Genomic DNA, 261,508 nt, shown 5'->3' with positions numbered 1-261,508 from the left:
TTTTAAACTATTGCAAAAAATATAAATGGTACAATCAAATTTAAGTTCTTCGTAAGATAGGTCAAGGGTCAATTTCAAGGTCACAGTTAATTGCCAGTATATGACTTCCTATTCAAGTTCAAGAGTAACTATGGACCTATCTCTGCCAGTTTTGGAGATAAAAGGAAAGCAAAATTTGCAAAGTTCAGTTCATGGTGAAAAGTAGGTCAAAGGTCAATTTTAAGGTCACATTTAGATTGCCAGTATATGACTTCCTATTCAAGTTCAATAGTAACTATGGACCTATCTCTGCCAGTTTTGGAGATAAAAGGGAAGAAAAATTTGCAAAGTACAGTTTATGGTGAAAAGTAGGTCAAAGGTCAATTTTAAGGTCACATTTAGATTGCCAGTATATGACTTCCTATTCAAGTTCAATAGTAACTATGGACCTATCTCAGCCAGTTTTGGAGATAAAAGGAAAGCAAAATTTGCAAAATTCAGTTCATGGTGTAAAGTAGGTCAAAGGTCAATTTTAAGGTCACATTTAGATTGCCAGTATATGACTTCCTATTCAAGTTCAATAGTAACTATGGACCTATCCCTGCCAGTTTTGGAGATAAAAGGGAAGAAAAATTTGCAAAGTTCAGTTCATGGTGAAAAGTAGGTCAAAGGTCAATTTCAAGGTCACATATAGATTGCCAGTATATGACTTCCTATTCAAGTTCAGTAGTAACTACGGACCTATCTCTGCCAGTTTTGGAGATAAAAGGAAAGCAAAATTTGCAAACTTCAATTCATGGTGAAAAGTAGGTCAAAGGTCAATTTCAAGGTCACATTTAGATTGCCAGTATATGACTTCCTATTCAAGTTCAATAGTAACTATGGACCTATCTCAGCCAGTTTTGGAGATAAAAGGGAAGCAAAATTTGCAAAGTTCAGTTCATGGTGAAAAGTAGGTCAAAGGTCAATTTTAAGATCACATTTAGATTGCCAGTATATGACTTCCTATTCAAGTTCAATAGTAACTATGGACCTATCTCTGCCAGTTTTGGAGATAAAAGGGAAGCAAAATTTGCAAAGTTCAGTTCATGGTGAAAAGTAGGTCAAAGGTCAATTTCAAGGTCACAGTAAGATCGCCAGTATATGACTTCCTATTCAACTTCAATAGTAACTATGGACCTATCTCTGCCAGTTTTGGAGATATAAGGGACTAAATGTTATAATTTTGGAGTTACCATAATGTGCCTTAAATTTCGTACAGAAAAAATTAATTAAAATAAAGAAAATGTCATTTTGGTCAAAATTCTTGAAATAGGAGGTGCTCTGAAGTTTCAGAAGTTCAAATTTGATGAAATAATGTCATTTTTGAACACAAGTTGTCTGCTTTGCCAAGCCTTATGTTTTATTTTTCCAGAGTTCAAAATTTATTATCCATTACCGTACTGCACATTTTGCTTTTACCACCAATATGTACTTTTTGATACAGCGTAACTCGAAAACCGTATGGAATACAAAAAAACCGAGACCACCTCAGTGTTGGGCTTTACATGCTCTACAAAATGCAAAAAAGAATGGGTCTCTAGCATTAACGGTTCCCGAATTAGAGACAGTTTTCAGTTTCAGTATCTTATGGCCGCTTCTCCCGTGAAAATGCACCGATTGACCCCAAATTCATGGAGATGAAAGATGACCTGAAGGGTAACACTTTCCAATAATATTATTGGTTAAGTCTGTGTAGTGTCTGAAAAACAGGGCAAAAAAATTTTTTTTCGTAAAAAATTTCATTTTTTTGAAAATTTTGGCCCATTTGACCTTGAAGTAAAGGTCAAAGGTCAAATCCAAGGGTATATTTGAAATCTACACATATGACTTTTGGAAAGCCGTCTATAGAAATTTTTCCCATAACTCCTTCCGTAGGGTAGATAATTAGCATTTAATTTTGCCATTTTTAGACAAGGGTGCATTGTAATGAGTGCCACACCCAGACCCCAATACCGACAAAGCCCAAATTTTACGTGGAACGAGTTGAGATTATAGGTGACCTAAATCCATGAGATGGGTACGGGGGCCCTTACCGTCTAGGAGGAGAAGCGGTAACGGTAGCCGTCCGGCGGAGCTGGCGGAGCCGGCGGAACGATCCGGACGGGACCGAAACCATGTGTACCGCCAGCGCTAACGCTGGTGGTACAATTATTACTTCATTTTTTATAAATACCTTGTTCAGAAGTAAAATATGAGGCCTTATCATAAGTGTTTGTCCAAACACTTTGTTCCTCCCAGAAAAGGGTATCTTAAATTAGTCAAGATAAGTTACAAGTTTACATAATTTCATCAATTACTCTCAGTCAGTGACAAATCAAAAAAGTATGTGTGTGATAGAAAAACAAAAAGCATAAACATCATGTTGTATTCACACCATTTTTAATATAAATCATACAATAAACAAAGGATACTCTTGCATCATGAACTTCAATAATACAATCTGCATCCTTCACCCTTCCTTGAAGTGCTTTAAGTCCTGAAAAATATTATACAGCAACCATTTACAATTTCTTGTTCAAAACTGTAGAGAAACCATATTATAATACTCACTGCAATCGCAAAAACATAAGCAAAATGAAACAAATAAGCACTGTTACAGCCCATTTCCAACATTAAATTACATAAAAACCTTTCCCAACTCAACTGTTTTTAACATGATTGCAGACAAAAAAGGGTCTACAGATGGAGAGTTAATATCTTGTCAATTTGGGATTCCCCACTGCATGTGCTACTAGTAGCTACATGCAACAATTTGCAAAGGTCATATAGCTCATATATGTTCAAGTACAAATCTATGTCTTTAATAGCTAAGCTACTAACCTTTTGCCATATGGCCTGGAAACCAGTTTTTCACATCTTTTAAGGCAAAGTCAAAAGAATGCCGGAATACTTTTGCATGTTTTGCCATCAGATCGCCTCGAGGTGTCAGAATCTATGTGTAATAGTTGTGCTGAAAATATCAAAATGAGAGAAAGTTGAGGCAAAATTAAACCGACAATGTGCAATATCGCTGGTAAACAAAATTTTTAAGGTCAGAACATTCGGTATCTATCATCTTAAACAAGGTTTTTATGCCATTTGTTAGCACTATGTGACATGTTGATACCACCAAACCTGTCCAACTGAAGTTGAGGTCATGTTTGCTGACGACTTTCTCTGCATTAAATTTTTATAAGACATAAATGAAAAAAAATAATAAAAGGTCAAATTCTGTGAGCCTCATAGGTAAACTGTGAGGGTACACCCCCCCCCCTCTCCCATCACAGCTCAAGGTCCTTATTGAAAACTAAGAATCTTGAATTTTTTTCCACAAAAAAAGAAATTACATGATATTTACAATTAAAAGATTGTATTCTCATCTGTGATATTTTCTGTGGAGAAACTGCTTTACGGTTACCTGCATACCTAAATTTTCCCCTTTATTTTACAGAATGAGATGGATGGAATTATGTCATTACACCAACTTCGACCAGGAAATATCACCAATCAAGATGCTTTTGACATTCTGAACTATGTTCAAAATAAGAAAAAAAAACAGTTTCCTGGAAGGATGTGATTGCAGTGATGTCTCAACATCACAATCCTTTGACCACTAAAATGGATAAAAGTGTTAATTTGCACGAAATTTCTTTGAGGTGAAAGAGCAGAGAAAGAAGCTTACAAAAAGTTCTAAGGACAGTGAAAAATGCAAATGCTTTCTGAATCAGAACTTTTCATTTAAGTACACAGCTCCGAGTGTCTGAAACTCAGTGAAATGGACACTTTCTTGTGCCGGGATGGATAATGACTGCACCCCAAGGTGCCCCAAGCTAATGGAAGAAGTTTTACCAGCTGAAAAAGATGGTTTCACCAAAGAAATCAAGAATCTTACATGCCAAGTCAGGGCCGTAGCCTCCGGGGGGGCAGGGGGGGCAGTTGCCCCCCCTGGAAATGGAATTTTCCACACCGTGGTAGGAGGACACCCCCTCCCCCCTCGGGGGCTTCGCCCCCTCGTATCTGCTTACTGCCCCCCCCTGGCATTTTGCTCAGGCTACGGCCCTGCAAGTCAAACAACTTAAAGGAATGAACCAAAGACTTAATAAGGAAAATGCAATCCTGAAGAAGAAAGTCATGTTATACAACCCCAAAAGAATCAACCAAGCTCTCAAAAGAAAGAATAACACCATTAAAAAGGTGAAAGAAAAAAGAGGCAACAAGTGAAAAAAATCAGAGCAGCAAAATTCTAATATGATCAAACAGCTACAAAGCACCAGACAAAAAAATAAAGAGATTCCAGAAATCACAGAGTACTCGTAGGTTTGAAAAGAAAGCCAAGGAAATCAAGACAGAATCAAAGAAAAACACTTCAGATCAATTAATGCAACTAAAGAAAGAATTTAGTGTGCGCCTTGCTGAAAACAAAAAACTGAAACATCAAGCTATGTTATTTGCTAAGAGAGAGGTGTACTTGTACTACGTATCTAACTTGGATAGACTGGAGGGTAGGAAAGAGATAGAAACAAAGAACAGCCAAATACCCCCCCCCCCTCCGAATCAGAGAAGGCTTGCATGTCATTACAAGTGGCCAGTGTATCACAAGCAAATGTATCTCAAGTTTTGAAGGCTGTCATTCATACTGTCATAGACTGTGAATATACAGGAGGCCTCCCAAGCTATGGCACACCACACCAACTTGGTCATGAGATGAAAGTGTTAGCTAGGCAGCAGGTTAAAGAGGCTCGATCTGTAAGTAAAAAATGTGATGGCACGACAAAAACCCTAGGCCACATGGTGGAGACAGAGGTATCAAAGAAAGACCAATCCTTATGCCTTGGTATCAGATGGCAGGTTGGAGGAAGGACAACAAACTATCTGGATAGTATTGGTGACTCTGTCAAAGCGGGTGTGGCATGTACCACTCGGAGCGTGAACCATCCATTCTGCTCATGTGCACAAAGCGCAGGCAAATCTGAGAGACTTCCGGCATGTACAGTCCGTCTCTATCGAGTCATCAATACATTCTTAGCCTTTAATAAACATGCACTGTTCAGAACATACTGCAAATTCAAACATAATCTTTAGAAGTATTCATATCTTATAGATGTTCACCTCTACTGCGATTTCCCTCAGGTGGCCATATCAACACACTAGCCTAGTAAAATCAATACAAAAATAGTAGGCCAACAGCTGAATAAGGACGTCCCGTCCACGGTAGGTTCATCCATGCGTCGAACTGTAATTTGACGCTGATTCTCTATCAAAATTATCAATTAACACATGAATTTTACCTAGAGATATCCCCATCATAGTAAATGTATAATGAGGTAGGAAATGAACTAGCCAATTATAACAGAACAGGTGAATGATAATGGATCATTCATGGAACAGCTCTGCAGCTCTGCTGCGTGTACAATCGGTCAGGACGGATGGTTCACGCAGAACGGACCGTACACGTGACACCAGCCTGGCCAGAGTGCAACGTGCTACCATTGAACATCCAGAAGCCAAGGTCATGTTCAAGGTCAACAAGATAGCCTCATGGTTAAAGTCTCTTAGTGACGGGGAGAAAGCCATTGGGACAAAGCTAGACTAGCAGCCGGCTCGCAAGGTACTGGAAGAGAAGGAAAACCGTCTCGCATTGGCAAACAAAATTAAGCAGAGACTTCTTGAAAGTAGCAACCAAATCCTGGCAAAGGAATACAAGGACAGAGAAAAGTCTGAACAGTGGATAAAAACAGTTTATGGAAGACTGGGAAAATGAATCTAACAATTATTTACATTTACATCATGTCTGTGTATTTCATTGTCTTGCATTTATACACCCATATTTCTTAATAATAAGAATAATAAACCTGTTTATACCAAGAGAGAAAATATCCACACACGACTTTTTACTTTGTTTTCACATATTAACAGTGCACTACACCAGAAATGTTCCCCTCTTCACATTGTGGTCATGTTGTCACAGGGCGCTGCCATGTTGAACTTCCCCGGATGAAGGCTGAGGCCACGGTAAGTGGTCCATAAACAAAGACACAAAAATGCTAGCTTCAATTAACAATCTACTCGAAAAAGCAAAATAAAATAGCCATGTTGTTTATTCATGAACTTTATTTAATTATGATAGAAAACGATCAATATCCTCAACCTTACTTTTCCTCCTAGATTTAAATAGAAACAAAGACTTCTGTTTTTTGTAAGTTTACATTGAAAACTTACCCAATGTGAGGAGGAGGAACACAAGATGCGGAAGTGAAGTTGCAGTTTGATAAGTAAAGTATACAAGAGCGATAAGACTGGTTTGTTTTATGATATAACAACAGATAATTATGACAGAAAAACTCGTGCAATCTGGGCGAAAGAGGGACGGGTTGTTGGTGGACTTTGATACCTCTCCCAGCATTGGAGTAGGAGATACTAGTACTGATGTCGCTTATGAGACGGGTGGCAAAAACTTGAAGAAGGCAGCCGCAGGCCCTGCCCAGAGAAAAGGCAAAGGAATGGATACACGATTCATGGAAGATATCAAAGAAGTGGCGCCTTGTTGACGATAAACTGTGTGGTTTTTTAAATAAGGGATCACGGGGACCTGGCAAAGGTCACAAAACGCGTTGGTTTGTTTACAGTGAAGATGCATGTAAACTTTATTACTATCGCACCCCGCAGGACATTCTTCCGTTAGGAGAGATAGATGTCTCTGCTGCATCTTTCTCGATGAACGCAGATCCTCAAAAGCCTGCAGTGTTTCAGATTAGGTAAACATGTTTTGTTTGTGTACAAGACATTCTAGCTTTGCCTTTTTCTTCTGTTGATATATGCATTTTTCACTTTTACTCATTTCAAACCATATTAATGAGCAAGGTTGGGCAGCTCATCTTATTGTTGAAACCACAAAGCAATTTAAGGCTATCTGGTGTTATGGATATGGGGGCGTCTCAATAGTCCGAAGGTTCATTGGTCAGAAGGTTCATTGGTCCGAAAAGTGGTAACATTTTCATCGATTTTTTAATCAAGGGTTCATTGGTCCGAAGATTTTATAGTGAAAATTCGGACCAATGAACCTTCGGACTATTGAACCTTGGGACTATCGCTACGGCCCCATGGATATCATATTTTTTTATTTTACCAACTGTTTATGTGATCAAATATGTGCAAATCAAGACCAATACCTGGCTATCTTTTCTGTCACATAGGGCAAAGTCATCTTGGAAGCAAGTCAACATGGCTTGAACTACACACACACACACACACACACACACACACACACACACACACACACACACACACACACACACACACACACACACACACACACACACACCCTGCTACTCAGTACAATGATAATAACGAATACTGTATTGTATAATTAAGGCTTCCTTTTGGTCCACTTATAACCCATGTTGTAAGGTCATTATTCTTGTCACACAGGCCTACAACAGTATTAGCATCTTTCTTATCACAGGTAAGTGGCTAGAGGCTGTCTGTCCATGGCTATCTACTTTAAGTGTTGTCTATCAGACCAGTGTGCACACCCCAATACAGTCACAACTAACAAGCTACAACTCATAGTCCAGCTAGGTCATCTGAGCAGTAGTTCAGTAGGGTCATCTGAGTAGTAATCTAACATTTCAGGTACCTCTTAGTTTATTTAGAAAGTCTTGTTTAAGTCATGTGATTTCCACTATGGTTACATTATTTGACTTAATATCTCTAAATGACAGAACTACAACTTGCGGTTTGTCATGAGACTGCATATTATAACTGAGGATATGACTTGCCATTGCTAAGCAATGGGGCTTGTGTCATCACATCCAGTGTATATAACCAAGAAGTTATAACTTCTTGATATAACAGACACCCACAGAGCTGAAAACTTGACAGGGGAAGAAATTCAAAGGTGAAGGAAAATTTGTGTGCTAAAACATTTTGATAGTAGCTTGGAGGGGACATGAACCCTGTGTCATCTTGAGAAACAACTTATTATCATGATAGTACTTTTGGCCTGACCACCATTAACTAGCAGTAGGTATAATATAATCTAGCAGTCAGCACAACGACAAGAGTATGAACAAGATCATTTACTAGGATTGATATATGCTAAGACAGCATATAATATGCACTGTTTCTGTTTAGAGGTCCTCTTAGTATATAATATTCACATATAGCTTGATCAAGTCTTTTGGTTTTTATACCTTGTATTAGTCTTTTTTACTCTGAAAAGAGCATTCCACGGTAATTTTTTCTCCTCTCTGTAAATTCAAGTGTCATGAAGTTTTTCTTAGGAGAGAGGGTGTTACTGAGAGGGGAAATCATGTGAATGACACAATAGGAGGCAAAGTTCACAGTCAGAATTAAAGGGATGTAGGACTCGGGCGTTTTGTATTTTTGTTCTAACTTTGTGACAAAATGTCTTTTATTGACTGCTAGTTCTGTTATATGATGAAGAAAATGACTGTTAAAGTGAACTGCCCATTGTTATATTTTAATTGTACCACCAGCGTTAGCGCTGGCGGTACACATGGTTTCGGTCCCGTCCGGATCGTTCCGCCAGCTCCGCCGGCTCCGCCGGCTCCGCCGGACGGCTACCGTTACCGCTTCTCCTCCTAGACGGTAAGGGCCCCCGTACCCATCTCATGGATTTAGGTCACCTATAATCTCAACTCGTTCCACGTAAAATTTGGGCTTTGTCGGTATTGGGGTCTGGGTGTGGCACTCATTACAATGCACCCTTGTCTAAAAATGGCAAAATTAAATGCTAATTATCTACCCTATGGAAGGAGTTATGGGAAAAATTTCTATAGACGGCTTTCCAAAAGTCATATGTGTAGATTTCAAATATACCCTTGGATTTGACCTTTGACCTTTACTTCAAGGTCAAATGGGCCAAAATTTTCAAAAAAATGAAATTTTTTATGAAAAAAAATTTTTTTGCCCTGTTATTCAGACACTACACAGACTTAACCAATAATATTATTGGAAAGTGTTACCCTTCAGGTCATCTTTCATCTCCATGAATTTGGGGTCAATCGGTGCATTTTCACGGGAGTAGCGGCCATAAGATACCGAAACTGAAAACTGTCTCTAATTCGGGAACTGTTAATGCTAGAGACCCATTCTTTTTTGCATTTTGTAGTGCATGTAAAGCCCAACACTGAAGGTGGTCTCGGTTTTTTTGTATTCCATACGGTTTTTGAGTTACGCTGTATCAAAAAGTACATATTGGTGGTAAAAGCAAAATGTGCAGTACGGTAATGGATAATAAATTTTGAACTCTGGAAAAATAAAACATAAGGCTTGGCAAAGCAGACAACTTGTGTTCAAAAATGACATTATTTCATCAAATTTGAACTTCTGAAACTTCAGAGCACCTCCTATTTCAAGAATTTTGACCAAAATGACATTTTCTCTATTTTAATTAATTTTTTCTGTACGAAATTTAAGGCACATTATGGTAACTCCAAAATTATAACATTTAGTCCCTTATATCTCCAAAACTGGCAGAGATAGGTCCATAGTTACTATTGAAGTTGAATAGGAAGTCATATACTGGCTATCTTACTGTGACCTTGAAATTGACCTTTGACCTACTTTTCACCATGAACTGAACTTTGCAAATTTTGCTTCCCTTTTATCTCCAAAACTGGCAGAGATAGGTCCATAGTTACTATTGAACTTGAATAGGAAGTCATATACTGGCAATCTAAATGTGATCTTAAAATTGACCTTTGACCTACTTTTCACCATGAACTGAACTTTGCAAATTTTGCTTCCCTTTTATCTCCAAAACTGGCTGAGATAGGTCCATAGTTACTCTTGAACTTGAATAGAAAGTCATATACTGGCAATCTAAATGTGACCTTGAAATTGACCTTTGACCTACTTTTCACCATGAATTGAACTTTGCAAATATTGCTTTCCTTTTATCTCCAAAACTGGCAGAGATAGGTCCATAGTTACTATTGAACTTGAATAGGAAGTCATATACTGGCAATCTATATGTGACCTTAAAATTGACCTTTGACCTACTTTTCACCATGAATTGAACTTTGCAAATTTTGCTTTCCTTTTATCTCCAAAACTGGCAGAGATAGCTCCATAGTTACTATTGAACTTGAATAGGAAGTCATATACTGGCAATCTAAATGTGATCTTAAAATTGACCTTTGACCTACTTTTCACCATGAACTGAACTTTGCAAATTTTGCTTCCCTTTTATCTCCAAAACTGGCTGAGATAGGTCCATAGTTACTCTTGAACTTGAATAGAAAGTCATATACTGGCAATCTAAATGTGACCTTGAAATTGACCTTTGACCTACTTTTCACCATGAATTGAACTTTGCAAATATTGCTTTCCTTTTATCTCCAAAACTGGCAGAGATAGGTCCATAGTTACTATTGAACTTGAATAGGAAGTCATATACTGGCAATCTATATGTGACCTTAAAATTGACCTTTGACCTACTTTTCACCATGAATTGAACTTTGCAAATTTTGCTCTCCTTTTATCTCCAAAACTGGCAGAGATAGCTCCATAGTTACTATTGAACTTGAATAGGAAGTCATATACTGGCAATCTAAATGTGACCTTAAAATTGACCTTTGACCTACTTTACACCATGAACTGAACTTTGCAAATTTTGCTTTTCTTTTATCTCCAAAACTGGCTGAGATAGGTCCGTAGTTACTATTGAACTTGAATAGAAAGTCATATACTGGCAATCTAAATGTGACCTTGAAATTGACCTTTGACCTACCTTTCACCATGAATTGAACTTTGCAAATTTTGCTTTCCTTTTATCTCCAAAACTGGCAGAGATAGGTCCGTAGTTACTATTGAACTTGAATAGGAAGTCATATACTGGCAATCTATATGTGACCTTAAAATTGACTTTTGACCTACTTTTCACCATGAATTGAACTTTGCAAATTTTGCTTTCCTTTTATCTCCAAAACTGGCAGAGATAGGTCCGTAGTTACTATTGAACTTGAATAGGAAGTCATATACTGGCAATCTAAATGTGACCTTAAAATTGACCTTTGACCTACTTTTCACCACGAATTGAACTTTGCAAATTTTGCTTTCCTTTTATCTCCAAAACTGGCAGAGATAGGTCCGTAGTTACTATTGAACTTGAATAGGAAGTCATATACTGGCAATCTAAATGTGATCTTAAAATTGACCTTTGACCTACTTTTCACCATGAACTGAACTTTGCAAATTTTTCTTTCCTTTTATCTCCAAAACTGGCAGAGATAGGTCCGTAGTTACTATTGAACTTGAATAGGAAGTCATATACTGGCAATCTAAATGTGACCTTAAAATTGACCTTTGACCTACTTTACACCATGAACTGAATTTTGCAAATTTTGCTTTTCTTTTATCTCCAAAACTGGCAGAGATAGGTCCGTAGTTACTATTGAACTTGAATGGGAAGTCATATACTGGCAATCTAAATGTGATCTTAAAATTGACCTTTGACCTACTTTTCACCATGAACTGAACTTTGCAAATTTTTCTTCCCTTTTATCTCCAAAACTGGCAGAGTTAGGTCCATAGTTACTATTGAACTTGAATAGGAAGTCATATACTGGCAATCTAAATGTGACCTTAAAATTGACCTTTGACCTACTTTACACCATGAACTGAATTTTGCAAATTTTGCTTTTCTTTTATCTCCAAAACTGGCTGAGATAGGTCCGTAGTTACTATTGAACTTGAATAGAAAGTCATATACTGGCAATCTAAATGTGACCTTAAAATTGACCTTTGACCTACTTTTCACCATGAACTGAACTTTGCAAATTTTGCTTTCCTTTTGTCTCCAAAACTGGCAGAGATAGGTCCATAGTTACTCTTGAACTTGAATAGGAAGTCATATACGTGCAATTTACTGTGACCTTGAAATTGACCCTTGACCTATCTTACGAAGAACTTAAATTTGATTGTACCATATATATTTTTTTGCAAAAGTTTAAAAATTCTTGTTGATTACATTTTAACAGCTTGTCAAGCACAAAACTGGTGGCTGTGTCCCTTATTTTGTGTATGTGGGGGTCTATACGAATGCGCTTGCTCCAGCTGGTGGTACAATATTCGGAGGCGGTATCGCCTCTCTGATCCTCTAGTTTTAAAAGTCTTTACCACTTAAATATGCTTTATGCTATGTGGGAAGTCATGACATGTTATCCGTTCAACTGTCCCTCTGACTAATCTGCAATGCTAAATGAACTGGAGATTTTGCATCAAGAAGTTACAACTTCTTGCTCAGATGTCACAATCTGTTTGGATAATTGTAAAAATTAGAAGTTAATAGATTATCTTAAGATCAGTTGCAAATGACAATCTCTTTTTTCCCCCAGTATATCTGCTAGTACTGAAAATGTTTTAAAGATTGTTTCATCAAAATTTGTCTAAGGTTAATTATTAATTATCCCATGGCCAATTTAAAATCTGAGAGATTTCAATGAGAATGATAAGGCAAGCTTGCATTGTGATATAGACAATACACACATTTATTTCATTCAATTGCCATAAATATTGTATGACTGAATTGTAAGTCATGTTAACCATACAAAATCTTCATTTCCATTTATCCTTACACTAATTTACAGTGCATATAAACAAGTATATCATTTCTATTCACATTTATTTTTTTTATCATTATTTATGTATTTGCTTATATTGGAATTATTATATTTGTTTATGTATTTCTTATTTTATTATTATATTTGTTCATTTATTTATTTTGCAGCACACCACATAAAACATATGACATAGGAGCCCAAGACAAACAGACAATGCTCTATTGGTTACAGGAACTCCAGAAAAAGAGAAGGGAGTTTAGCAAGAAAAAGTCACTTCAAATTCATAAGGTATGAAGAATAACTTAGATGTTTGTCCTTTAAAACTCTTAGTCATTGTCAGTATAGTCATAAATGAAAAAGCGTGTTATTTTTTTTACTTGGCTCCTAAATGAGCTAATAATACATGCTCATGCTACCTCAAACAAGTAAAAGTGATGTGGTCATATTGTTTTCTCTTTTACCCTCTTGAAAAAAAGGGACAAAACTGACATCATTTTTGTATTTTTATAGTTACTGTGTAGATAGAACAAACAAATGTATTAAGTCTTTTTTGTCTTTTACATTGCTTTGAAAACCTCAAAAGTTCACCCTGAGCTTCAGAGATAACTTGACACTAACCTCTTCACAATAGCCTATCTTCATCGTGTCAAGTTACCTCTGACCACATTCGATTGCCCCCGCCGCCCGCCAATCAAATTTAAAGCCCGCACTCAATGACTCATTGAACAATCTAGCCAATGAACGCGAACGAGTCAAAGCGCGCTTTGTTCAAATCCAGACCAATCAAAGATAAGGCTGAATATCAGGGACTTGCCCTAACCTGTGGGCAGCACGCAAAATACATCATCCCTCAGTAGATAATGATGCAGGGCCTCAAAATGCTCTGGTTTCAATTCCGATACTCATATTTTGCAAAGAATCAAGAGATAACACGTTATTTTATGTAGTCACTCGTAGGAGACGCCATGCTTTCTTTGTGTACGGTTATGCACTCGGAACTACTCGGATGTCTCCGCACTCGACAAATAACTTTGTTGTTAGTATGGAGCTTGCGGAATCAGCCGAGGATTACCGATTGACAGTCAACCAATCAGCGTTTTCACCAAACTTTGGTCAAAAATTTTGAAACTTGGATTCGATTGGCTTATATAAACTAGGTCAAACTATTTTCGTCAGAGGTAACTTGACACGATGAAGATAGGCTATTGTGAAGAGGTTAGTGTCAAGTTATCTCTGAAGCTCAGGGTGCAAAAGTTGGGTCTTATGATATATTTTTTAATTTGATGTGTTAAGCCAACCCCAGAAACCATGTATGTGTACTAAACTCATCAAGCTCTCTATCAGTGTATTGAGAGAGAAAGAGGGAGAGTGTTGAAAAAATTATTAGAAACATATGATGAAGTTCATTTATTTATCATTTTTCAGTCCAATCGCAGTCAGACCAGTGAGGCTGGAGAAGACCAGGATGTGCCTGCCATACTAAGCCCAGTAGACATTCCTGTTGGGAAGGTTGGTGAGCACAGTTACATGGGTGGTGATTCCAACACTGGCTTCACAAACTGGTCGATCAGGAATCTCAAGACAGAAATTATGAACAGTATGGCATCTCTGAAGACTCGAAGGCTTTCAAATATGCAAGGTTTGTTTGTTAGTAGTGGCTGTGAACTTCAAATAATATGGTAAAATGTCAAAATTTTATGTACTGTTTGATTATCTTGAAAACAAAAAGGTTTTCAAATATGCAAGTTTTGTCCTTAGTGTTTGTGTGATTTTAATAATATTATCAAATAAACTTTCAAGAATTTATTGAATGTTGTTATTATTATTATTATTATTATTATTATTATTATTATTATTATTATTATTATTATAAAGAGGGGATTTTTATGGCAAGGTGAAACAAGTCAAGTTTGAAATTGATATAATAAATATTGCATTTTTAAATGTGCTAAAATGTAGTGGAAATACAAAATAAACATCTACAATGCTGATCTGTAGAATACATTTAAAAACAATATTTTGAATGATATAATTCTTTGAACTTCAAATTGGGCATGGAGGGAAAGGTGGAGAAAAATCCAAATTCATTTCATGGAGTATTTCTCAATATGGCCCATGGCTGTATCTTTGGCATGCATGTCAATTCATAATTTTTGCCTGTCTTATTAAAGTTATTGACAAGGACTGATGAAGTTTTTTTCTTCAGTTTGGTTTTATAAGAAAAAGAAAGCTATCTCGTGGTTTAGAAGTGATACGCTGTAAATAAACCTCATAAATTTTCTCATAACAATGCTCCCTGTTATGCAGAGACTATGTATCAAACTTACCAGTCTGAGACTGACGTTATGTGTATGATTTCTAACACTTCTCTTTTTACTTGAATCTTCACATACAGATGTGCAATAAATGTACTTCTCTATATATATATGTAATACTATGTTATACTATATTATGTGTACTAGTACTAGTGCTATTCTATTCCAAGCTCATCAATACAAGTGCAGTATTATTATTGTATTCCAGACTCGGGCACAAGCCCCATGCATTCCCCTAGCACAGAACAATCAGCAGTGGCCATAGGGGATGAAGCTGCTGCTTCACAGCTAAAACCACCTCAACAAAAGATGAATAAAAGTGCAAGCTTGAAGAGAATGTTTGCACCCCGTCCAACTAGTAAATTTTGGACAAATGCCACTGATGATGTTGTATGTGGAGAAATTTCTGAACCTAAGATTGTGAGTCAAGAAGTCACTTGCCAAAAATGCAAGCAGGTGAGCATTCTACATAAATAATTGCATTATATTATATGTTTTTGCATAAAAGACCAGAAGCATATATGTTACTGAAGTGCAGTAAAGTTTACATAATATACATCATAACTGCTTTTAGTAATTTTGGAATTTATTTTCTCTGTTTTTATTTTCTCTTTTAATTTTAGTCTCATGCAGACATACTTTTTCAAATGACTTTATTTCTCTATTTTCCACACTTTCTTTTTTTATTTGTATTTCACATTTTAAACAAAAGCTTCAACAGTATGTTGTCCACCTGAAAGATGAAGTTCAGACTGTGGAAGAGGAACTTGTAGCAAACAGAGAACTTGTTAAACTTATGCAAAAACAAATGGTCTCCCTTACAAAAAGTGAAGCCTCAAGGTACTTTTTGGTATTCTCCGTCTTGCTAGATACCGGTAGATATGGCACTCTCTAGCTTATGGGTTTTGTTTTTGAGAAATGAGTGTTACGTAATAAGTGAGTTTTAATGGGTTTTGACAGAGTTTTGCCCTTGACATAAAAGTTGTGAGAAAGCTAAGTTTTTTCTTCTTAGTTTGTACATAGTTCATACATAGATACACAGATAAATACAGAGATGGAGATATATGCTCTTCATTTCAGAGAGGCTGTCATGATAGCCAAGACAGATGCAGATATGTTTAACATCATTAAAGAAAAGGATAAACAACTTGTAGACCTAGAATACTTACTTGAAGCAACTCATGAAGAGAAAGCATTAACAACAGACCGAATGAGGTATTTTTGGCAATTTGTTTAATGGTTTCCTGTGGGGTTATTACATAAACTGTTATGTGTACTGGGGGTGCTTTCTGTTGGGATATTTCAGTATTTTATATCAATTTTCTTGATTGAACAAAGGAATCATGCATTGAAATGAAATGTGGCTACATGGCAAATATACTTTGGTTTCAGGTCTCTGGTTTGTGAAGTCCAAAGCCTAAAAGATAAAATAACAGTTTGTGAAGAAATGATAATGGCCAAAGACCAAGTTGTGATGGCCCTCACTGATCAGATTTATGAGCTGGAAGGTCAGTTACAGAAGAATACAAAACCTCCTGCAACAAATAGCAGCACCAATACAACTCTGCAGAGAATGCCTCATGCTCAGGAGTTGGATGAGCTTAAGGTATACTTGTTTTAGTACTGATGAATGTTGTGATGTGCCACACTTTTAGCTATAAATATATGCACATTTCTGTCTTACTTGCAATTTTAAATCTAGTATAATATGGACTATGAGTAGCCGTTCTAACCTGGATATCTCCCAGTATATTAACATTTAAATATTTGGTACAACTTTCAAGGAGCATGATATTTTCAAACTAGCAAGATTGTCTTACAGATATTAAATAACTGGTAACTAATTGTTATTGCAAATTTATTCTTATCTATTCTGATAACTAAGTCTAATTTCCTTCACATTTTAGGACAAATGTGCAGCTTTTGAAATCCAGAATAGATTTCTTAATAAAGAAATCCTAGAGCTCAACCAATTGAGGAAAGACGTCAATGAGAGAGAGAACTCTTGGAATGCGTAAGGTTTATTTTTGCATAAGCGTAGCATGGTGAAGTGAAGTTTGTATGACTTTTTAGAAATGATGTAAAAATTACATTAGGGCATTTAAAAAATAACTGCAATTGAATATTTAAAACCAGATCAATGTGTTTATTTATTTATTTATTTATTTATTTATTTTTAAATAGGAAATGCACAGAACTGGAGGCTAAATACTTTCAACTGGAAAGCAAATTTTTCATTCTCCTCAATGAAATGAAAGGACCAAGGAAAGGTATAATTAAATATAACACACAGGCATGTATGCGCGCACGCGCACACACACACACACACACACAGAGAGAGAGAGAGAGAGAGAGAGAGAGAGAGTAAATAATTTTAAACAGTGCCTTCATTTTTTAAATCGATTCATGCAGTTTGTCTTGTGCCCTAATAACGTATGTCATTTACATGTACCAAGGATCCAAGCTTCATGGAAAGCTTATGTCATAATTTGACATATTTCAGATGAAGATCAGAGTCAAGAACTAGTAAATAGACTACTGGAGGATGCCATGGAGTCAGAAGTGGTGGAGCGAGTAGAGAGATCTTATACTGCATCAGGAAAGTATGTACAGCAAAAAGTTCAGGTGCAGCTGCATGTGGTGAATATGCAAAAACTCATTTCAAGTTAATTTTTATTTTCAATTAAGTATTTGAGAAAAATCTTTTTTCTGCTATTTACTGCTAACACCTACCTTACAAAAAGGAGGAATTATGACTGACAAATAATAGTCTTCATTTTCATTATTATCATAGCTACCATTCAGACTGTGATAGATTTGGTTTCTACAAACAGCCACTGTCTCTGGTAGATGAGGAAGACTTTTTGGTCAGTCATGCCAAACTGTTACAACAGAAATCAGACCAGCTGGCTGACAAGGCAAAGGCAAGTATGAGTCTTATAAGATGAAAATGGGACAGTTTGGTTTTTACATTGAATTCATTGTAGCCTTGGAATATTTTATTTTTATTTTTTTCATGAGGAAAATGTAAGTTTTGCGAGATGCAAAAATTTTGATATTGGAAAGCAGTATTGGACATTTTTATTATTGAAATACACATCTTGGATGGTATATATTTGATGCATTATAATCTTTTTATTCTTTGCATATTGATATGTTGTTAATTGTGTCATAACATGGTTCTCTTGGGGGATTTAGATTAAACATAATTTGCCTTTTAGGAAGAAGAAAATCACATCTCCAAGAATGTAAAATGGGAGAACTTTGTGGTTGCTTTAGAGAAATCCAGAGACCCTCGTCGTGCCTCAGAACTGAAGTCATTGGTTAGAGGAGGAATACCACCACAGTTCAGAGAGAAAGTTTGGAGAATGTAAGGATTTTGGAAAATTTTATGTGGACATGGGTAGTGTTTTATACCATTGGAATTAAAAGTACTGGAAATAATATAGATTATTTGATGAAGATTATTGACTTAAACAGATATTCTTTTAAAAGTTTAAATTCATGTGATTTGTTTGCCAATAATTTTATATTTCCCATCAACAGTCATTAGAGATTCCACTACAGTTCTTCAAATATAATTCTCTGAATATCAGTTTCCAGATAGGTAACCATCATTTGTGATTCTTTCATGTTTTTCTAATAAGTTATTTACTTTCTCATTTCAGCTGCATAGGTTTTAGAATCAGCAAACTGAGAGACAGACTGGGCTGTGGATACTACCAAAATCTTCTCTCTTCTAAAGTGAAAACTAGTAACAATAGGGCAAATCCTGCTGCTAAACAGGTAATTAAAATTCCAATGTGTTTGTATATTTCATCAAAACTGAATTTTGATTTTCATTATAGTGTAAATTATCTAGTAAAATTCTGCTAAAAGGATGCTAATTCTGTAATTTCACTTTACTTAGACCCGTTCCCATACCTAGGTGAATCTAGCAGGATCTACCCATCTTAAGGTTTTTTTGGTAAATTGCATTCAGCTTAAGCAGCTCTGATGTCTGTCAAGCCTACTGAAGCTGTTAGAGGGTAATTAAATATCATTTAGAAGCTTCAGTAGGCATGCCAGACATCCAAGTCACTTAAGCTGAAGGCAATTTAGGGACAATTCTCTCGGAGATGTTTTGATCCCTGCTAGATGAATCTAGGTATGGGAATGGGAATGGGGTCTAAGACTTATTTTAGTAATATAAAATAACTAACTGTAAATAACTGGAACTGTGTTCACTTAAGATGTCTTCATTTGTTGTAGATATATAAATTCATATGACATTGTGTGTGTAACAACTGTTTGTTGTATTACAAAAACTAAAACAGACAGATGTTTTTTTTTATATCTTTACTTTAGATTGAATTAGATCTCCTCAGAACATTACCAAACAACAAGCATTATGAGAGCCTAAATTCTGACGGCATTCCCAAGCTACGTCGCGTACTTCTTGCTTACAGTAGACACAACCCATGTGTTGGATATTGCCAGGTTAGTATGCATTTGTTTTGTGGGTTCGGATTTTCAGGTGTATGTCCTTTTATATTAATATATGATTTATAAAAGATTCAGGGACAATATATGGGAGTTTCATTGTCCTAAATTATCCCCTTTTCTTTAGAGATATTCTGATACCCAAAGCATGTTACCTACTAGTTACCTACTACCTAGCAAATTCATGTGTATCCTGAGTTTCAGTGATTGCTTGAAACTAGTCTCGAATTTCAGCTTGCCAAACCCATTTATTTACAGCATGTAAAGTGAAAATGCAAGTCATATTTGTAACCCTTCAACTGAACCTCGCCAGATGAAATTTTGGATATTTTGAGTTTTGAACTCATACTGATCTTTCTATTTACAGGGTATGAACAGACTGGCAGCATGGGCCATGCTCTTTCTTCCAGAGGAGGAGGCATTTTGGTGTTTAGTTGGGATTATGGATTATATCATGCCTCCAGATTATTTTGGAAAAACTATGATGGCAGCACAGGCTGATCAAGTAAGAATTCCAAATTGAACAATCTATAACAATAAATAAACTACTATTTTAATTTTTCACTATGATATGATATTGGTAGCAGGTTGCATTTTGACAGTTTTAATGATTATGTTATTTTCTTTATGTCATTTGATAGTTCATAACCTAATAACTGTGTCTTGAATACTCAGTTTAGCAGATTAATTTTCTTTTTCAAGTGTATGCTATTATTTTTTGTTTTTCTTTCAGAGGGTTGTTAAGGATTTGATAGCAGAAAAACTCCCCAGAATCAATGCACACTTTGAAAAAAATGAGCTTGACATTTCCTTATTCACATTTAATTGGTTTTTGACCCTTTTTGTTGACAATGTTCCCCCAGAAACCACCCTGAGGATATGGGACAGTTTTCTATTAGAGGGAAACAAGGTTTGTATTTTAAAAGAAACGTAACCATGTTGTACAGTATATTTTGATATCTATGCTAAGATAATGATTTTAATTCAGCAGCAGTTAGCATGTTTTTCTTTGTAATGGACATGTTGCAACGTGATTCTTTGTTTCTCCGTTGTTATGTTCTATTGTGTTTAAAATCTAATTATATCAATTTTATTTTGCTTTAGGTGCTGTTCCGCTTCTGTCTGGCTTTTCTCAAGTTTAAAGAAGAAGACATTTTGAAGCAAAGGGATATGATTTCTTTAAATAATTATTTGAGGACTTTGGGTGAAAAAATTTTTGACGTTGGGAGATTATCCCAGGTAAGGATATTCTGATATACTGGATGGATTGATGAGACTAAAACTTCCAAGAATATATGTAATGTTCATTACTATTTTTTTTTTTTTTTAATTTGGAATATTTACCGTATTCAACTGTATATTGAATAAATGTAACTTTCAATCTGGTAGTTTTTGTCCTTTGCAGATAGCATTCACAGAATTGAATCCATTCCCTATGAAATTTGTCAAGCAAAGAAGAGCTTTCCATCTTCCACAAGTTCAGGTCAGTTAGTTTGAAAATTTTGAATATCATGTAATGATTCATATTAACATAACCAACATTCCATTTTAGATCTAAAAAATATTGTATCTCATTGAAAGAAATTTTATATACATCGAGTCTGGAAACGTATAAGGAAGCAGGCCCAAATATTCTGTAAAATGGTGACATATTTATAACATTTTCTCTTTAATGACTGCATAGATTGAAATACTTTATTTGGCCTGTTTCAATGAGCACAAAAAAGTAATTTCAGTCAGCTATTATCCTTTCTCATTCTAGCTTGAACTTGAGGAACTGGATGCCTTGAGAGGTGAAATTCGTGAAAAGAAAGATCAAACAGATCTTATGGAGTTCTCAAGTGATGATGATCTGTAGTGGACAGTCTTCAACATGAGATGGAAAAAAATTACACAACATAATCACAAGAATTTAGTGTATTGACAATTTACAATCAACATGGGGAACAGCAGTCATTTTATGTGGCTAAGGACTATAGTTAATGATAAAACAATGCAATCACAGCTGCACAGACTTCAAGCAAACTAGAACAATCAAACTAAAGTGATAGCATTGATTTCCAAATATCGGTCTGATCTGATATTCATTTATGTGTCCTAATAATACCCACGGCCTTCTCAATAGGACTATATTTCACACCAAAGTGACAATCTTATTAAAGTGCTCCTCCCAGATACTGAAAAAGAATGCACTAGGGAACACTATCATTAAACTGCTGTAAATCGGCCACAAATAAACAGACAACAATTTTCAAACCTGAACTTTGAATACATGGTTGGGAGTTGTTAAGAGAAAATGGTAACAGATATGGTCTTTCAAAGTGCCAATTTTTCATTACTCAGTAAGAAGTTCTGTTGTAACAGTATGAAGTTGTGATTTAACATATCATCATGTGCATACCAGAACACCTGTTTGTGCCTGCAGCAGCATTTTCAAGCTTTTTAAGTTTTAAAAAAGGAAATGTACACAAGGCTTCATAAATATAATTAACTTTTTTTATTTAGAAACCTCAAGTATAACAACAAATAATAAAACAAAAATAATATTTGGCTTTGTTTATTATCATTATGCATGAAGAACATTCTATCAGTACTCATGTCATAAAGATGGGCCTGTTATATAGATTTTTTTAGACTGATGAATCATCGATAAATGACAACTGTAGTAAAGACTGCTTCAAATACCTTAAATAGTGACCATGTTTCAAGTCATTAGTGTGTTTACTAATATTAGTCGGAAGCTAGTGTTGAGCACTTATTGGACATCATTTCAAAAAGTTAACAGCAATAGCCAAATAGGCAATGGCATTATCATCCTTAATTTTTTCCAGATTCTTGTTCCGAGGGCATTTTAAATGGCTTATCATACTGCATCAGATGCATAAAAGCCTTTTGATCATCAAATGCATCATTTTCTAAGATAATAAAATAGTTTTTATCCTTAATTTTGACTGTAGAAAAAGGTCCAGGTACATCTGGAATTGCCATTTCTTCTGCCTTAAACTGAGTTTTCTTTTCTCTCATGAAAAATGACTTGTGAACTGCTGTAAAAAGTTTTTTATCCTCATTAAAATGCAGTTTAAAAATATATCCTTTGGTTGCCCAGTGAATTAAAACTGGTGTCAAAAAGAACAATGCTGCAAAAACTTCCCCACCAACAAGCAATGAAACTGGCAATTCACTTGCTCTCATGAGAATAAATGGTTGAAGTGAAAGAGTGATACAGCTGGTGCTTAGGGAGAACACTTTAACACCCCTAACAAATGCATTGAGGTTGCCTTCATAAACAACAGGTCCCTGCAACGAGTCCTTGTTTGCTGGTTGAGACGAACAGAAATGGTTGCATTGCTGGGCATTTGTCCGGTCCTTCGGCACAGTTGTTAAAGTTCTTGAGAACAGTTGCCGATTTGGGCACAACAAGGCTCTTGATTGGAAATCAATACCAAAATTTGTGGAATGTCTCTCAAGTAACCTGCCATACCTTGTAGGGGTGTTCACAAATCTGCACTGTAACGCCACTGAACTAAAATATCCAACTTTACTAGTGAAAGTTTTCAGCATCTTATTAAAACTGAAATGAGAAAACAAACTATCAACCTTTTAAGGCTTTTATACATTTTGTAAATTTTACTTGAAAATATGCAAATTGGTCGGCACTTTTGCAGTATACCCCCCCACCACCACCACTATATAGCTTAGTGATATTCAATATCTTCTCTTCTGTGGTGACTTTGAAAAATTAATAAATTAGTTTGGCAGTTCATCAACTAATTTAAAATGTTTTTTACATAAAACTTTATGCCTACCAAATATTAGGAGAGTTGAGGTTATCGCTGGGGTAAAAATTTGTTTAATCTCATTGGTGATATAACTTGAAGGTTTTTTTAAAAAAAAAGATGAGAAAATAAGTTAGTAAATTTTCAAACTACTTAATTTGAATAACAGACACACTGATCATAGTCACCACATAATTTAGCTTTGATAAGAATTAAAAACTTGAATTTTTAAAATAAAAATTACAGGGTGGCCCGTGGGGGGATATTTCAAAAGTACCATATGGTCAACAGAGTGGTTACCTTGTCTTCATCATCAAGCTAAAATATAACAATTATTGTCAAGCAAAATGAACTTTGCGTAATGATCTGATAAATTACTTCTGTACTGGTGACACCAAAGAATGAAATGACTCAAAATGACAACTCAGTGTTGCTTTTAACATTAAAATAACTTGCTATTTGGATTCTGCACCCCAAATACATTTATCTTGAACTCAATAAATGTTTTTCTGTAGGGGGTAAATATTTTTGCAGCTCTTGAGTTACGACAGACGTGGGTGTTCATTTTGGAAAATGATTGAGAATATATGATTGGGAAAGCCATGGATTATAATAGCGGATGCTAGTCTGTGACCTCCATGGGCAAGTTGTGCCTGTCCCCTGCAGCGCACATGAACAGTGAATGATCTATTTAACCTGGGTCTTTTGTTTTGGACATCTGACTACTCATCATCAAAGTGCATGTACTGTCCTGGGTATATCACAATGCACCAGGGGTGCCACAGTACCCACTGTCCAACTACAGTGCTGGCAAAGCTTTGACCAACCTGTTCTCAGGTCGTGTATGACATCCCTTTCAAATATCTCTTTCAGCACCGTGTAATTTAAATATCTAATGGAAAAAACCTATGAAAATTGAATGATGCGAAGTATAGTTAATTTGATGCACTGGTCAGTGGTCACAGGTTTTTGCCTGTAAAGAGAGGACACTTTGGGTGAAATATAGCAGTTGCTTGTAGGAATATTTTAAAAAGAATTGCAATCTGTTTTGCATTACCTTTCAGGACAGGGGCAGATTTAGGCCGTATCCTGGGTCTTCTGGAAGACAGTCAGAATTTCAAGTTTACATTGACAGGTACAGGTATCTATTTTTTGTCAGAAGACGGTCAAAAATAGAGGATCAACGAAGATAATTGGGAAGACTGTCAGAAAATATCTCTGGATCTGCCCCTGCAGGAGATATAATTTTATATTTTTCTGATCAGTCTGAATTTTTTTCTGATATGCATAATTAGGGAGATGACATTTATTCTTATAGTTTCATTAGTAATGTTCCCACAATACACGTTTTTTTTTATGTACATTCCCTTCAAACTTCCATGGCTTCGGCGTAGAACAATGGCTGTTTCTCACCCCTGGTCACAGTTGCAAAAATATTTCTACCGTACAGACCTTGAGCCGTAGAGAAACATTGTGTTGGGTTCAAGCAGGGAATTATGTCGGAGATAATTTCCTGGTTCAAGGCAACTATAATTTTGGTTGCAAATTTTTAAAAGAGTTATTTTGATGCCTAGAATAACATAGGGGTGTCTTCTCAATTTTGTAATTTTGTATCATGCCATTTCGGTATTCTACTCAGTTCTACTCGAGAAAAAAAAACTGTTATTTTTAAGTGAAGTAGCGTGTAAAGACACTGAGCATTACTCCTCACCTTAAGAACAGAACAAAGAAACTTTTACACGCCTACGGTCGTACGTTAGCCTCTAAATCCAAACTCGCAAAAACGTGCCTTCCGGAAGTGGCTTATTTTGCAATAGGAAAGTTCGGAGAGTGTTCATAATTCATTCTTAATAAAAATGGAGAATACTTTACTTAATATGAATATTTGCATAATATAATTAAAAAGTATTTATTTCATTTGGCGGGGACAGATATGTTAAGTATCAGACGACGTATGCACATACGAAAAATGTCATTGAACCAATATATTCGCGCGTATGCATTGTTTACTAGAAAGTGGAAGTGGAAATCCACGTGTTGGTTAAGTTGAAGGACCTGTTCTGTGGCAATCCGTGTTTGAATGAGTTGACTTCAGAGTTGAAGTGCACATTGGTCATATGGTAAGGAAGACATTTTGTAGGTTTGATTGTGAAGCCAATAGATTTATTCCATGCCAATTTATTTAAAAAACGTTTTCCCTTTTAAAGCCTCACGCAAGTACATGTAGCACTAAAATTCATGCACTGCCAACACTTATCAGAATCGTCAATAGAAGTGCTAACGCATGAATTTTCGTGCTTAAGTACATGTAGCTGCTATATTTGTGCTACAAGAACTAATATATATCTGTTGTACGTGTGTACAGTAAGTTTTGTAATGACAGTTCTGAATTAACTTTGATCGTTCAGAAATGCCTCTGAGTCACTGCCACTTATATTGATAGAATCATTTGGATATTTCACAGAGCTCTTCTTCGGTAGTGGCGATTTTACCATTACAATGTACCGGGGAACGTATTAGGTAGGAGGAGGGGGACTGACCAAAACTTAAATGACACTGATCAAGCTAACGTACAATTGAAAGTGTATGTAACACAAAAAGGGACATTTGCATGTATTTCTTGACTGTCACATGTTATATATATATTTTTTAATTTTCAGTGTTTTTATTGCCTTTTGAAATACATGTAACAATGCAATCTGAAGAGAAAACAAGTGAAATGAATGACGAAACAAGAAATCAGTTGATAAAAAAACTAGACCAAGATATGGATGAATACATAGAAAAAATGAAGAAGGAGTCTGCAGATAAATTAGCTCGAGGAGAGACATCTGATGCTGAGCTGTCTGTTGAGGTAATATGATAATGGACTGATATAGATTTCATTATTAGTACCACTAGTGTGAGTGCTGGCAGTAATCATGGTTTTAGTCCCAATCCGTCTCGTCCACCAGCTTCGCATCATGTCGGTGGATACCAGTGACAGTGCTTGTTGTCTTCCTAGGCTACAAATAGGCCTATGTCTTCATCTCTTGGAATCGGGTCACATATAATTTCAATTTGAACCTCCTTGATTTTGGGCTCTGTCAGTACATTTGCCTAGGTGTGATGCTAGTCACAATGCACCCTTGTCAAATATTTTGAAGATTAAATGATAAATATCTAGCAAACTGAAAGAATTATGAGAAAAGTGACAATATATACAGTGCACTCGGTAGGATTTTTCTAAGGGAGTACCGTACCCCTTGCCCAAAAAAAGAAGGGGTAATTTTCAAAATGAAGGGGTAAAATTAAAAAATGCTCATCAAGGTGTAATTTTGTGTATTAATAATCATGCAATCACACAGTTCACTTTCATAACAATAACCCACTATCCTTTTATCCAAAATCTTTTATTATTGCAATTTAACAAAAAGAAAACAAAAACAAAATGGACAGGTCACACATAGGTCACGACTAGATACTGTGTTTCTTTGACTAGAGTAAAAGTAACTGGTGCTACCTAGTAAATGTAACAAAAGGAAAACATTCCTCTTTTGGCTTGAAAACAAAAATCTCAAAATAAATATAATAATAACAATCTCAAAATAAAAGATCTCAAGATAAAAAACCAAAATACAAGAATATTATTTCACAGTTTGTTGAAAGATAATTTTTATTTATGTTTGTTAGCGCAGCAGTTCAAGTTCAACTGTTTTCTAAGCTGGCCAAATCTGGAGCTAGCCGGTTGCTGCAAACCACTTTGTTTCCAACCGGCAAATGACTGCCAATAATAAACGATCTATTTTGTCTGTGATAATAAATTTTACACTTCAAATTTTCCGGGTAAGTGAACAGCCGAAAGTCACTTGCGTTTCCGGGCAACTACCAGCTAAATTTTAGTTGCCCGGCTGATAAAACTAGTTGCGAAACGCAACCATCGCAAGTAGGTATGTCGGACTCTGAAATCTATAGTAAATAACTTTGCCTACCTTGCATGACAAAACCTTTTAATTGACTGTTGTTTTTTTCCTTTGCTTTTCCTTTTTCTCGTCATTTTGTCATCACTGGTAATCAGCAGAGCTAGAAATTTCCGGTCGCCCGCTCGTCAAATGCGACTAAAAATTTATTCTGACGACTAAAACTACAAAAGTCACAAGGGTTACTGGCCTAAAGTATTTGGTCTGGGCGAGTGATTTAAATTGGTCCTAAACGTATGGTTGCTCAATTAAAATGTTGAACAATTATGTGAATAAAAAAACGATCATTTCATCGTTGTTCATACCTTGTTTATACTAAAGAGAGGCACACGTGCTTTGACCTAAAACTTGCATATTATAACCAATCAGAGAAAGAAGAAGCATGTTTTAGTCGGGTAATTCAAATATCTTAAGAAAAAAATGAGACACTTGGGAATCAATTATGACATTTTCAACATGAGTCTGACCCTCAACAGTCAAGGACTGGTCAACTTCGCCGATCTTCAAAGCCAAAGGTGTGCGTATTCGTACGCGCTGGGGCTCCAGCCAATGCGTAAAAACAGCAAAACAACGCGTAATTACGCACTCTCATACGCTAACGAGTTTACTGTATATAGAGAATGTATTGTAACACCAGCAAGATCAAGTAATGGTTGATCTCCACTGTATATTTTTTAATATAAAAGCTCAGATATAATGATAGCAATTATCTTATTGAACTGATACAACAAACTTTTAAATTATGGGAATATTAAATGTTTTCTGATTTGAATTTTTCCATTTAAGGAGTTAATGCAGCATCCAGCCTTTTTGAAAGAGATTGATTACAGTAAGCCACTGTCTCCAGAACTGCAGGGCTTGATATCATTGAGATATGAGGACAATGATGATATAAGAGGTAACATTTCAGGCATTTTGTCTTTTTCATGACAATCTGACAGGTGTTGCAGTCAGGTGTTCTGTTACTAAGATATTCTCTAAGCTGTTTGCCATCAACACCCAATTAGTATAATACTTTTCAATCCAGACACCTCCAACAGGAAAAAAACGAAATCTGAACACAATGACAGCTATACCTGTTAGCACTATTTTGATCAGTATATCACCTAAGTTTATACCAGTTAAGTCATATGTTTACCAATAACATCACCTAAATAAATAGAATCATGGATTTTATGCATTATTTGCACTTCAGTGCAAACTCCTCTTTATTTCATGGTATATATCCTTAAGCTCAGCTAAACGATTCAATAGATTTTTGATGATATTGATAAAATGTATGATTTTGAAAAATTTGCTTTCAGATAAGGCAGAGGCATATAAGGAGGATGGAAACCATAATTTCAAATACAAGAAGTACCGCTTTGCCATGGCTAACTACACAGAAGCCATAAAATGTGGCTGTCCAGACAAAAATTTCAATGCTATTCTGTATGCAAACAGGGCTGCTGCACACTTTCATTTGGGTCAGTAGATTTATTAAAAAGCACATTTTTTGGTAGATAATGGATTAGCAGATTGATATTGAATTTACACTGTGACTTGCAATTTTAATTAAGGCAAGCCACTATCGAAATTATTTTAAAAATAAAGGCACTAAGAAAAATTATGTTGATCTAGTATAGAATAGATTTTTAGATGGTCAAATATCTGTGGCAAACAAATTGGCTGATACATAATGATTAAGCGTGTCTTCAAATTATTTGAGAACCTATGATGCTTACAAATATGAATAAAATATGTAAAAATCACCTCTGTTGCTCTGTATTTGGACACTATATGCTAATTCTATTTTTATTTAGGAAATTACAGATCTGCATTTAATGACTGTGTCATTTCCAGAAAGTTCAAGCCTGATCACATGAAAGCAATTGTAAGAGGTAAATAATTAATAATGAATTTTGATGAGTAAAGTGCAGATATATTTGGTAGATAACTGGGCTGGTTGAAAGTGATATATTTAGCAGTGACATGAACAACTTTTCAAGCTAAGGAAATAAAGCTTTGTACTAACTGCTGTGTATATTACCCTTGGCAGAAATGCAAATAAATTTTTCAGTGAAACTTTTCTGTGACAAGATGTTTTTAATTTTGATGAAAGATTAATAACCAAACACCAAGGACAAATAAAAGAAGTCAAGATCCATGCTTCATGAAACCTCTGTTTGTCCAGTCATTGGTCTACTCATAGGTGTGCAGTCATAGGTGTGCATTGAGACTTTCAAATTATTGTGATTAGGTAAACATTAGCTGATATCAACCAAATGTCATGTTTCAGGGGCACACTGTTGTTTGAATATGAAGAGATTTGAAGATTCCATGAAGTGGTGTGACAGTGGTTTGTTGGTATCCTTTTACACTGTTCTTAATTGAAAAAAAAAATGTAATGTTATATTCACCAACTGTAATTTTTATATATCTATGGCAGTTTGTGTACTAAAACATCAATTTAATAAAACTTTACAACAGCTAATGTTCTTGTGTGGTTTGTAATGTGTGATGATGAGTTATTACATTTTGCACTGAATAGTTGTCAGTTCTGCAGTTTCAGAATTCAATACATAATGACAGAATGAGTAATAAATCTTTAACAGTGTTTTTACTTAAATTATTTTGAGGATGGGGAAATAGTAGCAGCTCATTTGTAAATAATAATTGTGAGTTAATTATTGCTTTGAATATTGCTTTGAATACTATTCTACTTCTATGATCAGTTTGTTATATTTGATTGAATTACTTAGAATATTCTCTTTTAATTTGTTAACACTGCAATATAGTTTTCATTTGCACACTACCTTAACTGAATAAGGTAGAACAGACAAATGCAAAGCTCCTGGAAATGAGAGCTGAAGCTGAGCAGAAAAAGGTAAAAAAATTGTCAGCTACAAAATTTTATTCTTATACTCAGTAGATTTAGCACTGGGGTTTGATATTGCTTCATCAAGTAGTGTATTGTTTCTTGTAACTGTTATTTTGAAAAACAATTTACATCATAGATGGGTATGTGTGCATAATTCACAAGCATTAATGCGATTTTATAACTTCTGTTTTATGTAAAAGATTAGCATGCAAAATATATCCTATTAAAATGTGCTTTTACTCTATAGAAATCACAAGATCGAGACAAACGAAAAGCAGAAATGAAGGAAAGAAAAGAAGCCGAGAAGGAACAGAAGCTTATTAGTGCAATTAAGGTGAATTCTTTACGTAATTAACACACTGAAAAGTTACCTGTGTAATTTACTTTGAGATTGATTATTTTAGTAATGTGTTTGTGCATATATATGTTGAGCATTGTTTAAGTCCAAGGGTTACAAATGGGAAAGTACACTTGTTCTCTCTTTGGGTGCATTCAAAACACATTAATTGTATTAGCTATTGAGCACTAACTCCACCAGGATTTTTGTTGAATGCAATAACATTAACAGAGTGCACCCTTTGATTCTGATTAAAGATAATTGTTGCATAACAGTCTCAATGGATTGTCCTTAAAACATTGGGGTTTTCAGTGTTAGTCAACTTCAATGAGTAAAATGCATATTACAAAATTTAAAAGCATGGTATCTTCTTGAAAGTTAGTATATATTCTTTACCTCTTTTCTTCAGAGTCGAGGTGTAACTATATACAGGTCAAGTAAAAAGGGGGATATTTCTTTGAGTCTCAGTGATCTTGAGTCACACCATCCAGCTGGTGTTAAGGTCAACTTAGATGGGTCTGGTGTGCTTCATTGGCCAGTTCTATTCCTGTATCCAGAGTATGGAGAGACAGATTTTTTACAGTCAGTGTCAGAAAACTCGAGGTGTGTATACAATTTTATCTCTGAATTTAATTACCAAATGCTGTAAGTTTGCATGCCCATTTACAATATCTGTCATTGATCATTGTCCTTTTGATGACTCATGAACTTAAAAAAAAAACACTTTTGTGCTTTTCGTCCTTTTCTTAATATCTTATCTTGGAACACATAAGTCCAGAAAGTCTCTGTTATACAGTTTTTTTTTTTTTTTTTTTTTTTTTTTTTTTTTTTTTTTTTAATGAGAAACTGTGGATTCTATTCTTTCTGGTAATAGATTTTTAAATTATATATTAGTGAAGATAGTTGAATTTTTTTCTTTCTTTCGTCAGTTATATTTTAAGAAAATTGTCATTCATTTATTATGTACCATAAAATATCATTTGAATTAAGTGATCCTAATAGTACATTATTTATTAATGTGATTGTCGTTTATTCTTGTGGTTGTCTTTTTTTTTTTTTTTTTTTTACTGAGCATTGGTTTTTGCGAATGACTTATGTTTGCTAGAACCAGAAATCATGGTGGCAATTATAATCAGAACTAATCAAAGTCATCACCTTGCCCAAAAGGGTTAGAATGATAACCTAAGTTAATAAGAGTGATAAGTGGGGAACTAACTTGATACATCTTATTTCCTTTGTTGATACAAATTCTTGGTTAAAAAGAAAGGCAAAGTACCAATTTTATTGAATAAAATTCAATATGCAGCCATTATTAATGTACTCTAAAAATGAACTCTAAAAAAGAAGAAATGTAATCTTACTGATTAATTTACTGGGCTGTGAAATCAATTTTTGCTACAAGTTTTATTCCTCATGGAGAATATTTCCCATCTAAATGTTATGCATCTGATTCATTTGTGTTGGTAGGTGATTTTTGACCATCTGGCCTAATGATTGGATATAATTTGTGAGGTTCCAATGAGCTGGTGGAACTCTTGCAACCTATAATTAGAATAATGTTCAATCTTTAAATCAAAGAATTATGATCCTATTGATCACACAGAGGCCTATAAATTGAGTGAAGTGCTGCTGTGAGAGAAACCTATGCCACATAAAGTAACATCACTTGTCTGTTTGATTGGTTTAGTGAGGTAAAAAGTCACAAAATGGAAATAGCCTAACCTGGTGGGATTTTTGATGATTTAATCTCAATGAATTCTATTACTGCTCCAGTTTTACTAAATGTGACGTCTCCTGAGTGTGTTCTCAGGATTCTCTGGTACCATATTATGCACATTGATATCTAAAGGGAAGCAGATATATGTACATGTGATTATATTAGGGCATGCTTTTCAGATTGTTTTCACAATTTAGATTTTCACAAAATCTGATCAATATCTGATGGTTGAAATCAGTGATTTCTTTATTTTCCCAAAGTCTGTTGGGTTATGCTTATTTTAGAGTGAATTAATAAATTGGCTACTTTCTTCGAATCAATCCTATGATTATGAATTATTCTCGTGACAACATTGAACAGTTATTATCAAAACATTCTTTTCAAACAATTATTGTCAGTTATAATTATTTTTTTCCAGGTTGTGTGACCACATTGAACATATGTTTGGCAGTGATACAGAACCTCCCTCATGGGATTTAGAAAAGAAATATACACCTGCTAGAATTCAGGTACTGTTTCTGTTTCTGTATGGGCAAATCAGAAAAAGACCAGAAATGGCAACATGTTGCAAACTTTTGAATGCAGTTAATTTAACTTGCAAGTGATAATTTCCTTAATTGATATTACTTTTTGCCTTTATGTTTTTGATCATTTGCTGTTGCTTTAGTAATTGATGTATCAGAAAAAAATCATTACAAAGGAACAAAATTAATTACATAATGGGGCCTAATGCATGTAACAAATAGCTTCTGATATTAAATGGTATAGTTTTGATTCACTGCTTCTGCTGTGTCAAAAATGCAACTGTTATTGGTATGAAATAAATGATTTCATTTCTGACCTGCTATTATCTGCTAGTTATCCAGCTGTGTTTTGTAGTATTAATGAAAATGTATGTAACAAACATACGAGTCAAACCATAATAGCTCACTTATTCAGTTTTATTGTAAGATGACCACAAATAAAATTTTGTGAAATGGATGTTGCTTTATTGGGCTTGTCAAGTCAGCATTTTTGTAAAATGATATGTCAGAAGTGTAACACTAGACTTCTTCATGACCCATGTTTATTTGTGCAATAAATATGTAGAAAAACACAGGTTATACTGGTAAGAGAGTGGTTGCAGAGAATTTAGAACTTGCATCAAATTGATATGAGTGATACCTCACTGTAGATATCTGTCATAATTTCAGGTTTATTTTGAAGAAAAAGAAAAAGAATGCTTACACAAAGTAGATACAAGCGATACATTGGCTGGTATACTAAAAGATAAAAGGTATGTTCTTGTTAACTATGGCAGCACAAGGAAGCATTTGCTTGGAAAGTCGGTAAATGTTCTTGTTAAGTATGTGGTCTTTCCAAGAATTTGCATGTCAGATAGCAAAACACAGCTAACAAAAAAAATCAATTCTCAGGACAAATTTATGATAATATATAATATGATTACCTTGACAAGAACAAGTCATTTATTCAGAACATGCAGACAGATTAACAACTGTTTGTCATTAAGGTCACACTGATTAATTTTATGGATAACATTTGTGCAGGCATTAATTTTTGCCAGTTCACCAAAAAAAAAAAAAATCACCTACTGGTCACTCCAGAATTGACTGCTGTCACCATCTGTGTTCATTCAAAATGCTGGTAAAGCTTGGGTTGTCACAAAAAAAGCGTTTATCTTCTCCTGCAAGAACTGCTGAATTTGTCATGAAATGAACCTTCTACACATGCATATTGCCCCCAAAAGTGGGTGGTGGCCGTGTTGTCATCAGTTCTCTAGGATTACCCCTGTCATTATCAAAATACAGTGAGAAAAAGCAAATGATTGCTGGCTCTTTATTTTTTAGTGTTCTCAGCACAAATAAAAAGGTGTAGTTTGTTTGATATACTGTGTTCTGTAGTTCAATTTGTATTTCTAGCTGGGTATTCCTTCACTTTAGAAGCATTTTTTTCTCGTCCTCTGGCATTAGTTTTGGGGTCTCCAGATGATGTCTTCCATAAAATTAAATCAGCATGGCCTAATATAAATTCATATAGATAAGAAATTGCAGATTTCTGAAGCTAAATTTCTTTAGGGAGTTACATGTAAGTTTCTTAATGTGGGCAATTGTATTTATATCTGGTATTCTGAGGATTACAATATGGTCATGCAAGAACACCATCTAGCTGTACCATCAAAGTTACAGAATTACACAGATCCATAGGCGACTCTCATTTCAATAGATTACTCTTTAAAGGTCTTTGCCATTTGCTTGGGGTCACAGTATAATTGTAATTGGTTCTCATGGTATACAGAATATTTCATAACTTCTCATTGTGAACTATTTCTATCAAGGAAAAATCAATTAGAGATACTCAAGTTGATATTTGATGTAAGTCCTTTCATTTTGATTTTAATTTCTTTTATGTCTGGCATGTTGGCAGATGTACTAGTACATTTATAGTACATATTGTCTGTATGTAAGGCTGCATCCAACTTGGCATTTACCTAATGGCTAACAGATAGGCTGACAAACAAAAAATGCACATTTAACATGTCATTACACTGTTAAGTTAGCCTAACCTCCTAGTAAAGTTACTCTGGTATTGTATTTTCAGATATGTGGTACAAGCAGGGACACCTTCCTTTATACTACTGGCTGCTGAATCTGAATTTGAAACACACTTTTTGACAAAATATGGATACAGAAAATGAAACCAGCATCTATCTGCTATTGAATAAGGGAAATGTTTCTGTTTAACTTAAAAGAATATGTTTATCACAATACATGCCACATTGTATAACATTAAACACTTTAGGAACACAGTTCAAGTCTGCAGTCACCATATTAAAATAGTCTTCTACTTAGAAATGAAAAATCTGCACATGAACTGATAGAAGACCTTAATGAAACTGGGCACCATAAAATGGATGCATGGGATGTGGTAGTTTATTAGGAGTGTCAGTGTTAGAGATACATGTATGTGGTAACAACAGTATTTGGTCAGATCCATCTTTATTCATTGGATATTTGATGTTGGTAAACAAATTTCCAATAGATACTTCTTAAAAAATAACCAAAGGATTGATGCCCCAAATTTTGATACATATACCTTTGGAGGATGCTCAGTTTTAAGAAAACCATTTTATTATAAAAGAAGATTTATCTAAGAAAACATTTTATTACAAAAGATCTTAAACAGTGTATACAGAGGGTATGTATCCATCAGTGGTATGGGTGGCTTTTCCTGATAAAATAATAATTATATATGAAGTTCAGCATCTACAGGTAAATTGAGAACAGCAATATACATTGTAGCAGGAAATGCATATTGTTCTACTCTTTACTGGAAAAAATAAACAATTGTGAAGATGATATCTTTTCACCATGACCAGCTTATCAACTGACTGTTAAGATCACTTCAATAAATAAAGTAATGAAAACAAAACTCGTTATTGTAGCCATGTTTGTCAAAAAATAATTGTTTGTAAATTACCTAATTTCATAGTGGTTTTTGACCATGTTTGCAAACACAATGTTTTTTTGTTTTTTTTTTTTAAGGAAAAACCTACTATGCATTTAGGGCCCAGTATACCGAGCCCTTTGGGTTCATGTCACAAAAAAATGCCATTTTTGGTGGTTTATATCTGGCATACAGAGACATGCTGCTTACATTGCACTCCACCAAAAAGATATAGAAGACTGCTTATCTGGTGTTTTTATTCTTTCAAGCAACTCCCTTGAGTAAATTGTTATTGCCTTGACTATGGATTTTATGCGGTCCCATATACTTGTATACTCTGATCAGTGTGTCTGTCTGTGCCGTTGCCGTCCAAACCATCAGCTCCTATCTATAACTGCCAAACCGTATTTTTTTGTTACATAAATGACAAAAGTTAATGATTTTTTGTCTGTTTGTTTCATGCTTTTAGTGACATTTGCCCCATAAGTGCTGTGCAACCATATTTTCATTTAATATTCGCTGAATGGCTTAGCTGGCAGAAAGGCAGATTCCTTTATCAAATAAGTATGATCAGATTATTTGTTACAAATTTACGTAAGTGTTTATTATTATTTTTATCCATTACTACTTTTAATATTGTTACAGATATTTTTTCTGTTTGGTGTCTGTATATTTGTAAGCTTTGCTGTCTATTTGCTATCAGCCTAATACAAATATTTTATGTCTGTCACTTCTGAAAACTTTTTCTTCTTTTGTGTGTGGGTGGGTTGGGGGGTAGGGGGCGAACGAATTGCCCTTTTGGGCTGATGAGAAAAGGTCCGGTCTTAATCAAATTGAACGCTTTTGCGTAGTAGATATACCCTTGTTCAAGGGCATATTGAAAGGGGCCCTTCATAAAGATTTATTCATTTTAAATTTGCATGACTTCTTTTTAAATAGCTAATACTTGTGTATTAAGCAGATGGTCTTCTAGTTCTACTTGTTTACACCATATTTTAAATACTGCTCATTTTGAATTTACTTGCTTTACTTATTAAAAAACTGGTATTCGAAGTGAATGCTGTAAAATTCGAGGATCTCTTAACCATGACACCAAGCGTACAGTTTTGAAACGCTAAAATGATATGGGGATGTGTCATTTTTTTTCTGGTTGCGATATGGCCTAAGAGCAAATAAATGTTAAACCCACACGTAGCACTTACAAAGTACAAAGCATTGATCACAGAAAGTGATTCTTGACAAGATAATACGCTATGCAAATTATTATCTATTGCATTCTGCAGTCAAGGTTACTACAAGGCAAGCAAACACGGACAAACACTTTGCCGGAGTGATCTATAGACCAGAGGACATAATGTAGGGAAATCTGTCTGCTGTCAAACAGATTATAAAAGCAATAACTATCTTCAGTATTAATACTCAAATGATTGCGTCGACTGTCAGCCAAGGATTTTATTTTTATTTAGCAGGCACATGAGATATACGTTAATGGTAACCAAACTGACAACGCGTTTCCCCTCTAGTTGAGTTAGACTATGGCTTGTAAGCATTTTCCATAACGCCATCTCTACATATATGTGTTGACTTCTTAAACGCGTGCGCGTGTTGAATTGTTTTTAGAATATTTAAAAGTTAATTGGCGTTCAAATTCCTCGAATGTCGAATCTTTGCGAGACAAATGAATTAGTAAAAATGATATAATTAAAATATCCTTTGAATTAACCTGTATTTACATCCGGATGCAAATGTGACCTCGCTAAAAGAGATTATAATTAATAAATGTGCTTTGGAAGGAGATTACTACAGTCTGGGATTACTAATCATTGGATTTTATGCAACTGATATGAACTGATATCTTCCACTTTGTGATGTATAAAAAATTACTATGAATATGAAGGTTTGTTTCACATAGTAGAAAACAGGCTTGTGCATAATTAATATCTAAATCTTAGTCATGTATACAATACTTGAAGTGTGTCATGATGCTAGCGTATGATCAGTGCTGTAAGCAGTTGACTCGGCATTAAGACCGCACCTACATGTAGCTTATGATTATGAAATACTGAATATGTATGTATAATAATGGTACATTTCTATATATGTAATTTTGATGATATTCAACTATGTATTTTATTATTATCATCATTATTATTGTACATATTACCAGCTCAGTCTGGTGCAGAAAGTATGAATAAAGCATATATATATATATATATATATGAAAACATCAACAGATGTTTTGCCCGACTTTGTCAATAATTTGCACACGCTATTTGATGATTTGAAGCATATCGAGATAAAGAATTATGACTAGCTTGTGAAACATACATCTTTTAGCTTATTCAATTGATTTCCCATCCGCTTACGTTTTCTGCATTAAAGATGGCAATCGTTCGTAAGATCAGTTCGAATTTTTTTGAGCAATTGGAGGAAGTGTTGCCAAACTAATATGAGTAGTTTGAAGTTTTGGATTAATGAAGTTATGAATTTCACTAAAGCAATATGAAACGTTTTCAGGTTTTTTTCGTCGGTAACAATAACGAAGTAACTTCCTGCAAACCCAGCGATCAGCTGTCCGCGTGTTGCGTCAGGATGTGCAGCCAAAGGAAGTAGGAGGTATACCCTTCTCCCAAACGAGACAAAGTCAAAACTATTTCCCTTTGCTAAATATATCTATATAATACAGTAAGACTTTCTCTGTCTGCTATTTTATATTTGAAGAGCGAAGCGAGTCAAAAATCCCTATCCTTGCGCCCCGCTTCCCGCTCCCCTCTCCTCCGTAAAACAAAAACATAGATACGCCAGTGTAAAACCAGTGTGGTATATACAAATATATATAAAGCTTATTTACTTGATATGTAACGTTATATATCGTAATTATAATTTACATGTTGATTGGTCCTTTTTATTATAGAAACAATGACATATCGTTTATAAAACTCCATGTATCTTTCGTAATGTATTTGCGTGCTACCTCATTTAACAGATAGGTTCATTTTGTGTTTCACTTAAACTTGTTGATTATTTTCTATTTCTTTGTAATTTCACTTCATTTTCTTATTGGTGTAATTTATATGTTTTATGTGAATTATGATCATGCCTATACTAAAGCATCTTATTTAGCTTTCCATATACATAAGAAAATTTCATCAGCTGTGTTATGTTATAAGAATAGGGTAATTTTTTTCTTCAATCAACAGTTTAATATTAAAGTAATTAACCTCCAATATTTCGATGTCTGACAGAAGCATTATATACCCTGAATAGAGGCCGTTCGCCTGGATTGCCTCATTCTCTTATGAAGATGCTCTGTTAGACATCTAGACATCGAAATATTGGAGGTAAATTATTTCAATATTAAGCTGTTGATTAAAGAAAAAATTACTTCATTTCCATAAAATATTGTTAATCGCCAGCCTGCCTCTAGGTTTCCCTCTTTGCATCACTAGTTATTACAGACTGGCCAGGGAAGAAAAGAAATATGTATAACTGAATTGTCTTATGTACTTTAATGCATAAGGCAAGTCTGTTGTTTGCAGTCAATAGATGATCGGCCATGTGACAATTCATTCACCTACTAGCATAACACCTTTAATTGGCGTTGCACATACGACTTCCAAAGGAAAGTCACACTTAAAATCTGAAAACAAAACAAACTGTCTGAACTTGACGTTGCCATATTTAGAAGTGTGAAATGTTCCTTTCAGTTCCACTTGTTCTCTTACGACCATCGTCTGGCTCTTTGAACCCCAGTAAAAAAGTTTTAATGGCTAATAATTTCAAACCCATCCGATGCCTGATATGGATCCAAGGAAACTTAGTCCGAACGTTGTGAATGCTACAATCGTTATAATGCAGTGGGTTGTCTTCGACTTCTTGGACTTTTTCTTCTGTCCTTTCTTCTCGTCACTGAAAAGAAATTTGCAGAAAATAAGACTCAATGATTGGGCAAAGCTTTCAATCCAAAACGGAAAAAAAGCTCCTGCTATTTCGGTATCATATCGTTTTCATATCTAGAAGTCTACTTGTGAGTGACAAAACTAATAACCGCATCCACTACATTGAACAAGGGCCTTTGATCAGCAACAAAATATATGTTAGCACGTCAGTAGGTTAACACTGTCAACGGCAGTCTTCTGGCCAAGTTTATATAACATATTGCCATATCATTTCATAACGAAACTATCTTCGAGCACCAGGAAAAGCCGGCGTGAATTTAATAATGCTACTGTCTTATCAGAGTTGGTATAGGAGCTAGGTTGCAACGAGTCTATTCCGGAACTGAAGCAATATATGACCAATAATGGTTCGTCGTTTTTTGAGGAAGATATTCTATGGACGGTTTATTACTGTTGTTATTTTCCTTTTATTTCTTCCCATTGTTTAACTGTTCATACAAACTGCATTATGCTGCAGCAGTGCCATGCTTAGTGAAGAAAGAGGCACTTCACAATGTAGTCACAATATATGTAATATAGGCCTATTGATGACAAAATGAGTTTCTTTATTCAAGATTGCCAAAGATAAAATGTCAAGTGAAACTAAATTAAGCCCAACATGTCTGAAAGACTTGGAAAAAATTAAAAACGTCTAATGTTGCTTTTTCAAAAGTGATTTGCTTTTAATAATTTGTTTTTGTCAAAGAATTGAGCAACATACTATGCCTTGGCTGGAGAAAGTACCTGTATACAGTGATATTGTATAGAGCCATGTGTAAGCTTCGTGTACATGTCTTCTGCCGTCTTGTTTCTGTCTCAGGGGAAAAAGTTAAAACGTATGCAATTTGGACCATTCGGGAGAACATGTCATGTCTTGTTTCTCGAAAAGTCCGGTATTAATAAGAAAGTTAACTGAATTTTGAAGGCAGCGTTAACGTTAAAGGGCAAGGGCATGCCAAGACTCGTTTCTTCCTTTTTGTGCAACGACTTGCATGTTTGAAAAATTTTACTTACTACGAATACTTTGTCTTATATCAATTTAGACTTAATAAACTAAATAAACTGATGTGCAAAAAAACTTTCGCTAAAAGACTCACTGGTTAATCTGAAAAATAAAGGTATCGGAGATGATTACAATTCAGCCATACAATTAGGACGTAACACTAGATACACCTTAAGAACGTACCTTCTATCTGCCTTCTCTCCCTCTAAAGTTTGGTCATTCAAATCTTCATGAGAGCTGCCTTCTTGGGTTTTCTCTTTTTTCAACTTTGGTCGCACTCTGGTGTCATGCTCAGAAGATGTGGAATCTTGTTTTCGAAATCCGCTACCTCTCGAAGATGTCGAGTCTGTGCTCTTCTCCTTTTTCGGCTTGGGACGCTCCGGTAGCCCTGTGGAATCGTATGAGCGTTGCTTGCGTGCTTTGGCTGGTGGCGAGTTTGTCCATATTGAACCATGGCACACATTGTAACCGTGGTGTCCGCCCATGCGACTGGACGCATTGATTGCTGCAAAACTCATCTGAAAGTGAAGAGGCAAAGAAAAGCCTGTATTGCCTTATCATAAGCTTTGACAACGATCTACATTTGGATCCCGAGCAATAAAAAGCGATGCCAGATTTTCGTGTCTAGAAATACAGACCAGGTGTAATTGCTTCTTCAGCTTAAACAAGCTTACGTCAACTGCATTATAATGTTCACATAAATGTCAACTCTTCTAACGGCTTTTACGTGACGTTCGATCGATCATACACTGCGTGATCATATCAATTGTGCGTCGGGGTTTGGAAACAAAGTACATTGTATAGATTTGCAAATCATGTTCGCATTGTATATTATAGACTTTTGTAAGGAATGAACGGAAAATCTTTTAAGTGGCTTTTCTATTTTAACGAAATTGCATATTTCATTATAGTCGTAATTGAATAAAGAAATGGAAGTGTTCAATTCAAACAAATATAACCAAAATAACAAGTACCGCAGCTGTCTCACCAAAATGGCAAATCATAAAAAAATTGTTGGTTTAAACACATTACCCCATCAAAGATGTCAAGTCTCGAAAGTATAAGCAAATATACCCCGTGTGGCACCGCCCATCTTAACGCAAAAAACGACACCACTTCCATTAGAGAAGATTATCTAAGAATGACACATGCCCTCTCATTTCAGACAAGTTAATTACACGGTTCTAATGTGACTGTATTAGCTGTTAGCAGAAGATAGTGTGGTCCAAGGGATAACTAATGTGCCATTTCGATCTGTAAAAAGTATACCAGAGATTGTTATTTAGATCTACGCCCAGTGCAATTATTTACTCAACATTATCGCTAATTTGATCAAAGCAATTAGTAATCTGCTTCCATTGCCACTATTAATAAAGCAGTCAGAAGGGATTATATTCAAAGATTCCGTGAATAATTTGCCTTTGGTCAATTGGTAGAACCACTGTGGGTTAATTCAAGTAATTCTAGATTGTATCACGGGAATCGGTGTAGCACTGCATATTTAAGATGCTTCTTGAAGAGAAGTAACTTACTGTTCGTTCTTGCACATTAATTTTTCTCTGATTTGCCATTCTGCATTCCTCAATTACGCATGAAGTCGAAATTAATCATATTAAACAAGGATTTAATTTCATCAACAGAGACTTCCATAGCCAATATGAATGATGAATGTGCTGTACTTCAATGCAATGCATTCCATTTCATTCCTTAATCGTAAAATTTGAATTAAACGTAGGGGAGTTCGAGATTTTTCAAGAGAGAGGGGCTAATTTTAAGTTCCCAAATCAAACTTGGGCTATTCCAAATGAGGATATATTCATGAACGATAAATTTGGCAAAACATTTTTGCTGGTGCAGCTTTAAGACAATATATATTTTTTGTGGCTCGGTTAAGATTGTCATATTTCAGAGGATGACAGGGCGTACATATTCCCAAGCCAGTTTGCTTTCGCCTATCTATCATATCTAATTGCGATAAATAAAAATTATGACACGTTACTTTGCGCCCGACGAACTGCACAGTTAATTGTCTCTCTGTGTGAAAGCAGTTTGTACGTTGATTTTATAGTTCTCAAGTCATGAGCACCAAGTACCTTGTAAAAACACGAGTTATCAAGTGCATGTTTTGCAAAAAGTAGACTTTGTTTAAAAGTAGACTACCTTTTCTCGTCTAACAGTGTTCTTACAATGGTCTAAAAGTTGGTGGTCCAATCATTCACGTGCAATAAATGACCTAAGTGTTTTTCGAACGATTCACCAACAATCATTGCAGATAACATTGTAATAATCATATTTAAGACAATAACAATTTGCTCTAAGGGTCAAACGAAAAATACGAAAGAAGTTGCCTCTTAGAATCTTCGTGACATGCTACTTTTGAACGGGATGAAATTCTTAGCTGTCTTTGCTAAAACCGTTTTATCGGCATAGGCCTACGTAAGTCACTTGATGGGCAGCGCAAACAATTACCACGTCCAGGTATACTACACATATGTTGCTCTGTGACAACCCACTCACAAGTATTGACTTAGAACATGAATCTTTTAGATGTCCATGAACAACGGTTACAGCCTCAAGAACTCACTTTTTCCTTCGGGTATTGGGTGCAGCAGAAATATTATCAAACCTGCAAGGAAATTAAAAGTTTCAGAAGAATGGTCTATCCTTTATTAATAATTCAGCGGCGCTCACATTCAGAAATCTCCGGGGATAACGAGTCTCCCTCGTCACAATTTCGTACTTACTATCATTGCCAGGAAGGAATGCTTTCGGTTTAAACTAATTAGGTTTATATTTGTATTTATTTATCGCCCATAGTAAGCACAGAACGCAGAAAATTTATAATAATAGTGTCTCATGCTGTTATGGATCGACTTAACGGAAGACCAGTGGTTATTTTATTAAAACACCTCGAGGCAGTGACGGATAAGATATACAAATGGCATACTGAATCTTCGGAAATAAAATGATGTGGTCGTTAATCTAGGAGGCTGTCAAAGGTCCAATATCATATGGACCCCGTGTGGGTCAATTATCGATAACCTCATTTATATCCACCCTTTAGCACACTGGCCCAAGGTTAAAATGTGTAGGCGAGAAACAGAAAACATAGGCAAAAGGTTTGTGGCAATAATACGTGCGCTTCAGCGCATATATGTGATGTCCTAAAACACGCTGGTTCGCCCAAACGGAGGAAATCTGGAGGCGGTACACAATGTCAACACCCGGGTACCTGATATTTTGAAAATCAATATTACTGGCCATTCAGGACACTGACAACATAAAATTGTGACCATGGATCATGTACCACGTTACCTGTATGTTCTATATGGACCAAAGCAGTGCTTTCTTTCAGAGCTGGGTTTGGTAGTTGTAGGGTCTATGTGCATCACACTGTGACGTCGTGTAGAAGTTTCGATATAAAACATTGACAATCCGAAAAATGGGTGGCATATGCAAAATATAACACCCTGATATCTCCCTGCCTCTTACCTTATTTCTTTCTAGTTCATCCACTTTAGCAGCTCCTATTTCATATGAAACCTATTCTTTGTTTCCAGCAACCTGGCAAAGTCAAAGATTATAATTGCAATTTCTATCCTGGTGTCGCGTTATCTTATCAGTGTCTGTTTTACTAATAACTTGTCTTTTGCGTCTCTGTGAAATGTGCAGATAAGTTAATATGAGACAGAAAGGTCAACAGTTTATGCACAATAGCAGAGACGACAGTCAATTCAGTCAACGCATTGTATTACATCTTCGTATTTACGGAAGATTATAAAAAACGCATGTACTGGGTTTCATTGATCGGTTTCTAATTTAAAGGTTTTGTGACGTACTTAACAGTACGCTCACCAAGCGTGCGTCACTGTTTTGTATAAAAAGATGAAAGGGTCTTGGCCGAGTAATACTTGTCTCATTGACGTTAATGCAATAGTAATTACAGTTAACGTAACCCTTTGTCACATGCTACATGAAATGTACAAAAAAGATCGTAAAACATGTTTGTTCTTGCCGTTTGGAGAAAGACCAAACAAACTTGCAAGTGTTAGAATGCAACCAGAGGAGAGATTTTAAAATCAAAGACCTATAGAAGAAAAAGCAGAAAGGAAATAGAGGAAATGGAGGTGACGGACACATGATGAATGCAGAACACAATATATTGTGCCATTTTGACGAATATCGACTGGAGCAAAAGAGGATTGTTTGATTTCTTTCAAAACAAAAAGAAAATGGGGGAGCATCTGATAAATGCATCTGTATCAACACACTGACCCTGTTTATGTAGCTGTTACCTACATGTCATTACCCAGCAATGAAGATAATTAAAAATTACAAATAATTGCTTACAGAAATAAATCAAAGTCAATGCCACAGTTTTTAATGCACAGTATGTTTAACAAGCTTTCAGTTGTAAATATTGAGTAAGTGGAGAAAACGAAACTGAAGCGGACTTAACTTTTTCGCAGGTAATACAGTCTGACAATCGCATGGTACTTGTATGCGTTTTGCAGAATAGCGCACAAAGTGGGAACGATCTATAAACGTTCTTTGTGCAGGTTTTCTTTTATGAATCTTTTTCAAAAACTGTGCCATTTTTCATGGACCATAATTTTGCTTGTGTGATGACAAAAAATAGGTTAAATGTCACAGGTCTGGACCACTAGACATCACTCTTATTCATTATATACATATATATTCGCAATGGCATTGAAACTTTCAATAAAACGTTTGTATAATGACAACAGTCGACCTGTCATACCCACTTTTTAATAAAGGATTAGGTCCCTCTTGGTGAGGCAGATGGTTTACAATTGATATCTCATAACCAAAGAAAGAGACCCAATGTATCTATTATTGGGCAACAACATTGCTGGAAAAGTTTTCAATGGGGTTTTATTAAACAGAAAGAAAGATGCAGGGACATATGGTGTGGAAAGAATATATCAACTATAGAACAAGTCGCAACTTTAATAATAAGAACTGAGCAATCAAATGTATATATTAATTTTTTTACTTCAAAAAGCTTTTGATATCCTGACCAGAAACACCCATTAGAAACTTTTAAGACGCTATGGATTACCGAAAAGCTGGCTTGCATCATAGGAACTCATATGAAGGGCTAACACGCATAATTATTCATGTTAGTCAGCTTACAAAAGCATTATCGCACGGACAGGAGTGAATCAAGGTTGCCTAGTATCCAGATTTTTGTTTCTACTAGTCATTGAATATAAAATCATCATCATCAGAAACAAGTTATGATTTACAGTGAACATTCTGGGAACAGGTAAACGATCTAGGTTAGGCAGATGGTTTACAATTGATATCTCATAACCAGCAACAAATAAAAATGCTTAATACAAGTTTTAGGATAAATAATACAAATACAAACGCAAAACCAGTGGGTAATATTTCATTCAAAACGTATTTATGTACGCGTAGTATCGTAGATAACACAGGGAAAGTGAGGCCAATGTGAAAACTAGAACAGGGGCTTTCATGCAACCTAACGGACTTAAGAATATATGGGAACTAAATGACTTGTCACTTATGATTAAAGTCCTGCAATGAAAAATACCAGAATATAGGAAGAGGGGAAGGCTGCGAAACACCTAGAGAAGAGAGTTGGAGGCTGAAATAATACTAAGAGACCAACAAGAGAGGAGAGCCCAGAATAGGGATGGAGGGACCTGGAGGTGGCCTTTGCCTCAAGAGGGTCAGTTGGCGTAAGTAAGTATTTTAGTTTAAAAGCATGTAAGAAAAGCACGACTAATTCTGCTCTTGGTTGCATATTAGAGTTTACCTTCTTTCACGTAATATAGGTCAGTCGCTGTTCGAGACTCCTATTGACTGATGAACCTCTTTCACTGTCGGCTGCCTGCACCTGTAAAATAATGTGCAGCAAGCTTGTTCATGGCATTAGTCTTTCCAAACGTAAAATGATCGATGACCGTTAATATTTTTCCATCCGAAATCCCGGGCAATATTTCACTACATGATTGTTTGCCAGCGATGCCCGGGCAGTTTCAATGATGCCAATAAATTTTGTACTTCAGTTTTGTAAGTCAGATTAATCTAATCTCATTCCTCTGATGGGTAGCTACCACCCAAACAAACAAAAACGACCTGACAATTCCCAGAAATAAACACCAAGAATTTAATGCATTTGGGAGCATCAGTAAGGTCAAAAGAATCAGAGTCAATTGAAAAATGTGTAACGTTCAAAATCCACCTTTAGATGGTTTCTGTCCAATAAAGGAACCCATTCACGGGATTGCTTACAAAATGCACTTTGTTTCTAATTGGTTTAAATCTCTAAAGAGCTATTTGGGTTACTCAGTCCGCACTTAAACTACGATAAGAATACATTTATGGCAGAATGCAACTAGTTTGAATCAGTTGATTTGAATTTCGTTTTTTTCTTCTTATTTTAATAAGAATTTGATTATGATTAGCAGCAGTCAGCAAAAGATACTTAGTCAAATACGTTGTACGGCAGTTGCCTATAATGTCAGTCTACATCAATATATAGTTTTTAAAATGAACAGTTATTCTTATTACATCTGTAATTTTTGCTTATCATTTTGTCAATGAATATTCATATTCTAGACAGACATTACTAGTTCTCAAGAATGTCTGTTCTCCTTTCTATTAGCACCATGGTAGCTCTGCCAATGTGCAACACAGCATTGATAAGATATGGATTTTTGTCCAGAAAATGAGCCTTTCACAAGAAGAAAGGCATATTATAAAGACGCATTATAACTTTTACATATTCTTCTCAATTTAATACCTCGGGAGAATTTGTACAGAAATTTTTCAATGACTTAAACCAGATTTGGCCCTAAGAGGCCATTCAGAATGAGGAAAGCCGAGTCCTAGCTAGGCCACGACCTAAATATGGCGGACCTATATGAAAAGAAGACCGCTTAATCCTGCAATGGTCTCTCCGCATCTCACACGGCTCCACACGCGTCGTCCCTCGACCAGTTGAATTGAGCCGAGATTTAATTACTGTGCCTCTGCAGGGACGACGCGTGGGGAAGCGTGTGAGAGGCAGAGAAACCATTACAGGATTAAGCGGTCTTCCTTTCAAAACACAGACTTAAAAACACAGACTTATATTGCGTCATTATTTAGGAAAACGAGGTTTATCGACTTGAAAAAGTACGAAAGGATTATTTTACCGTCCCTATCCTGATCGACGGTAACAAGTTGACCATACGAAGATGTTACAGAGACTTATTTCCTTCAAACAAAAAAATAAACCAAAGATAAATATTTAACTGGTCCGAATTATGTGATTGCAATTTAGAATGACAGTTTTTCAAATAATATGCCAAACACATTAAATTAGAGCAATTATGTCTATCCGGGCTTTTGGCCTAGTCGACACTGATTGATACTGCAATCAGAATAAGACAGACTTCATGATCATGCTAAAGTGCCATAAAAAGTGTATTGGCGTTTTAATGGCACCTATCAATGTCTTTGGTGCATAAGAATCGACATTTTGTGACGACATTAAGTGTAATATAGGAAAAGACACTGAACGAACAGATGCACTGCTGCCGGTATGATGTGTCATTTGTCCGAATTGACTTAAAACTTAGTTTTCTGAAGGTTGCAGATTTTATTGTAGTTTTATGTATATAAACATTTTTGAAAGTAACTGACCATGTAATCATCTCCTCTGGGATTATTAGTATTTTATCATTTCCACGAAGGTCAAAAAGGATTACAGGTCATTAAGAAGCAGCGTGCAGGGAATAATGTAATAAAATCATTGGGTAACCTGTATTCTGTGAAATTAATCAATTGATGATTGTTGGCCTTAGAATGCAGGAATATCAGACAATTTTGTTTGATATGCGATCGGCTTCAGGCTTTTCTACATTTCCAGGTTTGTTGTTTATTATACTGCTCCTTTTCTCACTTTAAGTCAACGGTAGTGGTTTCTCTTTCAAATCAGTATGACCTTTGAATTATTCAACCACAACAAGAAAAATTGTCGATACATGAAATCCACTCTCCGAGCAGTGGCATATTACTTGTTAAAGTCAGGTCTTCTCCATATATTTTTACTCCAGGTAATTTTAACTTGATCATGTAGAGATTTCTGGACACACGTAACTAACACTACACACTTATTCTGGAAATAGTGTTTTCAGCATACCTGTAGGACTGCAAGATGGATAGATAGACAGATAGATAGATAGATAGATAGATATTTTCATAATCTACATTTTCTGGATCTGAAAAATCGCATGTATCCAAACCATTTTGTAAATAATATCCTCTTCGACAAGCTAAGCGACGTTCTCACTTGCTTCATTTTTAACCACCTTTGGAAAACTTGCCGTGTTCGTAGATTACTAAATTACAGCTGAGGACATTATTTTTGATATGCTAAAACACGTTTCGAATAATTTCTGATAATCTACAGTTACTTTCTATTATTTGATTTGCAAAACTAAATCGCACTGTAGGTGTATTTTATGACAATTAGATGTCCACTTGAAGATAACTGATGAGATTATTGCTCCATGTATGATTACTTATCATCAATTATTTGGGAAGAAAACGGCTATATAATAGTGTCTATTTGTTTCATTTTACCGCCCCGTCTGCATGTGGTCTGCTGCAATGATGTAAATCAGTTTCAAAAACTCTTTACCGGAGTTTTCTCATTTACTTAAACGCCTGAAAGCGATATACAGAGTCAGCTACTAGTAGTTCCTGTCAAAACACAGTTAACAGATGCGTCCAAGACCCGTTGCATTGACCCCCGTCATTACTCAACTGAAAACTAAGGCTGGTCGGTTATTTGGGAAATATTTTACTTTGGACTCGTGCTAATTCTGATATTAGACATATTTGCACTTGTTGAATAGGATGTGCTTCAGATAAAAAGGATAAGAACGGTTTTATTTCATAAAAACAGAACTTTACACACCGTCTATATTCTGGTTGTAATTTTACTGAAAACAAATTCATTGCGTTGTTATAGCAGCCACATGTTTATAGAAAGCTATATCAATAAGGCATACAGTCAGCGTATTCTTTGCCTAAAAAACTCAAAGGAATGGTATAATTGTTGTTTTATACTTCTCTCCTGGTGACAAATGTCATCTGTATCCTATTCATCATTTAGACCACTGTATCCATATGTTTCCCGGTCATTTTTATGAAAGTCGTCCATATCGAACGATATTCATTACCACCTTTCACCAGTGTGTACGTGATCTTGAATGTTGATGGCATATTTTTATAACTATTGAAGTGTGAATGCTTTAAACTTGCTTTATATTCAACACATGATTTTAATCTACCAAACTCACTTTTCATACAAAAAGTGCCCCTATACCTTCAATTCACCACACAAGAAACAAAGAAGTTTTATATGCTTGGAACAAATCTCGTAGCCGTCACGTGGTGAATTGATTGTATTTTAAGACTCTACACCAGATGTCTTCTCGTTAAGTATCTGAATGCATTTAGAACATTCATTTACAGCGTTCTTGGAGCAGACATCCGATTTCAAGTCCTTGTCGGCCTTGCTACCTTTTAGTGAAATACATTTTACTGATAAACGCAAGAGGGTCGCGCCATTTTGTAGAAACACCTCTTAAGCGTAATGGAACCTCTAAAACGATATCTGTCGCATTCTATGTTTTTTGGTTTTTTGTTTTTTGCTGGCGTATCTTCGCAGCCAACTCGGAGCTCTTAGAATAATTCCTCTTTGAATAATGAACGAACAACATCAAACAGGCTGCCCAAATATACAAGGAGATGGAAATCATATCGCATCACTATAAATCAACCCCTATAGATCGTTCAAACGCTTTGGTTTAATTTCTTCCCCATATAAAGCATATGCATCTCCTATGGTTGAATATGGTATTGGAAGTATTCTAAGGCAACTGCCTGCCAGACTCGTAGCGCCTTTTCTGTAAGGTATTTTAGTTTTCTTCCTTGAGCTGCTACTTCTGCATTGCTAGTTGACACAGTTACACAAAGGCGTTAATAATAACCAGATAAAATGAAGTAATGGAATACAAAACCAACTGACACAAGATCACAAAAGCCTATGCGTAGTTGTTGCAAACTACTTACCTGGTATAGTATCAAATTATATGTAAAAACTTTTTGGATCCTTCCACATATAAATCCGCAGGATGAATGAGAAACTAGCCTGTCTTCCCAATGTAATCCCCGCAGAAAATCCGCCGTAACTGGGTAGGAAGTAATCTGACAGAATTTTGATCGATTCTTTCAATTTTCCGTGAAAATACTTTCCAAGTGCAAACAGAACTTATATTTACTTACGTCTTACTGGTTTGGCGGAAAGTTGTTATCTGTACGTTTTTATGAAGGACTGCTGGTTTAATTCCCTCTGGGATTCGTAATACCTTGACAGATCACACTGTATCTCTCTCCCACGTAAAACATAAAATGACCTAAGTACCTGTAGCAATTTCACAAGCAAGCCAGTCAGTGAGCATGATTCCGATCAGGCCGATTTGCCTGTCGATTGGCCAATCATGCAACTGCGCATGTTGATCCTCTCATCTAATGTGTATAAATTCATTACGGTGGCCAGTCGTATAAATTAGATCTCCCCTAAGAGATATCATCAGGCTTTCTACCTTAGGCGCTAATTTATAAATGCTTCCTTGACGCTATGATACAATCCCGGGGCCTCACCTCCGAAGCAACCTGCTTGCAGCATATTACAGAAATTGATTATATCGACATTCACTCCGCTGGATTTTAGTGCAGCGTATTATGGCACGTCAAAGTGGAGAGATGGTGTAAGCTGACTATGGGAAAGAAACAACGACTGATTGGGCATAAGATAGAGGAGAAAAAAACAACCATTCATGTTTATATACGACTTTGATTTTCCAAGATAGTACGTTCGGAACAAAAGGTTCCGTGCGAGATCGCTGCGCTGATATTCAACGTTCAGAGTAGATACTTACCCACTGCTTTTTAAATAAGATTTTAAGTTGATTCTTATGCTGTATTTTGTGACAAAACACTAAGAGAAACCCGATTCTTGCACGAGATGTGTGAAGTCTACAGGTAGCATTAGTCCTCATTAACGGCCTCTATAACTGCAGGATGGGAACGTACTTCAGTGCACCTGAAGGTTAGAGTCAAATATTTTCTCGGGTTTCCTTACGGCTACCTATCTGTTTACACATGTTGGTGCGCGAATCATTAGTGGAAACTCAGCATACCTGCACCGACCTCCTAAAGGCAAATTACATTTTGTAAAAATGCTTCAATGGATTTGTACTGATTGCAGCCAAAATAGACAGATTTTCTTAACATGCTTGTATTCTCGTTTGTGTGAGGATGCCAATAGTAAGAACTCAAATTACTACGATTTTACAACACCTCGCTGATAGTATAAGAAAAAATAGAATATATAGGCTTTCTTTATCGTCATAGGCAGCAAAACACCACATCGCGTTTTATCTCCCCTTGAAAAAAAATGACAGAGAATTTTGGAATTACTTATTTCCTGGTTGAAATAAACCTTACAATACCTGTATTACATAAATGCTTTCACTCCTTTATTACACCTTTTTCTGAACATTATTCTTTCGGTGCTTTTTTCTGTGTTAGTTCACTCGCCTTGAAAACATTCTGAGAAATTATTGTTCCTTTGCAGCCCAGTGCACGGACAGTATGCATGCTCTTAATCGTCTTTAATGAAATCGGTCTGTGAAATGGGTATTTCAGAGAAATCTACCTGTACAACATTAGGTGGTTTTATTGGGGTTGCGTCTGGAAATTGAACTACCCTAGCACATTCTGTATTATCTTTAAGCTATAATTACTAATACTCACATGATATTCGCCCATGTAGCACCGGGTGGGGTTTTATTTACCATAATTTGATAATAATTAAGGGAAGGCTTTGTCTGTGGACAGATTTCTAATTCAGATGATGCAATTTGATTCTCAGAAATTACTGAATAATTCTGAATATCAAATGTTGGGATAGGCAAAACCGAGCTATTTACGTCAGTACTCGTACAGCAACGAGTTGTGTTAAATGTTGACATTTCATCATAAAATCAGCTAGGGAATCCTTAACTGACGACGGAAATGCGTTTTAAAATTAGGACTGCGACTCTCATCTTAAGAGATTCCATTATTTCCAACATGCACGAGATTGTTTTTAAAACTACCAACTGTATTTTAAAGTACGTATAGTTCATTGCCTTCCTTCGTCCCAGTATCATGATATTGATTACGCATAACAAAGTTTAATATGCTGTTGTTCCGACGCAATCGCCATTTGTATTTCAGCGCTCCCTCTCTCTCTCTTTATATATATATTGTTTTGGTGGGCCGGTTGCAACATGATGGCATATCATTTTAATGTTCTGTGCATTTTAGTTCCTAATTCTTACCCGATTCAGCGTGCTTTAAAAAATCCAAATCCAAAGAAGCGTAACTTACGGACCTCCCAAGAGTTGTTCTTTTTCAGTTCTAATATTAATTTGATAATATTAAATGTGATACAATGATTTAATATGATTTAATAATGTTTGGGTTCTGGAGCTGAAAACCGGTAAACGAAGGTTAAGCTATGTTACGCCTATCTGATTTTGACATGGCAAGGATCCTATTTCGAGACGCTTCACTCCACAATGCCGGTTTTAGCCCCATACCTCCTGTCACCTCATGCAGAGGTGAAGATACCGAGAGACAGACAAGTTAAATGGCAGGTGTATTTCAAGATACGAGGCAAAGTAATATTTAGATGGAACTGCTAGTCTGTATCCATGTGCGTTGAGAAGAAATTGGGATATTGTGCGCCAGAGGTATGCAGAAGGTATGTGGAAGTCAAGCATGCGTATAGTTATAAATCTAGTTAGATGACATGTACAAGGTGCTGCTTTCTCATGTTGTACTTGTATACAATGTCTGAATATGCGATCTTCGTTCGGGTTCTTCGTGTAAAAGCCCATTGCCATCAGTTCTTCACAGTAGGTAATGCATGACTTCTTAATTAAAACCAGATAAAAGTTTTGCGATGATTTGCTGTTCAGAAGCCTTTTTATTGACTGCAGTAAAAAACGTATTTAAATGATAAGGTTTTTTATGTTTGCGAATGATGAGTTATTCACACGTATTCAAAGACAAAAAGTCGCATCAGCATTTTCATTTTTTATTTTGGAAATGATTTCGCCTGACATGTCCCTATATATACACATTAAAAGAAGAATTTGAGAATAGTTTGTCATCATCTATGCTTTTTCTTTTTATTTTTCTTTCCAGATTTTCCAGGAACAACATTAGTGTCCTGTTGATGGTCTATTCTAAGTGCATGTCCCGTGGCTTTTAAGTGTTGAAACATCTTATTTCTGGATGAAAACTCCTGGCCACATGTGTTGCAAAAATGCTGCTGATGCTGCTGGTTGCCACTTGTTTCCTTAAATGAATATTAAACAACATATGAACGACCAGATCAAAGCAAAAAAAAAAAAAAAAAAAAAAAACTACATCCTCTACAAACTACTGTTTAATATATACAATAGTTTAGCATATTATTTTAATTACAATAATAGCGCTTCTTTTCATTGTAATTCTTAAAAATATTGTCAACATGCACTTTGAATTGTTATTTTAATAAACAAATATTATAGGTGTTAAAGCAAGGCATTTTCATCGTAAATCATTACCTCCTGATCATTTTTCTCATGAGTCATGTCATCATGTGTGCTGAAATAAGGTAACACATAATTATGACCTTCTGTTTTTATTTAAATCTTATACAGATCTCTTAAAATCCATTTTAGTCAAATGCATCAGGTTGTAAGTTACTTGTAAGTTGGAAGTAAGACAAGCAGAAGCATGTTCATGTTCTGTTCACCAAGTCCAGTACAATATACTGGGTAACAAATACTGGCACCAACTGTCCTTGTCTCCGTCTCTCTCCGTCTCTTGCAGTCAATTGGAAACACCATTTCCCCCTTAAATGGGGTTAATACATCTAGCACAGAATTCCTTTTTTGATAAAATCTTTACTTACTTAGGGATTGCACAATTTGTTTTAGCTGCTTGGTCCAATGGAGTAACTCCGAGGTCTCCAACATCAGTCACTTGGATTTCATCTGCTGAGATATTAGAAGGTGCCACATCCACCATGCTTTCTCCCACTGCCTGTTCTTGGTCCACGTCAGACAGGTCCTGTGTGGTGGAAACAAGTTTTGGTCATAATTACTTTAAATTCAGACATCATCATTCGGTATCTTTGTTGTGCAGTTATATTCTTGAAATGTCAAATATAACACAGAATTTTGTTCAACTCACCTCTTCTTCCTGTTCTTGCTTTTTTCGTCTCCTCTCTTTCTTGGACAATCTGAAAAAAAAAAAAAGCATAGATATTGCTTCCTGCCTACAAGTTAGTTGGCTTTTAAGAAAATTACAGCTTTCCAGTCACATCCAATAAAATATAATGTAACAGATTAACTTTCCCCTCAGAGTAACTCCAATGGACTAATGCAATGATTCAGCTGTTTTTTATGGATGTTAATGTTTAAAAACTTTTTTATAATCTAAAAATTATTACACTACTGACTGTTTAACATTTAAATGACTGATCAATTCACTTATTATAAAATAAAATTACATTGACTTGACTCACTTTTTTGTACTGGTTGTATTCTCATTGACAGAACTGACATTATTATCTCCAGCTTCCTGCAATTTAACAGAAGGTTAACAGTCAACAATTTGATAAGAATCTGTAAATAGTTTATGTGCATTGATTTAATAATGACACATGTGCACACAATAGTATTTGTGACCTCCGAGAGTTCATAATAAACAATATTAAAATTTAAATATATTCAACTATGACAACCTAAAATTAATAAACCATATCTCAGCAACCACGATATTTTTGTAGACAATGCTATAAAAAGTGACTTCTATGTGTACATAACAAATCAAACAGCGAAGGTCAGGTTAAGAACACTTACATAAGTCGGAAACTTACCAATTTCTCAACTTGTGCTAGTTGTTTTCTCCTCTTTTTCTGCTTTTTAGATAATCTGCAAAACAGAAACAATCATTTTATGTTATCTTTAAATAAATCTAATATAAAGAAAACCTGCCCAGGTAAGCAGAATGCCAGTGCATATTCCTGGGTAAGTTACAAAATTATATTAATACAATAAAATGTGTTTAATATACCCTTTGAAAGGCAACTCTTGAATGTCTACCATTACATTATCAAAGGATATACATTTTAGGGTATTTAAAATGTAATTCATTAGCATCTTCACACAACAGGGGTACACATATAGGCATATGATATCCAACCTATATTACCCTTGGTTGGACAGCTATACTGTGGTCACACAAGCTAACCTCGTTGTGCCATTGTAACATTTGAAACATCCTTTTCCACAAAGCCACAAAGATTTTAATGCACAAATCAAATCAATGCATTTCACTTAATTACCCAAAGGTATGTACTGGAAAGACTGACAGATGAATCATCCTCGCTTACTTTGTTCTAATTTTTGCCGTCTCTATCTCCAGTACCCTGTCACTCCCCTCACTCCCTTCATCCACATTCTCTACCCTGTCTATCTCCTCTCCTACAGTCCCATCAGCTGTGGCATTTATCAACTCTTCATCCTCTTCCATTTCTGCTACCAGCAACATCACATTCTCTTTGTGTTTTTTTGAATTTTCATGATTTTGCATTCTGTAAGGTGCCAAAAAAGATGTAGCTCTTAGCAGTGGTGTTACTTTTCAAATAGTGCAGCTTTTTCTCTCAGATCAAAAAGAAAAATATCTTTGCACTTCAGCAATCTCAAAATATCTAAGACAATTGAGGTTTTTTTCAAAGAAGTAGTAATGACATACAGACTTTCATTTTGGTGAAAAAGACTTTGATAAACTGGATATAAACTCAATTTTCACAAAGATTTTCAAGAAATAAAAACTGAATAGTAACCCAAATTCCTTAATTATTAAAAATTTTGACTGGGACATCTAATATAAAACTTATTATTTTGTCTCAGTTTTTACTTACGCTTTGTGTGTCTTGAACAGTTTGTTACATGCCACACAGTATAATTCATCTCCTTCCTCTTCATAATCTTCATCCCCCTCCCCAACAACATTTTCACCTAATAATGTTATGAATGCAAATGTTCAGCATAAATTCATTATCATTATGTTAACAAACATGACACATAAGAATTGCACTTTCATTCATATTACGTATCAAACATAACACATAAGAATTGTACTTATATTCATAATATGTATTAATGTTAATATTTACATTATCATTTAATTAAAATTATCTACCCTCATCCTCTGCTGACTGTTCCTCCCCTAGCTCTCCTGCCCAGTGTGCTTCTAGATTTTCCAGTTCCTTTTCCAGTGCTGACATTGCAGACCACTCAGCTTCTTGGTAATTTTCTAATTTCCTAAGAAATGACAAGAGCTATTAAGTTTCCACAATTACAATGTTATGGTAACCTCGTTATATGTCAAAAAATAAATATGCATATTTTTTAAAATTTTCCATTTTTAATTTTCATTGTTTAATTATATAACAAACATTCAATAACATTTAAGTCTACTCTTGAAACTAACTTCAAGCGTTCTTTCTTCTGTCTTTCTTGTCTTTCTTTCTGTTGTTTTGCAAGTTCTGCAAGCTTTGCTTCTTGCTTTTTCTAAAATATAAATAAAAAAAATATTTAAAAAAAAGAAAGATTCTCATCCATGCTCCTAAGAGTATGTCAAAGTCGAAACAACCTTTCAATAATACAAACAACTTGTTAACAATGTCTGAATAATCTAACAAGTTTTTGTTCACACTGTTATTCTTTTAAGTAAAAACTTACACAACACCTTGTCACACTTCAAAAACCTACCTTCTGGGCTTGCACTCTTTTATCTCTTTTCTTTACAAATGCTACCAATGCCTTAAAACAAAACAAAAAAAGACAATAAAACTACTATGTATCAAAATTCATCATTTCATTGTAAAATAACATTAAAACAACATTTTTTTCTCAAAATTTTAAGGCGATGACATTACATTCTCACTCACCCTGACTTCTTCATTTCTCTCCTTCTTTGCAGCATCTCTAAGTTTTTTGTTTTCCACTTCCAGCATTCTTCTAATTCTCCTATTGGGGGCATCTCGTATATCATGTTCATCCATCCATACATAGGACTTAGCCGTGCAGTAACTTTCCCAGTACCCATAGAATTGTTTAACAATCTACCAGAAAAGGAACTATTATTGGAAAATGTTGCCACTTTCAGGAGGAAAATAGAAACTTTCACATAACTGCAATTCAAAAGTATGTTTTATGCACAAAAATTGTAATCTTTCATTTGCACTAGGATACATGTTTTGCATAGTTTTTCAGGTCAGCTGGCAGCAAGATTTAAATGAACAAAGCTGCACAAACATCACATGTGAATCCTACCTCATCATAGTCACTCTGTGAGTTTCCAAAATCAGGCATCTCATCGTCACTTTCTCTGTCCTCCATAAATTGATAATCTTCTTCAGCAATAGTTTTGAAGACCTCTCTGTATACTGCATAAAATCCCTACAAAGTGTACAATAAATGTTAAAAAAAAAAAAAAAAACACTTTTGGACCTCACCCTTTATATCTAATTTAAAATAAACACCCAAACCAGAAGTCACAATTTTTGGAGGCATTGAAGGCAAATATTGAATATTGAAGGCAAAAATATATATAACAACACCTGTGTGCTTATTTTGATATCTAATCTCTTCATGTATACTGTTACATTGTATATAATTACCATTTCATCGTCTCCATATCCTGTATAACATGATGAATCAAAATACTGAAATATATTCAGGCTTTTGTCTTCATACTTTGCACCCTGACCCAAACCTAGAATGGGAAAAGTGAAAAATACTGCACTTCTATGATAATAATAACAAACCTGCATTTCTCAATTTTGAATAAAAAAGATACTCATTTATTTCATCCCCTAAGCAAAGGCATTTTCATTGTGTGAGCAAAGGAGATTATATAGCAGGGGCGTAACCAGACCTTTTAAAATTGTACGCACAGATTTTGAAAATTCCCAGGTACAATTATATTCCGTGAAAAATACACTAAATTTATGGAGAATAATATCATGATTGGCTCAAAAATTGTACGCACAGTGCATCCGTGCGTATGCCTGGTTACGCCCCTGTATAGCAAGTGAGAAATAAACTATACCTCCTCTCAGTATTTCTTCTCTGTGCTTGTCATACCATGCTCTCTCCTGGGGATCACTCAAGACTTCATAGGCTTGCTGGACAAGGCGGAACTGCATTGTTGCCTCCTCCATATTATCAAGATTCTTATCTGTGAAACAATACTGTAATTTTACAATATTTCCACATTTTTATAATCTTGTAACCCTTGGCTTGTCAAAGGAGAATTTGAGCTTGAAATTTTAAACTGATGATAAATTTATCAAAGGAATTATACCCACAAATTTTCTCTTAATTAGCAAATCTGTTATAGCGTACTGTACCTGGATGCCACTGGAGGGCCAGTTTTCGATATGCTCTTTTCATGTCATCTGCATTAGCATCCCTGGACACACCCAGGACTTCATAATGGCACTTCATCTTCTCGACTGCTAAAAATTTAACAAAAGGAAAATTAAATCTGTGAAGTGTGAGGTCATTTTGACACTGGACAGTACGCATACAATTCGTGCCATTAGGTACTTACCCACCTAAAGAGACATCAGGTGGGTAAAAAAACTGATATTTCATACATGTGCAATGTACACACGCTCGGCTGTCACCTTGATTGGATAGTAAACGATTGTCGTAAAATCGCTAAATGATATTAAAACCGGGTGCATAAACTTGAAAACCACCTACAACAACCTTGGACTACCACATTAATCCAATACAATGCAAAAATAAACTATAACAAGTGGTTAAAGCCTTCAAACCGAATGTCGTAAAGTCCCCATATACCTCCATAGAGACAATAAAATAGAATGAGCTTCTGAAACAAACCTGATCCAGTTCCAACAGAATAATCGAAATAAAATACTGCCGGGCATCGGAGCGGCCTAAAACTTGGCACGCTTACCGCTAATACTGCAGGCTACATCATTCCGTCGCTCGTTTGTAAATTCCGTGCATGGCATACGCACAATCAAACCGTAAAAAACAAATTCTCGGGGTGTCGTTGGCCAGGTCCACTCTAACCTACCATTACGAAAAAGAAGCCATGCCATTGGACAATGCGACCTCTGCGGTTACGTCATTTCCTGAATTGGATTGTTGCGTGGACCTAGCCAACGACACCCCGAGAATTTGTTTTTTACGGTTTGATTGTGCGTATGCCATGCACGGAATTTACAAACGAGCGACGGAATGATGTAGCCTGCAGTATTAGCGGTAAGCGTGCCAAGTTTTAGGCCGCTCCGATGCCCGGCAGTATTTTATTTCGATTATTCTGTTGGAACTGGATCAGGTTTGTTTCAGAAGCTCATTCTATTTTATTGTCTCTATGGAGGTATATGGGGACTTTACGACATTCGGTTTGAAGGCTTTAACCACTTGTTATAGTTTATTTTTGCATTGTATTGGATTAATGTGGTAGTCCAAGGTTGTTGTAGGTGGTTTTCAAGTTTATGCACCCGGTTTTAATATCATTTAGCGATTTTACGACAATCGTTTACTATCCAATCAAGGTGACAGCCGAGCGTGAATGTACAGTACATGTATATACTGGACCCGGTGTAACAGGAATGGTATTCCGCTAGGAACTGTAGTCCGCACCATAGTTTTTACGGGTGATATACGCCCCATTTATAACACTCCGACTAACCTTAACCTGCACTAATCACACTGATTATATGGAGCCCCGAACTTTCGTTCCTGGGACTACCATACTACCATTCCTGCCACACCGGGCTAGTAGCATTAAAGGTTTTTTGCACTTACTGGGGTATACTTAATTTCTACCAGCGATTTTTTTATCAGATCCTAATACTCACAAAGGTTGACTAACGTAATAACCAAGGGCGCAACAAAATATGAACCAGGATCATAAAGTTATAGCGGAAAACTTCAACATGACGTGCAATCTCAAAATGCTTCTATTTGTGACTAGTTCCCAAAATCTTGTCAAAATAATTCAATGGTGTTGTTTACTAAATTTTATCAGATGAGTTTAATTAAAGAATAACAAATATTTAAAAGTTTATTTGATATAATACCATTGTTTTTTACACTTCTAGCCGTATTTATATACTTTTAAACTTAAACTATTTTGATAAATCATTTTCGAGACCAATCAGGTATCTGTCCTTGATTCAGTGAAGTCGAGGCCGAGATGACAGCTTTGATCAGTGAAAACTTTCGAAGATTGCTTCAGAATTTGTTAGTATGTGGACCCCTACTCATGTTCAGATAACTGGTAAGTTATTGGATGCAACTATTAATGACATGCCTTTTCATTATTTGCTCATAATAAAGATTTTTTTAAATTTACCACTCGTTTTGCCTTCGACATTTGTGCTCTGTTTACATTTTTGGGGGCATAATAATAATAAATACCCAGTATACTGTACACGGTACATCCCAGCTAACATAAGATTAGGTGACTTTCAGCCTTTTTAATGGAAGTCTAAATTATTTTTTTGGATTTACTATTCCAGTCCACAGGGCTAGAAACATTGTGTGCAAAACTAAAGGAGGTAAGTAACGTGATAAGCTTTTTTTTCAGTTTTCCCCTTAATAAATAACCTGTATGACATTTCCAAATTAATGAATATTGACTTGTGTTTACATAAACTGAACAGTTTTCCTCATTTGCTAATACTTAATCACAAAACATTTGACACAGGTGAGGTTGTTTATTGGCTGCTGCATTTTGATAACATTTGTATATACAGTGTATGTACACTGTACATATAGCACCTCTTGTTAAATTGGGGAGTACAATGAAATGAGTCACTTATTAAGCACCAATGAATAATTAAATAGCCTATGAAAAGGCAATCTTTTCTGAATTACTCTAACATTAGTGGATAACTGATGGCTCATCCATTAGGAATTGTTTTGCAATGTCTCATTGTCAACATCCTGTCCTTAGCACATGTACATGTATTTAGCTATCTCTTTAGATTTTTGATCTACAGAGGCACAATGATGCCACAGGTAAAATAGGCTCATTGCTTTACTTAACATAAAAAATCTTACCCACATACACACATATGTTTGATCAATCTTCACTTTCACCATTATGGCGGTTTAGTAGTTACTCCATTGTAAAATGATACTTCCAAGGAAAGTCAGTTTTACCAAACTGAAGCAGGTGGTGTATGTAATTTGTAATTTGTTTACAATAAAAATTGAGTTCTATCAAAATTACTGGTGAACTCTAAGAGGGAAAGTTTTGTCAGACATGGGGTCAAGCCATTTAATGTTTATTATGATGAAGACATAAATGAATGCTTGGCCTAACTTTCAAGACTACAGCTTGGAATTTGATAACTTGAGAAAGAAAGTTCAGTTTAATCAGTGTAGATGTGCTTGACATTTTTTTAGCCATTGTTTCATTTAGTGAGAGTTGTAGTATTCTAGTTGTACAATGTATCTACTTTCAGGAAGTGATGCTTTTGCTACCATTCAGCTTGGAGATGAAAAATTTAGAACTTCAGTGAAAACTAAAACATCAAATCCAGAATGGCATGAAGAATGTGATTTGTAAGTTTACAAAACATTTGATATTTAGTGTTGAAACTCTGCCTAGGGCACCAAATTTTTTGCTATATGAGTATTTGTACTGGTTTTCCATAAGCCAAATGATTTCTTTTCTTGTCAGATCAGATATAAATTAGCAAAAAAATGCAATGAAATTTTTTTTCATGCCTTTAACCAGTTTGAAAGTAAGTACTGATTAGTAATTATTTTTGCCAGCCTATCTTTATTCAATTATTTATGTAAGTCGAGGTTTATTTAACTATAAAAGGAAATGTAAGCACATAAAAATTGGAATGCATTATACTTGATTAGAATCACAACTATCAAAATAACCTATGATGTTTTATTAATCTTTGCTTTATAATGTATTTACAGATGTGCATAATCTATTGCTAGATGTTGGTCAGTAAAATAATGTCATCAACCACTACTATCATGCATTAGAATGGTGGCCAGACTAAGAGGATTTATTTGTCAGATTGATTGGTTAATCTTGAGTAGTTCATTGATTGATTGGTTAATTGCAGACAAATCCCTAATGACAAGAGTCATGTTGTGATCAGTGTTTACCATAGAAGCTTTGTTGGCCTAGATGACTTCTTAGGTCAGGTAACAATTAGCCTGGATGAGCTGGCTGTTTATGATGCACCAAAGAGCAGGTAGACTTCATCTTAGTCTGAGATATTTTCTGCTTAATCACATGTATAATTGTAGTTTAATTTATTTATTTATGTTATCCAATCACCTTTCTTCTAAATCCATGCATTTCATTTATATATTTGATCATATAACTAATCCAACATTCTTTAAGTTTTTAAATTTGTTTCAGTTGGTATGCATTATCCAGCAAACCAGGCAAAAAAGAAAAGCACAAATATCGGGGAGAGATTGAAGTGAAAGTCGGTTTCATTGTTTTAAGTAAAACAACCAGCTTGTTAGATGTCAGCAAAAAGAAAAAGAAATCAGCCAGTGATTCCATAAAGGCCATGGCCCAGGCTGTGGGTAAGAGGGATTGATGCACATTATTATTATTATTATTATTATTATTATTATTATTATTATTATTATTATTAATTGTGTTGTTAAGACCAGTGCTGGGAAAAAGACAGATTTGATTATTGCAATAACCAAATAAGAGACAGATGCTGTAGTGAAATTATGATGCTATCATTAAGAGTATTCCATTTAGGTTTTGTGAATTCCTTCAACATATGTTCTAGGTGATAAGTTGTCAGTTAAGAATCACCCCAGCAGGACAATGTCAATCAGCAGACTAGACATAATTGGTCAGAGCCGCAGCAAGAAATCTCTGTCTTCTTCACCTCAGCCGGTCAGGGCATCTTTTAACATATCTCCAAATGACACTGTAAGTAGCCACACCAGTGGCACAAATAGATTCTCCCCGGGATATACGTGACAAGCATTTGCTGTTGTGAATGGTTTAAACTTAATTTCCAAATGATGTCTGTAGGTTTTCATGATATGCTGCTGTCATCGGACAGAATTTAATAAACTGTGTTCATTGTTTTGCATCCACTGAAAATTCTATAAAGTTGACTTAATTGTTAAAGAAGAGTGATGAAAATGGGTACATATGTTTAAATGAAGTTCAACTTGTTCCACTTAATAATTTGTACTCTGTTATATAATAATCATATAATTCTTTTAGAGCTGTGGAGTATGCTTTGTTATATTAACAGTAGTTACCTTTTCTTTTTTAGCCTACACATGGTATGTACCAGAGTGGATCACTATCAGATTTATCCCACGAAAACAGCTCCACTCCAAACACACCGACAAGAGAACTGATCAAGGTAACTCTTTTGTCCCTATAGCCGTATTGGTGTTTTAAGATGTAGACAATGCACTTGATGGATAAAAATTAGGGTATTGCATTGTCCTTGGGTTGATTAACACTAAAATTTTATATTTTTTTAAGTTTAGAATGTATCCCCAGTGAAGAAGATCAGAGATAAATTTTCTTGAGTTACCCTCTTTTTATATTCAAGGAGTCCCATTTGTCAGCTGAATTTATTTTTAAACATGAACTCATGACACCAGGAATTTGCTTGGATTTCTTTGGATTGCAGTGGCTGAACTTTTATTTAAAAGGCAGCAGCATTTAATATTGTATGTATAGGAATAATTCACTTCCAGGTTCCAGTACTGCACAACAAAGGAAAGTGTTCCTCACTTGATGGTAAAGACACCCCTAAGAAAAGTCAGAAAAACAGATATTCCTGGGCCCCAGAGAGTAACTCTGGATCTGAGTGGTCTTTAAAATTTGGTAAGAAACAAATGTTTAATATGATATTTTAATTTCAAGTATGACATCAGGTCAAAAACCATTTTGAGCATTTTGAGCATTTTTGAAAATCTGATAGATTTTCTTATTTGGTCCGACAAAATAATGTTCTGAAAAGTACAAGTCCAGTTTATAGCAAGTCCATTTATATAGATAGCTTGTACATATTTCATATGTGTGCAATTATCATGAATCAGTGGTAGATTTAGAGAGGTGTCAGGCAACTCTTGAATATCTACCATTACATTATCAAAGGATATACATTTTAGGGTATTTAAAATTTAATTCATTAGCATCTTCACACACCAAGGGTACGCATGTAGGCATATGATATCCAACCTATATAACCCTTGGTTGGACAGCTATACTGTGGTCACACAAGCTAACCTCGTTGTGCCATTGTAACATTTGAAACAGTTTATAGCAAGTCCATTTATATAGATAGCTTGTACATATTTCATATGTGTGCAATTATCATGAATTAGTGGTAGATTTAGAGAGGTGTCAGGGGGGTCCTGACCCCCCCCCCCTCCGCCCCTTTGATTTCTGAAAAAAAAAATCACACCAATGGTCCCCTCTTGAAATTAGAATTTTGACAAGCTGAATCATAGTTCTAAACCATACCAAATGGCACCCTTTGCCCTCTAAGATATCATTTTTTTTCGGGGCTCTTCAGCAGAACCCCACTCTGAGGGGGGGTGGCGGCGAGGGTCAGACCTCACATCCGCAGTCTATCATTCCTAAAAACCAGATCCCTCCTTCAAATAATCCTGGATCAACTCCTGTGAATGCTTGCCTGTGGTAAATAATTTTAGCCATTGGTGTGTGTGTGTGTGTGTGTGTGAGAGAGAGAGAGAGAGAGAGAGAGAGAGAGAGAGAGAGAGAGAGAGAGCGTGATGTATGTATTATTCATTTACAATTAGGCTTCGTTCACATGGAATGTCTATTTTCTAAAAATCTATTTTCTAAAAATCTATTTTCGCGGTATGTCTTATGATCACGGTCTGTGCCCTGAATATCCCGCCGCGTAATTACTGGCAGCGCGAGCCAGTTACTTAAAGTAACTTATAGTTACTTTAAGTAGCTGCCAGTAATTACGCCGCGGGATATTCAGGGCACAGACCGTGATCATAAGACATACCGCGAATAGAAAATAGAATTTAGAAAATAGACATTGCATGTGAATGAAGCCTTAAGCTTAACTGCTTACTACTGTCTGTGCATCACATCAATGTGAATTACATTCAGGTACAGGAAATCCATCTGAAGAGCTAAGCAAGTCTGTTACCAACATTCACAAGGATTCTCCAACAGATTTTTTGAACAAGACAGTGGTTCCAGTTATCCATGTGCAAGACCCAGATGGAAGTGATCAGACCTTTAACAACACATTCTCACAGGAAACCAGGGGTGCTAACAAAGCAATACTTGCATGTAAGCTGAAGTGTTTTTCACCTTACTTCTTGCTATTGGTAAAAATAAGCTCTACTGTAAAAGCAGCAAACCTTGATAAGATACTTATCTTATCTTATACTTATCTTAAAGATACTGGTTAAGTTAGTAGTTACTAACAATGCAATTAAGAACTGAACCTCTCTCACTGGTGTATGCAGAAAAGGGGGAATTATACTTGCATATAAAAAGAAACATCTGTATTCTACAATGTGCGTTTAGTGAGTTTTGCTCAGCTGTTGTATTCCAAGATTCCTGGTTGAAATTGACCCAACTATGAATACCAAGTTTTAAGTTCCTAATGCGGCATTCTTTTTATTAATGTTAGCTCGTTTAATCTTGTCATTTTGGTCTGTGATGTTGCCACTGCATTTGTCTGCTTATGTGGGTTTCAATCAAAATATTCTTAAAGGCAAATACTAGGTTGTTATTTCCTAACTTTTTTATCTCAGACTCCAAGCGCCATACCCTCCATGGTAGCTGTGTGCCCAAGGAAGTAAAGGCAGACCTGAAAGAGGGCAGGTATGACAGAGTACAGGAATTTCTGGATCAACAGAGGGCTAAAGAGAGGAAAGATGACACTGTACCAGCACACGTAATTGACATGTACAAGCACATGACAAGAGAGGTAATGCAACTGCTGACTGCCATTTAACACTAAACACTTATGAGTAGGGCTGTAATTCCGCCTTGGGATATTGCATTTAGATTGGCCAAATTTTATAAATATCCACACTGTGTATCAAACGTAATAATTTTTTTTAATAAATAAAAGAAATTCAACATAAAAGAAGTCACCCAATCATATACATACATATATGTGAGAGTGGTTTTGCCACATTTTAAGTTTTTTGTTGTTGTTTAAAATTACGTATGAAATCACATCTTTCTAACTAAACCCAACAAATACGGCCATTTAGTTTCAAATAGCATAACTTAAAGGTAAAGTCTCATATCTCCCGAAAAAATATTTGAACAGATATTTTCTGCGTTCTTCCTATATGCTATATATATAACCCTTGGTCATTTTCAGCAGCCCTCATTAAAAATTTTTATGCTATTGCGAATGCAGCAGTTTTGTATCATACATTTCTAAGTCATTTGAGAAACTGGAAGGACAGAGAAAAAGGTCAGGTTTACGACCAAAAATATGAAAAAGGTGCAGTTTTAAAGCTGTTTTTGCAGACATAGTGATTTATTTGGTTTTTTCCTTGACATGATGACTTTGTTTGAGTTGTATAAGAAACATGGAATCTATGAATGCTTCAGATGCAACTTTATGGGATGGGCTTAATATTCCCGTAAATTATTTTCTAGATAGATAAATGAAGGTGCACAGATGCACGTGTAGCACTGATTACTTGTAACAGCTATTTAATTTTCCTTTCAGGACTTAATCAAAACTGTGTGGTCCCAGAAGGAGCAGTTAGTTAAGAAAGATCAGTACATAAAAGACATGGAAAACTACATAGATACCATGTTATTGAGAATAATGGATACAGCCCCAAAGTTGCTTCAAGTTCCTTATAATGTCAAAAATATAAAGGAAAAGAAGAAAAAATGACACAAAAATTTATGAAATTCAATAAAGAGCAGCACTATGTGGAGAATTTCTTAACCTTATTTACCTGCATTTTCTGCTCTTAGTATGTGAGTCTTTTGTATATTTGGTTATTTTGTTATTTTATTAATTTTATTAAAATGTTTTGTATTGTGAAAAAATTGAGTTAATTTATATATCCTCAAGTAAAACAATAGATTTTGTAGCAGTTGAGGGAGATCTGGCAGAATTTTTTTTTAAGTAAACCCACCAGGAAATCTGTTTTGAAAAATTAATCAGTAAGTTTTTTTTTTTAAGTGCAATACGATTTTCAATCCATTCTGTATATCAAGTTGCTTATCAGCATTGTTTAAAACCATACATGTCAAACATTGAACTTTATCTCATGTGGTATCTAGAGGCAGCTTAGTGTCAGTGGACATATCCAAATTGAAAGTAAGATTTAATTATGTGTAAAATATGTAAAAAAAAAAATATAGCAATTATGTTGTTGTCAGAGGTAGTAGACAGCGTAATATCATTAACTGTACAGAACTGTTCAGTGAAGTGCATTTTATAGCCAGTATAAAGGCAAATAGATAATTACCAGTGGTCACATCCTGTCAACGTTTACAGTATCACAGAAAGTAAGAGGACTTTAGATTATTTTAACTATTTAAGTGTGATAAATGTGGATTGCACATGGGATAGAGTGAATATGTACTGCTAGTCCAAACAACTGGCATATGTTGTCAAATGTATTTTTCTCATTCATTCATGTGTGTAAGTATGTAACTTTAATATTTTATGTTAGTTTTTCATAGTATTAAATACTAGGGGTATAGAAAGCAACAGTATAATCAGTCCTTTTGTCCCTGGTTAAGCAAATTAGTTTAAGAATTGCTTCCCAGTATGGCATCTTTTTTTTTTTTTTTTCCTCAGTTCAGGCCTTATTAATGGATGAGTTTACAAACACTACCCACAGATCTTTTGGCACAAAAGCCCATATTAACCACATAATACACAAATTATTAAACACACCCTTAAGTATTTACCACTGCCAAAGTGATTCCTAGCACCAACACTCATCCGCTCTGGTAGTAGTAAATACTTATACGGTGTGTTGGTTAACTCGTGGGTTATGTGGTAAATATGGGTGTTAGTGCTTAAAAATCTGCAGGTAGTTTTAGTAAATGCCTAATCTGTTAAGAAGGCCTGCAGTTTAACTGTATGCATGTGGTGGAGAATATTTTACAGTGTTTGGTGCTAGCTTGATGCAAGTTAGTCATGGATTTTATGTTAATTGTTCTGCACTCTGATTTGGAAAGATTTCTGATGGGTAAACTTAATTTCAAGTTAAAAAAACTGGTTACATCAGCATATCAGCTTTCAGGATGTTACTTTGACATTTTAACCTTTGATTTTATAATTCAAACCTAGGTTTTATGTCACATATTCAGTTTTATTTTGAAATGATAGGGCAATTCAAAAGGGTAAAATTACGGGCTTGGTAGAGTTTCAACAGTTTAACTGTGAATATCAGTGCTGAAGTATTTGTGTATTAACATTTTTTGCATGTTACTGTGCTTTTTGTAATGTTTAGGGGAGAATACTTTTTTGAACATTGTAATAATGATCGTGTTTTTTTCCTGGAAAAATATTAGTAGGTTTATGTGAAATCCCAAAGTCTTCTTAGATAAACCAAAAGAAGTAATAGAAACAAATCTTGCCAAATCGTCATCATATATAATATTTCAATGAAAAACACTCATGTATTATTAATATAGCTATTAAGATCAAGCAATATGAAGAGATATAGGTCTTCCATGCTTTTCCAAATTTGCTCAAATTTTTTTCTAGTTTCATTAAAATGTAGGATATTCAATGTGCCAATTTTGACAATCCATACAGGTTTTGACAAATATGGGAAGAAGTTTACATTATTAGTTATTGAAAAGTCTATTTCAAATTTAATAATATTATATTTGATAAAAAAATTGTCCTAAATGATTGAATACTGTCAAGTTTTATGAAGTATTTTAATAATATGCTCTGCTGCTGCATGCAGTACATTAAAGTAAAAGTACTTAATTTGAGTGTTTTGAAGCATGTTCAATAAAATACTGACATCAAATTAACACATTGCTTTATTTTCTTTAATACTCCCAGAGCATAACCCTTTTATTTAAACATTACACATTCAAGTCTGAAGGGCAACATGTTTTTTCTTGCTATAACCACTGGTTGGATAAATAGTTGCAAATATTTTTTTACGAACCAACATACAAAATGCAAGTTTGTTAAGTTGTGGTGGACTTCCAAACCAAAATAAAACTTCCCAGAACAAATTTAAAAAAAGCCCCAGTGTCACCTTTACAAGTTTTGAAAACTTTTGCACCAGGACTTGAGTAATATGGCTAATTTGGAGAAAAGTGTTTTATAGTTGTCCTGCACATCAACATGTAAGCCCCAGGAGAACAATGACATTTAATGCCATATCTCTGCACCCAGTTTTGTTTATTTCATGCTGCAAGTTGAAATGTATTGGCTTGGTTTCCTTTTGAAAATATTTCTTCTAATAATTCACCTCTCTGGTAATTCTGTGATCCATTAACCCTGAGAGGAGTTCCTCAATAGCCATTGTAAGATGCTTTTTACTGATCCAATAATGACATAATAACAACTCAGTATTTAGCTTTGCTAATCTGTCACTATTCTCCAATGATGTTAATTTAAGCTCTGTATAGGAATAAATGGAATTCTCTTCAGTTCATTGCATTCACAGCCTGTCCATTGATTGGTGGTATCAAGTCCATTAAGTATAAGTACATAATTCAATTGCCTTTTAATCTGAAAAATAAAGTTAAATTATTTTTAAACATATTGTTGTATAGCTGCCACAGATTGTTGAATTATATTTGTAAAAGAAATAACCTATATATCTAGATCACCGGACAAAATAAATATGCAAACATGTTATATTAAAACACTTTATTTATGGGCTTTAGTTATGGGGTGACCACTATATTAAACATTGGTTGTTTCCAAATACAAATCAAGTGTGCAGATATCCCTACTATTAACATGCATGTGGATGTGGAAGTTATATACAGTGGATCAAGTGAAAACCTATCACAGCATGGAAATGCGCAGATATAAACCCACTACTAATGCATTTTGTTTTTATCAGTCCACGGGGTTAACAAAGGTCAAATGACAACAAGGGACATGTTACAAATTAAGTTATTATATGTGACCAATGGATAAGACTTGGATTTACATCCATACTTTTCCCTCTCAGAAGTCAATAATCGTATATATAATTTCTAATGTTATAAACAAGCACAGTAAACACAGTCAAAGATGACGTGACTTCCTTGTAAACAAGCTCCAGTTTGTAATCCATATTATAAATAAGAGTAACCTCCCCATAATAAGGTCTTCACGTACTTTCATTAGATTGGGACTAATTTCCATCACTTTTCTTGGTCACTGGATGTGGTTTCTGATCCCGCTGTTTGTGAGAGTTATTGACGAGTTTCTGCACAGTCTTCCTCGTGTGGCCCGAGGGGTCGTGGTGATTCGTGTGCTGCTCTGCTTCTTTCTTTGAACGCCCCTTACCACTGTTTGAAGACATGTACTTATCTTGCTCATAGTTATAATGTTCTAACTCATCCTCCCCTGGATCCATCCTAACTTTTTACTGGAAACGTTCTCTCCCTCCGAAAAAAATATGGGCCTGAGTTGCGAATTGAGCAACGTGGCTGTGTATATATATAGTGCGTGACGTCACATTCGGTCATGTGCGCACGTAAAGCTCGCTGCTCGGTCTTTTCCGGAGTCCCTTGCCGATAGTTTACGAGGCGGTCTCGTGAAAGGATCATCTTGAAAAATATAGATATAGTTCAAAATAATTTTTATGGCTTATCGAAAAAAACATTTTCATCTTAGTGGCCATACATGGTAATAATCAATCAATTACAGCCAACATTGGTTATACTGAAACTGAATTTTGATTTCACACTGCTCAAATATTTTTTCAGGGGTGTAAAAATGCAAGGAGTATGGAACGTAGGCCTACACGTAATTCACCCGACAACAAAAAGGAGTCGTTGTAGAATTATCATATAAGCCTACATAAAGCCAAGAATATTGATAGGATGTCGGTGTACATGCTCATATAATCTTCTTAAGTTTTGCCGTAACCTGATCAAATAGCAAAGCTCTTTTTGATTTGACACCAAAAATCACTTACTTTACCTTTAGGTAGGCCTACTTTTCCTTTTGCGTAACCCGAATCCCCATGAATATTATGGTATAACAGGCGCTTTTTTTTAAGTTCCCAGATTAACAGTATTTTCCATATAAATGGTGAGGTTTATGTAAACATCTGTATATGATGTTTACTTAATAGAATCAATACATTAGACGATCATTCAATATATTTTCCTAGTGTATGGAATAAAAATGTCTGTAGCAACAAGTTCTCCTAGAGACAACAGACGTGTATAACATTCAAATCGTGCCTGGACTGTATTTCAAGTGTAATATTGTTTTCTTTATCCATGGCCTCCATGTTGCACTCGACCGTATTCAAAGAAACAACTGTTGCAATGCGGAAAATCACAGTTCATAGCCTAATGAGAAGTAAGTATCAACTGCGTCATCCTCATAAGGAATCAGTTTTTCTCTAATGAGGGAACTCTTTTATGACGCCGGTAAAAGAAAGGAGAGAAAGATGTTTCACCACTAACGCTTGGCTAGTTTCGAAAAAACTCAATGGGACATATTAAGCAGTTAGTGCTTTCTTTGATGTGAATAGTTTTCATGACCACTGATATCATTTTCTTACATTGAGAATTACATTTTTAAAGCAATTAAATATTAAAAACTGTTTCATTCGTAGAGGTTAAGTGCCACCAATGTCTTAGGGTAGAAAATATCACTTGATAAGTTATGCTATTTCAAGAAAAAAAATTACTCCTGTTTTTCTTTTAAAACCAAGAAAGGCTTTATAAGAATAACAATAATAGCCTTTTCAAAAAACAATAAGCACAAAATATTTTATAATTTGGTCTAGATCAAATACGTGTTACACAAGAAAAAATTTATATGTTTATTACTGGCGAAATAAAACTTGCATGTATATTGGTCTGCTCGTTCGTTTGTTTGTTTGTTTGTTTGTTTGTGGTCAAATTTTTGTTTAACGACTGAGGCCACGATTTTAAAGATTTGTGTCTCAGAAAATGTTTGTATACTGATTGGTTATTGGTCTTGGATGAAACTTTTTTATAAAGAAAATACATATCGTTAATGGAAATTTTCAAAGTTTTCAAATTAACAAGGGCGACGCGCATTGATAATTTTACAACATCATATGTATCTTTTTTTAATTAATGGTGTTATCACATCAAATTTCATGAGGTAATAACACAATAGGTCATGACTTCTTCAAATTTACCAAGTCTGAAATCCCATTGACAACTTTTTAAAAAAGATGGCGTTTTACTGGCACCCAAAGAGGGTTGATTCTTGGATAATACATCGCAATTCCTAGCTAAAGGGAGCAATTTTATTTTAATTTTCAAATAATTTTTATCATTAAAGGAAGAAAAACAGGCCCGTAGCCAGGGGGGGTTCGGGGGGTTCGAAAGAACCGCCCCTTTTGCTGGGAAAAGGTCCACTCTGGGTAAACTTTGATCTAGGTACATGAAGATTTTATGGAAAAAGGTCCACTTTTTCAGAAAACGAACCCCCCTTTTGAAATTGCTGGCTACGGGCCTGAAAAACCGAATGACAGAAGACAAAAGCAGATTTTTTCTTTATTGCGAACTTTTGATACGACTTAAGGTTTGTAGGAAACACATTTGACAAGTTTAAGGTCCTATACACACACGTGCATACACACATATGTACAATGCCGCAAGTTGAATATAGGTCCTACCCTTGAAACGAACCACTGGGTGCTGTGTAATCTAAAATGAAATCAGCTACATGTAGATGGCGCCACATTCAAAACCAACCGTTTCATCCCTTCGACCTGGTGATCACAAAATTTTGGTAACTTTCAGTTCGGCCGCGCTTTGCATTTAGAACCTTTTTGCGTTTACACCAACCCAGCAATTGAAACCTAAATTCCGTTTACACAGGGCTTAAGACTGCTAAAACGATATTTTTGGTCTATTCTCGCCTTTGGTCGCAGGAATCTTATCTCGTGACACCTGACGGACACGACAAAGGTGTTATTCTTTAGATCTGTTGTTTGCTGTGCACTTACAATGGAAGATAACAACGCAAAGCGAGTTTACGAAAGCTACTCGGACGTGATAGGAGATGAATACCATGTATACAAAGGCATTCCCTTCCCGGGACATCATGTGCCTGCTGAAAGGTTGGAAAGAGTTCCAAACTTCGAAGTTAGAGCTGATGATATTCTGGTTTGTGGGTACATGAAATCAGGTAGGTGCGGCTGTCTCCTGCATTCATGTTTTTTTTAGTTCTTTTGATCTAGACTACGTCATTTCAGTTAAAAATGGTATCTTGGACCACCAGTCTTTTCAGGTACTTAAATATTTATGTCATGTATAGATACATGTATGTATTATGTACCTACTTTTTAATTGATTATTTCATTTTTATCTATCATCATTCGTTATATTTTGTCTTTGGTAATAACATCTATTGTTATTTATGTGAACTACTGAAACACTTTGGCCATGTTTGAGATTCCTTGAGACTTTTGTTCCGAGTATGGTTCCTCGCGCAGAGATTGCACTTGACCGTATAATCAGCCTCTAGCATACCTATCTAAGTAGGGTAGGGTAAAAAAGAACTTTTTTGGAAAGTTCTGGAGGAACAAGTGTTTTTGTAGGCAAAATGGACCAAAAAGTCCGTTTCTGGTGAAAAATTTGAGCTACAAGTACATGGATTATTTAGGTTGGTAAATCCACCATTTTTGGAAAGGCAGACAAACCGTGTGTGCCTATATATAGAACATGTACATGTACTCGTGTTAAATAGGGTTGGATGAATTTCAAATGTTTTGATTAACGGGTGTGACAGAAATTGATGCCAAACACATATTTGACAATTGTGCCTTTTTTTCACAACAATCCTATAGATTGGTAAATACCGACCTAAAAAGTTGTAGAAATAAATAGTTGTCATATTTGTGTTCAGCATCAAAGTTCGCTTGGAAAAAGCACCTGTTATAGAATTTTCGTGATTTACCCTACCCTAAATTAAGTCTTTTACATTTCCTATAGTGTTAGAAACTCTAGCACTGAAGAAGAGGAGTAGAACGATTATGGGGGTACTTTAGGCTGAATATTCGGTCTACCTATTCTCGTGGCTTTTCTTCAATAACATCACCTTATCATTGTACCATAAGTATAGGCTCCTCCACGCACTCGATGATTTTTTTCGTGCAGGTAATCACTGGCTGAAGGAAATCGCATCACTCATAGTTCATGGTCACGACTCGGACAGAGTGAAAGAGAACATATTCATGAGAGCCCCATTCTTGGAGGTGTCTCCAAAAGGTAATGTCTGTTAAATAAAATAAGCATATATATTAGGATCTCATATCCGTGAATCTGAGATCTGATAAAAACAACTATAGACTTTTACTTTCGGCCAGTAGGTTGTTTTGCAAATATCAGAAAAGCGATATCAACCTCGACTGTCCCTCGGTTGATTTCACTTTTCTGAGGTCTGCAAAACAACGTGTTGAACAACGTGTTGATTTCGGCTCAATGAGAGCGGGAGATATGGTAGAAATCAAAGATTATATGAGTGTACGTGCCGTTTGATATACCACGTGCTCTCTCACTCTCTCTCTCACTCTCTTTTCATTTGGTAAATAGGGCGAAGTTGGCGCTGGACATAAAAAAAGATACCATCTAAAATGCACTAAATATCCTTTTCACGAAGCATTTAGCCAATGATTTGCCTATAGGCATAAACGTAGTATAAATATAGATTACGAGGAAGGCTAGTTGAAAATCAACCTGCGGTTGCTACTTTTAATAGCATTCCCAATGCAGCGGCATACAGGGTTACTACTTAATATGGAATGTTATTTTTTGGCAAGAAAATTTTCTACAAAATATTTATTTTCTCTCCAACTACTTTAAATCCAAAACTGAGGTGTCACTCCATGTGTAGACAGGTGTGTTACCTAATTACCACACAATTTTCGAAGCAATTGATGCATGCAGTTGCATGTTCTGTGGTCAGAAATGTGAGGGGTGGTCTTTTCGGCAATTTCTGCCCTTGTATAAAAACGCATGGGTTCGGTCAATCTTTGGAGTGTGTTTAGAGAAGCAACAAAGGGATCGCTCTGAAACTTGACAGGTACCTTAGTGAAGATATGGTTCGACAGCTAAGCAACGCAGCTTACTATGGGATTCTTGCTCTCTTTTTGGAGCATTTCATACCGGTAACCAGAACCAGTTGGTATTTTTAGGAGGCAACCTCAACCAGGGTTCCTACAGAGACATTCTACAGCAAACAATGCTTCGATTTGTAAGAGTCATCTTCAGGAACAACTTTGTGTATCAAGACGACTGCGCAATCACACATCGGGACCGCAGAATCACTGTTTTTCTTCGAAACCAATGGGTTCAGCAACTGCCCTGGCCTGCAAACTCCCCAGATATGAACCCAATTGAAAATCTGTGGGCGAAAGTAACTCACAGAATTAATAGCTATGGTCATCGGCCGGTAAATGGTGATGAACTACGACAGGCAAATATCACTGCGTGGAATGATATCCCCATCCAAACTCCAAAAAACTTGTCACAGGGTATGCCATGTAGGATGAGGGCGCTGCAAGCGGCTGCTGGAGGTGATACCCGCTATTGATGACTTTTCATGATTTACTGCAATGTGTTCTTTGACTGTGTAATATATCACTGTCCGGAGGCTATCATTTTCTTTAATATCTTAGCTTAAAATAATACTGACATCAAACTGTTGATATGGTTTTCTGGGGGTGTTCTTTTCTTTTGAATGACATCTTATGTCAGATTTGATATTATTGACCAAAATATCTCACAATAGAAGACTGGATATTTTTATCACTCAATGACATACTTTTTTTGATGAATTAAGCCAAAAGATTTATAATCAGCACTCAAAAATAACAATGATAAAAAATATTCTATATTAAGTAGTAACCCTGTATGACGCAATGATACCTCTTTTATGTGATTTTCCCACAAAAATTGAATTTTCATAGAAAAAAAGGAATTCTTTCCTAAGCACAAAGCATTGCTCGATCCATCCCTGAACTTGGATTCGATGTTTAATGCCATTTCTGGTAAACAAAATTCTTTAGTAAAAAATTCTTTACTCAAAAATTTCTCGTTAGTCACTTAGACTGCCATGTATATTTTTAGAATGAAATATCGACATAAGGTGCTTTTGCTTGAAGATTTTTTGTTTTGTTTTGCTTTTTTGGTCTAAATTGGAAAAGATAAGTACCTTTGCAGGATATGAATTTGGGACATTTTCAAACGCGGAAAGTAAACACTGAAAGGAATTTCCATAAGTGTATTTCTTAATTGTAATTTTCTTTGTTCAAAATATCAAGTCATGGGTGATTCGCTGACAAACTTGACCAACCTACCAAGAAACGGACCCAGAATAATGGGTACACATTTGCGAGCCAGCTTATTACCGCACGGGGTGACGAAAGAGCGCAAGGGCAAGGTAATATTATACTGTTTAAAGTAAAAAAATAGCTTCGATACAGCCGCTTTTTAACAGCTTACCACGGGATATGACCAACGAAAGGTAAGGTATGATAACGATGGTCAACGTTAACATTTAATATAGCTATAGAGAGCTGTCCAGACTTTTAGAAATATCTGGCAATTTCGCCTCCGACCCTTCAACTTCCATACAAAATTCACTAATATACATGACTAACAGCGCTTTTGCTTCTCGCAGGTGATATTTCTGATTCGGAATCCGAAGGACATAGCTGTCAGCATGTACCACTTTCACAGAATGAACCGAAACCTGGGCTTGTATGAAGGAACATGGGCGCAGTTCTTTCAGTGGTTTTTGAACGGGGAAGGTAATGCGTGTGCGTTTTTACAATTGGCAGATTTTTGAACAGCTACAGAAACTTGAATAATGCATCAGACTGACCTCTCCCAATCTCGATCTCTGTCTCTTTACCATTTGCATTTACGTAAAACTGCTTTTTGTACATTCAGTTGTATTTGGATCGTGGTTTGACTATGTGCTTGACTGGATTCAGTTCCTGCAGCAGAACAGAGATATTTTGTGCGTGAAATATGAAGACATGGTTCAGGTAAAGAAGGTTTATAACGCTTTAATTAAGGGTAAGCAATTGAATAATATCATGCATTTTCAAAGACAAGGCACTGCGTATGTGATGGTTTCGTAAAATTTAAGAAGTGACGCTTATTTTAATCATTTCTGTACTTCAGTCTAGCGTTAGTGTAACGTTTTCCAGTACTGATGTGTGCATCCATCATAATTGACGTGATTACTTACTTCAAAATGGCCCACGTGTAAATCTCAACCATCCAACCCTACACTGTTCTTCACATTTTTATTTCAAAAACTTTTTTCCGATTGAACGTTAGTCCTATCCCTTTGAAAATGCTTTCATTGTCATTTTTGTAATTTCTTCATATCAATAAGAAATAATCAATAATCACAGACAAAGACATAAATGATAAGCTAAGATATTACTATCACATTATTGATTATTTCTTATTTAACATTAGAAGTGATGAAGAAAATGCGTTTGAATACATAAAAAGGTAGTGAAAATACCATCTGTTCATTTCGTGATAAATATCTAATTCAATTTTCGTTCTAATGGAGTATTTCACGGTAATAAACCATCACTTTTAGCACTGGGTGTCTAGGTGAAGATCTAACTGAATTCTAGATTATTGCTATTAAAATTTCGTAACTCAGTGGGTATATTAATTGTCTGCTCCAGGCGAAGTTGGAGACTGGAAGAACTACTTTACAGTGCACCAGAACGAACTGTTTGACAAGGCCTATCAGATGAATATGGAAGGCGCCGAACTTTATTTGGGATTAGGCTACCACTGAGAACCTACCTAAAACAAGCAGATGCACTTCTCATCAGTTTGCTGACGAATATAAAAATATTGGTATTAGAAATTCAAAACGTATATACATATAATTCATTTAACGTTATAACATTTAACTAGCAATTATTATGCAACGGGAGAAGGGGTGTGCTCGACACTGGCAGGGTGGACTGACCATTGATTCTTCGTTTCCATAAATGCTGAAGCCTTGCTTTGTAAAACTAGACGTTGAGGACCGAATATGGTCTACCTCTGGTTCCCTTTCAAAGATACACCTGCAAGGCCTTTAAGAGAAAACACCAAAGTTATAATATCAAAGGGCAAGAACGTTTTAAGATTTACTTTAAAAAATCATTGTCTTTTAATCTCATTAGTCCCTTTCATTAGAAATGATTAAGGTTTTTAATCTCTTATATAACTCTACTCACCATTAAAGTACAAATAATATCTTTTGATATTGTACGACTTCAAACTTTGGGTTGCGATTTTATATTTTATTATTATAATAATGATAATAATAATTATTATTATTATTATTATTATTATTATTATTATTATTTCGGTTGACATCAGATTATGTGCGATATCTCAACAGATATCCCATGAAAAAGAGTCTTATCTCTTCATCTCAACCTTTAGTACATTTCTTAGAATGCTTCCCATGCTAGAAATTATAAAAACACACTCTGTTGAGATAAAGAGTGCAGAAACCTTAGCCTGGGGCTTGCATGTCAGTGTCACTACTTCTACAGATCGTGCTTACAATTTCAGTGTTCGCGTGTATTCAAACTCGGTTGTATGCCCCAGCACTTGTCAAAAGTTGATGACCTAGGTCAGCAGGCCTACATTCGTAATTCATATTGAACCTTTGGTGCATTAATGAGGGAAGTGCGGTATACTAGAATGGTCGTGGTACATGAACGCGTCTACCTTAATTACAATATAGAAATATGGCTCATCTTCTATACTTACGATATTAAAATATGGCCTAGGGTCACATGATATGGCTACGGTCACGCGACATCACTAGGGGTTACCCAATTACAGGCCCGCGGAAAATATGTGTACTCTTCTCCAACGCGATAAATATCTGTGACATGTGATATATATAGTAAAATTTAACCTGTGGCCCTGGTAGAGGGTAACAAAGTGCACCGCCTCGTCCCTTACAGAGTCTTTTTTATTTTTTTCGCTTTTTATGCTTGTTTGCTGGAAGCTATTGTACATGAAAACACATAGTTTGGCGATGGCGAATTTCATTTTAGGGAATGCCACCCTTTTGCTCTTCAACATAATTATTATCTACAATCTCAACTCCTTTATATTCATTATCGTAATTTTAAGTTTTTTCAGATTCGATATTGACAATTTTCGTATCAACTCCTGTATTTGGTTTCATTTGTTCGTGCAAAATTGTGCTTTAGTGAGCCTTTGAGCATTTATTTCACATGAGTAGTATTTCTGAATCTTTTTAAGGCACATTGTAGATACCCAGGAGCACCAAATTAAGAGCAAGTAACGTGGCCGGAGACCCCGGGTGGCAGAGCTCTTATGCCTGCGTTGATGATATCATCTATTAAAACGTTTATTACTTTCTTTATTATCTCCTTGTATTGGCCAGTCTGTGCAAAGTAGTGGTGACAAGGGAGAAAACTAGAGGCAGGTCGGCAGTTTACAATATCTATTATGGAGAGCCAAATAAGATGTTTAATATAAAATGTATATATATACAACACAAAATACATACAAAAGTATAGAGGAAAATAATTTACTTCAAATGAAAAGTGTAAATATAACGCAAATTAAACATTTAATGGTAGACGTTTGTTGGTGGACGCCCCACAAAGGAAAGAAAGGAGAGTCAAGGGAAAGCGAGGGAGAATATTTGTACTAGTATACATAGTGTAATAGGCGATGAGTATGATGACAGGAGGGAAAAGCGCGAAAGAGACCAAAAGGTTCCATGACAGAAATGTTGCCAGCCTCATACCTTGTTGATAGTGGTGATAAAGTGATAAAATGTGTTAGTATAAAACGTAATGGGCTCAAATCGATAAATGAAATACGATAAACAACAATAATGTTTCGCGAGATGATCCAAAATGTCCAATAAGAAACGATCACATTGTTAGCTTGTATAGTAAAGAAGAAAGTCACTTAGGCGAGAGAAATGTGTCGCAGTTCAAATAATCCCAAAGTTTTGTTCATATGTCCATTGGATGGTGATTTTTAGTCAGAAAGAGGTACATTATAGTTCAATTGTGGCGATCGCTGTTTGCTGAGGCTCAACTGTCACACTGAGACAGGTAATCGCTATCGCATTGTCACGGAAGCTCTTGATCCGAAACAAAATATATGCTGGGTCTTCCTTATTAACTCTCAGTTTTTCTCTTCTGTGTGTGAAATTATCACCCTTTGATGACGCCATTTTCAGAGGACGCTATTTTAAAAAGTTTCAAAATCAAGCAGAGAATGCAAGCATTCTACATGCTCACAATGTTGCTCTGTAAAAATAAGATTCTGAGAAATGAAAAACAGACGTGGAAGCCATAAAATCTGGTGAATTCTCCCGCTTCATGTACATATACTGTATATGTACTTTTCCTTGAAATATATGTGAAAGACAAAAAGTATCGGAAGTTTATTCAACACAGTTTCACCGCTGATGTGGCTCTTCTTCGGTTTATCAGTCTTTTCTATTAGTGACTAACCACGATCACTTAATAAAATTATCTGTTAAATTATTCAAATGCAAGTTTGAGATGCTATCTGGCATATCAACCTGAAACAAAATCAAAATCATACACAGATTTTTTCCATATACATCTCTAATTTTTATGTCGCCTTTCAACGGAATTTTGAAAGGATAGTCAGTCTAAAAAGTACGAATAAAAGAAAGGAAAATGGTGCCCTAAAACATATTCTGTAAAACTTTTGAGTTCCCATTTTTGTGAATAATTAGACACACTGCATTGCATAATATAACGTGGCTCTACAAGGTTTTTTATTATTACGAAACGTTACTTTTACATCAGAATTAAAGTTATCATACCAAACTCTTCACTTTTTATTCTGTCAATTAATAGTTAATATTAAAAAATGGAGTATACACTCAAAGTTCTTGTTTAGCTGCTATCATGACAACATAGACTTTTCCCCTCATCCTCGTTTAAATGCAATATCTTGCACATGCGTATGTTTAACACACTTCATGTTACATTATCCTTTTAAATAGCTTGCCTTTATAATTCTTCGTCCTTTTCAAAACATATTAATCTATACTGGTGATATCCTTCTTCGACATAGGCATGCACACTAGAACTACAATTGAAGAAACAATGATGATAGCAAGGGACAGCAAGAAGAAGAAACGATCCACAATGCTCGCTGCAGCGCGCCACTCTGCCCGTTGCGACTCTATTTCCTCCTCCTCCATTCTCTTCTCAGTCACGCAGCGTAGGTGATCAACTACCTCCTCAAGTAATCGGTTTGAGTACGATTTCTCTAAGTCCTTATTCGCTTCTCCGTTATGATTTGTGGTGATACATCGACAAGGAGACATGTCCCCTGTGAACGATCCTCGCCCCCGTTTGCTAAGGCGCATTCCGACGTGATCAGAGCGCGTTAATCGCGTCAACTGTTCGTCGTTGTTGACGCTGTTTTCCTCGGGATGGTGCTTCTTCTCGTAGTCGGGAACTGCACTCCTCATGCACAACATGCGGGCCAGGCAGTTGAAGAGGATCACTCGCAACCATTTGGGCACTGGTGTTACAGTGGTGCGGTGATGGAGATTCAGGACCAAGACCGTCCAGAAGATGCACACTGTGGTCATTGCCATGAAGATTGTTAAATAAATACCTAGGGAGATAAAGAATCATGGTGCAAGTATTTTATAGTTATCATTCGAAGAGTGCCGGTGTAACGAAACTGAGGGTCCGTGTAACAGGAAGTCCGCACTCCATTTAGTTAAAAAGGTTAAGGGTAGCCTGTACAAATGAATGGGAAGCGGACTTCTCTGTCAATGGGGGACTCTCTGTCACGTTACACCGGTTTGTTAAGAAAAAATTTAAGTTCTCAACACTGAAATAAAGGAGCAGATTCCCAGAAGGTGAGCTGTGGTTTCAGTAAAAGCTCCTTATGGAAAAAAGGTCTTTATGTACCAAATGAATAAATGCATAATTTTCTTTTGAATTTCAGCAGTTTTTTCCCTTTATCACCAAGATATATGCCCTTTCCAGAACAGTTGAGAAAATGACGATATGTACATCCGTTTTTGTGCTCTTAATTTTTAATCTCACACACGTGACACAAGTGAAATTCGCCAGTCTCCACCTTCATTACGAGAATGAATTAAAATAAGAAACTTAAAACTAAAAAAAAAAGCTCATAGATCGTAATTTGTAATTTTGCTCAATGAGGAAAAAGTGTTGAAATTTCCAGTTTTTTTTTTAATAGAGTCTAGCGCTCATTGTGTGCTTTAAAGAGTTAACTTGCACATTCCTCATGCCATCTATTCGGTGTTTATTTGAAAAATAAAGCTACGTACACTTGGATGCGAAACGATTCTTTCAACAATTGGTGAGTCACCACTTAGTGCTTGTATTGCTGCTTTCCATAATCCCCCAAACCCCAATTCTAAATTTGTTGGAACTGTATGGTTAAATATGATTATGTCTTTCTAGATATTGACTGTAAGGGTAATCTTGACGCTCTGTATTTACCCTTACAGATATTTGTCAAATTTCACATCATGGGACTGGACATATAATTAGATCATGTAAGAAGCAAGACTACGGGGATCAATGGTAGAAAAGGCGGTTTTGAAAATTTGAAAAAGGCAATTACAAATAGATTTGTTGAGCGGATTTTCAAAATCTGTTCATATATTCATTTGTTTACTATAATAAGTTTTTGTAAATGCTGCTGTGTTTTAACTGCCTTTACAAAGTGAAACTTGACTCAACTGCAAGTCAAATAAATACTTTTGAAACCGAATAGGGCTGAAGTTTAAATTAAATAAGATCATTGTAAGGGCGGGCGTCTTTAAAGATCTGAAACTTACAGCAATACCTAGACTGCCAAACAGAAGTTTGCAATTGGGTGCTGAACCGCACTTGACTCAACCTGAAGATGCCCTTAACCTTGTAGCACCCAACATATTTACTCTGTTACTCAAATTCAAAAGAATTCTGTATCAAATCAACTTACTGATTACTGGTACGGACTCGGATATCCTAGGCATGCTTTCTGCAATCAACAACAAGAAGACTGAGAATGACAGGAGCACAGTAATGCCCAGTGCAATCTTCTCACCGTCATCTGGGGGTAAACAAAACACTACCGCCACCAGTATAGACAGCATAAGGCAGGGGGTCACTATGTTTGTCAGGTGATACAGGAACTTGCGTCTCATATAGATGGTAAAATACACGGCGGGGTATGGCACCTCTGGGCAGCAGTAGAAAAAGACATCCTCTCTCGTGGCCTTGGTCTTCACTATGTCCCACTCTCCATTAAGTTTGTAGTTATCGAGGGGAATGACGGATACAGAATTGGTTAGGTTGACTTGTAATCCTGTGTATGCCCAGTTTGTGAAATGCAACATGCACTTCTGGTCGTCAAAGGGGAAATAAGTGATGTCTAATTCACAGTTTGTGAAGAATTTACCTCCCGGTATCCATAAAATGTTCCCCGTGTTCCAAATAGATATTCGGAATTTGCTGTCTTGGAATGAGGAATGGTAGATTTCGGAAGCACTGTAAGAAAACGCAAGGATATATTTTCACAGGGACTGAAACATGTTTTATGAGTATTTTTGATACCAGAGGGTGCAGAGGCAACTTTCATGCTAATTTTGCGACAATAAAAATAGAGGAGAGTCGAGTGAAGTTTAATTTAACAATCAAAATAACAATTCATAATGGACATGGGGATGAATCAGTCTCTTGTCTTGTGCCTAACCCATTGCCACCATGGAAAAGTGATGACAGATAGAATGGAATAAGTTATTTAGTACCTGTTTTGAAGGGCTATATCTGGTAGCCATAGCAACTGTGAGGACACCACGACGGATGTCAGGTTCCCATAATCCTCCGGAGACCAAGTTAATCTCTCATCTTGCCATTCCTAAATACATATAAATATATAATTTTAAAAAAATTACCAGCAAAGTTATTTTAATATATATATTTTTTAATCCAATTATTAAATGGTAGCTATCTTTGTTTATATATTTCTATAGATTTAGTCTAACGATATATATAATTCTATTTAGTCTAATCCCATTGAGAGTATTTAAACTTAAACCTATACCACCAAATGTGTAAGATTAATTTGTTTTTATGAAGTTGAATGAAGCAAAGTGTAGTAAAACACAAAGGAAATCAAAGAAATATACCAAATCAGACATAAAAGTAATGACAATCCATCTGAAAGGCAATTGGTGTTATGTTTGGCACTTCTATGCAGGAGAAATATTCTATGTCATCATGAAATAATTTGTTTTCTCAATTAAATTAGAAGCTCACGTTGGGACCTTTGACATATTCATTAAGGATAAAAGTATCAAATAGGTTGAACCTAAGTAGAAAAAGGCATTGTTCATAATGTCAAGCAAGCAAGTATGAGACTTTTGGAAGCTCACAATTAAGAAAGAATATTTTTTTAAAAAGTATATATAAAGGGTCCCTTCCCCTTACAGAACTGAATACGCCTTTGCCAAAATTATTCCCGTAGGCCTACAACCTACAATCCCTCAAAACAATAACGTTACCAATGATTTATTCGAAAAGCAGCTGTGAAAGTCTAAGTAATTGCATTTATTAAATCTGTCCCCTCTAGTACATGTAGGAAACCCCCTGTTTAAGATTAAACTCTTACTTTTTAACAAAATCGCCCGAAGAAATTTTCTTCTCTATGGATTTACAAAATGAATGATTTATCAATAGCTGATCAATAAAAGGTACTTCACTGAGCTGAAGTGCATCCCAAGGTTCTTTTTTACCAATACTATATTCTCACTGGAGACCACCAACGGGAATACACTTTACAAACGTGGTCAACCATTTTAACTACAGAGATGACACTGTACATCTGTGAGCCCAAAGTAGGCCTGCTGTTCGAATTAATTTGCGTGTCCTACGGCTTTAATGTAACATCTAATGGGACTGACTCAGACTTTAACTGAATTGAAGATTATTAAACTTGCGAATTAAAATATATTCAATTTCATACAAATCTGATTTAAGGCCATTATGCTACTGTTAAATTATTATTGTTATGTATTCGGGAGTTTCGTATGCGAGAGAAAATTAGACATACCACTTCCATCCAGCCCGATGTGGCTAAAATCTGTATTTTTTCGTCCTAATCACACAGGTTGTAAGATAAAAAACAAAACAAACACAATCACTGCACAAAATTTCCGACACTGTACACTGAATGCTTAAACGCATGCACATTTTCATGAGTGAATACTTAAAACATCAAAATGTGAAAAAAGAAACTACACAAGTAAACATACAAAAAACTATGCTATCACAAGTACATTCCAACCACCGAAGCAATTATGTTCGAAGAATATGTGAAAACTATGTAAAATGAATGTTGAATGCCTTTCAACAAATTGAACTATGTCAGATATTATTTTATGCAAATTTAATGCAATTGGCCGCAGAATGGATAACGTTCACACATTCTTCGTCCTTATCAAACCGGTGGAATTAATGTTCTCACAAAACAAACACATAAAAATGAATGTAAATGTACAACAAATACCACTCTTGTATGAACCGCCATATTAACATATCTCGTATTTATTTGTTTGCTTATGAACTTTTAATTATTCCCTTTTTTAGAATAATAACTGTTTTAGTAGGTAATATATCATCCAGATAATCAGAGTGTTCTTGGTTTTAAAATTCTAAAGTGTTTAATTCCTAAAAGGAAAAGAGCGTTTGAAAAAATGAATATCTGCATCGTTTATGTCTCATTCATTCATTGTGTCGTCTCAAGAGTGGTATTTGTCCATTGGTTTAGACAAAGAGAGACAAGCTTTCATTCATCTACGGACTAACGTACCACCTCCATCCAGCCCGAGGTCGCAAGCACCTGGCTCTTCTCATTCTACAGACCAAATGGAAGTCAAAGCATGTAATGTTCTAATAAAGATCACCAACGGAGGCTTAATGCCTTCTGCTGAGACGCAGATATATACATGTTAACACATATATGTCGTATTTGTGCAGCGTTACTGAAATTATAATGTTTTTTTTCCTAAGTAGGCCTATTAGTTTCATAACATATGAATTTTACAACTAATGATCAAATTGACGAATGCAAGATGGATAATGACCGACGTCAACTAAATTTGAAATACATTTTGCCAAACATCACAACTAAAATGCCAAGCTTTATTTAGTACGATAGCAGAACGCATTAAGCTCAACAAGTGATCAAACATAAAACCATGGAGTTATACATAAAAGGTTAGAAACGCACCCAAATTTACGAAGTGTGCTGGAACAAAAACAGTACATGAAACTGCAAAAAAAAAAAAAAAAAAATGAATGCTGACATAAATTCACCTTATAAGCCAAAATAAAAACATAAGAAAATATCACTCCGAAACAAAAATTAACAAATAAACTGATTTATATTATCAATTACAGCTGCCCATCTATCATCTAGATCACATTTTATTCATGACCATTATGAAAATAATATAACATTTGAGCAATTCCATGTATTTGAATTTGAATTTAGCAACTGGATGCACAAAAAATATAGAATTGGAAACAACAAGTGACATTGATATGCATTTTCAACATTTCAATTACACTTTAAATTTTTTTCTAATAACAACCTATTAATCAAAGGCGCAATCTCTTCACCACTCTAGTCAAAATAATAAACAGCACAATTATGAATTTGTGCCAAAGTAATAGTCACTTACCAGACTGTTCAACTGCATTAAAACAAATTTGACCTTGACTTCTACTCTTTCCGATGAATTCAGCTTTGGTCTGGATCTACTGTCGTAATCCTCAAACATATCCTTGATTAGCTTCTCTTCCTGACTTACTCTGTTTGGTACACCTACATTTGAAAACATCGCTTCTTTGTTTTAATAAAACATTAAAACCCATCGAGCATTATTCTAAAATCAAATTAGCAGCGACATACTACTTGGTTAGAAAAAATTCTGTCCTAAGTTTCAAATGATCTAAAATAATTTTCATCCATTTACGCAAAAACGTTTCTCAAACCAAATGTTTCTCGCATAGTACCTTACCTTAAAAATTTAACGTAACTTTTTCTGAAAGGTATGTACTATACCACGAATTTATCATTTTCTCCAGGCGAACCTGCTCCTCAGAATTATAATTATAAAGGAAGATTTTGATGGCTATTTGGATTGGTAATTCTAAATAGACGTGAGAGAAGCTAAAGTTTGAATAGAAAGGGCAATACTAAAAAGATTCAGAAAACATGCAGCATGGGCAAAAGAGAAAGATCCAAGAATATGTTGAAATAAATAGGCAAGATAATACTCATGCTCTGATAAAACTTTTTTTATTCTTAGGGATTGGATAGAAGCACACGCACACGCAGACACAGTTATATATCATAGGAACCAGCACGCCATTTTGAGTACAAGTGAATATTATATAAATGAGCGCCACACAACGCTGTACGTTCATGCAACTCAAACTCATGGAAAAGCCCTGATACTGTTATTTCAACTCTACTTGAGGAATATGACAGATGAAAATGGTCTTATAATATTTCCACAGTATCTCACATAACTATGACGCAATGTTTTCTCCTAGCATGCTTTTGAACTCACATTCGTCTGGTACCATCTTATAATGCTTGGTATCCTCGTCTAGCTCTACAGTTACTAAATAATCTGAAACATGGCCATAATTTAGAGTAAAGGTAAAAAATATCGTCCTCTCGCATTTCACGCTTTATGAAAAAAGAACTGCTTTAAATGTAGGTTGTTACAAAAGTGATGCAAAAACGGCCTGTGACACTTAGTAAGTGTTTTGATGGCATTAACTTAATTCCAAAAGTTCTAGTGGCACGGTTGAAAATAAACCAATTCAGCCGCTGCCACCAGCCTCGATACCCGAAGGTTAACATCATGGAGCGAGGCCTGGAAAGAGGTGAGCTTCTCCATGTTGGCATGGATGTAAGATGTTAGGCTACACTTGAATTTCTTCGCTTCGTGTAGTTCCATTTTCTGTTTATAAAACTCATTGGCACAAATTGACATAATGTAAGACATCTGCTGTCCATTTCGAATTATCGTTATTCTGTGGGTTTATTCCCACAGAAACACCAACTCATTAGAAAGTGATGCCTCATTAAATCTGCCTATATTTATTTAGCTGTATCATCGAAAGGTACCCGATAATGAGGCCTTGGGATGTTGTTTACATTGATCGAAATTGACTTTTCGGGGACTCAAATAGCAGCATAAACAACATGGCCTGCTTGTTGTGAAAGATATCCGCATATCCTTTAATATTCGTCTTTCAGTATGGTAATTCAGAGGTAAACAAAAAAGAAGCTTAATATACCATAAACACAGAAATTAACTGACAGAATACAGCTGGCAATCTTTAGTCAATGTTCATTTCACATTTTATTCTACCAAAACATATTAAACAAATCGACGCAAAATCCTGAAAACCGTTTCAGCAGATGTTGCGCATTGTAATTTTTCATTGTATTTGCTATCATTTATTGAAGTAGCACACGCGTACTCTCTCACTCACACACATGTCATTTGACAAAGAGGCACACGTACTTAATCTAATAAATAAGTGTGAATCTTTTGTTCCTCCTACTGAGTGTACGCAATTATTGTTGAAATCACTTTTTTAATGTAATGTAATTATTACTTCAGTTGTGTAAAAACAGATGAAGTACATGTATCCGACAATTGATCGACCGTTAATTGGCTCAACTCTCTATAACAGTATGAAATTTTTTAGCCTGAGAGATAACATGACCTAACTTCAATAATGACATTTTAGTACTTTTAGCCACAATAAGTCTTATAAAAAGACAAGCAGTACTTCTTGTGAGAGGACAATGCAACATGAAGAATCTCAACTACTGGGGTAATGCCCGAAATGTGTTAAAGCTAGAGCTTCTCTTCTAAAAAGTAACTCAGTGCCACAGACGTTGTATTTAACAATACTGGCACAGTCTAGGGCACTGACTAAGTCATCTAGGTTATGGTAATTGATTAATCACAAAACTGCCATTAAAGGAAGAAGTAGTTATGGGTCAGGGACACTATTGGATATGGTTGACATCGCATTAAGGGAGGGAAAACACATACCAGATCTATGGTACAAGACTGCACGCATTAACATGTACAGAAAAAACGTTATGAAGTTATGAATAAACACACCAAAAGCAAAAACAATTTCTTTTCTTTTAAGGTAGATCGAATAATTTGGCATTGCGAATTACAGTTGCCAATGAGAATGTACCTTCGGGTGACTTTAGGCATTCAAACTTTTTTAAAGAAACGAACAAGAAGTAGTCCCACAAGTGACAATCAATAAACATCATACAATGACTTTCGATCAAACTTTTACATACAGCTTATGCCGAAAGAATTTTTGCGTTTCATACATAACATACGAAAGATTAATACAGATATTAGGAAAATTAGTCAATAACGAAATTACCCATGATGTGATCAGTAACCCATGCTTAATACATGTAGTATATAACGCAGGTTCTGATGACAATAATTCATAAACTTTATTTGCAAGCCTGTCAATGTATAATCCTAATTCCAAATATTGTCTTTTAGCCATTAAAAATAATCTGCAAAATATTATTTTTCTTGGTTTTATGCTGCTGTGGGGAGACCTACTTACCTTTTGCGGCAGGTTTCGTTTCCTCGCCAGTCACTGTAACAGTACCAAAAAGGCAACCGAAAAGGCAGTAGACAATCCAGATGTGTAACATTACGGCAACCTTAGCTGGAGACACTTAACCAAGTCAGTTTGCTGAAATCACGTAATTGTCTTTTAAAATAACGTCAAGATCGAAGCCTTCTTACATCTAAATCAACTGAAGAGACTTACATAAAGGCTTCTTAATACAGATGCGATTGAAAACCAGTTTCCTTTTCGCGACAAAAGTGGCTCAGGTGCATTATCATCAGGACACGTCAGATTACCTAATTGATAAAACATTTTGCCACATTAAATGGAATACGGGTTAACTCATCCATGAGACCGCTATCCTTCTTGTTTTATCCTGTCTGCCGTACAAGAGCGGAAAAAGCCTTTGCACTGTTGAAGTGCAGATAAGTAATGTTCACAGATAGACGTCAGCTGACGCTTGGCGTAAACCCGCGCATGCCTCGGATGTAATTAGAACAATGCGTCCACCAACTCAAGTTCATGACAAATTAAGATTCCATTCGTCTTGAATTTGCTCTTCTGAAGTGCAACTTAAAAATCTTCCGCCCTCTGGATGTGTTAAAAAAGACTTTATAAGTGGATTCTCTCCGTGGGAAGGTGAACAACTTTCGTTAATTGAAGTATAGTATGGTGCTTGTAAGTGTATTGACCTGTCTGTTGCTTTTAACATTATGTCAATATGACAAGACACTGGTTCCCCTCAGAAAGCATCACGTCTGTCCTATCATAATGCATTTATATCCGCGGCACCTAAGCCAATTAAGACATTTTCCAGGGTTTGCATAACCGTCTAAATGCCAACTGACACCCAGCTATGGATCCTAATTGAATTAAATATTTCAATCAATTACTTTACTATCGAAATTTATTGGAAAGTGCTTGTAGCACATTTCTCTTTACATCCCAGCCGACGTGACTGCAGTAATCTCGGCAATTGCCGTAATACAACTTTTTATTATTCTTATTGCTAAGAAAAAATTATTCATGTTTTATCGACAATTGTTGTGTATTTCATGATCCTTTTTACTACAAGATTTTTATCTAAACTTAAGGAAAGGCTTCCGCATACTTCACTGATCTTTCCTTCAGTGAAAGAGCAAGGGTTGTCGAAAATGCTTCCCTATCAGCATTGCATTGATTTTCAATACTTACCATCTGTATTTTTTCCTGAACAAGAACATAACTGGAGGGAGATCTGCCGAAAGAGATAATCGAAATTATGACTAGGTCGCTCAAAACGCAGGTTCACGGTTGGACGTCAATTGCTTTATTTGTTTATTTTGAGAAGTCGGCACATGGTGTTCTTTTACATCAAACCTCTATCGACCATTGCATGGCAGACTGTTGCGTATGGTATCAAGGTGTTTTATTGGTTTATCGGTCGCACACGATTTCTCACAGTAATAAGGAACACAGGACAGTAGTTAAGTGAACGGTTTACATGTATCATTGCAATTTTTGATTTGAACTTAAAATAGCAGAAATTTTTATCAACATGACAGAGACTTTTCAAATAATATGGTGCTGTCGCTATTATTCAAGTAAAATTAAATCTTTCGGGTAGTGCAAAACCAGCATTCAGAAGATAATCGGCGAGAACAATTTAAAAAAAAACAGTAACAGGCACAAAATTGAAATTGAAAAAATATACTGCTGCACGTCTAGGCGCGGTCGACGCCCTCACGGCCTTCTTGCAAACGTTCACACCTTTAACTGGTCCAATGGAATTATGTAAAATCAATGACAGACAAAGAAACATTTGTAATCCTATAGACCGTGCACCTCTTGTGACCTTTTTTAAAATACTTACACTCAAGAATGGTCTCAAGAATATTCAACATTGTTATCTTACGCCGCCTTTGCCGCCACAGAAAACAGGTACGGAAAACATATTATTATAAAACATTGGCCAAAAAGGTTGTCCCAACTCCAGTATCATGTTCTTTTATTTATAAATGATCATGAAAATTGTTATAAATAGTGTTTGTATTTTTTGTACCACTGATCATGTTAGTTATGGTATCTGGAATGAAAATCGCCATTCATAGCAATTAACTCCTGTGATGTGATCATTTATAAATAAAACCGCATGAAACTGGGGGTGGGACAACCTTTTTGACTAATGTTGTATTACCTTGTTTCAAAATAATATTTTCAATGCTTTGCTGTTTCTTTTCAACAGCAGAATTGGATGTGGGATGTTATCCCCTTCAGCCAAGATATAGAGGTCAATTGATGAATATGCCCTGTATTTGGGAATTCATTCGGTATAAAGGTTACATGGATTGCTTTCATTTTTTGTCGATTTTTCTCGAAAATGTCGCCGAGTCCCTAAGAGTAGTATTGATACGCACCCGCCCCAAGGACTGGTCAATAAAGGGATAGTGGACGCATAATTTCTAGACACTTTTCACTAATTTCAGCATCGCCTTTTTGCATTCGAGGAATACAATGTATCAGAACTCATTTTGCATATCGATTTTTGAATTAATTTTGGTCCAGCCAAAATCCAGTTATTGTTTACCTGATAGGCCTATTGCTATCAATAGTCATACCAACCAAGTGAATATATAGTTGAATTGTATGGAAGTGGACAAAAGAATTTTTGGAGTATATTCCTATATTCTGCAACATCTGGTAAGCAGTCTTGTTTTGTTTTCTGATAGACTCAACAAAACCTGAAATTAAGCAGATTCCCTAGGCAAATACCACTGAAAAATGCTCATGAATTAAATAAAAGAATAATAATGGTCAAGATCTATTTTTACGAACGTAAATATTTTCCACTGTGTGTTTTGACATCAATTAGGCAGGATGCTTTGTGTAGAATGTTTAAAAACATTATTCCACATGTAATGCAGCAGATGCGGGCTTTTCACCTAGAGACAGGACAAAAAAGCCGCTTTGTTATTGCCTGTATGTTACAAGTCAATTAAGAGGGGTTATGTGCCAAAAGTGAAATATTGATAACTTTCCGTTCATAGGATGCGTGATGAAATATACCTTCTATTCAGAACGTATGTGTATTTTGACGAACGTAAATATTTTTTACTGTGATTATGCATGAACATTAACAAAACAGAATGGTTTGGGTAGAATGCTTAAAGCAAACATAATTTCCACATGCAAGACAGCAGATGCAGGTTTTACTGTTAGAATAAGGTAGATAGCTGAAACATAACGTCCTGTCACTACCGTCCATTTGTTCATAAATCTCAGCGCCCGAAATCATGAAATCTATCTAATCTAATTTATATTTCTCCATTCTAAGTACATTACATTGATTTACAACATATTTTCAATCTCAAATCATACAAAGAAATTTATTAAAATAACAAATTAAGAAACCAGTTAGTTTATGTGAAAGACAGAAAATGCCTAAGGAAAGGTGCCAAATGTTGTGTACGGTGTATTATATTAAGGAGCAAGGACATTGAGTCCAAAAACTCATATGTCGGGGAAGCAGAATTGTCTCTTTAAAAAGCAGTATGTACCCTCACAGACGCCTTAGCTCAGGTGACACATATGACTCTGCAGTATTGACCCACCTGCAAGCCCCCGGCCATACTTTTCAAAAGCATTTTGATCCTTGACAAAGAGGGGGACAGGTTCGGACGAAGAGTGAAAGAGGCAATATCATGAGCGGATAGAATAACCCACCCTCAACAAGCACTGTTGCCTGGGATACCAACTACCACATCTGTTGGACTGCCCAGCAAACAAGCCACGTTGGTACCACATGGTTAATTCGTCACTATGACGTTATAATGTGGTAGCAACGTGCTAGCCACGTGATCCGAACGTGACGTGTTTGCTGGGTGAGCCCTGGGGCACATCCCGCGGAGACTGTCACCACGTCGATACCAACTCAAAATCAATTCACCCGAAGAATAAGGTCCAAAAGGTGTGATCTCCATATCAATGAAAGATCTAGAATTAGAATTTTTTCATTATCTTAAAAGACCAGTGGTATTGGAACTTCATACAGATATGCTTTGCATAAAACCAATCCTTTTAATTTAGAACGTTTTCTATTGTACATTAAAAAAACACTGATTGGTTGTTAACAATATCGTAAGATCGACAAGAACACTCTGTGTACTAAAGGCGAATCCAATTTACAGATAAATTGCTTCATATGATTTCATAAACCAAGGTAATACAGAAAGGCACCAGCTGGTTAAGACGGTGAGATCCAATTACAAACCCAGTATTGGAGATTAGTAAATTGACATATTGTAACTCATTGTGATATATGTCAATTTTATCTTCCATAAAACATGTTTGGTATAAACTGAGCTGCTGGTATGGTGATAATCAGAAATACTGAATCTGTCTGAATATCAAACACCCTAAAACTCTTTAATTGATTTGCTGCAGTGAAAACAACAGTGAGACACCGTAATGGTTTTTTGTGAAATTCTACTAATAACTGCAGATATATTGTTTACAAAGCTTTGACTTCCTGGTGTGTAATATCTTAACTAAAAAGTGTGGTCTGTAACGATTGCAGTTGTTGTTCATTCACTCAGACTTGGGAGTGAATAGGTGATCACGTACCCACAAATGCATTACTATGGCAATTCACGTTACTCCCCATTGGTAGAACCTATGACAAATGTGACTTCCAATTAAATTTTAATCGATATAATCACATGTTAATGTTAAAACATTCACCGTAATGCAAAATGGGGAAAGGTGTCTTATGGGTGAATGATATACGCACAAATAGGTCATGGAGGTTTAAAAATACACCATACACTAGACCTACTACTACTTTTATTATTATTATTAATTCTGTAATTTTACTTTATTATTAAAAATACTGCCCTTGGCTAGAATCATAGGGAATGCCATTAGATTTCATACAACACCGTAAGTAAATGAGAGTACCATGTGTGTCGACACTAGTCGACGAATTTTGTATTTATCATATATATATATATATATATATATATATATATATATATATGTACGTGTGTATTTCTTACCTCTGTTATATTACCAGAAGAGAGAGCGAGAGAGACGGCTGAGAGAGAGAGAGAGAGGGGTGCTAAACATATTCTTAACAGAGCATAAAGAATTGAATCAATCGATGCAAAACTGGTCAATATCAAAGTGCTCAATTGTGAAAAACATCAAAATATATTTAGTCTTATACACAAACTTCTACAGAACTAACAAATAACACTTTAGTAACTTTCAAAACCGCAACAGAACTTTCAAATATTAAAGTAATTCCAAAATACCAAACAAACCAAGGGTTTTTTTCATAAATTCTGGGTTCTTTCAAGTGTAGCTAAATATAGAGGATTTAATAATATCGTATTATTAAACATTATCTTTGTAATCCATTTAGTCCGTTCAGGATAGGCTTAAGCCTATGTTTAGAATTATGGTAAATTTATTACCTTTTGATGAGATTGTCGCATTAATATTATATTTGCGTTTGCCTGGGAAAGGTACGATATTGCCAGAACTATTATCTTAACTTGACAAACGCGTTTTATTGAAGAAATATTCAAAAAATGACAATTTATTACATGTTCGCATCTAGCCGTTACCGCATGGGCCTTATCTTGACAGCAAAGGTGAGCGCGCGTCTCATCATCATGTTACTTATGGTTATCTGGACGTGCTTCTCCAACTGTGTAATTGGCAAGTGGAATATATATTGTGATAATTTGTTCTGTTATCAATATTTTCATTTGTTTTTAAAAGGACGTGTTGCGTGATAGAAATGTATATGTACGTCCAAAAAGGATATTTCAATTCAACACCTGTAAAGTTAGAAGCATTTAAATTTTATCTATTTCGATCTCTCTTTTCTTAAATAAAGAGTACACGCGTTATTTCTGTTATAAATGGTTCTCGTCATCTCTTGGCAAGCATAACCCGCGGTTGTAAGCGAACTAGAAACGGTCCTTTGTTTTTTGCCATTAATTCGTTTATCCAGGACAGAATGAAGATGAAATCCAACCTGTCGATCTACATGTATGTCCTTGTGATATTATACCAAGCATCAGGCCAACAACTCGTCGCCCCATGGGGTAGCGGTGGGTTATTAACTGAAACGCCTAACCTGTCTCTTGGTCCACAAACACGAGGGTTTGGTTTGGGGTTCTTCGATGGTTGCAACAGTTGCGGTTGTGCCGCCGGTACCCTCGCCTGTACGTTGGCGTTCTGCAACCAGTGCAGTATCGGTCAGTCAAGCGTCCCTGTTGGGAGTATTTTTATCGCAGAAGGAAGATTATGCGTGTGCAGATCTGGCGGAGTCATAAGATGCCTAGAGCAACCCCTCAGCTGTGTTTCCGGCACAACTTGGCTAAGCGTCTTCCAAGGCAGAATATGCAGATGCTTTGGCAACTTTGCTTTTTGCAGGCCCATTGCAGAATATTGCAGCAGGTAAGATCTTATATACTTTTGAAGCAAACTAAACTTCAGATTGAGGCAGAAGATTATATCATTCATTTATTTGTCCCCTGAACTACTTACAAGAAGTAAAAAGATGGAAACTATAGGTTTAAAATATTTATTAAGAAAAATTAAAGAAGATGCTTTAATATGGACCTATGTACTGTACAACAAGAGTTACACCATAAAAGTCAATAGAGAAAGCGAAACCCAAAAATGCAAGTTTTTAAAAGTATGACACAAATTCAACATTCATTTGGAAAGTAGGTTAACACGCGCATATAGGTTTTACGGATCTGTAAAAAAATGTTTGAATGCAGCTTAATGATAAAATAGTTTATTCGTTTATTGCGTATTTTTGCGATATGCAACTTTACCATGAGTATCGTAGAACAAAATCTGATCTTGCTTTATTTAAACATAACTTATAGCAAATTTTTCCATCAAAAACATTGTAGCATTGCGTTATCCGCTCAAACAATTCATCATTTGGATTATTTCAGCTTCTAAGACCTTTTTGCGGAATACAGATGTCAGCTGCTGATTGTCGCCATTGATGAGAAACGGCCTGAAAATCAAACGCTAATTTATCAACTTGTACATGTAGACTGTTGCAAACTGTGTCCAATGACGATGTTTTGATATCAAAATTTTATAGTTTTGATATCAACACTGCGTCACATATAAATTGCATTTTAAAGATCACTGACTCATTCATCAATTTTTGTCACCTGTATCAAAATATAGTCTGATTTTCAATATAACATTTTGACATAACGTTATACGTCGAAATACCGTTATTCAATAATATCAATATAAAAGTTTTAAATGCGATCAATAAAAAATTCAGAATCTTGTGCATTGTTGGGTATTTTTCATATTCAGCGTTCTCTTGATGCATGTTTAACATTTAATAACGTGAAAACCCACCACTGGTGTACCCTCTACCAGGGTGGCAGATATTATAGGCACATGTTCCAGATTTCCAGAGAACCAAATCACCATCTATTTATCTAAAGACATATCTTTTAATATCTTGTGAAAAATCCATCTGTAGCCCGGGTAGAAGGTACATGTACCACTGGTATTTTCCTGCTATTTTTCAACTTCATGTATCAAAATGCATCGCTGATTTTCGCATTACTTTAGTACTTGAGAGTTTATAGTTGCTTCCCGTATCTTCACGTCAGTTGCCGATCTTTAGGCGAGGAAAAAGCTGCGGTATGATTTTATTTTTCGAATTTCATGATAAATTATTCTCTGCTGTGTAAAGGTCTAACTCTCACCGTGTGCTTTTACCGGTACATGTAGGTCAACTGCGTAATACTTTGCATTTCAAGTAAACCACATCATGTAAATAAATCTGCTGGTGTGATCGTATGAATCCGAACAGTGAATACACAAACTGTTTAATGCACTCTATTCAGCAGTGTAACGCTAAACTGAGGCCTGCAGGTGAACCTTATGCAAGCTTCGGTCAAAACACGCTTACACAAAACTGCGCCCATGCGGTGAATACACCTAAGTGGACTTTAGTTTATAGGCTGGGTCACTGGAAAACAAAGGAACATATTCGCCGAAACAGTGAGTATAGACTATGTGCCCATCGATTTACTGATTTTTAACATTCATATACCAGCCAGGTCTAGGTGATTCAGGTGATTGTGCGGCAGAGTCCTCTTGAATATCTTTCTTATCATGGTGGGTACAGGTACCGTATCTTTAGGCCTACTTGTTTTGAGACGCTGCCTAGAATAGACCTATACCCTACAAACGAATACCATGTCTTGTATAACTCTTTTATTTACTAAAAGTATTTAAATCTTTTTTGTATATAATAGTGGTTCTTAAATGCAACGTATGTTAGAATCTGTAGTAGGTGCTTATATGTTTCTTAACACTGTTCGCTAGACAGCCTCATTCTGACCTAGGATCCAGTTCTAACTGCGGTGCATCCACTGGAGCGTACAAGCACATGATGTTTTGAGTCACGCGATTTATCACGCTAAATGTATCAGCTGCGGTCCACTTATTGTTCAAAACACAAACTCTGGGTTTTGGTCCATCGTTGGTCTGCTAGATATAGAAGCTAGAAGCTGCACTGCCTCTCCCTTGTAACAAATCGGACTATCACCTCAGGTACAGGCGTCATTATATTATATCAACAAACAGCGAGGAGCCAGGTATAGCATGATAAGATTCGTAAATTTGTTCTTTATATGCGTGGCGTTATTTATATGAAAAGTGAATCGAGTTGTGAACTTACATCTTACTGTCCTAAGTTGAAATGTAAATGACCTAATTAAGGTATGTAGGGATTATGTCCTGAGATAAATGAAGGCCTAAGCCTAAGCTTATCTGTACGTTCCGTTATATACTTATGCGGGTTATATAAATATGAGTAAAAGTGTATATTTACATATGAATATCATACTTGTACATATGCTCTTTGGACATTCAAGATTTCATCCCTCGTGCGGACCATATTTACGAACCGATAGCTTGCCTCGCGCGTGCATCTCTATTCTTATAGCCATATTTTAGATATATTTTATATCTTTTATTCTTATATAGGTAGGATTGCGGTAACGTTTTTAATAAGACTCTTTCGGTAAGACAGGAATCAAGTTCAGCATGCATAGTTCCGAATTAAAGATTGGTGAAAATATTCCTATTATTCCATACACCTCGTAAGCTTTCTCTCGCTGAGTGATCTCGATAAACCATTTGTTGCTCATTGTCTAGCATTGTGCATGTTATATAAGTAGTCACCCGGGGCAAAACATATAAAGCATCGTGTAATGTAGGGCTAGAGAGGGGGTTGGGGTTATCTTGAAAGAAAGTTGCGTCTAGAAAGGTAAAGTATTTGGCAAGTGTGTTTTGCTTTGGCAAAAAGATTTCCTTTTGTTTACAGATGAACCTTTTTTCGATTGTAATGCAGTGTTTGTTTGTTTGTTTGTTTGTTTGTTAATGATATCCTTTTGAACATTCATAGTATTTTCTCTGTTATTGGCTTTCTCATGACCAATTTCTGACAGCATTTTCTGCACGAGTTTCCAAGAAAAGTAACGCAAGTAGTTATGAAAAGAAAATTACTTGAAGAGAAGTTTTTGTGTTCAAAGCCGAACCTTTATTGGAATGCAAAGTTTGAGATGCTAATAAAAATATCAAAAGCCGAAAGTGAAGATTTGAAGAAAAGTCAATTTTTGCTATGGAAAGCCTGTTTATATGTTTAAATCATCTTTAGAATGTGTACCAGACCTTTCCAAGATTAACACCCACAGGTTTTATGTACTCTTTGTTAATTGTATTTAAAGGCATTTTTGTTATGATTTTATAACGCAAAAAAAGATAAGCGTTTTTCCCTTATGATAAACTTTTTTCATATTATTCTGCCATATAAATATTGTATTTTGTTTTCAGTACACCTCTCCAACAAAAATGGATTTTAAAACTTTGCCGATCGTTCTATCATTTCTGCTGCTGTTTTCTTTGTGTGAGGCTAGATGGCCAAGTTTGAAGTTTGGAAACGATATCATAGAAAGCTTAGAGAAAGAAGTACAAGTATGTATTATCCATTTGGTATTGTTTAATTACTTGGTTTATACAACACTGAAACGTGTCTCGAAGCGAACTCGAGTTCCTCAATTTCTCTACGCCTCGAGTTAATTTCTCTTTCAAAAGTCTATAACATTTTCAAAGTTCTGTAACAGAACCAGATGAGATGATAAAAAGTGTTCAAGTTAAAGTTCGCAAACATAAAACATTGCAAAATTGATACAATATAAAATCTAAGGCTTTTATTTAATAGCGAATTCAATTTTATTTAGGTTGTAAAAAGTAGCGTTAAATTTGCGAAGCTAAAGCTGTGGACAAACTGTGGCCAGGCTAGTGATCCTATTGTCGTAAAGAACTTGACACTTTCGCCACAGCCCGTCCGAGTACCTGGGAACATAACAGTCAGCGGAGCAGGTATGACCGCCACTATTGGTTGCATTTATAATTGTACTCATCAACATATATCAGTGTTTTAGAGTGTGGGGGGATTTGCTTTTCTTGTAATTTTTTTTTTATGTTAGAACTGAAACATTGGTGCCAATTATGTTTGTTCAAGTTGGGGGAAGCTCTGCATTTGAGAGTAATAACGGTCTTTCAAAACACTAGCTTTGGTAGATTTTCATAAAGAGAAGCAATGCGTAAGAAAATGCCCTACACTAGAAATGTAGTCATTTTGAATTTGATAAAATAGGACTCGATCTTGCGGACAAATATAGTGACATTTGTTATTTTCTCATATTGTCTTTTATGTTTCAGTTATTTTTAAGGAAAATCTGGTCTCACCTATCTCAGTTAAGGTGACCATGGAAGCCAAAGAGTTCTTCTGGATCACTCTTCCATGTGAAGACAACGTAGGCAGCTGTTCATATGCCAATGTATGCGCTATGATGCCACCCTCCCAACAGTGTCCGCCTCAGCTTGTTAAGATCGGGTTACAGTGCAAGTGCCCGGTGAAAGCAGTAAGTTTCATGCGTTCGAATATTGTTTTGTGTCAAGTCCTTTTAATTTAAATGGGTATTTTTATTTTACAAACTATTTCTATGTGTACAGTGCTTGATCTGAGACTGCATTTCATATGTATAATCGTCAAACATGATTTGATAAACGTCAGTGGTAATTTAGATTTACTTTTGGACTCATTATACATTGCATAATGGGTCCAAGATTTACTTAAACACCATAGCAAACGCCTGTGCATGTTTGAGTTAATTATCAAAATCTATTTGGAAATGATTAATTTATATATTTCTTCCAGGGCACATACGTTGTACCCCCTCTTAGCGTCGCCCTACCAAAACCGCCCATAAGCGTCCCGGCAACTACACTCAAAGTTAAAGCAGAATTCAGTCACAAGGAACAGGCACTAGGATGCTACCAACTGGAATTTGCTGTGAACTAACAGAAGCGCGCTCTTTTGGTGTTAACGATCGGCTGTTCAAACTTTTCTACATTGCCTTAAATGACGCACTAATGTGACTGTACAGAAGCAAACAAATCTCAAAAGCCAACATAGATATACTTTCTACATATATGCTTTTTAATATGAAAATAAAGTTAACTAAGTTTAATTAATAGCAGCGTTTTGATTTAATTCACAAGTTAGTTGGCATAGGAATTTATAAGATGTAGGAAGTTCGAAAGTGAAGAAGTATTTCGCGACTGTAGTTCTTCCCTGGCAATCTTTCAGTCCATATCTATTCGGTAACACAGCATAAATACTTTTTCTTAATTTTGCTTATTTATCGAGAAAAGCAGTCTACTGTATGACACCGGTATGTTACAATTTACAGCCAAAAAAGATTATATTTGGGTTCATCATATACATGTAAGTTCTAGCGATCATATGGTAAAAGCACATTATCGTCATTGGACTGATTAAGCAGAGATATGGGTTGACAATCTAACAAACTTTTAGAGTTCTAAACATGTATGAAGAATGGTCTTTTCGAATACTTTTGGCTTAAACATCCCACATGCCTTAACTTACTTCGGCTGTTCTATAAAAATTTCCTGAGAGTTTGCCATTATCAATAGATGAAAGTCTAAAAACTACGAAATATTCAACTCCTTATGTGACTGTATAAACGGGAATAGAATTTTTATCTGGCTTTGTTATTACATCGGCTGTTACATGGACGCGGCAGGTTTCCCCGTCCTGTATCTGAGAGGTACATCACGCTCCGTCAAAAGCTCCACCTGGTGCCCGCTTATCGTCAGGTTCCGCTTGGCAAAGTTTAATACTCCCTGGATAATTAGAAACGCAGAGATTGAGAGATTTTCTGTAAATTTTTATCTGCGGTTGGTGAAATGCGTCGCTGACATATTATTTTTAGCAATACTCTCTACCATGAGGCCTGGACAACACTAAAATCAAAGCAAATTGACATTCGTTCGCAAATTAGCCGCTGTGAAATTGTTAACAAAGTACTGTGAATATGTTATAATATAGTAAGCAATCGTTCATATTTATTTTGGATTATAAAAACCCCAACACAACATTAGAGGTTCATATCTCATCTAAATATTAGAATTTCTTGAAACTTTTCGTTAATACATACCAGTAAAGTATGAAAAATGTACTTACTCTGTAAGTCGTCAGTATATCAACACCAAAGCATAAATCGGGACCCGACTCTGAAAATAGAAACGAGATAATTCAGTTCCAAGACTACCTGCAGTAACATGCATGAGGAAGTAGTAAATTTGAATGTTTATTTTATACCCATGACATAGTTTCACAAGACCAACTATGATGCACATACTGTTTTTAAAACGTTAAATAACGTATTTTAACAATTCTGTTTTACGTTTATGAGCCCCCGTTAATCCAGTCATATAAACCTTTTGTTGATGTTGATATCCACCCCCACGTGAATAACAAAACATTTTCATCTTTATGTTGAGGAGTACATGCACTTGTCACTATACTTCTTTGTATATACTGTACAAGTAACAACAAGAACAAAATCAATTTACCTACCGGTGACAAATACGTCCAGCATCAGTTCCTTTTCACCAACAGTAACTGGAATATTCTTCATTCTTCCTATTATTTTTAGGGACGGATTTGTTGAAGATATGAACGCGACTTTTTCCATTTGGTCAAGTGAATATCTGAAAGTGTTAGAACATGTCACTTTACTTTTTTGTGTAATATGCACGTATTTCATCTAGCTATGCTTCGATTAATTCATACATTTATAGATGTATTGACATATTGTTTCCCGGTATTATTCGTAACTATGAACGGGATTCGCCTTACCCGCACATGAGAAATGCGTCCTTGTTAATGAATGAAACGGGAGAAGAAGAATCGACCATTGTGCGGAGATCCTGGTTTTGGCACTAACATTTCAAAGAAAAAAAACTTATTTATCAAATTAATAAATATCAAATTAAAAAACGCATGTATGACCAATACAAAATAACAGAAAAATAAAAGGTTAATCAGGTTTTTCTTATATCAATTAAATGATATGGTGAACTTGAAGAAGTTGCAAATGTCACTTTAACAAGCAGTTACAATGAAATAAGTGTAACAGTAACTAGTATAACGGTAACTATAGTACACACACCCTACACAAGAGAAACGGCACCAAAGGTTGCGAGTTGTCTATGAAATCGTTAGCTGTATTATCTGCAGTCCGCGAGCGAGCACGTCTTGATGTACGTGGTCTTTCCATCTGGCTGCCAAAGTCGGGAATGTCAGACTGAAAATGAAATAGGCAATAAATAATCATGCGTTCCTTACCAAGTTTAGATATTGCAAATACCTAACTGGATTTCCCTATTTCGATCGAATATTCAAATAAGATCTCTGAAACCTGATGAACCTGTGCGGACATTGTGTCTTCATTTTGTCCATATTTTACCACATTGTACTGAACAAGAGAAGCTGAATATTGCCTTACCACCTGCGCGTTTGAGCCCCGCAAACTGACTTTTGTCATTTCATTTATCAAGTCATCTTTCCCAGTAGAGGTGTGCGGAACTTTTCTCTGCTGTCGTTTGGCTGCAGCCTCTAGTATGTCATCGGATGCGCTACCAGACATGATCAGAGTGGTTTTACTCTACAGGTACCTGTAATGTGAGACTCCCTGTTAACTTTTGTCAGAAAAAAACCCTTCTTCAAACACTGTTCCATATAAAAGTGTTTAATATTCACACTCCTGTAGTTACATCACTAATAAAGCATTCTGATTGGCAAGCACAAGCTGGTTTATTGTGTTCATATGTAATCCACACAATGACACACACTAAAACCAAGTTATCTATCTATCTATCTATCTATCTATCTAATGAAATATTTTCAACAACATATTTCACAGCACTGGGCTAGTTTAATGAGGTTGCATATATGTACCCAGGGCATCGGCTTTTAAATATCGATTTGACAGCTTTGAATAGAGACGATTGTTGCCAATCAAAATATCGGATATATTTTTATTTACCTGCTGCATTCATAAATGGAAGGTCAAGCGTTCTCTATACAGCTACAGCCTCGGGTAATCGATTGATTTTACCTGTATGGTCCTTGTAAGTTGTCTGCTATACTTAAAGATGGTGATTGTACTTTAGTATTTTATTCATGTTCTGGATCATGTCAAATTTCTATACAAATCACCTTTCACAAGGACAACTTTCACAGAGTGAAAAATGGTCTCTGACACCTTGGCTATACTATCACGTCATTACCGTATACAGGTTTTCGTAATCAGCACTGTGGCGTCAAATAAATGCTTCCATTTATTCCTCGCATTTAACTGTTTTCTGTGAAATTAAACACATAGCAACCAGGTAAAAAGTGGGATTTATTAAATCTTACCTGCACAAAGCTGTCCATCTCACTGAAGAGGACTAACAAGACATTACTTCCCCCGAGCTGTCTGATCGATCTGTATTTGCGTGTGTGGTTAATGGAATGTATTATCCAAATGTTCTTAATCAAACACTCGGTATTGATCATGCGCTGTAGCGTCACTTAAATGAGCCTGTTGACATATAAAACGATGTCTTAGCTGATTTGCTATGAGTAAATATGCAAACTGAAGTGCTAACGCGGCGTCACAGCCATAAAATAAATTCATATATTAATTATGCAACAAATGTTTTTAGCAGATTTAGTCGTAAACTTATGTTTAAGAAGTTGCTTAGGTCTTCTTATTATTGTCTTCTTCTTCTTCTTCTTCTTCTTATTATTATATGTCCGGTTCCAGAAAATGTAACGGCTATAAACGTATTTAAGGAATGTCATTTACAGGAAGGATTATTTTAATATCGAAATATAATAATTGATTGTGGAGTTATATGGTTTGACTAAGGTATGTTTCAAATTTAAAAACACCATTTTCATCTAGATTTAAAAAACCAAAATCAAGGACTTCAAAGGTGAAAAATAAAGGTGGGAAGTCACACTGGATTTCTGTCATTACCACAAGTTTTAAAATGATCTAAAATTAGCAGGGATGGATCCAGGATTATTTGAAAGGGGGGGGGGGGGGGGGGGTCCGGAACGACAGACCTCAGATGCAAAGCCGGCCATCGCCCCCTTGGCGTTGGGTTCGGGGCCTGCTCAAGGACCCCGAAACATTTTTGGTGTTTTGGAGGGCAAACGGTGCTCTTTGGTACGATTTACAACTACGATTCAGCTAGTCAAAATTCTAATTTCAAGAGGGAAGTATTGGTGCGATATATTTTTTTCAGAAACCGAAGGGGGGACCCCCCTCTAAATCCGCCACTGATTAGTATACGTTTTGAATGACTTAATGAGATGAATACAACGTTAAACGTTGTCGAAAATGCGGTGAATTTTGGAGAATTTCGGGTCACGATTTTCCGTAACTGTTTTCAATTGCCACGTTCTGAAATATTTCGTTCTTAGTTTCGTACTGAATTCCTCTTTTATACGTTACGGCAACATCTTTCCAATAAAAGAATTGTTAATTTTTTAAAAGTCAATGTACGTTCTTCTAGCCTAAAAGCTCTTTTAAAAACCCAGCAGCCTTATGGCAAGTTGAAAAACTGAACGCTTTAATGGATTAGGGAAACAAGTCCGTTTCAACGTTTATGACTAGTTTTAACTACTTTTTCCATTCGCATAGATGTTAACGGCATAAAACAATCGCGTTTTATGGGAGTCAAATTTGGCTCAAGGCTCCTTTTCTTTCAAGTGTCCCATTAAGAGTTTGTATATTGCCTTTTTTCCTTCAGAGGCAAAATAATAATAATAAATAAACAAATAGAGCCTTTGTTAAGCATGCAGCTGTTCAAAAGGATGTTGAATTAACGCTATGTTGATAGACTCTCTCCAAGACGCAGCTTGGGAACACTCGATTTCCTCTTGAACGAGCAAAATAAGGTCACGTGCCGTGAGCATTATTTTAATTACAAGTATCGTGCACAGTATTAAAGTGTGTGGAATGATCATGCTTCTTTTTTGAAGAAAAAGATAGCCAGATGCATTTTACTCAGTTTGCAGAGTTGGGAATTAAGAATTGGGACAAAACGCGAGAAAGAATATGTGCACGGAAGACCACTTTAAAGACGTTTCCACTAGTAAATTTTTGACAATTTAATCAACCACCTTCAACACAAGACATTTATACGGAAAACAGAACGAGGCCACATAAAAACAAGACGAGGTATATTCACTTCATTTATTGTGCTTAAAAAATTTACCCATTATATAAAAATCTTGATGCCATGCATTAAAACCGCCAAGGTATCCAAGTATGCATGGTTATCGTAACCAGCGTGATAAGTCTACTTGGTGAAAGGGGTTCAGTAAACATAAAAATATGACACAAGAATAAAATGCAAAGAGGAAATATCTACTAATCTAAGTGAAGTAGGTGACTACATAATTGAAATTAATGAAATTTAACAAGACCTCGCCCTGTCTGAAAGAGTCAAATTGCTCAACTTGCCCAAATTGCCTTCTGAAAAGTCTTCCCAACCAAATGGGCAGATTCTTTTTTTGTTAACAAAAATTTGTGGATCCGTTCCTTTTTTCCTATGCTACTTGCTGCCGGATCTGCTTCGCGACCTGGAGCGACTTCTGGAAGGACTCTTAGACTTGGACTTTTCTTTCGAAGGACTTCTTGATTTGCTTGGCGATTTACTTCGTGAACGTGACTTCGACCCGCCATTCTTATTTTGTGATTTTGATCTAGACCTGCTTCTAGATCTGGATCTCCTTGGAGATCTACTGCGAGAGCGAGAACGGCTCTTCTTGGACCTGCTGCGGGATCTACGCCTACGGTCCCTTAAAAAAGAATTGAAGTATGCTGATAACAGCATTTTCCAATCATGTTGCATGAAAAAATCTACAATCACTAAAATATATAACCCTACGTGGTATGAAAACCTTTATCGATAATATTCAAAATCAATGCGCCGTGCTTACCTGGACCTTGATCTAGATCTTCTACGTCTTCGGGGAGATGGGGATCTATAGCGCCCTCTTGGCCTGCGATATCCGCCGCCACCCCCACCACCTCTATCATCATAGCAGTCTCTGGCCCAATGGCCTGGACGATGACACTTGTAACACTCATCATATCCCTGAAGCAAGGGATACAAATTATAAAAACCCAATTAAAACATTCACCTTAGTCTGTAATCATATATATAATAAAACAGAAATTCAAAAAGAGAAATCAATTTCATACATTTGAAAATAGGTAATGAGTAAAAATGGCTATCAACAACATCATCTTTCAAATTTCAAGTCTAGCTCTTACACAAAACAACTAATCCTTTCATAGAAGGGCATATAATAATTTGAACTATGAAATCTTATAAAATGTACGTAGGTTGAAACCAACCAGGGGTCTCCTAGGGTTTCCCTTGGCCCACTCTACAATGATGGATGAACCACACACTTCGCGGCCATTTTCATATTTGACAGCGTCCTGAAAAATCACCATCACTATAAAATACTGCTTTAACACCACACATTGACAGTTTGATGTTTGGGCTGAAAGTAAATGGTGGTGAATGCATTTATCATGTGTTGTTGTGCTGTAACCAATCCCCATGTTGTGTTCCTCACCACCTTCCTCTCTCAACAAGGCTATTTTGTAGGCTCGTTTAGATTTAGCAGCTTTCAACTTACCCTCTTGCTCAACATGTCATTCATGAAGTATCGTGCATGTGCAGATTAAACACTGGATACTAGAGAGTGCATGCAAAAGTGCTATTCCACAGTCACAACCCACTCATGTAATTCTACGAACCCACTTATTCAACCCTTTTATCATTAAAAGGCACCCTTTCAACTTTGTCAAATCCAGCACGGTAAATGGGTCCAACAAAATGGCTTTCTACAAAACAGCTACCAAATGCTTCAAAAGGTAGGACTAAATTTCAGTGGCAATGTTAATAAATAAGAATGTGAATGAAAAAGAAAATAGATGCATTTGGTAAATTCTAAAAGCCCCTCCATACAAATCAAACATTAGCCACAAATTTTGGAATTAAGTCTAATACAACCACCAGTTGACCTCGGATGTTTTAGGCTTTAAAAATGTTTGCCAGCTAGTGCTTTAAAACACCACATCTTCAATCACATGTACAGACAACAAAGATTATGACGGTACATTAGCAATGACATACTAAACCCCACTGCTGGTCTATGGTGGTGGCATGGATGGGTGGTTGGTAGAACAACACGTGGACATGGCGCCGAGAGCCTTGTCATTCTTTGGCTAGGTCATGGTCATGTGGTCTCATGGAACACATGGTCATGGTCAGGTTTTGGAACAACAACAGGCAAGGGTGACTTATTGACGTATGGTTTGGCTATGGCATGGCTTTGGCATGGCAAGAGGGCTCCTGTGACCCTGGCCTGGCTAAGGCTCCATTAGGCAATTGGCTTTTGGTCATTGGTAACCATGGAAACTTAGATGTTGTGGCCAGGGACTGGTCGGAAGCTAGTAAGGGGGATTTCAATAAAGTGTTCATTTAGCAAATCTATTACACATTTTGTCTCTGTTTCAATTTCCTTATCAAATCCAACTTTTTTTTTGCATTTCACATAATTATGTGGAGAAAGAAGAGAATTTTGATAAAAATCTTTTTTTTAAGACAATGTTTAAATTTTGTAATGTTTAATTCAATTTCTAAGCTGGAAAATAAGAAATTCATCACCATCTCTAGTTTTCAAATAGATAACAGACAGGATCGTTTCATGACAAGTGCCTTATCCATTAAAAAAAATTGTTACGTAACCTGTAATAACATGAAGAACAAATTTACCAGGCCATTTTATAGCTTACCTCTGCATCCCTACGATCCTCATAATCCACGAAGGCATAGGCTGCAAATAATAAATGAATTTTCCATGTTTGACACAAATTAACAAAGTACATGTTCAATTAATTCAAACATTAATCAAAAACAGCTGATAAGTCTCAGTTAAAAGCAAGTTGCAGACAAACATCCAATATGCTTTCAGTTCATTCTGCTTTAGTTACCACAATAATGGGTAATGTAAAAAAATGGATAAAGTTATAGATTATGAACAATCTCAAACTTGAAGTTAATTAGTTGCATGTTTCAACTTCAAAATAAGGTGAACCTCTAATCACAATCACATCCAAGTACAATATTACTGGCAATCTTCCCTATGCAAATTAAAAAATCTGCCTGGATTTTAATCTTTATTTCACAATGAGTAATTTTTTATTATATTCTTATTTGTATCTTTCACACATGTGCTTTGCTTAACTTGAGTACTCATTGGCTTTTATGCAAACACTTTTCCTATTCATAAGTTTAAGTATCTTGCAAGTTGCAACCATGGTTCACTGCTCTTCATTGTAAATGTTCACTGTCACTGTGCTTACCCATTTCAGCTCCTGAAAATTAAAGGTTAAAATTATAATATAAAAGATGACAAGATACTGATTCAGTTCTAATCCACTTTATAGTAAAATATATTTTCTTTAAAATATATCTTTCTCCGATAGTTTTTGAGGGTTTTGGTTCACGAGATTTTCCGAGATTCATGAAGTATGTATTTATGGCTTAACATAAAGTAATTTATTTCGATTATTAATAACCATCGACCAGTCACTTAACGCAGATGTGAAACTCCAAACAAAGTCTGCCTCACAAACACACCTGCCTTCAAATTGGCCGCTGCAACTTAAATACATTTTTCAACACGCCATTTTTTATTTCAAAAGTCCATTCATTATTCTGCAGTTTCTGTGCCATATTTCTGTAAAGCCACAAACCAACTTACCATACTTGATCTCACAACGTAGCATACGCCCATAAGGTTCAAATATTTCTTCTAAATCTCTTGTACGGGTGCTTCTACTCAAGCGCCCAACAAAGAGCATCCCCTCGGCACGCCGCGACATCTTGAAGTGCCCGTATGAAGTCTCCAGTTCATGTTTACCTTAAAGTTGCGCAAAAATTATGTATAAGCAAGACTAAGGACATAGTCTAACTGAGGTTGAATTAAATATAATAATTATCATATATTTGATATTTGACAAATCTCTAGATGAATTTGAAAATCTTTCACATTTATTTTGATAAATCATGTCAAAAGCAATATCAGAAAGTCTGTTTAGCTCTATATTTTTCGCGCATGCCCACAGGTGCAGTACACGTCTCCAGTGCCAGTGCTGTAAGATGGGTAAGTGTCGGCGTTTTTGTTTTTAAATGTTTTCTGTCAATTTGTGCATAATTGAAAAAAAATTGTGAACATTTATCAGCTGTATAATTAGGTATTATATTGAATAGATCAAACAATGGTGGCAAATTGTTGTCGAATGGAGACCGCTTGTATTTTGCCAATTATTTGTGAAAGTTGGGATAAGTTTCATTCATTTTTCGCCTTCTTTAACTTTAGAATGCGTATTGAATTAAATATCATATTGTCTACATTGTTAACAAGTTGGTATCGTTTTTCTTTCTCATCTTGAAATTTATATGGCTATTTTAATAGGGAGTGCATGTTAAAAATACGTAGGTTGGTTCATTTACCGGTTGATCAACGTTTGTACAGTATTATTGGTTCCTACATAAAAAGTGGGAGGGGGTTGGGGTAAATTGGATAAGTAAGTAATAAAAGGATTTATCTTTTGTAGAAATATTAAATAGCCTAACATGCCATCCAGTTATTTTGTAGCAACATAACAAGTAGCAGTAGCCACTATAGAACTATTCGTACCTGTCAAAATTGTATGGGTCAAAAATGTTCCTTGAATGTTGGATGTTTATTAAAGGGGGTCTTGTATAAGAGCAAAGGGGATTATATTGCATTTTCCATATATTTGACCAAAAATGAATATCACCAAAAAGGGTTTAATGTATATTGATTGTTTTTTTAAATTCCAGGTGGAATTTTTGCAAGGATGTTTTCTGGCCTCTTTGGACAGAAAGAGAGACGTATTTTGATTCTTGGTTTAGATGGTGCAGGCAAGACGACCATTTTATACAGATTACAAGTAGGAGAAGTGGTTACCACCATACCAAGTAAGAGACACCAATTTACTGCACCTCGGAAGAAGAAAAAACAACATAAAAAATATATCTTAATTGCTGTTAGCATTCTCATATCTTTAGTTAAGACTGGGTATGCATTCATTATTTATGATTATTATCTTCTTACTTCCAGCTATTGGCTTCAATGTAGAAACAGTAACATACAAAAATCTCAAGTTTCAAGTATGGGATCTTGGTGGACAAACAAGTATCAGGTATTAACTTCAACATTTTGAATAACTTGAACAAAAATAAGGTTATGCTTATTTGGACCATATATCAATCTCAAAGCTTAAGCATTAAATTTTTTGATGCTGTCCTTGTTCAATTGCACTCATTTTGTGTTGAGAGCTTTCTCCTTATCTTGGCTAACCCAGATTCGCATGACTTATATATATATATATATATATTTTTTTTTTTTTTTTTTTTTCTGTGAGAGTCTCAGAGATGTATGTTTCTTTTGGTTAGTGCAGGCCATGTTTAACCAAAAAACATAGTGGTATATTTTGTGAAAGATGTACCATAATAGAGCCAAAAGGCACCAAAAACAAAATGCATTATCTATAGAATAAAATCACTTTTTTGTGGCCTAATTTCATTTGATTTGCCAATGGGTACAAGTTCCTGGTAACAGCATAGTGTTGTGTCTTTGTTTAAGGCCATACTGGAGATGTTATTATTCCAATACGGATGCTATTATCTATGTTGTGGACAGCATGGATAGGGACAGGATAGGCATCTCCAAACAAGAATTGTGTTCCATGTTGGAGGTATGGGAAAATGCCTTTTTGAAACATGTTTACAATAATATTAATAATTTGATAAATAAATTCATAATGGTCTTATATCTGACTGTTAAGGAGACTACATTATGTAGCAATATACCATTGTTGAATTACTATGTAGAAGTACAAGATGAAAATTACACCTCACAAAATAAATGTTTCTGGTTTAGGAAGAGGAATTAAAGAAATCCATCTTAGTGGTACTGGCTAACAAACAGGACATTGAGGGAGCCATGACTGTGTCTGAAGTAGCTAATGCCCTTGGGTTATCAACAATCAAAAATAGAAAATATCAGATTTTTAAAACATCGGCAATCAAGGGAGAAGGTCTGGATGAATCCATGGAATGGTAAGTTGCTGTAGGGAAAATATATACGATAAAGACTTTTAGGCTTGAACCAGAAAGAAGAGGTAAGCTTTTGCAATCATACCAATTTTGTTATTTTTTAAGCACTAAGTGCAATGGGCAGGTGGTGAATTGAAGGATTACATATACCTCCTTGGTAACCCAGATATATCTAACTGCAAACCCTCTTTTTACTGGAGTAAAATTAAAATGCCTTTCTTAAAAAGATATTGGATGAAGCCTTTGTGATTGTTTGATGCGCCCTCTCTTCCGGTAGAGAATGTAAGAAACATTTCAAAAAGTTTGTAATAATGGGACACATAGTAATTTCAATTTTGTGTAATAATATGCTTATGGTTTGTTTTTACTTTCAAATTGACAGAAGAACATAGACTATTACTAGTAATTTAGTTTGTCAAGAGTGAATGGATTAAAAAGTAAGAGACCATTCCTACATATTTAGATCGATCTATCCCCCTGGGGAGTCTCAGTAGATTGCTGTCAGCTTAATCGGCTTAAATGTCTGTCCCGCCTACTAAAAGCTGTAAGGGGGTAATTAACTTTTGTGCGCGCTTGGCTCCCGGAAGCTGCCAGCAATTTTAGCGTGAACCCCCAGGGAGTTAGGTCGATCCAGATGGATCGATCTAAACAAGTGGGAACCCAGTCTAAGACTAACATATTTTTCTCTCAGGGAAATTTTTTATTAGAATTGTTCATTTACTTTTAACCATCTTCATAACTGATTTATTTATATTTCAGGCTTTCAAATATATTGCAGCAGCCAAGCTAGAGATTGTGGGAATTGCATACGGATATTGGTTTGCAGTAAAGGCACAATTTTCAGTTAAGAACTGGAACATTGCAGTTAGATACTTTCAACATGAAGACAGTGCTGATGCCATTTCCCAATCTGCTAGGCTTTCTGTCAAGTTTCATTTTAAGTTCTGTCAGTGTCTTGCAGTGTATGCTTAAAGTTTTTCATTCAAGAGTTTAGACATGAAATAAGAGTTTTACTTTTGTACTTTAGTAACATAATTACTATTCCAAGTAAAGTGTACTCCAAGTGTGTAATTTGCAGGTAGGTTAGAACTGAAATTCCAATGAAAATCTTGAAATTTTAATTTAACTAAAACTGATGGTTGGTTCTTTGTCTTATTTGTAAGCAGCTGAATACACCCATTTATTCTTGAAAGAGAAAAACAGATAAATGGTTATGTCTCTGAACATCTGTAAGTAACAGTCATTTTTTTTCATGATCAAACCAGTGCAGTTACAGTGTGGGAATGTATTTTTCTGCAAGGCCCAATCAGTTTTGAATACAGAACTCTTGTAGTTTAATTTTTCTGGATATCTTTAGCCATTTTTTATTCCTTTTGGGAAGAGAAACTGAAGTTGAGGAATGCCAAGTGGTCTATTTTTTCACATACTTCAATGTGCATTTTGTTTGAGCAGTGGGTATATTAAATTAATTCACGTATTAATTCCTCCTCTTTGGATGTTCAAGGGGACTTAAAGGTTTTATGTGCAGCATAGTGGGTCTAGATTTTAAATGTAAAAACTTGTAATATATCCATTTGTACAGAATATATATAAATGTGGGAATACAATTCTTAAAAAAGGACACATTTGTTTTGTGCTTGAGTATGCTTTTCCATGTCTGCATTACTGTAATGACAAATGAGCAGGAGGACATCCATGGTTAAAGTGACAAAGTGTAGACTAAAACAAATACATAAGCCACCTCTTGCTGAAATTATCTGATAGCAAGAAATATTCTGACCATATTTTAACAGAAAATTGTCATGGATTAATGTTGCAAAAAAAAAAGAAAAAAAAAATATTAATAGCTTCTCATGAACCATACCACCTGTCATGTCTTGAAAATTTTTAATTGCACAAAACAGAGAAAATTGAGATCAAACAGATGGCAGAATTTGAAAAATAAATTTACTTAAGCATGGGCTATGAACTTTTTAATTTTCACCAAATTGTTACAGAGATAGATGGGTGTCAGCAAAGGAGGATCGAAAGTTGGTTAATCGCAGATAGTTTACCACAGGAAATTCTACCACAGGTAACTTTTTGCATTAAATTTACACTGCACACCTCTCACAAATGTCAAAGGGCTAGTATTTCCACCGAGTAATTAAATCAATATATTCCCTTATTGCAAGTAGGCAAAATAAAAAAAAATGTTGACGGGTAAAGCTGCTGATAAAGATTTTTCGCGAAATTGGGGAAAAATAAACATTTACCCCTCATTAACACCTACCACAGAAAAATATCATTTACACAATGAAAAGCAGTAACAGGTCCCCCTTCCCACCACCATGGAGTATGTTTGGCATAAAATGCATAATCTGGTTAAACCAAATGATGAAGAATGAATTATAAGTTAACCAATTAGTTTCTGTCCTTTATTGTGGTCTCCATTAAAGTGCAGGGTTAGCTCATTAGACTGGGCTTGTAAGACACTACTCTATTTGTTCCTCGGTAAGACTTATGCATGATAGACTAAATATGTTATCTAACTTATATTATTCATATAAAATGAGATTTTCATTAGTAAATATGACATTTAGGTAATGAATCAACTAATTTCTATTAAATATTTCATAAAATAACAAAAAAAGAAAAAGATCTTAACTAACTGGCAACTATTCATTTGTTTTTCCTTTTTCTCCCTGCTGTTAAACACTGCCTGGGACACCAAATACAAGGAATCAACTTCTGTATTACTGCAACATGTGATTACACTAATTAGAAAACAGAACATTCCCTTCCTTAAAAGAAACAGAGATACTTAACAAAAGAAATGGAAAGGATATTGCTTTTTTGCCAAGAAAGAAATGGGGAAACTTATTTTGTTTGATTATTGAAAATGTTCATAATGAAACAATATATGGCCCTTAACTCCAGTCACACACTCCATGATCTAATTACCATATTCAACAAGTAATTACATTTTGTCAAAAAATTTAATCAAGTTTGGCAGTTCTATGTGGTGCAATGGGAAATTCAATAAAGCTAGCATAATTTGCTTGTTATAGTGCCTATTGCAAAGTTTATAAAGGGCTGTTCAACATAATCAAAAATATCAACACAGTACGAGTTTGGCTGCATGGGCAGTTACTAATATCATTATACAGGAATGATATCAATCAATATTACTACCTGAATGCCCACCATCAATACTTCAAATCTTTTTACATAAGAGTATACATGTTAACTCATATAAAATAACAATTACTGACTACTTTTTTTAAAATGAGGTTGGTACCAGTTCACATCTATTAATATACATAACAGTCTCTAATAATTCTACCTCATTCAGATCCACACACATGGAATGTGTATCATATCAACTTTGCCAAAACTGAAACCAGCTGAAAAAAATGTATTGAGCAATATAAGGTTTTGCAAAAGATGGACATGGGACAAACCATGTAGCTATCCAAAAACATATTTTGAGACCTTCATTCCAGTTTACTGACATACAACTGGTCAGGTTTAACTTTATCTGCCTCTTTTCAACAAAACAAAATGCCAATGGGTGGGCTAACTTCACATTGTTCAAACAAATACTCCAAATAAATGCACAACTCTGCAGAGATGCATATAGAATAAGGAAGAAAAATGAATTGACTTAACTTTCAAGCACTTTCTAAATTTATGATTGCTTTCTTTACCTCCATTCCAAACTACATGACATCCAGTATCATCTTCATGTTATCAATTTTAATATTTCTATGATGGATTAAATAACAAAACGGCCCCAAGTTAATTGTAACATAAAAATATCCATAACTTCCAATATATGTACAATATTATATAATCTCATAATATACTTCATTCATACTCTAATCCCATGGGTCACACAGACCAAATATATATATACACACACAGACAATTAATATTATAAGATGAACTTTGTACATAATCTAAACCCCTTGTTATGTAGTACACATATTTCAAGTTTGCATATGTATGATTCTGATCAACTAAACCACCTGTGCTATAATCAATACTGACCACTGCTATATTGCACTCTAATGGTGTGGTGTGGGATTTGTATACTGTTACAATGATCCAGAGTTCTGTGGAAGATGTACTACACATCCATTGTCCTCTGATATGAACTATTAGGTCTCTGGTGTTAAATAAAACAGTGGTATTTTAACGCGATACTGCATGGGGTTGGCAGCACTGAAGCTATCCATACAGTAAGTATTGATGTATGCCGTAGGTACTTTAGCTGATGACTTCCACATAGTTAGCTGGGTAGAGACCAACTCGCTCACGAAGTCGTCCTTTGCACCATCCTTGTTCATCTTCGTCCTCCAGTTTCTCAAACTCCTCACCTGAAGAAAACAAAACACAGAGAACCTCTGTTAAAAAAGTACACGTATTCTACTGATTAATTGTAGTAAATTATTTTTATGTAGTGAAGCACTTCTATCCTAAATGAATCCTTAAGGCACAAGGCTAGCCAGTAAAATTTCCCATAGTAAGCTGCTTCACTGAGAGATATTACCTTGTAAAACCTACAACATACGCTTATTTCTACAGCTACATAAAATTTATAACCACTATAACCACTAATTACAAACTGTTTGGCTTACAGTGCATATTAAACATACATTACCTGCTTTAAAAGTGAGTTCATCTTCTTCTGCTCCATCATAGTCATACAACGCTCTAACTGGGACTCCTGGCCTTCCATCATCATCCAAGGCAGTATCTACTCCTTCCCAGCCATCATTATCATCACTGCCAAAAGGGTTGTCACCATTGCTGAAAGGGGAATAGAAATCATGTCTAGAATCAATATGAAATCTTGTAATACTAATGCAGTGTATATAGTTTTAATTTAACTGAATGAGCTAGATAAAAATTGGAGGCAGCTCTTTGCACTTTCATGAAAACGAAATTGAAATTGTGTGTCACTTGAATTCAAATACCAATCATTAATGCAATTGAAAACAAAGATCATGATAATGAAATAAAAATTACATGTAAATAAAATCCCCAAGCAACCAATGAAGTATATTGATCTACTTTTGTAACTGATATTATTCATTTCATGACCTTATTTTGTCAGAAAATAATTGTTAAAATTTTGTTAAGTTAGCAGAACTTTATGTCATATAGTACAATTACCATTTAGCATTTTTCATATTTTACAAAAGTCAGATCAAATAAATGTCCACTTGTCCCCAAATAAAAATATGCAAGCAGTAACTAAAGTGCAGCATTCGGTAGGGTTGGGTGTAATATAACAGCATGCAAATATCATGTAAAATAACCTCAAAAAAAAAAAAAAAAATCAAACCCAAACCTAAGAATCTGACAAACCTGCCAAATATCAGCAGGTTCCAGTAACAGTAATGAATCCCCAAGCCTACACATATGCACACATAGGGCTTCTTCTGTTCATTCATTTCAGCTTATCAGTAAAATGCAGTCATAAAACAAGGAGGGGTTCATGAAGCAGAAATGGAGAAATGGATGAATAATCATAATAAATTTTGGGGTACACATGAACAAAATGATTTCCAAATAAATATAAACCCAAGAATTCAATCAAGTATTTTAGCAGCAATGATGGAAAGGATTGAAGGAAAGGCTTGTAAGCAATATTGCATTAATTGAGCAGGTGCATGACAGAGGAAAATTATATGCTTCTCAAAAACAATATGATATCTTAACAGTAATAATACTGTTATAAAAGTCATATTTCAGCTATGCTCAGAATGAAAATTGAATGATGACAGACAGTTTGGACCAGGAGGTTCGCATGTGTGATGCACAATGTCTACCCCCAAACCCTTCAATTTATGTATGAATAGCTATCTCCTACAAATACAAAGCCATACACAAGTATGAATGCATGTTGTTGTATTTATCTGTTGATAAAGCAACAGTGAAATGTGGTGTATGCTATTTGGACAGACATTCACAGCTAGCCCTGTATTATGCAACAAAAATTCCAGGTTATCTGCTGCTGCAGCTACAAGAAACTGAAACATGCATTAATAAAATTTCAAATGGAATTTGTCATGACAAAAACTGTTATAAATAGGGGCACATCATACAGACACAAGTTTGTGTTTCAACAAAAATTATGAAGGAAGAAGGATAAAGATGAGGAGCAGGGAGGGATTGAATTTGGGATAGAATCAATGCCATTAGCTTACCCTTCCAAGCTATACCCTTACAGATCCATTTCAAGAGGGATTTCTCCCCTTTGAATGTATGTATATTTACCCTAAACAGATGTAGCCAACCTGCTGACAGCTACATATCTAGGGCTCATAAAAGCATCAGTGGGATTGGACATGCAGATGGGTTAGACTGGGGTGGAATGGGAGGGTTAACAAATCATTTATTCAGTTTTTGTCATAACAATCACACCAGGTGATGAATAGCTGAACTGCCAACAATTCAAAACCATGCTAAGTGGCCAGTAAAAGCTTTATACTTTTCAGATTGACCGCGTTGGCGCGGCGGTTTTGGAGGACCAGGACTAGAAACTTCTGGTTTTGAACTAGCTATGCTAGCATCATCTCCTTTGGTGTCTGACTGACTGCCCTCATCTTCAGAGTCATCAGCAAAAGGGTTTAACGTTTCATCATAAGATTTTTGCCTGTAATTCATAAAACAAAGACTAACACACAATATATAACTGCTGCTACCCATAAAAAGCAAACTAAAGAAGCCACCACCTTATTTCCATGTTATTTGTGTTGATTATGTGTCCAATTAGATATGTAAGTTTTATGATCTGTGGGCAGGTAGTGTGCATGCCAAATGGTTAATTTTGCCAATGTGAACACCCCTGCAAGCCACTTGATTGGTGCAAAGTGAATCTACATGAACATCTAACCATATGATATAAAACTGAAATGGTCAATAAGTCTTTTTTAAATACAGATAAAAAAAACAATGTTATTGTAAAAAAATGAAATTTTAATGCTGTACATCCCTACCAGAACCCAAAGGAATAAATCATCCTAACAGCATATATTCTAAGTATACTGTACAGGAACAGAAAAGGTATCCTAAAGTACCTTGTAACCGGTGGAGTGATTGCTTGTTCCATGGGCTCATCTTTAATGTTGTCGCCTCCCTTGTTGTAGTCATTCCGCTGCTGTTGTACATGATCAGAGTTGTTGGAAGCAAAACTGTCAGTTTTCTGGTGACTAATCTTGGTGACAACAATACCACCGTCGCCTGAGGTCTCTTTGATTGACTTACTCTTCTTGCTGCTGATACTTTGGAGCTCTGGTGAGTACTCCTGAAATGGACAAATTAGTATTTAAAGGCTGAAACTGACCATCTCTGATGCATCCAAGGCTAATGGCTTCCATACACCATGCAAAACTGGCTGAAGGCTCACCTTTGTTTTCATATAAACAACAATTAGTAGCCAATTTATGAAAATTCATCTATTAAAATTAGAAATAGATTTGTTGTACTAAATTAATTAATCCTTAGCAATCACAGTAATTCTGCCAGTTTGATCTACATATCATAAAATTCTCTAACCAAACCAATGCACTGCAGACATGAAACAAACATAAAATGTATTAACAATGACAGACATGAAATTTTGCTAGTCTAACAAATGTATAGAAAGGCATACTATAATCGTAGTGAGTCATTTTTCAAAAACGCACTAGGAAGTTCTCAAACAGCTTCCAAGCATCATGTTTTAAAAGATACCAGACTTAGAGTGTTATTTCCTTTTAAAAATTAGAAAAGGAAAGACAAAGGGGTCATTCTTACAAAATTAAACTCACAAATCCTTACTTTCAAGGTCAAGTTTGGTTTCTCTGTAATGCATGTTGTGCAAGGATATTTGAGAACTTCTTTAGTAAGTAAAACTGTTATTTAAAATGTTTCTATTGGAAACCTTTTCCCTCAACAAGATGTGGAAAATATATTTGGCATATACATGCAAACCCCATGCAACCTTAACTTCAGATGCAACACAACAATTCCATTAAAAAAGAGTGCGGACTTCGGCAGTCTGTATGTTATACTGCTTAAATGCAAAAAAGCATTAATATCAACAGGGTTTTTTTGTCCAGCCTGGTTAAACAAAGAAATAAAACAAAAAAGACAAAAACAAACACCAATATTATGCATGCCTTCTCTCTGGAAGATAAGTACATTTCATAAATATGCACTCTTGAGTAATGTTGCCCTGACCAACTCAGAAATATCAGTTAATCATTATATACGCTCTACGCTGTTATCGCTGCACCCATTTCCAAGTTTTAACCCGTCTCCAGTCAAACTGCCCTTGTCATGCTACTAAAAAACCAAAGATTTGAATGAGTTGGATTAATATTTTGTTTAATGTACATCATTTCCAACTGCAATGTCATCTCCAGTCTTGAACTCCTCATTGTATTTATCCAAACTGATGCTACGCAGATAAATTCCTCCATCTCCAACTTCCAGGCTGTTACTCCCCTTCTTTTGTTTGGTGGTAATGGTGTGGATTTCAGGATTGTACTCCTATGAAAGGGTGCAGTGGGTGCAGGATTACAATACCACAGTCACGCAAGTGCTTTTTCAGCCTCACAAGAATAATTTGGTAACTAACCAATGAATTAAGACTTGCTAGGAAACTCATGGATACACTTGTTGTACCAATCACAGCTCGAATTCATCTAATTAATATTACACAAAATGACTTCTGTCTAAAATAATTGTTCCTTTTCAAATCCAAGGTTAACACTGTGATTATTCAATATACTTAAACCCTATTATTAAATCTACAAAGCAGAACAGCTTACTTCAAAGCTTGGCCAGTTCATTGCCATATCCACTCCATGGTTGTTGGACCAGAATTTTAAATCTTTGTTGTAATCAGCACTGTCAATCGTATTTTTGAAATCCACATAGAGCTGGGAAAACCTGACAAACAAATCAAAATTTAAAAAATGAATAAAGGTAAAAAAAAAGGACAAACTGCTGGCAAAAGAGCATACATAAGTTTATATAATTTGCACTTTTCATTCTTTTCTTAATAAAGTACTGTACTTTAAAATGAGAAACGGCAAATTACCCACTTGTTCCACAAAAAAACACTTAGTTTTTTCAAACCAATTAATCCCTAAATGCTATTTTCTGACACTCTCCTTTGAATACTTCAGGATTCTTTAAGCAAAATTCACACATTACCAGATAAAAAGGGTCTACTGTACTTCATAAATACTCACTCTGGGTCTACAGAGATATCTAGACATTTGTGAGTATCAAGAAGGGCTTCCTTGAAGAACTTTAACCTTTCTGCCTCCATCTCCTGGCATTTATCAAACACCTGTAAAAAATATTCATAAGTCTGTAATTCACTAAATTAATAAAGTTTCAATTTAAAAATATTCTCACAAATATTAAACAAAAGATTGAAATATAATAGTACATACTTTCAAGAAACTTTTTACATGTGAAAATGGCAACCAAAGGGCAATTTCCTCCCACTCTGGTGCTGAATATTAAAATCATTATACAAAGAATCATCAAAGTTCGTCAGCATTGCCAAGGGAACATAAAAATTAATGGAACTGCAAGTTTGCCTGGAGCCCAGTCACTTTAGGGACACTGTAATCAATTTTAGCTGGGACATCATTAACTTACAGCTCACCTCGCTCCAATGCTGGCAGGCAAATATATTGAACCTTTGATACATTAACCATTACCGAAGAGGAAGTTGCATGATTTTTTTTTCAAATCAAATGAATCTCAAACTTGACTTTTACTTGAAAGAAAAAAATTAAAATTCAATTACTTCCACTCCTTTTTTTGTGCTTAATTTCTTGTCGAAACATTTCATGCCCCCACTTAGAATATAATTTTCTGATTCAAAGTCATACAATATCAAAGTATTCATCTATACCTCTGTCATGTCTTCTATGTATTTTGCATTGTAGGAATTGATATCATTGAGAGCTGCTTCATATTTTTGTGTTGTTGTTTCCACTTGCTCCCTGTACTGTTCTGCTTTCACCTGTATCTTCTTTTTCTACATGAAAAAAAATTGTTATCTTAAAATCTTTCTCCTATGGCCTTTGATCATTTTTAAAGATAATATTTGGTTTATTTCGTGACATGTTTGTGATTTTTTGATTTATCACTTTACCCCAAGATATCTATTTAAAAAACCTTTTTTGTTGAACAGAGTGCTTTTCCACATAAATTATTGAAACTAGCAAATATATTGACACTATAAAATGCAATAAATAACACACCATAACAAAGCTAACAAAGGCTGGGGTCTACATAAAATAAACAGTGTGACACATTCGTATAGTTTTTGTTTGTGAAGTGCTTTAAAGAATCAAATATTGATTACTAGTAATAGCTCAGCACATCATACAAAATGCATGAAAATAATAGCTGCAACTTTGTTTTGTAACTGAGCAAAATGAAATAAAACTACAACACATCAATCTAAAAAAGAGACCCACACACAACAGTGCATACCGTCTGGTTAGCTTTGCTCTGGGAAGAAGAGAAAGAGAAAGTGAACTTTTGTCAGAATCATGCAATCAAGCTGGTTATATACATAAAATCAACATTGCAGAAACAATATATATTTAAAATGCTGTTATTCAAATGCTGATTTTGCTGTATGGGCAGATAAAAAAGTTATCACCAGAAAGGGTGAACAACACTTTAACTACATCTGAAGGGAGGGAGAGCAAACAATGGTGGATAGATTGTTTCACCTCAAATATTAGCATTAAAATTTACCAAAATATATATTTGGTATTATCATCTTACTACTGGCTTAAGCCAGTAATGGCAATATCATAGCCTACAAATGCAGGTATTGCATGACACATATAACTAGTTGTCAGTTTTTAATTTTGTTTTGGCTTATGTGGTTAAACCCCCATGAGTAAGACTAAATATATTGTATTACTTTAATCCAGGTTAACCAGAATGTTAACACTCCCTAAGGAAGGCAGTTACAGACCTTGGCCTAAATAGAATGGACTTTTTACCTGACAGGCTACAATAATAAAGGAATGGTACCAAATATATTGTACTGTTAATCTCTATGAGGACAAAGATGGATAATTTTTCTGTTGCCCTGCCTTACAGCTAGGGCAAACTTTGCAGCATGGCTGGATTCTGTTCAGCAGCTATGAACATGTTGTTGTGTTTGTTGTGTCATCTTCACATGACCACCTTTGAGATTTGGGAAAAACACATGGTCTGTTTTGGTTGGCTATTCCTTAGGCCAAAAGAAAAAAAAAGACAATCTCGAAAAAAAATTAATTTTGGTCTGAGCAATCTACATGTAGTAAAACCCTACTTACAAAAATAAGATATTGGATTAAATGCAAATGATGTTAAATACTTATAAGTGGTATTCTGCTAATACCCTATCAAATACTTATATTTAATGTTCTCCACACTTCTAAAGTGACAAAGCATGATAAGGACATATAAAGGCAACAAATACAATGTGCTTTAAGATGAGAGTGTCTTATAATAACTGTTATTCTTTGAAAGGATCATAGCAGAACATGGGCTTAAGGCATAACCAGTACATATACACTTAGTTTTAGGAGGGGGAATTATTTATCCCTCTTGATATGAAAAAGACCGTGATGCATCCTACTGCACTAAAGCCACCATTCTATTTAAGTTGGCATGATATAGTTATAATCTATAAACAACAAACCCACAAAATAAAACAGATGTAGTATAATAGTATACACTACAATCAAAACATAAAACCCTAAATGCTTATTTACGTAACACTGTATATACATTTTGAAATGTTGTAAAAGCTTTACATTTTATATGATCTGTCTTTTTAACATTTATGTTTTTACAAAGCAAAAGTCATCTCAACAATGAATCCTATTTTTGTTTTTGGCTCACTTGTTTGGAGATAAGAGCTGCCAAAGATTACCTGATCTTCAGACATGGAAGAGTCTGCTAAAGCATTGTTAGCCTGTATACTGGTGGACTTTTCATTCCTGCAGGCTGTATGGAAATCTTTCTTGGCCTTCACAACTTTATCTAGCCTCTTAGCCCATGGTTTTTGAGCCTAAAACAAAAATGTTTCAACAATCAAGTAACTGATCAATATCAAGCTGAAAATTTTATCTTTAGTAGTCTCACAAGAAACTGAACTTTATCTGATTTTGTAACCATAAACATCCATTGATTTCAACAAGAAAATCTATCTATGAAAGGAGAGCAATTTTATCAGTAACACTCACAGTACATTTTACAAAAGGACATTTGTATTCATAGTCTGCAATCTGTAGTACCCTCATCACCACACTCACAAATCAATATCAGGAAACTGGTAGTCACTTAGCCTGCTTCCTTTTGCAACCTAACCCTAAATGCAAATATTTTGATATCATGTTTACTTTCTTATCTAAAATCCTCATGCTTACTTTTCTGAAATGTTCCTCCATTTCTTTAACTTCCTTCATCCCTGTCAAAGTTTTATGGAAATGTTCTTTCTGCCAATTTTTGATTTTTGGGTTAACATCATTGACCAGTTTGTCTCTGACGTTTGTGTGTAAATCTGCCACTCTGTCGGCCTCTGTGAGAGCACTCCGCCAGGCTGCTTGTGTAGTGCCATACTCTGGACCTGAAATATGCAGCAAAGATTATAAACCATACTATAAATTATGCATGTCCTCAAACAGAATATAAGTTCAGTGACTTCCAAATACAGATAATTTTTTCGCTTGTTATTTTACCATGTGGGCAAAAATGATGCTTGATTTCAGGTAGTGTCATTAACTAATTAATAATACAAGTCCACTTACCACTGTAGGACAGCATTCCCTTAATAAACTTATGCCCCTATACATGTTTGTCCAATAAAATGTATAACTTACTAAATAGTTATACACTACTTTCAGGACATGATGTAATTGCAGCACTCTTAACTTCCAACTACATTAAGATTTACGCATTGTTCCTCAAAAAGATAAATGAATGATAATGATTGTATTGTAATTAATGTTGTACAGGCTAGACTTGAAGAAGGTGTAAATGCAGATGATCATGCATTTGTTTATAGCTACGATGAGTTTAAAAAGAAAAATATTTTCTTCATCGTGGCAGAAAGTTCCTTCTGTGCAACAATTGAACATGACTATTGAAAATTAAGTGATCGAGGTTCCTTGTACAATAGGAAACAATATATCACTAGTGGCCAAAGAGCATGCCCTTTATCTTGTTGCATGCCTGTACCCTTATGTAGGCTCATTTAAGAACACAGCCTATTTGTCATGTTAAATGTATGTAAGCATATCTGTGGAACTTCTCCTTTTCTCTTTAACAAGTGAGCATGCATAACAACCCATGCAGACACACACCACTAGTAAGTATATCTTCTTCTCCACATGTCCAGTTAAAAAAATATTGCTGTTTTCGGGTATTGGGTTAAAAACTATCCAGGTCCATCAATACTGTTACAAAATGCTGGAGTATGAAATAGGATCTCAACTGTCAACCATAATGGTAATAACACCTGCCAAATTCAGCAAGCCATAAAAAGGAGGGACATATCATGCTACTCCCTCTGTGCTATTAATTTGCACACAGACAAGTATACTATTCCCCCTTCATTATGCAATAAATAATGGAACTTTGTATAGCTGGCAATTTTGTAAACTTCAGATAACAATAGACCTACTAGTAGGTTGCTGACAGTGACCTGTCCAGAAGGCATCCACTATGTCTGACATAAAATGCTAAAGGTGAAAGTATATCCCCAAGTACTATTCATATCTCCAAACAAGATTTTACTTATAAATCTGGTCACTGTCATATGAACATACAGACAAGATGGCTAGTGATGCATTGCCTGTAGCCTTTTACATGTTAAACGTGCAGCAGCACAGGTGAGTTAAATGCGTGGTCAAGGCAAACAAGTCTACTTACTGCAGTTAAGGCAATGAGCACCTGATCCTGGCCATTAGTTCAATTTGCAAACAAACTCAGCTACTTACACCAAACTGCTGCCAAAAGCACACTTACCACTGTCCAACAATTTATTCCACTTTTTGGTCCAGTGCCTCAGTTTTTTGGAGTATTCATCCTCAATTTCACTCCTTTCTTTGATCAAGGCCATTAAGTCTGAGCACAATTTGTGACCATCCTCAATTCTCTTTACTGTCCTCTTATACTGCCCTATCTCCCAGAAGCTGTCTGTGCTGGCTTGGATTTCTTCATTGACCGACATGGTCAAAGTTAGTGGTATAGAATACTACCAGTACTTATAATGAAATCTGAAATAATAAAAAAAATGATTATTACAGTGCATCTTGATCTGCACTTATTGTGGAGCTATATATTCAACATCTAAGCAGGTGATCATGTAAATCATGAATTCCTGAGTATACATATCCAGATCGTTTTACAAAAATGAAGCATACACAATAGAATCAGTGACCTGGAACTACGTGCTTCACTAAATATCCCCATCCCTCCTGATCTGCTTTATAGAAAAAAAAAAAAAAAAAGAAAAAAATCAAACAAAAAAATTTTAAATCATTTTTCACAATTAGGAACAGCATTTTTATTTAATTCCCAAAATATTTATACCTGCATCTTTGGAATTTAAATCCCCCTGTACCATTTCATAGTATAAAGGCTATACATTCTTAAAGTATTTTACAATGTTCCCACTGTTAATGTTCACAAAGAAATAAAACACCTTCAATATCTCAATTGATCCACGAGCCGAACAACTTAAGCAAAGGACACTGTGAGTACTTTATTTTCAAGTTTTCTATCCCAAGCATCAAATATTTTCACTTAGAGCACAGACCTAAGACTGTCACCAATGAAAATCTATTGAATAAGATATATGCTGTCAAAAACCAACAAACTAGGCCCAAAAAATCCCAAACATGTGAAATAGATGAGACCATGTATACTTGGCAAACTTCTCTCTGACCCCCCAGGCACTATCTGTGACTGTCATCCGTCATTGCAAAGGAATGCACAGTACCCGGAGAACAACAACCTGACCCCACCTTTCAACATTACCTACAGGTATTCATAAACTCAAACTTAAAAACATAACTTGGGAACAGATATATTGGTTATAGAAAAAGAAAAGCATTCTAAATTCCCAATCTTTCATTGTTTTGGTTTAAAGCTTTGATTTGGCTACTTTTTTGCAGCTACTTGGATAAAACAAAATTCAAGCTTGGGTGAGTTCAGTGTACATTCTGCAATCCAGTAGAAGGTATTTTTATCATCCAGGAATCAAAAGGTGAAGATAGCTGAGGACAGGAATGAGGGGAGGTGTCTGTAAACAACTGCTTCATGCATCCACCAACACAGAAACAAAGACAAATAACACTAGACAACAATATACACTTCATTAAAGACAAAATAAATGAAAATTAAAGTCCAGTACCAAGGACAAAAAAAAAAAAAAAAAATATATATATATATATATATATATATATATATATATATATATATATATATATATATACAGACCACATTTTTGCAGTTAGATAGACATGATAACATGCATACAAATCCTGCTTAATGTGACATTTACTGAGGCATGCATAAAAATAAGGTAAAATGTACCAAAGGTCAATGTAAAAATTAGCCTTAGACTAATGGGCAATGATAGAAAAATACCTTTACTCACACCTTACTTGAAAATTGCACACAAATGTGCATGTGCACTCTTACCAGCCCATATTCTCGTCTACCCAATGTGCATAAATTATTTTCATAATTGGACCATCAACTGCATACAACAGATGCTCAAATGAATGACAGATCATGAGTGTCCTTATTCCAGTACAACATAAATATCCAGACACTGTGTCACACATAAAGGTCTTCTCACAATTATCCATTATATGCAGGATTCCTACCTTTTTTTTTTGCCTATCCTAAAACAGTAGGGTCTTTTGTAACACAAGGTGAAATAATTAGCCCATTATATGCAAAAAAAAAAAAAAAAAAAAAAAAACCTACATACATGTATCTGACTACAGTAATAAACCACAAATTTCAAAATACTTAATATTCCAATTTTTTTCTTTTTTAAAGAATTAGCTCTTAGTGAAAATCAAAACATTCTTTTCGACCAAAATCTTTAATCACTTTCCAAGATGTTTTAAAAATAATCATTATCAATTTTCACTGAAAGTTTCAAGTAAGAAATATTATTATAAATTCCGTTAAGGAATGTACACAGCAATGACCATAACACAGAAAAAGTATACAATTATGTACTTTATATTTTTTAATAAATTGTGTACTTAACAACTGTTATGCAGACAACAATATTTGCAAACAAAGGAACTGAATGCAAATAATAATATTGATTTTTGTACAAAATGGCTCAACTTAAAAACCAACAGAAGTATGGTTAAATGTTTGACATTAAAACAAATAATCACATAATGTTTGGCCGAACACAACTTACCCTGTGCATACAAATGGTTGACAAAGCTACCTGATGAATCCAGTACTACGAAATCCACACTAATTTATCAACTGGTACAATAAGAAAAGCAACTTTTCACTTCTCTGTAACCTTAATAAGCTCGTCCGCTTTCAACCCAATCAAATTCCACAGAACAATAACATTCTTTCTGCCTGAATGCCTCTATTCTTTGCTGACATTGCTGGTAAGGAAATACTGCAGGTAGGAGTAATATTGATAAACACAACATGCATATGAAGGGTTTACCTACAGTCCATAATCCCCTAAATAGTAGGGTGTGACTCCTGGGTGAATCACACTTCTCACACACCTAAATGGTATCCTTTGTAGTCCAGACCAATACCTTCACTTGTACAGGCAATGAAACTATGGATTTAAATAAAGCAATGTCAGATATATACTTAGCAGTTTTATGAAAACAAACAAGCTGGTTATCAAAATTTCATGTAGACAGAAATTATCATTTTCATGATTAATGACATTCAATTTAGTTTTTACCAGATGCTTTATCTGCAAACAAATGGAGGTGACCGTCACATTATTAAATAAAATGTAACTTCAAATTAACCCAGTAATGTAAAACTTTGTAAATACAAGTACAATTTTGTTTCCATGACGTAAACTCTGACCACGGTATATATAATTAGGATAAATGACCATCTCAATAAATGACCTGACAACTCCCAGTGTGAAGAAGAGTCATCAAACTGAAAGCCATAATTATAGGTGATGAGGACTTGACATGCACTCTGACAGAGGAAACTGGTGAAGACACCAAGCTATCTTGAAATGAATAAAAACTCCTCACTACAAGTTTTACTCATTTCATATTCAGCATAGCCCACATCTGTAAACACAAATAGTAACAGCAGGCCATACTGATCAGGCCAGATAACATAATGTTACATATCAGATAGGTGATAACCATCTTGGATTTTTTTTAAAGTATCTAAAACAATTCTCTCAAGCCTAGTGACACTAAAATAAAACTAAGATCTGATAGACAGTAGCTGAAGTTATCTCGAGTTAGAAAAAAAATTACAATGAATAATGATAATACATTTCCAACACTTAATGTACAGAATAAATTTCATCTCAATGCATAGAGAACAACAAAACTGTATCACCTACTTTGTTCTTTTATGATAATCTAGACAACAAATGTTTCACATATGAAAAATCACTGTCCAGATGGGTTTGGTCCATTTTACAAGCAACATAACTAAAAAATGCACTTTCTTACATTTTGAACAAAGGTAAGTGCAAGATGAAGAATCTCATGATGACCCCTTTAGAAAGCTGATGGAGTTCTATCATGCACTCCCACTTATCAGTGCCTGCTGTCCCAGTCTCCAAGTACTGGGTAAGAAAAATATGGCCCTCTTGTAGACAGCGCTCTGTTCTCTATAGACCTATTGGCGCAGTGTGGCAGACTCCGAGAGAAGTTCCACTTTAATGACAGTTTTCCTATGCACTGGTAAAGGACAGGATTGAGGTCATATTCTGATCAGTGCTAAGATTTTAACACATTTGTAATTTTTTTAGATTTTATTTCTCTATAAAGGTACTATTTCCTCAGCAAAGCATATTTCCATTTGGTATTATCAGGGTGATTCTTTTGATATTCATCTTAATAGGCATAATTTTTAATGCATAATTTGTATGTCAAAATTTCAAGCTTGTCCTTTCATTATACAACATGCCATAATTGTGCAGTTTATAGTGAACTCAACAAGTGTCATATGATGTAGTAACACATAGGCTTGATAGGAATAGGAAGTTTGAACTAGGATCCAAAATAAAGAGGATAAGAAAGCGGCAAATCGCCTTTGAACCATGATACCTTCGGGTAAACATTCCCCTATTGTCTAGTTAAGCTGTTTTGATAGCTTAGACAGCGTGTGGTCAGGCTAGCGTAACGAAGCGTGCACAGGCAGTTATCGCACATTACCGTATATTCTCGCGGTTGCTACGTTCCCGTCCGCCATGTTGGTTGTAAGTTTCAAAACGCGGTTGATTTCGTGAAATGTTTTAACGTTAAATATTGCAGGAAGTATTAAAAAATGGGTCTGTATACCATAACGTTCTTTTTTGATATTGTGTTTAACAAAAAATAAAGTTGTCACTGGAATATTATGAAGAACAGCATGCTTTCAGACAAGAAGAAAAAAGGGCTATAACAGGTAATTGTAACACGCAGACATGAAATAGATAACAATGTGCATTGGTTTTGCCAGTCGTTCCGGCGATTTTTGAATTATCTATGCGACATGAAGTGTTCACTTCGTATCATGTTACATTATTGTACGTAAAATATGTTTTTGTTAGATTCCAAGAAGGACAATAACAGCAAATTGTCGGCGAAGGCCAAGCTCGGAGTGTCGCTGTGACAAACAAACTTTAGATAATTAACAGAACGTACTTAATAGATCACAACATACAGATAAGCTATTTCACCAATGATGTTCAACAATGCTGGTGACTTAAAAATTGGAAATTATTTAGGGCGTGTTAAGTAGATGATTTGTTAGTAAATAGTTACTGCATCTTGTAAAGGAAATTCTTTAGCACTCTTTTTACACTCAACTCAGATTTCTTGTGTAATTTGATAGATTGAATAGACATTGGGTTTGTTGCATTTTTCTGTTGCGTTGTACTGTCATTTAACTGTCTAAGAGATCCAAATTTCACAATGAATGCATTGATCATAGAAATAAAATAAATGCTATTATACCACAACAACAGCGGTTAATCAAATTATTCTGAAATCTATGCTTGCCATCACTTTGTGTGTTCTCCATAGATGTCTGCACTCTGTAATAATCTCTTAAGAAAATACTACAAAAAGAAAACTTTTAGAAAAAAAATCAGGGACTAACTTTGAATGTCAGAATGAATTCACAAACCATTGGTTAGCACGGGTTAATTGTCCTTTACCCCAGGAAAAGCCATTTTTTGGCCAAAATGAACAGTTAATATCCCTTGAAAGTTCTCTCTCCCCCTAAACACCAAGTGAAAAAAATCCAGATGTACAGTTCAAATAAGTTTATTAAACGAATTCACTTGTTCATGCAATTCATCACTGTAATTTCCCAATAAGATGCAGCCTGTTAAATGTAACCTGTACACATTTACTTATCTAAGTTTATCAACAAATTGAAACCCCAAAAAACTTCAAAACATTTCATTTATGATCAACAAAATTGTCACCACAACACCATTTATCTATTAATCATGGCTTATAGAGTTAAAAAAAAAGAACACCATCTTGTAAAGATGCACTTTACATGGACCCTTCATGAAGTGCCAATCCCCAGTGGCACAGGTTTGCAGACTGTCAAAAAATGTTGGTATACTGGACCCTAAATGAAAAATGAAAATATGTGTTATTGGAAACAATAAAATTTATAAAGGTGTCACTGGAAAATTCTATAGAATATCCTTAAATATAAAACTATTTAAATGGCACCTTAAGATTATTCATAAGTGAACTAATGTAACTGACTAACACTTCATGAATTTCATTGTTGTAGGGAACAAAGTAGATGAAAACGAAGCAATTCATTGTATAAGATTCTCACCATGTGACTGTTGAGTCTCTGAGTTGTCAGAAGAAACATCCTTCAGGCTGCTTAAAGACATGTCATCCTCAGGTTCACTAGATTGTTGACTTGACACTGCACATTCTGCATAAGAAAGGAACATTTAGAACTCCAGTTTTAAAAATACCAAATAAATTAATGTTAACCACTTTATTAATTAAAATAAACCAATCCATTGTATCAATCACTTACCATTTGACTGTTGAGTCTCTGAGTTGTCAGAAGAAACATCTTTCAGACTGCTCAAAGGCATGTCATCCTCAGAGTCAATGAACTGTTGACGTGACACGACACATTCTGCATAAGAAAGAAACATTTAGAACTCCAGTTTTAATAATAATCATAAATAACTTAATGTTACAGGCATCTAAGATGATAATAATAATATACACCACATTCACAGCATTCCAAAATTAAAGACTCTGGTTGCAAGCTGGCAGATTAAATAAGAATATAACAGCAACATTTTGTTTCATTTATAAAATTCACCTGGTTATTTGTATAATACACAATGCAAAAACCTTTACCACTGTTGTCATTTGTCCTTGGATACGTAGTTGTGTCTTTGGAAATCTTTGCTGATTTACCATATTTCTTGGCCTGGGCATTCTTAACCTTCTTGCCTATCTTCTTTCTCTTTTTAATTGGCATCTGAGGAAAGAAATATGTATTACTATGTACCCGACCAGTCAGTGTTATACTAACTCTGGACCACATTGTTAAAAAATAAATAACATATGTTTTTATGAAGAAAAAGGTCATGTTTTTTACCATTCAGCCAGGTTGACATTAGAGTGATTAGGCAATTTAAGTCCTTGATATCTCTGGAATAAAAACTCTAATCCACTAATATCCATTGTAACGTCTTTTGTCCCAAAACATACAATATAGATGCAGGTTTAAAATGAGACATATCAGTTATATTTGTGTGCATTTGTATCTAAAAGAAGGGGTCCGCGGCGTTACATCGTTCGGCCATGTTGAATTTAGAGTGATTAGGCAATTTAAGTCCTTGATATCTCTGGAATAAAAACTCTAATCCACTAATATCCATCGTAACGTCTTTTGTCCCAAAACATACAATATAGATGCAGGTTTAAAATGAGACATATCAGTTATAATTGTGTGCATTTGTATCTAAAAGAAGGGGCCCGCGGCATTACATCGTTCGGCCATGTTGAATTTAGAGTGATTAGGCAATTTAAGTCCTTGATATCTCTGGAATAAAAACTCTAATCCACTAATATCCATCGTAACGTCTTTTGTTATAAAACGTACAATATAGATGTGGGTTTAAAATTAGCAAGCCAGTCCCATGTAAAGTTTTTTTGTATAGGTAAACTACCTCCCAGAACTATCGCTCCGCCATTATTGGCGTTGGGGGCACTATTTCTACGCTCTTTTTACAATCCAACTTATTTCGTTTCCCACATTACAAGGTGTTGCCATATCAAAACTGTACTCCGAATAACTCTGCATTGACAAATATTCGGAAAGTGCATCCGCCAAATAACAACGAGAGCGTAAACATGCACGGCAGTGTAAATTTGCCCGCCATCTTTGCAAATCTAACGGACGGGGATATTGAAATTGATATTACTGTCTATTGAAGCTACAAACTGCAATATAAATACTCACGGTGCTTCACTGCATATTCCTTAATCAGCTCCTCTTGTCTTTTGACGAAATTCTCCGGATACAATGAAAAAAACGCGACTAAAGCGGGACCTTCGTTTCACTCTGCCGTAGACAAGCTACCTGGTCATTTGAAAACGAGGCTCGCCGTACCAACCCGAAGGCATCATGAGACGCGCGCCGCGGGAGACTCCCTTTGAAGTTTGAGCCACTGTCTTATCCTCTTTATTTTGGATCCTAGGTTTGAATTAGACAAGGTAATAAATGATTAAACTTGTGACTGGAACTCGACTGACAAAATCAAAGATAAGCCTAGTGGCCACTTTAGTGTTAAGCCTATACTTATGGCAAGTCAAGTACATGCTAGCGATGGTACTCACTTTGAAAAGCTAGCACTGATTACTAAGTAGGAAAGCTCCCTTTAATTTGAGCTTGCCTTCACAAGAAATGTGTGTGAAAATATAAGACTTTAATAAGGAAGCTAGGGGTTTTGATATTGTCAGCTTCCCAACTTGAACATCTGAGAGGACTAGTAAACAGCTAAAATTTAACACTACCCAAAACCATCAGTTGCCTAGGTCAATTTTTTTCCACCAAAAAGTCAAATTTCAAGTAATCTAAATAGTAAGTTTGGTAATTGGTGTGACATTTATTTCACAAATGGTCCTTTTACAACTTGCATGAATCGCCCATTACACTGCCAAAAAGCTAGCCTAATGTAGTGCATCATGCTAGGCAGGAATGCCACAACAATTCTACTTCTGTCATTATCATGTACATACATCATTGCAACCGACACCTTGGGTCATTCAACAGTCGTCCCAGAGAGGCAGATAATTAAGATACAAGTCATGAGAAGTTTATTAAGATATATAGCCTTCACCCAAAAACAACCAGCAGATAATTTTTCAAGAGATTTTAAAGAGTGATAATTAACAATAGGTGAAATGGAAGCTATACATGTCATATAAACAGTGTGTGTGTGTGTGTGTGTGTGTTTGTGTGTGTTTGTGTGTGTGTGAAAATACATTTAAAAATCTTTACAAAAATATACCGCTTTTTGCAGAATGCCAATGCATACTTGAATAACTACTATAATACTTCAAAGTTATTCTTTAAAAGGATAATGTAATAAGCATTTCATAGGTCTAATAAGTCAGCACAAACTTGTCAAAGAGGGACTATGAATTCTACTGACCATGGCAACAAACAATATGATATTGTTTTTAGTTAAGAACCGCACCATCTTAAAGAAATCAACTCTGTGCATGCCTTCCTCTCTCCTTTCTTAGCTGGATCAATTGGTTCAATAAATTTAATGACTCTGCTCATTGCCAAAGAGAAGATACATCAACTTCATTCATTTAGTGAATCTTCTGGGGAAAATCTATCGATAATTTTTGTAATTCAATGTAATAAAATCCTTTAATTAAGGCAATAAATAGGCAAGTGAAGTATTGCTACATGGAAATCAGGACATGGATGTTACATTTTCATATGGATCAAAATCTACTAGCGGACCACTGGTGCCTGGTTAATTATCAAATTTTCCTGCCATTCTCAAACTTAACTAAGCACATCTTAATTCCTTATTCCCATTTACTTTCACATCACTTGAAGTTCATACCTTAGTGAAGCATGACTGCATTCAAGCTTAAGGTCTATCTTAATTTCTTAATAATTTTCACTTAACTTCCTATTTTAACTTGATTTGCATAATGCCAGACACCATTAAATGGATAGATATATGGTAAGCAAAGTTTCTGACTAAATGGTTTACTGAATCCAAATAACAAAATTTTTCCTATTTAAACCTTTGTGTAAATGAGGAATTATTCACTATTTTAAGACAATTTTCAAAAATGAAATTTCTAAATCTAAATCTGTACAAATTCAAAATGTGTTATCCCAGTAACAACAAATTTTCTCTGGGGAAACAGCAAACAAACTAAATTGATGAAATCAAGTACCTTGGCAGTTCTTCCTTTGAAAATCAATATGTACCCTGGGTAAGTATTGACCAAGCTATAAGCACATTGGTAACATTACCCACAGGTGATCGATGGCTTGTATTTAATCACTGGCAAGGAACCCATTCTCTTGGGAGATCAATAGCAATTTTACAAAACTGACCAAGAGACGATGGGTACACTGAAATTCCACAAACGGTGCTACAGTGTACATGTCAAGATAAAAGAAACCGTTATGAAAATACTTCAATCTTTTATTGGTTTTGCCTTTATTCTTTCGATATAAGCCACCTGTTAACATGTTACTTAAAAGGACAGTATCCTGGTCTTTCTTTGTATTAAATCTTCATATTTATACAGGACAGCCTGTGCCTTATTTATAACAGCTTATGCTCTTAGGCACCTTCCTATGTAATGAAAATAGAAACTGATATTCCCTGCTCAAAATGTACACTTCTACTTGAAATGTACACTTTATGTGAAATGCAACTGCAAGGAAAGTATGTTACCATTTACTCAGCTTAGGCCACTGGACATAACTGTGGTACTGAAATAGTATATTTATAAATTTGTAAGAACTCCACATCATTCAGTACCACAACAAATTTGGATAACCAGGAAATGTAATGACATTGCATTAAATATCTTACAAAACCAGAGTAACAAAAAATGCTCTGTAACTCACTAGTAAGATATCGGGTACATTTTCTATAGAGCCACACTTTCTAGCCAAGCACTTAGCCAGATGTTTGCAAATATCAAGCCAAACCATCTCTGCCTTCGGACAGCATTACTTTTAGGAAATTTCACACGACCCATGTGTCTCACCGTCTTACAACCATACTAATTTTTTTCTTTATTCGCATTACACAATTCTATTCTTAACATTAGTTTTCTTTTATTCTAAGACTGCTATTTAACACGATTGCTCTATTTCTTAGTATTTAAAAAGGATGACAGTCTCAACCATTGTTCCATCTGTTACAATCGCGTCTTTAAAATGTTATCACACTGACTTTTTGAAAAATGGTTATGCATTGGAACATAACAGACTGTGTGAGACTTATGAGAACATGCGCAACCATAACTCTGGATTATACTTTGAACTGCTAATTCAAAGATGAACAGTTAACGCCCGTGAATCACGTCGCCAAGGCTTACCGGTCATCTACCTTGGGGAGGGGTCACAAGATGAGGCAGGTCCAGAAAACTCACCTGTCACCCTATTAAAAAATACCCTGCATTTTTCAATTACATATAACGTTCTTTCATTTCAGTTAAATCTATAATGTATCAAAAAATACCGCCATGTGGTACGAAAGACAATCAGAGTAAAAAATCAACTTTGTAAAAGACTTACCTGTCAGCGCAGCCACTTGTCGCCTCTGTTTTCTTTTGGAGGATCGATTCAAAATGGCCGGATGGGTGGGTTTCCCCTCTTTATTTCACGTGTTGTGATTGGTTGGGAACCACAACCGCTCTCTTGAAAAGAACAATTCTTTAAATTACTCAACTTCCTTCCTGAAAAAAAAGTGTCTACTAAAGAAGTTTGATATGAGTTGCAAAAGCGATGCACGAATACTTGTTGATGAATAATTTGCTTTCATATCACTATTAAACTTTAGGAAAGTAAAGGCAAAATATCAGTGTCCAATCATAGAGGGCGTTACAAAGACTGTTTACTTTCTCCAGCCCAATATAAACGGATCTTCCACTATCTTCCACCCAATTTGGAACAACTAACACAATCCAAAACCTCCGACCTGCGTGGTTGTAGGAATGAGAAATATATTTCTTTGTGAAGACGGTCAGACCCATACTACAGATTCAGTGAGGTTTCTGTGGATCAGTAATAAAAACAAAACAAAACAAGACAAAAAAAAAAAAAATACTATTTAGTTTAAGCTTTATTCTATGGTACGTACAACCAAAAAAAGCAATACATGTTCCTAATACCCATTCTTTTCTCAACAAAATTAAATAAAATTACCACAATAATTTAAGTGTGCACAATGACACATTTTACTTCTTAAAAATATGCAACTAAGTTGACCCTTTTAACACCTTTAATTGGCTGGATGTCAGTAAAATTATGAAAAATGTCATCAATAGCAAAGTTTTACAGTGCTATACAACTGATAATACCTTGAAATCCTTACATATGTATAAAAATGCAAAAGAGCTTTATTACATGTGTAAAGAAGTTTGGGTATGCATGTATGTTGTTAGGTTAAGTTTTCAGGCATGTTTCTTTCAGAGAAATACTGAAGTAGATTCTATCATTTCCCCTTAATTACAAAACTGCAACCTTTGTGTTTTACAAAAATCCCTGGATTCCCTTTATTTACAGTCAAGGAAATGTTTCCTCAAATTAATGTCAAAATATACACCTTTGAACAAAACTAAATACAAGAATTTAAAATCATTTTCCTCCCTAATGTTCCATTCTACACATCTCTATTTACAGAAGAGAAATGGTACATCTACATGACACATGTACAAAAAGGCATTTTAATTGTGATAAAATGTGATAGAAAATTGTGAAGGTACTGTTTTCATGATATATTACAGTCACATCCATCAATGTTTTTTTTATATCATGTCTTAACATTGCATTTATCGTGGCACCAAATGCTCATTCCAACAGGGCTCCAGAGGCAGGCATCACGGTTGAATTAAAAATATCTGAATTCCATGATTTTGCAACGAAGGTTATGTCTGGTTATAGTACTGGTAGATGCCTCAGTTGATACCAGTTCACTTTCTAGTGGCCTGAAGGAATTGATAGAAAAATGGTCAGTTTATAAAAAGTTACAGTAGCTTTTATGCAAAAAAAGTAGAGGAGTTTTGAGTACAATTAGTCAACAATGACTGGTTTCCTAATCATACTGCAATGAACTATGTTTACAATTTAAGATTTGAAAATACAATTATACTAACAAAATATCACAAATAATTAAAATTTAGACAAATTGCTTGCCACAACTTTACACCATTAAAGAAAAAAAAAAAAAAGACATGAATACAGTTAAGCTAACCTTAAAGAAAACACACAAGTAAAATACATCATAACTTAGCGAAAGGCTATCAACTGTCAAATGCCAGCTACTGAAGAAAACACAAGTGCAGAAAAGAAGAATGAAATCAAAAACAGTTTGAAATTGTAGCAAAATGATATGATTGTGCAAAGAGAAATTATAGAGATGAGCTGTAAATCTGCAACCAAAAAGCAGGAAATAATGATGCACAAAATATTTATTGGGTCAATTTTGATACAATATTACATGATGCTTAAAGGGATAATAACTATTCGTTTTGGCCAAAAAATGAATTTTCATGGAGTAAACAATTTTCCCATACTTACCAATGGTTAATGAAACCATTTATACATTCAAAGTTAGTCCATTTTTTTTTTCTTAAAAGTTTTTTTGTCTCTGTTTTTTTTTTTTTCCTTAAAAGTTTGTTTTTTTTTATAATCTCTTAAAAGATTTTAACAGAGTATAGCCATCTATGGAGGTCACGTGGTCCAATGACAAGCTCAGATATCAGAATAATAGCTATAACTGCTGTTTTTTTTTTTTGGTAAAACAGAATATATTTTATTTCTATTAGTTGTTTACAATGTTTTTATTGTGAAATATAGATCTCATACGAAGAGTTATTATCCCTTTAATAGCAAAATTAACACCAAATTTTAATGCACAACAGGTAACACTGTTATTATGAATATGTAACTAGCATATGGCTTCAGGCCCATGAAAGTTCAAATTCACACATCGAAAATGCCAGGATAAAAAAATGGAAATATCAAAAATTGAAAAAAAAAAGCAGAAGTTCAAGAAAAATCATCTAATTAAGCTAGTTTTCCAATATGAGCTGTATGTCAATCCTAAGAATCATGGAAGTAAAAGTAAAGGTAATGCAGTTTTTCCTTTCAAAGTGTAAGATGGCAATCCAAGGAATAGTTTGTTTTTTTTTGTCAATTTTGTTGCAATGCTACACAATGAACAGTAGCATAATCACCACCAATTTTTGATAATCTTCAATACGTAACATGGAAATTCAGCAAATGTGACTACCTTGTGGCTTCAAGCCTGTGGGAGTTGTAAGTCCCACCTTATACATGCCAATATGTGAAAATTGAAAATTTCACAAAAAAAAAAAAAAAAAACTAATCCAGTTGGTTTTCCAATTCAAGCTCTATTTCAGCCCTAAGAATCTTTTCTTTTAGTTTGAAAATCACAAGTAACATGGTTTTCCTTTAATTGTCATTATGGCAACAATGCCCAAGAGGTTTTTTTGCAACTTTACATAATTCTTAACAGCATTATCACCACCGATATTTCATAATATACATATAAGTATCATGGATATTCAGAAAATGTGCCTAGCATAGGTCTTCAGGCATGTAGAAGTTCAAAGTCACATCTTGAAAATGCCAATTTTTGAACTTGTCCTGTATTTCAGTCTTATACATCAGTACTGCAAGTTTGAAAACAATAGGTGGAACGGTTTTCCTAAGTGTGTTACCTGTATTGCATATGTGCAGAAATAAGCATAACTTTGAAAACATGGCCTGATCAAGCTGCTTTTTAAATAAAGCTGTATTTTATGAATATTTATTTGTTCTGTAAATTTGAACAGAAAAGATAAAATGGTTTTCCATTTTTAGTGTTATCTGTTTTGAAAAAGCATGGCGACTATGATGACATTGATGACAGACACAGGTGATGGCTATATGTACAGACAAGGTGAGTCTGCTCATCAAAAGATTGAAAGAAATTATACTACAAAGGAAATCCCAAGAATGCTGAGCTATGAAAAAGCCCCATCACCATAGATCTGCACTGTATACCAAAGTAAGATAAATGAACATATTTTATAACAATTGTTACAAAAGGCACATACATCTATGTAGCTTCTCCAACTGACTTCTTTATTGCACCAAGAAGAGCTGGGGCTTGCTTCATTGTTATTTCTGTTACATTTTCTACCAACTTCTTTGGGGCAACACTTCTTATCACATTTTGCAAAGATTTTGTCACAGCTGTTTCTAGAGATTCCTTAGTACTTAGATTATCACCCACCGCTAGAGAAAGCAAATGAAACAGACCATGTTTAATTAATTTAAATTTTAATATCTGAAACAATCTTGTTCTGGTTAATGAATAATGATCAGACATGCAAACATTTTAGATAGTAATAATCTGTAAAAAGAATTTGTTCACACCTACTCTAAAACTTCTAATGCTAACACACAAACAGTGAAATTTCACTAAATATATAGGGTGCTTGAGCAAATACTTACCTTTCATCTCAGCTGCCTGTTTCACTGTAGAAGAAATTATGTGTATAGGCTCCTTTTTAAGAAAATCATGGTGAGGTCCTACTCCCTCTAGGAATGATATTTCTGTATGGAAAAACAGATCAAGGATATAAAACTGTCTCAGTACACCCCCCATCCCCCACCAAAAAAATAAAAATAAATAAAAATAAATAAATAAATTTAAAAAGTTGAATGCTAAACCAAAAAATGTTGACTTTCTTAATGTTGTATCATAACAGCAATTAGATTTTTATTCCCAAGAATGGCAACCTCAACATAAGTGTGTAATAAGCAGAAAACATAAGTGTGTAATCTCAAATGCCATACTCAGTGTCAAACTAATGATAAAGCATATCCAAATTTCCACTCCTTTATGACTCTTACCCTCAACCATTTGGTGATATGCAAAATGTAGATATATCAGGAACAACATGTGGATTGCTGCCACTATCCCACACATGACCATTTTCTGTGAGCTGCCACGTGTTCTAGATGCTAAAACTGCAATCTGCAAGCAATTAACAATTCATATTAATTCACCAGGTTGTCTGAAAAACATCATGTGTTAAGTATCAAAGAAATCTTATAAGAATAGAAAATCTAGGATACTTCTTGTACTAGTGCATGCAGTTTTACATGATGATTAATTATGTACTACATACCATTTTTAGAGTTGAAAGTCCTCCTAATGTACCCCATAACAGATAGAACAGCATGTGATCATGGGATGTGTGGATGACAGTGCCAAGAAAGAGGACTAAACAGTGTCCAAATAAGGAATAACCCTGAAAAATATTAATATTTTTTAATTCCTATGAATTTTGCATTATTGTCAAATATTGTTTCATATCTCTCTTTTAACTTAATGAGCATTATTGCCTAAAGGGATAGACAAATTCCAAGAAACAATATATTTTTAATAAGACCTCCTTACCAGTAATGATAGAATTTGCATCATGACTATCCTTGTATTGCACATATATGACAGGACCATTATAAATGATGACACACCAAGCCAATAACCAAAACACACTCCAAATGCTGTACCCATCAGTGTGCCCTCTTCCTGGAAATTTTGAAACATTTTATTAGATAAGTTTTTCATTTTACAAAGATCCATTTAATCAGTGACCAGCAGAAATCCTCTTGAGGATGATGCAACATTCTCATAACTCTTATAGACAAAAACTTCACTGGCAGCCCAAATGATGAAATTTTATAGTATTACAGACAGAATAATGACAAATTAATCATGCAATTCAGTTCATTATCAAAGCATATAATTTTTTTGCTTATGACAGCAATATATACATCCATAACTTAAAAAATATCAAAATAATCATAAAAAGATAGTTACATAGGACATTGCTTTTTACAATATAATCCATTACAACTTACCACAGCATGATTGGCAGTCTTCATTTGAAACAATAACAGGGCGATCATTGTGAACACTAGCATTGTGGGCCCATACAATTCCCTTGGAACACTCTGTGTAAAGAGAGAACAGCATGCTAACAAGTAATTTCAGAACTTTCACGTGTGTACATGGATATTTTAAAGGTACATATGAACTGAGCATCGGTGGAGTGTGGATTCCCAGTAACACATATAAACCACTTCTACTAGTTTCTTATACGACTCAAATATATTTGACATGCCAAAGGATAAAGTGAATAAATCTCTCGATCAGCCATAAAAGAGCTTTAGACTGCTCCTTTCTTCAAATTTTTGGTCAGAAATTTAACTTACTTTCATGACCTACTTTTCTGCCCCATTGATATACAGCATAGAATGCTAGCATAAAAATCCGTTCAAATATCATTTTTTGGGTAAAATTAAATATTGCCTTTTGGTAATTTTCTTAGCTATACTACTTGAAACTATATGCTGGCATTTGGTAGACTTTTGTGTCAAAAAATTGACTTCATATGCATCTATAAGATTCTCAATTTTACCATTTCATTCTACAAAACTGAATTTAAAACAAAACTGTCAATATCTTATTCATCTGTGAAGAGACAACAGTCACTACAGATACATAATTGACCTACCTGTCTTTCGTCTGTAGGTTTACGAGGAAGCATGGAATTGAGGAGCCTGAAAGAGTGAGAATTATTTCAGTATAACATAAAAAAATTAAACAGAGTCATTTCATAAGGACAGTAAAATTTACATCCAAATAAAGGGCTATGAAGAAAAGTTACCATAGATTCTAGTCCACCATCACCACAAAGTTGATAATTATTGAAAACAAATTCACAATTACACCTGTTCAATTTAGAGTTAGAAAACTCACCTGCTTCTTACAATGTGTGGCTCCACATCAAAATATGGTCTAAGGAAATCAATGTTTGCATACAGACTGTAGGCCCTCTTGGCCTGTTCTCTGCCTCTTTCAAACATCTTGAATAGTAAACCGAAAACTATTAATATTATGTGCTAGTCATCTGATAGAGCAACCATGGACTTAATTTTTTTTTCTTTATTTTGTTCTAGCTGAGAGATTTACTGTATACATTTCCTGCATTTTTGGCTTTGTGGAAAAAAGCTATTAAGGCAACACAAAAATTCTATCTAAGGTCCCTTTTGCAGATTGTTCACATAATGCAATTGTTAAGTATTTAATGCTCTTAGCAAACCCAGAACATTTAAATGTAATATCAAAAATAATTCATTTAGTTCATTTTTTTAATACTTACAAAGCTTGCAACATTCTTCTGCATGGATGTATACAAACCACTCTTTCCATCCTTAGAATCTGGTGAGTCATGTTCAATGTCTAAAAATGAAATAACACCATTTAAGCTTTAAGAAATGAGTTATACTAGATTTTAGATATTATTTTTCTAGATTTTAAGCTTTCATGTCTATACAAAGTCTCTATATAGATAAAACAATACATTCATACTGTACATATAATATAACACAAATATTTGAACAAATATGGTTTTATTGAGAGTACATGTATGAGGTATTGTCATATTAAAATAATATACAAACCTGGTGTCTTTAGACTAAGTAATGGGTATATTCACCTGATTCGTTTGTGTCATGGCCTGATCCATCCCCTGAATCCAGGTAATCCATGTCAATAACAGCAGAGCTGTCCATCTATATAAAAAAAAAGATCTGACAAGACTGAATCGCCAGTGTGACATAAGCAGTAAAAACAAGTTACATTAATCTCTCTACTTATTGTCTGTCAAAGATGCATCTGAACTGAGCTAACCCTGATATGTGCACACAGCCTCTCTTCAGATTTCTTATCTCCTCAACCTTTCAGAGTGATGAGAAGTCAAAAGTAACAATACGGTCTCATGACAGAGAAATGCCAAGACGGGTTACAGGTTTTTCAGTGGTTGACCAGTTCCAGTTATAGTGATCGACCTTGTTAACTTATAAGGAGAGACGTCGTGGGACGTGTGCCTAAACATAGCATTTCACTTTTTCTACTTCTGTTATATTGTACCAGCTCGGTGGGGGGGATAAAATTTTAAAATAAAAATTCAACATGTAGACTACATGTTGATTACATCATAAGAAAATTACTTGAAACAAATGGTAAACAAACGTGATATTAAAACTCAAATATGAACTTAAAACCTACAACTTAGCATAAGAAAAATAGTTTACCTGTCCTGACTGCTGCCAACCTGGCCGTGCAGCCATGATGATTTCTTTCAATGACAGGTGTCATGGGAGTCCAAGAGGAGCCCAATCCGAAAGCATAAGCAGGCATCACATACTAGTCTACATCACATAGTTATAGCACTCTATGGCACTTGATATTATTTGCGTTTCCTCACAAATTCTAGTCTTTCTTTCGGTATTTCAATCAGCCTCCATCATTCATTAATTCAGAAGAAGGGAATATCTACTTTCTTTCTCCTTCACCCCTATGACTACAGTGTATGTGAGGGCTCGTTTGTCATAACGTAGGCCTATATTCCTCTACCAGAGTTTTGTCTTCTCTATTAATATAGTAAGACCTTTATTAATGTTATAATTTGGAAAGTTGTAATACAAAAACACGATAAAAAATTAAAAACATGTATAAACACACTGAACTTCAAATTAAATTGTTTTCAGAGTTACCTGGTATGCACCACTGCCTCTTACAAATTTAAGTCTGAAAAGTTCTGCCATTAGTTTTTGTGAACTGTGAAATGGACACTTGGTATTCAAAACAAAAAATTAATATCCAACTCAACTTCGCAATTCGGCACTTTGAAATAACCCTAAGATGGTTTTCTTCCCATTACAGTAACTACACGTACCCGGTAACCTCTATATTCAGATTACGATTACATTTTCAATTGGGCAACATCCAAACGTTAACAACGGGGCATTTTGTCTCCTTTACACACAGTACAATTAAAGTAATATTTGAATCGAGTACATATATGTCTTGGCTTTCTTTTCTTAAATGTGCCTATGAAAAATTACAAAGTACGTGCTAAACTTGTTGATGCACCGATTTGTTGAGCCTTTCGAAGCACAATCGGCCGATTTGAGAAGACAAAACTCTGGTAGAGGGCACGATGAAATTGGAGTTTTTTTAAATCTGAGTGCAGGGCGGCATTGTGCTTTTTTTTATAGACAGCTACTACTAGTAGATTACATTTCGGACATATGAGAATAAAAAGAAATGAAAAATGTAATGAAAACATTATTATTCAATTTGGAAAAGCGTTTGCGGAAAATAAATGAATAATATTTTTTAAAACGCCAGCGTTAAGTTTAACCAACAACTCCTTGGTCAAACCTATGCTACAAACTACTTTGACTTTCGCTCCAGGTTCCACCCCTCCAGAGTAAGCTAGCCATTTAGCCCATTTTACAAAATATTTTCGCTTTGAATTTTGATTAGGCCCTACGTGTAGTATAATTAAGCACAAAATAAGTTTAGGTATGCGTAAATCATAATTTCATCAGTAAACGTATTGTCCAAAGATGCTCCTAGTTTCGGTATCTTGGAATCATATTTATCTGTGTGGGATGTCAATGTGCATACCGTACATTGTACATAGACTTTTCACACGTGAAAATCTTTTCTGTGAATGACTCCGATGACTGCTCTTTACACTTTTTTTTAGAAATGTACAAGTTAAAAGGCTTTTCCCATAGTCAGTGGAGTAAATGATCTTTGGTCGTTTTATATAATTTTCCTCAAAGTTACTTCAGTACTTCAGGGTCATGCACGTAAGAACTCAGTGGTGTGCCCTCGAACTGCTGATTTACTCAGTATCAAAGTCAGGCAATTATCGGAGTAAACAAACCAGGTCACACAAGCATATATAAGCTGAGTAGATCAAGGGTCGAGCTTCATACGCAGTTTGATATTACACATATACAAGGAACAGTGAAGCAAGGTCTTTATTGAGCATCACAAAAACATCTACATATTCTGGGTGTTCAAGTAAAAATCGGCAGGTGAGTCCAAAGCCAGATATAATTTATAAAACTTGTGATATGTTCTCTGTAAAGACTTTTCGAGCACGGCTTTGAAATCAAATCGCCCATCTAGCTTTAAAAAATATTACGATGTGGCAGTCCGTGTGCTTTTCGGGGTTAAAATAACATCTTCAAATATATAGTTTGATTGAGAATAACATTGACTTTTTCAGTTTATAGCATTGGTTTTAATCTAAGATCTAATATCCGTTTATTAGATCTTAGTTTTAATAAATGTAAATTCTAACAAATGTTTAAATGCTGTGCGTCATAAAACATCTGATAAAACAAGCGCAACAAAACAAAATATCAGAAACATTTACAGGGCCGCGGCGGCTGGGACAGGTCTGCTAATAGCGACCATCCTGTGCCTAGCGGGAAATGCCGGAGCCGCTGTGAAATGTGCACCACCACCATCGTGGTTCGTGGACGGGGAGAGTCCGATGGAAAATCACCGAGGAAACGTTACCGTCGTCTCACTTCTTCAGGCCAGTTGAAAACTTTGTCTCAGGCAGGGGCGGTAGTAAGTAGGAATGTTTGCGCCAAATCAACAACGACAATCATCGTAATATTGAGGCCGTATTGAGGGCATTTATCTGAAATAATAACCAAATTTCAGACGAAACATATCGTTCCAGACACAAGCATGTAATAAATCTTCCAGAGACAGCTGCCTCAAACAAGGCATACATTTCTCCATAAACCCTTTTCCAAGAAAACATTGATTAATGTACTTTTTCTGCTCAGCCAGATACCATTTTATCATTAGCAACATTACATTTCAGTTTGGAATACCTGCGACAAAAGTTCCTTAGACATGGCTTAGACGAAATTTCTTTTTTGGCAATTAACTCCAAAAAATGGCACGCTCAACTGATGCACGGCACACTTCAACGAAGAGTTCGCTTTCCGGTATACAGATCGACGCACAAAAATGACATCTGGTATACACTAGAAGGAGGGAAAGATGATATTTTCGTTTATGACAGGTACACAGTGATATTTGTACGAAATAAAAGAACATACAAAAACACTAATGAAGGATAGACAGACATTCGAATCTTATGTTAACAGCGGTCTGTGAAAAACATTTTCTTCTCGTCGTAATAAATTTCTGAATAAAAAATACTAACGAGAAGTGCAATATTATTCTTTTAGATGCGGCCGCCTAGCATTTTTCATACCATTTCCTAAAAGCTGGTTGGCATATCCGTATACGGAAGCAGCCATTCTATCCACTTACTATGACGAGCCTTGTGGCGTTTGCCCCACCCAAGAAGAGGAAAAGCATAATGTCGATGATCTGGGGTCAGGAGATGAGGTAAAGTAAATGTTTTGCGAAATATCAAATGATAATTTATTTTCAAAAATGTTTGAAGTACATTTTGTTAATTTCATTAAACCCGTTTTAATTTCAAACAAATGCCAAGTTCAGATCGGCTTCATTAGAACCTGTTTTGTTTTAAGTTGAGAGGACAGCCGCCTGGGTGCACTTCCCGTTGATGAAATATTTCCTCAACCGCTAATGATTGCACTGTCTGCTCAATTCTAGAATTTCATAAAAATTGCAAACAGTGTCGACCTCCTCAAAGAAATTATTATTACTTCTGTTATGGAATAATTTTTTTTCTTTTTCTTTTTTTTTTTTTTTTTTTTTGTTAACAACCCAACTGAAAAAAGTTATGAGCGGATTTTGAGAAAATTTCCAAGATAGCTCAGAAATGAAATTTAAATCAGTTCGATTCTGTTGGTGATCCGTGAATTGATTCATTAATCAAGAATGGGAACTAAACTTCCATGGCGGTGGTCTGCGCTCTGAGTGCTTTTTTAGTTATTATATTTGTTACAACCGCCCAGAACGAGGCCATAAAGAACTAAAGTTCCAAAGTTTAAGTGGTCTTTTGTTAGACCTTTCCAGGCAGCGAACTGTAGGCATGTATTCAACTTCTATCAACACATTTCAAACAAATATGCTGAGCAAAGCCGAAAATAATCATATTTGGTCGAAAGTTTAAAGGAAAACAGATATGTAACAGTAACTCATCCAGAATAAAGTACTTGTATTACAAAAGTACTGTTTACTAGGATGCTCTGAAGTGAAGTTTGCAAAACTTTTTTTTCAAGTTTGAAACCAACGAATTGGCACAAGAAGAATTGCTGTTTACCTCCATGACGACAACTGGTCCCATATCAAAGAAGCACAGGGACAACAAAACTATCAGGAAGGGTCCATTAGAAGAAGAGGACTCAAACCAAATCGAAGTGATGTCTGATGAGCAGCAGATGGAACAGGAGAACCAGGATGACAATAAACAAGTAGAAAATAAGTGAGCAGGTGTAAATACATCCCATTGCGATCAATTAAAAAACAATGGGACTGATGCCATTTGATGTCAGTTATTAACTGTATCCAAGAAAATGTCACATCACATGTCTGACACACAAGAACCATCTAACTTCACATGACAGACAACAACTCATGACCTCAAAGACTCTTCACCAAGTCAAAATACCTGCAGTCTTTGTACTACTTGACAGTGACCAAATGACATAAACAGATCCACCACCACCTGACAATGACAAACAAACATGACCTGATACAAGTATAAGTCTCAAAAATGTTTGTGATCAGAAGCAGGTGTTTCTATTGATGAAAGTTCTCTCTGCCACTGCAGAAATTTACCAAATTTTGGCAACACTAATAAAAAACACATGTCATGCCAATGTCAGAGTAACTCCGAACTACTGAACGTCCCCACATCTTGTAAATGATATCATGATCCCACCTCAGAAGTTAGTCCATGAAAGTGTAAAGCCCTGATTTCACACTGTAGAGAAAAGACAGTAGATTGTCACTGACAAAACTCTATAGCAACATATGCAACATGACAGCAGAAAGATCCAACTTGACAGTGTCAAACAGTGCCTCCTAACACCATTCCCACTTCATGACAATGACAACTAAGTACATCTTCCACCAAGAAGTCTAGCTGACACTGACAGTCTGGTTCTTGATTGTGACAGGCCTCTCCTGTCGATTCTAATCCCATCTGACATTGACAGCAACATTCTTCTGAAGACGGAAAGTCTAGCTGACAATGACACACAGAGCCATGACAGTGACACAATATGCAGAGCACTACCAGCTCCAATTGACAGTGACAAAAAGGTTCATTTTCTGAGGGAAAACCTAGTTGACAGTGACAATCTGGGTCATGACAATGACACACAACACTGGCCAATACCACCCCCACTTGACAATGACAGCAAGACACATCTTCTGAAGGAAAACCTGGTTGACTGTGACAATCTGGATCATGACAGTGACACACCATGCTAGCTTCTAACAGCTCCACTTGACAATGGCAGCAAGATTCATCTTCTGAAAGAAAACCCAGTTGACATTGACAATGTTGGTCATGACAATGACAAACCATGCTGGCTGCTTCTAGCCCCACTTGACAATGAGAGGCACAGATTTTTCCTGAAGGTGTGCCAAAATGAGAGTGCCAGTCTAATACTTGACGGTGACAACTGAAATCTTCAGCTGTTAATTCCAACTGACAGTGACACTCTGGACCATGAAAATGACAGGCCTTGTCAGCTGCCAACCCTACTAAATCTTGGCAGTGACAACTGAGTTTTCTTTCTGACAAAATGACTAGCTGACAATGACAACCTGGTCCATGACAGTGACAGTAATGTATTAGAAAAGACTCAAACGTGAACACAAAGCAAAATGATTTACTTGGAGCATCTTTTTGGGATGGGATTCTAAATTAAACAAATGGAGATCAAATATCACTCAACACTTAAAACACTTCAGGTCCTTCAAGTAAATCGACTAACATCTAAGTGACCATGGAATCCACTGCTGCATTGAACCAAGTTATTAATGAAGGAGTATGGGTAAAACCGAGAGGTCCCTGTACTCCAGATGCTTGAACTGTGGTTTGTAGCAAGGTTTTCTGGTCCTTAAATGTTAGGGAACATATATATTCAAGATTGTATGTTAGTCAGATATACTGAACTACATTTGATTTACATGTTGATCAGAAGCAAATTTTATCAAAGGTAAATATCTTTAGTTAATCATTGACTTATGCTCTGATAAATGCTGTTAGATTGCCTAAGTGGCATGTTGTCTTTCCTTAAGCTGCTTTATCTTTGGGGACATACTGTTATCTATTTTCTTCGAAGTCTCCATGAAGAGGTGCCCTAAACCATCATGGTGGGTGACCTTGGATTACCGACTGATGAATACAATTGGAAATAACTAAAAGACTCAGAGATTTAAGCATTCAGTTTTTATATGACCAAAAGTACAAAAGTATCAATAAAAAAGAAAAATAAAAACTGTCCTTGTGCTTTTTTATGCTAGTTCTTGTTGTTCGAGATGAGCAAACATTTATTAAACGGTACTACTTGAACTCTTAGCATGAAATAATTACCGGCATTTTTAAACTGATGAAAATTAAGTTTAACAGAACAATTGTATTGTTTATCACATATTGGATTCCACAATTCAAACGACATTCCATATTTTCAGAAAATGTTATCTGAAAAAGCAATGGATCTAAAAAAAAAAAAAACTGCATAGGAAGACATGCAGTATGTAGTATATTTGACCTTCAAAGGAACTGCACCCTGGCACTGATTATCAACATATCTTGACTGAATAAAATTGATCTAGTACACCCACATAATTTCAGAAATATTAAATGTAACATATGCATTGATACTACAGCATCTGCGAGATCTGCAAGTAGATATAACAAGGCCCAAGGAATAAAAAATTACAACATTTGGATCAGAGGTGTGGTTAAAGCAGTTCTCCATCACAGTTCCTCGTGTATTGTGTCAGATACAACCAAGTCATCAGCTGCTGCATGTACAGCCTCTGTTATCTGTTCAATCACATCCTCCACTGGTATCCAGGGACCCCATGTGGCTATAACATGACCACTGGGATTTATTAGATACTTCCAGAAGTTCCAATTTGGAACCAGTCTTGAAAAATCTGAAAAATATTGCCATAATATTTAAACTTAATTGAATAATAATAAAAATTATTCTCTTATCAGTCATATGAAATACACTTTGTGGGGGGAAAATAACTGATAAAAAGTGTTTTGCCCATTTAATCAGCCAGATAGTTATTTTTTCATTTGAAAGATAAAACACTATTTAATAATTAGAAGAGGGAAAATATGTCATATAAATTTATAGAAACTAGAGGATCAGAGAGGCGATACCGCCTCCGAATATTGTACCACCAGCTGGAGCAAGCGCATTCGTATAGACCCCCACATACACAAAATAAGGGTCACAGCCACCAGTCTTCTGCTTGACAAGCTGTAAAAATGCAATCAACAAGAATTTTCAAAATGTGCAAAAAATATATATGCCTAAAAATGGTACAATCAAAGTTAAGTTCATCGTAAGGTAGGTCAAAAGTCAATTTCAAGGTCACAGTAAATTGCCAGTATATGACTTCCTATTCAACTTCAATAGTAACTATGGACCTATCTCTGCCAGTTTTGGAGATAAAAGGGAAGCAAAATTTGCAAAGTTCAGTTCATGGTGAAAAGTAAGTCAAAGGTCAATTTCAAGGTCACATTTAGATTGCCAGTATATGACTTCATATTCAACTTCAATAGTAACTATGGACCTATCTCTGCCAGTTTTGGAGATAAAAGGGAACCAAAATTTGCAAAGTTCAGTTCATGGTGAAAAGTAGGTCAAAGGTCAATTTCAAGGTCACATTTAGATTGCCAATATATGACTTCCTATTCAAGTTCAATAGTAACTATGGACCTATCTCTGCCAGTTTTGGAGATAAAAGGGAACCAAAATTTGCAAAGTTCAGTTCATGGTGAAAAGTAGGTCAAAGGTCAATTTCAAGGTCACAGTAAGATTGCCAATATATGACTTCCTATTCAACTTCAATAGTAACTATGGACCTATCTCTGCCAGTTTTGGAGATATAAGGGACTAAATGTTATAATTTTGGAGTTACCATAATGTGCCATAAATTTCCTACAGAAGAAATTAATTAAAATAAAGAAAAGGGCATTTTGGGCAAAATTCTTGAAATGGGAGGTGCTCTGAAGTTCCAGATGTTCAAATTTGATGAAATAATGTCATTTTTGACCACAACTTGTCTGCTTTGCCAAGCCTTATGTTTTATTTTTCCGGAGTTCAAAATTTATTATACATTACCGTACTGCACATTTTGCTTTCACCACCAATATGTACTTTTTGATACAGCGTAACTTTGGAGATAAAAGGGAACCAAAATTTGCAAAGTTCAGTTCATGGTGAAAAGTAGGTCAAAGGTCAATTTTAAGGTCACATTTAGATTGCCAGTATATGACTTCCTATTCAACTTCAATAGTAACTATGGACCTATCTCTGCCAGTTTTGGAGATAAAAGGGAGGCAAAATTTGCAAAGTTCAGTTCATGGTGAAAAGTAGGTCAAAGGTCAATTTTAAGGTCACATTTAGATTGCCAGTATATGACTTCCTATTCAAGTTCAATAGTAACTATGGACCTATCTCTGCCAGTTTTGGAGATAAAAGGGAACCAAAATTTGCAAAGTTCAGTTCATGGTGAAAAGTAGGTCAAAGGTCAATTTTAAGGTCACATTAAGATTGCCAGTATATGACTTCCTATTCAACTTCAATAGTAACTATGGACCTATCTCTGCCAGTTTTGGAGATATAAGGGACTAAATGTTATAATTTTGGAGTCACCATAATGTGCCATAAATTTCCAACAGAAAAAATTAATTAAAATAAAGAAAAGGTCATTTTGGTCAAAATTCTTGAAATGGGAGGTGGTCTGAAGTTCCAGATGTTCAAATTTGATGAAATAATGTCATTTTTGACCACAAGTTGTCTGCTTTGCCAAGCCTTATGTTTTATTTTTCCGGAGTTCAAAATTTATTATCCATTACCGTACTGCACATTTTGCTTTCACCACCAATATGTACTTTTTGATACAGTGTAACTCGAAAACCGTATGGAATACAAAAAAACCGAGACCACTTCTAGTGTTGGGCTTTACATGCTCTATAAAATGCAAAAAAGAATGGGTCTCTAGCATTAACGGTTCCCGAATTAGAGACAGTTTTCAGTTTCGGTATCTTATGGCCGCTACTCCCGTGAAAATGCACCGATTGACCCCAAATTCACGCAGATGAAAGATGACCTGAAGGGTAACACTTTCCAATAATATTATTGGTTAAGTCTGTGTGGTGTCTGAATAACAATGCAAATAATTTTTTTTTCGTAAAAAAATTAATTTTTTTGAAAATTTTGGCTCGTTTGACCTTGAAATAAAGGTCAAAGGTCAAATCCAAGGGCATATTTGAAATCTACACATATGACTTTTGGAAAGCCGTCTGTAGAAATTTTTCCCATAATTCCTTCCGTAGGGTAGATAATTAGCATTTAATTTTGCCATTTTTAGACAAGGGTGCATTGCAATGAGTGCCACACCTAGACCCCAAAACCGACAAAGCCCAAATTTTACGTGGAACGAGTTGAGATTATAGGTGACCTAAATCCAAGAGATGGGTACGGGGGCCCTTACCGTCTAGGAGGAGAAGCGGTAACGGTAGCTGTCCGGCGGAACGATCCGGACGGGACTAAAACCATGTGTACCGCCAGCGCTAACGCTGGTGGTACAATAATACAATGAAAAACAGCTTGCATCAATGCCTTCTGTTTTTTGCTGGCACATACCCTCTAAAAATTTCCAAGCCTCAGGAATGTCCTTTTCAACAACATTTATTTTTGAAAACATAGGGAAATTCACGCCATATTTTTCTTTTGCAAATTTTTCTATTGATGGTTCATCCTAAAATTAAAAAAATAATAATATTAATAGTAGTGTCTGTATACAAAAATGGATTCATCTGATCTGGATATTTGATGTTACATGCAGAGATATAATTACTGTAGATGCATCATAATTCATTATATCTTCTACAATAACACTATCATTTTCTTCAATGAAATGTGCAATTATGATATTGAAGACATACACAATATAAATCAAGATATATATATAACTTCACATAGCCATGTTCAATATTCACTCTCAGCAATGATGTATTCAAATATAGATGCTATTGTTAATTGAGACTGCATATATTCTCTACCTACCTTAGGTTCCTGAGCCCCAAACTGATTGCAAGGGAATGCTAATACTGTAAACTTCCCACTGGGTGCTAGTGTATTTTGAAGCTTTACAAGTGCTTTGTAATGACTGTCAGTATATCCACATTCACTTGCCACATTTACTACCAAGGTAACCTAATATAAGCAAAAGAAACGGAAATTTTAAAAATATATTAATATCAATAACAAAAAAGGAGATAAGGTAACAACACTTCAACTTCAAATTATGTTGAATAGGTAGGTTGCCTTTCACTTAGAGTCCCTGGATACCAGTAGAATTTCATTAACAATATGACTCAATTCAGTGTTGCATTGCCCATTTTAGGAGGACCGTTAATCTTGCCTCTAATAAGTGCATGGAGTAATCCCCCCCCCCCCCGTAATACAAAAGTACCCACATTTCGAAATTCTTGGCTTTTGTCCATATAAGGTGGTTCAGGTGCTGAGGTACTAAATTTACTAGAAGGCTAATTAAATGCACTAAAATTGGGGCAGTCATTTTGTTGTATGCATCAATATTGTGATTAAGAGTATTTAACACGAAAGTAGTTCTGACTTATTTTTTATTTGTAATTTGTCTACAAATTGATAAGGGCTGCAGTTTTTTGTCTTGAAAAAAATTCTAGCTGCACCCCCAGATTGTAACTGATTTTGACAGTTTTTTGTATCACGTACCATGCCTCTGTATTCTTCTAGTGAAACGGTTTTTCCTTTTATGTCAGTTACTGAAAACATGTAGAAGTCTTTTTCTGGTTCATCCGTGGTTGGTGTTACATCTTCATAAACTATTTCTCCAGGCTGTAAACCTCCGGTAGACGGTCTATACCCTGGTTTCTTTTTAACTTTTAATGGGTCTATTGTTGCTGGTCCACATAAAATTTCATTAAAAATATTGACAAAAAAGAATGAAAACAACACAACATTTAAAATATTTTTTGGACAGATTTTTGGCGACATGGAGGTTTCCATATTGGATAACGCGAGAATGCACGAGAACAGGTTTGTTTTTCGAAATTATCCAATCAGCGTTCGAGTAGATCACCGCCTATCCAATCAAAAGCGGTAAACTTGAAAACCAAGAGAGAACTATATTAATTTGCCGATGATAAAACGAGATAATATCGAACGTTGTCTTGCCTGAGCTTGGATAGAATCTTGCAAGTAAAGAAAAGCATTACAAATTATTGAACACTGTATGTGAAAGGTAAGATTTTTTCACCTGTTACAAAGCTTTTTGTTTATGTATACACGATATGGCCCGTGTCTCCTATATTTGCTTATTGAGGGTATTTAAAAATGGCTGTTGTTCTTGCACTTGCCTGGGCATATAACAAGAAACGCACTGTATCAGTATTTGCTGTCTTACAGATGTCTCATTTCAAGTTTGAAAGTGATATGAACAACTTGCTGAAAATGGATGCTCCTATCACAAAGGGACCACCAATGAGATGGCAGAGAAAACAGAGTGAAGCTCTGGGTGCGTCAATGAACTGCTCAATCAGCAATGTATCTATGAATGGGAGCATCTGCAAGACGCCCATGAAGCCACTGAACAAATCTCTGAGTAACAGTTTGCTCATGGGCAGCAAAACCCCATCGGGGACCAATAAGACTCCAGGGCTTACTAAAACACCAGGTATGATCAGGACATACATGCCACCACGAAGTGTTAATTTCATATTGTTTACCATGACAGAAAATATTTACAGTCTTAATTAAATTTTGTCAGGCTTTTATCAAGGTTCAGTTGCTGAATGCCCAAGATAATGCAGGGAAACTCGATCTTATTTTCTGACATAAGTTTATGAGTCTTTTATTTCCAGTGAAACCCAAGATATGTATGGATCCCATATTTCAACCCTCTTCAGCATTTTCAGTCTTTTGTACTTTGAAACAGTTTGTCACTTATTTGAAATTCTAAATGTTGGCAACTCCAACTTTGGATCATCAAATAAATTTGTTGTTTTAAGACTAATAAACTGTTACACATTTTTATTTCTCTAAGGTAAAAATAAGACACCCAGCAGAGGCAGCAAAACACCCAAAACACCAAGTGGAGGTGATCGGTTCATACCAAATAGAGGTGCTACACAGTTTGATGTAGGCCATTACAAACTAATGACAGAAAAATCAGTGGAGGATGAGATGTTAAGTCCATCCAAAAGAGAGTACCAGAGGGCCATGAATGAAAATCTAAATGGTGATGCAGCAAATGCTAAAATAATTGCCTACAAAAATAAAGCACCTCAAGCCCCTGAGGGTGAGTATAAAGTCCCTTCCAGTTTTAAATACATTTATTATGAACATCCCCTTTGAAAGTGATGGTTATGGTTGTGCATTTTGATAGTAATTTTTACATTTCATGAGATGGCTCTTTTGAAGTTTTCTTTTAGAAATATAACAGTAAATTAGCTTTTTATATACCCTATGTTAATTTTTCATTTTTAATCCCCAATCATATTGCAGGCTTTGTCTCTTGGGTTACAAGCACATTGTCTGGATGCTAAGCTTCCATAAAGCCTCTTACATTGGGTGTGACATAGTAAACAGGCCTATTGCTCGTGCAATGAAAATAGCCCAACTTGAGTAACTGATGTGTAAAGAATCATCTGAATACTAGTAATGCAGTTTTGTTCTCTTACGAATTAAGGCTCAAAGTAGTTTGATGCAGTCATTTTTTTTTTTTTTTTTTGACATAGATAGAAGAATGAGTCTTTCAAATTCTAATTGCTCTGTTTTATTGCAGGATACCAGAACAATCTAAAGGTTTTGTACAGTAGCCAGAACAAAACTCCAGGATCTTGCAAAAAGCCCACAAGGCATATCCCACAAGTGCCAGAGAGAATACTGGATGCCCCAGAGATTTTGGATGACTATTGTTAGTAGAGCATGTTAAATTTTTTCTCCTCTCTTTGTAAAAAGGAAAATCTGGTAATATCAGAACCATAGTCATTTAACAGTTGTTTTTCAAATATAGCTATGTAAGTGCCCATAACATGATATTTTGTAGATTACCATTATGTGGAGACCCCATAAAAACTAATTAATTATTGTTATTTATTTTTTCAGATCTAAATCTGTTAGATTGGTCTGTGAACAATCACCTGGCTGTTGCCCTGGGTGGTCACGTCTACTTATGGAATGCAGGCTCAGGGGAGATAGAGCAGTTGCTGGAACTGGAGAACCCAGAGGACTATGTGTCTTCTGTGTCCTGGATCAAGGAAGGGAACTACCTGGCAGTTGGTAATAGTTCTAACGAAGTTCAGGTGAGATATGTCCAAGGTCTTGTCATTTTTAGATCAACACCTGTGTTCAAAGTTCAAAAATATTTATCCTAAGTAAAAAAAAAAAAAATTTGTGTTAATTATTTGGTGTTGAGTGCTTCTGTTATTCATTATTAAAATTGGCTTTGAAGTTAAAGAAAGAGCTTTTAAGTTGTTGAGAACTGATCATTTGAGTAGTAAAGTTTTTAAGTTTTGCATAATAAAAACACTTTGAGTGATTAAGTTTAAAGTATTGAGTAATAAAAAAATAACACTTTAACTACTTCAAGCTTTGGGATGTACAGAACATGAAACGTGTGAGAAACATGACAGGTCATGCTGCCAGAGTAGGAGCATTATCATGGAATTCATACATTTTGTCAAGGTATGCAGTAAATTGATATTTAGGATACATGGCAAATTTCTTTTGATGATAAAATTTGCATCCAACTTGGTAAATGAAAAAGAACGTCTTATATATTTAAAATCTAGCAAGTGAAAAACAAATTTTAATATGAAAACCAGATTTTATTATATGTAAAACACTTTAGGTTTGAATATGTTTTACAGTAATACAGTTTTCAGTTTCAGCCAAAGCCTAATTCAGTTTCTCATTCTTTTTATCCATTGAAGTGGTTCTCGCAGTGGTGCTATTCATCATCATGATGTCCGTGTCCCCCATCACCATATTGCCACTCTCCTAGGACACACCCAGGAGGTGTGTGGGCTCAAGTGGTCTCCTGATGGGCGGTTCCTGGCAAGTGGAGGGAATGATAACTTGTTGAACATATGGCAGGCAGATATGGGACAGTCTGAGCCTTCACCGGTCCTGACATTCTCTCAGCACCAAGCTGCAGTAAAGGTGAGTGAACATAATTTTTAGTTCATGATTTTAAAAAAAAATTAATTTTTTTATTTTATTTTTATTTATTTTATTTATTTTTTATTATTGCAAGTTTCGCCATGAGTAAATTTTTCATAGTTTTAATTAAATAAGTTCAAGATGAGCATTTTATTTTAAAAAGATGAAAAAATATGCATGGCTGTATTACAATTATTTTAAAACTGAAATTATTATAAAATCTGCTAGGCTGTTGCATGGTGCCCATGGCAACCTAGTGTGCTGGCCAGTGGAGGTGGAACTGCTGACAGACACATACGCTTCTGGAATGTCAACACGGGGGCTTGTCTAAGCAGTGTAGATACAAAATCACAGGTATGAAACAATTAAACCAGGATTGCTAAAATTCTTCAGTTGAAATTTTTTAAATGGTAATACTGCAGTAGAATGAGAGATGAACAGTTATCTCAACTGCAGCAATTTATAATGGAAGACCAACCATGTCAGTAAAACACAATCAGCTTGCTTTGAAAAGAGGTTATTTGAAGGTATCTGGGGGAAACAAATTTATCCTGCTCGCCAATTGTTGCTTAACCTGTCCCTGAGCTCAGAATCGATGTTTTACAACATTTCTAATTAAAATTTTTAAATCTAATTGACTGGCCAGTCACTAAGACTGTCATGTCTTTCTGTGTATTTAAGAAGGGAATGTTGACCACGTACCCTTATTCAAGGGGTTTTATTGTTTTTGAGGTCTGAATTGTGATCATGTATTGTATACCTTTGACATATATATTGAACTTGTAACAAAATATTTTTTGTTCTCTAGGTGTGCTCTATCCTCTGGTCCAAGGAATACAAGGAGCTTGTATCTGGACATGGGTTTGCTCAAAATCAACTTATTATTTGGAAATATCCAAGTATGACAAAAGTATCTGAGCTAACAGGTAGGTTTTTGCCGACCTTGGCTACGTTTGGTACATGATGGTTTCAAGCCATTAGATCATTATTTTGTCAATTATTTTGTAACCTTGATAACATCAAATAACAAACCCATGTTATGTCTTGGTGTATTAACACAAGATGAGAATAATTCTAGTTTTTGTGTCACACGTAAGTGTGTTATTCAGTTTTGTCTATTCTTCACAGTGAAATAAAAAAAAACAGCACTCGGCCTTTGATTTCTTTCAACCATTACTCTTTGGATTAAATCTTGTACGTCTGGTTCTCAAATACAAGGCTCATTGAGGTAAACCAAGATTGTCTCAATTTACAATAAACCAATAGCTGGAGGCAATTTACTGAATTAAATGAATGAACCCCCCTTTTCTCTTTCATGTTTTAGGGCACACAGCACGGGTTCTTCATCTATCCATGTCACCTGACGGAAGCACAGTTGTATCAGCTGCAGCAGACGAAACTCTTCGCCTGTGGAAGTGCTTTGATGTGGATGCAAAGAAAAAGAAGACTGCTGAAAAAAGCAGTGTTAAAAAGGGAACAAATACCCTAATGAGGCAAAGTATTCGATAGGAATATCTTTCCATGGTTGCAGTAGGAATACTGTTGTTTGTGATAAAAAAAATTGACTTGGTGCTGTATGGCACACTTCAAATTATGACAAGGCTGAATAAATCCATAATCAGTTTGTTTTTATAGATTGAGAAATCGGTTTCTTGACAGTGCAGGAAGATTTTTTTAAGCAAAATACTTAGACATGTTTACTTTTTTAACTACTCTATTGCTACTCATTTTAAGATTATTTTTAAAGCTATCATGCCCTTTCATTTTTAACAATAACTTGAATGAACAAATATTTGTGTAGTTTGTCAATTAGACATTCTTTTACCATGTTTGAGTGAAAACAGATGCTGTTCAATAGCCATTAATGTGATGTCTAAAAGGGTGCATTAGTAAAAAAAGTAGGTGTGAAAGCAGATATGGGAATCCTCTTATGATTTTAAATGCAATGAGGTGAGGTCTGTTGAATGGAGGCTGAGTGAATGTGTATTTTTCCATGAATGAATGTAAGACGATGCATTGTGCACCACCCAGGAAGGGTGCAACTTGAGAGCACATATTAGAACAAATTATTGAGACCCCTTTAATTTCGTTGAAGCTTTTCTGTTGAATGCAAGTGCATTTTAAATTGGCCTACTTAAATGCAAGCAGACTACTACTGTTCATGCAGATTTGAACCAGTAATATTAGGTTTCAAGTTCTAAATATTATCTTGATACTTTTTTTTTTTTTGACACTTTTGTCAACATTTTACTTATGTAAAAATAAATTATGAAAGAATATTGTTTTGAAAACATTTTTATTTTCATTGAAATAAATTATATTGTCATATTGCATGTGTACTCCTCAAGAATGTTTGCTGGAATACCTTTAATATTATATATAATTTAATAGAAATGCACCCACTTTCTTGATGATCATCTAGATCAAGATAGTTTACATCTGCCAATCTGTTAAAAAATTGATGGAAACAATATTTTGCACAGAAAATATTGAATATTGTCCTGCATTTGACCATCCTTGGGCCATTGGTTATTTTAACGTTGATGTGCTATGTCAGTGGTGCCAGGATACATGTCCTCAACATAATGTGACTTCCATACAGTTTATTTCAATGCTGACACTTGTACAAATGTATGGCAGTGAGAAGTCTGAATGTTATGATCTGTTACTATTTTTCACTGATATAGTTACCATATCCGACCAATGCTTTTCATAAGAGAGCATGCTGTTTTACCAAAATCGGTAAAATGGATTCTTTACCATATTCAACCAAGTCCCATGGCAGGTTTCCATAAGAGTTTTATTTATATGGTACCAGTGTTATCGGCCATCTACAGTTTTGTCCCTGGCTATAACAGATTCATCAAACTTAATCATAAATGTCGTTCCCTTATGCCAGTGGGTGGTCACTTTAGCTGGCTGAAAGAAAATGGAATACACAAATTTAAAAAATAATAAGAAATGAACTTAAAGATTGCCATTTAAACAACAAATAAAAAGCTTGGTTTTTATTCATTTTCTTGTTTCAGCAAAAATTCACTTTTCTGTCCTTTTCCTGCTTTTGTCATACACTTGGTGTAATAATGCTGATAAGTTTCAATTGATTCTAATTATACTAAAAATAATACAAGCTGAGCTTTGACCTGCTGTTGGGTACTTGATAACCAACAGATAACTAGTTGTCATTTGATGACCAATTAAGGACCAGCTTGTTCTTTCTGAATAAAAAGAATTGCCATGACTGACATATCTACTGTTTTTTCCTTATTTCTCTCTCTCTCTCTATCTATATATATTTTGTGTTGGTGGGGGGAGGGGATCAGAATCTTACAAAGATGAGTTGGTTCAAGTAGCACTTACAAAGTTGCACCCATTTAAGACAGCTTCAATGATTCCAGCCATAAAAGATGCACAGTTTAAACTACCTGAAAGAGAAGGAAGGAAATTATTTAATTGGGTAAATGATGATTTTTCACTGCAATACAATTTTTTTTCATGTTTACCAAATAATATTAGGGTAGGGTAAATCTCAAAAAAATTCCATAACAGATGTTTTCTGAGGCGAAATTTGATGCTGAACACAAATCTGACAATCATTTTTTTCTAAAACAATTATTAAGGCCAGTAAAATGACTATTTTCAAAATGGCAGCCAAAACAACCTACCAAAAGCTTCATTAACAACAATTAAAGGTATTATAGTGTGTCATATGTCTTTTCTTATGTTTTTGGGGTTGTAGAATCCATTTATGATGTTAATACTCAGATTGATACATTTTACAGTGAGTTCAGTTACCATGTCAGCTGACAGTTAACCGTCAAGCTAGAGTGAAGAGCCAGAATCTTTGATAATGGGGAAAATGAACAACTTCAGTCATTTTAATCAATCAGAATGAAGAGTGATAAGATTTCACAACATCTGTTGGATGGAAATTAGAAGAATCAATTAACCTTACCATAAAGTAAAATTGTTTCTAAATTATTACAAAAGGGTGGAATATACACTTTTATTTTACATACATGTATGAAGCCGGAAAACATCCCTATCATAAGCTGAGGCTAGCAAAGCAGTTGCCAAGGAAATCTCCAATGCCTGAATCTCCAAAAAGTATTTTGCCAATCTCTGAGAAGTACAATCCCAACAGAAGTATGTTGGATTATGATATATTTGGGGAACTTATGAAGCATTAACTGTCTGTGACGTGCAAGTGTTAAAAGTCATGATACACAAAAGTGAAAGATTTCAATCAAAATGTGACAAATAGTGTTTAAGGTTCATCGTATATAAGCACAATGCAGTTATTCTGTTGTAAATGTTCTCAAAGAGAGGAAAGATATTGTTGGACATCCAGACATTGGATATTTCTGAGGCAGCTTCTTTGCTGGTCTCAGTGCATGATAGTGATTGTTTCCCCGACTTCTTATGTGCAGAACAAAAATATTCCATCCATTTCTTTTTAATAATTTAAAGACATTTCCCCATTGGTTGCTTGAGGTCAGGATAACTCTGATCCTTCCTCATAATTCCCACCCAGCAGAACTTGAGATATCTTATCACTCCTCGATTTGACTGACTGAGATCTGGCTCTTCTTTCAAGCTTGACAGTAAACTATCAACCAACAAGGTAACTAAAATGTAACAATGGCAGTGTTAGCATAAGAATAAATATTTTACAACCTTAAAAACATAAGAAAAGGCATAATAAAAACATAGGTTCCTTTAATTGTCGATGTTGAAACTCTTGTTAGGGCATTTTGTCCGCCATTTTGAAAATTGTCATTTTACCAACCTAAATGGCTGTTGTGAGAAAAAAATAGTTGCACATGTGTGTTTAGCATCATTTTGTGCCATAAAAAACACTCACTTATCAAAAATTTGTGCTTCACTCAACACTTTTCAATACAATTATATGCATACATAATTACTACAGTTACTGTATATGCAGTGCATATGCTTTGTATGCATTTTCAAAAATAGTACAATTACCGACCTAAAGAATGCTCCTAGCTCAAATTTCTCATCAGAAATGAACTTTTTGACCCATTTTGCCTCTAAAATCACCTATTCCCTGAGAGATTTCCAAAAAAGTTATTATCTACCCTACCCTAATAATATGCTTGAAACTAAGCATTACATTTGCTATCCTAACACACCACTTCTTTTTTAATCTCTTACTTTAAAAATCATAAAACGTGCAAGCCACTGGTTAAAGTTTATGTGGCTGTACACATTAATATTTGAGTTCTGTCTTTGTCCAACCACAGATACTACAGCAACCCTGGTATTTTACATTGGACAACCCGAAATGCCAACAAGATGCACCATCCTATAAAGGATGTGAAAACACTGTGAAGACCATCATCTTTGAAAGAAGAGCTCTTCAAAACTTGAACAAGGGGAAATAAATCACAGTTTGTTTTCAATTACGCTAAAAAGAAAATCAAATAAGGCATGTTGGCTATAAACTCATCTTTGGTTGAGTGAAGGGTAAACCAATCACGATATGAAAGAGACAATTGTTGAAGCACTGTCCTTGTAACTAATTTTACTAATCCTACTTCACCAGTTACACCACCATTTATTGCCATATTTCATTCTCTTTTCACAAAACCTCTTTTTAATTCACAAATATTATAATTATGAACACATTCAAATTTCAACTGGCTAAACCACGCTCTTTCAATTCCCTATCAAGTTCCACATACTACAGAGGTGTGTTAATGCTATGATTATGCACGGATGGAGAAGGGTCATTAATAAAGTTGGAATATAAAGGTCAGACCAGTGTGGTTTGGGCCATGGGCACTTGGCCATTGGTGTTTAAGCAAGGGTTCCTTCAAAACTAGATGGTAAGTGCTAAATGTTTGCTAAAAAATGCCTAGAGGAGGGTGTGCAGCATCTTAAAAATATCACCTTTGATAAAGTTCTATAACAAGATGTAATTAGAGCTCTTAGTAAGATTTTTGAGGAAGGCATTTCATACCAGCAGCTTGTTTGTAAGTCTTAGGCAAATATCAAGAACAAATAACTATTGATTTTCTTAAAACAAAGGACAAAATCCACATGAATAGGTATGTAAAAAAAGCAAGTGCTAAATTCATAGCTATTAAAAAATCATAACTTCCAATTCTATAGAAGTCGGGAATGTTAAACCATCAGGTAATTAACCAATCCTAGTAATGTGTCATTTTAATGGGTGTTCGGTAGATGATGACATCTTTCATTTATAGCAGCCAGTGCTAGAGTAAATATCCTTTCTTTTAGACTGGTTACAAAAATTACAAATACTGATGTTTTGGTCATTAGTAATATTGTGTGAATGTGTGTGCAAAAGAGAAAACGACTGTACTTACTTTTATCTTTTGGAACTGAAATAAATTTGTTTAGCAATGGCTCCTTTTCTATTATATAATCTGAATACCACTTAAGGAAAATAACTTCATGGAGATATATGAACCTTAGCAATGACTTATACAAAATATTTGGTTATTTATATTTAATTCCTAAAGATTGGTACTAATGTGCACTCTGCAGGCCAAAGGAAGCATAGAAACTGTCTGGCCAATATATGTCTCACCTGTAGCTCAGAATTTCTCGATACAATTCAGGAACCACACAATTAGTATGGATTAGCATCCATCCATTCTAGCATAAAGTAAATATTATCAAGTACCATTGGTAACATTACATACACAACTTCTTTATAGGAATGTGTACGTGTAAACCCAGATCAATTTGTCTGAACGTATTCCACCCCAGACCTCGGTATGTTAGGACACAACACTCCACAGGTCAGCCTAGTACACAAATTGTGCACCTGACGGACTTGTGGTTTTTGGAAAGTTGCCACAGTGTTGTATTTCATTCAGAAAAAAAATGTGAGCTACAAATAAACAAATAATAAATAAGTGGTCACTGAAACATGCTATACTATCTGGACTCTGATATTACATCTGGGGCTATAAAGAAATCTAGCTGTCACCTAAATGTCATTAGGCACAGAGGTATATGTAGCAAGACATCAACACATCTAAGGCAAACACAATGCATACTACAGGCAGAGATATATCATAGCTACAATGCATCAGTGAGTCTGTCTACAAGTTTCAAGGTAAGTGCATGGTGGTGTTTAGCATTTAAAGGGCCACACTAAATAAATTTGGTCGATCCCCATATGTTTTGTAAAGAAGATGACAAAAATCTAACATGTTAAGATAATTAGTTACTTAACACAGCAATCTATATTCTGTGGAATGTGTGGGGATAAACCCAAGAGGAACATTTGGCTCATGGCTATTTTTATCTCCTCATTAAAAATACACACACTCACACGCAAATGGATTTGAAATTTATTTTGTAGGATACATGTTCTTTCATCATCATTGGCATGTTCCAACTTGTCAGCTTCTTTTCCAAATAGTGTCTGAAAAAGGAACAAAATTAGATAGACAAACGAAAAAATGTGTTACTGGCAGGTATAATTAGCAGCAAAAGGTGATGAACTAGAACTTAGTATTTTTTATGAAAAATCATAGTAATATAAACAAAATGAGAATAACAAGGCGGGGTTAAGTAAGGATATATCCCTATTAAAATCTTTTATAAATTATAAGTTTATCTCTATCAAGAAGCCTTGATATTAACCTAGTCCATTTTGATTGAGTCTTGTTCCAATGGTAAGCAGGTTTTTCCTAGCAATGAAGTTATGAGAGTAATGTAGCTTTTTGTTCTCTTGACCTTATCCCATGGGTAAAGCATTTATCAAATATATTGGTCAAATAGATTTAAGTACCCTGAAATACCTTCCAATGGAGTACTCTGCCATATTTTAGGAGAGAAATTAAAGGCCAATCTTTGTGATTGGTAACATTATGATACCACAGTATTGTGTGCCATATATACATATACTGTGATCCTAAAGATCAAGCAAGTTTTAAGCATTGGTTTCTCTTTTGATAATTTTTTTTAATGTGCTCACTTAATATTCAGATGTCTTAATTGAAGATCTCAATTATTAATCAACTTGATAATCTAGCAATTGCTAAAGCTCATATGAAATCAAAGTAAACCAAAAGGCATCTTTTTCACATACTAACATCTCACTTTGCAATGTTCCAAAGAATTAGTTTACAAGGTGTGAAGAGACACAACATTTAACCACCAAAGGCAACGACTGGGGCAAGGAGACTTGTCAAAGTTTTATACAAGCCCCCCCATCATGCCTATTTCCTCTCACATCTCACTTAACACCTGTATAGCAAAAAATTTGCTGACAGGTTGCAGAGGTTTTCTGGTGCAGCCAAAGGTATACACAGCAGGACACTGGATCATGATACCTCACCCAACTTCAACCTTCACTAATCTCTGATGTGAGGCATAGAAATGTCTTTTAACATATTTGTAGCCTACAAGTAATTTCTCCCCTTCTCTTTTCTTCTCTCTCTCTTTCTTTAATCTACATGTACTTACTCAATGACAGCTTAAAACCTTGAACCAAAAATACTTTGATTTTTTTAATTTCTAAATCGTCAGTGTCTTTTCAGAATCATGAATACCACATGCAATTTAATCAGCAATTTAATATTATCAATCATTTAATTAGCTCACAATTCTGTTAATTACCCTCTAGCTGCTTGGGGTGGCTTGTCAGACAATGAAGTTGATTCCACCTATTGCACTTTAGCAATAACACCCCGCAGAGATGGACCAACCCAGCTTGTACAATGTGTGAATCTGAATGTGGTCTAAGATGCCTAATTTATACAATACTTAAAGGGATAATAACTCCTCGTTTTGGCCAAAAAATGAATTTTCCTGGAGTAAACAACAATTTTCCCATACTTACCAATGGTTAATGAATCCATTTTTACATTCAAAGTTAGTCCATGGTTTTTTTCTAAAAAGTTTGGTTTTTTGTTAAAATCTCTTAAAAGATTATAACAGAGTATAGCCCTCAATGGAGTTCACGTGATCTGAAGACAAGCTCAGATATCAGAATAATACAGAATAATAGCTATAACTGCTTTTTTCGTCGTAAAACAAAATATATTATATTTCTATGAGTTATTCACAAGGTTTTTATTGTGAAATATAGATTTCATATGAAGAGTTATTATCCCTTTAAAAACATACTTAGCACAATATATTGAAGTTTGCAGGTCAATACATTATTGTTCATTTAGTACTGGTAATCTGCTGAAAAATGCAGGGAAATTACTCTTTTAAAAAAACAAACTTTTAATGGACAGATAAGATTATAAGTAATTTTAAATGCATAACTCTATCAATGTTATATTTTATGTGTTTGACATTCAAATGACAACAAATACTGGAAAAGGATAACAAGTACATCTTGTATAGTAGGCATTTCAATGATAGTTTATTAGTGGTTACAGACTTTGGGGGGGAGACACTTCAATTCATACTTTTGTTTCACCTTGTAAATCTTAATAGCAAAGTTGCACTTGGCAATTAATGCTTCAAAAGTTAATCAATCTAATTATCTTCTTAAGAAAAGTTATATTCCACATTCCCATTACCAAGGCCACTCTAAAATTATCTTTTGATATCACACAACCATCATAACCTAAGAAATTATTAAGAAGACATTTTTGCCAAAGTGACACCTAGAATATAGTTTGTGGTAAATTGCCTGCTGGGTTTCCTTTGATCTTGCACAGGTAGTCATTGGTTGTTTGTCAACCTGATAACCTTTTGACTTGTTCCAGTCAGCTAGAATTTAATAACTGTGCCAGTGAGACTGGATAAATGCTTGGTTAGAAAAGAAAAGGCATTCATTTTTCCCCTCCAATAAGATTAAAAAACACCACCAAGATCATCTACAGTTTTGCAATATCAGGTAAGTTTGAGGAGAGGTCTTTATCAAGGTTTTTGACCTAGGATGTCATTTTTGATTTGTTTGGGAATATGTGATCTTTATCATGTTGCTTGCTTTCCTTATTTTCATGCAGACAGCCTCGAATATCTGCATACAAATACTTATGCAGTACAGTTGTAGATAAGTGTCTGGGGGTGTCTGGGGGTCAGCATCCCTCGAAAAATGCTTGACCTATAACGCAGTATAGAAATCCAAAAGTGCAATACATCTAGTTTTGTTGCAGGTGCAAATGTAATGATGGGAAAGAGAACCGAGGAACGGTTTAGAATTAATTACTAGAGTCACGAAAACATTTGTATTGACATGATATCAAGTGTTGGAAAGAAGTGGTGTAACCCAATGACATGAATAACCAATACTTGTATAATGCAACTAACATGTTCTCTAAGCACTTTGGTCACGTACTCATTTACAGAAACCCTGGGAGCAGGCTGGGACAAATGATTACCACAGTATCAATTTTTCTGCTGCATGCTGAATAATCTTTCTTGTGAACTTACCTTCCATAGATTGGTCTTGATAAACAGCAACATGTTCAATAGCTTAACTTCCCTCTTGAAAGTACGCTCTCTTAGAAACAAAATATCCAGCATTCTCACACCTACATGGTGGCCCATCTCTGTCAGCCTGAAAAAAAAATTACAAAGTAAGAGACTATATAAAAGATCAAAAACAGGGTTAAGGCACTAGATGGACCTGTAAGTTTCAATTACAACTAGTAACAATGTTATTATCAATATGCAAAACTTTACACATGACAATAAACCAAAGTATAAAAGGTTGCCTTTTTTTACATCTCACATCCTAAACTCCTTACATGTTCATTATGCATAAAAAATATTGCATTTGTCCAAGGCAATGTAATACAAAAGCAACAAGAGATTTTAAGGAGTTTTTGACAGCCGATGTTTGTAACAGCAAAAAAAGTCACAGATATTGCATCTTATGTCATTAATCTGCTTTAACTGTATGGTGGAATTATACTATTTGTCATTTAAAGTTCTCAGCTGAATCAGGTATTGTGTATGCAAACTGAAACCTGGTGTCAGTTTGCTTAAACCCTGTCTAAATTCAGTAATAACATCTATGCACTCGCTGCCCAACTGCCGTGTGGGGTTAGATACTTGAAGTCACCTCAAGTAGTATGCTCTCCATTTCACAATCAATCTTGCAACGGTGAAATGCAATACAGAACTGGATTAAATATCATGGCTTTGCAGTTTTGGCAGATTATAAAAGAGACTTTTCAAAGAGATTGAATGGATCTAAAAAGTAGATACTCAAACATCTTTATTCTTATTCAGGCCTTTCTTATGGGTGAACAGTTAAAGCAGTTCTTTATGTTCAAGAGACAATAAATGGAGAAAGCAGGTCTACCTCAAAAGTACTTATTTCTGTTTTCATACACTTTGGTTAGCAAAAAATATTAGCGTCCCTTTGTGTCCAATCTCACGGTGATATGCTCTGTTAATTCTGGGACTTTTTATGGACTTATGAAAACATTTTGAAATAAAAAAGGTTGAAGAAACAAGACAACTGTTATACAAAGTGTACTGCTGAAAGTAAAGTTTTCCAACAACAAAATCAGCAAGTTGCTACTGAGGAAGATAAGACTGTAAGTAAATTACTTCAACCTAGAGTCTAGAAACAAAAGTTTATCAATTTGCAAATTTGCTAAGGATTTCAGAGCTCATTCATTCTGTACATTAGACAGATAATTAACTGTTTTTGTCAGTCTCAAAGTAATACTGCGACCCTGTGTTGAGCAGATGAACCAAGTTAGTATTATTCTTATCTTAATTATATTTTGTTTTCTTATCAAGGTGACATTTTAATCATATATTGTCAAGATTGGAACTTGTATTGAACCTGCAAGACTCCTACTCCTCTTCATTAACTGCACCTAGGAAATTAATCAACTGTACGAAGTTTGTTCTAATTACATACGTGCCAGCGAGGAAATTAGGGATATTCTGTAACAGAATTATCCAATCAGTGTAACTTACCACCCAAAGATAAACAATAATCACTTATCAAAGGGTTTATTACTAATCCTAGCTAATATCACTCCCCACTTACTCCCTACCAACACCCATGTGTTGGTGTATCAACAAACAGGAGACAGTATTCAGACTACTGCATGATATTATTAAAACACTGTTTAACTTTGAAATAAAACTAGGCCCAGACACATTGCAATCTAAGAAGAGATATAACTGCAGTGCACACATTCAAATATCTATTACAGGTCCTGGGACTAAGACCAGTGTAAAAAGCTTCCATTGAGATGGTAAGTTAAAACATAATTTAAGATGCTCTTTCACCAGAAGATACTTTTATTATTTATTATAAAAGAGGAAAACAGCATCTGACATAGAGCAGTGAAACTCAATATTTGAACTGTATGCCCTTTATCTTATATGCCTAATATATCAATATCTAGCCAGGATATTCTGATATTTAAACAAAACAGATATATTTTTTTTTCTCAAAGAAATAGACCTATATTTGCCATCAAAGTTCTACTTTACCAACTTCATGTATCCTTGGAAAGTGTTTAACTATTATGCAGAACATTTTTTTTTTTTGAAGAAAACCTAATATTTTCACATTTCATAAATTTTAAGTAATTACTCAAACCTGGTCACCTTAATTTCATCGAGTAGGTCTGTAAAAAATCCTGCTTGATGCATCTAAATAGGAAACTGATAAAAGTTAGTCTTAACAGTATAAAAAGCTATGCTTCACAGGTTACAAAAAAAAAAAAAAAAAAAAAAAAATCACTTCTTTCCTAGTTACTGCCTATTCTAACCCCCACTCCCAGCCTACCTACTCTTGCTGAAGTCAGATGTGGCACATTCCTGTAGAGAGTAAATCATTGTGGCAAAAGTTATCAAAAAACGGGATGTAAACATCAGTTTTATGTTATATGGTATGGTTCCTATTTTGTATGTTTAACTATGACTGTGGTTAATATTTCATTATTTGAAACAGCAGGAAATACATCACTGCCTGAAAGAAATCTTTATGTCCAATATTGCTAAAATCTTAGTATTCTGTGATAAAACATGCAGCAAGGCAATGTCAACAAAATATGGAATTTTTCCCCTTTGGCAACATTTCTTGCTGCTCTACATTTTAAGAAAAAATAAATAAAACAAACTTGTTATTCTAATAAACAGTGATAAACATCTTGTATATACATAGTTATGTAGAAGACAGCAAATCTTAATACCAAGGCAAAGGCAGGGTATTGCTGAAAAATGTTTTAATATAAAGTCTGATACAAAGGATCATATTACAACAGATGTATAATTCAGGAATCATATTTCTACTCATGTTGCTACAAAATTCTTGTGTTATGAAGACCACGGTGTGGTAAACAAGTTTTGACAGAGGAATGACTGAAGGCATATACAGTAAGTTCTAGTAGAAATGCCCTGATTCTAGCAGTCACATTCATCATTTTTAAAGTGTCTCTCGTTGATATACAAATTTACAGTGACAAGCTTCACTGTGGGTTTGCTTTATTTCTGAAGGGTACCTTCTATTGATCTAAGGACATGCAAATTGCCAAGACTACACTATTTCATCGAGTTTCAAGTTTACAAAATTTCCTTTAAATCGCTAGACAAAGCCAACAATAATATGAATAAGCCAATAATATAATGGTATTTATTTTACATTTAGAAAGAAACGGATTTATTTCCTTTCCACTTAGAGTAAATTAATGTTGATCACACCCATATATGTCACCTTATGATACCCATTTTAGCGCACACACCCATACTCACTTATTTTGTAATTCTGGTACTGTATAAACACGGCTCTGGCAGTACTGAACCATCTCAGAAAACAGCAGGGCAAACGTGCTCAAATTGACCTGAAATGATATGCAATATTACAATTGAACTGTCCTCTTATAAGAATAAAACGTGCTTAATGATTCAGTCTAATCTTTTAGCTATATACCTCTGCCTTTCCTTTACTGAGAGGTCGATCCAAAATACTTGACTTTTGTCGCTGTAGTATAGACGCCATTTTCACTTCCTAGTTTTGTCGCACCTGCGCATTACTAACATCCGGCCGTCTGCACGTGTTAAGTTTGTTTGCAAGGACACCGGTATCAAGTGCCCGACGTCACAGTGTATCACGTCTTCGGTGAGCTGTCAAAATTGACCTGCAAACGTAAAATGAGCATCGGATTAACGACGAGGTTGCATTAATCTCAGAGTTTTGCTGATATATTTTGAATAGGTAGGTGATGACAAATTTAGAAACTTGTCACCGACTTGTTGATCCACAGCACGAAACATCGAAAGTTGAGACGGGTCAAAGGCAGGGTCGGTAGTCAGCACAATAGGCCCCTACAATGCTTGCATTCGAGTTTACCGTACGTTTCTAACTTGTGACCGATAACCATTGGCACTTAAATTTTATATCACGTTTCAATCTTAATTATCAACCCGATGAATGGGGAACTTTAATATCGAGGACAAAAAAATAATGGAAACCGAATGAAACCTGAACTTTAAAATGATAAAGCTCGAAATGTTGTATGCAACCTCTAACGGGGACAATTAAATGTAATCAGCTTTGCATGAACAATGTCTTACCTATCTTCGAAGCTACATAATGGTATACAAGAATCTTGATTGACTTTTGATAGAAAGTAAAATGTGCCTTATCAGAATGACCGCGGCATCAGGTGAGTGCCGGGTTTCTCTCCGCCCAGCAGCTATAAGCTGAATCATCGTGGGGCATCGATAACCTAGGACGCACATAGCAATCTGCTGACCCAGGTTCTGATTACATATGCATAATATACCCAATCATTAGGTCCAATCTGATGTGATCTTTGCGCTTGATCACAAAATATAACTTCCAAATCGAAACGATCGATTTATGCTTCATGTAATTATAGTAAAATGATTTATCCGATAATGCAGATAATAGTCCGGATGATTTTTGTCAAAGACAACAAACTTTTTCAAAAGATCTCGACCACCATACCATTGCTTTTATTTATTTATTTATTTTTTATTTATTTATTTATCTGAAAAGCGAAAATAAAAAAATACCATTTTGAGGCGATACAGCGAGGATTTGCTTTTATTACTGTCATTTTTTTTCCAACCTTATTTTACAAGCAGTAGCGGATCCAGGGGAGAGCACAGCGGGCATGGGGTACCCCCTTCTAACTCTTGCCTTTTCACCCCTAAAAGAGTAGGCTATAAGGAAAAAATGAGACAAAATCAAGGTCTGCATATTATGGTAAAGCATAACCTCGACTGTTGGTTTATTATTTGCGAGGTGCCCTCCTTACGACAACCCTGAATCCGACTTCAAAAAGGTTGTGTAGTATAACGATCGTCGTTACTGTCACTACAGGCGTTTTTTAAGGAGGCTGCTTGATTATGAGGGCCTCATCAGTCTCCAAGACCCCGTGAGTTTTTATGATGCTTTTCAACACTGCGTTATTGTGTATCTGACTGGCAGGATAAACTGATAAAGACATGTAAAAAGAGCTAACCACCAAGGGAGAGGGTATGGAATATTAATAACAAAAATAATACGTTTCTTCGTTTTTGTCAGTTTCTTCACATTTCTGTCAACACAAGCTACGAAGATTTAGGTCATTTCGCACTTAAGTTATATATATATATATATATATATGTTGCACTTCATATGAAATTGATTGCTTTTCAAAATGTTTTTCTTTACTGCACTGACAAACATTTCTTTCAACCATAGCGTTAAGCCCAGCTATTTGTTGCTCATGTGGCGCCTTCAGATCCATATAACACATTGCTCGTACTCTGCAAAATATTTCTCACCGTATAATTGTTTACAACAAAATTTGTAATAACGCAGTTGCATATTTTGGAGATATTCAACCGAATAAGATGATGTTACTCCAAATTAATTGACGCCCAGTTTGAAAGAGTATTTTACACTCTGAATAGATTCGCGCTATACAGCTGAAAACGCCCCCCAGACAAACTAAAAGTGGTTCCCGTTCAACAGTGTTATCATAGTGAAATAGCGTACCACCGTTCGAATTCATCTATTCGGAACTGTGTTCACCTGATAAAATGAACATAAGCATTTTAAAATGAATAAAGCAAATAAACACAAATAACTGAAAATATTTGATTTCTTACGGTCTAGTTCTTTCCTTAGCTGCACCAAAGACACCGCTTCTCGTAAGATTTTCCGATTTGATGCTCGCCTTTATACGCTTATCCAACCCCAGTTGCAACATAACAAGAGGACTGAATACAAATACAAGTTGCACACATTTTTCTGGATTTGAATTACACTATTTGGATTTTTTTTTAATTTCTCAAATTTATTAATATTTCCGGCATTTAATTGATACATCACATTACTAAACAAATTAATGCAAATAGGCCTACTTATGTAAGGTTGGAATAGATTAAACTCATTCATACAGCTTTTATCTAATATTATGCCTTAATTAAATGTACCATAGTTCGGTGGCATAAAATTAACACAATATGAGGCCCCGACCCAACCTATCTCATTAATGTCTTGTCTTTATGGACAAATGGCACATTTTGCTTTAATTGTTAGGTGGGAAACCCTACCCCCATTCATAACTATTTTCATACATGTATATAAAAGATGTTGTGGTATGCTAACGTATTTTGACAAGATGTATTCTAATCTTAAAGGCGGCTGCTGCTAGCGGACGCTTTGACCCGGTTATGTTCACCTGTCACCCGCCAATCCTGGCACAGTAGATTTACGTCTGCAAATTCAGAAATACGTCAGGAAAAATACGATATTTGTGAGTATATGACTTTTTTTTTGTTTTGCCCGCCCCCCTTCTCTCTCTCTCTCTCTCTCTCTCTCCAAAACACACACATGCATATACACGTTATGTCTTTCTTTATATAGGATGTACATAGTTTTTCTAAAGATCAAAATAATAAACAAGTGGAGTGACTTACAATATTTTGAAATACCGAATCATGCTTATGTTATCCCTACACCATGAGATCTGAAAGAAATAATAGATTTACCGACATATTTCAAAAAACATGGTTGGCCTTGTCGTTTTTCCACAGTTTGGGTCATCTCGAGATTTAGTATTACCATGTGTTTTAGCATGTAAAACGTCTCTTTTGACCATTTATTTTACTTTTAGCAATGTTCTATTAGGGCGCAATTGTCGTGATATTCAACAATTGTGAACATGCACGGTGTAAAATATTAACCTAAATATCAACCTAACCTAGCATACCATGGTAACTTATACTTTATATGATATAATGTTGGAAATATTATGTCTCATATCTATTCTGTTGTAGTTTGAAAACCAAGACTGCGGTTGCTATGGTTAAGGTTTTGATTACAACTACGCTTGCTCCGTAATTTTTTTAAAATTAAGACTTCTAAATCACAATGTTTCTTCAACTCAAGGTGCAATATAACGCTATCAATAGTAGAACAGCTTCAGCATCTCTATTTGATGCACAATGACGAGTTCAGCAGATCAGTTCTGGTTATTTAATCGCGACATGAACCGTGAAGTCACTACGACTTATAAAAATACAACGCAGACAGCCAACGCATTCGGTAGCCATTGTAGACTGGGGTGTCTTGTTCACATGGTTGAGATTTGTTTGAAAAACAACTTATTAAATACGTTTTTAAAATTAATTTTAAACATTTATAGTATAATTGCAAAATTGATTTTTTATGATTTTGGAAAAAATTTTGTTCTACAGCACTACTTCTTTCACTATAGTCGCCAAAGATTCAAATTTTAAGGCTACCACTTACGTTTTGGTACTATTAGTTTGACACCAGTCAATCGAAAAAACACAATGCATAGCCAACGCTGAAATCGGTGATCTGCAACCGTTGTCGGCAGACCGAGACTGTCGTTTGAAATTGCTATGATTAAAAACACTGCAGCGTTGACCAGAACCGGACAATCGGACAGAAATCGCACTGTTTTCTTTAGAGAAAATAAATGTCGCAAAATCATTAGAGACCACAATGAATGTCTGTTCATCGTATTTGAACGTCGGACGTGCGATGGTTGACAATACGATAAAATCAACTTCAGTTTCACGTCAGTCTCTTTTAAGGATTAATTGTCTAAAGAAATAGCAGGTCTTATTACATTGGCTAACTAATTGACATTATGAAGCGAAATCGTTGCTCAAATTTACCGAAGGTTATCTATCGGATAAAGGTAGGTTTGTGCTGATTGTTATGATTACAAGAGGCGTCAGTCTGCGAAACAACAATGGCTTACTTTGAAGCCCTATTTTTGTATCACATTACGGAGACGTCAATGCAGTTACCTGTAAACTTACACGTTGTTACTAAAAATGTGTGTGGCCCGAGGTGCGTGAAACGGAGACCGTTCATTTCAACATGAAGAAAGTGCAGGCAGACTAACAGGGGTACTTTATCTAGTTGGCTTGTGGCCAGTCTGTCTAATTCAATATGTATACGTTCAGTATTGTACTGTCCTTTCTTTGTAAAAGGTTTACCTAAGCTTTCGGGGTTATTACTTAAAAAAAAAAACAGCAACAAAACGATTTCGTGGAATAAAAGGACAGGTCAGGTGAAAGAAGATTCACTCAGAAGTGGGAGTAGCACGGACACTTTCTCAGATAAATGCATTTTGCGAATGTCCTTCATGCCTGTACTGTAGCAGATCTTCAGCAAGCAAGCGTTTCTCATTAGCGCACGCCTATTTCAACGTGCTGAAACTTATTTTAATTGTTGTATCGGCGGTCCCACCAGCACGTGATGCCAGGGCTAAGTCCAGCACTAAGTCGGCAAATCAGCAAGTTTGCATTTAATACCAAAACAATTTGGACGCAGTTTACCTGATTATTACATTATCGTGTCTCTGAGTGACCACCTGGGTCATCATAGCACGAACTGAGCGTGTATGTGATTCTGGACAATATCCCTTGATTTAGGATCGTGTATGGAATTAGTAAGATTCACCGAAGTTCATCTTATGGTGATCATCATAAGGCCATCACTGGTGAGTTTGCAGTCTAAGTATTACGTAAAGATGGTGCTTTAAGACCAAATTACTGAAAGGTGCGACAACAGTGGGCTTTGCAATAAGCGCGAGCTTTTAAGAAACGCTAATATGTCATTCAACGGTGTTATTTAATTGTTTTACTATTTGCAATAAGTGTATCGTTATCACTTAATTTAATGCTGGGTAATCCCCCAAATCTTAGAGGTAGATTTGAAAGTTTCGCAAAGACAACCTGAACGTTTCAGTTGAACCCGTCGAACTCCTGCAGGCCTGTCTCGCATTTATTTCTATCAATTGAAATTTTGAGCAGACGAGGTTCGGTGGGATGATTATTATTATGACTGACCTTGATTTAAATCATATTTCTTAACAAAACAGTGGCTTGTGTCATGGAAATTTTCGTAAGACGAAATGCACAAAACGGCAGTTTGATAACAGATACATTCCTGCGCGGGTTCTGATCGGTTTGTTGTCGAGATTCATGGAAGATTAGTTACTGTAGACACAGTGAAGTCAGTAAGTATGAAGAAAAAATTCCTAGGTTTGGAATGAAAGGTCATTAGCTCACACTTTCACATGGTTGTTTTTGGCTTTGTATCTGGGACCGCTATGTGTTTCCGCTCCGGCGTGGATGCCTACCCGGGCATCTCTTTGCCTAGCACATCCATTTGATCGTTCAGAAGATAGAAAGCGGGGGATCACGCTGTCGGTGCAAATACTTGACGTTGGCGTGCAGGTAGAAGTTGTGATGGACAAGGTTGAACCTCCAGTAATGAGAGGCCCCATTGCTAATCACATCACCTTTACAGGTAATCCTAAAATATGTGGTCATATCTGGGATTCAATCCATAGACTAACGGAATTGTTAGACCCTAAAATGTATTTTTATTCTCCTTTTCTAGTATTTTTATTCTGTTGTAATTGAACGTTTATGGATAGACAACAAAATATGGTGTCGTTGAGTGTTCACCTATGCCACTTTAAAGTTCCCGCGCGAACCACTTTTCCGTCGCGACGGTGGCGTTGACATTGTGTTTGTTTCTGTTTATTTCAATCGACAGGCGGTCGTTCCATAAATCACGAGCAGCAGTTTTAGCCACGATTATGACCAGATTCTAACACAGTTCTGTTCCTGTTTTACCTTAGGCGTGCGTTCATGTACGTTTAACACACGCATTGCATTAACTGTCGATATCCGCACATCCGATGATATTTGATTAAAGAGTGAAATAGCGTTTTCTAACTCTTAGGTTGTATTCACTTTTTGATTTTTTTTTGTAACGATCACAGACTTCTTCGCGCTCTTGTTTTCAGCGTCTTACATCTAATATTGTTTTCTCATTGCCGTAGACAAAAGCTTGCTGTGAGGTGAGACTGACGGGTCGCAGAGGTTGAACTGCGATCAGTGTGTGATTCTGGCAACGTGGAAAAACCGACACAGTAGCAGAGGAAGAAGGCAACTAGTGGCAAAAAGAAGGCATTCCGAGGCAACCGAAAACTTCAGTACCCAAAGGTACATGGTATCGGCTGTGACGGGAGCCGCGGAGGGGCGGCGTTAGGATGGGCATGAAACCCACAGAATGACTAAAAACACTATCTACTTATGGTATCATGATGGCATAAGTAACTTTTGTAGTTGACAGTTACCTTGGATCAGCAGTGATGACGTGATTAAGGCGGATCTTGGTTTCTGCTTTAAAGGAACCGGGTTTGGTTCTCTCTGCAGCAAGCAGAAGTCCAAGCAGTGGATACGACAAAGTACTATGGAAATCGTATACGCACTGTTGACGTGGATTATAAGCCAAGCCCTGGCACTACCAGTCAATTACTCTCAAATCTCTATGAAGACAGGTATGTTTTCAATAGATATGATAATAAACGTACCTAAATATTGTACCTGGATTATATTAATCTTATGACAGTTCTCAAAATCATCACGGGTGTACAAGGTAATACATTGCTCTAATTGTAATAGTGGGGTGTGGCTAAGAACCACTTTTTATCTTCAGGTATTGGTCAGCCATATTCAAAGATAAAAAGAAATTATTGGTTAAGCCTGTTTTGGTCAGTCTGCTCGTATATGTTCCAAGTAACTTTATTCTACCAAAATGGTTTTATGCACATTTCATTTCTTAATGTGTCTCCACCCACTGAATTATACCGACACACACAGTCAGAGTAAAAACCCCAATAATGTTTCACATGTGCACTCAAAACCAACAGGAAAAGGGGAACAGTTAGTGTTTTGTTGCACTTAAATCTTTGTACATATTATGGCTTTTAAGCTTTACATTACTGTGACAATTAATACTAAGAGGTTTCAGTAGTTTAATTGGAGGTATGGGATATATTGAGACCTAGGGGTTTTATAAAAATTAAATTATATTTTTCATCAAATTTGTGATTTAATTAATTTATTTTCCAGAACAGTTATTTCGTCATTTAAATCATTACGAAATGGTTATCCCAAAACTTGTGGACCACAAAGGAAACTTAATCAGTTTTGATGTGACAAGCAAAGGAATTAGAACTAGGAAAAAACGAAGTGCTTTACACACTATTCCCAGCAATCAAAGTGCTTTCTCCAGTGCCAGTACTCACTCTGATGAATGTATTTACTACAAATTGACTGCATATGGATCAGAGTTTCATTTCAACTTAACTTTGAACAGAAAGTTAGTGTCAGGAGACTATACAGTGGAATATTGGAATAGACAGGGGGTGGAAAGGCGGGACCGGCACACTGAAGACTGTCACTTCCATGGCTCTGTTCTGAACTCCATACAGTCAAGAGTTGTGCTTAGTAACTGCAATGGCCTGGTAAGTCTTAAACTCAATTGCCATTGTTTTTGAGATATTTAGGGATAAACCATCAGTCAAATATATCAGAGTAAATAAAATGGTTTTGATTATTAACCATGATCCTTCCTGTTGACTGCCATGATCACCTGCGTAGTATCACCATTCCTTCCTTTAGAAATATACAATAACAATGATAACTATCACAAGCATTTCCTGAGGGATTTGTCAGGTGTTCACATTTTAAAGCTCTGTCAAATGTGGTCACTGGGGTTTTGAGGTCACTTTAGTACTGCTAAAAATTTTTTTGCTTACATTTTCATAAGGAAGAATTGCATGCTAAAAAGTCATAAAATGACTTTATCTATAACTAAATGGAATAATTTTCAAATTATTTACTTGAATTAAAAACAATAAAATGTTAGTTTCAATAGTGATAGACAAAGATTACCCATCAGCAGTAGAATAGGCACACTAAGGGTTCTTGTCAGTTCCCCCTCCCTACAATATTGCTATTCAGTTTGAATTAGGATTGTGTAGGGTTGTGTTAACCAAGGCACTGACGAATCCAGGAATTTACTTCAGAGGTTGGAAGGGCACAGAATGAGGAGGGTGAAGATTGATCATTTTTCCTTTTGTTTTTCCTCTGCATTATTAAGAAAATGTAAAGGGGAGGGGTGAAGCTGCTCCCTTGCCCCCTCCCCTTAGATCCTTGCTTGAAATATGTTTATTTCCAAATTTCATGAATGTGTAAAAGAATATTGTCTGTCACATTTTTATTTAGACTTTCCCAATCAAAGTTTTTGATGTGCATCTCAAAGAATAGAACATATACCTAACCTGGAAAATGTATTGCAACTGTAAAAAATGATTCTTGGTCAAATGATTACGGCAACATTATAGTTACTTTTCAACTAATTTTGTCTTGTTCATGAACCCAGCTTATTTCTTTTTTTATGCTGAATTAAAAAAGAAAAATTAGTACAAATTGAAGATAAGGGCTTTGCAAGTTGCAAAAGTATTATTTTTTAATGTTTCTCACATGAGCTCTTATCCATCTGAGGACAGAGATATCTTTGTACTTGCTGGTGCCAACGTGTGTATATTATTGCCCATGGCTTATCAGTGGGAATTCTTGGCTCTTGCGGGTGCCTGGAAAATGTGCTGTTGGCTTATTCTAGGAAAGGATGCTATCTAATAGAGTTAATGCAGGAAACAGACACCTGCTGAAATGTTCATTAATATTGATCGATGAAAATGGTTATTTCCTTGAAGTGAAAAAATGTTGGATTTTACGAGAAAGCACCCAGTGTTAACCACATAATTTGATGGTGCTGGTGATTTCCCCATATACCTGTTGGTAATACCTTGTAACAAGGTTTTCCTCTTGATCCAAGCTTACTTTGGCCATTTACCCTGCTGGTTTCCTATTTGCTCATGTTCTTGGCAGGAAATGCAGTTTGTTTTGTATTTTCTTTAGAAGGATGCAGGAAAATTCCAACAATTAAAGATATAAATGCCAGAGCAACCAGACTAAGTTTGCTGTTGTGTCTGCTATTACTGTACTTTTCTTTGGATCTAGACTCAGTTTCAGCCTGTCAGGTGACTTTGATTATTGTTTCACTAGGCTGAATAAACTGAGAGTACTTTTCAGATGTATTATTTAAATATAACATTTAGGCATAACTGTTTTTGAAAAGTAGTGTTCTCTCTGCTGATGGGTTGTTCAACTTATGCAGGCACAAGATGGTTATATTAGGTACATATGAGACATGGGAATCAATGAGTGAAAGTCACTTAAATGTGCTCAAAATGTGAATGTGACTTATATCAAAAATCCATTCTGAAAATGAACCACAAGTTAGACATGCCAAGTCAATCTTCTAATAGGCATGTAATTAGACAGCAATTGCCCTTTTTCATAGTCATTGTCATCGAGTTCATATCCATATAATTTTGCATGCATGCTTATGGTCATGGTTACAACTTTCATGCTCCAAATGTTATGTATTGTACTATTATATTGAAGATGTAGGAAAATACTATATCTAAGGTGAAATAGCAGGAAAACCTGAAATAAAATATCTTTGAATAAATTTAAAAAGAGTCATGAAGACAAGCAGAAATAAAGGAGTAACATAATTCATTGTGAAAAAAAGACAAAATAAAATAAGAAAAGAAAAGAGGAAAAGGGCCAAGTAAATCTGTCAGTTTAGCACTCAAAATTGATTGCACAACTGCTGAATGTTCTTAATCTGGTAATAGTAATGATATCAAATCAAACACTTAAAACCAGAAGCCTGTTTTCTGCCAGTTGGCTGAAACTTCATTTTTTACCATATGGGGTTCACTTGGCAAATAGTAAGGGCAGACATAAAAACAGTGAGTGATACGAAATGAAGTGTATCAAACTTCATGTACTTTATGACAAATGACTTTGAAACAAGTTGCAGAGTAAAGGGTGAACTATGCCTTGATCAGCAATAATACAGATTCAAGCCTATATTTCTAGAACAGAAAAGAGTGATTGCATAAAAGCATGGTTTTATTTCGGGCAGTTATTGAATCTTTTTAGTATTTTTTCAGTACTTTGTTCGATTGGGTTGTAATGTCAGAGAAGCAAATGTAAAACATTTACAAACAATCATACAGACAATTAATTATTTTGGAAAATTTTGTTAAATGTTTTAAAGAGGCATTTAAAATCTTTAAAAGTTACTGGCAATATTATGAGTATTTCTGACACGTGTGCATCAGACTTGTCATTGCCATGGTAACCAAACACATTCATCTGATTTCTTAAAAAATCAAACCCACTAAATTTTGACATATAACTCCATTTATCTAAAGTGATATGCAGTAACCATATGGCACATTTAAATGATATAATGGCTATCAATAAAATCTACATTAAAAATTTACTTCTATGCCTTATACATCAAAGGTTTGTTATTTTTCAGCATGGATTATTTTCTACGCAAGATGAACATTATTATGTGGAGCCATTGTGGAATCATACTAATTCAATAGAAACACAGGGACATCCTCATATTGTTTATCAACAATCAGCATTAAAACATAAACCTGGTCATAGTTCCTCAAGTAGTCATTGTGGAGTCAAAGGTAGGTAAATAAGGATACTTTCAGCAAACATTGAATTCAATCCTGCAGTAGAAGTTTTTAAAAGGATTAAATGCTTTTAAGTGGGTGGGAAACAATTGCAACATAGCAAAATGAAATAAGTCTTGACTTCTGGCTAGTATTTGGCTAATAAGACAAAATATTAGAAGAGACAGTACAGACAATTCAGAGGAGAATTTGTTTGGAAAAGAAATACACTTAAGAGTTAAGTATTAAATGGGAGGTAAATTCTCTGTTTCATTAAGGGCTGTGAGGTAAATTCTCGGTTTCATTAAGGGTTGTGCTTTGAAGTTTTTTCAGTCAGTTGAATCATAAGTTTGAAGGTTATCAATGAAACCTGAATCCTGTTTTAACAAACTGTACAACTGGCAATGAAATTCTTCTAATAGTTTAAAATAATATGCCCACTGAAGTATTAGTATAACATTCTTATAAGTAAATTACCACACACTTAACTTCCAAAATTAATTAAGTACAAAAAGGCGCCTGAAAAAGTTTGAGTTCTGTGGTAGTGCTTGCAACTGGATGTAGTAACTGAAAGCTGTGGATGCAGTTGATTTCAAAACTGTCAAAATGTTTTTCTTTTGACAGTAACCTGTAGACTCATATACCAAACACTGAAAGGAACTCCCACTTCTTTATCATTGGCTCAGTCACCTGTTGTGAATATCTTGCTTTAGCCATGTGTACATTACCATGGGAATAATGGTTCATTTACTAAAACAATCTGATGGATGATTACCTAGAAAAATACAACATAAACGAAGAATGTTATTTTGATAACTGAGCTCTCTGTTTAGCTGTCTTTTTCCCAGACTCCATGGAATACCTTGATCATAGTGATACATGTGAAAATGGTACCAAAAGTTTTGTTTTCATTTACCTGGATTGTATAAAGGGCAGACACAATCTGCACTGAAAATCAATAAAACATGCTCTGTTTGAAACCACCCATCAGGCCCGTCGTTCCACAAATCCAATACACACTTGATTTTTATTAGTTCATCTTTTAGCAAAATATATTTTTCCTCAGAGACCAGATTTGCATTGGATTTACTTGAATGGAAATAAGTGCACTTACCTATGTGAAAGTGAAATTGGTTGTTAATTATAATTTCACTAAAATCCTTTTTCATATCAGTGGATGTCGAAAGATTTTCACAATACAGAAGGGAAAAAAAAAACTTCAAGGTGTTATATCATTGTGAAAAAGAAAAAAACTCTGATCTGAAATACTAATAATGACATCATGTTTTTTTTCCAGATCATCAGGATTCTCATCTGCATTCTCATGAATCTCATTCCAATCACATACACAATGCCATCACACCCCTCTGGGCCCAAGGCCTGCAGCTCAAGCCTCATCACTATGGATACCACAATAAAGACAACTGGAAATCACGCAGGCGGCGATCTGTCAGCAGAGAGCGACATGTAGAAACTTTGGTGGTTGTTGATAAAATGATGGTTGGATTCCATGGGCAGCAAGAGATTGAGCCATATGTTTTAACCATAATGAATATTGTAAGTAGAGCAAGAGCAGTGATTGACCCATAAATTTTTATAAAGCACTCAAAGTTGTTAAATATGCAGTTAATTGATATTTAAAGAAAAAACATTTTTGAGGTACACTCAACTTTCAACATTCTTATTTGTGACACCAGATATTTGTCTTTTTTTTTACATCATTCCAATTCACACCTTAGACTTCCTCAATAAGCTGAGATCATCTTCAGGCCTCATACTTGCCATTTACTAACATTACCTGCAGATCTTTTAGCACTAATACCCATATTAACCACTCAACCCACGAATTAACCAACACACTGAAAAAGTAACCACTACCATAGCAATACCAAACACCAAGTTTCAGTTGCATTTCTGGTTGTTTACATATGGGTACTTTTATCAATCCAGGACTATTTTCAATATGGCAGAATATGCGAGAAACAGCATGTTAGAGCTTTTGAAGATTTGTAGTTGCAGAAAAGTTATATTTTCTCATCTTTTTTCGTCATTGATGTAAGAGAATGGATTTTTTATGTCCATACCAATGCCCAAAACGAACGTACTGCTATATAAAAAGTCTCAAAACAAACCAAACTAATATAGTAGTATTTTCTACTATCTATACCATGTATTAATGCAGCAGCAATGCGTTCTTGACAGTCTTCAGCTCATATGGAATGTACCAAACAGGTAGATAAGCAGATGAATGATAGTGCTAGGAATTGCTATGGAAGTGGTAAATACTTTTATGGTGTGTTGATTAATCGTGAATCATGTGATTAATATGGGTGGTAGTGCTGAAAGATCTGTGGTTCGTGTTTGTATTATTGAGGATAATGTCTAATGAAATTTTTGTTGGGATGACAAAGGAAATTACTCTGAGGAATTTTGAAAAACTACCTTTTATTGGTACAACATGCTCTCTTTGAGTGCATGCAAGGGGAATGCTGCAATTCAATCAATTAGATTTGTAACAATTTTGTTTCAAGCACTTTTGTACTGAATGCATCCCTTAGGAATGAAATTGTATATACCAAAAATGTGAACAGAGAACAAAAAGGTGCACCATAATAGATTACGATTAGCAAATTGTTTACGAAGAAACCCGAGCATTGACAGAAATGTGTTCCCTAAAGTGTGTATTACGTGCTGTACTGTGGTGAAACAGTGGGTTGGAAGAGGTATATGTAAAAGTTCAGGTAAGGTACTACAGGGGGAAAGTAATGGGACTGCTGTTTCCTGCTCTTCAGGTGAGATGGGATGTTACGCACTTCTGTGAAGTGCTTGTATACATTGGATAATCAACTTGATATCTGTTTGACTGATATGCTAGCATCTTGTCCCTGTTTGCCTTAAACTTTTGCATTTTACCACATGGCCAGCAGTAGTACAAGTGCCAAACTTTGCAGTCATTACTGCTCTTTGATAACAGAGAAAAAAAACATCTTCAACCTGTCCTGATTTGAACCCCTGTGATCCAGTCAATTTAATTAGATTTAAAGTGTAATGTTATATAAACAGTCTGGGCAGGTCTGAACAGCTTAACTCAATAGAAAAAGCTGACACAGAATGAATGACTTACCAGCTAAATTGTATTCACACTAAATTTACGCTAGTCAATGGTTTCTTCCGGGAAGATACCGGGCATTACCTCAGTATGCATTCCCAGCCAAGCTTGTTCTAATCTTATACCCCTTTTTACTGGTTTTCTTACATGCCTCTTTGTTATTTTACTTTAGCAATGGAATCCATCTGTAAAAATAATTCATGCATATTTTATTCTTTGTGTGGCTCACTATAAGAGACTAAATTCCACTTGAACTTGTACTTTAAAAATGTTTTATACAGTAGGCAGATAGGAAGATATAAATTTCAATTGAAATATTTATTGCTTTATGTCATTTTGTGCTTTTTTATATGAATTATATGAGCAGCTTTTTCATACAGTTTGAATGAATTCTAACACAAAAGCAAAATATATATCTATGTTCTTGTCTATAGATTACAAGTAACATACAAATAGGTCTTAATTGCTTCCCCCTGCACAAAACATCAGCTACTTTCTCCCATGTTATTTTTTAAAAATAAAATTGACATAATTTTTCTTGGATCAATCTATGGTAATAGTAAGATTTGTTATTTTATTTCATTGAGGTCAGGTTGCCAAACTTTACCATGATGCTTCTGTAGGGAATGCAATCAATGTCATTGTCACCAGACTGGTCCTGCTTAGTGAAGATCAGGTAAGTCTACACACACACACACACAGACACAGACACAGACTGGGATAGAGCAGGGAATTATCCGATATAATTCCCTGGAGTGTGTATTCTAAACTTGTACTTTAAAAATGCTGTACATGGAATTATCCGATATAATTCCCTGGATAGAGCAAGCTACAGTCCCCCACAGTATAAATTTTGATTTTTTTATCTTAATTGAAGTAGATTTTTACACATCTTGTAGACCATTTTAACCAATATTGTATTGTGCGTAGAAGTAGCTTCTTTCTTGTCTAGTTATAACCAACACCATTTTCATAGAAAGTCCAGTTGCACATATAACAACACAAACATAGGCATGTGATATCAAAATGCAGAGAATGTTTCTTTTTCTCACCCTTTTGGCAAGAAATTGAGCAGTACATTCTGCATGCTCTCAGCAACTGACAGTCTTGAAACTTTTACAATGTTGCATCTCAGGTTGCTACAACAAAGTCGCCCAGACAGACAGAATGGTATTTTGGATGTCTGTAAAATTAAATATCAATAATGGCTACTTAAATTATGTAACACTTATCCTGAAATTTCAAAGTGCATTCAATTTGTGAAATGTCATAATTTTGAATGTTTCCACCACCTTATTTGTAGTGAATAGACAGTTTGGAGTCTTTGTCAATCAGTGGAATTACAGAATGTCTGAACAAAGTTCTACTTGCTTTGAAATAAAAAGAAAGATACCCAAAGACTGAAATTTGCCTGAAGAACACATTCATGCAACACTTCTTTGCTCTACTTGTGTACCTACAGAATACCTAAGCTTAGTAACAGGTGAAAATAAGTCATGTTGGCTTAAAAGCATGGAACATGTAAAACATTTGTAAGCCTTCATGCACACACATACACACACGTGCAAGGGCAAAGAAGACAACACTCTCATATTTTCTTTAATTTCAGCCCAATCTTGAGATCAACCACCATGCAGACAAATCTTTGGACAGTTTCTGTAAATGGCAAAAGGCCATTAATCCAAAGTCTCATGAGCAGGGGATAGCACATCATGATAATGCTGTACTCATTACAAGGTAAATGGAATCCAGTCTATCCATTCTAACTGCCCCACATACCGGTATATTGTAGTTCCCATCAGGTCAGTCATAATGTGAAATTAATAATTATGTGTACTGTATTAAAAAAACAATAAAATAAAATGAGAGTTGAAAAATTAAAAACTACCTGCTGTACATGGCATTTGCTGTATTAATTAGTTCAGGAAAAATACAGTTTACCCCAGAAGAATCTGTTAAGTAAGTTTTCCGTGGGAAACCCTGAGTCACAGGGCACCTTCATAATCTATTTAGCTTTGGAATTTCATCCAACACTCACTGTATAAATTTTATGTCTAAAGAAATCAGACTTATTACACCTTGGGGGTTGCAATCAGGTGTCTCTTTCCTGAAAATGGGCCAATTTTATAACGCAATGAAAACATGTCTTGAATACAGTACACTTTTTGATAACAATTTTCTATAAATTTTCCACTGACAGAAATCGAATACATATATGTATAAGAAACATAATCAGTAGTAGTTTCTAAATTGTCTGCCATAGATTAAGAAATCCATAAATCTTACCACTTGCTGTGTCACTATTACATTGTTATAGTTAGGGAATAGGTATTTTCTCCATTACCTAGCAGACTTTATGGTCTGTTAGGCCAGTCACAACAAGAGGCAGAGAATTCAATTGTTCAGTACTAAGTTGACTCAGTGCTATCTCATAAGCTAAGGGATTAATTTCTGATATCAAAATGTGATGACAAGCCCCATAATGTTGAACAGCTTCTATACTGACATGTTAATTACAGCAGTTGAATGATGGCAATTGCAGTTTAAGTGAGTGCAGTGGATGGCAGAAGTGTTTAAGGGGTTAGGAAAGGTTGAAACTAAACACTTCTTGACAGCTTAGCCATTACTTCTTGCATTCTTTTTCTCAGAGGCTGCTGATTTGAAGGGAAACTAAAACTGGGAGATATGCTGATTTTCATATACCAGTATATTAATATTTTTTACGTAACAGACTGGAAATTTGAACCTATGAAAAATAACCCTTTTGAAACTCTTGACAAAGTCAGGGAAGATAAATGAATACTACTTGTCAGTTAATTTGTTGCTTCTTACATTTCATTTTAAAATGCTGTAATGTTTGATAAGTAGGAGATATTTATATATATAACTTTTTTTTACAGATTTGACATCTGTACATATAAAAACCAGCCCTGTGGTACGTTAGGTGAGTGATATCCTCTTTTGACTCATGACTACATGATTTCCATTGACCAAAGGTAGCCTGTGCTTCATCAAAAACAATTGGTTACACAGGCAAATTGAAGGTTAAGCATTGCCAAATGCCTGCTGTTTAGATAAATATACAATTTTTTTTCATCTCTTAACCTCAGACCAATCTCTGGTTATTTTTTGTTTATTCTATTGCACACGGACCACCAAAGTTACATCTGTGGCGAGTTAGTCCCTGGGAGACAGTGTTAATATGAATACTAACTGTTCCTCTCTGTCAGTTTTATAGTGTTAGGGAGAAAAAATAAGTACTTTACAACAGGGACAGGTGAAGAAAAGTTGCATTTACAAGATAATAATATAGCCAATGACAACAAAATTCCTAACAGCAAAATTTCTCATACATTTCAATTAACTCCCTTCATACTCCAATTAACTCCCTCAAGTATTTAAAAAGCATTTCCCTTCATTGCATATATTCTGATTTTTTAAATGTTATGGGAACTGTTTATTCACCACTTTCAAGCATTAGAAGAAACATGACGGCATATAGCACTTGATGGCAAAGCCACCTGCTGCAACTTACTATAGAAAGAAGTAGAAATTCCAAATAAGCCCTCTACTGTCATGTTAAGTGTAGTATCATGTAGCTGATAACCTAAAGCTGTTTTGTTCTTCGTATATCCAACAATTTAGTTAAAGGAGGATTTAGCTGCAAAAATATTTTGAAGAGGTGTTAGTAGTGATTTGAAAGGGCACTAAAATAAATACCTTGGATTTCTAAATGGTTCTTTAATTTTGATAAGTTAAACATGTTGGTAAGACTGAGTGAAGTTTACTTGCCATTTGTTACATTTTTCGTTCATTCCAATAATCCATTCCTGTGTGTGCATACAGCTCACTGAGTTTGTACACAGTACAGTTCAAAAATAAATTCAGGAATTTCTTTTGATCTTTTAAAAAACTATCCTTCTTTTTTAAATTTAAAACTCAGCAATTTTAGCATGTAATGTTTTTTTATAGGGACTGAGAAGAAGTGCAAACCAAAAAAGTTAGAATCCAAATTTAGTGTGTATCATAATATAATATTTAAGGTGTGAGAACTTGGCAAAATATTAAAGCTAACTAGAGGATCAGAGAGGCGATACCGCCTCCGAATATTGTACCACCAGCTGGAGCAAGCGCATTCGTATAGACCCCCACATACACAAAATAAGGGGTGCAGCCACCAGTCTTGTGCTTGACAAGCTGTAAAAATGCAATCAACAAGAATTTTCAAAATATGCAAAAAATATATATAACTAAAAATGGTGCAATCAAAGTTAAGTTCATTGTAAGGTAGGTCAAAGGTCAATTTCAAGGTCACAGTAAATTGCCAGTATATGACTTCCTATCCAACTTCAATAGTAACTATGGACCTATCTCTGCCAGTTTTGGAGATAAAAGGGAAGCAAAATTTGCAAAGTTCAGTTCATGGTGAAAAGTAGGTCAAAGGTCAATTTCAAGGTCACAGTAAGATTGCCAGTATATGACTTCCTATTCAACTTCAATAGTAACTATGGACCTATCTCTGCCAGTTTTGGAGATAAAAGGGAAGCAAAATTTGCAAAGTTCAGTTCATGGTGAAAAGAAGGTCAAAGGTCAATTTCAAGGTCACAGTAAAATTGCCAGTATATGACTTCCTATGCAAGTTCAATAGTAACTATGGACCTATCTCTGCCAGTTTTGGAGATAAAAGGGAAGCAAATTTTGCAAAGTTCAGTTCAAGGTGAAAAGTAGGTCAAAGGTCAATGTCAAGGTCACAGTAAGATTGCCAGTATATGACTTCCTATTCAACTTCAATAGTAACTATGGACCTATCTCTGCCAGTTTTGGAGATATAAGGGACTAAATGTTATAATTTTGGAGTTACCATAATGTGCCATAAATTTCCTACAGAAAAAATTAATTAAAATAAAGAAAAGGTCATTTTGGTCAAAGTTCTTGAAATGGGAGGTTCTCTGAAGTTGCAGAAGTTTAAATTTGATAAAATAATGTCATTTTTGACCACAAGTTGTCTGCTTTGCCAAGCATTATGTTTTATTTTTCCGGAGTTCAAAATTTATTATCCATTACCGTACTGCACATTTTTACGGAAGCCGACTGGTGCCATATGTTGAAAAAAAAAATTATCTCGAAATTTCGAGATAGCATTTTTTTTGTTCAAATTTCAAAATACTATCTCGAAATTTCGAGATAAATTTTTTTGCTCAAATATCAAAATGCTATCTCGAAATTTCGAGATAATTTTTTTTTTGTTCAAATTTCAAAATAGTATCTCGAAATTTCGAGATAATTTTTTTTCTACATATGGCACCAGTCGGCTTCCGTACATTTTCCTTTCCCCACCAATATGTACTTTCTGATACAGCGTAACTCGAAAACCGTATGGAATACAAAAAAACTGAGACCACCTCCAGTGTTGGGCTTTACATGCTCTACAAAATGCAAAAAAGAATGGGTCTCTAGCATTAACGGTTCCCGAATTAGAGACAGTTTTCAGTTTCGGTATCTTATGGCCGCTACTCCTGTGAAAATGCACCGATTGACCCCAAATTCACGCAGATGAAAGATGACCTGAAGGGTAACACTTTCCAATAATATTATTGGTTAAGTCTGTGTGGCGTCTGAATAACAGGGCAAAAAATTTTTTTTTTTGTAAAAAATTTCATTTTTTTGAAAATTTTGACCCATTTGACCTTGAAGTAAAGGTCAAAGGTCAAATCCGAGGGTATATTTGAAATCTACACATATGACTTTTGGAAAGCCGTCTATAGAAATTTTTCCCGTAACTCCTTCTGTAGGGTAGATAATTAGCATTTAATTTTGCCATTTTTAGACAAGGGTGCATTGCAATGAGTGCCACACCCAGACCCCAATACCGACAAAGCCCAAATTTTACGTGGAACGAGTTGAGATTATAGGTGACCTAAATCCATGAGATGGGTACGGGGGCCCTTACCGTCTAGGAGGAGAAGCGGTAACGGTAACATGGCGGCGGAGCCGGCGAACGGACCGGACGGGACCGAAACCATGTGTACCGCCAGCGCTAACGCTGGTGGTAAATTTTTTTGTTCAAATTTCAAAATAGTATCTCGAAATTTCGAGATAATTTTTTTTTCTACATATGGCACCAGTGGGCTTCCGTACATTTTCCTTTCACCACCAATATGTACTTTTTGATACAGCGTAACTCGAAAACCGTATGGAATACAAAAAAACCGAGACCACCTTCAGTGTTGGGCTTTACATGCTCTACAAAATGCAAAAAAGAATGGGTCTCTAGCATTAACGGTTCCCGAATTAGAGACAGTTTTCAGTTTCGGTATCTTATGGCCGCTACTCCTGTGAAAATGCACCGATTGACCCCAAATTCACGGAGATGAAAGATGACCTGAAGGGTAACACTTTCCAATAATATTATTGGTTAAGTCTGTGTGGTGTCTGAATAACAGGGCAAAAAATTTTTTTTTCGTAAAAAATTTCATTTTTTTGAAAATTTTGGCCCATTTGACCTTGAAGTAAAGGTCAAAGGTCAAATCCGAGGGTATATTTGAAATCTACACATATGACTTTTGGAAAGCCGTCTGTAGAAATTTTTCCCGTAACTCCTTCCGTAGGGTAGATAATTAGCATTTAATTTTGCCATTTTTGGACAAGGGTGCATTGCAATGAGTGCCACACCCAGACCCCAATACCGACAAAGCCCAAATTTTACGTGGAACGAGTTGAGATTATAGGTGACCTAAATCCATGAGATGGGTATGGGGGGCCTTACCGTCTAGGAGGAGAAGCGGTAACGGTAGCCGTCCGGCGGAGCCGGCGGAGCCGGCGGAACGATCCGGACGAGACCGAAACCATGTGTACCGCCAGCGCTAACGCTGGTGGTACAATAAATATAGCTATAATGTCTGCATGTCGTGTCCTTCTGTCCATCTATATATCTGTCTATCTGCTTTCAACATTGATAAATAAATAAATAAATAAATATTAATTTATTTACCACCCTTTCTATTTTTAGCATAAAAGACATGACCTTGTATAGCAAAAATTATTTTTTATTCTGGAAGTGTCATCAATTACCCCTTAATCACCAAGGTGTATCCTATTTAAATTGTTGAGAAAAATATCTGAAAATCAAGTTATGAATTTCTTTTAAACTATTATCATTTAAATTCACCAGTCTCCATGTACATTACAAAAGAGACTCAAAAATTGGAAATTTATAACTCAGAAATGGTTTCATCACCATTCTTTTTATTGCAGGATTAGCCCCTGTTGCTGGCATGTGTGAACTGGACAGAAGTTGCAGTATTAATGAAGACATAGGACTTGCATCTGCTTTTACAATAGCCCATGAAATGGGACACAAGTAATTCGGTCATTGACCATTGGTTACTTTAAATGTAGATTTATATAGTATATCCTTAAAATGCCACCTAAAATAGTAATACATATTATAACATGACTTAAATTTAATATAGTTTACTTTTCCTTTCTTCTCCTTCTTCCACAGTTACATTCCATTTCAACATAAATTTCTAGTTTTGGTATGCAACATGATGGTGCTGGTAACCCGTGTGGCACAAAGGGGCATGAACCAGCCAAGATTATGGCTGCACAACTTACACGAGAGGTGGACCCTTTCTCCTGGTCAAGCTGTAGCAGAAAATATATCACAGGATTCCTTGAGTAAGTTCAAAAATTCTTTGATTGGTATGATGATTTATATGTGATAATAATATGATTTAAATGATATGATACTAATGCAATAATTGCAGTCATTTGGGATATGAGCCATAAATAGAGAACATTTCACACTGTAATTTATTATGTACTAGGATCAAATTGAACATAAATAAATACATAAATCTGGTTGATTATTTTTCTTGATTAAAATCCTTTACCTATTCTCTCACCTCCACTGCCCCTTTCACATAGTTCAGGTCGAGGAGCATGCCTGGAAAATGTACCAAAGGAACGTGATTTTGTGTTTCCAACAGAGCTCCCAGGTCAGAAAGTAGATGCAGATGAGCAGTGCAAACTACAGTATGGACCTAAGTCTAGACAGTGCAAAGTCGGGGTAATGATTCTTTAAATCAGAGGCAATGCCTTATGTAGTACATCACAACTTAATGATTAACAGCAAAATACTGATTGCCAGCTTCATATATTTTGGGGATATTCAACACATTTTCCAATAGGATTTGCAGGGTTTTCTGGTAATCATTCACATGATACACAATGGGTCTAAAACCTTGGAAAATAAAAATGTTGATATTTTTAACATATTTGCAAACCTAATATTTATGTAACCATGTAATTTTTCTTACTTTTTCATTGATTGGATGATTGCACCCTTTGCTTTCTCCCTAGGAAGTGTGTAGAGAACTATGGTGCACCAACCAGAATGAGCGCTGTGTCACGAATAGCATACCAGCTGTGGAGGGTACTGCCTGTGTCACGTGGCGGGTAAAGAAAGGGGTGAGAATTCTTCATTAACTGATTATTTATTAAACTTGGTTTAAAATAATTTACCATATCTTACAGTAGCGAATGTAGGGTTTGCTTTCACAGACGTTAATGGACAGAAAACAATTTTTGTATATGGGAGCCAACTTGAGTTCATAGTACCACAGATTGCTTCATGAGAAACGCTTCTGTCATGATTTGATAAATTTAATAAATACTGGATAAAAATAACCCATCAAAACATACTAATATGGTCCTAATAGAATATTTTGTATTATATCCTCAGTGGTGTTACCAGGGGCGGTGTGTGGTTCAGGGCTCTATGCCAGAGGCTGTATCTGGGGGCTGGGGGACTTGGTCAGAGTGGGGGTCCTGTTCACGTACATGTGGAGGAGGAGTAGAGTCTAGTAACAGACACTGTGATAACCCAAGGTGAGGCTTGTGCCTTCATCTAGGCCTGCTTCAGTTATCTTTCAAATCCTTTTTAAATTTATTGTTCTTTTGTCAATTTTCCTTTAACAACACATTTTTTTAGACTTTATAATTATTATATGATACAAATAAAAATCATTCAAATAACCTACAAGACTAAGTCTTGTCAGCTCTTTCAAATAAAATGTAAGAACCATTAGAAAAAAGAAATTGATTATACAGATCAAATGATGACATGGTAAAGTAATGTTTTCTGCAAAGTATTTCACAATTTGATACTTTTTTCTCATGGACCCAGTCCTACTCATGGTGGCAAATACTGCATTGGGGAGAGAACAAGGTATAGATCGTGCAATATTCATGTAAGTAAAAAGAAAACATGAATGCAGCTATATATCATGGTGGATGTTAGATATTAAAGTTAAATGTTACAAAGTTTGATTTTGTAATTGTGCAGTGGTTCAACCAAAAACTAAATTTGTACTATTAGTGTAGAGTTGTGAATAGGAAGTATATAGACCATTGTAAACAGTATGTAGAAGATTTCTTTGATTGAATTTTTTTTTTAATTTATGGCACATTATATTTGTTTTTCCAGGATTGTCCTATCAACTCCACTGTATTCCGGGCTGTTCAGTGTACTAGTTTTAATGATGTACCTTTTCGAGGGGAAAAATATAAATGGAAACCTTATACTGGAGGTAAAATCAGCTAAAAGCTATAAATCCAATTTAAATAAGGGTCTACTCTGTGTAATGAAGGTTCTTAATGAAAAAAGTCCACCATTTTGAAAAAAGTGGAAAATTGCTCTAAAATCAGCAAAGTTTTTTTACCTCTCAAATCTGTCTGGGGTTCACTATGATGAAGGTCTGCTATTTTGAAGGCATAAAATTGGGTTTTCTGAAGGGTATCATATGATGAAGATTTGGTATTCCAAAAAAGTATTAAGACACACTCCTTCATTCTAATAACTAGGTCAATTTACCAAATTAAAAAATTGACCCATGACATAATGTTACTTGTGCCCAATAAGGCTGAACTTATCCATGTAGGGGAAAATGGATTGATTGACAACTCTGTTGAAATTCAAAATTCGGGTCCCATATTAACTTTCGTGTGTCCCTGGTTTTGGCACATGCTCAGTGCTTCAATTTGTGCTTCCTTTTCATCAAGGTCTCTCATCACTTGCCTTGTGGAAAATGGTGAAATTTGCAACACGGAGCATTGGTGCAACTAAGTGCCAGGAAATGAGTTTTATTATAGGTAACACCTACAGTGCATTCCTAGGTAGTTAAGTTTTGCTTCCACATTTAAAGATGGTGGCGTTTAGCCCCAGTTAAAAAAAATTTGAGTAGCATTTCCTACAGTTGCTAATGCTAATTTTCAGCCCTGTGTTATGTAATTTGCTAATTTCACGATCAATTTAATATTACATATAATAAAGTTATTTTTTTTAAGTCATTCTATCTTTGCCCTCTGTCAGACTGCATGTGTATCTTCCTCATAGCACACCTTTGTCATAACGAACCTTTGTCAAAGTGGACCTTTATCATAGTGAACCTTAATTATAGTGGACATTGCAGTTGGTCATAGTGGACCTTCGTCACAGCGAATCTTTGTCATAAAGAAGCCCTTGAAATGTTACATTAGTGCCAAATCAACCAACTTTTGTTTGTAGTTTAGTGTGAGTGCACTTTGTACCATTGTTACTTAGCAAGAGAGAATGAAATGCCCTTTTTATGTTTTTTTTCTTCTGGGTACCCCTAACCACAAATATATAAGACCCTAAGACCACAACCACATAAAAGTCACTTTAGCAGTTCCCATTCAACACTTTTGGACAGCCATAGATGGTTATATTTGAAAACAAAAACAAAACTTAACCACTGGCAACTCAACAGACTTATCAACTGTAAATTTACTGACAAGAACATTGTTTAATACATCTACCAGACACAGCATGAAGTTGGTTGACCTCCTTCATAAGCTTGCAGTTAATGGAAATGACATGTCTCAATATATCACCGACATCAAGAATGAATTGATATTGTGCCAAAAACAAGCCTTAATCATTTTTGAAAGGGGTTAACTCAGTACAGCATTATCTAGATATCTAAAGAATTTCTAAAGAAAATCTAAAGAATTTGCAGTAATGATAATAAACAATCAATTGTTTCTTTTTTCACTAACTATTAAGTGTACATGATCTTTAAAAACACCACATTTTCTCCTTTTTAAGTAAACATAATTCATGATACATAAGTCAATTTTTTCAGTCTCATTAGTGAACTTAGTTTGGGTAACACTTTTCTTAACTGGCCTAAAATAAGGACACATAACAATCTGTTCCAGGTCATGTGAACCCATGTGCTTTAAATTGCCTGGCTGATGGACATAACTTCTATACAGAAAGAGCACCCAAAGTTATTGATGGTACCAGATGTTACCCTGACTCCCTCAACATGTGTATCAATGGAGAGTGCAGGGTAAATCTAACTACTTTTATATTCATTAAACAAGCCTTTACAAAAGAGATGAAACTTAAATGATACACAGACATACCTCAGTATACTAGCTAACCAATTGTATCAATTTAAGTGGGCATATAAAGATGTTTAAATTTGCCTATGAAAAAATGTAAGTACTGAAAATGAAAATGTTTGCAAAATTGTATAGATTTTGCAAAGTATTTTTTGTCTTAATACAGCATGTTGGCTGTGATCACATCTTGGGCTCTGGGGCAATAGAAGACAAATGTCGAGTTTGTGGAGGTGATGGAACTACATGCAAAACCATTTCAAGTCTCTTTGATAAACCACTACAAAAAGGAAGTAAGTAACTAATAGGAGAGGTATTTTTTTTCAGCAGAAGTGGTTCCCATGCAATGGCATTATATTTTTTTCCGCAGGTTAAATACACTTTTAACTTTGATACCCAATTAAACTTTCCTAAAGAGGCAGGACCATTTGTCATACTTGAAAAAAATGTAACTGCTGACATGCTACAGATTTTATTGCTAATAATTTGTACAAGACATCTAAGCAGAGTATTGTACTTTGGTCTAAGTATTTGATGTTCTCTTAAATTAAAAAAGACAGTTGGTTTAAAGGTTTTATTCAATAGTAGAGCCAATATCAACTTTAATTTTAATGTTGTCCAAAAAAGACACGAGTTTCTGTTTAAAATACTAATATATTTTACCCAACAGAGAAAAACATTAAACTTGAATTATTTCCATATCTGAAATTGATGTCAAGTTATTGGAAAGTATACTTCAAATATAAAATCTGTATGTTTTAACAGGTTACCAAGAAGTTGTCACAATTCCAAAAGGTGCAGTCCACATTAATGTAACAGAAGACACCCTGTCAAGAAATTACCTAGGTAAATATTCTTCTATACTCTCTTCAATACCACTTTTCTTGCAGAATAAAAAAAATCTTGACTAACTGGTATCTGCTATTTGTTCTACATTTCAGCTTTGAGATCAGAGGTCAATGACACATATTACATCAATGGAGCCTGGACCATAGATTGGCCACGGAAGTTTGAGGTGGCTGGCACAGTGTTTCACTATGAAAGGGCACCTGATGCACCAGAGACACTGTGGGCACTGGGACCAATACAGGAACCACTTGTCATCATGGTACAGGATTGCAGAGTGATAGCTCAACCCAGTTCTGTGTTTACTTAATTATGTTAGTTTAAAATATTGAATCATATAAGTAATCAGAATACCCTGTATTGGTGTTAGTAGTAAATACTATTTCACACTGTCATTTCTTCTTTTATTAGGTCTTACTCCAAGAATCCAATCAAGGCATCCATTATGAGTACAATGTTCCAGTCAAACCAAGTAATGTATCAGAGGCTGAGTTTGTATGGGAGTACTCACCGTGGTCAGAATGCTCAGTGTCCTGTGCCAAAGGTAAATGCTGTTCCTCACTCCACTAATTAAAGCTAGTATTAAGAGAGATAAAATAAGATTTTTTCAATACAGATTTAATCATAAAGATTTTCACGGGTCTTAATGTTTTCTTTGAGAAAATGGTGATTGCTGCATGTAACATTAATCATTTTTTGAATTATCATATATGGTTGAAATAGCTTGTTACTGAACACATTGAAACATGATCAATAACATGTCTTTGATATGTTGTAGGTGTGAGTAAATCTAAGGCAGTTTGCCTCAGGAAAGGAGATAAGACAAAGGTTGACAACAGATTCTGTCCAAGATATCTGAAACCCAATGACAAACTAAAGTATTGCAATGAAGCACCATGTAAACCAGGGTAGGTCTATATATTTTAATGACAGGTTACTTGTAGATATTAACAAATGGGGCTTATAGTTATAATATATTATTTTTTTACTCATGTTAAATAAAAATAAAAAAGGTTTGCAAAGAAAACTAAATTCAGTCCTGCTGTTGCAAAACTCTTTCATGACTTTTCACTTTAAAACCAATGTCTTAAATCCACCTACCTGGCCAAAAGTGGACCTCTTCCAGCATGTCAAAGACATCAATTTAAATATTTCAGCTGGGTCATTGGTGACTGGTCAGACTGCAGCCGCACTTGTGGTGGTGGTCAGAAAACTCGGGTTGTCCAGTGTATGCAGAAGGTTGATCAAATAGAAGAAAAAAATCTTGAGGATTCCTGGTGCACCAAGCGGCGTCCCATTGCACAGATGAGCTGCAATGAAGACAAGTGTCCACCTGTCTGGGTGGCTGATGAGTGGTCAGAGGTCAGCAACAAAGATGGAAATTGGGAAAATAAAATATTTAGAAATGGCAAAGATTTTATAAGTCACATAGCCACTGTTAAATAACCTAACAATAACCATTACATTGTGCGTATAAGATCAGAATGATAATGAAAAAGAAAGAAACTTATTGCAATAATAAGGCATTGCTTTATATATAATTAGTAATGCTTTGTCAAGACATTAAAATCTACTTGTGGCCATTATTCCTCTATTATTATTATTTTATTATTATTATTTTCTTACACTTTTTCTACAGTGCACTCCCAAATGTGGCCCTGGTATCAGAACACGCAAAGTATATTGCACCAGCAGTGATGGTAGAACAAGGCTGAATGTGACAAGTTGTGACAGGGCACAAAGACCACCATTCAGGATGAGGTGCAATCTGGGAAGATGTCCTCCTCCAAGCTGGGTAACAGGCGAATGGGGAGAGGTGAGAACATAAACTGAGTGATGATTGTACCATTAAGGTTCTCCTCTCCATAAACTATGATTCATTTATAAATACATATGTAAATTTCTAATTTAATTTTTAAAATAGACAGCCAAACTTGTAAATACACCGAAATTTAACAAAAGAATCTATTTAAAACATTTTTATCTCCACATTATTGGCATTACACCTAACATGTGAATGAACTTCATAAATTGTTGATTTCTGCTCCTGCCTCCCCCCCCCCCCCTCCCCCCAACACACACACAAAATAAAAAAATTAATGAATAAATAAACATCTGTATGCATGCCATCCATTCATTACCCTCCTGGTTGGGCAGGAATTAAACTGTTTCCAGCATTTCAAATTTATACAAATGTTACATTTTCCCTAACTGAGAGACAGTTAAGAGATGACAAAATCAGTGTAAGTCCAGAAGTGACATTCTGTTTTCAGTGTTCTGCTGAGTGTGGCAAAGGACAACAAAGGCGCACTGTGGTATGCAAGACATATACAGGGCGTTCCAGTGATAAGTGCCATTTCAGAGATAAACCACATGATATACAGGAATGTGAAACACCCTGTAATGTGGCTCCACCAACAGGAGAAGGTAAATATAACTGGATCCCTTTATGTATATTTTCTAGACATTTAAAGTGCATCCATTTCTGTCTGAAAAGAAAATACACATATTTATACTGTGCATCTTATTAGGAGGTAAACCTCAGAATGCCCCTAGTATAGCACATTCTGTGTAAAGCCTAGGATTGTTGCATTCATCATAAATCTCTCAATTAAACCCAGTTTAACCATCTGTTTTAACATGAAAAAAACACCATCTGTCATTCTATGTTACAGAGTGCAAGGATGTGAAGAAGGTTGCCTACTGCCCTCTGGTACTAAAATTTAGATTCTGTGACAGAGCATACTTCAGACAAATGTGCTGCAAGACATGTTCACAGGCTGGTTTATAACCCGTATCTCCCACATGGAGCCCAAGACATGACCATCATGCTTCAAGGCTGGTTTCTAACCCTTGACCAGAAAACCAAGACAAGCCTGACTTCCTGCAGGACAGGAGCTGCTCCACACAACCACATCAACTCAGCTCTCTGTTCTGCAAGAAAACCTCAAAATGACTGAGGTATGTTTTTTTGGGCATCAGTGAAACAGCTGACAAGCATCATTCACCAGGAAAGGACAATAGCTTCTTAGCTATTAAAATTAATATTCAGTCTTTTCTTACAAATGGAAAATGTCTTCAATTTTATTTCAGTCTGATGCAAATCATTTTCAAAATGCATTATGTGCTAATGACATTTGATCGGGAGCATCACCAAAATAAGAAAATTATAGTATTTAGGCTTAGTGAACAACCATTTTGCACAACTGTAACCATGCAGGATTGTCATAAAATCTTGTTCTGATATTGTAACCAAATTGTCACTAAGACAGCTAGATAAATCTGGTGTGACACTACCAGTGTTGAATGTGGGGTCAGGGAGTGTGAGAGGGGGGTGGGAGATAGCCGAGGCAATCATTTCATGGCTATAAGTAAGTCAAGATTCAAAAGGAAAAGTCCTCTTAGGGGGGCACCCCTTTGAAAACACCTCTGGATCTGAACTGGATAGATTTTTGAAGTAGCAGAACTCAATGCAAACAGCCAGTCACTGCCGAAAACTGTGCTACCTCAGACAAACTTACAAAGCATTTAGTTCCAAGGCTGAAGAAGACCTCAGTGATACATATTAAGGTTAGCCATGGAAAAAGAATTAAGTTTTTATTATAAATACTTATCATAAGCAAGGTAGCAGACTGATGGTTGTTTTACAAATTGGAAATGGAGGTTAAACATAAATGAAACTTATTAACTTTGAGAAACTTGTTTGAAATCAAAATTATACCTTCAATGGACCAATGATTATTTAGTTTTTAAAGCAGTATTATGAACTGTGATGTTAGGTTGGAATAAAGATGTAGAGACCATTCATGAAATTTAGTGTTTTAATGTGTTAAGTATCTACTAAAACATTTGCATTACTCTGCTTGTTTATTACCATATGGATGATCAAGTATCATTGTGAAATTGTATTAACTTGATAATTATAGTTGTTATATTGAACCAGTTATTTGGTTACTTAAACCAAGATTGCATTTATACTGTTTAATTGAATTCTGTGTGTTTTGTATCAATGTATTTTTCTCAATATAATTGAGAGAAGCAGTTGCATTTTTTAACTTATAAATGTAAAGACAAAATCCACTTTTTTGTCTTTTGTAGAAATACTGTATATTCTGTCAATGTAGACTGTAGTAAGAAAGTGATACTCCTGTGTTTTGTCACATTCAGTTGCTTTTATTTCACTTTATACACTTTTCATAAAACTCCAATATTAACAAGCCATTGCTGAGTTCCTGTTCATGACATTATCCCTAAATTACTCCAACTGTACGTATTTATATTTTTGTTTGAAGCATATCCTTTAACAGTTTAGGTCTTGGAAGAGGGTGTACTGCTTTGGTTTGATATGTAGGGTTTTTTAGAATAAAATGTTTTTAATATGTAATGACATATCATTTGATAAGCAAGAGAGCATAAATCATCTAACAGATACTGGTTAAGTAGGACTGTGTGCAGAAGAGATTGTGAAAAAAATATTTGCATGTATTTTACACTGCAGCTTTCTGTCTTAAAGTGAGACCTGGTTATAGAGAAATATGTGAACACCAGATAACATTCTCTTAAATTCAGTACAGCAGAAATGGTTATCTGCTTTTATTATCCAGAACAAAGTTAACCTTAGATCATGTTAAAAGAAGTTATAATAGGAATCTGATATTAGTAGGTATGTATCATACAGTTTTGTTTGTCCAGACTGTGTATTATGCTTAAATTATAAAGTTTACAATATCAAAACAACTAAGACCTCTTAATTGTCAGCCAATTCACTGCCATAAGAAATATCTACGTGTACAATGCTGTCAGTTGATATGTATTTACTGTGGTAATTTTTTAATATAAATATGCCTTATATAAAAGGTTACTAAACCTTTTTTTAGAAAAAAAATGTTCTTTTCTTGTTCCAATAAATATGGCACATTAAATGGAAGAGAGTGAATTTGTTCTTTACAACTTTGATTTAATTAAATTGTGATTTCAGAGTGGCTGCTCATAGAATTTTAGCACAAAATAGTACAAAAAGAAGAAAGAATTTTCCTGGCATAGTTGACAATCTGTTAGCAATTACAATACTGAGTTCCTAATACTTTGAAAACAAGATCAATTAATCTAAAAATATGTGTCATTATGACCACATGGCTTAAGTTGTGTGAACTGTAAGAAGTGTTCAACACATTTTCACTTAACAGAAAATTGTCATTTTTGAGGAGGGATAGTAATTTGATTATTCAAAGAGATTGGTGCATCCCTTTCAAATATGATCACACATTATCTAAAAAGATAAATTTTTTTTAAAAATCCCATGAATTGCTCCTTTAAGTACTGATTCATTGTATCTTCCACCTACAAACCACCTACTGCATTGTATCTTCCACGTACAAGCCACCTACCACTTTGAATCTTCTACCTTCAAGCCTCATTTTAATCATGCTAATCAATTTCCCTCTTCTTTGTCTTGGTAAGACAAATAATGATATCATAGTTGCATGCTGTTATGACTACAGAGTCATTCATATTCACACATACTTTACAAAAATAGGTTTAGTACCTCTAGTAAATGGATTCACACCTAAAAGTTCATTTTATGAGATATCTATATCTGGCAAAGTTGGGTTTTTGGCACATATGAATTGTTCTCTCACTTGTTCACATTGCATATTGATCCACTTGCTTCTGTTTGAGACAAGTGCACAGTGTCCCCGTTTACTTGAATCCACAGGGAATCCTTGTTTCCAGTGGCGATATGTGTATGGCTCCCCTCCTATATACTCCCACAGTCCTTCCTGTCTCTTGTCATTCAGACCTGCAGTAGGTTGAATTCAATTAGCAATCAAAAGTTTTTTTCATACAGCTTATAAATCTGTAAGATGCCTGCCTAAAGAAATCAGCATGTCAAAGTAAGTTTTGATAACTTATTTTCCAAATATGATTTTAATTATAACCATCACTGTATACAATAAGCACAGTAAAGTAAGGACCAAAAGGGAGTGAGACAAAATATTTTGAAGAAATTAAAATAGGAAAATATAAAACTGTGATAAAAATTCAATCACTTGTTACCCAGCTGAAATTAACAAAGTGCATCAGAAAAAGAAATTCAGCAAAACATTCATTACCTATCCAGAATGCACGTCTGTTTCCTAGCAGCATCAACCAGGAAAGTTGTTCTCCATTCAGAATACTGGCCAAGTTGCCCTTGTGAACTTCCCTGCAGAACCGCTGTGCTTCACTCCATGTGACTCTTTGCTCAAAATACTTGAAACACTGACCTCTGTATTTAGACCAACCTGGCAAGTAAATAGACATCGATTAAAAAATATAAAAGTCATTGGAAGTGCTTTTTTTGTATGGAAATATTTTGTAATTCATTTGCATCACATGTTTTGATTTCACCATATTTACAGCATTTAAAACTGCAATAACTGTATAAAAATGTAAATTATCTTACAATTTTTGTCTTTTGTTGGAATGCAGGTAATATTAAATTATTGTTTAAATAACACCAGGATTCGAATTTAATCTCTGCAAATTCAAATAAGTCAGCTTTTTTCCCAAATGAATTCTAAAAACATAAAAGTGATTGACTTCTGTGCAAAACTCTAATAGTCACCTTTAGGGCAAATGTGATCCCTTTTCTTTCCCTTGTGTCGTCTAACTTTGGATAGCTGATGTAAGCCATATCTGACCCACTGTATGCCATTACACTGGAAGAGCTTGTCTGAGGCACTGTCATATCGCAACAAACCTTTGGTAACAAGGTTGCACTCCTGTGTGGACTTAAGAGGTAAAACACAAATGTCTTGTTTCAGCTTATCATCTCAAAGTACAATTCATAGTTGGAATGCCAATTAAATAATAATGTCATTGTTACCAAAATATGAAATTCATCATTTCATACTGACTCTATTTTAAACCTCCTATCACTTCTAATACTTTCCATTCATTTCTCTTATTATTTCTGTCAGTTAATGTGCTGTAAATTCTTTGTTGTTAATATTAAATACAAACCTCAACCTCTTGCCTCCTGTTATTTTCTAGTCTTTTGTGTTTTCTTCTCCTGTTACTTCCACCAGCCTTATATCTTTTCTGATATGTGACTGGTGCCACCTGTTCCTCATTGAGCACACCTGCTGGTAAAGTGGGCTGAGGGTTCACAGGCACTACAGCATGGTACTGTAACATGAAAACAATACAATACATCATTTATCAACTCTGTGATGATACATGTAGGCGCTCAGATACAGGAAAACTAAATTCAATGACCGGATTACTAATTTAAGTCTTATGCTTTTTTATGCAGAAAGCATATCTGCTTTAACTCTTATCAAAACTTGTGCTACACACCACATAGGAAATCTGTGAGCCCTGCTTTACCCTAGCCCAGGGCTGGACCTGCTGGCCTGGGGCCTGGTAGGGTTGGTCACGGCTGATCAGACCAAACTGCAGGGGACAACCACCTGCAAAAGCACAAAAGTTTGGATATAGTATCTAAAGTGGAACTAAATTATTTTCTACATTTTGCATCGAATAATAGAAACAACATTCATAACATTATACAGCAGTTCAAGATATTACGAAGACCAGATGGTAAAATGAATGAGTTCTGATAAAAATGTATCACTGCGCTATATACCTGGAAGTATCAAGTTAGTTAGCTATTTTACATACCATTTTTGTCATTGACAATGTGAACAGTAGTTTTGTCATTTTCTCCAAGGACAGTATTTACTGGAGATTTCAGTATGACCTTGAACTTCTCATTGCTTTCTTCCAAACCATCATCTTTTATCTGCACCTGCCAAATCGCTGTTGTGACACCTGTATATAAAAAAGAAGCTAGACTGTACTTGTTATACCTGACGCACTGTCAAGTCCTACATAAAGAAATAAATAGTGTTAACCTGCAGAACTGGACTGACTATGAGTCTACAGCATATATATATATATATGTGTTATTAATTAAGGTCCCAAGTGCAGGTCCACAGCAAAAGCTGCTTTACCTGCTGTGTTAACCCAACATTGTGCATATTTATAAAAGAAGATAAGAACACAAAACAAGTTTGCATGATTATTCACATGAAAAGAATGCTGTGTTTGTATGGGCTTTGCTGTAGGCTTATCAGAAAATATTTTTCAAAAATAAAATATTAATGGAATCAATAAGTCAAAGAATATACTGAAGCAACAAATAATCATGAGATGATTGAACTGCTCATGCATACCTGGATCAAACTGTATCTGCTCTGCCCTGCTTGGAACATAGTCCAGTCCCTCTCTAGTAGAGATATCCCTCACCTTCACACTGACATAAGCTGACTGCTCCAGAGACCCGCTTCTTAAAAGAGTGAGAGCAAGTGTCCCAACATCTTCACACACTCTATACTCGGGTCTTGTGAATTGAATAAGTGACCACCGCAGTTTGTAGCTGAAAAACAAACAATGTGCTTTAATCAATGACCATACACTTTGGAATCACCATACCTTTATCACCTTATTATAATTAGACCAATAACCTATTCAGTTCTGATCCAATGAAAAAAATGAGAGTGTGTATAACTTGCTCAGTATCATGTGTGGATGGGGCAGGTGAAGGATATATGCTAAATACTAGTACGAAGTTGAAGGCAAAGGCATGACCTTGAATTGCATGCTAAGAGTGCTTGCAAACTTGATAAATCAATGGATGTAAGGTTCAGATAAACCAACCTGTGTTCAGGACTTGTATTTCCAAGTGAATCCTGAAGTACAAAGGAAAAACTGTCATTGGTCACCTTCACTTTGTCTTGTAAAACATACGCTACATTCCCAGCATCTAGATCAGCTTGACTGAACCTCTTTCTTACAATGGTATGTCTGGAATTCAGCTTCACTATCTCTCCAAACAACGGCATCTTTGTCAACACAAACAGAATGTCTTCTGAGAGATCTAATGGACTTGTTGCTTGTAGGCTCCGAGTTGTGAGTCTAAATCCTGTCCTTTTTCTACCCAGTGATATAAGATCACCTGGCGGACCCATGGTTACCAGTTTTGGAGGGATTTTTACCAAAGGTCTGACAATGATGCTGAAGACCACTGGTTTCACATGGTATGTGCCATTTATGAGAAATCCCTCGTGATGGTTGTCAGTGAGGTAGAAAAGGAAGTGATCAATTCCAGACTTGGCATTCTGACTTTTGTAGGATATTAGTGAACTGTCCAACTCAAACTGTGTAAATTTATCCTTGACAAGTTGGTTTCCACGTAACAGTTCTCCGTGGCTAGGAAGCTTGAGAAGAATGTAAGATATATTATGAGTGGATGTATCAGGGTCAATGGCCAAAAGATTTGATGATGATAAATTTTCTAGCACTCCCTCCTGAACTATTAAAGGCTGATTCAATTTAAGAGTAGGAATTTCTCTATCTCTTGGAGTTATCCGTATTATAAAGTTAGCAACTTTTGGTATAGCAATGCCATTTGAGACAGTGAAGCTGAATAGGTCTTCAGTCATGTCATCTTTGGTGGTGTGAACATAGGCAACCTTCTGGCTGGCTAGATCTAGCTGAGTAAATGTATCAATAGTGAGTCCAGGCTGGCTGATGAGTTGAAGATAACCTTGTGTTGGAGGATCAGTGATGGTGAAAAGGATTTCATTTGGGCGTAAACTCTCATCACTGGCACTCAGATTAGCTGTTGTGATAATAACTTGCTGTCCTTCCTCTAAGTTTATGCCTCGATTTAGGAGTGCAAGATTGTCTTTTCTGGAATTTTTCACCTCTATTTCGAAAGTCTCCATGGGCGTTGAGTGGACACCATCACTGAGTTGAAATATAAACTTGTCAGTCCTATTGTTGGCAATTTCTCCAGTGTTCACATATCTGACTCTGTTCATGTTCACATCATCTTGGGTGAACCTCATACCAGGACCAATCTCTATCCACCTGCCCTCATCTGACTTCAGTTGGAGCAATCCTCTACTTGGAACTTCAGCTATTATAAAGTTAATCTCGTTGTCATGGTTATCGCCATCTGCTGTCATAAGGGATGCTCCAGATATCAAAGATGTTTCACCAAATTCAAGATGGAGGCCTGCATTTCTTAGAACAACAGGTTTTTCATCATTTATGGGCTTAATCTTTACAGAGGCTGTTTTGTAGACAGTATGTTTGCCATCTGAAACCTGAACTGTAAACTCGTCAGCAAAATTCTCTGTTCCATCATGTTTATACATCATAACCAAGTCTGAGTTGAGATCATCCACAGTAAACTCTGGCATTGGCAGCTCTACCAGTTCTCCGTGACTGTATGACTGTGCCATGATGGCAACATGGCCATGCTTTGGTTTCTTAGAGACTGAAATAGTGAGAATTTCTCTTGGTGTGTCTTTATCCACCAAATTTATCATGGATGTGTCAATGACTTTTTCCCCACCTTCCTCTACAAGAAAGTCAGCTAACGTCACTTCTGGTAGCTCATCATTCTGTGGCATAATTCTTATAGTTATCTCTGTCTCTGTTGATCTTAACTTACCATCACTGACAACAAGGCTTACTGCATCTGAACGAGGTTCAACACCTTCATGTCTGGATTGGACATAATTTATAAGACCATTCTGAACATCACTCAACTTGAACTGTGAGATTCTTATTCCTCTGTTTAACTTTTCAGATCCTGGATCAGGTTGGATGTTTTCAAAGAAACCAAACTTGGGTTGTTCTCTTATAATAAATAGAAGCTCACCATCTGGAGTGTCAATGTCCTCTGCATTCAACATTTTGGTTGTGATCTGCAGTGTGTCTGCCTCACCTACCACAATCAGTCTGTCTGACTTGATACGGGGCCTTCGGTTGTCCAATGGAACAATGGTTATATTTAAGTTGTGTAGAGTCAGGGACTGGTGGGTGGGTACATCAGAATCTGACAGCACAAATGTCATGGAATCATACTGAGCTTCACTTCCAATTTCATAGCCTCTGTGACGATATGTTACCATACCCAGACGGACATCTTTTTGGATGAAGCGAGTTGCTAGCTGACCATTCACAAAGAGCAGACCTTTGGATGGAGGGCTGACGACTGAAAAGATCAACAAATCATCCTCTGTATCTGTATCTGTAGCTGCCAGATAAGGTAATGTTATCATTCCCTCTCCACTCTCTGGGACTTCTAGTGGATTCTTAAGATTGTCTAAGAAGTGTGGTGGTTCATCATCTACTGAGTCTATCTGTATATTGACAGGGGCAGTAACCCTGTGTGTCCCATCTGTTACCATGATGATGAAGCTATCTGAGGTTGTCTCACTACCATCATGGTGATACCTGTAAGTATATTATAGTCATCAAGAAAAATATGATCAGTAATGTCAATCAGATCATTCAGTCACAACTATATGTAATGGACACACTTTTGCTAACTTGTTAACGAAACTGCATAAAATAAAGTGATAAGTGTTTGAATAACAGATGGGATCCACCTTTGTCTTGAATAACAAAAATAAAAAGCAGTTTCAGGAAGATTAATAAATTATGCTTCTTCAAAAAGCTTGTATCACAGAAAATGATTAATTTTAGTTACCCTTTCGTCTTAAATCTTAATATATGTGTATTAATGCCAGATACAGTGAACAAACCTGAATTTCCTCTCTGCCATGTCCTGCCTGCCCACATGTGAGCCCTGGAATAACATGTTCCCATCACTGGTAAGATTTCCATGGTTGGGGATCTTCTCTATCACAAATTCCAAATCTGCTACTGAAGTATCAGGATCAAATACCATAATATAATTACTTGTAATGGCCAAGGTGCCTCCTTCTTTGGCCTTCACAGTTTCTGTTTTTAGATGCGGTGGTTGATTATCAACTGGTAACACTGTGATGTCAAATGACTGCCCAGTCAATTCATTTCCTGCAGAGTCTGAGACAGAAAACAAGAACTGGACTTGCTTTGATGTAGAGCCTATATCATTAGAGGGTGGCATATATGCAATTTTGGCATGGTTCACCTCATATTGCTTGAATGTCGTGATAGTGGGGAGGGAGGGGTCCTTCATCAACATTGGCTGCTGGTCTACTGATACCAGTCTGCCTGCATCCTCAGTCGATGAGGATCCTACGAAATAAGGCCCACTGGTGACTGAGTACACAAGTTGGTCATCCTCTGATTCAGAATCTGTGTACTGTAGCTGAGAATTTGTTATTAATACCAAGTCACTTTCTTTCACTTCTAAATATCGTTCTTTGCCACTTACAGGTTCTGGGGAAATATCATTGATTGGTTCAATGGTTATCATCATTATCTGTTGACTAGATTCATTTGGGGGATCATTGCTATCATGTAAGGTAAACTCAATGAAATCTTCAAATATTTCTCCACCAAAGTGGTGATAGTAGATAAAACCTTGAGCAAGTTCTTGCTGTGTGAATTTGGTAACTGGTTCCCCATACATTGTAGATCTATATTTCTTCAGTATTTCTCCAGCTATAGGTTTGGATACCAGAGAATATATAATGTGGTTGTCATTAGAATCTGTATCATGTGCACTCAGAATGCTGTCTGTAATTGGAACAGTGTCACCTTCCCTAAGACGCAACTCAATGTTGTTGATCAGAGAAGGAGGGCTGTCATCTTTGGGCAAAATACGAATTGGGAATTTTGTATAAATGACACTGCTTCTGTCAGAGATTCTAAATTCTATAAAGTCGTCCAGTGTGTCACTATCATCATGTTGATAAGACACTCTTCCCTCTTCAATATCAGACTGTGTAATTGCCACAATTGAACGACCATGGGCCAATAACCTTCCATGTCTCAAACCTCCTCGAATGATCAACTGAACTTGGTCTATGTTGTCACTGTCCACGATGTACAAATTTGAAGTCCTTATGGGCTGAGACTGACCCTCTAGCACAGTCAACCCTTTGTTAATAGCCACCCTTGGTGCATTGGTTTGTGTGGGTTTCACTGCTATTGTTAGCATAAAAGGCTGACTCCCTGAAAATAAAGTATCAAACACTGTGAACTCCACATCAAATAACCTCCTCTCCGAGGCTGCTTTCCCTGGCGGCCTGTAGGCTATCATGTAGTTCTCTAGGTCTCCCTGCTTGAAGGCACTGATGGGCTGTGTGTGGTCACTCAAGTGGACAAAGTATCCCTGATCCTCAGTGAGAGGTTGGCTGATATTAAACACTAGTAAAGAGTCCTTCGTTTCTTCATCTTTGGCAGATATCATAGCTGGTTCAAGAGTAGCCAAGACAAACTGATCCACGTCCATTAAGTATGAACTCATGAAGGCAGCCTGGGGTGGCATGTTAGGGAAGGCTGGTTTGATATGGACAGGTAGAAATATTCTTTCCACCACAAGCTCAGTGCTCACACTGGGATCATACAACTCTACTTTCAGTGGCAGGTAGTCCATATTAGGAGTTGGTGGACTAAGGTGCTCATACCGCAACTGCACCATCATAAACTGATAACAGTCCTGTTTTAAAGCATCCACAGGCTTTTTCTCCATCCCCATCACAAGCTGCCCTAACATGGGCCATGAGCTGCGATACTTTGTGAAGCTGACTGTGCAAGTCACATTGACATCCTGGCTGTAGCTGAACCGAATTACTGTATGATCTATGGCATTGGAAAGATCATAAAAGTTTAGAACTGTCACTGGCAGTAGAGGAGTGTTCACAGTTATGATATTGTATGAGGTGTTTCTGATGTGAATTGTCAAGTGGAAAGTCTCAGTAAAAGTGTCACTGGCTGTGAAGTAGTGAGCTCGCAATTTCACAGTGTCCATGTCCAGCAGAGGATTGCCACTGTGTGTGTACTGCACTGTATTCAGGGCAAAATGGCAGTCAAACACCTAAAATGAGGATATTATATACTGAGGATAAAATGAGGATATTATATATTATATAAAGCAAAGCATTTATATATATATTTCACTAACAAATTTCGCGCCAATCTTTCATCAAAAACAATAAATCATACTGCTGTTCAAAATGCATAACTTATTTGTTAGAAATGTAATGGCATGGTTAGCATAATTTCTTTCCATAGCTTTCTTGAACTAATAACATGCATTGAATCAATTTCTTCAGCACTATGGAGCAATTAGACACATAAGATCTGTTTTAAGGTATATTTTGTTCCTTTTAAGCAACATTACAAAAATCAATTAATTTTTATTTCGCAATAAGTTTTAGTTCATTAATGACTATGGTGTCATGAAGTGCAGAGATAGGAGTCACCACCAACATGGAGATAGAGTTGATAAGCACAATCAGATGCCCCACATTTCCTGCTGGCAACAGACGTGGATCCTGTCACTCTTGAACTTTTACTCAAGGCCTGTTTCCAGCGAGGCTGGACCCTTTCTGTTGGAAACAGATCTTTACTGCCTGTTTTTGTAAAAGCTTTCTTGCCAAGCTAATGCTCCATGGTTTAAATTTAAAATATCTTTTATAAAAAATCTTTAAAAGCTCTTGATTCATTCTAGGATGTTTATATCAAGCAGAGTAGTAAGAAGTTGATGAAGGAAATAGGGAGTACTATAGACACTAATGGCTGTGTTTAAAAGCAGCTATAAGCACTAGTGTTGCTGGTACAATACAATGAAAACAAACCAAAGAATCAGGATGCAAAATTCAATTTTGAAATCAGGGGAAATCTAATTAAAACAATTATCTGATAACATTTTCAACTAACCTTTCCAACATCAAAAGTATTTCAAAAGAACCTTGACAAATTATATATCACAGTGTTTGAACAGTATGCCCTTATATTAAACTTTGTAAAGTTTTTATATATGCTACACCCTAGCTATTGCTTCCAACTATCACAAATCTTGACAAGAAGCAGACTGTTCATGCAGACAAATTCCTAACTTTTGCCAAAGGCTCTGAAGGCTAGGTACAGTAATCAGCAATTGCCATAGAGAAAGGAAAAGTTGTCGGCAAGTAGAACACCATCACCATCTAATCATTTCTGTCAAGAATGGCTGGTGCTATCTGTGGACGCTGGTTTTATATTGTTTGGTGTGATTGACATGTTTCTACTGTAGTCAGAATCATTCCACTACCTTCTCTAATGAAGCAGTTTCATTTTTAATGATCCTTTATTCACAAAAAAAAAAAAAAAAAAAAAAAAATCAATAAAAGAAAAAGAAAACATTTGAAGTCTATAAAACCAAACTACCTACTTCTATTTAAAAAATATGTAACATTAGTTAAAATGAAAAGAAGAATTTTATTTGGGCACTCCAGGGTCTAAGGGAGGCTTCAAGGCAGGTAGCTAGGCCTTGTTATAAAGAGTTTTTTATCTTTATAATTCTAAACAGATGTCAGCAAATGTGTTTTGTGTGGACATTGTAAATATATTGCTCATATGCTCCACTTTATGTTATTTCAAGCCATTTTGCAAGTATTAAAGTTTTAACATTACAGAATATAATTCAGGGATCTTCAGCATGCTAAATACTTTGAATGCAAATGTGACTTTGAAAGGCAAAATATAAATTATAGCAGAAAATAGAAAATATGATACAACAAATGAAATATTAAAATTTTTAAGTTAAAGAAAAAGATTTAATTCAATCTCATTCATAGATCTTAATCTTCATTTATTGCATAAGACTGAATTTATGTGAGAATTTGCAAGGGGTGGGAGAGATTCTGTTACTGGGAAAAGAAAAGTAACTAGAGGATCAGAGAGGCGATACCGCCTCCTGGTATTGTACCACCAGCTGGAGTAAGCGCATTCGTATGGGAAGGAAAAAGAAGGGGGAGGGGTTGACAAGCTGTATGAAATGCAGTAAACAAGGGTTATCATTTTTTATAGATAATTATTATTTTTTTTAATCAGGTGGGGAAAAATAAAAGGTTAAATACAAGGATGTAGTATCATTGTGAATGTAGGACTTCCTCTCTAACTGTGATGGAAACAATATTTCAAATTTTGTTTATATTTGGGTTAAGCCGTGCTGCCTTTTAATCTGTAGTTGACATTGGCCTACAACGGGCAACATCGTATATTCTTTAATTTTGTGCTTGTTTGTATCATATATATTAATGAAAATTTAAAAATGGGTTGATGCAGCTGTTTTGACATTTAAAATAATTAGAATATCAAAACTGGGAGAGAAATTATAGTTAAGGAAATTGAATCCACCAAAAAAGTGAAAAGCTTGTTTGGGTAGTGCTGAAAAAAAAAAGATAAACAACAAAATATAGTTGCCATTTTTAAGAAACTAAAAAGAGTTTGTATGCGATTGAAAAATATCTACAAATAAATTTTAAAAATTTTGGGTATTTTGATATTGAAAAGGACAGTTATACAAATACTATCACATTGATGTTGAAAATGAAAAACAGTTTTTAATGGATTGAATGTAACGGGTAACTGATACTAAAACTTCATTGAGCTTAAATGAAATGCGAGAGCAAATACTTCACATGTACAGCTGATCAAATGGGTACTAATGCCAAACTTATCATGCATTAAAGCAAGTATATCTATTCATTGTGATAATTAATTTGTTACACTTCATACAAATCGAGTATAGGTGGAGCTTGGATAACCAGAAACACATATTAATTAATTGTACTAGTTTCTTGCAGGCCTCATATCACCTCAAGAAATTAACTGAATTAATGACTCTATCACCCATTAAATAGTTTTAGACTACACCTTTTAAAGATTTTTTGATCACAAATTTAACCTACTAATATGACCTACTTTTGTTACAACATCTGTTTGTCTTCCTAGTTTACAATACCATAAGCAGATGATTGCCTCTCCAACATTTAGAGGTGTCAAAGGGTACACTAGCCTGTTAGATCATATTTACGTACAAAATGTAAGCACTATAGAGACCGGTACACTGTGCACATATTACAGTGACCATGATCCTGTATACGCTATTATACCTATCAATGCATAGAATATTAAATATGTACATATTTGTAAAAAACAGTGTATATATGTAAGTATTGCTAATATGTATTATACGCAATTTGAAATATATTTCTTCAGAGATGTTAATTTGGATTGAAGGTATAATAACTCTTCGTTTCGGCCAAAAAATGAATTTTCCTGGAGTAAACAACAATTTTCCCATACTTACCAATGGTTAATAAATCCATTTTTACATTCAAAGTTAGTCCCTGGTTTTTTTCTAAAAAGTTTGGTTTTTTTGTTAAAATCTCTTAAGAGATTTTAACAGACTATAGCCATCAATGGAGGTCACGTGGTCTAAAGACAAGCTCAGATATCAGAATAATAGCTATAACTGCTGTTTCTGTGGTAAAACAGAATATATTATATTTCTATGAGTTATTCACAATGTTTTTATTGTGAAATATAGATCTCATACGAAGAGTTATTATCCCTTTAAGAGATGTTTTGGTTTTATTTCTATTATATATGAATATTCTAATATGTAACATTATGTTAATATATATCTGTAAAGAGATTTATTTATTTAACAATATGTATTTTACATGCATGTACAGATTGATTGTCAAATATTTTAATTTGTATTTCTCAAGAAAATTTTCGTCGGAAAATCTCATGGAGTGTCCTCTTATTGTATTTTAATTGTTGTATTATATAAGTACATAAATAGATGCATTAATAGGCACTTAATTGCAAAATATATTTTTTAGCATTTTTACAAGTTACACAGATGGGATTGTTTAATTAAATGTTTTATACTTGCATGCATAGATAGGCACATATCTAAATTTGTATTATGCTTGAAATAGATAATTCTATTAGTTTAACATTATATTTCTTTTAATGTATATTATACTTAAAACAGATACTTTGATTTTTTGATACATAATATATCTTTTAATGTTTATTATACTTGAAATAGATGCTTCGATTAATTTTTTCATAACTACTGTCAAACTATTAGAACATAGTTCTTAAAAGTATACCAATTGGAAATAAAATATTTTATAACAGACATGCCTTATATTTAATAACAAATATGTTAATATACAACTCCATATTCAATTAAACAGTAAGTATAGGTGTATCTTAGAGATATAAGGATCAGAAAATTTGCAATATGCAGTTTGTGGTGAAAGGTAGGTCAAAGGTCAAATTCATAGTCAAGTTCAATAGTAACTATGGGCATTTCTCTGTCAGTATATGTTATAAGGGTGGGAAAATTTGCAAACTACAGTTCATGGTGAAAAATAGGTCAAAGGTCAATTTCAAAGTAAAAGTTTCCCAGTATATGACTTCCTATTCAAGATCAATAGCAACTATTGCCAGTTTTAGAGATATAAGGGAGGGAATTTTTTTTAGTGCAGTTCATTATGAAAAGTAGGTCACAGATCAATTTGAAGGTCAGAGTTAGACTGCCAGTGAAAAGAAGGTCAAAGGCTAATTTCCAAGTTACAGTAAGACCCCATTTCCACAGATTTTAGATCGATCTATCCCCATGGGGAGTCTCACTAGATCACTGTCAGCTTAGCTGGCTTAAATGCCTGTCCTGCCTACTAAAAGCTGTAAGGGAATAATTAAATTCCGTGTGAGGTCGGTTAACTGCAGGGAGTTAGGTCGAACAAGTAAGATCGATCTTAATCTCTAGGAATGCGCTCTAAGATTGTCAGTATATCACTTCCTATTCAAGTTCAATGGTAACTATGGGTGTATCTCTGCTAGTTTTGATGATATAAGGACTGGAAAACTTGCAAAGTGAAGTTCATCATGAAAAGTAGGTCAAAGGTCAATATCAAGGTCACATGGACACCACCTCCAGTATTGTGCTTGACAAGCTGTACTAAATGCAAAAAAACAAGACGTCTCTAGTGTTAACAGTTGCACAATTACAGAGTTTTTAGTTTCGGCATCAAATGACTGCTTCTCCGGTGAAAATGCACCTATTGACCCCAAACCCATGAAGATGAAGGGAGTCCCTAAATAGTAGCCCTCACTGTAATATGAAAGCTTAGGTCTGTGTAGTTTCTGAAAATTGGCACAAACAATTCTTTTTTTGCAGAAAATTCCCATTTTTAGAAAATTTTGGCCTGTTTGACCTTGAAATAAAGGTCAAATGTCAAATCCAAGGGCATATTTGGAAACTCCATATATGACTTTTGGTCAGACCTCTATAGTAACTTTTTCCATAATTCCTTCAGTTTGGGAGATATTTAGCATCAAATTTTTAAAAATTTTGACAAGGGTGCATTTCAGTGAGCGCCACACCCAGACCAATGCACCAACTGATACAAAAATACCAGGGGGTTCAAGTTGAGATTATATGTGACCTAAATCCAAGAGATGGGGACACAGGTCCTTGCGGTCTAGGAGGAGAAGCGGTAACGGTGACTTGTTTCCGGCGCCCGACTGCGGAGCCGGCGGAGCCGCAGGAGCCGGCGGAGCTGTACGAGACGGGCCGGGACTAAAACCATGAGTACCGCCAGCGTATACGCTGGTGGTACTAATAAAGCTACAGGACAAGGTTCTAACTCACCTTTGGCTCAATATCTCCAACTCGCTGAGTCATAGGGTCTGGTATCACCTCCACCTTGCAAATGTCTTTTTCTTGGGGAATGTTGAACACCATATCTCCTGGCTTCAGATACACCTGTCTACCAATATCCACCACCAAGTCTCTCCTCTGCTGCAAAAGTTTGCCATTGGTAAGAGCTGCCACAGTAACACAGAGATAAATAACTAAACCAACAGTTGCCATGGTGCTAAAGTGCGGCCAGAGCACCAAAATACATCTGCGCTCACTCTATGATTACACCTGGACTATCCATGAATCCCGATGCACATTTTGAACCCTGTGGATGGCCTTTAGACTTGAAGAGACCCAATCCAGGGTTGCTGAAAGAAATAACAAGGCTGAGAAGAAAGAAAATGTTTTGATATTACAAGTTCAAATTAGGGCAGTACATCCTGTACATGCCAGTCAGGCCTGCCGGAGCACTCAACCATAGACAAAACAAAAGGCTCACTTGAAAACACAACAACTTTAATTACCTTCTACATCTGCCTGGGCTGCTGCTGCTCTAAATCTGAGCATGATCATCACTTTATCCCATGCAGGAAACTCCCATCCACAGGATATGTCAACACAATGTAATCACAAACAATCTACACCCTTTTCCCTTTATAGACTTCCCCTGCCCCAAGCACACACGCAAACAAAGAAATGTGTCAAAAACAACACATTTTCTTCATCCTCATTGCCAATTTTTCAACAAACACATTAAGCAAGCATTTACATGCCAGATCTGTCATCACTCTGGGAATTTTATCTGGACAAAGTTCCTACCTCAGTACCTTTTGCACATACAGTGTGAACACACAGGTCTGCAGGCAGCTGGGTGGTAAAAAATCCAATATTCCCTGTGCTCTTACTGGGCCCCTCTTACTTAGTGGACTCTATTCAAGCATATCTAATAGTCTTCCAAAAGACTACTTTATGTACACTAAATTGTGTTTTAGAAATGATCCCTAGCAGAATACTACAGATGACAGCATGGAAATTCCTGAATCTCTCTAAAATTTCTTTTATGAAGCATCAACACTAAAATGTTGAAGCACAGATTTTTTCGAAAAACAAATTACTAAGGAGCACTAGTACCTTTGGGTGTGCATCTGGCAGTATGCTTTCTGGGCAATGGCTTAATAACAACACCACAATCAGGTCACCTTTTAATGCACTGCATGCTGCTTCTCATATTCCAACCATCTGGAATCTGGTGTAAGTTATAGGGAATCCTTCCTACAACTTAAAAAGATTTGGTCTGCCCAACTGACATTAGAACAACATCAAGGCAGCAAAGCTTGGATTACAGCATCACATCTGAGTTTAAAGATTAATGCTCATGTTACTTGTAGCACCAAATCATTTTATCATCAAAATACATCTCAAACATTTATCCTCAGAATGCTGTTACACCATACCTATTCACTATCAGGGATTTTTTAAACATTAAGCTTGATAAGTAAATTACTTTAATTCAAATGATTGACCTACATGTATGTCACCTCTGTCATTCTTGTACATGTGTATATGCACTGTGCAAACAATTAATCCTGTTCTGCTTTGAGAAATTTAATTCTTTAAGTTATTTCTCCAAAGACTACATGAACAGTGCTATTTGTGGTACAGGTTTATTATAACCTCTTCACTCTGATGAGGTTAAGATCTAAAACAACCACATATGTTTCAATGGGTGCATTATTAGAAAGTGTACAAACATACTGTTTATGTCCTAAATTTTTATTTTTAAAAGTGAAATTAATAGTTATTAATACAAATAAAAGTGTATGATAAGCACATTTTCACCACCAAACATCCACACAAAAATAAAATTTTAATATTCATACTTATGATAGTCCACAACAACAGAGATGATTAACGGTGCTCAAAAATACTTAAAAGTATGGTATCTACATGGAATACAGATTTAACATGTTGTTTTATAGTGAAACATAGTAGGTTTGTTATGGAGAGGATCTTGAACATGCCCCCAATTTGCAAGATAACACAGTTGCTGTGAAACTGGAAGCTTAATTATTATTACTCAAAAGAAAAAAAATCATCACATGTATTTATATGTGTATCAACTTTGAAAAGCTGAGAAAAAGAGAACTAAAGCATACATGTTGTCCTAAGTTCTCAATTGAGTGGGATGCATACAGTAATAGCCCTGATGCCAGCACATCAGAACAATTCCTGAAATATCAGAGGTCAAGTCAGGAAATAATGCATCCATGAAAAACAGTTGATTTATTGTAACACCAACATTTAAGGGAAATGATGAAAGAAATGGGTCTTTGATCATTTGCAATTCTCTAAGTCTTACAAAAGAGATGTAAAGGAAATCTTAACACTCCTTAATTCATGTTTTTGGTTTTTTAAATGGCCATTTCCAACAACTATGCAAATAAAAAAGTTAGATGTGCCTGAAGGCATACACACAGGCCCACTGTATAAACAACTTTTATTTCCAAAAAATGTTAAAATTTTCTGTAAGATTCTCTCAAGATTTCAAGTAATATACTAATGAATAATATGAAACCTTGAAACTGGAAATGCTCCAGGATGCTATAACAGAGAACAGATGATCAGAATGATATAATGAGCATATGCAGCCTACTGTTGGTAGATGTAACTCTTTGTCATCAGAATTAACTTTATCTTTTGTTGTGCACATACCAGTAATTGTCAGGTGTATGACGATGCCCCTGAAAGTGCTTAGTGTGACTATTACTGCACTCCATTTTTTAATTAGAACTGTTTTAATCTTCTTTAGCAGAACAAGTCTTATTCCATTTCATGCCATAACCCCCCATAGTCTCTGTATGATTTTGCACTGTTTGAAAATTTGGTCATACTAGTACTGTATGTCGTATTTCATATCCAAAACAGTTTTAGTTTAATATCATCCATATCCTGTCTAGGAAACAATGTTATTGGAAATAGGAGACCACTGAAATGATCATCTTTTCAAAAGTATCAAATGTAGTATTTATTATTGTTTGTCCAAATTATGAAATTAAAAAAAAATCATAACTTTATAAAGTTATTTTATTCAAGTCATTTGCCAACTTCCATACACAGGAATGTTTCATATACATGTATTTCCTACAATTAAAAAAAAACTGATTCTTTAATCGAGACATGTTGTTCACTTTCTTAAACTTCATTATCCATTAATAAATAATAACATTTTTTCTCTATCAGAAAAGATCTACAATCACAAAGTGTAGCATGAAAAATGGGAAAGAGAGATGGCCCCTTCTTCTAAACTTTAACACAAAAATCCCCTTATAAAATGTTAATATGCAGTTTTGGATGAACATGGTGTAAGTCATAATTCAAGCACATTAAAAAATCAAGTAACATCATAATAATTATAACAAGAAACATTCACCTTTTATTCTGCTGACTCCAGGTACGCATCAGACCACTAAACAGATCACATTATTCTGTTACATCAAATAGGATTAAATCACATAAAAAAACACATCCACCAAGAAACTTAGAACACTGGTACAGGCATCTTATCAGTATGTATATATCAGTGGCGTCTAGATCCAGCATGTCAGGTCTTAAATGGCTTAAATGAGTTATTGGCTTACAAGTGAATATAGCTTCTCAAGCATGTTTGAACATTTTGTCTAGACTAGTTTAAAGATTATATACAAGCATGATTAACAATTTCTGGTTTTTCCCCCATTTTGTGCAGAAGTTGTAGAAGGTTATTTGAAAGCTGTGCATTGCCTACGTAAGTATAAATGCTATCTTTCATTATCTAAATCTGCTGTGTGTTTATTTTGAATAACTGTTACATTTGTACAAAAATAACAAAGTTGGTACTTTAAGTTAATATCTTTATCATGGTGTGTGATGCAGAAAATGATAGCTGACATATACCACTTTAATTTCAGAAATAAGTAAAGAAGTCCTAGAAAAGAGAATACAGATACTAGTACTATATTGAATATCTTTAATCTAAGTTTTGACTGTCAGATTAATCTTGTCTGGCCTAAAATAAATGTTCTTATCTTGAATAAACACGCCTTGCAATTAGTCTCAGTATTTCATAACTCTTATGATCTCAGTGTTCTGTTTTCATTAAAACATGAAATTGATATGCAACAGACATTCAGCTGAACGAAAACAAGTTCTTAACAAAAAAAAAAAAAAATAATAATAATAATAATAATAGTCAAATTGAAGCAACCTGCTACAATGCTTTACATATTAGTAGACAATCAATTTAAAATTGACATCATATTTTTTTGTAAATCACGCAGTTCAAATGTGTGAGAATAAAAACCCCAACAGCCCACATGATGAACATGTATAACCATTCATGACATATATAGACCTAATCACAGTAAATGAATCATTTGTAAAGCATCATCCTTTCAAATCAGATTGATCAATAAAAAATCCTGGTATAAAATAAAAAATTCAATGTGATAACCGAAGCGTCTACTTAACTTTTCCTGTTTAGAAGTTCTTGTACATTAAGGCATCAAAGTGACACATGCATGCACAGTGACCATCTTATGTCCTTTCTTATATTCCCCAACACATTGTTTATCCTACCGACAGAGTAAAAATTGGCATTGCACTAATTTGATAACTGACTTTTAATCTAAGTGGAAGTCTACATCTTGGAAAGTTTTTGCTGAATTAATCCAACCTGGAAATAACAAGAAAACTAATATCAAACACAAATCATGAATGTCTAAACCTGTCAATCAAATGTCCAAGTTTGTATCAATCAAAAAGGTGTGAAATTCAAGGAATATAACAGAGTATACTTCACTTAAAGTTTAAAAAAGAGGCCACAAAAGGTCCTATTTTGTTTAAAGGCTAAAATATTTTTAACAAGATACTGGAAAACTGCCTGTATACTAGCACTCATAAGGCATTTGCATAAATTTAACTAAAATGCATCTTTCCAGAAAATTAAAATTACATGCCAGCTGGGACATCCATGACTGAAATCATTGCTTACCTCGTTCTCCACACATTTCTTCTTTGTCAGTGCAATTTGTGCCTTGTCTTTTTGCCCTTCTTTTGCCAACTTCACTGCCTCCTGGTGGTACACTGTCGCAGTCCTCGCTATATCATCCATGTAAGCTGAAAAAGAGTAAAAAAAATATATAAACAGGCAGTCATATACACACAATAAGACAATATTTTCACTGCAAATCACCACAAGGCATATCACAACTATCCAATGCTTCAACTTTTCATTGTATAGGTATTTAAAATAAACTAAATAAACAGGCTCAACTAAAGCCAACTGAAGCCAAACAAACATTTTTGCCTAGGAATTAAAGCTATCCTTCCTTGCTGTGTGTGTTTATAAATGTCCTAAAGTCATATTTATATGTCCTAATTGCAAACTGTTTAACTTCTTTCCCAATTAAAACTTTATAAAAATTATAAATCCTTTAATAAAAGTACCCAATGTCAGGGTTTTCTTCTGAAAAGTCTATGGCATTCTAAGTGATTGGTCAGTTTTAATTTCACTAGGTATTGTTTTTATGATGTAAATTTGTTTTCATAGACCCTTTTTTTTACCTTTAAGTGAATTCACTCCCCCTTGCTTCAATATGGCCGTCTGCTGCTCTATTTGCTTTTGGTATTGTTCACTTTTCTTCCTCAAAGCCTGCTCTTGGACAGGTTTTAAGATACCCCTGTATTTGGCAATCTAAAAAGAAAATATGAAATTGCAAGAAAGTCAATTTTAACCAATGACTGCATTTTATGAAAAAAACAATGGCACAATTTACTTAAATTATTTGAAAATGATTATATCAAGTAATGTAAAGGCAAATCTACAGAAAAAGTTTTTAAACTTTAAATTGGATACATTTTATTCAGAAAATTTCTTTTTTTAATGTCTTAGTGAGAGTAGTTTTGGTAATAATGATGCAATTACCTGTTTATCCACCAAGTCTTTCTCATACCGCAGCACTTCCATGCTGACCACTTCCCTACTGTAACAATATAACAAGATTAATAGCAAGACCGTATTTTAAACAAATGCCTTTATTCTCTTATTCAAATGAAGAAACATTGAATATTCTAATATTAAACAAACCATTCAGGAACTGAATATAAACACAATTAAAATATGAGATTATATGCACTTATCATTATAATGGACGGTACTTGTAAAAGGATTTATACATAATGTTCTGGAGTGATGTTCAGGTACTAAACAACCCATTTCTCAACCTAGCTGGTTGCACTTCAGAAATGTCTTTCAGTTAAGAAATTGCTTAACCATATAACATATAACAATTATTCTTAAACTGTATTCATAGGTCAGTTAACTTTGTCCATTTGGCTTGACATGTAGTATGTTCTGAACAGTTTAAGTCCCAAGGTTCACCTAACTAACAAACAAATTTTAAAAAATGACAAAATATCACAGACTTATCTTAAAAATAACAATATCGAACTAAGTGTATATTATTAAATAAATTAAATTAATTCTCATCAAAATGTTTGTCTCTTTATACAATGTGACCATGAAGCTTCTTAGTTACACAAGCCATGCAATGACTATTATTTTTGATAATTTTTTCTCTTTAAAAAGGTGAAAATAACTAGATGGACTGGTAAAATCTTGGAGCCTAGCCCTTTCACAAAAACTGACATGAAAAAATCTTTCTCTTTTTTCCTTGAAGGCAGGGAATATGAACATGATAGCATCACTTTTCTACTAAAGACAGACGGAGTCTTTTTAGGTGCAATGAATTCTCATCTCTCTCTATGCTGTTGTCTGTGCTGCTAATGTCTTGAGTTTCATGCCAACAGGCACATTTTTGATTTTCTGCAGGGAGAAAAGCAAGTATTACCTAGTTACACGTGGTCTTTCTTAACAAAAAAAAAAAAAAAAAATTCTGATAAAACATACTTTTGTAAAATACTCAATAACACATAACAAGTTATATTGTATAAATTATCTCATTTACAATAATAAAAAAGCTACTTATCATGACATGTTTTTCAATTAATTCCATGTTTTTAAGCTTACACAAATAGCACTCAAGGAAATCAATTAATCATATAAAGGCTTTTCATATGACACAGTGGATTGAGAAGTGCAACCAGAATATTTGTCAAGAGAAAGACCATGGGATACACACCAAGTAGATGACATATCAAAGGTACAGTCTTAAACCTGTATGATGGAATTGTTTTTGAGGACCACACAAGAAGACAACCAAATGTAAGGGCAGCCTAATACAATGGGCTATTACTTAGCACAAGGCTCAGGCTTAATGCAGACACATGGTCCAGTCAAACTGCTTTAATGCACTGAACAACTTCACCTATCTTATTTCTTTGAGTCTTAGACTCCGTTCACATGAAAAATCTATTTTCTAAAAATCTATTTTCTATTCGCGGTATCTTGTGATCATTCCGAGCGCAGCCGAGAATTAATTACAGCTTTGGAAGTAACTGGCTCGCGCTGCCAATAATTACGCCACGGAGTATTCAGGGCACAGACCGTGATCACAAGATACCACGAATAGAAAATAGATTTTTAGAAAATAGATTTTTCATGTGAATGAAGCCTTATATTTGAAATAAACGGCACATAAAATGGTTTTCTAAAAACATGCTGAGTTTTCTTAGTTTTACACCATGCTCACATAAGATATGCAAAAAATGAGGTTAAATGAACAATTTACCACTCAAATAAGATTCTGATACTGCCAGGAGCAAACATGTATGACTGAATAAGAAAGTGGCAGGGTAAAGGTTCCACCCATATCAACTGCTGGTTATGTGAGTCATTTTAAAATGAGCACAGTCATCTCATATTTTAAAAGATATCAGACCAATACAGTAAATATGATCACTCTTAAATATTAAATGGCGTTTCATTCATTTCAAGTATTAGTCATAACAACCAATATCCATACCCACACAAATTAGTAAGTCACATTACTCATTGAGAACTCACCTTGACTCCCTGGCTGGAGACTGAAATATAAAGTAAGAATGACAATCAAGGTAATTACCTTTAAATTTGAACTTCAATTTACATTCAGCTTTTCCATATATTGCAGCAATTTCTCTTTAAATCAAAATTTTGCACTATATAAAAATTCAACATATATTATTAAAGTAATGCTAGTATGATTCAAAATATATATAAATTTTTTTCCCCTAATCCAAAATAAACGAAAACGAAAAAATACAAACCCTGGACCTGGACCTCGGCTGCTGTGGAGGTGCAAGTTTCCTTTCAAAGGCATCAATGACCAACCACTTCTCCTTGACCTGTTCAACCTGTTTGGAAAGAAATGGCTCCCTGATGCGCATCTTCACCTCCAGCTTGCCACCAACTGTCTTCCTTCCATCCATCAGCTTACATAGGAAATTTGAAAGATATTGAATTATGTTACATAAATAAGTAGACAGCACAGCATGTTAGTTCTTTTCTGTTTTGTGTGCTGAATGAACTATTTCTGTTTTCATGGAAAAATTGTAAATCTTTAATCAATGTTAATAAATAAGAGTATATTGTTCAATGCTATGTGCTAAGTGTAAAAAGAAAGTAGTACACTTACATCTAAAATCTCATGGACAACACATTGAGATTCCAGTGGTTGGAGTTTTAAGTTACAGGTACCCAGCATTTTATCACCTTTGAAAAATCCTCTGAAACAAACAAGTAATATTCAAATGTTGGTACAAGTGTTCTTATTAAGTGTACAGTGGGGCAGTTTAACTTGTATTTTGCTTTACTTTCAGTGCTGATACTTTCAAATTAATCAGTCCATTGAAAACATCACTACTCTGCATACATACAGAAAGGGTAAATCACCAAGTTCTGTGCATACATACTCACCTTTTATAATAAATTTCTAATTTGATAGATTTGCTTTTTAGTAATCTAAGAAACCCCCTAGACTTCCTGTTCATTTGTAGTTTAAAAGTCTGGTCATATTCTGAAAGAAAAGAGCATCAAGTGCATATTCATGATGCTAAGACAGTTGTGCATCATATCACTTACATACTGAACAACAATGGAATGTCACAAGGGGAAAGTTGCCAACTTAGGAGTGACTGCGTCGCAGAAAAACAAATAAGCTTATTTCTTAAATTTTCTTAAATGAAATTTATTTCAATAATAATAATAATCAGGAAAGGTCACAATGTATTTTAATGTATTTCAATAATACGATTAAGTTCTCCACTTACAATTATACAAAAGAATATCTGCTATGTTGCAGTGCCCAATTTGTCACATCATGTTTAAAAAGATTTCTTACTGTGCACGTCCGACGTACATAACTGAAAATCAACATCAAAATGAAGGATGCACTTGGAAACTATATGACAATTTGGTGCACCATTATGTTATGATTGTGGCTTGACCATTTCAACTTACCAGGATTGTCCGTGCTTTTTATGGTATGTGAGTGGTCTTGTTGAGGTTTATCCTGAAATGTTAATCAGTTTGCTTTATATGGACACCAATTACAGAGTGACACATAATGAAAATGCATACATAAATTTCTTCACCTTCATTTTTAATTTTTTACTCATGAAAAACTGGGTCATTTTAAAATGTTTTGGTCTTTATTTTTAAAGAGATTGAAACTAACTTATAATAATTCTAATACATAAAAAAAAACTTATTGGCTTCACTTACTGTAGGATACGGAAATTCAAATTTCACATAGGTGTCTAAGTCTGTTGCCTTAATATCTGTAAAAGGAAGACTTTTCATAGAAACTATAAACACAGATGATTTCCTTTATTAATAATCCATTCAGTAGTACAGCCCGGCAAAGGTGAACTGAATTCCTAATCATGGTGTACATGTGAAAAACATTAAATCCCAAAAGTCAGAGGAATAATACTTACCAGGGGGCAGTCCATAATTAAGACCTCTGACAATAATAAGTTCTAGATCATCTCCTCCCAACTCTGTACAACATCTGAAATGAAGATTTGACTGTGGTATGTTCAAAAGCCCTTTCTTTGAACATTAAATGGGAAAACATTGTTGAAGGAATTCTTAGTCATTATAATAATTCTATACATAAACCATCATAAAACATCCACCACTACTTAAAATAAAGAAGTTAAAGGCATTTCAATGACTTCACATTCCTATCCTATTGATTACCAATAACTTATTTTATGGTGACAAGTTCATCTGTAGTCATATACTTACTGCACCATAGAAAAGGTTCTCATTTCATAGTGGAACCTAGGAACTGGGTCATCATGTTTGTATGCATTTTTCAAGGCATCAAGGTCTTTTCTGCTGTTTTTTCCAAGTTTTTCAAACCTGAAAGTTAGCAAAATATAACCTGATCAAAAAAAAAAAAAAAAAATTGGATATGCATATGGGGACAGATTGATATGAAACAATGTGCTATGTTTCTTTATTTTGCCAGCATCCCCACTGATCTAGAGCAGTATGGTGTAACATAATAAATATATGGCATAAAAATAAGGTATAATAAATAAATAATGAACTTACCTCTGAGCACTTGTCACATCTCCAAGACTAGTAAAATGTTCACTATTTGTACTACATGACTGAAATGAGAAAAAATTATTCTTATATCGTCAGGTAGCCCATATTACATTTTTACCATAATCAAAACAATACAATAATTTCATGACCTCCACAGATGCATAAGAATTATCTAACATTTATCTTACCCTAATTTGGTTGATCAAATCTGTTTCTAGCTTCTTATACATTTGGTCTCTATCCCCCATAGGTTGCTCTGTATCCTCTCTCTCCACCATCACAAAGCCTTCCAAGCCTTCAGGACCAGGGGGAGTGGGACACTGGAAGAAGATGGTAAACACGATTGACATCCACATCTTTCTCATTTGCATGACAAACAAACTGAAATCACTTACACACACAGTCAAAATAATCTATTCTTCATCGATAGTTCATTTAATACAACTACGTAAAAGACACAATCCTTACCTTACTTAAATCCACTGGTAATCCACCTTTTGCTGCCTCTATCATTGGCTCAAACCCCTGGTGGAGAACAAACACAATTTCATAGCTATACATGGCCCCAGTTACTCTATACTTTGGTTTCATGTAAAAAAGATTCAAAGAAAAGATACAAATGGTGCCTACCAATCATTGATTGTTTTGTATAAATTTCTTTTTAAACACTTTTTACAATACTGTTTTCATCCCCATTTGAAAAGATCATGGACATTTCTTCCTAACCTTTGCTGATCTAAGATATGCCTTAGCTTGTTCCATTTCACCCTTGTTCTTGGCCTCTAAAGCTGCTTTTTTAAATTGATTCATCTTTGTTTCAAGCAACAAAACATTCTGTTCATTCTGGGATAAGGCCCTCTTCTTTACACCTACAAAGAAAAAAAATCTCATACATCCTTGTATTGATGATTTAGATTTATTTAATACCACCTTCTACTCAACACAAAACGGGCAGTTACTCTGTGGGTAAAGCAACATTTCCCAAATGCTGGATACTTTTTGTCTCTGATATTGCTATTTATTAGTAAAAATCATGCCATCTTTGAGATAACTGGTCAAAGATAACGAATTTATACTGTGGACAGTGTTATCCATAGGATACCACTACCCAGCCTGGAACAAACTGGTTCCAGACATTTGGTTACTAAATTTTAATGACATTTTTAGCTAGTTTCAATCTAGTTTTAGGTGCAGTTTAATTTAAATTATCTAATCATGAACAACTGGTCTCCAGTATCTTACTTGCGCCAGATGGAGATTTCTGTGGTACAGGTCTGCTGGTGGGTGGAGCAGTGCTGCCACCTGGACTAGATGATGCTGCAGCCTTCGGTTGTGGTTGGGGAGGAGGGAGTGTTGGTGCTGTTGTCGGGGCACCTGATGATCCTGTGGGGATTGGTGCAAAACCTGAAAGAATACAGCAAACAAAACTAGCTTAAGATTGTAAAATTCCAATCTCCAGGCTTGAATTTGTGAGTGCTACTGTAATGTTTCCTTAAGTTAAACTAGAGGATCAGAGAGGCGATACCGCCTCCGGATATTGTACCACCAGCTGGAGTAAGCGCATTCGTATGGAAAACCAAAAAAAAAAAAGGAGACCACCTCCAGTCTTGTGCTTAACAAGCTCTATAAAATGCAATCAACAAGAGTTCTCAAAATATGTAAAAAAATGCAAAAAAAAAAAAAAAACATAACTAAAAATGGTCCAATCATGCAGATTTTGGAATTGACCTGTATTTTCCTAACATTGATCACTCCTGTGATTTTCTAGACAATAGACCTATTGGTTTTCCTTGAAATGTGTTATCATTGTTGCATCTGTAGTATGCTGACAAAAGAGTAAACCTTGGGCAACACTATGGGCATATCTCTGCTAGTTTTGAAGATATGAGGGGCAAGAAAATATGCAAAGTTAAGTTCTTGGTGAAAAAGTAGGTCAAAGGTCAATTTCAAAGTCACAGTATATGACTTCCTATTCAAGTTCAATAGTAACCATGGGAATTTCTTTGCCAATTTTGAAGATATAAATGCCAGAAAACATGCAAGGTGCAGTTCATCATAAAAAGTAGGCCAAAGGTCAATTTCAAGGTCATAGTTAGATTGCCAGTATATGACTTCCTATTCAAGGTCATAGTTAGATTGCCAGTATATGACTTCCTATTCAAGTTCAACAGTAACTTTGTGTGTATCTCTGCCAGTTTTCGAGATATAAAGGATAGAAAATTTGCAAAGTTCAGTTGATGGTGAAAATTAGGTCAAAGGTCAATTTCAGGGTCACAGTTAGATTGCAAGTATATGACTTCCTAATCAAGTTCAATAGTTACTATGGTCGTATCTTTGCCAGTTTTGGAAATATGAAGATCAGAAAAATTGCAAAGTGCAGTTCATAATGAAAAGTAGGTCAAAGGTCAATTTCAAGGTCACAGTTAGATTGCCAGTATATGACTTCCAGTTCAAGTTCAATAGGAACTATGGGCATATCTCTGCTAATTTTGCAGTAATTCACATTTTATTTTCACCACTGAATATTGCGTTGTACTTTTTTATATAGAGCAACGCCTAAACCGTATCGAAAACAAAAACGTGGACACCACCTCCAGTATTATGCTTGACAAGTCCTACGAATTGCAAAATGCAAAAGGTCTCTGGCATTTACGGTTCCAGAATTTGAGTTTTCAGTTTCATATCTAATGGCCGCTTCTCCCATGAAAATGCACCTATTGACCCCAAACTCTCAAAGATGAAAAGAGACCCTGATTGTAACCCCTCACCATAATATGAGAGCATAGGTCTGTGTAGTTTCTGAAAATTGGTACAAACAAATATTTTTTTGCAGAAAAGTCCCATTTTTAGAAAATTTTGGCCCGTTTGACCTTGAAATAAAGGTCAAAAGTCAAATCTCAGGGCATATTTGGAATCTCCACAAATGACTTTCGGTCAGACTTCTGTAGTAATTTTTCCCATAATTCCTTCGGTTTGGGAGATATTTAGCATTGAATTTTCCAAAATTTTGACAAGGGTGCGTTTCAACGAGCGTCACGCCCAGGCCAAAGCACCGACTGAGACAAAAATACCAGGGTGTTCAAGTTGAGATTATATGTGACCTAAATCCAAGAGATGGGGACACAGGTCCTTGCGGTCTAGGAGGAGAAGCGGTAACGGTGACTTGTATCCCACGACACCCTGCGGAGCCAACGGAGCCGGCGGAGCTTACGGAGCCGTACGAGACGGGTCGAGACTAAAACCATGAGTACCGCCAGCGTACACGCTGGTGGTACTAATAAAACTAGAGAAAGAGGGAAATTCTATTCAAAAAAATTATTAATTTTTTTAATCAAAATAGATAAGAAATAGATCATAGTTAAACACATACCTGGAGGAGTTGGTAGCTCTTCAAAGTCTACAGCTTTTCCAAGCTTATGGGCTCTAATTGCATCTTGATATTGCTAAATGAAAATAAAGTTTGTTACAGACAAATGTTAATCTGTGAAAATGTAGTATCATATAGGGCTTTAACCATCCTGATGCAAAATGTTGTGCAGACCTAGATAATGAAAATTAAATAAGATAGATAAATGAAAATTCATATGTCACGAATGTTTTAACAACTACACTGTTTTCTATTCATGTTGTAACTCACAGTATGCAATTAACATACTTTTGCTATTCTTCCCATTCTCCTGGCTTTACTACTGTTACCCTCAGCTTTGGCACTTTCTTCTGATGATTTATATTTCTGGAGCCTCTGCTCCAAAGCTTCCATAACTGTCTTAGGAGCAGGGGGAGCACCAAATATTTCTTGGGCCTCTAAAAGTTGAATGGTTGTAAGAATTATAAAATGTCAATACACTACTTTAAGCTTTTTAACATTTTTAAAACAGAAAAAGCATTGATATGTTTAAGTCTCCCTGGCAAATTAAAAATTCATCAGATAACTGATTTTTAGAGTAAAACTACCTTTCTCTGTTGGTTCTGGAAGTTCCATTTCTGGTTCTTTGTCTGCAGCTGCTTGGTTCGACACCCTCTCTGCTCTGTGAGGAGTAGGACTTGGAGCTTTTCCTGAAACAAAACCAGGAGGATTTTGAAAAAGACATTTTTAAATACTGACAAGGGAAATCATATACACTAAAATAATTTCTTTAAATAAAGAATGTGTATCTTATTTGACATCCAACATCTTTGTTTTTGTGTAACTAAAAAACAAACACGAAATAGAACAGATTCCAGCTTCTGCATACATGGTAGAGATGCTTCTGATAAACATTTCATAATATTCATCTTTTAATACACCTTAAAGCTACTGTAAACCAAACCCTTTTTGAAATAGGTTTCAAACATATCTTTCCATTATTTTTTAAAATATTCCAGGCACTTTTATTGTTGATGCTGAATAAAACTTTAAACTGTTCTAGATAAAAGTAATGTATTATAAGTATGCAAAGGATCAGTCAGAGAGATTTCAAACAGTCCACCTGTTGCTGTTCCTGGTGAGGGGGGCATCTGGCTCAGGTCTATAGGATTGCCTGCAGTAGCTGCCTGGATCACTGCATCAAATTGCTGGGCAATGTCAAAAAAGAGAAAAGAATTTTTTTAATTACAAAAACTGTCAATAACAACAGCGCTTGGCATTTGAGTGTATTCTGAATTTCTGGTATTTATTCCTTCACAAACTAGAGGATCAGAGAGGCGATACCGCCTCCAAATATTGTACCACCAGCTGGAGCAAGCGCATTCGTATAGACCCCCACATACACAAAATAAGGGACACAGCCACCAGTTTTGTGCTTGACAAGCTGTAAAAATGCAATCAACAAGAATTTTTAAACTATTGCAAAAAACATATATGGTACAATCAAATTTAAGTTCTTCGTAAGGTAGGTCAAGGGTCAATTTCAAGGTCACAGTAAATTGCCAGTATATGACTTCCTATTCAAGTTCAAGAGTAACTATGGACCTATCTCTGTCAAGTTTGAAGTTAAAAGAGAAAGAAATTAGCAGAGTTCAGTTCATGATAAAAAGTAGGTCGAAGGTCAATTTCAAGGTCACACTTAGATTGCCAGTATATGACTTTCTATTCAAGTTCAATAGTAACTATGGACCTATCTCTGCCAGTTTTGGAGATAAAAGGGAAACAAAATTTGCAAAGTTCAGTTTATGGTGAAAAGTAGGACAAAGGTCAATTTTAATGTCACATTTATAATGCCAGTATATGACTTCCTATTCAAGTTCAATAGTAACTACGGACCTATCTCAGCCAGTTTTGGAGATAAAAGGAAAGCAAAATTTGCAAAATTCAGTTCATGGTGAAAAGTAGGTCAAAGGTCAATTTTAAGGTCACATTTATATTGCCAGTATATGACTTCCTTTTCAAGTTCAATAGTAACTATGGACCTATCTCAGCCAGTTTTGGAGATAAAAGGGAAGCAAAATTTGCAAAGTTCAGTTCATGGTGTAAAGTAGGTCAAAGGTCAATTTTAAGGTCACATTTAGATGGCCAGTATATGACTTCCTTTTCAAGTTCAATAGTAACTATGGACCTATCTCTGCCAGTTTTGGAGATAAAAGGGAAGAAAAGTTTGCAAAATTCAGTTCATGGTGTAAAGTAGGTCAAAGGTCAATTTTAAGGTCACATTTAGATTGCCAGTATATGACTTCCTATTCAAGTTCAATAGTAACTATGGACCTATCTCAGCCAGTTTTGGAGATAAAAGGGAAGCAAAATTTGCAAAATTCAGTTTATGGTGAAAAGTAGGTCAAAGGTCAATTTTAAGGTCACATTTAGATTGCCAGTATATGACTTCCTATTCAAGTTCAATAGTAACTATGGACCTATCTCAGCCAGTTTTGGAGATAAAAGGGAAGCAAATTTTGCAAAGTTCAGTTTATGGTGAAAAGTAGGTCAAAGGTCAATTTTAAGGTCACATTTAGATTGCCAGTATATGATTTCCTATTCAAGTTCAATAGTAACTACGGACCTATCTCAGCCAGTTTTGGAGATAAAAGGAAAGCAAAATTTGCAAAATTCAGTTCATGGTGAAAAGTAGGTCAAAGGTCAATTTTAATGTCACATATAGATTGCCAGTATATGACTTCCTATTCAAGTTCAATAGTAACTACGGACCTATCTCTGCCAGTTTTGGAGATAAAAGGAAAGCAAAATTTGCAAAATTCAGTTCATGGTGTAAAGTAGGTCAAAGGTCAATTTTAAGGTCACATTTAGATGGCCAGTATATGACTTCCTATTCAAGTTCAATAGTAACTATGGACCTATCTCAGCCAGTTTTGGAGATAAAAGGGAAGAAAAATTTGCAAAGTTCAGTTCATGGTGAAAAGTAGGTCAAAGGTCAATTTCAAGGTCATAGTAAGATGGCCAGTATATGACTTCCTATTCAACTTCAATAGTAACTATAGACCTATCTCTGCCAGTTTTGGAGATATAAGGGACTAGATGTTATAATTTTGGAGTTACCATAATGTGCCTTAAATTTTGTACAGAAAAAATTAATTAAAATAAAGAAAATGTCATTTTGGTCAAAATTCTTGAAATAGGAGGTGCTCTGAAGTTTCAGAAGTTCAAATTTGATGAAATAATGTCATTTTTGAACACAAGTTGTCTGCTTTGCCAAGCCTTATGTTTTATTTTTCCAGAGTTCAAAATTTATTATCCATTACCATACTGCACATTTTGCTTTTACCACCAATATGTACTTTTTGATACAGCGTAACTCGAAAACCGTATGGAATACAAAAAAACCGAGACCACCACCAGTGTTGGGCTTTACATGCTCTACAAAATGCAAAAAAGAATGGGTCTCTAGCATTAACGGTTCCCAAATTAGAGACAGTTTTCAGTTTCGGTATCTTATGGCCGCTACTCCCGTGAAAATGCACCGATTGACCCCAAATTCATGGTGATGAAAGATGACCTGAAGGGTAACACTTTCCAATAATATTATTGGTTAAGTCTGTGTGGTGTCTGAATAACAGGGCAAAAAAAATTTTTTTCGTAAAAAATTTCATTTTTTTGAAAATTTTGGCCCATTTGACCTTGAAGTAGAGGTCAAAGGTCAAATCTAAGGGTATATTTGAAATCTACACATATGACTTTTGGAAAGCCGTCTATAAAAATTTTTCCCATAACTCCTTCCGTAGGGTAGATAATTAGCATTTAATTTTGCCATTTTTAGACAAGGGTGCATTGCAATGAGTGCCACACCCAGACCCCAATACCGACAAAGCCCAAATTTTACGTGGAACGAGTTGAGATTATAGGTGACCTAAATCCATGAGATGGGTGCGGGGGCCCTTACCGTCTAGGAAGAGAAGCGGTAACGGTAGCCGTCCGGCGGAGCCAACGGAGCCGGCGGAGCCAGCATAACGATCCGGACGAGACCGAAACCATGTGTACCGCCAGCGCTAACGCTGGTGGTACAATTATCCAATGGTATGAAAATTGGCAACAATGAAAAAACTTACCTTCATTATCTTCAAATATTTTTTTGCCGTTTCATCATCACCAGATTTCTTGGCTAGAATTGCAGCCTGTTTGTATTCCTCCTTTCTTGTGGTTAATAAGGTGAGTGTCTCTGTGTCTGCAAATCAATAGAAAGTCACATGATACCTACTGGCTGAGGACCTGCATACTGGCATAATTAACAAACACCATAAAACAGACTAAGATTATTTATAGCATTTATTAAATAAACTACCAAGAAATTAAAATATTTAAATACAAAATTAATTGGGCACCGTTCCCTTTGTTTTATGGTCTAAAATGATTAAGATTTATAAAAGTTCACCTTGAGAAGCAGCTTCAGGCTGATGACTTGGAGGACCTGAAAAATCAACAGATTCATAATTCACTCAGATGCAAACTGAAGCTTGTGTGGCCAGAAAATGCCCATAAAGAAAACATTTCTGTTTGGCAAATATACATAGCTACTAGTATGGTTTTAAACTATTGAACTTATTTTAAGTCAAATAAGTATCTTTTTACACATTTTCAATCTTAATACATTTACATCATGTTTGTAAAATTTAGGTGTTGAAATAGTGAAATTTGCAACTACTTTCTACAATGGTAGGTGCTGCTGTTGCCCCACTAGTGTGTTCAATTGGTGCTTGAGGAGGAGCTCCTCCTGCTTGCCCTGTTGCTACTTGGGGTGGAATATCTTCTTCATTAATGGGCTTCCCTGCCTGGGCTTGTTTTAGGAGTCCCGCTAATGTCTGCATTACAATGTAAAACATCTTTTGTTGTATCACTCTCTACCCAGCTGTATTTGTTAAACTCTTTGCAAAACAAAAAGTGTTCAACAAATGCCACTACAATATAATAATCCAAACAAGCTGCATAAATTTAATATCATATGTGCCAAAACCACTATCACTAACCTTAATTCCTCTGTCGTATCTTCTTGCCTTAGAGCTTTCACTGTTTGCTTTAGCATTGCTGGAAGCCAGCTTGTAGTTCTCTAACCTGTCCATCAGGATACCAACCATGCCCCCTGGTCCCTGTGGTGCAGCAGGTTTAGCAACAGGAGTCGCTTTAGGAGGTGCAGTTTTTGCTTCTGGTGGGGTTGTGGTGGGAGCTATGACTGGTGCTTTAGTAGGAGCTATTACTGGTGCTGGTTCTTCTTCATCTGGACTCAAACCTTCCAGCTCAGCCTAAATTCAAAAATGTAATTATGAATGATAACATCAACAGACAACCATACTTGGTATCAGACAAGGATACTGTTTTAAACAGTAAATTTTGTCAGGTTTTTTTTTCTTTACAATAAAAAATAACAAGTATCAACATCATCAGGTGAACACCATCACTTACTTACCATACTTATCATAATACAAATAATCAACATTCCATTACCATCAGGTCTTCCTCATCTCCAGAAATCTCCTCATCACTCTTTATGTCTCTAGTGCTATCCAGTGCCATCTTCTCAATCATAGACATGTCTACTGGAGCTGAAGTCCAAAGACGAAGATTATAATTTTCATTTTACTCTTTGAAAATGAACTGTGTGACTTACACAGGTACCTACTAGAACCCTCACTTTGGAGAAATAATGAAAATTATAATCTACATAAGCTGATAATAATTTTCATATGTCCAAAGACTAACAATTCTATTTTTCTATCAATCAAAGTTCTGAACCTGCAAACATAAGGTAAGTATCTAATGTACTATCTGTAACAAAACTGGCATCAAATCTTTCAAATAAATTATTTTTGTGTCCTACCTTTCTTTGCACGGGCTGTCTTTTTTGGAGGAGGGGCATGTCCTTGGAGGGCAGCAAGCTCAGCTTCTAAATCGTCATCATCATCTTCATCATCCATTCCCTCCCCAAGCATCATGGCCCCCATCTGGTTAGGATCTACCATCCCCATCTGCAATGAAATGGAAAACACTCATATTTTATACCACATGTACATTACCTGTATCAGATGTATGTCTAACTCCAACTGCAATGCATCATTCTTCCTGCAGAACATGACCTGAATTTGACTTAACTGAGTGCATAGTACAAATGTAACTGACGTTTTAACCTGTGGACAAGGTAAATATCAGAATGTTTGGATGAGTAGAAGGAAAGGTTTGAGTGGAGAGAAATGAAGAAACAAAACGCAAAACAACATTTAGTCATGCAACTTTTACATTAATGAGTTGCTGGGGAATGATCATTTTGATTCACCTACTGTAGTACTAAAGTGTTGTGTAGGATGCATGCGATTTTTAGTTGCAACAAACACATCTGGGTGAGACCATTTTTCAACATAAGCTATATGTATGGACGCTAGGTCCCTTTCGGGGAAAATACTAAGATATAAAGTGAAATGAACATCACGATTCATATGTCACTGAAAGAGAAAGCAGAACAACTGCAGCTAATGGGGTATGTAGCACCGTGCTAGCACGACTGGTAAAATATTTTGGTGACGGTCTTATTTCCAAGTACACCTAATTTTAAAATTACCTGGGCCATCAACTCTGCTCCTCTACCCTTCTTAGCATTTCTATCACTTCTATCCTTCTTTCCTGCAGGCATTTTACTGTCAATATCGTGTTGAAATCGTGTGCATTCGTTTGTTTTCCTGTTCCTTCTTTCTAAATCTCTCAAATTCTCGCATACGGCGAGAGTAGGGAGCACTCTTTGTCAGTAATTATTGCAAGGTTTAAATGATCTAATGTTAAAATTTATGGTGCTACTTGGTCAATTATCTATTTCTTTTCATATGTTTAATACATAACGGATAAAAGATTACCCATAAATATAAGCTTTGATCTAGTAAATTTGAGTGAAATACACGCGTAAATCTGCTCCCATTGACCCATTTTTGATTTGTGAATTTCCGCCATTTTTCATCAACGGCAGCTCATTGTTCTGACGAAAATTCACCGTTTAAGGTAAGATTATAAGAAGATGCTGATCCATGATCATTGATATGTCTTCATTTCGTTCCTTTAATATCTAATGGACACCTTTGATTTCCACGCCTCCGATTCGGCTGTGCTCTCATTGGTCTGTTAATCTGAACAATGATTGGTGCAGATTTCCATCAAAGTTATTGGTCCAAAGTTACTAATGGTGGGGTCATTGATGCACTGCTTTGGAGTCACATTAAGATTGAGACAGCAGAACCAACATTTATTTTGTGCTGAGTCACGTTTTTATATTTTGAAATCTGTGTCGTAATTTTAATGTAACATTGGCCAGCCCTTGCCCACAATTACCCACACCTCACCTCTGAATTTACAAGGACGTACAGTATACCTGCAGATATGTAAATATAAGGATTGAGAGTGGTCACATTGACAGGCCTTAAAACTTAGTTTATTTGCAAGAATAAACAATAAGAAGTTACCATTATTGATGTGTTTTATGCCATAAAATTGTGCAGAATTAGTCTTAAATTATCTGGACTGTTGCACATGGGGGCACCTGCATTATTTGTAGTATTCTGTTTTTGAAACATATAAAAGATTGTGCAGAAATATGTAGTGAAAACCTGAACATTAACATAAAACAACAATTAATGAATGTCACATTTCCCTTACTTAAAAGAAGTGTTAATTGATTAGTGTTTTTTATATATAATTACATTGTACAATAATTTCCAGTACATTCCATAACCTGTTTCTTTCCCAAAAATATTTCTCCAAGTGAGACTGTACCCTCCAATAACACAATGTTACAGTGATTTTTAAAAAAATTCTTTTGCTTTTTTGTGTGTGAAGAAATGAAAAAGGGGGGGATAATGTGGAATGTTCTGGACATTAACATGGGATATTCTTATTCTTACACATACCTTAAACTGCATGATAAAAAGAAAATTGTAGCAATGTGACTGTCCACATGATGTTACAGTCATATTTGGATTTGTATGCAAAGATTTTGTTGGCAAGTAATTTCAATACTTTATATTCATTGTATTTTACAGGTCTTTTAAAGTACCAAATATTACAAAGCATGGATGGTTCAGATCCCACATTTCAGACACAGGCTATACAGTCTGAGGCCCAACAACTTCTCAGCACATTCTGGCAGAGAATGACAGATGAGATCAGGAACTTGCAGCCTGTAAGTTAATGTTGCATTTTACATAATATAAATACAAAAAATATTTTTCAGAATTGAATTTAGTAGGTGTAACAGGATTATTTTCACTTAAAAACATTGAAACCATTCATTTAGCAAGGTTTTTAGTTTGTATTTTAATTTTGATATAAATTAATTGATTACAAACTCTAGACTGTATGTTTTTCATTTTTTAGAATTTAACACCTACTTTATATTGTTTTGCAGAATGATTTTAAAGTTCAGGAACTCCCTCTGGCTAGAATAAAGAAGATTATGAAACTAGATGAAGATGTAAAGGTAGGATTTGGTTAGCTGTAAGAATGAAATAGCACCACATTTCAAAAATTAACTGTTTTTGAAGATAAGGAAATTATGAAATATTTAGGGATACATTAATGATCTAAGTTGGGAGCTTAAATTGAATTAAAGGTATTTAAAAAAATGCTAGATAATTTATGAAATACATTGTTTCAGATATTACTTAGATTACTTTATTGGATGTTAATTAAAAGCAAAATATTTATCAATTTTACTAATTTAATAAAAAAGTTAATTTCTTCTTCCAGATGATCAGTGCAGAAGCTCCTGTCTTGTTTGCCAAAGCATGTGAGATGTTTATAGCAGAGCTTTCACTCAGAGCTTGGGTCCATACAGAGGATAATAAGAGAAGAACATTACAGGTATTATTGGAGAATGAATAAAAAGGTTCACTGCAGTTTTTTCCACAGTCAGATATGCTGTGCCAAGTTTTGAATGGATTGATGCTTTTCTGTCATGCAGCAAATTCATTGAATGCATGCTTTTAGAGTATTTGTGTTTGCTGACATTTTCTTTAGAGATAAATTAAGACAATATTACATCCCCATCTAAGAACATGTTAATTTTTTTTAAAATTTTTGTCTCACTCTTTGTACATACATAATATCAATGTACTGTTGGGTATGTAGTATTCATTTGCATTACCTTATTTTAGATATTTTCATATTTCAGAGAAATGATATAGCAATGGCAATCACAAAATATGACCAGTTTGACTTTTTGATTGATATAGTACCTAGAGACGAATTAAAACCCACAAAACGGGTAAGTATATTGGCATTACTGACCATGGTTGCATGTAGATAAGTTTGAAACAGGCTCTGCTAATTTTATCAGTTCAACAAAGAACTATTAATGTCAGTTGAAAACATGTATCGTCTGTTCTTAGATATCAAAGTATATTTATTTTTAATTAAAAAATTGATTGATGAACATTTCAGGAGGATGGTGGACAGAGAGCATCCATGTTACCAGAACAAGTTCAGTACTTTTTCCAATTGGCACAACAAGCACAACAACAGCAGCAGCAGCAGCAGCAGCAACAACAGCAACAAATTCAGATACAATGTGAGTTGTGTAGCAAATTGCTAGGAATTGAGAGTTCCTCTTTAATAATTTTTAAAAAGTTAAATAATGCCAGCCTCAGTTACATCATATTTTCAGATAAACAGATTTTGGGTGACCAGTTAACGGTTCATATGTCAGTGGAGCATGGATTCCCAGTAACACATATAAACCACTTCTACAAGTTTCCTATACGACTCAAATAAATTCGACATGCCAAGGGATAAACTACATCAACCATAAAAGAGCTTTAAACTGCTCCTTTCTTTAAATTTTTGGTAATAAATTTAACCTACTTATCTGTCCTATTTATCTGCCCTATTTATATACAGCATAGAAAGCTAACAGAAAAATCTGTTTAAATATCATTTTTCAGGTAATATTAAACAATGTCTTTTGGTAATTCTCTTAGTTATACTATTTGATGCTATATGGTGGCAAAAAATAGACTTCATATGCATTTTTAAGTGATATGTTTGTAAACTTTTATTTGTTTTTTAGCCGGACAAGTTGTACAGCAGCCTTTCCAAATACAAACAGTGGTAAGTCATCATTGATTTTTTTCACATTGCAGGTCTTATTCATGTACAGTAGTATTAAGGGAGGAGCAGTTTTCATATGCTCTTCCATTACCTTCTGAGGTACATTCATCCTGCCCTTCTCTCTACAAAAAAGTAATATATGCAAAAAGGCCAAGCAGTTTTCTTTTATGCAGGTGCCCTACATAAAATTATAAAGTAACCCTCATCTACAGCATTTTTTATCCTTGCACCATCCTTACCCTCTTAACAAAACTCCAGATGCCCCAGTGTGCATAGAACTTTTACTGGTTACGTAAAAACATTTCTTTTTGTAAAATTGTGGTAACAGTTGCTGATACTATGTATTTTAATTCCATTTATATTGGATTTTATTTCGATTTCTTCACATAGCCATCTGGAGGAGATGCACAACCACAAGTTATACAAATACAAGTGCCACAACAGCAACAGCAGCAACAATCTCAGACTCAACAACAACAGCAGCAGCAGCAGCAGACTCAGCAACAGCAACCTCAACAGCAGCAGCAAACAACACAGCAGCAGCAGTTGCAGACAACACAGGCTTATCAACAAATAGTTGGCCCAAATGGAGAAATACAACATGTACCTGTAAGTCACCTCCAATTTCTTGATCCTTGGAATGTAATTATTTTGAAAAACTTCATAAACTAACAACACCTACGAGTTAACATCTGTGGGGTGGTTTGAAATTGTTCCTACTCTTTGATCTGATTGTTGGCATGTATTTTTAAGCTCTTTTTAGATGTTAACTCAAAAATAAAAATCACATTATGCCATACCTGTTTTTGTTTTCTTAGATCCAGTTAACTCCTCAGCAACTGCAGGCTATTCAGGTACAGCTGCAGGGAAAACAAGCTAATCAGCCAATCATCCTTCAAACACAGCAATCAGAACAGCAGCAACAGGCATTTGGAAGCCCACAGGTACGGTAGATTGTGGTTACCCCCACGTTCCTGTCTTTGGGAGGTAGGGTGAACAACCCCAAGAGAAAATTTATTGAAATGGGTGGGAATTTGAACCAAGCATCACATTCCAAATAGTTTGGGCTGAAGCTTTGTTATGTAAAACTTAAATATTTCTTCAACTTAAATATTTCCTCATTTCATCTAAAAGTTATAGACATTCAAATGCAAAACACTAATAAGCAAGTGTTGTTGTTTCAGTCTCAGATGTACCAAATTCAGATGCCCCAACAAGGACAATCTATGTTTACAATACAGCAAGATGGAGATCAAGGTACAGATCAAGAAGGTTAATATTTTAAACAGTTCAGAGAATGATACCATGGCCTCTCTCATCCCTGGAATTTTATCAGTTGTTACAGAATACTTTATCATTGACTTTGAAGAACCAAGTGGTTGAATGGAATGAATTTTGTTGGTTGTGTGACATGGTGTTGCAGATCTGAATGTGAACCAGTACTCAAGTTTTTTTTTTTTCAATCTCAGAAACATTCGTGTTACTGTTGGTATCTTGTAGAGATAATATCAATGCAAACCTTTAATAAATGGGACACAAGCAGAGCACCTTAAAGTCTCAGAAGCACTGAAGTAAAAACGAGACTTGTCCAGACTATACTAGCAGTTAAATTCTATAAAATATGTAAGATTAATATAACATTTGCCTTATTTATGTTTTTGTACAAAATTTACATGCAGAATTAAACTAAGATATTACTTTTTATATGAATAGACTAAAACTTCAACTTTTTGACTTGCATTGTAACTCAGTTGTAAAGATGTATGGATATTTCTGTAAATGAGCATGATAAGTAAGTTTTAGTTTAAGATTTCGGAGGTATCAAACATAGTTTGTGATATGGTTTATTCTTTTTTTAAGAACTTGTAAACCATATATATATATAAGATATTTTTATTGTAATGAATTTGAAATAAAATGACTGCATGAAAATATATGAAAGCTGTATTTTTCTATAATATCACCAACCTCTGGAAAAATTTAGGTATTAAACAACATAGATTCACCTTGACATGTAAAAAGTTGAATGGTAATGATTTCCAGCTCGCAAACAATCTGTAGTATACAAAATAAGTATGTCTGCATAAATAGTTAAATTGCAAAATCCAGACAGACATCTTAAGATGTGAGTTACATTGTTTCATGTATCTATAATAAAAATAGCGCCTGCACTTGAATAGGTTATACACAAATGTAAGAGTACATCTTGCAACTATCATAACATCCCAGTTTGTTTTTCAGAAATCAATATATATATATATATATATATATATATATATATATATATATATATATATATATATATATACACTCCGAAGACTAAATGACCTTTACAATTATTTAACTCTAGTAGAGATCTGGAGTTTCCTTAGACAGCCTGGGCAATCAAGCTATTGGTGCAATTGACCAAACTCTTTTGACAATAAAACATTTTTTTTATATACTACATACAAGATGGGACACAAAAAGATATATCCAAAGTGATTCCCGTAGTAGGAAATATTGAAGGGAATTATGATATATTTACCAGACTTAAATGCAATCAAACTGAATCAGAGGCTGATCTTTACTTTAACTAGGAACAGAAGTTTTAATTGATTAAAATCAATCTTTTTACAACTGAAACCATCCTTTAACAACTTGATTACAGTTCTTTTTAATGAATAACATACATTTGGAGAACAGGTGATATGATTTTAGTTCACACAGTTTACCAAAGTAATAAGGTTATTTAATTAAGAATCAACTTCTGAAATGTTATTTGGTGATGAAATCAACACTATGACACAATTCTAGAAAAGTATATAGAAATTGTACAAACACCATGTCTCAATTTTAGGATCATATCTCATCACAAATATTTGCAGCCTTGGCTTACAAATCCTTATTGCAATCTCACACTAGACATATTTTGGAGGTTGAGCCTAACTGTAATATATAATTAATGTCTGAAATTAATAACAAATGTTTGAAAAAGTAAGTGACATTTCTAAAACACACCATTCTTTTCATTTTATAATGGAATTGCCTTTTATGATCTGAATATAACATAAATATATTATAGTGGCAGCTATCAGAATTCCACTTCTCTCTACCAGAGACCATGTGGGTGATGGCATCATTTCTACGCAAAAGTACAGAAATGTGCACACAATAGCCGCAGAAATCTGTGAATATACATTCATAGTGAAAGTTTCTCTTTGTGAGTACAGTACCATTCTTCCAAGGTGAAGCAAAGTCAATATATTTGGTTCAGAAGGGCCAGAAATATCAGCATTCAATTGAACTTGGGTTCTACTAAATATTAAAATATAGTTAAATTTTTTAATTCAGACTTCTAAACTAGACAAAGAGCAATATACTTAATTTAATCCAAGAGCAGTTGACTTATGTTTATTACTATAATTATCCTACTCTTGCAAAAAAGGGGAAAAAGGAAATAGTCAAATTACTGGTACATACCGACTGTATACATATTACACTCTTCAAGCAAGTTTTCCCAATTGTCATATGGCACAGTACATATGCATAGCTTTGTAATAAAATCTGACAATAAAAAGCTGCTAAAGTTATTTGAATACACGAGACTGGATGCTTTCTCTGAGCTGCTTTTCCATTTCATCCAGGTTTGGAATTTCACTCACGTCTCTTGTTGCACCTGCATTGTCTGTTGAACCTATTTGTAACAACTGGTTAATGTCAAACTCATCTGTGTCATCAGACTGGCCTTTTAAGCTCTTGAGTTCTGAATTTGACTGGCTTTGACCATTTGTTAAACTGTCTACAGACTCACTAAAATTTACACCTGTAAAGTCACTTTCATAACTGGCAGTACCACCAGAGTCTAGACCAGAATTAGTCACTTCTGAATTCTCCAACAACACTGACAGGAAATCATCATCACTTCTACAGTTTGATGTACATGGCAAGAAGCTGATGCCAGTTTTGTTTGTGGTCTGTTCCTCTGGTACCTTGTGACAGGCATTAACAACACTGTGGTGGCTAAAGTAAGGAGAGCTGAAACGTGCATTTGTATTCTGCAGCACTGATGAATGGACACCTTCACCACCACAATGGTTTTCAACTGAAGACAGTCTGAAGCTTGAGCTATTTCCATTTTGAATCTCTGATGAACTTCCAGCTTCAGTGACAGTGATATCACTAAGATTGTCAACAGTAATATCATCAAAACCAGATGAATAATCTTGTGTCACAGGTGACAGGATATGCTCATCATTATGGTTGTTCACCAAGGGAGAACTTAATGCCACACTATTTGTTTTCTTTGTCACTGATGAATAAAAACTATCACTGTCACTATGATTTTTGACTGAAGGAGCAGTAAATCTTACATGATCATTTTGTTTCACTGGTGAAAGACTACATTCTGAAACATGCTGGTTGCTGTCTGATGGAGAATTAAAGCTTGTGCTGTCCATGTGCCACATCATTGGTGAATGGAGACCTTTATTCTTATTATCATCTTCATAGTTGTTTGCATGAGATAGAAGCCCATTGCTATTCCTATTTTGCACCATTGGTGATTGAGTGCACTCTGAACCACTGACGCCTGCCCAATTAGCAACTGGTGCCACTGGTGATTGAATACATTCACTGCCACTCTGGTTACTTGGCAAGGGAGAACTGAAGCCAGCACTGCTGGTGCTCACACTTACCAAAGGAGAACCAAATGAGCTAGTGCTGATTAAGGATGGTGATGTGATGGCCACAGTGTCAATGTTACTGGTTGCATTGACTGGAACAACTTTACTACTCAGTTTCTTAGTGCTGCTTTTGTGACCAGTTGGATTTTTCTTGTACTTCTTGGTTACTTCTTTGTGTTTGGAGAGAGGTAGAACCTCTTCCACAATATGAATGGGCGATTTTTCATCATATGAGTAACCACGGTGAATATCTTTCTTGGATTTTTTACTTTTTCTTGATCTACTTCTATGTTTGTGTTTTCTTTTCACTTTGACTAACTCAACACTGCGACTTCTGTGCCTTTTGTCTTTCTTTTTCTTATGTTTGTGTTTGGATGTATAACTTGGTGACTTTAACCTTTTTTCATAGTGTCTTCTTGATGAATTATGGCTCATATACCTAGATAACCTAAAGTAATCCTCATGTCTCTCACTTTCTCCTGTTACAGATCTCTTAGTGCTTTTTCCAAGTTTTTCATATTTTTGACTGTCCCTTGTATTTTTTTCAGTTTTTTCTTTTTCCATTTCTCCTGGTTTATTGGAATTTGACTTAGATTTCCTGAATTTTGAATGGTAACGATCTCTTGTTCTAGACACTGATCTGTACCTGTCATGACTATGTTTATGCTGTGTATGCTCTCTAGACTTTGAAGAGTATTTATTTAAATATCTCTCAGATCGGTCACTACTTCTATATCTCCCTTGTCTGTATTGTAGAGGTGTCTGGCTTCTCCTGTCTCTTCTCCTTGTTCTTGATCGAGACCTAGTCTTAGATCGAGTTTGAGATCTATTTTTTTCCCTTTTTCTTTTACGAAAAGGTGAAGATTTTGTCAAAAGTTCTATATCACTGTCTGGACCAGATGACAAATGGATAGGTGTGCGCTCACCCCAAGGTTTTTCAAACTTAATAAACTGCACATCAGAGTCACTGTCAGAATCTTGTGTGTTGGAAGAGGCCAAAACATGTTCCACGTCTTTACTCAAGTTTAACACCCCTGAAGTTCCTGGTTTAATGTCTTCAGCAGACCCAGGATCTATAGTTTCAGGAGATCCTGGGTTGATATATTCAGGGGATTTCTGATCAATACATTCAGGAGACGATGAATTATTTTGTACTTCAGGATTATTTTCTGGAGTTGAAGTCACGGACACAATGTCAATAACTGGGCTCTCAGCTCTTGGTGGAGATGAAAAGATGGTGGTCCTGCTAAGCACTGGAGATTCCCAACCTGAACGCGATGTGCTGGCATTATTGGGGTCCGATACTTCTTCCAAAAAATCACGCACTCTGCTGACTATTGGGGCTGGTGTGAAGTCTACTGGAGAAGAATTTCTCCTTTCTGCTATTGGTTCAGGATTTCTAAAATCTGACTGCCAGCTACCTTGACCACCTAGCGTTCTGTTGGAAGGAAGGTTATATGCAATACTGGACAAGGCAGAAGCATTGTTAATACCGTGGGTTCTAGAAGACCTAGTATTACTGCTACCCTGTCCAGCATCCGCATTCCTCCTGACCCTGGAATTTTTTCTTCGCCTGGCACCACGCAAATTATCTCTAGAAGATTCCGAGCCAGATGCATCTCTTCCATTCCTCTGGTGCTGAACAACTCCTGTGTTTCCCATGCGTTGATCTTCATCAGAATCCTGATCACTACCAGATACACTCAGTACTTGCTCATACTCAGCATGTGTGTCATAATCAGTCATGTCAAAAGGTGATCTAGCAAAGCAGTAATATTCATGAAGAAAGTGGCGGGTATGTAGGCCAAGAATGGACTCCAAATGTTGATGCATCTCATCACTTTGTAACTCATATCTAAAAAATAAAAATAGAACAAATTTACGTCAGAGAAGAATTTCATCAGCTGTGTTAAGTTATAAGAATGATGTAATTTTGGAGGTAAAACCTATCTCAATATTAGCTGTTGACTGAAGAAAAAATCACATCATTCTTAGAACAAATATACAATTTTGACATTTTCCATACACTGAACCAAATTCATTAAAAGTCTAAAGTCATTGAAATTCTATTTCTATATTAATGATATAATGAAACTTTTGAGTACAAATTATCTGTTCTTGCAATACTGACACCAAGAAAAGTAGTTGGAATTAAAAACTATTTAAAAAAAATGGTTTACATAATTTAACATAAAATCTTCAATAAATTTATGGCAGCGTGTCTGTATCATACTATTGTCATTCAAACTCAGAAACAACAAATTTGAATTTTTTAGAAAAGAAAATTTTCTTTCTACATGTCCTTCTTGTTAATGCACAATTTTTTTAGGTCACGAAATGTTTTCTTTTTCTTACTGCAATAATCATGTTGTTAGGACATCAGTACAGGTTATCACAGCAAAAACTTGGATGTTGATGCAATCTCTCTTAGTACTTGTTGTGTGAAATAAACAAAATGACCTTGAGTGTGGATAAACAACTGTTTTGTTGTTTTGAATAGGAATACTTCATATGTTTCATAAATTCCCTGCACCATGATGTAAATAATGAGTAGGCATACCTTTTTGTTAATTCCATCACTAGTTGTAGGGCAAAGCTGACAGTTTCTTCTTGGTTGTATAAGATAGCATTCAGCTCCCTGTTCAACCAAGGAACAAGTCTGTGAATTTGAGCAGGGTTTCTTGTAAAAAATTCAGGAGAAATGTCCCTATATCTTCTTGTATTGTCTTGATGCACTGCCCATAGGCCTTCCATGTATATTCTCCGGCGAAAATCTCTGGTGTGACGTTCTCGCATTCTCCTATACAAGGTTGCTGAAGAAACTCTGGATCTTCGGCTCCTGTACTGACTTGCATGAAAAGTATGAGCTCTCCTCTGAGCCAAGAGTTCTCTAGGATCTAAGCCAATAACAGCATCGTGCCTCCTGCTACGCCAGTATCTGTGATCATCATACTCTCCCCAGGGATCATCTACAAGTGTACTTGCATACCTGAAAGATATGACAAACAAATCAATTCACTCACCAAGTCAACAGTTTATGATTAACAAATAATTTATTTTGAGACTACTAAATATATGTGGTGAAAGCATTCTAATACATGTAGTTGCCAACATTTGGAAACTGCAATTTCGACAAGTCTCAAAAAATGAACTGATAAGTGTGTGGGTCCATCATTTCCTGTGAAATGTTGGACCCTTTGATGTCCATGCAGGTGTTTTGTTGTAAAAATGGGTATTTTTGACAACAATGACAGATGCAAAATGCTTGATGAACATGCAAAAGAATTCCACACGGTCTCTGGCATTACCAACTACTGATATACAAGGAAAATGGGAAGCTAACATTTCTGAATATGTTTTACTTACCTAAACCTCAACCCAGCTGAATCCCACAACCTGCTCAGATCAGGGGGTGGTGGAGATGGTGTCTGGGGACGTGGTGGTATGTAATACTGCTCATACTGGTCTATAGATTTCACTGTATGAATGATGCTATCAAATTTTTTCTTACACAACGGACACACCGGATTCACTTTTGACCATTCCAAAAGACAGATGAAACAAAATGTATGAAAACATGTGTCTGTAAAAGACTTATTTGTCATTGCACACAAACAAATTGAGCAGTTGGGTTCTGGAGACTCTGGCCTAGCTGTGACTTCTGGTGTCTCCACAGGGGTATCATCATATTTGCTGCATCCTGGTTTTGGACTTTCTGCTTTTTCACATTCCTGCTGTTTGTCACCGCTGTTTGAGGTCACATCCTGTATTTCACTATCTCCCGATGCCATTATCAGTCCACAGTCTGGAATAAAAAACTGTTGACTGTGTGAAAGAAATTCTCCTTTTTTATAATGACATTATCATTGGGCACAACATACATGTATTTTGTGTTCTCACATATTAAAAATTAAAATTCATATAATAATTATAAGTTGCTATGCAGGGTAACTGTCATGAAAATGTAAACGAAACACAAGTTCTATTTGAGAACTCTGTCAAGACAGACAGAGTTGGGATGAAACAGGCTTTAGGAATAAAGAGCTGTGCCACTAAACTGTTATAGTTACATCTGGCTTTTGCCAAGTCCTTGTATAGTATTCAAGTGTTAATTTTTAGGTTCATTAACCAGATTGATTAACTGTTCAAGGTGGCAAACGAGTGTTGTTTTCCTACATAAGTATGAAAAAAATAACAATTTTAACATACACTTACAACATAGATGAAAAACTAGCTGATGAAGTGATGTTTTAAATTGTACTGTACAGTATCATACTTTCAAGAAAAACTTTAATTCAAAACTAAACTGCAAAGCTTTGTAACCCAGACAACAATCCGTCAAATAGTACTAAATAAATAAGAAATCGATTTTGAGAGGGCATACATGTACGTTTCCACCATATAGTGTCACAGTGCTGAAATCGCATGTGATTCACAACCTGATAGTGAGAAAGTTATCCTCGTATTTCTGCTCATAATAAGATTTACATAATCTGAATTATGACTTACCTTTCGGTTATCTTATGAGTAACTGTACATACTGAAGACGGTCTATTTAAACAAATGTACACTTAAACACCGCATTATTGCTTCATGAGGGAGAAAAGACGTAAAACGAACGGTAGGTACATGAATCAGGCAAAATCCAGAAGTTCTCTAATTTGACCTTCACCCTTCGCCATATTGGTTCTAAGTGAAATGAAAGCTTTGATTGGACCATCTATAAAGAATGGACCAATAACAGAAGCCATCTAAAAGGGGTCCAAAATGGAGATGGCAACAGATGACAACAAATTTCAGTGTTTCGGCGATTGCCTGCTTATACTCTAACATTTAGTCAATATCATTCGTACTTGCCTGGTTTTTCTGAGCGGAAAGTACAATTCAGTAACGTATTGTATTTATTGACACACGTTTACTCTTTAACATTTTGTCATTGTAAATAAGAATGGGTTCGGCAAAGCAACAAACTCAGATTTCCAAAGTCATGTCCCTTCTTCAAGAGTGGGATAAGGGCTCCAAACCGGTGAGGAAGAAGATTCTCGAAGACTTTATTTCGCAGAATCAAAATAAGACTGGGCCAGAATTAGAAGAGGAATTTGCTCAGGCAGCAAGTTTGTTTTTAACCAGGTTGACGGCGTGGATAAGATTGACGTATCCTTTTATTTTGGAAGTTTACGGGTATCACATGGACTTAGAGCTTTTTGTGTTCTCAAAGCATGACAAAAAATATATATATATTATACTGAAAGTCATATTTATGACACAAGTTGTTAACTGAAGTTAAACTCGGATCTTAGATATAATGACAGATTGTTTCTACCTGTACCAGTAACTGGCGGAGAATTAATAATGTACAGTATTAAATCTAGTAGATAAAATTTCAATTGCCCCATTCTCATTGTGGTTTGTGTTACGTTAGACCCCACTTTCTGCTTGTTAAGGTGATTTTGTTAAGTTATTCAGCTTTAGTTTATTTTAATGAACAGTCTCAGACCTGGATGGTAAACGCAATATCTGAGTACATGTACTGGTACATATACAATTGTATAGTTTTAGTCTCAGAAATCAATATGAAATTTTAAAATAAAAATGTCATTCCTTTCTCTGTAATCAGATCCAGTGTACAATAAATGAATTCGACCTGCTGAAAAATTTAAGTATTACCTTGGAAATGTATATATAACACAAGATGTTCTACAATACTCCAGGACTACAATACTTCTTTATAGCTTAAAGGGATAATAACTCTTCGTATGAAATCTGTATTTCACAATAAAAACATTGTGAGTGACTCATAAAAATATAATATATACTGTTTTCCCACAAAAACGGCTGTTATAGCTATTATTCTGATATCTGAGCTTGTCTTTAGACCACGTGACCTCCATTGATGGCTATACTCTGTTAAAATCTCTTAAGAGATTTTAACAAAAAACCAAACTTTTTAGAAAAAAACCAGGGACTAACTTTGAATGTAAAAATGGATTCATTAACCATTGGTAAGTATGGGAAAATTGTTGTTTACTCCAGGAAAATTCATTTTTTGGCCGAAACGAAGAGTTATTATCACTTTAACATACAAATTTTAAACTAGGTATTTCCCTTAACAGATTATAAGTTATATGATTGGCACATGTTTAACTGAACAATTGCAGGCACTTTCAATATTCCTGTCTGCATCAAGTGGGTAAGTAATTCAAGTGCTTCCAACTTTGCTTTTATTGTTTCACTTCATCAGCATTTTAGCTTATGATGTGTCATAGTTGTAGTTGGTAATATGTTTTTTATTAAAATCTTGTTGTTCAGATATCTGATATATTGTTTTCTTGTTTAAGATCACATTTTTTACAAGATTTTAAAACATAAAATGGTTGAAGATAATGTATTCAAGATAGTAATTGTACATGAAGAGAACACATTATTTCCCACAGGCAGAAATTTTTAGCTGAATTTCTTGAAGTTGGTGGTGTTCTAACCACACTTGAGATCATCAGTTTGAAGCAAGCAAAGGAACAAGATAAAGCTCAAGCCTTGACCTTATTACAGCATGTGGCAAATGCTGGTAGAAAGTACAAGGAGCTCATTTGTGAAAGTTATGGTAAGTTACATACATTATTTGCCACAGTAAATGGCTGTTATCCACAGTAAGGGTATGCTTGGTGTTGTGTATTGGTAGGTGAGACAAATAATTTGGTCATACATAACTCAAGTTAAAATCATTTCATTTTTTCTTGTTTGCCACTCTAAAGGACAGTGTCATTTGATATGTTTAAATCACATGTTTTAAGCAGATATACATTTGTGTAATTTTTGATGTTTATCGTAGAAACAGATTTCTATAATTTTTGAAATAATTCTCAGGGGATTTATTTTTTCAATTTTAGGTATTAGAGCTATAGCAGAGTGTTTAGCAAAATCCAAATCTGAAGAAACCCAGGACTGTGCAAGGCACCTTCTTGAATCTTTAGCTCGTGGAAATCCTAAGTTTGAAAATCAAGTCTACAAGGGTCTTATTGCCTTGTTGCCATGCAGCTCACCCAAGGCTCAACAGATGGCAGCCCAGACACTCAGGATAGTGCAGGTCAGTAGTTTACTGCCTTTTTTTTCTTTAATTAACACAGTTCTTATCCCTACTGTTGGTAATGCAAATTTTTGAGAATTTATATCGTAAGTGTTCTATGCAAACTAAAAAAAAGATGCATTGAATTTTAAGGGATTCATTGTATTATTTTATATTTCTTTACATAGTGTAAGCCTTTTCTCCTTGATTTTTTATAGCCAATTGTTGGTGCTGCGAATCCAACTATTGTGGAGCCATTGACAAATCTCCTGAGAACCTTGCATCTGGAGGTGCAGTATGAAGGTAATGTCCTAAAATTTTACTGTAAGACAACAGTACATGTATTTGGCATCAGGTATAAGACCCCCCAACCCCCAACACAAATACACACTCACGCAACCCCTTCCCCAAATAATTCCTTCTCCCCTCCCCCAAATCAAGTATTTAGAAAATTTTACTAAATTGTAAAAATAATGATTTGTCAGTTTGAATTATATTTTATTACGTTGCCCACTGACAGTTGCAATAATATAAAAAATGTGTCATTTTAAAATATCTGTATGGCACTGTGTTAAATACACCTAATTTGAATCTGAAATATTAACTCTATCTATTATATTACTGACACATATAATGATATTAGTTATTTCCTTACTGGAATACTAGGACAACTGCATTTTCTAGAAGTATTTTAAGTGGTAATGTGTCAAATAGCTTGTTTTACAACAGCCTATGTATATCTCTTATGTTTGAACGGAGAATAAGAACTGCATCATGTATTTACGTATCCTTTTTAGGGTACCTCTCAGGTAATTTTTAAATATTAAGTGATATTCATAAAATGTATGATAATCTGACAATTTTAGACTAGTTATATTTAAATGTGAATTTTTTTTCCTGGGAGGGGGGGGTTGACTATAATTTAGTAATTACAAGTTACTTTTTCATTCATGCATGCAATATTCACAAGCTGACTTAAAGTCATCAGAAGATGGATTGAAAAATGAATTGATTATTCTGTATTGAAGATCACCAAATAATGGTTATTGTAATTTTATACAACCTCTTATCATAATTATCTATTTGCAGCTATTGAATTGATCAAGGACCTCATGGCCTATGATGTCCGAGATGACCTACTCAAAGTTCTGGTTCAGCTTCTCCATCCACCCAAAGAGGAGACTATTAAAAGACCAGAACTGTTAGATGGTAAGTGTAGACTAGAATCAAGAACCAAAATAGCACTGTTAAGCTCAGAGTCCTCTTTTAAACAAAACAAGAAGAGGGCTTCCATTTACAGTGACACTGAGGTTGTAGGCAAGTCCTCTTGTTTATTTGATGAAAAAAGAGATGCGTGCTTATAAATTAAGTCATATGGACAAAACATTTTGAAAGAAAGCAAACAATAATACATGGAAATGTAAGATGTAAGGAAAAGATGTGTTCATTAAACTTATTTGATACATATTTATGGTAATATGTTCTGTATAATAGTTGCATTTGAGAAATGAAAAAATGTGTTAGTTATGAAGTCCATAGGCCCATATTGGATGAGAGAGAGTACAGCGGTATGAAATGCCCAAGTTGGGAATAAAAATGTATAGTATAAGTGTTACTACCAAATGAAAAAGAATTTTAAGTGATGTCACTGTTAAAATTGTGATTTCATATCCAACTTTGTATTACATTGATTCAGCATTGTTAGGTGATATCTCTGTATCATCAACAGGTGACAAACCAAATAAAACCCAACATACAGGGGGGAGCATTATCCTGGGTCTTTTTGAAGGTGCACTTGATGTGTGTGTTTGGGTTTGTGTCTTGTCTGTAGTTTTTGGAAATTTAGTTTTGTTCACTTTCATTTTGTGCTTGTCCATAGTCAGACATACTCATTACATCTTCTGTTGTTGTGTTTTGTTATTTGTTGAAGAGAAGTTCTTGTAAATGATTGTTTTCTGAGGTAAATACTGTTTCACCAAGGAAGGATGTGATGTTTGTGTTGTCTTTTTTCGTTCATTTTAATGTGCTCTGTTGACAATATCAAATATTTCAGGAGGTTCACTGATATTTTTTTTTTATGCAATACAACCCAAAACCTGAACTGATGCCACATTTTAAAATGGAATAGTAAAAAAAAAAGGCATAAATACATTAGTATGTGTTAATGCTATTGAGAGTAGTATTTCATTTAATTGGTATGGTTAGATTCTGTGCTGTGATTTTATAACAGAGAATTTCTTTATTCGAGAATTGGGTGTAATAGAGTGTGTACTGTATTATAACCTAATATTATGTTTATCTTTTATCTTCAGCATATAATTAAACTTTCTCCTGTTATTTTGTGTCAGATCCAGAAGTTCCACAAATCAAGGCTCCACTTCCAGTATTCGTGCAGCAGGCTGCTGCAGCTAAGACCATTGGGTAAGTGATTCAAAACTCTGCTACCATTTCATTGCTGTAGTTGACACTATCAAAGAAGTCCCACTTCTGAACAGTGCACATCAGAAACAAATTAATTGTTTTACCAAGAATTATGATTATAAAGATGAAAAAATCCTTCAATTCACGTTGTGTTCCAGATATTTATTCAACTCAATAATTTCAGTATCTTGGCCAGAGAATCTACTGAACTTGCAGAAAAGTTGATCCAGTACAGGATGGTTCACAACATGATGTTTGCTATGGGTAACCAAGACTATGCTGATAGTCAAAGACAGGCATCCATAACTCTGGAAGTAAGAACCATGAATATGTTTTATATTGTTGAAACATATGGTTGTACCAACAGTAATCATCAAATAAGACACAATTGGTGATGAAATGCATTATCTTAACATGATATTTCAAGAAGCAAATGATTTAAAGAAACAAACAATAAAAACATTTGAAGTAAAGGTTAAAATATTGTAAATCATATTTTTCATTGTCTCACAAAGAACTTTTTTCAATGTGATTTCAGTATTTCTGTCGGACATTCCCCATTGTGGATGATCATGTTAGAGATGCTATGGGAGAGGCATTATATGAACAGTTTATGGTAAGTTGAAATATTGCATGCATGTGTTTGTGTTTACATGGGTACATACATGTGTATGGCATTTTTATGTATTTTTATGCATTTTTGTTTGTATCTATTATTCTTGAAAAATACATTAATCAGATAAATTTGACTTTAATGGTACACAAAATATACAGGATTCATCATTTCTGTATGATGAGGCAATCTAGTACACCAGAGGTCTATAATCATTCAGATGTTACAGCTTTAAAGCTATTGGTGTGTAATGCCCTAAAATCATGAAGGAAGCTATGTGGCTCATGGCAGTAGTTATATCATGAACGAAATGTACTGAAATTATGGTCATGTCTAGAATAATTTACTAAGCAATTTTCCCCTTATTTGACATGCTGAAGTACTCTGCATATTGTACACTGTATGTATTGACTAGAGCTCTCCCAGACGTGCTTTTAATTTGCTTGGCCTTTCCGTTCTGATAAATGTATGCTATTTTTTTTCAATCTTTATATTGTGAAAGGAATATTATTTTCAGTTTATATTTCAAAGAATCTGAATGAAACAAATTACATTAGGCTTTCTCAACTAAACCCTGCTGGTGGATTTTTTAATAGCTTTCATTTTCATTTCATTTCATTAGATGGTATTTTGATTTACTGTATTGTTACAGTGTTGTATTGTATTGTAATTTCAGGCTGCCCCTGATACCCTGTATGTTAATATGACAGCTATACAGGCAGATGTCTTGGTCTCCAATAAAATCAACATACCTGGCAGTAAGTAAACTAGTCTCTGTTTTCTGATGACAATGTCTAATTTCATTCTTTATCATACATTTTTGCATGGATCCTATAGTAGTTGTACTACACCTTTTAAATCCATTACTAATTATTTACATTACTGATGTACGTAAATTGCATGAGTTTGATACATGTATATGATTTTTTCTTTCAGCCTTTATTGAAGGGACCAGTGATTAGAAAAAGTATAAAAAATGACTCTTTATTGCTTCAGAAATCTTTAAGTCACTTCACTATGTTAAAAAGACTGATGCAAGTACAGGTCCTGATCTTAAAACAAGAAGCATAACTGTGAAAAAGGTATCATCGTGTAAAGGAGAATCATATACGAGGAAATGTGAAAGGATATTGCCAACATAACTTGTATTTCTAAAACAATGTGTGATGTCAGGCAGATGTAATATATTTTCCACAATTTGAGATGAAATAGTTTTATTATAATGTATAATATCTAATAAGCTATATTTTATTTTGTAAATAAATGCGTTGAACATTGTAGTATGTTGTTGCATTACCATAAAAGTTTTCTTTTAACCCCACTAACCAGTCAGAGCATTTGTTTGTTTTGCCAGATGACTTTGTAAAAACAATATATAAAATAAATTTATTCAAAAATAATATATTATGATAAAACTTTGATTGCACTTTTGTACTCAACTGATGTTAATGTTTTTTCTTAAATTACACAGATTCTTATTATTTCATTTACCTGAATTAACTATTTTCATTTCATAAATTTGTAAAAGTGATGTGAAAGGAAGAGAAGGAAATGAGTTTTTAATAGTCTAACAGTTTTATTCTTATGTTAATTTTTTGTTTGTTTGTCAATTTACACAGATTCTTAAAACCTGGAGTAAGATTTTTCAAAAAAATTAGTCATTTTTATAAATCTTTAAAAATGGTATGCAAAAAAGGAAAGAAAAGAGCATACAATTTTGATAATTGGACTTTGGAAATATTGTTGAATACATAGTGCCTTCAAATGGAAGCAGTGCCATTTTACTTGATGATGTCTTTTTCAAACTAGTGATCGTTGAAGCAAAATATAAAGCAGCAGGTATAAGATCATTATAACAAGGCCTTCCATAAAAATTGACTTTGATTATTACTGATTTACCTATCATAAACATATAAGCATGAAGACTGTTAAGTTCTGTCTCATTATTATACCTTTTGTAAATCCTGTAACAGTAAAACCATTTCTATTTTCATGTTTCTGAAACTTTCTGTCGTTCGCTTCAGGGCTAATGACCAAGTATCCAGAAAATATTGGGAATTTTCCACAGTGTACAAATGTTGCCTCATTATTTACATAACAATAGGAAATGTGATGGAAAGTGTTATACAACTAAGTGCATTGTTCTGAAAAGTAAATGACGTATTTTTATCCTACTTTTCCAATTATCTTCAACAGAACCCCTTCCCCTCCCACTCTCTTTCAAACAAAAATTTATGTGGAGTCAGTTATTTAATTAACTTTATTTTTGTAATCATTTCATGAAAAGCAAATCATGTTAAAACAAATATTTTGATAAAGATTAGACTAATTGAATTGTCTCATAGTAACAGGCATTTGCCCTTCTTTGCAGGAGAAAAGGGTGGGAAGTAAGGGAATATATTTAAGGTGCTTCTTTCATACTGAATTGAACGTCACTATGACAAAATTTTGTCTGACAAATTGCAGAGATGATTATTTACCTTCTGTTTGACAAGAAGTACTTATTAATCTTTGTTTTAGATTTATGGATAATGTTTTATTTTGAGGGAAGCCTCAAGCTGCACTTGAAACACTTAACATGCAAGGAGCAGTAAAGGAGAAATATAAATGTAAATACCAAAAAAAATTCCATAAGTTATCAGTTGACCTTCAGTGATTCACCAAGTTTCTCACCAACCGATTGAAATGTTTTGTGTAAGACAAAACATGGCTTTTGTGTATTATTGTTTGAAGGCCTTGCTTACAAAAACTTTCTTTGTGAAAATAATAACTACAAGATCAGCTGATGGAGTTGGCCATGGAAAGGTATTTTCCAAGGCTGAGAATTCTTTTTATTTATGCCTTGTCGTAACTTATAACATGTTAATTTGTATATATCAAAACAGATTAATAAATAAGTGCTTTGAAGATAAATGAAAAGTTATAAAAATGATGGACTTACACAGAGATTGGTATTCTCAGATTCTTCAAGAAGGTACTGGTTTTACTTCTTTTAAGAAGTACTTAAAATCCTACTTAAAAGTAGAATTTGTAATTAAGCTGATGGCAATTTCCAATTGGAAAAGAATATATGCTGATGTTTTCTTATATAT

The 261,508-nt window shown here is 35.2% G+C and overlaps 25 protein-coding genes and 2 long non-coding RNA genes across 67 annotated transcripts in view; 11 read left to right on the top strand and 16 right to left on the bottom strand.

Annotated features, from left to right (window-relative positions):
* LOC106153657 (mitochondrial ribosome-associated GTPase 1) overlaps positions 1-7,191 on the bottom strand; it is a 13,494-nt gene extending 6,303 nt beyond the window's left edge. For 2 of the 4 annotated variants that reach the window (XM_087000334.1, XM_087000337.1), the window contains exons 1-4: positions 5,863-6,030; positions 2,842-2,971; positions 2,433-2,497; positions 2,195-2,269 (exon numbers count right to left, since the gene is read on the bottom strand). In XM_087000334.1, the coding sequence (XP_086856460.1) occupies positions 2,195-2,269; positions 2,433-2,497; positions 2,842-2,929 (228 nt within the window). In that variant the 5' untranslated portion in view covers positions 2,930-2,971; positions 5,863-6,030. Of the gene's footprint in view, positions 1-2,194; positions 2,270-2,432; positions 2,498-2,841; positions 2,972-5,862; positions 6,031-7,169 lie in introns of those variants that run through there. The other 2 variants (XM_087000336.1, XM_087000335.1) reach the window with 2 other exon arrangements.
* Positions 6,198-21,930, top strand: LOC106153714 (TBC1 domain family member 2B). 4 transcript variants are annotated; one of them, XM_087000321.1, is made up of 19 exons: positions 6,198-6,755; positions 12,755-12,875; positions 14,013-14,226; positions 15,111-15,358; positions 15,615-15,742; positions 15,983-16,117; positions 16,295-16,508; positions 16,810-16,916; positions 17,087-17,172; positions 17,406-17,505; positions 17,697-17,830; positions 18,128-18,272; positions 18,571-18,688; positions 19,250-19,381; positions 19,752-19,889; positions 20,118-20,294; positions 20,489-20,623; positions 20,790-20,867; positions 21,147-21,930. In XM_087000321.1, exons 1-19 carry the CDS (start codon positions 6,715-6,717, stop codon positions 21,240-21,242), a joined length of 2,547 nt encoding a protein of 848 aa, XP_086856447.1. In that variant the 5' UTR covers positions 6,198-6,714; the 3' UTR covers positions 21,243-21,930. The 4 variants fall into 4 exon arrangements, with proteins under 4 accessions (XP_086856447.1, XP_013383213.2, XP_013383218.2 ...); XM_013527759.2 differs by having other exon boundaries at positions 6,199-6,755; positions 17,697-17,826; positions 18,124-18,272; XM_013527764.2 differs by lacking the exon at positions 6,198-6,755 and adding an exon at positions 7,486-7,632 and having other exon boundaries at positions 17,697-17,826; positions 18,124-18,272.
* Positions 21,931-24,233: 2,303 nt separating this feature from the next.
* Positions 24,234-35,462, top strand: LOC106173167 (hsp70/Hsp90 co-chaperone CNS1 homolog). Of its 2 annotated transcripts, none has more exons than XM_087000333.1 (12): positions 24,234-24,295; positions 25,821-26,014; positions 27,906-28,017; positions 28,424-28,585; positions 28,922-28,999; positions 29,398-29,465; positions 29,929-29,985; positions 30,227-30,313; positions 30,726-30,919; positions 32,452-32,542; positions 33,227-33,309; positions 34,632-35,462. In XM_087000333.1, the coding sequence occupies exons 2-12, from the start codon at positions 25,853-25,855 to the stop codon at positions 34,726-34,728; spliced, it is 1,191 nt and encodes a 396-aa protein (XP_086856459.1). In that variant the 5' UTR covers positions 24,234-24,295; positions 25,821-25,852; the 3' UTR covers positions 34,729-35,462. The 2 variants fall into 2 exon arrangements, with proteins under 2 accessions (XP_086856459.1, XP_013409657.2); XM_013554203.2 differs by lacking the exon at positions 24,234-24,295 and adding an exon at positions 25,097-25,280.
* Positions 35,463-36,243: 781 nt separating this feature from the next.
* LOC106173118 (uncharacterized) lies at positions 36,244-51,749 on the bottom strand. Of its 8 annotated transcripts, none has more exons than XM_087000342.1 (5): positions 50,751-51,333; positions 46,225-46,305; positions 43,911-43,982; positions 40,602-40,936; positions 36,244-39,386 (listed from the first exon to the last, which is right to left on the bottom strand). In XM_087000342.1, the coding sequence occupies exons 4-5, from the start codon at positions 40,934-40,936 to the stop codon at positions 39,257-39,259; spliced, it is 465 nt and encodes a 154-aa protein (XP_086856468.1). In that variant the 5' UTR covers positions 43,911-43,982; positions 46,225-46,305; positions 50,751-51,333; the 3' UTR covers positions 36,244-39,256. The 8 variants fall into 8 exon arrangements, with proteins under 8 accessions (XP_086856468.1, XP_086856467.1, XP_086856472.1 ...); XM_087000341.1 differs by lacking the exon at positions 50,751-51,333 and adding an exon at positions 50,538-50,744; XM_087000346.1 differs by lacking the exon at positions 43,911-43,982.
* A 1,850-nt stretch (positions 51,750-53,599) lies between these two features.
* LOC106173117 (dnaJ homolog subfamily C member 21) lies at positions 53,600-60,614 on the bottom strand. Of its 4 annotated transcripts, none has more exons than XM_087000323.1 (17): positions 60,478-60,614; positions 58,990-59,097; positions 58,689-58,817; positions 58,258-58,352; positions 57,911-58,036; positions 57,526-57,699; positions 57,347-57,397; positions 57,066-57,145; positions 56,775-56,896; positions 56,494-56,590; positions 55,963-56,163; positions 55,447-55,501; positions 55,093-55,148; positions 54,759-54,807; positions 54,478-54,635; positions 54,128-54,167; positions 53,600-53,877 (listed from the first exon to the last, which is right to left on the bottom strand). In XM_087000323.1, the coding sequence occupies exons 2-17, from the start codon at positions 59,084-59,086 to the stop codon at positions 53,689-53,691; spliced, it is 1,719 nt and encodes a 572-aa protein (XP_086856449.1). In that variant the 5' UTR covers positions 59,087-59,097; positions 60,478-60,614; the 3' UTR covers positions 53,600-53,688. The 4 variants fall into 4 exon arrangements, with proteins under 4 accessions (XP_086856449.1, XP_086856451.1, XP_086856450.1 ...); XM_087000325.1 differs by having other exon boundaries at positions 58,990-59,094; positions 60,478-60,605; XM_087000324.1 differs by having other exon boundaries at positions 60,425-60,601.
* Positions 60,615-60,750: 136 nt separating this feature from the next.
* LOC106173163 (rab11 family-interacting protein 2) lies at positions 60,751-69,623 on the top strand. Its single transcript, XM_013554200.2, has 11 exons — positions 60,751-60,899; positions 61,141-61,179; positions 62,092-62,191; positions 62,716-62,847; positions 63,018-63,190; positions 63,409-63,554; positions 63,910-64,002; positions 64,346-64,475; positions 65,742-65,927; positions 66,398-66,573; positions 67,336-69,623. Exons 1-11 carry the CDS (start codon positions 60,869-60,871, stop codon positions 67,507-67,509), a joined length of 1,380 nt encoding a protein of 459 aa, XP_013409654.2. The 5' UTR covers positions 60,751-60,868; the 3' UTR covers positions 67,510-69,623.
* LOC106173165 (uncharacterized) lies at positions 69,615-71,274 on the bottom strand. Its single transcript, XR_001239481.3, has 2 exons — positions 70,936-71,274; positions 69,615-70,335 (listed from the first exon to the last, which is right to left on the bottom strand). It is a non-coding gene; the product is annotated as an uncharacterized LOC106173165 (long non-coding RNA).
* Positions 71,275-73,525: 2,251 nt separating this feature from the next.
* On the top strand, positions 73,526-78,218 carry LOC106173164 (sulfotransferase 1A2). Its single transcript, XM_087000339.1, has 5 exons — positions 73,526-73,944; positions 74,916-75,026; positions 77,081-77,199; positions 77,440-77,569; positions 77,712-78,218. The coding sequence occupies exons 1-5, from the start codon at positions 73,764-73,766 to the stop codon at positions 77,903-77,905; spliced, it is 735 nt and encodes a 244-aa protein (XP_086856465.1). The 5' UTR covers positions 73,526-73,763; the 3' UTR covers positions 77,906-78,218.
* Positions 78,219-81,572: 3,354 nt separating this feature from the next.
* Positions 81,573-91,815, bottom strand: LOC106173137 (acetylcholine receptor subunit alpha-type acr-16). Of its 4 annotated transcripts, XM_013554144.2 has the most exons (9): positions 91,700-91,815; positions 90,497-90,628; positions 88,438-88,500; positions 87,544-87,686; positions 86,670-86,714; positions 85,911-85,955; positions 84,607-84,716; positions 83,799-84,346; positions 81,573-82,448 (listed from the first exon to the last, which is right to left on the bottom strand). In XM_013554144.2, the coding sequence occupies exons 2-9, from the start codon at positions 90,585-90,587 to the stop codon at positions 81,862-81,864; spliced, it is 1,632 nt and encodes a 543-aa protein (XP_013409598.1). In that variant the 5' UTR covers positions 90,588-90,628; positions 91,700-91,815; the 3' UTR covers positions 81,573-81,861. The 4 variants fall into 4 exon arrangements, with proteins under 4 accessions (XP_013409598.1, XP_013409594.1, XP_013409593.1 ...); XM_013554140.3 differs by lacking the exons at positions 85,911-85,955; positions 91,700-91,815 and having other exon boundaries at positions 90,497-91,285; XM_013554139.3 differs by lacking the exons at positions 86,670-86,714; positions 91,700-91,815 and having other exon boundaries at positions 90,497-91,279.
* Positions 91,816-98,636: 6,821 nt separating this feature from the next.
* LOC106173112 (ganglioside GM2 activator) lies at positions 98,637-102,091 on the top strand. Its single transcript, XM_086999698.1, has 5 exons — positions 98,637-98,662; positions 100,385-100,525; positions 100,792-100,933; positions 101,276-101,478; positions 101,775-102,091. The coding sequence occupies exons 1-5, from the start codon at positions 98,660-98,662 to the stop codon at positions 101,916-101,918; spliced, it is 633 nt and encodes a 210-aa protein (XP_086855824.1). The 5' UTR covers positions 98,637-98,659; the 3' UTR covers positions 101,919-102,091.
* Positions 102,092-102,239: 148 nt separating this feature from the next.
* Positions 102,240-105,926, bottom strand: LOC106173111 (uncharacterized). Of its 2 annotated transcripts, XM_086999639.1 has the most exons (8): positions 105,345-105,926; positions 104,971-105,067; positions 104,431-104,599; positions 104,095-104,229; positions 103,782-103,864; positions 103,500-103,633; positions 103,104-103,153; positions 102,240-102,763 (listed from the first exon to the last, which is right to left on the bottom strand). In XM_086999639.1, the coding sequence occupies exons 3-8, from the start codon at positions 104,569-104,571 to the stop codon at positions 102,647-102,649; spliced, it is 660 nt and encodes a 219-aa protein (XP_086855765.1). In that variant the 5' UTR covers positions 104,572-104,599; positions 104,971-105,067; positions 105,345-105,926; the 3' UTR covers positions 102,240-102,646. The 2 variants fall into 2 exon arrangements, with proteins under 2 accessions (XP_086855765.1, XP_013409565.1); XM_013554111.3 differs by lacking the exon at positions 104,971-105,067 and having other exon boundaries at positions 105,345-105,917.
* A 1,235-nt stretch (positions 105,927-107,161) lies between these two features.
* On the bottom strand, positions 107,162-110,907 carry LOC106173121 (uncharacterized). Its single transcript, XM_086999640.1, has 5 exons — positions 110,769-110,907; positions 109,798-109,838; positions 108,346-108,432; positions 107,925-108,082; positions 107,162-107,783 (listed from the first exon to the last, which is right to left on the bottom strand). Exons 1-5 carry the CDS (start codon positions 110,887-110,889, stop codon positions 107,537-107,539), a joined length of 654 nt encoding a protein of 217 aa, XP_086855766.1. The 5' UTR covers positions 110,890-110,907; the 3' UTR covers positions 107,162-107,536.
* Positions 110,908-111,020: 113 nt separating this feature from the next.
* LOC106173171 (ADP-ribosylation factor-like protein 1) lies at positions 111,021-114,773 on the top strand. The gene is made up of 6 exons (XM_013554208.2): positions 111,021-111,170; positions 111,875-112,012; positions 112,155-112,236; positions 112,680-112,791; positions 112,977-113,155; positions 113,912-114,773. Exons 1-6 carry the CDS (start codon positions 111,074-111,076, stop codon positions 113,940-113,942), a joined length of 639 nt encoding a protein of 212 aa, XP_013409662.2. The 5' UTR covers positions 111,021-111,073; the 3' UTR covers positions 113,943-114,773.
* A 782-nt stretch (positions 114,774-115,555) lies between these two features.
* On the bottom strand, positions 115,556-138,426 carry LOC106173159 (protein kinase C and casein kinase substrate in neurons protein 1). 9 transcript variants are annotated; one of them, XM_086999565.1, is made up of 13 exons: positions 138,203-138,426; positions 129,886-130,001; positions 127,190-127,440; positions 125,590-125,789; positions 125,094-125,231; positions 123,063-123,188; positions 122,386-122,486; positions 121,960-122,080; positions 121,523-121,678; positions 120,223-120,449; positions 119,634-119,798; positions 117,798-117,946; positions 115,556-117,513 (listed from the first exon to the last, which is right to left on the bottom strand). In XM_086999565.1, the coding sequence occupies exons 3-13, from the start codon at positions 127,392-127,394 to the stop codon at positions 117,404-117,406; spliced, it is 1,698 nt and encodes a 565-aa protein (XP_086855691.1). In that variant the 5' UTR covers positions 127,395-127,440; positions 129,886-130,001; positions 138,203-138,426; the 3' UTR covers positions 115,556-117,403. The 9 variants fall into 9 exon arrangements, with proteins under 9 accessions (XP_086855691.1, XP_013409644.1, XP_013409641.1 ...); XM_013554190.3 differs by having other exon boundaries at positions 129,882-130,001; positions 138,203-138,218; XM_013554187.2 differs by lacking the exon at positions 129,886-130,001 and having other exon boundaries at positions 138,203-138,425.
* Positions 132,666-135,114, bottom strand: LOC147764437 (uncharacterized). Of its 2 annotated transcripts, none has more exons than XM_086999689.1 (5): positions 134,876-135,114; positions 133,825-133,888; positions 133,430-133,534; positions 133,217-133,321; positions 132,666-132,997 (listed from the first exon to the last, which is right to left on the bottom strand). In XM_086999689.1, exons 2-5 carry the CDS (start codon positions 133,886-133,888, stop codon positions 132,864-132,866), a joined length of 408 nt encoding a protein of 135 aa, XP_086855815.1. In that variant the 5' UTR covers positions 134,876-135,114; the 3' UTR covers positions 132,666-132,863. The 2 variants fall into 2 exon arrangements, with proteins under 2 accessions (XP_086855815.1, XP_086855809.1); XM_086999683.1 differs by having other exon boundaries at positions 133,765-133,888; positions 134,876-135,110.
* A 305-nt stretch (positions 138,427-138,731) lies between the features above and the next one.
* On the bottom strand, positions 138,732-145,941 carry LOC106173173 (protein YIPF3). Of its 2 annotated transcripts, XM_013554210.2 has the most exons (12): positions 145,805-145,941; positions 145,207-145,282; positions 144,871-144,950; positions 144,468-144,574; positions 144,223-144,268; positions 143,567-143,659; positions 143,103-143,234; positions 142,831-142,953; positions 142,553-142,676; positions 142,151-142,252; positions 141,751-141,931; positions 138,732-139,614 (listed from the first exon to the last, which is right to left on the bottom strand). In XM_013554210.2, the coding sequence occupies exons 1-11, from the start codon at positions 145,838-145,840 to the stop codon at positions 141,753-141,755; spliced, it is 1,098 nt and encodes a 365-aa protein (XP_013409664.1). In that variant the 5' UTR covers positions 145,841-145,941; the 3' UTR covers positions 138,732-139,614; positions 141,751-141,752. The 2 variants fall into 2 exon arrangements, with proteins under 2 accessions (XP_013409664.1, XP_013409665.1); XM_013554211.2 differs by lacking the exon at positions 141,751-141,931.
* A 1,507-nt stretch (positions 145,942-147,448) lies between these two features.
* LOC106173122 (selenoprotein Pb-like) lies at positions 147,449-151,998 on the top strand. Its single transcript, XM_086999652.1, is given in 5 exon segments — positions 147,449-147,604; positions 147,951-148,148; positions 148,411-148,614; positions 148,784-148,946; positions 149,750-151,998. Coding segments are annotated over 4 exon segments (654 nt in total). The 5' UTR covers positions 147,449-147,604; positions 147,951-148,068; the 3' UTR covers positions 149,957-151,998.
* On the bottom strand, positions 151,918-156,816 carry LOC106173162 (protein peroxidase GPX7). Its single transcript, XM_013554199.2, has 4 exons — positions 156,488-156,816; positions 155,798-155,947; positions 155,375-155,489; positions 151,918-152,645 (listed from the first exon to the last, which is right to left on the bottom strand). The coding sequence occupies exons 1-4, from the start codon at positions 156,779-156,781 to the stop codon at positions 152,464-152,466; spliced, it is 741 nt and encodes a 246-aa protein (XP_013409653.1). The 5' UTR covers positions 156,782-156,816; the 3' UTR covers positions 151,918-152,463.
* A 16-nt stretch (positions 156,817-156,832) lies between these two features.
* LOC106173161 (cell division cycle protein 20 homolog) lies at positions 156,833-163,184 on the top strand. 2 transcript variants are annotated; one of them, XM_013554196.2, is made up of 10 exons: positions 156,833-157,016; positions 157,181-157,448; positions 157,818-158,072; positions 158,559-158,690; positions 158,882-159,078; positions 159,366-159,460; positions 159,709-159,937; positions 160,166-160,291; positions 160,746-160,863; positions 161,262-163,184. In XM_013554196.2, the coding sequence occupies exons 2-10, from the start codon at positions 157,181-157,183 to the stop codon at positions 161,444-161,446; spliced, it is 1,605 nt and encodes a 534-aa protein (XP_013409650.1). In that variant the 5' UTR covers positions 156,833-157,016; the 3' UTR covers positions 161,447-163,184. The 2 variants fall into 2 exon arrangements, with proteins under 2 accessions (XP_013409650.1, XP_013409652.1); XM_013554198.2 differs by having other exon boundaries at positions 156,874-157,005.
* On the bottom strand, positions 162,217-174,069 carry LOC106173145 (trafficking protein particle complex subunit 5). Of its 2 annotated transcripts, none has more exons than XM_086999674.1 (7): positions 173,901-174,069; positions 173,630-173,718; positions 170,336-170,462; positions 167,303-167,360; positions 166,291-166,350; positions 163,298-163,362; positions 162,217-162,856 (listed from the first exon to the last, which is right to left on the bottom strand). In XM_086999674.1, the coding sequence occupies exons 2-7, from the start codon at positions 173,680-173,682 to the stop codon at positions 162,758-162,760; spliced, it is 462 nt and encodes a 153-aa protein (XP_086855800.1). In that variant the 5' UTR covers positions 173,683-173,718; positions 173,901-174,069; the 3' UTR covers positions 162,217-162,757. The 2 variants fall into 2 exon arrangements, with proteins under 2 accessions (XP_086855800.1, XP_013409614.1); XM_013554160.2 differs by having other exon boundaries at positions 173,808-173,979.
* LOC106173140 (A disintegrin and metalloproteinase with thrombospondin motifs 6) lies at positions 173,950-205,970 on the top strand. 3 transcript variants are annotated; one of them, XM_086999526.1, is made up of 26 exons: positions 173,950-174,092; positions 176,534-176,649; positions 180,229-180,729; positions 181,304-181,698; positions 184,638-184,800; positions 186,083-186,342; positions 188,487-188,570; positions 189,504-189,631; positions 190,795-190,838; positions 195,149-195,254; positions 195,428-195,574; positions 195,824-195,965; positions 196,259-196,366; positions 196,641-196,786; positions 197,085-197,148; positions 197,385-197,487; positions 199,139-199,272; positions 199,494-199,617; positions 200,090-200,170; positions 200,266-200,432; positions 200,582-200,714; positions 200,949-201,078; positions 201,328-201,532; positions 201,810-201,986; positions 202,444-202,597; positions 202,846-205,970. In XM_086999526.1, the coding sequence occupies exons 3-26, from the start codon at positions 180,642-180,644 to the stop codon at positions 202,959-202,961; spliced, it is 3,399 nt and encodes a 1,132-aa protein (XP_086855652.1). In that variant the 5' UTR covers positions 173,950-174,092; positions 176,534-176,649; positions 180,229-180,641; the 3' UTR covers positions 202,962-205,970. The 3 variants fall into 3 exon arrangements, with proteins under 3 accessions (XP_086855652.1, XP_086855660.1, XP_086855657.1); XM_086999534.1 differs by lacking the exons at positions 173,950-174,092; positions 176,534-176,649 and adding an exon at positions 177,909-178,875; XM_086999531.1 differs by lacking the exons at positions 173,950-174,092; positions 176,534-176,649 and adding an exon at positions 178,886-179,687.
* On the bottom strand, positions 195,561-201,935 carry LOC147764436 (uncharacterized). Of its 2 annotated transcripts, XR_015331772.1 has the most exons (4): positions 201,797-201,935; positions 201,272-201,515; positions 200,682-200,746; positions 195,561-195,842 (listed from the first exon to the last, which is right to left on the bottom strand). It is a non-coding gene; the product is annotated as an uncharacterized LOC147764436 (long non-coding RNA). The 2 variants fall into 2 exon arrangements; XR_015331771.1 differs by lacking the exon at positions 195,561-195,842 and having other exon boundaries at positions 200,634-200,746.
* LOC106173139 (FRAS1-related extracellular matrix protein 1) lies at positions 204,735-220,932 on the bottom strand. 2 transcript variants are annotated; one of them, XM_013554147.2, is made up of 11 exons: positions 220,749-220,932; positions 219,627-219,985; positions 211,777-214,001; positions 208,874-211,465; positions 208,390-208,592; positions 207,836-207,985; positions 207,512-207,624; positions 207,176-207,340; positions 206,778-206,943; positions 206,284-206,454; positions 204,735-205,970 (listed from the first exon to the last, which is right to left on the bottom strand). In XM_013554147.2, exons 2-11 carry the CDS (start codon positions 219,846-219,848, stop codon positions 205,750-205,752), a joined length of 6,228 nt encoding a protein of 2,075 aa, XP_013409601.2. In that variant the 5' UTR covers positions 219,849-219,985; positions 220,749-220,932; the 3' UTR covers positions 204,735-205,749. The 2 variants fall into 2 exon arrangements, with proteins under 2 accessions (XP_013409601.2, XP_013409604.2); XM_013554150.2 differs by lacking the exon at positions 220,749-220,932 and adding an exon at positions 220,142-220,237.
* A 1,751-nt stretch (positions 220,933-222,683) lies between these two features.
* On the bottom strand, positions 222,684-240,291 carry LOC106173123 (coiled-coil and C2 domain-containing protein 1-like). 3 transcript variants are annotated; one of them, XM_086999545.1, is made up of 28 exons: positions 240,126-240,291; positions 239,391-239,538; positions 239,018-239,115; positions 238,543-238,815; positions 238,221-238,377; positions 237,951-237,986; positions 237,628-237,743; positions 234,624-234,708; positions 234,109-234,210; positions 233,810-233,958; positions 233,525-233,597; positions 231,397-231,558; positions 230,881-231,023; positions 230,623-230,679; positions 230,343-230,474; positions 230,158-230,216; positions 229,846-229,962; positions 229,533-229,606; positions 229,318-229,373; positions 229,054-229,105; positions 228,511-228,610; positions 228,230-228,320; positions 227,862-228,026; positions 227,620-227,639; positions 225,580-225,637; positions 225,219-225,348; positions 224,647-224,771; positions 222,684-224,328 (listed from the first exon to the last, which is right to left on the bottom strand). In XM_086999545.1, the coding sequence occupies exons 1-28, from the start codon at positions 240,195-240,197 to the stop codon at positions 224,293-224,295; spliced, it is 2,886 nt and encodes a 961-aa protein (XP_086855671.1). In that variant the 5' UTR covers positions 240,198-240,291; the 3' UTR covers positions 222,684-224,292. The 3 variants fall into 3 exon arrangements, with proteins under 3 accessions (XP_086855671.1, XP_086855677.1, XP_086855680.1); XM_086999551.1 differs by having other exon boundaries at positions 225,580-225,634; XM_086999554.1 differs by lacking the exons at positions 222,684-224,328; positions 224,647-224,771; positions 225,219-225,348; positions 225,580-225,637 and adding an exon at positions 225,763-226,479.
* Positions 240,292-240,386: 95 nt separating this feature from the next.
* LOC106173144 (nuclear transcription factor Y subunit gamma) lies at positions 240,387-245,589 on the top strand. 2 transcript variants are annotated; one of them, XM_013554158.3, is made up of 10 exons: positions 240,387-240,556; positions 241,591-241,730; positions 241,956-242,027; positions 242,297-242,410; positions 242,721-242,813; positions 242,990-243,116; positions 243,615-243,655; positions 244,046-244,264; positions 244,474-244,599; positions 244,840-245,589. In XM_013554158.3, exons 2-10 carry the CDS (start codon positions 241,620-241,622, stop codon positions 244,930-244,932), a joined length of 996 nt encoding a protein of 331 aa, XP_013409612.2. In that variant the 5' UTR covers positions 240,387-240,556; positions 241,591-241,619; the 3' UTR covers positions 244,933-245,589. The 2 variants fall into 2 exon arrangements, with proteins under 2 accessions (XP_013409612.2, XP_013409613.2); XM_013554159.3 differs by lacking the exon at positions 240,387-240,556 and adding an exon at positions 240,765-240,933.
* Positions 245,535-253,014, bottom strand: LOC106173142 (uncharacterized). Its single transcript, XM_024074317.2, has 4 exons — positions 252,829-253,014; positions 251,686-252,124; positions 250,880-251,308; positions 245,535-250,174 (listed from the first exon to the last, which is right to left on the bottom strand). Exons 2-4 carry the CDS (start codon positions 252,108-252,110, stop codon positions 247,225-247,227), a joined length of 3,804 nt encoding a protein of 1,267 aa, XP_023930085.2. The 5' UTR covers positions 252,111-252,124; positions 252,829-253,014; the 3' UTR covers positions 245,535-247,224.
* Positions 253,015-253,079: 65 nt separating this feature from the next.
* On the top strand, positions 253,080-259,696 carry LOC106173143 (armadillo-like helical domain containing protein 1). Its single transcript, XM_013554156.2, has 11 exons — positions 253,080-253,473; positions 254,441-254,509; positions 254,754-254,920; positions 255,207-255,403; positions 255,601-255,685; positions 256,472-256,591; positions 257,731-257,803; positions 257,988-258,117; positions 258,342-258,419; positions 259,093-259,174; positions 259,353-259,696. The coding sequence occupies exons 1-11, from the start codon at positions 253,268-253,270 to the stop codon at positions 259,376-259,378; spliced, it is 1,233 nt and encodes a 410-aa protein (XP_013409610.1). The 5' UTR covers positions 253,080-253,267; the 3' UTR covers positions 259,379-259,696.
* The last annotated feature ends 1,812 nt before the right edge of the window (positions 259,697-261,508 follow it).

Source organism: Lingula anatina, chromosome 1 (genome assembly GCF_051362555.1).
Source record: "Lingula anatina isolate TDL-2025a chromosome 1, LinAna3.0, whole genome shotgun sequence".
In the NCBI taxonomy this organism is placed as follows: Eukaryota; Metazoa; Brachiopoda; class Lingulata; order Lingulida; family Lingulidae; genus Lingula; species Lingula anatina.
Note: the sequence above shows the minus strand (reverse complement) of the source record. Positions and strands in the feature narration are given on the sequence as shown.

Excerpts from the sequence above, each read along its gene's own strand:
- LOC106153714 (XM_087000321.1), top strand. The coding sequence starts at position 6,715 with ATGAACGCAGATCCTCAAAAGCCTGCAGTGTTTCAGATTAG. Across the intron at positions 17,173-17,405 it reads AATGAAAGGACCAAGGAAAG|ATGAAGATCAGAGTCAAGAA; the intron begins GTATAATTAAAT and ends GACATATTTCAG. Across the intron at positions 18,689-19,249 it reads CAAATCCTGCTGCTAAACAG|ATTGAATTAGATCTCCTCAG; the intron begins GTAATTAAAATT and ends TCTTTACTTTAG.
- LOC106173159 (XM_086999565.1), bottom strand. The coding sequence starts at position 127,394 with ATGTCGGTCAATGAAGAAATCCAAGCCAGCACAGACAGCTTCTGGGAG. Across the intron at positions 125,232-125,589 it reads TGGAGGAACATTTCAGAAAA|GCTCAAAAACCATGGGCTAA; the intron begins GTAAGCATGAGG and ends TTTTTGTTTTAG. Across the intron at positions 122,081-122,385 it reads GATATCTCTGTAGACCCAGA|GTTTTCCCAGCTCTATGTGG; the intron begins GTGAGTATTTAT and ends TTTGTTTGTCAG.
- LOC106173112 (XM_086999698.1), top strand. Across the intron at positions 100,526-100,791 it reads GCTTAGAGAAAGAAGTACAA|GTTGTAAAAAGTAGCGTTAA; the intron begins GTATGTATTATC and ends AATTTTATTTAG. Across the intron at positions 101,479-101,774 it reads GCAAGTGCCCGGTGAAAGCA|GGCACATACGTTGTACCCCC; the intron begins GTAAGTTTCATG and ends TATTTCTTCCAG.
- LOC106173145 (XM_013554160.2), bottom strand. The coding sequence starts at position 173,876 with ATGGCGTCTATACTACAGCGACAAAAGTCAAGTATTTTGGATCGACCT. Across the intron at positions 170,463-173,629 it reads GTACCAGAATTACAAAATAA|GCTGACAGAGATGGGCCACC; the intron begins GTGAGTATGGGT and ends TTTTTTTTTCAG. Across the intron at positions 166,351-167,302 it reads CAATGATGATGAAAGAACAT|ATTATATAATAGAAAAGGAG; the intron begins GTATCCTACAAA and ends AGTGGTATTCAG.
- LOC106173121 (XM_086999640.1), bottom strand. The coding sequence starts at position 110,889 with ATGTCGCGGCGTGCCGAGGGGATGCTCTTTGTTGGGCGCTTGAGTAGA. Across the intron at positions 109,839-110,768 it reads ACGTTGTGAGATCAAGTATG|CCTATGCCTTCGTGGATTAT; the intron begins GTAAGTTGGTTT and ends TATTATTTGCAG. Across the intron at positions 107,784-107,924 it reads AGATCTAGATCAAGGTCCAG|GGACCGTAGGCGTAGATCCC; the intron begins GTAAGCACGGCG and ends TTCTTTTTTAAG.
- LOC106173118 (XM_087000340.1), bottom strand. The coding sequence starts at position 51,526 with ATGAGGACTAATGCTACCTGTAGACTTCACACATCTCGTGCAAGAATC. Across the intron at positions 40,937-51,406 it reads TCTTATTTAAAAAGCAGTGG|ATGAGTTTTGCAGCAATCAA; the intron begins GTAAGTATCTAC and ends CTTCACTTTCAG. Across the intron at positions 39,387-40,601 it reads GGAGAGAAGGCAGATAGAAG|TGACGAGAAGAAAGGACAGA; the intron begins GTACGTTCTTAA and ends ATTTCTTTTCAG.
- LOC106173137 (XM_013554144.2), bottom strand. The coding sequence starts at position 90,587 with ATGTTACACATCTGGATTGTCTACTGCCTTTTCGGTTGCCTTTTTGGT. Across the intron at positions 88,501-90,496 it reads AACGAAACCTGCCGCAAAAG|ATTATTTAGTAACTGTAGAG; the intron begins GTAAGTAGGTCT and ends GCCATGTTTCAG. Across the intron at positions 84,347-84,606 it reads GATATAGCCCTTCAAAACAG|TGCTTCCGAAATCTACCATT; the intron begins GTACTAAATAAC and ends GTTTTCTTACAG.
- LOC106173173 (XM_013554210.2), bottom strand. The coding sequence starts at position 145,840 with ATGGCTGCACGGCCAGGTTGGCAGCAGTCAGGACAG. Across the intron at positions 142,954-143,102 it reads TGCAAATTCTATCATTACTG|GGTTATTCCTTATTTGGACA; the intron begins GTAAGGAGGTCT and ends AATATTTTTCAG. Across the intron at positions 142,677-142,830 it reads GACTTTCAACTCTAAAAATG|ATTGCAGTTTTAGCATCTAG; the intron begins GTATGTAGTACA and ends AATTGCTTGCAG.
- LOC106173164 (XM_087000339.1), top strand. The coding sequence starts at position 73,764 with ATGGAAGATAACAACGCAAAGCGAGTTTACGAAAGCTACTCGGACGTG. Across the intron at positions 73,945-74,915 it reads TTGTGGGTACATGAAATCAG|GTAATCACTGGCTGAAGGAA; the intron begins GTAGGTGCGGCT and ends TTTTTCGTGCAG. Across the intron at positions 77,200-77,439 it reads CGAAAGAGCGCAAGGGCAAG|GTGATATTTCTGATTCGGAA; the intron begins GTAATATTATAC and ends TGCTTCTCGCAG.
- LOC106173140 (XM_086999526.1), top strand. The coding sequence starts at position 180,642 with ATGGAAATCGTATACGCACTGTTGACGTGGATTATAAGCCAAGCCCTG. Across the intron at positions 200,433-200,581 it reads AGGAACCACTTGTCATCATG|GTCTTACTCCAAGAATCCAA; the intron begins GTACAGGATTGC and ends TTCTTTTATTAG. Across the intron at positions 201,987-202,443 it reads TAACAGGCGAATGGGGAGAG|TGTTCTGCTGAGTGTGGCAA; the intron begins GTGAGAACATAA and ends TTCTGTTTTCAG.
- LOC106173163 (XM_013554200.2), top strand. The coding sequence starts at position 60,869 with ATGTGGACCCCTACTCATGTTCAGATAACTG. Across the intron at positions 64,003-64,345 it reads CGACAAGAGAACTGATCAAG|GTTCCAGTACTGCACAACAA; the intron begins GTAACTCTTTTG and ends ATTCACTTCCAG. Across the intron at positions 66,574-67,335 it reads ACAAGCACATGACAAGAGAG|GACTTAATCAAAACTGTGTG; the intron begins GTAATGCAACTG and ends TTTTCCTTTCAG.
- LOC106173162 (XM_013554199.2), bottom strand. The coding sequence starts at position 156,781 with ATGGAAACCTCCATGTCGCCAAAAATCTGTCCAAAAAATATTTTAAAT. Across the intron at positions 155,948-156,487 it reads TAGAAGAATACAGAGGCATG|GTTACCTTGGTAGTAAATGT; the intron begins GTACGTGATACA and ends TGCTTATATTAG. Across the intron at positions 155,490-155,797 it reads TTGGGGCTCAGGAACCTAAG|GATGAACCATCAATAGAAAA; the intron begins GTAGGTAGAGAA and ends TTTTAATTTTAG.
- LOC106173161 (XM_013554196.2), top strand. The coding sequence starts at position 157,181 with ATGTCTCATTTCAAGTTTGAAAGTGATATGAACAACTTGCTGAAAATG. Across the intron at positions 160,292-160,745 it reads GTGTAGATACAAAATCACAG|GTGTGCTCTATCCTCTGGTC; the intron begins GTATGAAACAAT and ends TTTGTTCTCTAG. Across the intron at positions 160,864-161,261 it reads AAAAGTATCTGAGCTAACAG|GGCACACAGCACGGGTTCTT; the intron begins GTAGGTTTTTGC and ends TTCATGTTTTAG.
- LOC147764437 (XM_086999683.1), bottom strand. The coding sequence starts at position 133,888 with ATGCCAATTAAAAAGAGAAAGAAGATAGGCAAGAAGGTTAAGAATGCC. Across the intron at positions 133,535-133,764 it reads AAGGACAAATGACAACAGTG|AATGTGTCGTGTCACGTCAA; the intron begins GTAAAGGTTTTT and ends TTTCTTATGCAG. Across the intron at positions 132,998-133,216 it reads AGAGACTCAACAGTCACATG|GGTCCAGTATACCAACATTT; the intron begins GTGAGAATCTTA and ends TTTTTCATTTAG.
- LOC106173123 (XM_086999545.1), bottom strand. The coding sequence starts at position 240,197 with ATGCCTGCAGGAAAGAAGGATAGAAGTGATAGAAATGCTAAGAAGGGT. Across the intron at positions 231,559-233,524 it reads AGAGCTACCAACTCCTCCAG|GTTTTGCACCAATCCCCACA; the intron begins GTATGTGTTTAA and ends GTATTCTTTCAG. Across the intron at positions 229,963-230,157 it reads GATGTGACAAGTGCTCAGAG|GTTTGAAAAACTTGGAAAAA; the intron begins GTAAGTTCATTA and ends GCTAACTTTCAG.
- LOC106173143 (XM_013554156.2), top strand. The coding sequence starts at position 253,268 with ATGGGTTCGGCAAAGCAACAAACTCAGATTTCCAAAGTCATGTCCCTT. Across the intron at positions 254,510-254,753 it reads TTCCTGTCTGCATCAAGTGG|GCAGAAATTTTTAGCTGAAT; the intron begins GTAAGTAATTCA and ends TATTTCCCACAG. Across the intron at positions 256,592-257,730 it reads AAGACCAGAACTGTTAGATG|ATCCAGAAGTTCCACAAATC; the intron begins GTAAGTGTAGAC and ends ATTTTGTGTCAG.
- LOC106173139 (XM_013554147.2), bottom strand. The coding sequence starts at position 219,848 with ATGGCAACTGTTGGTTTAGTTATTTATCTCTGTGTTACTGTGGCAGCT. Across the intron at positions 208,593-208,873 it reads AATACAAGTCCTGAACACAG|CTACAAACTGCGGTGGTCAC; the intron begins GTTGGTTTATCT and ends TTTGTTTTTCAG. Across the intron at positions 207,625-207,835 it reads CATTGTCAATGACAAAAATG|GTGGTTGTCCCCTGCAGTTT; the intron begins GTATGTAAAATA and ends GTGCTTTTGCAG.
- LOC106173117 (XM_087000323.1), bottom strand. The coding sequence starts at position 59,086 with ATGAAGTGCCATTATGAAGTCCTGGGTGTGTCCAGGGATGCTAATGCA. Across the intron at positions 54,808-55,092 it reads AATACAACCAGTACAAAAAA|ATTGTCCAAGAAAGAGAGGA; the intron begins GTGAGTCAAGTC and ends TTTTTTTTTCAG. Across the intron at positions 53,878-54,127 it reads ATGAGAAAAATGATCAGGAG|GAAACAAGTGGCAACCAGCA; the intron begins GTAATGATTTAC and ends TATTCATTTAAG.
- LOC106173111 (XM_086999639.1), bottom strand. The coding sequence starts at position 104,571 with ATGTCTGGTAGCGCATCCGATGACATACTAGAGGCTGCAGCCAAACGA. Across the intron at positions 104,230-104,430 it reads GGGGCTCAAACGCGCAGGTG|TCTGACATTCCCGACTTTGG; the intron begins GTAAGGCAATAT and ends TTTCATTTTCAG. Across the intron at positions 103,865-104,094 it reads TGCCGTTTCTCTTGTGTAGG|TGCCAAAACCAGGATCTCCG; the intron begins GTGTGTGTACTA and ends TTGAAATGTTAG.
- LOC106173142 (XM_024074317.2), bottom strand. The coding sequence starts at position 252,110 with ATGGCATCGGGAGATAGTGAAATACAGGATGTGACCTCAAACAGCGGT. Across the intron at positions 251,309-251,685 it reads TCAGCTGGGTTGAGGTTTAG|GTATGCAAGTACACTTGTAG; the intron begins GTAAGTAAAACA and ends CATATCTTTCAG. Across the intron at positions 250,175-250,879 it reads GTGATGGAATTAACAAAAAG|ATATGAGTTACAAAGTGATG; the intron begins GTATGCCTACTC and ends TTTATTTTTTAG.
- LOC106173144 (XM_013554158.3), top strand. The coding sequence starts at position 241,620 with ATGGATGGTTCAGATCCCACATTTCAGACACAGGCTATACAGTCTGAG. Across the intron at positions 242,814-242,989 it reads AATTAAAACCCACAAAACGG|GAGGATGGTGGACAGAGAGC; the intron begins GTAAGTATATTG and ends TGAACATTTCAG. Across the intron at positions 244,600-244,839 it reads AGGCATTTGGAAGCCCACAG|TCTCAGATGTACCAAATTCA; the intron begins GTACGGTAGATT and ends TTGTTGTTTCAG.
- LOC106173167 (XM_087000333.1), top strand. The coding sequence starts at position 25,853 with ATGCAATCTGAAGAGAAAACAAGTGAAATGAATGACGAAACAAGAAAT. Across the intron at positions 29,986-30,226 it reads CTGAAGCTGAGCAGAAAAAG|AAATCACAAGATCGAGACAA; the intron begins GTAAAAAAATTG and ends TTTACTCTATAG. Across the intron at positions 32,543-33,226 it reads ATACACCTGCTAGAATTCAG|GTTTATTTTGAAGAAAAAGA; the intron begins GTACTGTTTCTG and ends TCATAATTTCAG.
- LOC106173171 (XM_013554208.2), top strand. The coding sequence starts at position 111,074 with ATGTCAAAAGCAATATCAGAAAGTCTGTTTAGCTCTATATTTTTCGCG. Across the intron at positions 111,171-111,874 it reads GTGCCAGTGCTGTAAGATGG|GTGGAATTTTTGCAAGGATG; the intron begins GTAAGTGTCGGC and ends TTTAAATTCCAG. Across the intron at positions 113,156-113,911 it reads CTGGATGAATCCATGGAATG|GCTTTCAAATATATTGCAGC; the intron begins GTAAGTTGCTGT and ends TTTATATTTCAG.